This window comes from Tauraco erythrolophus, chromosome 2 (genome assembly GCF_009769465.1).
Source record: "Tauraco erythrolophus isolate bTauEry1 chromosome 2, bTauEry1.pri, whole genome shotgun sequence".
In the NCBI taxonomy this organism is placed as follows: Eukaryota; Metazoa; Chordata; class Aves; order Musophagiformes; family Musophagidae; genus Tauraco; species Tauraco erythrolophus.
The window spans coordinates 85,985,159-86,273,516 of NC_141466.1; the positions used below are offsets into that span (position 1 = coordinate 85,985,159).

General features: G+C 41.0%; 1 protein-coding gene across 1 annotated transcript; it reads left to right on the forward strand.

The window, feature by feature from the left end:
• Positions 1 to 13,746: 13,746 nt before the first annotated feature.
• Positions 13,747 to 205,886, forward strand: DISC1 (DISC1 scaffold protein). Its single transcript, XM_086627398.1, has 13 exons — positions 13,747 to 14,460; positions 18,002 to 18,071; positions 56,724 to 56,874; positions 60,031 to 60,160; positions 64,426 to 64,661; positions 81,383 to 81,437; positions 86,044 to 86,146; positions 100,452 to 100,640; positions 158,431 to 158,491; positions 181,562 to 181,805; positions 187,296 to 187,340; positions 197,497 to 197,607; positions 205,731 to 205,886. The coding sequence occupies exons 1-13, from the start codon at positions 13,762 to 13,764 to the stop codon at positions 205,884 to 205,886; spliced, it is 2,250 nt and encodes a 749-aa protein (XP_086483524.1). The 5' UTR covers positions 13,747 to 13,761.
• The last annotated feature ends 82,472 nt before the right edge of the window (positions 205,887 to 288,358 follow it).

The following is a 288,358-nucleotide window of genomic DNA, read 5'->3' on the forward strand; positions in this document are numbered from 1 at the left end:
CTGTGTATGTGTTTTAAACACCAACATTGCAAAGTAGTGGAAGAAGAAAGAGACCAGCCCTAGAAATCCCTCAAATTCTAAATAAAATCAAGACAGAGAAGAGGAGATCTAGAAATAACTGTATTTGTGCACTCAGTTATATAGAGCATGTACATCCATGGTATGGTTATGACTGCCTGGTACAGCTGTGTGGCAGAGTATTCAGATTTGCCTTTTTTCATGGCCACGTTATAATTCGACTTCATGGACTGGATAGGGTGGAAGTGGTATTCCCTGGGCCAGAGGTGGTCTTCCTCTTTCCTTTGACAAGAAATTTGTGTGAGAGGCAGGTTTTGTTGCAACTCTTCAGAGGTGATGTTAATTTTTTTTCTGCATGTGTAATGCCCTTGGCACCATTTAAGGGATTATGTTTTTGGAAGGCAAGTGTCTTCAGTCAGTTACAGTCTAGCAGATGGCTCCGTCTTGTCCTCCAGTTGGCAAGCAGCCTAGGAAAAGGTATCAAAATAATTTTTAATATAGCAAACTGAATAATGCCTTGAGAGAGATGCTCTCCAATGTTTGTACAGCAAATAAAAAAGCCTCGGTAATAAACATTTTGTGAAATAACTGCAGTAGATCAGAGTGACATTTAAGTGATGCTCATGAGCATCATTTAATCACCAGTTAACTACTGAAGGTCTGTTGCTGTGGAACAATAGGAGTTTCTATGTTATTATGCCTTACTGTTTCTGTCTTGCTTAAGGTGCTGACCATCATTGAAGCTTGTGATTTCTTTTTGTGTGTATGCTGGATGCTTAAATGCTGGTTGAAAACCTATTTATTTCAAGTACCAAACTTTATTCTTAATTTTATTAATTAAAAGTCAGCTGTTTCCAGCTTCCAGGATATGATGAAGCTATTGTTTACAAACTTCCTTGTGTGACTCCTTTGTGGAGTTAAATTGGATAAATTGCTTTCTTGCAAAATTGGATGCATCTCCACAGACGAAACTCTTGAACTTTTGTTGTGTGTATAAATAACTGGTGGAATACAATCCTGAGACTTGTATTTAAAGATTAGATGTATGATAGGATAGTTCAGGTTGGGGGGGACCTCAGGAGGTCTCTGGTCCAAGTCCCTGACTCGAAGGCTGGACCAGGTTGCTAAGGGCTTTATCCTGTTGGGTCTTGGAAACTTCCAAGGACTGCACAAGCTCTCTGGGCAGCCTAGTCCACTGCTTCACTGCCCTAAGGGTGAAAAAGTTTTTCTTCGTATCCAGTGTGAATCTCTTTTGTTTTACATTATGCCCATCTCTCTCTTGTCTTCCCACTGTGTGCTGCTGTGTGTGAATTGCTGTTATCCTCACTATTGGTATGTAGCATCTTAGAAATGATGTTGCTAGTAGAGGTGATCAAGTGCCATTATAACATCTTTAAAAGTTTTAGAGTAGCACACTTAGCATTCTTTTATTTACTTTCCTACTTATAGCGTAAAATAGCAGTGTATTTGCTGAAATTTACTGTTGCTGCAAATATATCTTTATACCCAAAGAGGGCATTCTAACCTTAAATATGTCCTTAGTTCTGTCTTCATGGCTTTCTCTGGTACAGAAGTCCTTGCTTATGACTCAGACTTTAAGGTAATTTATGTGGACATTTCATGTGTTTTTGTTCGGTAAAGCACTATGACGCTTTTATTGTACAGAAACGAAAGTCGATGTGTCTTCTCAGTATCTCTCACAGTTTTATTGGCACCTCTTTGTTTCTGTAAGGTTATTGATGCAAGATGTTCCTGCTTGCTGAGGGTTGGAGGGAGAGGATGCCTTTTAGGTTGTGAAGCTTTTGCAAGTCCCTTCAAAATCCTGTGAGTTTTCCTTTTCCTGTAGTCAGCAGAGAATTTAAAAGGCTTCCAGCTTAAAGGTAGCATCATTTTACTTGGGAATTAAGAGTTAGTTAAAGAACTTCTTCTGTCTATGTTCTATCCTTCTGGACTTACTTCACGCAGATATTTTATAAATATTCTTTCCTGCATCAGATCTGTGGATTAGTATAGACTTGTTTAGATTTGAAGTACAAAAATGTAGGCAGGCTCAAGTCACATTACAGATAAGTTAAGGAGTCATCTAAATGTGATGTTTGATGAAAATTTAACTTAAAACTTGAAGTTTCTAATGAAACTTAACTGTACAGAATCCCACACGAAATAGTATTTTTGCAGGACCTGCCTCAGTGGGACCTGTGACTCCAAGGTTTGATAATTTTGAGAATATTAAGATATAATTATATTTAAATGCTGCTTTTAAAATCTCCGATCTTTTCAATGAAGACATAAGTTCTAAGGGTTCAAAGCCTTAGGTGTATTCTTATAGTGAAAATAATTTTTTTCTAGTTGTCTTTTAAGAGTCCTGTGTAAGTCCTTAGTTCTGTCTTGGGTGTGCTTTGCGCCTGGGGTAGGTTGTAGAGGTTCTTGCATGGTGTTTTAACCACAAGCTAATGCGTCCGATGACTGCTGTACCTCAGGACTGATGAGATCAAATGTCTGTGAAAACACTTTCCTTTCCTTGAAGATACAGCAGTTCTGTCTGCTATTTTTTAATAACAACTCTTGTCAGGAGCACTATGTGTAAACTTGAAAGAAGCAGGGGAAGAAAGCCTCTGGTGCTACAACACTAGTCCTGCCCTGGGGCGGGTCCGTACAACCGAGAGGGATGGGCAAATACGGGCCGCCTTGCAGAAGACCCTGCGAATCCTGGATTCTAAATTCAGGTCTTCTAAAGCAAGTAATAAATAAATAAATATATATAAAAGGAAATAATGAGTTAACGATCTGTGCTTATTCTGGAAAATGGTTTGAATGACACTCAAAGTTTTCCTCTGCCAAGCTTTTTGTTACTGAAGCAGATCTTTTCAGGTGTGCATGTTTAACACCATATGGTACAATCTGCACCTTTTTTTATCCATTTAAAATGCTAAGCTGAATCCAGAATATGTTGACCTGAAAAACTGTTTTATTGGCTTATTCAAGACAATCTTCTTTTTATAAAGAGATTTTTTTTGAAAGGTCAGTCTGATTTTTGTGTTTACTTCTCATTATATTTTGACTTGAAGTATTTTGCTTAAGACTTTGTTTCATTGCAATATCACACAGCGTCCTTGGCACGCAAGAAATGTCTGCAAGCTATCTCATGAAAGGGTACAATTTATTTGAAGATTAATACTGTACTTTAATTTACTTGGGTAATAAGAGCAGACAGGTAACGTTCAACAAAAGGCAACAGATCCTATAGCTTGTACTTAGGCAGGAATACTTAAGTGAATTACAAATAGCATGGGACAGAAATAAGATAAAAAAACCTCTTGCAAAAATTCTGTACTTTTGTTGAGCATCATAGGCATATGTTAATAAGTGTAACCTGTATTATTAGCTAATATATGTTAGCCCAGGGAGACTGTCAGAGTAAATTGTGGCAGGTAATTGTCTTGATTTCTAGACGTGAATAGCAGTGATTTACAGTCACAGGAAAGAAGCTCTTACAAGAGTGTTTTCATTAAGATGATCTCAAAGGGGATGAATAGAGCCAGTGTGCCTTTAGAATGGGGTTTGGTTTAGATGCTCATACAAGATGTGTGTGTGCTGTGAAAGAGGTAACAGGAGCCCTGAGAACTGGCTGAAGTCCTGGTAGTCAAAAGGCCAAGCAAGCAATGAAATCAGTGGATACAGCTGAAGTGGGGTTGGGCTCCTTTTAAATGCACCTGGAGAAGCCTAGAAACTTCTTAGCTCTGCTGACGGGGAGTGTGCAGCAGGAAGGCTCTCCACCTGGACCTGGAAAGGGATGGGGTGGTCTGAGGGCACCAGGGAGCTGCAGGGCCTGGAAGCTTGTGCGAGGAGGACTTTTTGGAGGTGAGTTGAGACGTGCTTGTTTGCTGTTGTGAGGGGAATGCTGTTAGGGGGCTGGGGGAAGCTTGTGCTTGTTGGGGTCATGAAAAAAAGGGTAAACTGAAAAGGACCAAAGAGGTGGTATTGAGGAGTGATATTGGGGAAGAAAGTATCTCTGTGTGGCTTTGAACATTGTTTGGGAGCTTTGTGGGTGGTTATCGCTCTGGACTGTGTAGTGTTAAGTGTGACCCATGCAGAGTTCGGTGAAAGGTCCAGAGCAGCAATTGAAAAGATTTCTGGTTCAATTGTCTTTCTCACTTACACGAAGAGAAATGAGCAGTTGATTTGTGAGAACTAACTGGGGACCAAGAAGAGAAGTTGGTGGAAAAGATGGCAGGGTTTGGTGGGAACAGTGAATAGCATGTGCAGTGTTGGTATCGGCAGAGTTGGGATGGAGACAAAAATGAGTGAATGACAATCCAAGTAGATCTGTTCGTGTTGATGATGTCCTCCCTCAGCATGGGGTCTGGCTGGCTGCTGCATGACTGTATTCCTTGACCCTTGTCTGCCTCTACTGGGCATGGCTTTTGAATCTGCATGGAGAGCAAGGCTTTGGTCCTCTTGAGTCATTTAGTCTCCAGTCATGGTGCGAGGCCCATGGATTACCTCTCAGTGCTCCTGTGTGGTGCTGAGTGGGCAGTCACTTGGATTCTGTGTGAGTTGTCACTCCAGCAGTCTGGTTATGGAGGCAGTGTTCCTGCAATACCTGGTGACGTGGGTAGGAAATACCAAGGTTGGCTGCCAATACTAGGGCTCTTGTTTGAGGAGGTATGGACTGCTAGCTGTCTAGTGCTGGTGAGTGCTGCCTTTGAGTGCTCTCCAGCCATTTTCTGAAGTCTTTTCATCCTCCAAATCAATTGCCATCATTGCTTTGTGCTGGCGCATCTGCTAAATTCTTTAATTCAATGAAATTAGCTTCTAGAGAGAAACTATGCTACTTCCTGGAATGTTAATTTTTTGTTGTTGTGTTTTTTTCTTTTTTAGATATCTAGCTTGCTCTAGGTGGAGTGAATTCTGTCTCACCTTATTCAGAAGGAGCTAGAAGAGAATTCTAGCTGTCAAGGATAGGAGAGCAGTGCTGCAGTCTGTGCCTCGTGGGTTCAGCTGAGAATCTTCATCTCGCTGCTCTGAGTAGTGATTTATTGTCAGCCAGCAAAAGCACAAACCACACAGTCGCTGCCACAAAGAGCGGAGTATACCAGAGCAGAGAAACTTTGTGGGAGCATAAAGAGTTGCAAAGCCCTGAGATTTTTCTTTTTGGGGGAGCAGGGTGAGGGACCATTGCTGCATGTTTGCCTGCCTCTCGCTACAGGCGGTCTCTGTGTCCCATGCATTGCCGTAGCTGCAGTTTGTGTACATGCCCGGCTTTTGCAGTGTCTTGTATTTAAGCTGCGTCCTGAGATGCTGTGCTTTCTGTGGGAAGTTGTTGCTCAGCTTTCCTGATGTCTGGAGCTCCTTTCCATCTCTATTGTTGTCTAGACAGCATTGACATCACGTCCTGACAGCCTGACTGGAGCTGTAAGGTAAACTTCCTTCATCAGGCAAAGGAGGAGCATTTGTCCTGGGACTTTGGTATTAAATTGTAAAGCTAAAAGCATTCTGACTCCTCACCCTTGGCAATATAGGAACTGCCACGTTGTTTTATTTTCATTATATGTGATCACTACTGAGCTGTTAAGAGAAAATTACTTTCTATTTCAGTAAACTCAATTCTGGTTTCAGACTGACTGTGCATCAGATGCTTAATTTGGAACCCGCTCTCTTGGTGAAATTAAAAATTCAAATCTCCAAGCTGGAGCACTCAAACTGTGCTTGAATTAGAAATTGACTGCTGTCAATGTGCTCTCACACTTCACTTTTTTTTTTTTAATTCCCTCCTCCCGCCCCCCCCCCCCCCCCCTCCCCACCCCCCCCCCGGGTTTTATATTAGAGTCTCGCTGTAGATGATCTGACTGAGCAGAAGTAGTGGGAATCCACACTGTCACTTAGTAGACAGAGTGATGAAAGAGAAGTGTGGTGTGTTAAATAGACCCTTCTTGAAAAGGACTGCTGTGTACTAATTTCATAGTTCCATGCATATTTGGTGAGATTCTTTTGTGGGATATGACTGCAAACCCATTAAGTGTTATTTGAAAATTAATTTAGGACGTAACCAAACTTCACAGTTTCTATGCAAAATCCTCGCTCTCCTATTTCTGTATAGTATTTAAAGCTGCTTTCAGATCTTGACTGAAAGAACTAGAGTGTTCTGTCCATTTGAGACCTTACATGGACTGCCTCTACCAACTTTTAAACTGAAACTAGGAATAAAAGGTTTTTTCCCCCAGGAAGAAAAACAAACAACAAACCTTAAAAACTCCCAAACTCTCAAAATAAGCGTTGGCTCTCTATTGTGAGTGTTCTCTGTAGGCTTGCAACTTGTGTGGCCTCCTGCTTCCTTGGAAAGTGGATAAATTATTCTCAATTATTTAACTATAAGTTAAAAAGAATTATGCTCCTGTTACTGACTGCACTGAAGATGCCCAGTGCTGGTACTGGCTTGTTTTCCCAGACCTGCTTGTGTTCTCCCCCAGTGTGTTTTGTTGTCCTTCAGGTGGTCCACGTGATGGATCGCAGAGCTGGGTGTAGCGTTAAGTGATGACTGGGGAGTCCGAAAAGGTAACTGTTATGTTAGGCAGTTGATGATATGAGTTTGGGAGTTCCAGCTAGTCTAGGCAGATAGCAGAAGTATGTGAGTGAGCTGTAGAAGGAGGTTCGGAGACTGATTGGGTTGACGCTTGTCAACCAGAGATGAATTTTGAAGGTGAGATGTAGTAAGAGCCAGACATGAGATGTGTGGGGAGTGTCTGTAACAGGATTATGCTGAAGTTTGTCACAAAGGTCTTGGGCTTCCTGGGCTTTTTTTTGTTTGAAACTTCTGTAACAGTAGCTGACTGCATGAAAACAAAAATGAAAAGAGCAAAATGTAATTTTTTTTTTGACAGTATCGTGCTAAGTGGTCCCGCTTTATCAAGGCAGCACGGAGTCACCTGGCTGTTCTAGAGTGAATTTGGTTTTCTGGCCAACAAAGAAAAGTTTCCTTGTAGCACTTCAGTGGAGAAGCTGGATGGAGTAATTTTCATTCAGCCTGGAGGAATGCAATTTTCTGTAATAGCCAAGCCTTGGGTCTCAGGTTGCCAGCCATAGAGTGTTGATTAGTTATCAAATAAGCCTTCACAGTGCAACTGCATGCTTTCGAAAGCTGGATACTTATTCTATTTTTGAATTTGAAAAGATTGGAAAGGCATGTTTCTGTTCTTTTTGTCACATCAAGGTGCTTAGGCCCTAATTCAGCAAGGCACTTACTTGAGAAAAAAGTCTGCTTTTGTGTGTAGTCAGTGCACTGCCGATTGCTGATGGATGCAGATGTGTTTTAAAGTGTTGGTAGTTGTCGTGGTTTTAGGCTGATCCAGCAACTAAAACTCACACAGTCTCTCCTTCTCCAGTAAAGTAGAGAGGAGAGAAAAAAAAAAACAAAGGGACTGAGGGTTGAGACAAGAACAGAGGGAGCACCCACCAACCATGGTCCTGGGCAAAACAGACAGGGCTTTCTCAAAGCAAAACAGTTTATTAATGATTACTTAGAAGGACAAAGGGAAACAAAAACCGATTACTTGAGAGGACAGAAAGAAACAGAACCAGATCTTAAAACCGACACCTTTCCGCCCGCCCCCCCCCCGCCCTTCCTTTTCCTCCCGGCTCTACCTCCTCCCCCCAGCAGCACAGGGGGCAGGGACTGGGGGAGTGCAGGTCAGTTCATTCCGTGCTCTTACTGCTGCTTCTTTCTTAAAGGAGAAGGAGTCCTTACACCCTTTTCCCCTGCTCCAATGGATCCCCTACCCACGAGGAAAAATCCACAAACTTCTCCAGCGTGAGTCCAGCCCACTGGAAACAATCCTTCCCCACAGATTGCTCCGGTGTGGGCTTTACCACAGTCTCGGATACTTAGGGGGCTGTAGCCACTCGCTCCGGCGTGGGTCGTCACGCAGGCTCCAGATGCCTCTCTGCCTTGTCGTGCACCCCAACACGACCATCCTCAGGCTCAGGCATCTTCTCCCCACGGGCTGCGAGTGGGTCTCTGCTCCACCGAGGCCGTCCTGGTTGCAGGGGGGCCGCCTGCTATCTCACCATCAGCTGCAGGGGAAACGGCTCCGGCACACCTCCTCCCGCTCCATCCTCACTGACCTGCTGTCGATGCGACTGTTTCTCTCACATCTCAGTCCTCTCCAGGTGAACTCAGCCCAGTGGGCACCCTGGGAGTGGGGTGCCCCCGAGTTCCCCAGCTGGCTCCGCCGCCGCCATTCTCCGTGGGCGGCGCCGGCCCGATGCAGGCAGCTGCCCGGCCAGGAGCCAGGGAGCGGGGGCAGTGCCCTCCTCCCTTCTCTGCTGGATCCTGGGTGAAGCACCTTTTCTGGTTCCTTTGTCCTGACTTAAATAGGGCAATTTGCAGAGGCGCCCTATTGGCTCAACCCCGAGGGGGATGGCAGTCTGATCTGGTGGCCAGAACTAAGCCTAACCCGGTTCCAAAACCGGGGAGGTCGCAGGGAGCAAAATTCCTCTCCTGCCACCAGAACCACCCCCCCCCTCCACATGAAACCATGACAGTAGTATAGAACACAATTATAATATGTAATTAAGGAAAGAAATGCTTCTCTTATTCCTCCTGACTGAATAGGTGATTGTTACTGACATGAGAAGTGTTTGATATTTACCAGCTTGCTTTTTAATAGATTTTTTTTTTCTTAGCATTAAAGCAAAACCAGATTTAAAACACTTATTTTTTTCTTGAGGGAGAAAAATAGTTGATGGGCTCATTGAAACTGGTATCAGCTAATGTGATTCTTACTCTAGAGACAGGTGCTGCAATTCATCAAATGGCTTGAAATAAGTTGTTACATTAAGGAGGTAAGTGGCTCAAATGTAACAACTCAATGACATACATTATGGGAGTGTGTCAATAAAAATACAATTTAAATACTGTCTAATGAAGACCACTCTGACTTCTAAAATGCACAAGTCTTTAAAGCGTGTTTTAATGAAGAATAGAAACTAGCATGCATTTAATGACTTCAGAAAGTATTTTATACATAATATCTTGGAAATTCAACAGTAGAATAACTGAACCCAGCCTGCAACCTCAGAAATCACAGAAACCCTTGGTGAGGAAATAATTTGTGAATGGTATCAAATATAGCATAGCTCATCCATTGCTTGTCTTCTATAGATGCACTTTATAAAATGCTAGATAAATCAAAGTGTAGTTAACATTCAGAAAGTAAGGTGAAAAAGCTAAATGAGACCTTTGCATTTTAAGAATTATAAAAATCTTTATTCCAAAGTAACTTTCTTTGAAAGCTGACTTGTGTAAAGAGACAGTGCTGGTTTGCTTTAGCATAGATTGCGTTGAGATCAGTGCCATTTTACTTTGAATATTTTTGTGGTGTCTTTGAAATTCAGCAATTTATTAGGAACCTGCAACATTTTACATGTTTTTATGACATAAGAACTGAACAGTAATGGTTATTGTCATGTCAGATTAGTTAATCCCTGAGAATGGTTCATTTTTGTTACTGATAGGTTAAGCATTTGTGTGTGTCTACGTTGGTAAATAATAAATATTTTCATCTCCCTTTGTTTGCATACAGTTTAATGCAGGTGTTTAAGGCTTCCTTAACAGAAGCAGCACTGCAGAAATTTACTCGGAGCAGTGCTTTGATAGATGGCTTTGAGTATGACCAAGAATCTTTTCCTCCACACCACAGTTACCACTCACAAATGCTCTGAAGGTGAATTTGTTATTCTAATAAAAATCAACTGTGCGTAGTATAGGTGTATTCAGATAGTTGAGCTCTCTTTAAAACTGCTTATATAATTTCTCAGTTACTCAGGGAGAACTTAATGAGCTTGCAAGCGTTCTGTGTTATGTGTGTAAAGCAAGGGTGAGGAGATAATTGCCTGAGTTTCTGTACCGATCTATAAAATCCTATTGGACTTTATGAAAATGTGAGATACCTGTCCTTCCACAGATGCTATTAGAGCATTTGATCAAAAAATCGAACCACCGATTTTGTGGCTGAAAACAGACTGATGATCTAAAATAAATTAGATGATTGTTCTGCTGTCTTTTAGCGTCAGGCTGGATACAAGAGAATGTGCTCTTTCCATCAGTGGGAAACGCTCTTTGACTTCACCTCTCCCTCCTTCATTTTATTGGTGCAACTAAGAACAACTTTGCTGGTCATACCTTTCTTTACAGCAATAGACGTTCTTTTTTTTTTTTTTCCTTCCCCCACCCCATGTGCCGTGACTCTGAGCTGTTAGTTTTTATGAAATGTTGGTCATCAGGAAAGATTGTTATGGTGGAAGAGCTGTTATAATTAAGTTATTTCTGTTCATAATTTGAAGCGATTTGCATGTAATCCGACATTAGAATGTATGTTGCATCATCTTCTAGGATTGTAACGTATATTTTTTAAAAGTTGATTTGTAATACTACTATTGAAAGGCTCTTCTTCCATTAGTGACTTTTCTCTTTTTCTAAGCACGTCTTGTACAATGCATGACACACTATAATGTTGGGGTTTTTTAATTACCATCAGTTGTTTCACAGTGTTCCAAGATACCGTTTTGATAAACTTGTAGTTAATTGCCATCAGTTATTTGACATGCTTGAAATAGAGGGAATAACAAGAAAAATTTGAGGCCTGTCTTTTTTTTTTTTTTTTAAAACACACTAGCTGAATTGGTTCGGTGTAGTTTTCTGTATCTGATGTGCAGACAAAGCAAGCTATGGTTGGAAGGCTATGCAGAATAACGAAGTTGTCGTAACTAAATTTCAGATATGTGATGATAAACAGCTGAAATTATTCTAATCTTCAGAAAAGGGACACAGCGGATGGGTAAACAGCGCACAATGTACCCAAAGTCATAGTAACATCTGGCTGGATTTCATGATGGCTGAGGGCATGGCGACTGCTCTCTGGCTGGAGCCAGGGATCAGGTTGTGGCCGCCTCCTCCTTCCCTTGTCCTTGGGGGAAGGTGTGCGTGTTCATGTTGAGGTGCTGGTCCCAGCTCTATGTCCATCCGCTCCTCTGTCTTGCGCTCAGGTGCAGCTGCGTTGGGGCTAAGGACCTGCAGCCTTCTCCTCATAGCAGCCTGTGAATGGCTCGTGGCTTGGACTGTAATCCTGGGTATAACTCGGGCAGCCGTGCCACTCTGGAGCCAGGCGAGGAGTGCTGCTGGACTGGCCAGGAGGCAGGCCTGGAGTCCATAAAGGAGCTGAATGGCAAACTCGCCTAGAGGGTTACCTGCAAACGTTGGGAGGAGCACAGAGATGCGTGGGTTTTGCGTGGACTAGTTCCGGATACTGGAATTGTACCTCTTTGACTCCAATAATTTTTAGAATTGCATCCAGTTCACTTGGTGCAGGTGTCTAACGTTTGGCCGATTTAAGCCTTACTTAGATTAGCTTAGTTTAAATTTGATGTTTAAAGAGCTGTAATTATCTGTCTGCTTTAGAAATTCGTAGTGATTTAGTGAGATCAATTTTAAACTGATTTTAATTAAACCTAAGAACCTTTTTCATTTTTACAGACGAGGCCTGTGACTAGCCTTTGTAAACGGCGATAAAGTACATCCAGTCTTAGAATGACTATTTTTCTGCATGGCTGATTTCTTCTGCTGAAGGCAAATTTAGGCTATTATTTTGTGTATAAACTAAGAGTTAAATTCTGAAGAACATTTTGTTCAATTTTTGTTCTCTTACTCCACGAGGGGTTTCTCTTTGTTAAGACTTCTGTGAAATTACTCCCAGTACAGTGTTTCACTGTCTTTTTATAGTAGACAGGCTGATGGACTCTGTGACCTTTTTTATTTCTGATTTCTGTGATGCTTTTTTCCTCTGACAGAAGAGAATGTAAGAGATATCTGGGGTATTCTAATTTATGGTGATAGGAAGCAGAATACAGAAGCTTAACTGCAGTCCCGTGGTGAGATGTGCCACTATTCTAGTATGTGGAAAATGTATAAATTGCTTTTGTTGAAGGTTATTTGGAAAGAGTGTAGTGAATGTTGGGAAAAGTCTGCTGGGAAGTTTCAGGTCTAATGCTTAAATTTTTGTATAGGATGTCGTTGTAGTGAGGTGTGTACAAGGCTTATGTTAGGAGTTGTTGAGGAGTTTAGATTATGTGCACATCCATCAATGTAAATATTGACAAGTGGTTGTGATTAGAGATAAATATTAAATATATTGCATATGAAGAAAAAATGTGAGACTTGTATTTTTGCAAGAGCTCTGTGTGAGTGAGAATATTTCTAACACCTGAGATTCTGGCAATTGATTCTGTTTTAGTGAGTAGAGGGCAGCTAATTGAGGGCGTAATTCAGCTAGTCACTAGAGCCCTCTGAAGGGTGATTCTGGCAAATAGGTGCAGTCAATATGTTTTTGTGTAACAAAATGGATGATGGTGCAGAGCTTGTATTCCCATTGATTGTCTGCAGGACAGACAAATGGAATACCTTTTGACGAGTAGTAAATCCGTAAGAAACTGAAAGTAGTTACTATGTAATGTTTCACACAGATTTTTTTTCATATATGGAAATGTACAGAAAACAAAGACAAGATACCACATTCTCATCTGCCACTTCTAATGTTTGTTACGTTTTTTCATCTCAGTTCTTTCTATTCTGCTCTGCAAACAGCAAATTTATCTTTTAATCTATGTAAGTAAGGCATATGTGGGGAAATTGAGCTATTGAACAGAGGCCCTTTCTTAGTAATATTAATACTGCAGTAATGCTAGCAAGCATATGGTAACATTAGTTTTCTAGGACTGATGATCCTGCGTGTGGAACTTCAACTTTACATTTTGAACAATAGGTAGTACAGTAAATCTAGCTGAAAACTTATAAAATAACCTCATTATACTGACAGGTATGCAGCTACAGGCTGTTACAGGGTTGCGTCTGTTCTGGAAGCACAATCTGAAACACTTGTATTGATGCAACATAGATACGAACACAAGAAACTGAACACGAGCAACAGCAAATTATGCAGAAAATTTCTTTGCGAGCATGATTCTCGTCTTTTTGACACAGGTTTCAGTCCTATCCTAGATTTGCTTTTAAGTCTGAAAGTAGTTCTGGATCAGAGAAACAAGATCTGTGCTTTAGTATGCTGCTAAGCAAATTGAGAATGAAGCAGCGCAGGGCATTGCAAAAAATAGAGAAGATGATGTGATTCATCGTACCCAGGTTTGTGTCCTGATGGATGTGACTATCTTAGTGAGTTCACTTAAAAGCAGGTGCAGACTCTTTAGAAAGTGAATGAATACACACAGTGTTGTCTGGCAACAACTTTTCGCCTCTACCTGCAGCATGGTCAGTGTCTTTATTTTGTCGAAATGTAAACCGATGTGCTATTTGAAATTCTTGGAATAATTATTTAAGATGCTACAATATGTTAAGCCTAGAAAACTGCAGGAACTCTTTAATGACTTTTTTTCCCTCCCCCAGATGGTCAGGAGCACTTAATGCCTGCAGACTCTCCGCGTAAAAAGAAACTGGCAAAAAGACCTGGATACATGAGGCCAGAAGCTCAACAACAGATAGAGTCTCAGTCCCTGGGTGCCTGCAAGCTGTTCATCCCAGAAGAGCTCAAACATGGCAGGCAGCATTGTGGAGACTTTGAGAACTGCTCTCTACGCAAACAGTGCCAAAATAACTTTGAATTCTTACACTGCAGTTCAGTTGCAAATAGTGCTGTAGTTCCTGCTAGTGGGGTAACAGTGTTGGCCACTACTGGAAATATGCCAGGACACTGCAAAAATCTTTCATGTTGCAAGAGCACACGATCAGAAGACACAGCGATAGCAGCTTACTCTGCTGCAGCAAGAAGCAAAGAAGATGTTTCTGCTGTATGCTGCATGTGGCAGAAAAGCCACGGTGCTGAAGTGAGCAAGCCTCCAAACATGTATGCTTTGGATCAGACAGAAGTGAATAACAACTGTGAATATCAAAACAGAGATGTTGATTCTCGTTCTGTTGGTGCACATGATAGCTTTATTTCAAGTTTCAGCTTTATACAGCTCTCCCTGAACTCAGCCTCTGGAGTAAGTGATGCTGAAGGCAAGGCAACTGTTGAGGAAGCTAAGTATGTTCTACATCCCAGCACCGCAGGAAATCTACAGAAGCCAGAAGAGACAGCACAACCTCCTGAGCATTTTGGAGCTTTGAATCGTTCCTCCAGGCCCAATGAGGTTTTGGAGTATGAAGGTGAGACCACGGCGAATGATAAACTGCAGGACTGTGAGACAGTGTCTCTCTCGGATACAGATGCAACATTTTCGTATTCTACAGATTCCTCAGATGCAGCATCTGCTGGCTCTTCTGTCACCTCAGGCTATGAAAGCAGCTTTACTGTTAGTGACCATAACTGGGATACTTTGATGAAAAAATATGAACCAGTGCTACAGGACTGTCTGCTTGGCAACCGCAGTACGCTAAAGGTTGGTAATCTCACTTAATCTTTGATTCCTCCCTCTACCCCTCAAAACACTTGTTTTTGTACTGCCAAAGTCAAAGTTGATGTAGGAGTTGGGATATTAATGGCTTTCATGGCATTCGTTCACACAGGTTTACAGTAGCACTCTGCATGGTAAAAGGGAGAGAACTGGTTTACTTTTCTTTTTGGTTCTTTAAAAAAAAAGGTGATGTTGCAGTGCTTATTTCCTATGTTCTACTGAAACTGTGATCCTCTCAGTTCTAGTATGTCACGCATCAGCTTCTGAATGCAAGAAATACCATTTTCTTTCACAGGTGGCTGTTTTGTCTGCAGTTTGGAGTATGCATAGTACAAAATTTAAGGATGGTAAGAACTCTTTTCTTGAAGCGCTGTGATTTCACAATGTTAAACTTTGTAATTGGAAATGTGTAAGTTTAGCCAAAGATTTCTTGGAGTGAGGCACTTTTGTGAGAGTAGCCTGTAATCTAATAGATGGGTACTCTCGCTGCACGAAGAAAAATGGAGGTCAAGTCCCTGCTATAACTCAAACTGGGAATTGAACCTTTTTTTTTTCCTTTCCACTCCAGAGGAGTAGAGGGCTATTGAGTCAGGTGTCTATGCACTTATGTATACCCGCAGATATACCTACCATATATACACCTTCACTGTGTTCTTTGTGGGAGAGAGGTGGGGAAACTTTAAGAAGGATCAGTTATATTGTATTATGGAATTTTTGAGATGGTGGGGTGGGCATCAGAGGGAAACAATTCTGAGCTTACCTGCGATAAGGAGGCAAGTATTGACTTGATTGTGCGTGCAGCAAGCAGTAATCTAGAGATTAATGTGGACATAATGGATTTCACAAATTTGTTCAAGGTGCATTAAGTGAGTGGTGGGGTTTTTCTGGTGTGGTGTTTTTTGGGGGGTGTGGTGAGTGGTTTGGGTTTTTTGGGGCTTTTTTTTTTTTTTAGTGTCTCACTAGTATCCTGAGTTTCTGGTATGCCTTTCGGAAACCCAGGCCCTTGTAACTTCTCAGCTCAGACATATCTACTGAGATGCACTGTATTGTCTTTAGGCCTGATGAAACAACCTACTCTGGGGAGGCTTTGCACAACCCTGCTGTCTGGGTAAGACAAAAGGTCAAGGAACTTCTATTCTTACTTTACTCTCTGTGACATCTGACCCAGATTTACAATGCTCACTAATACTTTTCATAAAGGATACATGTAGGACCCAAACTAGATTCTCTTATTTACAGACTTCACACACATTGACGTGGAGCAGTTTCTTTGGCTTCATGCCTGGAATGACAATGTGCCTATAGTCTGGGATGGTTTGGGAAATTAATTTGCTGCAAATTTGGGAATATATAACATAATCAAAATAGGAAATTATTTTTCTGTCTTCTCAGTATGCTTATTTGATAGGCACAAAAGAAACATTGCTGTCTTTAATTTCTGTGTTCATTAGTTCATTGAATGGAGAATTGGGGATTTGTGTCCTCAGATGTCTTTGCCCTTGGTTAGCCAGTCGTGTATGTTTAATTTGAAGCATCTTCCTATTGTAATGATAATGAGCAAGTCTCAGACTTTTCAGAAAGGAACAAAGGCAACTGTAGTCAAGAAAAGGAGACAATATGAAAGTTGTTAAAATTATGTTTTTTCTGTACTTATTTTTTTTAAAAAAAGTGTTCTTCACGTGTTACAGATATAAGACATGCTGCGCTGAAGCAGCTCTTTGATTAGTTGGGCTCCAAACGTCTTACCAGCCTGCAAATAGAAAACGTTTTACTGCAACAGCATCAGTCAGTTTGCCGTGGGCATGCCTGGGCTGTGGTACCCAAGCAAATTTTAAATGACCTGCCACTGTGAGCGCATGATGGAATAAACACTGCAAACAGCAGCAAAGCTGTACTCTCAGTATAGATGGTTGTTATACATCATATATATGAAAAAACTGTCATTTGAATCATTCCTACTGCAGGCTTCTTTAAAACTCTATCAAAACTGTGGCATGAAATACAGAAAATAATTTATGGTGAGGATTCAGAGCTCCTCCCTTCAATATGTTACACATTCCTCACCAGCCTCAGAGAAAAAAGACTGGAGTTTCAAGATGCGAAAAATAAAATAAAATAAAGCCTTGAGGAAAAAGGAATATATATAAAATGTTGGTTTGTTTTTGTTTTTCCTCTGGGGCATCCTATAACCTAATATTAATCAAGCATTTTTTATTATTTTCTAGCTTTATTTTTTATAATTTTTATATTCTTTTCTGAATACCATGTTGAGAAGGGATACCATTAATTTAAATGTCTTGCCTAATTTGTGTGTTGATTGTGTTTCACGATAACTGAGTATTTCTGTTAAGTTGTTGACTGACTGTACCTATTTTTCTCTATGCAATTTAAAGTTTAGATATAGGGATTTAAATATGAAACAGTTTTGGGGAAATCAGAAACTTTCGTAAATGCAGAATGTCTAAAGTATGGATCTCCTTGTGTTGGAAAATGCTTTCCCAAGCACTTTTAGGCTTTGGGCTGTGAGAATATATGATACTACTTTTTCCAGGCTTACCTTTTTCAGTGCTGATAATGGCTTGGTTGATGCAGGTAATGTATAAATTTAATAAGAAGAAAACACTGTTCAGTCTTGTAACTGTAGCCATGTTAGGCTGTCGCTGGCATGGCAATATGGAGGGAATTGCCTACCTTCTAGCCAAGTTCTTCTAACAGTAAAAAGTTGTGATGGCCTTTAAATGCACACCTGTCTTGCAAATGTTTAGTAATTTAGAACTTTGGTCCAGACCTTTCATGTTAACAAAGAGAAGCAATAACTTTTGAAATAAAACTTTATTGTGGTAACTCATTCTTTTTGGGTGTGAAAGGGCACTTTGTATATGGTACAAGTATTCTCGGTGTTTTGCATTTTTTCCCCATCTAGGATTTGCAGCATGAACATTTCTGAAATGCAAATGTCAATGTTATGTAGATAAGCCTGAATTATATTTTAATGGAACTTCATTGGCTGCATATGAGCGCAATTATCTGTGCCATAACATGAGTACACCTGTTCCAAAATATTCATACTGTATTTCTCTTTTTACTTACAGAAGAAAATGTGGTTTGCATATGGAAATTCTGGATTTGTCTGTGCAAAACTCGTGCAAAAAATTGTTAGAATGGACTTAAGACTGAGTACAGTGTGATCAGTAGTAGATGTCACGCAGATAAAATCCTCTAATAATCCTTACTTTGCTTTATTCACAGGGTGAAAAATATCCTACAATCACATGATCTCTTTTGCTTTTCAAGAAATATTGTTTGTTATTCTCCGTATGTATTTGGACTATAGCCATGCTTGGCTCAAGTAGTTGCAGTTCAACTGACTTCCAAATAGATCTGTCCACTTAACAAATGTTAGGCTTAACTCTCAAAATTGGGCCATTCTATGATGCAGAATCCGTTAAATTTATATTACGTAGAGGTTAACAGCCTAAATATTTTTAATTGTGACTTCATAATTAACTTTTTTATCTTTACATAGATAAAATCCTTGATCTTACGGCTTCAGAGGCTTCAGGAAAAAGCAATAGAGGAAGATGACTATGATAGAGGTGAGAGTTACTCCCCGCCTACCCCCCACTGGATCATGCTGCTTTTTTTTCCCCTGTCCCTCCTTCCTCTATTAATTTTATTTTATATTTGCTACATAGCGATGCATAGGTGTGAAAGACTAGTTCAATGAACTGTATTGTTTATTCTGTCATGTGGCAGGAAACAGAGAGAAGTAGGTCAGCAGCAGGTAGCAACAGTTTTTATTTTTTTGAGCCACTTCACCATGTGAGAAGGTTGAAATCCAAATATCCACCATCTGGATCAGCTGTTTTGAAACAGCATGACTTTAAAAAATGCAGAAAGGGAATGAAAGCTTTGAAAGGAGAAAGGACAGGCACTGTCTGCTGACAGTGTGATTTGTTGCTTGCCACACTACAGCAGGGCTCAAACACAGAAATGAGGTCAGTAGCTATTATAAAAGTGAATGATACTGTCCTGTGGGATTAACTTGATGTCCACTGAGTTGAATCAAAACTAGCTAGAGAATATGGTGGTGTTACAGCTGCTGGCAAATATCTGTATTTGAATAGTGCTTTTCCTTTCAAATGCCTTGACACTCTGTGTGTACATGTATTAATAATTAGAGCATCTATTAACACGCATCTTGGGTTTTTGTATTGTTTCCTGTTATGGTAGTTCGTGTTTAGGTACTCATGTTTTGAGGTTATTTCTGCTATATCTATCTTCAGTTGGGAAGCCCTGCAAACATTTCAGTAAAATCTGTATGGGTGCTTGTGCTGGGTTGACCCTGGCTGGACACCAGGTGCCCACCAAAGCTGTACTGTCACTCCTCCTCCTCAGCTGGCCAGGCGAGAGAAAATATTACAAAAGGCTCATGGGTCGAGATAAGGACAGGGAGAGATCACTTGCCAGTTACTGTCACAGGCAAAACAGACATGACTTGGGGAAAAATTTATTTAATTTATTACCAATCAAATCAGAGTAGGATAATGAGAAACAAAACCAAGTCTTAAAAAAGCATCTTCCCTCCCACCCCTCTCTTCTTCTCAGGCTCAGCTTTGCTCTTGATTTCTCTACCTCCTCCCCCTCAGCAGCACAGGGGGATGGGGAATGGGAGTTGTGATCAGTTCATCACATGTTGTTTCTGCCACTCCTTCCTCCTCAGGAGAAGGACTCCTTACACTCTTCCCTGCTCCAGCATGGGGTCCCTTCCCATGGGAGAGAGTCCTCCACGTGTTGCTCCAGTGTGAGTCCTTTCCACATGTCCACTTCCATGGGGTGCAGTCCCTCAGGAATAGACTGCTCCGGTGTGGGTCCCCATGGGGTCGCAAGTCCTGCCAGAAAACCTACTCCAGCATGGGCTTCTCTCTCCATGGTCCACAGGTCCTGCCAGGAACCTCCTCCAGCGTGTGCTTTCCATGGGGTCACAGCCTCCTGGAACAGGTATCCACCTGCTCTGGCATAGGGTCTTCCATGGGCTGCAGGTGGATATCTGCTCCACCGTGGACCTCCTTGAGCTGCATGAGGACAGCCTGCCTCACCATGGTCTCCACTATGGGCTGCAGGGGAATCTCTGCTCTGGCACTTGGAGCACATTCCATTCTCCTCCCTGTCCTTCACTGACCTTAGTGTCTGCAGAGATTTTTCCTGTGTTCACACTCCTCTCTCTGGCTGTGATTGCTATTGCACAGCAACTTTTCCCCCTTATTGCATGTGTTATCTCAGAGGCGCTACCACTGTTGCTGATGGGCTTGGCCTTGGCCAGTGATAAGTCTGTCTTGGAGCCGTCTGGCACTGTCTCTGTTGGATGTAGGGCAAGCTTCTAGCAGCTTCTCTCAGAATGCACCCCTGTAGGCCCCACTACTAAAACCTTTCTGCGCAAATCCAATACAGTACTTCAGAGAAAAGGCTGGAAAATTATAGTTCTTTTCCTGCTGCTTTTTATTTTTAGCTTGTTGGGGTTGGGGAGCGGTCAGATTTGTGGCTTAAAGGCTTGCCTATATGTAGGAGAAAAGTCTGCTACTGTCACAAGTCATTCTTTTAGTGTGGCATCTCCCAGTGGGGAAAACTTTTAGGTATAGAACCATAGAATAGAATCATAGAATGGGTAGGGCTGGAAGGGACCTTCAAAGGTCATCTAGTCCAACCCCCCTGCAAGGAACAGGTATATCTCCAACTAGATCAGGTTGCTCAGGGCCTCGTCCAACCTGGCCTTGAGGATGTTGTTATGTTAAAAGCTGAGGATGTTGTAGATATTCGTGGGTTTAATCTCTGTCAAATAGACGTTATTGACGTGTATGCTTTACATGTGTAACACTCATGACTCCTTTTCTCTTAAGTGCCTGGGGTTTGAGTTCCCAGTTAGAGGCTTCCTGACAGCTGTATACACAGTGTGCATGGTTCCCACAGATTCCAGCAGGGATTCAATGGGCAGTCAGCCACTCCGACAGCAATATTTTAGTATATCAGGTGTGACATCTGCATGTGATGCCATGTAGTTGTTGACCACAGTGGGAAACTATGACTTGTCTAACCTTGCACAGAAAGCTCTTGTGTAGTTTTCCTGGGTGCTAGTCCTGTATCTTCAAAACAGAGCTGTCTTTCTGTTGACTGTCATTGTATCAACTACCCTTTTCAGTTTCCCACAGGTGGGATTGCTGTTTTCTGTGCTAAGTCTGGTGTATATAGGCAGAAAGCATTTGTGCTGATATGGGACTGGATACTGAGATGCTTGACAGACTTTTCCTTGGATTCCTCCATGTCTTTGAAAACTGAAACTCCGTCTTTACGTTAGTGTTCTCAAAAAAATGCCACACCCCACACATGCCTGTGCATGCATCCTTAATTTATCAATTCCTAATTTTTGAGCCCTTGACCCACTTCTGTCATACTGATCTTTGTTTCTCTTCTGATACAACTGTCACTTGTTTTTTTTTTTGTGACTACTTTTCATTATTTTCATGGTATCTGGACTGGCTTCCTTTTTCCTTTGTGAAACATGGACAGTGTGTCTCCAGGGAAAGACTCGCATGGAGAAGGTGCAGTGCTTCAAGAAGAATTAGAGCTGTGACCTTCTCTCCTCCTCTTGCAGTGGCCTTCCCTCCACCTTCGCTTTTAGAGATATGTTGCTGCTCCTGGCGGAGAACAAAGTCTTGCCTGGCGTGAAGTGAAGCTTGAAAGCTTATTAAAGAGCTTACAGATTGGCCCAGTACCAATTTCTGTTCAAATGAAATCTGTAATTAGCCTTCTTTAAAGTGATCTTATTGCCAAATATTGCTAGCAGGGAATGGAATTGCTTAATGTGCAGAGCTGTGATGTGAGGCATAAATGGAAATATGTTATCAGGGAGTGGGAGAAACCAACACGGTGTATGCAGAGGGCTGAGGACGTTTTAACTATAATGCTAAAAGAAAATTACTGTCCTTGTAATTTGGGCGACTTCCTTGAGTATAGGGCGAGTCATCTGTTAAAAGCAGAACTGTTTTGGGCTGAAGACCGTAGAAGTGCTGTGTGTGGTGATAGCATGGGTCTTGCTGATTGGAAAGTGCTGCAGGGGAAGGTTAGATCTAGTATGGTGTGAGTAGCTTCAAAATGCCCTGTACGTGGGAGAGGTGAGTAGGGGTGAAGGAGAGCAGGTGGAGAAGGGTGTGGGTAGCTATACCCCCAAATGGAAGACTAAATGGTCAGTAAATGTGTTATCATGTGTAACTATGTTGTCGTTTTGATGGTAGAGGCTCTTCTGCATCTGCAACCATAGACAAGAACTCAAGAGATTTTCTGACTTTGGCTCTCTAAAAGGCATCCAGCCTTGCAGGAGAGGGCTCGATTTTTAACAGCAGTTTAGTGGGAGGGAGATATGTCAACACTTAAAACTCCTCAAAGTGCTCAGGACTGGTTTCTGCTGTCTGACACTGTAATCTTAGCAACTTAAGGAAAGGTAAATATCCACTGTGTGACATTGCTTCTTTCCTGCTCTCCAGAGCTTTTTGAAAGCTCTCAGAGTTTATAGTAACTTTTGAAACTGAAATGTAAGTAAAGTGGTGTCCCTACAGAGAGGGGACAATGATGCGCTGTGTTTCGGTTGTGGCAAGGAGACTAGGAAATAGCACAGAAATAAAGGCAAGTTTTTTCCACTAAAAAGCCATGGACAAAGACCTTTTTGCAAACAGGTCAGGAATAAGGATGTATTTGTTTTTTTCCCCTCTGCAGAAATGCAGAACAGATGCTTGCTGCTTGGGTCTGTTAGAGAACATGTATGTTTTCCAGGTTCATATGAATGAGTTTCGTTTATTTCCTGAACAGGTGGTAGTTTTTTTTTTTTATTTATTTTTTAAGGGATATTTGGAACCACAACCTTCTGTTGTTGTTCAGGAGAGAAGTGAATGCCTGTTTAAACCTTCAGCTTTTTTCTTCCTAGTTTTTCCTATAGAATCATAGAATGGTTTGGGTTGGAAGGGACCTTAAAGATCGTATGGTTCCAACATCCCTACTACAGGCGGGGACACCTTCCACTAGACCAGGTTTTTTTCTGTAGAGGAATCTCTTTGCTCTGTCTTCTTCCTCCCCTCAAGCTTGGGATGTGTGCAGCAGAAATGGCTTTTGCCGTTGCTTGTTTACCTGTGCTGTGCCTTCTTAAAGAGCTGCCTTGGCATGGGTAGAGTGTTGGTGTAGAGGAGCTTCAATCAGTCATCCAAGCAACTACAGTTTCTTGCAATGCTTTCTGGCAGTGCCATATGTATGGGGAGGGGTATGTGTGTGTTCTGAGAGCGTTGGAGGACTGCCTGGGGCAGAGGCCAACTTCTTGTCCCATGTTCATGATCATCTGCTAGAGGTCACTGAGCATGGTGCTGTGAGACCTGCAGGTTGCTCTCTCTTCGTGTTGTAGCCACCATGGGTTGTTTAAACCGCAGATGTTCCTTGGCTATGAAATGTTTGTGTGAAACGCATATTCAGTGAGACAAATCTCCTTCTCAGTCCTGGTTTAATTTTAAACAGGAACCATTAAGATGTTACATGTTTTATTGCTCGTTCTGTGTTTGTAGGTGACAAAATATCAGCAAGTAGCTTATTTTTTCTGTATTTGCTTGTGGTGTCCTCTTGATGGCCACATTACTGTATATTTTCAAAGCAGGTACAGTACCATGGGAATACGATAAGTGTTTTGCCTTGCGTAGCATATAGTAAAAATTGGTGTGTTCTCCAAGGATCACTTGGAGTGTTGTCATGGCTCATTATTCATGATGGAGCTTGACAGCTCCAAGGTTAAACACACTGCTGAATACAGGAGGTAAAAAAAGAAAAAAGGAAAAAAAAAAGCAGCATATTTTTGTGTCTGTGGGAGTTGTGCTTGGCAGTGGAAGCAAGTGTGTTTTGTTCAGTACAAGTCTATTGCCTAAACATTTAAAAACTCTGTTCCTGTTCTTTGCTTCCCGAATTTCTCAACCTTGCCTGATGCAAGGGACAAATGGATTGGTAGCTAAGTGTCAGGACTGAATCTTGCTGCTGACCTCCACTGCTGGTTCACATGCCATCTTGTTACTTAGAAATCAGTTTCTGCAGAACTACTGATTTATTTTCTTTTTTATTATTTTTAAATTTTTAAAATTCTCATATGTAGGAATGTGAGTATATAGATTCACTGCTTGCAGCTGGTAGGGAATGGTAACTTCCTTGCGCAATCGGATTATATTCAGTTAGAGGTGTCCAGTGGAGGTCGTTGAGTAGATCAGAGCAATCCTCATTGGTCGAACATGGCAACCAGAATACAGAACACCTTTAGGCTTGTCATGGCAAAAACCGATCCGATCTTGACAATGAAAATTCATGCTGTAGATGTACTTAACATCACGCAAGCCTTTAGTTATTTTAGTTGAGATCTCAAGCTTAAACTATATGAATTGGTGAGCTGCCATGGACTTGTGCACCATGTGCTCTGTGGAAAAATAGTGTTTGCCTGTTGTTTTCTTATTTTTTGCTCTTTGCTCTTGCACTTTGAGACCTTTTTGTACCAATTGTTCTTTCCATGTCTCAGGATATGCAGGGCATCAAGACAGAACCTTGTGCTGCGTAGGAACTGGAGTCTCATTTTGCACATTTTACTTTAATCACAAGTGTAGGAAGGGAAGACTTTGTAGCAGTTAGCCTCCCGTAGGTTTACACTAGAAGAGGTGCTGTTGCTCACTTGAACCAGCTATTTGTTTTAATGCAACTGCAGAGAGAGAAGACAATAGAGTATATTGTTAAGTATGTCTAGGTTGAAAATGTCATTTGTTAAATGGTATTCGGAGGGAGGTATTGGCCACTTCTTACGGTGCTACTTGTGAATGCTGAATTATGCAATAACCCCAAGGTCTTGGCCAGACGAATAGTTGCTTGATCTTTCAAAATTTCATTTTTGCAGTTTAAACTGGAAAAATATTTTGTAGTATAAAGTGCTATTCCTAGTAATTTCTTAAACATTGAACCAATTCGATCTTCAAGCAGGTGTGTGCCATGTGGGGTTGTTTTTTTTTTCTTTTTTGTTTTCCTGGAAGAGCTATTTGCAGATGAGGTTAGTAAAGCAAGGATTCTTTCCAATACTTCCATTATTTTGAACTAAATGCTTGCTTGACATATGGTTCTTATAACAGGATGCAGTAACAACGGCAAGTTAGCTCCTTTCTGAGGAAAGACAGTGAATTTGAGAGAAGCTATATCTGGAAATAACTCTCAAAGAACGTGTGACTTTAGATTGTACTTGTTTCAGGATGGCAGGTACCTGTGGAAGTAAAATCCTTAAACCTAGCTGTATATTGAGTGAAACTCTATATCTGAGTCTACTGATTAAACAAAAGGTGGTGGACACTGGAGAAGCAGAGCTTCTGTGACACAGGAGACTTACTGCAAGCTTGTAACTTGCATTTGCAGGCCATTGAGTTGGAAGTGGGTTTGAGCTGGATGGGACAAATAGGGCTTTCTGTGCTGTACTGTCAAAGCTTTGTTCCATGATAAGCTTGTAGAAACTTCCTGAAATCTGTGGGTAAGTCTTTTTGGATTTCATTTTTCATTTTTATAACTTTTCAGTACAGCTATTAAGAGGACGAAGGGGAAGGCTTTGTACAAATTCTCAAAACCAAATCATCCCGGCATTGATCTTGTTTATTCTGTCATTCTCTGACAAACTCAGATAATCTCCACAAAAGGGTGAGTGGTTAAGGAAAGTAAGTGCTATGTGAAGTATAAAATAGACTTAATTTTCCTTGCAACAAAACAGAGGCAGCACAAACCTTGCAACTCTTCCACCTTGTCTGTGTTTCTTTAGGACACCAGTCTGAAATGGATAGAACTTTTTTTGTCCATATCCATTTTTGTTTGGGTGCTAACTGAGACTGTTGACCAAGATGCTATCATTCAAATGCTTGATCTTGGCTTCTGTCTACTAGCAGCAGTAATGACACCACCATTTCTCTCATTCAGTCTATGTTGGGCTTATTCAGTAGCTATTGTTTGGAGTTTCTTTTTTTTCTTTTTTCTTTTTTTCTTTTTAAAGTCACTGAATTTGACAAGAGTTGAGCTAGTCAGAATTTAAAGGTATGAAAATCCTTATCTGGCTGTCAGGTAGACAGCTGGAAAACAGGCTTTTTGTAAGACAAAAAGAATATAGTAATGACCAGTTTTTATGAGAGGGAGATCTGGTACGCATTTCTGGGTACTTTTCATTGTTGTGTTTACTGATTGCATGTTTAGCACATGCATCTTAAGCAACTTCTTGAAACATTTTTCATTGTTAAGTCCTCATTTTAGCCCAGTTCAGTTTCCGTCACATCAGGATGTGTCTTTGAGGTAGAACAGGGTCTTCCTGTTGGTCTGCTTATGCCCGCACATTGAAAATGCAATCGTGTTTTCTGCATCCTTAATTCCTATCCGATATTGGAGAGGAAGCTGCTGTAGTCATGTAGTTTCTCGCTTAGACTGTGCAGCCTAAATATTTTTAGGAAGCGGTAGTATTTTGTGGCATTCTACTATGCTCTCTTTATTTTAATCTTGGCCAGCGTGAAGAGGTTCAGCTACATCTTGTGTTTCTGGAAGCTGCTTGACAAAAAGAAAATTGCTGAAGTTTTGGCATCCCATGTGCTTGGAAGCTTTCTCTACTCCCAGCCATCTGCTGTCTAAAACTGACACCGCGGGCTACCCCTCCTATGATAGGCTCTGTTCCTCAGTCCATGATGCAGCCAAGCTGTTCCCAGACAGCCTGGCTAGTCTTTTACAAATAAACAAGCAACGAAAAAAATCTGAACAAAATAAGCAATTATGGATAATTTAAGAGCTTACTTGCTGAACTGCAGTTTTGAAGCATACAGCTCTGATGGGTGTAACTCAAGAGAAGTGTTGATGTGCTATCTGGACAGTACCCATTGAGTGAGTGACACAGCTTTTCTGCTGCTCAGCCCATCTGCCTACTTTGTACTTGTAAAATCATGCAGCCTAATTTTATACTCGGGACAGACTTATCTTTCCCTTACTCTTAGAAATATTAACTCCAGATAAGAAAATTGTATTTTGTTTGCAACGGACCACTGGAGACAGTATGACTGTTAATTCAACCAACAAGTAGAAATTGATTTTGCTGCCCTTCTCTTAACATTTAGGATGTAAACATCTTAAGGGAATGGGGGAACACTTGCTCTTTTTAGTTTTGTCTGCTTAATAAATGACTGGACATGGACGTAACTTCTAAATGGCATGGCAATGCAACTTCTGTGTAAATTGGGAATTAAAGAGATGCTGAATGACTGTGACTGCCATTTGAAAGCAAATGAGAAAGTCTTCCAGTGCGAGTCCTCTGTGAGGAACTGATAACGCTCCTTGCTGATTGCTAGGTGGTGTCTGGTCGAATTCCTTAAAAGGATGCTTTTATTGAAAATGTCTGCAGACCTTCCATTGCTTGCCAGACTCCTCTGCAAAGTGGGATTGCCTCAAGTCAATTATTAACTTTTCCTTTCTCCTGAAGTTTCTCTCCTGACCTCCTTATCCGCATGCCCAGACCCAACTTCCCATGCTGGGATATGTTCATAGTTCTGCAGGCACGTCTGCCTTCTCTGATGCTTTCCTGCCCTGCCTTCGGCATATGCAAGCTATTGTGCATTCCTTTCTTACCTTTAGCCCGTAGAAGGTAAAAGTAGCAAATGTGGTGTTTTATGGACATCCTTAGTCCTTTTAGGATGGTGATAGGGTTGTGGCAATAAGCATTAATCCAAAGGTAAAGAGGGGAAATTTTTAAATTCTTAGCAATCTTACACATGCTTAAGCATGCTTTGGACAGAGAGTTACTGTGTTTGTAGGAAATATTGACAATGGAGCATCCAAAGCGATGCCAGGTAATGCGAGTTTTACACTTCTGCTGTTGATATCATCCTACTAGTCTAATACTAGTCAGGATTCCTGGTAGGTTTTGATTTGAGGAGTGGAAAGTGATTGGGACATCTCCATTCTCTCTGAGGTTTTTAAAGCATGGAAAAGTCGATGAAGTTAAATGAGTTGGATTAGTTTGATGTGTGGCAGAGTTGAACAAAAAGCAAAGTGAGGTGCTGTGAATCAGAAGTGTAGTTCAGACATGATGTTGAAACTAAATACAAATTAAGATGTACAGCCTTTTTGATTAGGTCATTGCAGAAGGTACTATTCATCTGGTTTACTTGTGGGTGTTCATTCATGCATGTCTCTGGCATTCCTGAGTACCTCTGTATGTTTCCCTTCTAATGGTAGCTCACTGGAGAAATAGCATCTTCAAGAAAAGGCTTTAACTTTTGGGTTGCTAGAGGCTCTCCAGGGTTCATTCAACTTCTTGAGAAACTGTGTCAGTGGAAGTAAATAGCAAAACCAGTTTGGGTTTGTATGTGCCATGGCACCATACAAAACATCTGTTGTATTGCACCCAAGTGTCAGGGACAGTGTTGTAGACTGGAGCACCTGGGTAATGCTCTCAACAATATGTCCTGCTTATAAATGAGTGGATCTTGATCGGATTTATTTTTTTCGTAATGTGCTGTATCTGAAATATTTCAATGCTGTCCTAATATCTAACCCTAAACTTGCAATAGGTGCAGTTGACTTAAGATCTAGAATTGCTATATCTAAATTTCAGGCAATCTTGTTTCCAGTTTCTGCCTCTGCCTGAAGAAACTTTCAAAAGGCACGTTGCAAGGAGGTACTAACTGATGTATGCTGAAAAAACAGTGTACATGAGGCATGCTGAGTGAAAGCACACAGGAGACAGAGGCTTGAATTTTACATGCGTAGCAGTATAACTTCAATACTTAATAAGCACTCTGGAATAAATGTGTTTTTTGTCTAGCTCTAGGATTTCAACTGTGCAAAAGATGTGGGAAATTTTTCTTTGTTTTCTTCCCGTTGTGAGGCAGTCAGGTAAGATTAGTCTCGGACTATAGGCACGGGTGTTGACTTTCTGGAGTTAAATATGTTGGTTTCTCAATGTGGTATTTTGCAGTGTCATTATGACTTCCAGACAAAGCTTGTCACGGGTAAATATATTTAGGAGTCTGACCACAATCAGACAAGCTTTTGGACACTTCAGCTTGAGGAAGGGCTTGTATGCCTGAAAGTTTGTCTTACTGTTCCAGCTTAACTGGTCATGCAGGGCAACTAGTTATCAGGACAAATCTTGTGCTACCTATTTCATGGCCTTATGGTAAAATGCATTATAAGCAATGGTGTGATATTGTGATGTATGTGAGGGGGGAAAAGCCAGTTCTAGCTTCATTTATAAAACGGTAGAGTCGGTGCTTACCATTGAAACTTCACAGTGAGAATATGACAGCTGCATCTCTAAAAATATCAGCTTGGCACTTTGCAGTCGTTGATAGTATCAAGTAAGTTACAAGTTTTACCTGCTTCATTACATCTGAATAACCAGGAGAACATGTAGATAACTAAAATTGCTAACTAGGAAGGGTTTCTTTTTATGAAAATATGACATATTAGAAAACTGTAAATTCTAAAGCAAGTAGCTTGGAAATTGCTGTTGTGCATACCAATAAAAGTAAAAGAAATGTTGCTGGATTTAAAAATATTTTTAGACACTTCTGGATGAATTATTATTAGCAAACAAAGTTCTTAGTTTCCCCAGTACTTGCTACATCCATTTTTTTAGTTTTGTTTTTAGCTAGCAGATGTCTTTGAAAACTCCTTTTAAAGATAAAGTTAATTGTTTAGTAGCAAGACCGTTTAAATTTGAAAAATTAAAATGAAAGCATTTGTAGATGGATAGTACATAATTTGGCTGCTGGATTTCTTCTGAAGGCACTGGTGGAAAAGGTGATATCGCTCAATGGTGTGACTTTTTCATCTTTAGATTTCCTTACAGAGATGGAGATCAGCCATGGAGTCACACCAATGATCTGTCTCTTTTAGAACTGTACATATTTTTAAATGAATCCTGGCATCAGAAAAAGGTGTATGAATAGGGGTGTGAATATCAGCCTAATTCTTGAACTTAATTCTACTTTATCTGTTTTTGGAGTAAATTATTTTTAGTCATAAGAGTTTTATAGTTTTAAAGTAAAGTGCATGGTTGCAAAAAACCTCAAGCAATACAACCTGTATGTGAATTTTTCTTGTGTTATCAAATGCATATGAAAGGCTCTCATGGTTGTTTTTTTTTTTTAAATAAAGGAAATGTTGTTGAAGGTAGTTCACTGTTTTCATATTTCACCAATGAAACTTTCCTCTCTTCATGTCTGGTTCTCCAGTTTATGGCTTGAGATAAGAATTTCACTAATATGTAATTAATTTTTCAGGAAAAAATGCAAGGCAACCCTTTAAATATGTACAGATACACAGTGTTATCTACTGAGGATGTATTCTCAAACAGTATGTCATTTAGCAATGTGATAGACAGGAAAACATGTTTTTTTCTCCCCATAAAAATTAATATAAGGGGGCTTTTGACATAGAGTACGAATTCACAGGGACGTTGTAGATGATGTGACAGAAAGAGGACTATCAGCCTTATCAGGTGGAGGAGATACTTGTTCCCTAGAATGGATTGCTGTTCTGAGAGTTCTCTTCTGCTTCGGCTGTGAGACTGCATACCCAGCATTGCACTTTTCTGTCCTTCACCCTTAATTGACTTTATTCTGAATCATTTCAGAAAGGTCATAAATGTAACTGTTCAGGAGGAGGCAACAAGAACACTTCCAGTAGAATTGCATAAACCCTTCAGTCTCAGGTGAAGCAGTTGAGAGCTTGAAGAATGGCAATCCTTTCCAAAAGCCAGCATTTCTTTCAGCTGACCATACTGATGTTGCCGTTGTGCATCTCCATCTTCCACATCATGTATACAGTCTCTGTGAACTTGAATTGTACGTATTCAAGTCCTTGCATGCATCCCCCTTGCATTACATCAGTTCTTAGGGGAAAAAATTGCTTTGTTGCCTGCTCATCAGAGAGCCTGCTTTGCCCGTTTTCATCTGTGGGACTGATGGCAGCTTGTGGAGCAGGATATTAAATGATTGCTGCTGGAATGCTAAAATAATAGAGAGAAATGGCAGAGGCAGTTGGGTGCTGTGGTACAACATAAACTGTGTTTGGTTTCTTCTGAATAACTGTACAAACCATTGGTCTGTCAATGCAGTCTTCTCAGTCTGTATTTGTTAGCTGTTATTTATTGACTTTTAGTGGTTCGAATCATGCTTTAGTTGGGTCTGGCACTGAGCAAACTTAGGGTAGATTTGACCATCTAGACCCTCATTAGAAAAGAGAGGAGAGGGGGTCTAGGTGAGAGCTATAGGTCTGTGGACATGTGTGTGCTGGAGGAGATGGTGGGCTTTGAATAACATTTAGGATTACGGTAGGAGAGGAAATTCTTTGGCCAGGAAGCATGGTTTAACATTAAGTTTAAATCTGTGTGTTGAGTGAAGTCCTATCTATAGCTCAGCACTGGATGGAGGTGGCAACTTCCATCTCTAAATGGGGTCTAAATTATGAGGAGATGTCACAGGTAGGCTTAGGAAGGGAAGGGATGAAGTTGAGTTGTATGAAATCATCAGTACAATTGGATTTTGGGAAGGTAAAGAAGGGTTCAAGAAGCTTTAAGACTGCAATGAATCAGGCCCACATAAACTGCGATGTATGTGACTTCCTATTTGTTAGAGCTCGAATAGCTGAGAGTGTGGTTTTGCCCCCCAAATGACGTTCAGATGTTTTACCAAATAAAGCTGTTGGTTTTCTTTTTTTTTCTTTTTTTTTTCCTCCCCCCCCCCCCTTCCTCTATGTTTTGACCTTCACCTGCTCAGTCTCAAGGGTATTGGTGACTCTTAGTACTGGTGAATACTCTGGTGGTGGTGTGGAATGACTTTTGGCTGCTGCTTTGCACTGGGCTGAAGCTGTGCAGTTTTCAGTATGAACCCTGAGTGACAGTGAGAACTTGCTCAGCAGGAGTTGTCTGAAATTAAATGACTTTCTTAATGATGAGCATATAGTAATATAGAGAGAAAAGATTCCTGCTGTATGCCATAATGTAGTGCAAATCCTACTAGTGGGGTTTATTGCTGAAAAATCCTCATCTATGAAATATCATTCAACGGCAACAATTTCTCAATCCTTAATCTGAGCACAAGTCAAAACTGGTGAAGTGGAAGCAGAAAGCTCAATAGCACATTAGTAATTCCATTGACATCCTGTGTTTACAGGTTTAAGACAGTAGCTCTGGTGACTTAAGGGTGCTACACTAGTCCTGACCGTCTTCAAATGTGTACAAGCAGTATCTGCTACTCTATTCATAGGCCAAACATTATGTATTGTTGCCCAAGTTCATAGAGAATTTGCTGTCCTGTCCTTTCAAAGAACAAACAAAAGGAATAGAACAAAAAAAGCTCTGCTCTCTTAAGCACACAGCAGTAATTAAAATCAAACCAAAATTCATATTGAAGTGCAGAAGGTGTTGATTTGAAATATCGTGTCACCTTTCCTTGCTGGAGAAACCACTTGTGAGCAAGACTTGAAATCGCCATCCTCACAGATGTGCTTCAACAGCTCGTTATTCCGGTGCCATCTAACAACAAGAATGAAAATAGTGAGGAGTTCTGACCCCACTTGGAGTACTGTGTTCAGCTCTGGGGCCCCAAACATAAGACAGAAGATGGACTTGTTGGAATGAGTCCAGAGGAGGGCCATGAAGATGATACAAGGGCTGGAGCACCTCTCTTATGAAGACAGGCTGAGAGAGTTGGGGCTGTTCAGACTGGAGAAGAGAAGGCTCTGGGGAAATCTTTTAGCAGCCTTCAAGTACCTGAAAGAGGGCCTACAAGGAAGCTAGAGAGGGACTGTTTACAAGGGCGGGTAGTGAATAGGACAAGGGGCAATGGCTTTAAATTGAAAGAGGGTAGATTTTGATTAGATCTAAGGAAGAAATTCTTCCTTCTGAGGGTGATGAGGCACTGGAACAGATTGCCTGGATAAGTTTTGAATGCCTCATCCCTGGAAGTGTGGAAGGCCAGGTTGGATGAGGTTTTGAGCAACCTGGTCTAGTGGAACTAGACAGAGGGCTTGGAACTAGATGATCTTTGGGGTCCCTTCCAACTCAAGCCATTCTATGATTCGTTTATGTGCCACTTTGCTTGTTGGTTGTACCTGCCTATTATTGTATACAAGAGATGTTTCTCTCTTCCTTCCTGATGCTTTCAAATACTTAGTCTCTGCTTACCTGTAGGTGTTGTATTGACTGACCCATTCAGTCTGAATGTTTAGGGGCAGCCTTATCTGCTCAGCAAAACTATTTAATTGCTATTACTTTTCTCAGGGGAAGGACAAAAAAATTTAAAACAGGAAAAAAACCCCTTTCCTTTTAAATCAAGCAAGGAGAAGGCAAGGCTGCATGTCTGTGTGAACAGCTAATTCCTCCCCAGTGTGAACAGACAGGAGTTACTCAGAAACAGTGTGGGCAGGAAAGCAGCTCAGCTGTGTTTGACTTACTTTCTTCTCTTGTGGCATGCTTACTTGTTGAATGCAGGAAAAAAATTATTTGTTATGTCAAAAAATGTGAAGTAAAGCTGCTTCTGCTTGTTGAGGTATCCTGAAAAATGCTGCTTTTGTTCAGATGAAGAAAAAGGAATGCAGTTCCTATGTGAGCCAGAGCTCAATGTGTGGTGGCTACAGGAGGTGTAAGTTGTGTAAAGGCTGGAGTTGTTTGGGGGGATAACACAGCAGACCTGGTTCTGCTGGACAAGCATCCCCTGGGTTGTAGCTTCAAGGAAGGAAGCTTGGACTTTAACAAACCTGTGGCAAAAGGTTTCTTGTACCTCCGTGTATGCTCTTGTAGGGACTGTGCTATTAGTGGTGTCAGCCACGTTTCCTGGCCTCCCTTGTGTGAAAGCTGCAGCATTGTGTCTCTCTCTGGAGTTAGAGGCCAAGTCTGCCTCGCATGCTGTGCCTGCTGTAATTTGTCTAGAAGCCCTTTTTTTCATTGCTTTAGTTTTATAAGGTGGAATTGCTTCATAGAAACTTCCTTGCAAAGTGCCTCTAGTTGTTCCAAGTGAATATTGTTTAGAGCAACTAATAACGAACTGAATGGTTGTGTATGAAATAAATTTTTATTTCAGAAGTATGGTGGGTTGACCCTGGCTGAACACCAGGTGCCCACCAAAGCTGTGCTGTCACTCCCCCTCCTCAGCTGGACAGGGGAGAGAAAATATAACGAAAGGCCCTTGGGTTGAAATAAGGACAGGGAGAAATCGTTCACCAGTTACAGTCACAGGCAAAACAGACTCCGCTTGGGGAAATTAGTTTAATTTGTTACCAATCAAATCAGAGTAGCGTAATAAGAAATAAACCCAGATCTTAAAAAACATTCCCCACCCCCTCCCACCTCTCTCTTCTTCCTGGGCTTAGCTTTACTCCTGATTTCTCTACCTCCTCCCTCCAATGGCACAGAGGGACAGGGAATGGAGGTTGTGGTCAGCTTGTCACACGTTGTTTCTGCTGCTTATTCCTCCTCAGGGGAAGGACTCTTCACACTCTTCCCCTGCTGCAGTGTGGAGTCCCTTCCATGGCAGACAGTTCTCCACAAACTACTCTGACATGAGTCCTTCCCATGGGCTGCAGTTCTTCATGAACTGCTCCAGCATGGGTCCGTTTCATGGGTTGTAGTCCTTCAGGAATAGACTGCTCCAGTGTGGGTCCCCTGTGGAGTCACAAGTCCTGCCAGCAAACCTGCCCCAGCATGGGCTGCTCTCTGTCCATGGTTCCACAGGTCCTGCAGGAGGTTGCTCCAGAGTGGGCTTTCCATAGGGTCAGAGCCTCCTTCAGGTATCCACTAGCTCTGGCATGGGGTCCTCCATGGGCTGCGGGTGGGTCTCTGCTCCACCGTTCCCCTCCTTGGGCTGCACGGGGACAGCCTGCCTCACCATGGTCTGCACCACAGGCTGCAGAGGAATCTCTGGTCTGGTGCCTGGAGCTCCTCTTTCTTCGCTGACCTTGGTGTCTGCAGAGTTGTTGCTCTCACATATTCTCACTCCTCTCCCTGGCTGCAGTTTTCTCTTGCGCAGTTCTTTTGCCCCCTCTTACGTGTGTTATCTCAGAGGCACTACCACAGTTGCTGATGTGCTCGGCCTTGGCCAGCGGTGGGTCTGTCTTGGAGCCGGCTGGCTTTGGCTCTGTGGGATGTAGGGAAAGCTTCTAGCAGCTTCTCACAGAACACACCCCTGTAGCCCCCTACCTGCTACTAAAGCCTTTCCATGGTATGTATGGTTGATGCCTATTAGTTCTTAGGAATGTCTTCTTTCTCATGCTTTTTTGTATGATCTTAATTTCTTTTGCCCCATACATTACAAAGTTACGCTCTCTGTTTGCCTAAAATTACCAAAGTCCGTTTTTTATGTTCAAGATTTATCTTTCATGTAATGCAACAGGTACACATTGTTCCTAATATCTCCAGTGCCTACCTAGAAGAGATATTGCTAAATGCTGCCTGTGATGCGGAATTTCTTGAAGTACCCTTGGGGGAAAGCAAAGACAACATTTATACAGCCCTGGCAGGCAACTAGAAAGGCTACCTATACCAAAGTACATTGGATAACCTTTGGAAAAATCAAGAAAACAGTGTGAAATACTAGAATTTTTTTTCAGTTCTCATCTGCAGGCCAATTGACTCTTGACAGTTGGAGGTCTTTTTGGAAGTGGTGTATAGTGCACAAACCTATCATCTCAGCTTCCAAGTGAGTAGAAAGAAGATACTGGGGCCAGCTAAAGGTCACAAAAAATACCAGTAGCCCCTTCTATACAAAGGAGTTTAAAGCAACAACCCAAACCAACTTGCAGAAGAGAGACACAGAGAGGCTGGCTCTTCCTTGATGTTAATATTCCATTCAGCTAAGATTAACTAATTGCTGCAGATTTCTTTTGAAGGTTAGAATGAAGCTGTGGCAATGCTTATATCTAGTAAGAGAACGTTCTTCTTGGGAGCTCAAGGTAAGGTCAAAAAGTTGAATGAGTATTTCATTGCTGCCAACTCTGACAAAATTCATGACTGTCCTGCTTCCTTCTGTCAGTGAAGAGACCAGTTTGGCCTTGGCTCTGTTTGAGAAACATCCTGTGGATTTGGGATATGTTTAGCAGTATTATGATGTGTTCAATGCTGTACTCTCTGTGCATGGTCTTTGTGCAGGTGATGCTCTTGCCATGCTTGTTTTTCAATTGGTATTTAAGCAGCGTTTTCCTTCCTTATTGCTCAACTGCTTCCAAGCATAGGCAGCTGTTTGCTGCTGAAATCCGTGGGAACGACCATAATGAAAGAGGGAGTGTTAATTACCAAGGTGAACCCAGTGGGGAACACGGATCTGTCAGCACGGCTGTTCCCAGGTGGATTCTTTACTCTGGAATTTTGGGCTGATTCATTCAGAATTACACTCCTTGGAGTTCCTTTCTGGCGAAAGGGTTAACAGACGGTTATTTCTTTACTGCCTTAACATTGGCCATGAGGAGTTGCCAGGGCTCCTACTGTGCAAATTCAACCCCAGCAGATGCTTTTTTAAAAATGAACATTTCCAGTCTTTCAGGTATGAGGACTGAGCATGAAAAAGAGTGCATCCTGTGTGCACAGGATAATATGAGGAACTTCAGCGACTGCAAGGCAAGCGGCTTGCTTTCCCATGTCTCCCACTCTGATGTCCTCTGTTTCTACGCCCTTATCTGACAACATATCTCCTAGCAGTAACTTTTCTTCCCTCCATTTTGTGTTTTAGGAAGATACTTGACAAGTCTCTTTTGTCTCCTCCCCTGAATTACAGGTTCTTCCTCTCCTGTGCCCTTCTTCTGTATTTATTCAGCCAGCAGCCTTCGTTAGCCTGTGCTGCTGCTGTTTCTGCTTGTCACCTGGTGAGCAGGGCTTGGATTTGTTCCTCACCTGCTAATTGTGGTCTCCTGGCAGTGGTAGTGTGTATTCTCAGCCTGCTGCTGTGCTGCCTTTCTGTGGCTATAACTGTCCTCTGGGCTGCAGGCTCCAAGCTGCTGCAAAATAGTCACTCTGCTGCCTCCCTGTTACCTGAAGTCAAGATTAGGGGCATGATGACAAGCTGCATCTTCCTTGTCCCATTCCCTCAATGAGTTAATTTTCACCAGGCTGGAAGGCTACTGACCTTTTCTCAGCAGGCGTGTTTCCCTGCATTCCTTTATTTGCAGCAGCCCCCCAGGAGCCTGAGGAAAAACAGTGCATGTATGAAAGGAGCTGGCGGTCCAGCCACTGGGCTCTTTATTTTGAGAGGCAGCCTCATGCAGTACAGCTACTTGCGTCAAAACTAAATGCCAGTGGTTGGAATCTGTGCCCTCTGGAAACTAGTAAAAAGAATTTGGGTGGTGGCGGTGTGTGTTTCGATGTGTGTTTTTCTGCTGGCTGTGAATGGTTTGGGTCAGATTCTGCAAGGCCATCCTCGGCTCTTAATGGAGTTCCCTGTCCCTTCCTGAGGCTTCAGGAGAGGAATTCTACCAAGAAGGTGTAACGGGAAGAGTCTGGGTTAAACTTACCCTTTGCTGTCCTGGTCTGTTGGGAATGAGAGAACGGGATTGTACTTCTGGCTTGCTCTTTGCATGTATCTTTTGTCCTTCGTCTTGTCAGAGCTTCCCATTTTGGAACAGTGGAATTGTTTTGGTTTTTTAGAAGCAAATATTTACATTGAAACATATGCTTTTTGCTTTCTCTTTTTTCCCCAGAGATGGTGGAGGATGCATTAAACATCTGGCCTCAAATACTTTTTTTCTAGCTTTCTTGCTGCTTTCTGTTATTTCTCAGCGTAACCTCTCACCTCAGAGCATGTTCCTTGAAACCTCTCTACCCACTGCTTGCGGTCATTGTCTTTTCTGCTTTCTGCCATACTTTCTACTGTAGCTGGCAACATTGGCACCTTCTTAATCATTTACGTCACTGTTCCTTTCTTTCCTTCCTTCTCTTCCGTTTCTGTTACTCCCATGCAGTCACTCTTCCTGCCCCCAGTATCTCCAGGAAATTCCCAGGCTACCTTTAGTATTTGGAGTGAAGCACCTGTATTGAGCTATCATGGGACATCTCCACCAACCTGGTTTCTGAAGCTTGCACATATCTTTGTTTATTCCTTTATATGTCGCTGCCTGGAGCTAAAGCTGCTGGTGGTCTGATTGCTTCAGTAGTCCTCATAGGACTGCAGGTATGCTGGCAGCCTGCAGGTCTGGGGTTCAGCTAGAATCACCCCTTGATCTAACCATGTTCAGTGAGCTTCATGTGCCGTCCTGATGAAAGCCTTGTGACCAAGCCACCAACAAGGTTTTAGTCCCGTTCCAATCCTTTTTGCCAGAATTTGAGGAAATCTGTACTTGTTTCACAGCTAGGGCTCATTGTTAACGAATTTAGGTAAAAAGCCAAAATGTTGTTTATATATGAAGAAAACAAAGCCATGCTAGGAAAGGAGAAGAAGCTGTAGTGCTAGAGGTTATCTTAATATCTAAATATCATAATCCTTTCTTTGGAAAACCAGTAATGTAAAGAGTCAAGTTAAGCATAAGGACAAATTATCATTTGTTTGGTTTCCAAAGGAAGATTTGTGAAACTGGATGGAGTGACCAGGAATGCTTGAATCAGTCAAGAGATATTTTTGCTACTGATAAAAGATTTTATTTCTAACTTTTTGGGAGTTTTATGTTAATTCTCTTGTCTAATAATAGTAGAGGAAGAAGGTGAATGTAAGTTGGAATGATGACAGTGCAAATTTTGCAGTGTCAGGGAGAACTTCTGTAGAACTTGTTTGAAAAAATAAAAAAGGTTTTTGATCATCAGTGAAGCTCATTAGCAGGGATATAATGTAGGAGACAAGGTAGTTGTACAGAGGGGAATATTCTATAGGAGTTTTCTGAAAGAATAACATTCAGACTTTTACTTTCTTTGCAACTTTATGCAAATACTTTGTTGCATTTTTTATTATACTCTTTCATGTATTTGACACATTGCCTGTTGTACCTGATTGCTAGTTCTGCTTAAATCTATTAAAAAAAGTATTTGTGGAAAAGTCTTTGGAAACTTGGAATTTTGTTTGAGGGTTTATTTCTTTACGTTCATTCATCATAGCATAATTGCATTAAGTATAAGGTGTGGCAGCCTGGTAATTCCTGGAGCCTGCTGAAGAGATCCATAGGATTTCCCAGTACCAGAAGCGTGGCAGGCTGCCCCCGTGGGCCTTTTCTCTCCATCCTTTGAAATGTTGAAATATCCATTTGTCACTGCTGTGGGCAGGATCTTGTGCTGCACGGACCTGAGTCTGATCTAGTCTGGCAATTCCTGTCACTTCAAGACTGGCTTTGTTTCTTCTGCTATGCCCACGTTTTGTTGTTTGTACTTACGTGCTGCTGGATTGTGCTTGGAAAAGTATAAGGTATTGTTTGTAAACTTTTCTTTCTAGTCCTTTTTGAAAAAATAAAAAAATTCAAACATTTTTCTTCCACAACTTAGGCTTGTATAACCACTCCTGCCTGCAAATAGGCTGCGCACCCAAGAATACCAATGACTTCAGTTGATATCAGATTCTGTATATTTAGATTCTGGATTTTTAAACTTTCATCTCTTCAGGTAGGAGGCAGCTGGCCAAGGGCAAACTTTATTTACACAGTAATGCATCTATTTGATGAAGTTTCCAAGTAAACATAAATAACATTCTCCAGAATGGGGGGGATATATTATACTGTGTTAATGCTGCTACAGTTAAAGCATTCACATCTCAAGGGGCATTCGTCTAACACACTGCTTTGTTAACCTTTAAGTTAACAAAGTTAAGTTACAAAGGACTTTAAAATGATATTTTCTCTGTTACTGAACAGCTAGAAAACAAAGGTCTTTGGGATTAATTTTATTTTCTTCTGAATGTACTTTACTGCAGCTGCTTGCCACCTAAGATTGCGATGCTGCCATCATTCATAGTACTTGTTACTGAAGAAACTGTTATGGCTTTCTAAGGTCTTGATAGTGTTGTTATTGAGTATCTTTGAATAACTAGTTGAATTTGATATACTTAGGAAACATGCCAGAGGGTACAACAAACATTGCTCCCATTCTTGCATGTCGCAGCTGAAGTGGCAGTGAAGAGGTCTGTGAAGAATGCCACTCTGTCCCTTGGCCAGCTTCCAGCCTCCCCTTCCCTGTGGAAGTGACAACCTATGAAGGAAGCTATACGTTACTATACTATGCCAGGTCTCTCTTTTAATGGAGCAATAACGCTTTGAAAGAGAGGTATGTGGCTTCAGGTACCAGTACTGTATCTCTTACAGTACTTATTGACAGGATGGCCTGATTCTGTTATTAATGTTGATGATGTAATTTCCATCAGTCTCATTCTGGAGACATTCAGGTAGTTAATGTTTATTCTGTATCCTAGGGACAGAGTTGAAGCCATCTCTGGTTAACTTTTTGTTTCGTTAGCAAAAAGTTGTTTCTTCTTCATTTAATCTAAAGCTTGATTAGGATGCACACAGTTTTTGGTTATATTCAGCTGGCATCTGGGAAATCTAGTAAGACTTAAGCAGCTTTGGAGCAAATCCAGAAGCCCAGTGCTTACAATCATTGATTGCACACTATGGTGAGAAAGGTCCTTGGGTTTTTTTTGCTTTTAGAGTCCAGTGTGTAAAGTATTTCTACTACTTTCCAGTAACTGCAAAATTTCTTCCAAACTTGTCTTGATGATAAAATATCTGAATCTTATGTGCTAGTGTTCAATTTTAATCTTTCATTAATAATGGAAACAGAGAGGACACTGAGTTGTATATGAATCGCGTTTGGACTGATGTAGCGAGATGATGTGAACCTGTACACCTTCGTTCGCCTCCTCTTCTGTCATTGCACAATGCAACCCAGGTTTCCTCAGGTGACGAGGGTCATGCATCTATGTAACTTGGGTTGTTGCTTGCTTAGCCTTAGGATTTTAGTTCCAGCTGGACTAATGCTAACTTCTGTACTTGTATACATCAATTTTACATTTTAAAATATGCTGTGATGTTTCAAATGACAGTGTGATACTTTTTGGAGAAGCAGAAAAAAGGTTTTGATGAGAGAGAATGAATTATTATACGGAAATAGAGAGCTAAAAGAAAAAGGGGGGGAAAATCCAACTCACAAAAGATTTCCTTTTGTGTTTTTTTGGGTGGTTTTGGGTGTTTTTTTTGTTTCGTTTTAGACTAAATGATCGTATTTGCTTTTTGCTATTGTAACTGTAGGCAAGCTACTTCAATCTGCTTCAAGTGAGCTGTCCATCAAACGGGTATATCACCACTTGCCATACTACAGTCTTTGGAGTTTAATTAAAGATTGTAAAGTGTTGCTCACCAGCCTGGGCTGCGGCACCAAGGATGCTGTTGCATCTGCCGCAGCCAGGAGGAAATGGCCTGTCTCTTGTAGGCAGGATCGGTACTTTGAGTTGATTAGTAATTAGTTCATTATCTCAACTCAGTCCAGCTGGGTAATAATGATTGGTTGCCATAATTCCCCCTTTTTGTTTTACCATTGTTGTTTTCACAAAGGCTTTAAGGTGAGCAGAGACCCGGTCCATTCATATAACTCCAGCAACTTCCCTCCCGCGAATACCACGTCGGGGCTTGCGGCTTTACCTTCTTCTCCGTAGGACTCTCGCTCGGGCTCCCGGCTCTGGCTCCGGCTCTTTTGGCTCAGGTTCTTGGCTCCGGCGAGGGAGTCGGGGCTTCCCAGGGTCTCATGGATGTATCACGTCGGGGTCACCAGTTGTTGCTCACCAGCCTGGGCTGCGGCACCAAGGACACTGTTGCATCTTCTGCAGCCAGGAGGAAATGGCCTGCCTCTTGTAGGCAGGATCGGTACCTTGAGTTGATTAGTAATTAGTTCATCATCTCAACTCAGTCCAGCTGGGTAATAATGATTGGTTGCCATAGTAAAGCCCACTGAGCTCCTATCATGATTGGAGCTTGAGTTTTAAGATGTTACTAGCAATAAATGCTGACACTTTAATTTTCATGTTTTTACAGAAAAGGTGTCCTCATGTAACTTCATGTGTTATAATTGATGTACTTGTGAAAGCTATAGAGCCTGTAGGTTAAGCTGGTCTCACTAGACTGTATAGGGTGAAAAAAAATGACAGTAATGTTAGTTTGTCATGTCTTGGAAAAAAATGAAGGACTTGAACTGCTTTTTTTCTCTATCATGTAGATTACAACAGTTATTTTCTGTAGTAGCAATTATCGGACAGAGTGACCTTTACCAGTTTATGACATTGATGTAGCGGAAGGGACATTTTTCCACTTGACCTTTATGCAATGTGTTGGCTTGGCCTGTAGCACCAAATGAGTTGCAATTGACAGATTTGATGGAACACTAACTTGACAGGAGCTTATTGTTTGGAAGAAGATATGTGTTGAAACATGGAGGCTCTAGTAAATAACATGATAAAAGTTATTTGCATATCTTCCATCACTAAGAAACAACTTGCTTAGAAGCAACCGCTGCCTAAATTGCAATTCGAACAGCGATTAACTGAGATTTTAGCAAAACAGTCATTGAATAGTGACGTTTCGGAGTAAAATCTGTTTTAACTATTTTCTCTTTGTTCTGTAACCAAGTAACAATGGTTTTCTGTATTTTAACCTTGCTTCTTGTTTTAATGCTTCTATCTGTAAAAGGAAGAGGAATAAAAGTCAGATAAACAGTTTTCAGTATATGAGAAGGAAGGCGTGTCTCCCAAGAGGATGGGAGGCGGGGAGTGTGTGTATACATATATACACACGCTGCACCCAAAGATGGGGAGAGAGAGATATGTATGAGTTACTTCTTTGGTTATTTATTAATATATTAAAGAAATAATGGTCAGATACAATTCTGGGAAGAGAGAAGTTCTGGTTATGGGGAGTGTGAGCCGTGAGCGCATGCTAGGGTGAGGGTGAACGGTGTAAAAAGGACCTTAAGGGAGGGCCAAACCATTCCTGCCCCACTGCTCCAGCCGGGAAGCGCAGAGGTCAGCTTCTCTTCAGATCTGTTGAAATAAAGCAGGGAGAGGATTGAGCTTTTTGAGAAGAAATTTAAAAGCAAAGAACAGACGTCAGGTATTTCAGGTGTCTTGTTATAATCCAATATCTCTTTCTGCCCTGGTGGAAGGTTCTGATACTTCCTGTTAATAAAGTAATTCCACTTACAAAATGGATAGGACAAAGTTGTAGTGGAACCCAGATCTATCTGACGCTATTCAAGTAATGAATTATCATGGCTTTTTAAAACTATAGAGCAGCAGGATTGATAAAAGAGCAGCAAATACCATCTGTCTGATCTACGTGTTTCACCACAGTTGTTCTCAAGCTGTCCAGTTGAGGTAAAGTAAAAAGGAGCTGAATGGTTGTGGGAAGGGAAGGCAGCTCAGCTATCTTCTGTTGCATTTGCAGAAGGTGTTTAGAAGGGGAAAAAAAGATGCTTATAGAGGTTGCTGTTTAGACACATTAATGCATGTCCTTACTTGTTAATTCAAAGACAATTTGCTCAAGCAGTATCAATAGAAGGGGCTGCTGCTGGACAGAGTCAAGATGTGAGGCTGGATAGAAATGTTTATTTTGCTATGGTAAAACAGGTGTTGTGGGTGTACTGGCACAGGGTGAAGATTCACTACTGCAGCAATACTATTTCATTGTAACTCATGAAGAAAGAGATTAGTTACTGTGAAGCTGTACGCTAATAAAAAACTTCTTGCAGTGTTTTCATTTGTAGTTAGCACAGGCTACAGAAGATAGTAGGCTTTAATGTGTTTGTTTTACATGCTTGTAGGAGATGTGTAGAAAGCTCAGCTGCATGGCTGGAAGCAGAACCTGCGTCTGGCGAGCAGCAATTCTGGGGCCTACAATAGGACCATGCTTGAAAGATGTCCTGTCTTTTGTATGTGAGTTCATATTAAAATGGCAACTACCTCCTCCTCTCTGGAGCACCTGCTTTTCTGACTCCTGGAGAGCATGGCAGTAGCCAAATATGTCTCAGCACAATTTCTAGCCGGTGCTCCTGCCCTTGCCTCTACAGGACAAGTCCCATCAGAGTCCTGCTCTGCTCATCTTTCCCCTTCGCTCCTGGTTTTGATTGTCACCTGGCTCTCAGTCAACGAAGATACTGGTCTGACAGCTTAAATTTCCAGCCTGAGGAGGCTCTGATGAGCAGGTGGAGGGGCTGCTGGAGGCAGTGAAACTTCATGGGCTCAGGCTGGAAGAAGGCGGTGAGCCCATATTTAAAATTTTAGTCTCGTAGCTTGAAGCATGGAGACCAGTGAAGGTGCCTTGGCACTGCTGTGCTCCGCTCAGGTTGGACATGCGGGAGGCTCTTCTGTGGATCTGCATGCTGGAGGAGGTCAGGCTTCTTCGCAGTGGCTGTTGCTGGGTGGGCTCTGCTGTTCCTATGTGAACACAGTCTAGCTGGGCCTCTGGCTGTGCTTGATGGTCGATGGGATGTTGTCTCATTTGTAACTGCTTTGCTAAAGGGGGACCAAAGTAGAGTTAAAGAGCACTGTGGAACTTGCTTAGAGAGCCTTTTTTGTCTTCTCCCCGTTGACCTCTGCCAGCATCCTCCTGTGCAGCTCTGCCTCCTGCCCTGTATGCTTGAGGGGCAATTTTTATGCCTGAAACACTTCCAGGAGCTCTGTGCTGGAACAGCAAGGACAGCTGCAGAGCCAGGATGAAAAGAATATCGTAAATGTGAAAAAGGTGTGTGTAAAAGGGAGGAAGGTAGCGGAACAAGGGTTTTAAAAAAAAATAACTAGAAAAAGAGAGAGAGAGAGAGACTCTCCAGGATCCCTTTTGTTCAAATAGGAAAGAGAGGCTGGGCTTTATCTGCTTTTGAAATTAGAGAATTAAGAGGTGGCTCCAGGAGATAATAGTCTTTTATGGAGAACGGAGTCCTGTAAAAGAACAAAAGGGCACTAACTTTTAAGAAAAGGTCAAATTATGAAAGGGATAATACAACATTTCTTATGCAAGAAGCAGTTCAGATTGTGTAATTACAGCAATCCTTTTATCTGAAGATCTCACACAGGTGTTAATTAAGCCTAATGAGGCCCCTATGGACCGATTGTTACTATCTACATTTTTACCTGCAGAGGACCTAGAAGCTGGAAGAAATGAGGCTATTCGCCTGAGATCGAGTAAGGCAGCACTGTGGAATCCGTGCTCATGAGAGAGCACAGAGTGTGACTTAGAGCCACCTGGCACAGCCATGGGCAGAACCCTTTCCATGAAACTATGCTGTATGTCCCTATTGCTTTTTTTTTTTTCCTCCTGAAAATGTAGGTATGTGTAGATGCATAAAAAGAATGTGTGGTCTGAGAAAAGTTAACCTTTCTAGCTGGGCTGTCTTAATTATGCCTGTGACTACTCCTGTTTGTTTTGTTTTCTTTTTTTCTAACACTATGCTTAAGATTTGCAGGTTCCTGTGATATTCAGTGTTTTGAGAGCCTTATGGGAACCTGCAGTAAGGAAAATATACCTATGTTGGTGAGGTTTTGTATGTTAATTCCTTTGATGTGTTCACCTCAGTCTTTACAATGCAGAGCAGACGGATAGATTGTTTTGTGAGCTCCCTACAGGGAAATCGAACAACTCTTAATTGTTGTTTTTCTTTCTATAATACTCTTGAGCTGTTGATAATTCCACAAGAAAGTCTGTAAAAGTACTGGTGGATGAATAAGAATGGAGAAACAGAATTTTGAGATACTCTTACAATGTTTTTTTTTTTTTTGTAGGATGTTGGACTTTTGAGCAAGCCTTCTAAGCTTTGTATCTGTTTCTGACCATACCCCACATAGTGTGGGTGGTTGCCTGCCTTGTATTTAGTTGTTTTATTCTTTTTTCCTGGCAGTGGAATTTGGGCAGCTCCAAGACTAAGCTTGCCTACTTTTGCTGTGTCTGGAAGGCTCCATAACGGGTTGAACATGGTGGGTATGTTGACTCTACTGCTACCGTGATGCGTTGGTATAGATCTGTTTCAGAGAGGTGGTGCCCCTGAGTTGCCAGCTCTGTTTGCACCCTATTGTCCTACCTTACAGACTGGATCAGTTATAAGTGACTGTGTTGTGGTGGAGAGCTCAGTCTTTGAAGGCTTTGTTCCTCACATGCAGAACACACAGCCACTGTTTCAAGGGCAATGTGTTATATCTGCTCATCTTCCGTAACAGAGACTTGCAGGCCATGAAAGGGGAAATAGCTTAGCAAACTAAAGTAGTTTTTAGAATAAGAGCCTGCTGGGCTGATTGTTTTTTGAGTTTTTAGATGTGTCTAAATGAACAGCAGTCTGTGAAAGTATATCACTTCCAGTACGGAGTCATTATCTGAGATGAATACCTGGGACCTTTTTTTGCTGGTAGGCAGCTGGTCTGTGCCACTTGTGAAAACATAACCACTCAGCAACAGAATGGGTAAGAATCTGTTTTGGAACACATAAGAAGTATTTAAAGGTGAAGACTGCGTGGGGCAGTTTGTCTCGCTTGGGTTTCTGTGCCAGCTAAGGGGAAGCTCTTCGCATTTTCACGCAGTGGAACAATTCACAGAAGTAAGGTAGCGCGAGGGCTGTAACACACGTGTAGGGAGTGGGAGGAGTCTTTGTTTCAGGGCAGTGCTTTGGTGGAAGGTGGTGACTCAGTGCAATACGTTACGCTGCTGTGAAGCTGCTGACATGAAGTATGACTTGATAGCAGAGGAAGGGCCTCCTCTGAGGCTATTGCAGTGAGATGTGACTTTGTTCCAGTTCAGCTTGAGACTGTTTCTGAAGAGAAGTTTACTTTGCACAACGCTCTGAACTCCACAGACTTTCTGAATTTTTTACAGAATTTGGTGCCATTTTTGGAATATCAGGAAATACTGAATGTTTTGAAATCGGAGATCAGTTGGACAAAATGTGCTTGAGATACAGTTTGCAGGAAAAAAAAAAGAAGGATTTAAGACTTTTATATCTGATATTCTGTATTTTTTTTTTTGCCTTCCAGAGTTGCAGGATCCCACTGCAGTTGTCACTGCCCAAAATTATTTGAATTGTTCTGTGTTTTACACTCTGTATGCTTTGGTACCAAAAGCAGTCTTGGGAAAGCAATGTTGAGGATGGTAGTTAGGAAATAGGCAAGAGCTCAGTATTTGTATAGCCAAATAAACTGCATGTGTAGGTCAAATAGCTAAAAAGCTTTATTTTGTCTCTGTACCCCACCAAAAGTTAAAGTTATTCTAGCCTTTGATCACAGTCTGGAGTGTGGTGGGGAAAAGGGAGTCTGTGTAAATCTGGCAGAGTAATTCAAAGTCCAGCAGAAATCCAGGAGAAACGCAAATAACGTTCAGGAAAGAAAGGAGATGAGAGAAGCAGATGCTAGCTGAGGTGGAGGGTGTGGGAAGGGAAGAGAATGAAGGGGCAGAAACACAGTGAAGAGAAACTGAGGTGTAAGGATGCCTGTGAGTTGCCAAGGAGAGGGAATCAGTTTGTGAGGCTGAGTTCAAAGGGAAGGGCAGGAAATAAGTCACCACATAAGTTAGCAACTGTTCTGTGTTTAAATGATTTCATTTGAATTCAGATGCCTTGAGCTGGTGGAAATTACTGGATCTGACTAGATATAAGGAAGACATTTTTTTATGATGAGAGTAGTGAAGCACTGAATATATATTGCCCAGACAGGTGGTAGATGCCCCATCCCTGGAAACATTCAAGGTCAGGTTGGAGGAGGCTCTGAGCAACCTGATGTAGTTGAAGATGTCCCTGCCCATTACAGGGGGGTTGGCCTTGATGGCCTTTAAAGGTCCCTTCCAACCCAAACTGTTCTATGATTCTATTGAATTTTAAAACTTGTGAATTGATTTTTGACTTATGGCAGGCAAAGTAGTCTGAGAACAAATTACAGATGTTTTAAACTGTTCTCTTATTCCTTGCTTTCTTAGAATATGACCTTTTCTGGGTGAAGTGGAACGGTGTGACTTCTGGGTGCTAGAACAGTAATGGATGGTGGAAAATGGAAAAGTGACTAGGCTGAACTAGGCTAGCATCTTTAGTAGTTTTTAAGTGGTTTCTGGTTTTTCATCTACTAACCCAGAGCGCTTGGGAAGGGCATCATCTTAATTTGAGGGTAAAGTTTTAATCCTTGAAGAGCATTAGAGATAAGGAAAGAGGAAATTTGATGTATGTATTTAAGATTATGTAGACTACTAAATGTGAGAGTGGAGACCTGGAATGCAAGAAAACATTGAACACTGTGTGGGAACTCATGAAGGGGAATGCAGGGAGAAAGAGAGGAAGAAAAAAGACTTTCTTTAACCAAAAGCAAAATTCTGGCATCCAGGTACTCATCCATGCTGAATGGATGTACTGTTTTCAGCTCAGTTACCACAAAGACTTCCTTTATCTTCTCTTTCCCCTTTTGTTTCTAGAGCAAAGCTTCAAGTTTCCTCGTAGAGTTCCCCACTGCAGTTTTCAGACCAGTTGACTTGGGGTTGCATGCATGTATTTACAGTCTCTTTATAATTCTCTTTGTGTAATATCCGTTCTATAAGAAAGCATGTTTGGTAAGTTTTAATCAGTGTGCCTTGCCACAGAAGGAAAATAACATTGTCTAATTGCATTTTGGTTTTGGTGGTGCTGATTTGTAACTGGTGGCTTAAGCGGAACTGCAAGCTGATTTCTTCACCTATTATAGTCGTTGGGTAACACGACACAATTTAATATACAGCACACTTCAAAATCTGCTATTTTCTTTCAAACTTCAACTTAAAGCAACTCTACACCTACTCGTTGGTGTTGCTTAGCCTAGACTTCGTGCTGCTTTGTTGGGCATTTTTACAGCATGGCTTTTAAAAGTATGAAGATAAACTGGAACACTTCTTATATTATCTATACTAGTTTTAGACTTAAACCACACAAAAAGTATTTCAAACGGTGTGCTTTAGTATGATATTTTCAATATATTCAGGTTAGGTGATAACGAAGGAGCCTTTTCTTTTCTTGACAGCTGGAACAAAGCACTTTAGATTCACAATATGTGCTTAAATAGAGCCTGATACAAAAAAAAAAAATCCCAACATAATCTGACTGTGTGTCTAGTCATAAAATCCTTGATATAAAAGCCCAGATAAAGTTCATCAGATTTTTTAAATTTCTTATTAGGGTATTTAGAGCTTCCTTTATAAAAATGACTGATATCTCACAATATAATGCAATTATTTGTAGAGTATTGCATTGTTTCACTGATAATTGACTGGCCTGTCTTCTAATCAGCCCAGTGCGTTTATTCAGAGGCAGCAAAGAAAGGATGGCTTAGGGATTCCTGGAGCAAGGAAAGGGACATAGCAAACAGATTGAATCATCCACAGTCGACATTGATATATAGCTGACAGTTGTTCAATGTATGTGAACTCTGCTGATTGGAAACCTTTACCAAAGCTCTTCCTCTACCATCTCTGATAAAAGCAGCAGCTGTATTGAAAGCCAGGGAGCTTTGCATTGATTTCTGCTAGCTTCCTTGTCTTGAGGGATCTTTTTAAGAGTTGAATTTAATTCACAATAGGCATCTATGCCATTGTGCTGTATAGCCTTACTTTTTTTAAAATGCAGATTCAGCCTGGAATCAGCGGTACGTGTTTTTCTTTATTTCTGTACAATTTCATATGTAGTGACAGTACTGTCAGCACTGCTTGCAGAATAATGTTAATATCAAATAAAGTGCACCAGCAATCGACTTGTTTTTTCCTTTAATGTATCTTTTGATGTTACTGTAAATTATTTTTATTGTAAAGTCATATTGGAAATGTCGGCATCTCAGTGGTTTCGTTGCGAACTTGATGTTTATGAAAGACTATGAAAAGCAAAAGTCAAAAGTGCACTTTTTATTTTGTATTGTGAATTGACGAAAACAGAAAAGATGTTTCAAAAAAAATGCCTACACATCAAAATTCTGGTGACGTTTGAAGGCATTTACAAATGCAGCAAATCTGAAGATAGAGACTATATGGGATAGACACTGTATGGAATTGTACCTTTATTTTAGCGCAGTTACAAAGATGAGTAGGGGGTTGCTACATACAGAAAACTGCCCACTATTTCAGCAACTGTTAGCCATGTCAGGCATGTTAAAAATTGTAATTACTCTAGTATTTGGAAAATTATGGAAGTGGCTAGTTTATGCTGTAATGTAAAAAGTTTGAAGCTCTTACTATGAAAATCTTTGCTATTAAAAGTATTATAAAAACTTCATGTTTTTTGGAAGTGTCAGATTCTGAGCAGTGGAGATTGAGCTGCTTCTGGTACACTGACTCATACTTTGTTTTTGCCTGTATTGTATGTCCGATGGTTTGTCCTCTCCATTTGTCTCTTTGACTGTCTTTTTTTTGTTGATTGTAAATTTATTGCAGTAGGATTTTTTTTTTTTACTGTTGTTTGAGCCTAGTATGATTGGAGCGTGCACTGGAGGCTCTTCTGTGAGATGATAGTGGCAAATAATAGCTACTGTGCTTGCAGGATAGTCATGTTACAGGAAATTGTAGTGTAGATTTATCCAGATAGTTCTGATGTGACTTAAACTGAGCCGAGAAAGAACAACTGTGAGGATAGTTCAGCCTACATCATTGCCAGGTGATAATGAGAAAGAAACATGGGAAAGCAAAATTTTTCTGATGCTGACCAAGTAACTTAAGAGATTAATCACCCAAGTCAGAACTCTGACATGTCCTGCTGGTCTCTTACCTCCCTCCTTTGCCAGAGATGTGCTGGAAGAACCTTTCTGGCTTTGTGGCTTCTTGCTGTTCTTCCTGCTGACGTTGAAAGTAAGTGTACCTACACTTTCACAAAACCCAGAATCCTACAGCTTGTGTGCCACTCCGTTTATTACTAAGAGACAGAGAATGTTACAGATCTGAGTGGCAATCTGTCAGCGGTGTTGCTGCTATGGATGTTCTACACAATAGAGGCACTGATCAAAATTTATGCTGAAGGTCTACACTGGGCTTGCACTAGTGCTCTTTTGGGAAGAAATTTCATATGCAGCATAGACTTTTCAGTGTTAAGATGTTAACTGTAGGTGGGAAACCTGGTGTTGTGCTTTGGGGGAAGAAGTGAAACTTCTGAGAAATTAGCTTTTTGTTCAAAGCCTAAATGAACACTCTTAAATTCAATATGAATTAGAGGGGAAAAATCAATATCTGCCAATGTGTCAAGCTTCTTTTTATAAGAGGTATGACAGCTGAAATATGTTTGTTCTTGTATTTTTTTTTTAAAGCTTTCAGACTTCCCAACTCTGCTGGAGCACTGGCATTTGGTACATTACATTCTGAAATATTATGTATGGGCATGGGGCTGGAGACAGACATTAGAAGAGCTGATTGGAGTCACAGGAGCTGTACCCTAAAGCTATGCCTACCCTGCCCACTGTGTGGACTAACAGGAGCACATCTGCACAGCAAAACAGTTCAGCACTGAGCAACCAGCATCTGCAGTTCAGAGGGTCTTACTTCAGACTAGGTTTAGTGTAGTCTTGTGGACTGAAGGTCACTTAGTAGTTGGAGTCCTTTGGCTACACCTCTAGAGTACGTCTTCAGACTGTTCCACCTGGAAGAAAACTAGTCCATGCACTCCAGGACTGCTCTACAATGCAAAACAAAATACAGTAAACGGGGCAACCAGGAGATTTCCTTCGAAGGCTTGCCTAATCTGAGCTGAAATGCTGTTTGGGCCAGGGTCCTTGGAATACTTCCAGCACTCGGTTGGAAAAAGTAGCTCCTGGAAAAGCTAGTAAGCAGAGGCTAAAGCTTTCCAGGCACAGCTGTAAGCCCTTGGGTACCACAGCACAATGTTTGTGTTCAGTTCATAACAGGCTAGAGCATAATGGCTGCTAGAACAGAACACAAATGAAATTACCCTGCTTACCCACCACTTAATTTTTTCTATTCCGACCAAAAAGGCAACTTTATGAAATTCAGCACTCCAGCTGTGCTCCTGAACTGTCAAGATGACCTTGAGGGACAGCTGAGCAAATTAAACTCCTGGCTGTTGAAAGTCCTTTGGAGTCAGAAGCAACCTACAGAAATCACCTCAAAGCAGGAAGGCAAAAATCTGTGGAGTGCTACAACTCCGTAATTCTTTGTTTTGTGTGTATTCCTTAGTTATTTGGCATTGTTGGTACAGGCGACAAACCCTTCTAATTCCTGCTTTACCCTACTGAGATGCTGGATCAATGTTTGTCCCTGGTTTCTGGTGCTAATTGAAGTTCAAAGACTAGTAACCTGATGAGTCCAAGAGAGTAAGTCTCCCACATTTCCAGCCTAACTCAAGGCATTAGAGTAACCAGAAAGTACAGTGATGACATGATGTCACATGTGATGCCACAAGCTTCCTCTGCTGCAGACAACATCAACTGTCTACTGTCTCTCCATTCCTTTTTCTTTCTTATCAATGAGAAATCAGTGTACATAAATCGGGGTGGGGGAGGAAGCGTTATATATTTTTTAAGGATGCTGCAATTTCCTGGCTTTTAACTGGTGCGGACTGATGGGGGGGAAATGCAGAGCTTGCTGGGAGGCAGAGAGTCTGCTTGAGCAGTCCCTGTAAGAAATCCTTCAGACACCATTCTCTGTTGCTTCTCTTAGAGGTACTGTTTCAATATTTGGGTATTAATTGGTCTGCATGTTTTCCTGCAAGTAATTTTGCAGGAGAACAATGCTAGTAATTGGGCTGTAGGCACCTTGCTTACTAGTCTGTTCTCCAGCTGTGTTTCACTCACGTGTTCAAGCTCTGCATTAGACTCCTCACTTTCTAGGCTTTGTGGCATTGCTGTAGCTAATCTAAGTCTGTCCTGGAAAATGGGTGGTGCAATTTGAACATCATGATGCCTAAGTTGTTAACATGCAGGGAAAGTGAAGGAGGAATGTTTTGGTTTATTTATATTAAAAAAAAAAAAAAGAAACACCCAATCTGATCATCAGACTTTAGGTTTAAAATTACAAATGAGGTACATGTTTATGTAATTCATAATTCTGTTTTGAAATTCTCTATCATAGTATATTTTGGAGACCAAAAACATAGACAGTTTGAGAAAAGAGAAGTTTCTGGTGGATAGATGTCCACATACTGGTGATTTTTTAAAATTTATTTTCTTTTCCTTTTCCCTCTCAAAGCAGTGAAATGATCTGGGAGTAGTTTCTTGCTCAGGAAGTCTTTCAGCTGACAAACATTAGAGGTTCAGGAGCAGTATCAATCTAAAGGGGCACTTTGCACCCTGCTACTGCGTGCGGTTGAAGACAGGCTGCTAGAAGAGGGATCTTTGGATATGAACCTGGGACTTCTTTAGTTCTTACAAATTAGGTAAGAATATTTTTGATGCTGAGCATAAAAAACCACTTCAGTCATCATGGAAGCTTTAAGCTTTTAAGAAAGTGAATGCTGGGGAGATTACCTGACTCTGGAAGTATCTAGCAGGTAAGAAAAAAGGTTTTAAGACTGCAATGTGTGATTTACGCATGTAAACCCTGCACAAATCCTGGTTTAGATCCTCCAGATTTTTGGGGGAAGTGAGGAAAGAGGGAGGCGTTTTTTTGCAGGATTGTGAGGCAGGATCAAATGGCCTTCTCTAGTTGAACTAGAGGAAGTAACACTTCCTTAATGACTAGCACTTCATAGAATACCACAATTGATTGTCTTCCCACCTATCAACAAAGAACAGACATAAACACAAATATATGCGATATGTAGCAAATGAGGTTCTACCCTTGCTGTGGTGATTTTCTTAAATGTTTTTTAAATGATGAGAAATAGTTCTGATAAAGTGAGCCTTTTCTTCGAGGGAATAAAACCAATATCAGAATACGTAAAAAGCAGAGAGGTAGCCAGATGTTCTCATATGGTCAATTAAAAACTATGGAAATTGCTTCCTTTGCTCAAAGCTATTACAAAACATGATCTTTGGAGAAAATGCAGTTCTCCGACTGTGCTCTGTTTAATTGAGAAGCAGTCAGCATCTTCCAAGCCTGTACTCTGGGTTGGCTTTAAATTGAGTGGGATATCTGGAGTGCACCAGGGGATGGAAGGTAATTTATGGGTTGACTTTTGCTGTTAGCACTGAAGTAGAAGCTTCATCTAGGTTATCTGTAGGACTACTGCAAGGCAGCAAGCTAGCAACAGAATACAGTGAAATAAAAGGCTGGTAAAGAAAGCTAAGCCTTATTCCAAATGCTTGTCTGTAAAACAATATGTATCGAATACGTTAAAGTTCTGCTACTGAAGAACTTCATCAAACAGGAGGATTGCTTTTTGCATGTAAGCTGTGTGTTAAATGATGTATTCCGAGGTGTACTATGGGACAGAGGAAAAAAATATTAAGGCTTTCTGTGTGGTGGAGGTATCTGAGTGCATGGGGTTTCTTTGGGTGTCTCAGTCCATCAGTGAGCTCGGGGATCCTGTGAAAGTCTTTTCTGTGTTGAAATAATGTGCTTAATAGACTAAAATGAAGGTAAAAGAAAGTAATGTCCTTGAGTCTGATGGCTTATGAACAGTAAAGGCCACCTGTGTCTGCTTCTTGGCTGGAAAATCCTAGAAAATATGGTGGGAAGGGATCTCAGGAGAGCACATTTGATCTTACTGGCCCGATCTTAAAAGCCGTGCCAGAGCTGTTCCTGAGAGCTGTTTGACCTGAAAACCAACACTGGTGGAGATTTCCTGGCAGTCCCAAGCAGTTACCTCTAATGTTTTTCCTCATCATCTTTGTTGCAACTCAGGTTTGTTGCTGAGGACTCAAGTTCTGAGGAGAGGTGAAAAGCATTGTATTACTGCTTTCTTTGCAGCTTCCTGGTATGTAATAGTACTGGAAGTTACTCCTCTCAGTCTTTATCTCCACTAGAGGAACCCTGCTTGTTGTCATCTTTTTCATGTGTGCTATTAGCTAGATTTGTGATCATTTCCATTACTTCTACTTGATGCAGATCTCTCTTGAGTTGCAGCAGTGAAAGCTGGACTGAGATAAGCCTTACTTGCATGATTCCCTGCTCCACAGCTGGCACTGAGGTGCCTTGGTCTCTCCATGCACTGAAAACATCAACCAGGTCAAACCGAGGGGGTCTCCTTTCCAGGCGAGGAGCTTGAAAGCCAAGTGCTGCAGTGTTCAGCTAAGTGGTGGTAGAGCCTCTTGAGATGTAAACTCTAACCGCAATGCTCAAAGGGTAAACCCACATTTAATGCTGAGAGATGATGAGCAGATATGGCCAGCAATAGTACTTATAAAATGTCAGTGAAACAAATTATTTAGAAACGTCTGTTAGCAGAAACTAATTGAATTCTGTGCAGACTGGGATATATAAAGCAGGATGCAGCCAAGAATTAATGAGAATGAACTGGCACGTGAATCCCCTCATCTGTTTTTCTACTCAAAATAGCCTGTTTCTAGGGCCAGGATGAGTAGGAGTAGAACGATGAAACAACTGGACACACAAATGCAGCGTGAGCATAATTATGTCGAAGAACAATGACGACATCATTGAATGACTGTAGAGAGTTGCCACAACTCCCGCTTGGGTGACACGGGAAGCTCGATGGTGAACGGTTTGGGTAGAAGTGTTTTGACATTCAGTGGCCATTGGTCGCAGTCCAACCCTCACTTTTCTGTTTGTAACAGTGATATTTTTGATGACTGTGTTTGAAATTCCACATGAAATGAGAATGCTGATACGTTTTTCTGGTTGAAGTACGGGCTCGGAAGTCTCATCTGGGTCCAAATTCCAGTTTCCTTGTAGTGATAGGGATAGGATGAACCTGTTCAGCTGTGATCCCTGAGAAACTCATTGCAGATGTGGTTCACCTCCACTGCTGAAATTATGTTTCTCATTTGCAGGAAGAACATGCACGCATGTACATGTGGTTGTTGGGGCAAGGCCTGGACCTTGCAGTAACTTGGGTAGTGATCTTTTCATCTGGAGCCTTCTGGCAGCATTTTGCACCCTAACAACAACATGAATGTAACTACCCTGGAAAGGTCTACTAGCCTAGGGAGAAGATCTAGTCTCATTAGTACGTTCTGTGTTTTTATTCCACCTCATTGGCACAGAAACAGAAGGGAGATCAATGCTAATGATAGATTATTGTAAAAATGCATCATTTCACTAAATCATTAAATGAAAAACAACCCCTCTTCTTAAAACCCCTTTGAGGATAAAGAAAGAAAATAAGCAGTTAAAAGCATGCACAAATGGGTGTTATTTTGATAGTAACGTGTATTGAAAATGTTAGAAGGGAAGGAAGGAATGATAATCATGCAAAATTGTAGGCAACGAGGTTGTGAGGAAAGTACTGAACTGTAAAGGTTTTCCATTTGTGGGTAGTTCAAAACTCCCTGATTTGACTAATGTATCATCAAAGCTGTTCTGGCTTGGACAAGCCAGGCTTGTTATCCATCACGTATGTGATTTTGCTAGTATGCTGGCACTATAGAGAATAGACGTACCAGAAATAATAATTAGGGTTTGGAACTATGTTCCTTTGTTTTCTACACAGGGAAAGAAAACAAGTAAGAACTAGCTTATATAGAGAATTGTTTACTCTAAGGAATTAGTTATAGAGTTATGGTAAAGTCAAAGCATTAAGGACCACTATTGTTTTTGTTGAAAGTAAAACTTTTTGTTGGATGATAAAGTAAGCATAATTCAGGAGAACCTGGAATAAGAGAATTGTTTAATTGCTATAATTACATGTGCATTTTCTGCTGAAAATATTGCTGAGATATCATATGTGATTCTTCAGCTCTCGACCTAACAACAATCCAGTTTTTGAAAAGATCAGACTTTAAACGTATAACTGCCATCTAAGATTGTTTTAAAACTGGAGGGAGTGCAGAGTAGGTTTTCTTAGAATCGAATTCAGAGCTGTTACTCTAGGAAAGAGCATAGATGAGAACTTTGAGCCAATTCTTTAGAGCCTTACCAAATGAAAACTCTGTGAAAGTGCTGGGAAGCCTGCAGTTTTTTCCTTGTCATAGAAGTAAGTAGTTTAGCATCCTGGTTATCTGATGCTTTTCATTGTATTCTTAGGAATTCATCCTTGAGCAAAACAAACCAATGTATTATATTGAAAGGGAAAGGACTGTCTGTGAGCTGGATTTTACTTTTTTCGATTGACCTATTTTCTTCTTCAGGTAAAATGGAACCTTTTTGTCGCTGTTAAATTTAACTTTTTTTTTTTTAAATTGAATTTCTAGCCGATAAATTTAGACGGAAACTCGAAGAACTGGAGAAAGAGAAAAACTCTTTAAAATTTCAGCTTCCTTCAAGACATCCTTCAATTAGCAGTTTTTTGGATAGGTTCGTTACCCAAGTTCAAGCAGCATTGCGCTGGGCTGCCGATCATCAGTAAGTTTATTGCTTCTTTATTGTGTAAAACAAATGCTTCTGTTTTTCTCAAAATATTTGAATAAAATTTATGAATAATTTTAATAAAGAGTTTTAAGGACTTTCTAACATATTAGTATGGAGCTTGTTTATGAAAATCCCCCTCGCCCTCCTTTTTTTCTTTCTATAATTCTTTCAGAATTGCCTTGAGAAACATTGATCACGATGAACTGGTGAATTAAATGAAACTTTTCTCACTGATGTTGAGTGGGAATGGAATTGAATCCTTGACACAGCAGCTTGAGCATACAACAGCAAGGCAGCTTGAGCAACGGTTCCCCGTGGAGTTAATTCTGATGCTCCTTTTCAGGCAATGAAAGGATATTTAAATATAAAATAAAAACAGATTCTTTTTTGATATGAATAGATCTTTGAGAGCATCCTTTTATGCATCGTTTGTTAGGTGGCAGTAATGTGCTCAGCACTGTACAAAGTCACAAAAATAAATTCTCAGCTTTCTCTTGAAGGGATGGCAACGTCAAAGGTAGGGGGAATGTGCGATATGTTGGATGGCCCAAGGGAGGTAGTTAGCTTAGGAAGAAAAAGTTGTCTCTATTTCTAAGTCTTCCTTCAGTTATGCTACTGGTTACTGTTGTTAGAAGTAAGAGGATTCTTCATAGATATTGGAAGCTATTCTCAAAAGCAGTAGCACAAATGAAAGGAGAAAAACCTTTTGTTTTCTGGCAGCTTGTACACGTAAAGGCTGCAGCGTGCTAGTCAGTACGTTTGGGTATAATTTTTGATATCCATGAAAATTAGATAAAATGACTACAGAAAATAGAATTCTGTTGCAGAATTTGAGACTTTTAAGGGTATTTTTAGCCTCTATTTCACCTTAAAGATTAGAATACAACATTCTGCATTTTGTTATTAAGATGTGTTCACTCTATGCATTAATTGGTAATAATGATTTTGACTTTAGATGTGGTGGTGTCTTTGGTGTCACAAATTGAGTCACTAAAACATCCTTGAAATACATAGTCTGCTTATGTTTTTTTCTATATAATGTGTATATATAATATATTTTATATATAAAATATATCTTATATATAAATTTATATAAGTGTTCCTGTTCTTTGGATGATTATATCTGTAACTCTTCTCTTTGCACAGGTCTGAGAGCAGTGCCATTCTTCAGGGTCAGATGAATATCCTCTTGTGCACACTCCTTTCTTTGAGCTTGAGTTTGACTGTTGTTGTGACACCCTTTCTTTTTCTCACTTGATTCTTGTAGCCTTTCACACCGCTTTGTCGTCTGACTCTTGTTTTCAATAGGGGTGTTTAAAATTTTTCTGTTCCAACAGTATTTTTAGATAGTACAGGCTGGAAAAAATGACAACTTTTTCAAGAAAATTTATAGGTTTCAGTTTTTATTTTCATTTTGAATTGGAACAAAACCAATATACTCAAGATTTCCTTTTTCAGCTGGAAAATTAAAAAAGATAATCAAACTAGCCTCAGAAGACCAGGTCATTGCAGTTTTGCTGTAGTTAACCAGTCTTATCTTTTTGCAAATAAAGAACATTTTAAATGAAAAGTGTGTATGGCAGGTTGTCTAATACATGAGACTGAAATTCATGCCTCAGTTTTGGTTTACTTGATGAAATTATCAGATGAGTTTTTAGGTGAATGCATTCGGTGTTGACACAGGACATTGGAGGCAGGTGGTAGAAGCCAGATTTGGTTATGTTTAGCTTAGGAGCAATTGCTCAAGTGTGGTGAGATCAGAGAGATCTTATTTCTGTTTCCTCAGTACCAAGTAGGCAGATGTACATGGGATTTCCAAGGAGGTTTTGAGAATAACTTAGGTTTATTGTGGAATGTTTCCTAAGTTTTGACCAGCCACAAAATTTCTATTGCACACAACTCTCAGAAAGATGCAGCTTTTACTAAAAGAATGCAGCTTCAAAGCTGCTGGGAAGTGTGGTTGACTGGAGCCACGACAATCTATAATGATTGTAAGGCCTAGCACTTTGTAATACGAATGTGTCTTTGATCTATTTTGTTATTACAGAAATACAGTTACACTGTCATCATATCTATTTTAAGTATTAATGCAATTTATTTTAGTGCCAGAGTTTATTTTGCTTTTTCAGTACGTTCTTCAGCCCACAGTGAGAGAGTAAAGCATGCATGTCTTCTGATGGTCCTGCAGAAGAGACAGGAGCCTCCTGTTCTACGCACTTGTTACCGCTGTGCATGGAGATCATAACTGTGTGATTAATCATGCTTAAACCAGACTTGTGATGCATGTTTTATATGTGACATGGCTGTATTCGCTTTGCAAGATTATGATGAGAAATCATGCTTCAAAACCATTTTTTGTTTGAGACAGTATTTTTTCAAACAAGATATTGAAACGCATCTGTTGCTTTATGTGGAAATGCACGCACTTGTCTCTAGAGGTGGACAGAGAAATGCAATTGGCCTTGTGAGCACGCATGCCCTTATGCAGGAACACGCAAGACAAAATAGGTTTACATTGTTTGCAGGTGTGTTCTGAGAGGCTGATGATAGACTTGACACTTAGTGTAATGCACTGATTACCTTGGGGTCCAATCATGCGAAGATTTACAGCTGCGTGTTGTACCGACCACTGTGAGGAATCCCACTGACTGCGATTTTGAAAGAACTCACTGTGCAAGAGAGGAGTAAAATTTGGCATCGTGGAGCCAACACTCCAGATGATCTCTAATGTAGTCTCCAAAAGCTGACAGAAGCTGCAAAAATGGCTTTGGCAAGTTTCTAAACTTCTGTCTAAGAGAGATCTTACTCTTTATTGATAGAAATTACATGCCTTAGTTTTGTCTCTTTCAAGGCAGTGATGGATAAATTTCTGAAATATGAAAAAGCTGGGGGAAGCCTGAAGCTATACAAGTTTTCCTTTTTCCTTCTTCAGCGTGTTGTAAAAACAGTGTAAATGTTTGAGATAATACAGGAAGATATGCCAAGGAAAAATCTCTTGTTCTCTAACTGTATCTGTTTAAGATATAATCATTCCGGTGATGGAGCGTTATAACTCAGAAGGTAACATAGCATTCTGACCTGTTTAATCTGTGAGATGTCGATACTCAGCAATAATGCTGATTTTCAGCTTTTGTCATTTTTTTTTCAAAGGGTTAGACATGAAGAAACTCACCCTTGGCACGAAAACGAACATAAACTTTTGAGATCCACTTATCAGGAGAGGATACAGATTTCGTCCACAAAACGAAACCAGCTTTTTCAAGAAAAGAAATGGTTACAGGTAACAGGACTGCAAAGTTGTGTACAAGAACCAGTGCTGTGTGGAGAAAAGCTTTTAAGCTGTCACACAAAATTAAATAAATTTATTGTAATAGGGGCTTTGCTTCTGTGCAGCAATTAGAGCCTTGGCTCTAGTCCAGTTGATAATCTAAGTGATGATTGGAGATGGCAGCCACAGGAGTTGTGTTAATCTCATTACAGAGAAGTAGAACTGGAAGACTCGGTGGCTTGTGTGCGTGCTTTAACTTTCCTCATTATCTTTTTAAGTGTGCTCTTTGTGTTCTAATTTGCCATTTTCATATTTCACTGATCTTCAGAAGTTTTTATTTGAAGATGAAAAGTTTTGAAGGAAGCAACCTTTCATCCATTTCTGATTAGAATTGACTATAAATATGTGATTTACCAGCTTTTGTTCCTGAAAGATGATTCATGCATTTCATAAGGATGAAGGAATCATCACGGAGCAGTCGACATTTGCCAGCAATAACTTTGCACTGGCACGTGATGCCACAACGTGGTAATTTGACAAATGGAATCTTTTTAAGATGGCTTCTGTCCAATTTTAAGTCTACAAGCCTTTGAAGCCAAATTTAGCTCTTTCTTTTCACTGTCCTTCAAAAATTGTAGTTTACTGTCTAGTACAAGTCTTTGCTCCACCTCCTTTTAAACCTTGGCCATCACACTCGGTAATGTGACCACTTAGAGAGCTAGTAGGTCTATTTTTTCTTTTTTTTTTCTGGGGTGTTGTCTTGAAATCTTATTATTATTGATACTTTTCTGCTTTTAGTGGATCTAATAGTATGATCATTTGTGCATGTACACATAAATATAAATATATATATATATAAAAAACCCAGAAAGAAGTGGAGAAAAGCATCTTAGATGGCCATTGCAAAATCTCACTTAGATGAAGAAATGTCTTTTCTATCCTAGTCATCAGGTTTGTATTGTTTGGATTTATTTCACCAACATATAAGAGGAGACATAGTCTAGTTCAATGTCCAGAAAACTATTTTTGGTAATCTAGACATCCAGCCAGTCACCTCAAGCTATTCGACTGGAAACTGCTGTACTTAAGACTCCATACCAGCTAACGTTTTCATACTTGCTCCAGGTGAATCTTTATTCCTTTGTAGTTATGCTAAGGACAAATTAGCCACATCATTGTACAGGCATGTTATTTACAAGCATTGGTGAAAATTATAATGAATTCCAGTTCTGGAGAAGGCTGACCTGTGATGTTTGGTGACTCCCAACATCCCTTAAGGATTACTCTTGCCTAAAATCCCATGTGATCTGAAATAATAATTCTTTTTTTTTCCCTTAGCCCTACTTTACCTTCCTTTTCCTTCTATCCACTCTCCTGTTGGTTCTGGATTTGTCTTCAGGGATTTGAGAGAGCCTGTGGTGGTATCTAACATTTATATATTAATGTTTCTACTGCAATCTGTACTTCCTGGAGAACACCATAAGTGAAGTTGGAGGTTTATTATCAGTACTGATTAGCTGTCGTGTTAGAAATCTCAGTTTAAACTCAAAACCACAAAATAAAACTCCAGCTTGTGTTTAGTGAGCTGAATATCATCTGTTGTTCCATACTGAGACTTTAAGTCCTTTTTATCTGTCTCTGGAGGCCGACTAAGAGCACATTAAAGACTTCTTGGCATTTCTGGAAAAGAACGCAAGAGAATTCCAGTTTACTGACTAAAATTTCCCTTCTCCCAAGAATGCCTGTGAACTATTCCCAAGCAGAACAGCTTTCTGTCTGTGAATGCAGATTGTGTGCTTCTGGTATCTATTTATGTTGTAAAAACATTTCAGTACTAAAAGCGTGTTTGCAAAACCAAATTCTGTTCATCTCCCTTTCTGTTCCCATGTAGGTTGCTTATTGCAGTGATTGCGATTACTACGTTTTCACAGAATATGAAGGTCTTTGTGTTAAGTAGGGCCTATTAAGATTTTGGCAGTATTCCCAAACCAGTAACACAGACACAGAATTGTCCTTTGTGCGCACTAAAAGCCTAATTTGAGTCTTAAAGAGACAAAACTGGCGGTTTTGGCCTGCTGACCTTTTTGTCCTTGACAAATGCCTGTGGGTTGAAACATGGGCCACTCTGTTCTCTTGTTGCTAAACCTACAACCAAAAAAGGAGGAAAATAATTGATGAATCTAGTGCGCAGTGCTAATATAAGTTGAAATTTTTGAGCCAGTCAACCTTAGAACATGCAAGGACTATTTCTTGTTGTTTTAAGTGAGACACAGGGAGCTTGTTGCAGTGCAGCAAACCTGAAAATATGTTTGTTGACAAAAGGAGCATTAGTGAACTAAACTTCACTTAAATGATATTGAAAACATTAAAAGAATGTTAATGTTTCAAAGTGAAGCACTCAAAAAGCAAAGAAATGACAAAGTCAGTTATCTGTGCTTAATATGTATGTTTTATGAGAGTCTTTAATTTTATGAGCATGCCTTTTTTTTCCTGGATCTCTGTCTCATACATTGCTGAAGCTGGAAAGTGCTTGTTCGGATATTCAGAATACCATTTTGTCTTCTTTACTCAGTATCCGGCCCCAGAACCCTTTTACTGTGTGCCACTCAAACCCTCTTTGGGATGCAGATTTATTAATTTGTGAATGGGCTCTTTTTACAACATTAATCAACATGGCATCTGAGTGATTCAAAACCATTTAATTTTATCTCTGTAACAATGCTTTGGGTGAAGAGATATTCTTATTGCCGTTTTACAGATAGAGAATGAAGAACTGAATTACCATAAAAAGCTATATGGTTGTTTCTAATGTCAGTTTGTAATGCCTAGCTATTTACCAGAAAAAACTTGTAGGGTTTTTTTCTTCATTTTTCTTTTTAGCTGGACTGAATATGGTCATAACATGGAATTACGAGCTTTGATTTCTGTTGAGAGTCTATAGCTACCACTTCAGAGACCTCTCTTGTTGGTTATATAGAAAATGGTGAACATTCAATCTGTGGCTGTGTGTTGAGGTAATAGTTAAGTGGCTTGCAAAGTTTCATAGAGACTTCAAGAAATGTAGAAATAGAATCAAATTCACAGAATCACAGAATGTTAGGGATTGGAAGGGACCCCAAAGGATCATCTAGTCCAATCCCCCTGCCGGAGCAGGACCACCTAGATCAGATCACACAAGAACGCATCCAGGCAGGTTTTGAACATCTCCAGAGAAGGAGACTCCGCAACCTGTCTGGGCAGCCTGTTCCAGTGTTCTGTTACCCTTACTGGGAAGAAGTTCTTCCTCATGTTTAAGCGGACCCTCCTGTGTTCCAGCTTATATCCATTTCCCCTTGTCCTATCATTGGATGCCACTGAGAAGAGCCTACACCATCCTCATGACAGTCACCCTTTACATATTTATAAACATTAATGAGGTCCCCCCTCAGTCTCCTCTTCTGCAGTGTGACATTCAAATTCTTTGATAGCAAGTAGTTCTCCTTTGACTTTTTTTTTTTTTTTCTTTTTTAAACTCACTTTTTAAATTCTGGGACAAATGAGCCAAGGGCCATATATGAAATACCTTTATTAACTCAGCAACCCAGACTCCTTCCTGAAGTGCTCCTTGCTTGGTTGCAAGCTATCTCTTGGATTTTCAAGGAAAAATTAGAACATGTTCTTGCAAGAAACGTCAGATCATAATGCGCAGGGTTTGAATTTCTGGCAAGATGAATGCAACTGAGCTTGAATCTCTGGTCATTTTAAGTCAAGGGAGGGATTTTGTGCCTTTAATTAAAATTAAATATTAATAATCAAAAGGACTGGCCAGAGGCAGTCAGTGATTCACCACTTGCATCCTGTGCCTGATGTTGGATTTGAAGCCTAAAGGAACCATTGCAGGACAGATAAATGGTTGATCTCTTTAGCTGCCAGTCTGTAGCAAGATTCTGTTGTTATGGTTGAACCGAGATTTTGGGGTTTCTTGGGAAGTTTTTAACTTGGGATATATCCATACATTTTTAAAGGTAAAAGGTGACTGATGGTGTTGGAAGAGGAACCTGAAATTTGGTGATGAAAGGGAGATGGGGAGTTTCAGACTGTGAAAGCACTAGAGTTTCTAAATACAACAGGCATAAGAATTTTTGTGTGTCAACAAAAGAATGTCTTCTCATTTAATGTTGTGCTAAGTTGGACAACCTGAATTCATGCTACTTCTGAGACTTGTACTGCATTTTTATAGGGGCAGAGAGGTTTCTTTAACAGGGTTCATAATAAACTCAGGTTTGTGTTCTATGCAGAAAGAAATTGAGGACCTCCGAGCAAGACTGGCCATATTAGAAGCAAAAGATCAACAGCTAAGAAGAGAAATTGAAGAACAAGATAGGCTTATTCAGTCACAGGACTGTGAACTGACTGCTTTACTTGGATGCGTTTCTTTGAGAGAACTACAAGAAATAAGCAAGGCTGTGGATGACACTTTAGCATCTTCATATCAAATCCCATTCAGTCTGGATCTTCCAGGGACAATAAAGAGGTATTTAAATTTCAATATGTTGTCAGTGATGTAGAGTCATGTATCTCTTTCCAATGTACTGTTGAATTGGCTGTCAGTTGTTCTCTTCATATTTGTGCCAGCTAATTAGCTGGATTCAGACACCTTAAAATTGTCTAAAAAGAGATGTTGAAGTTCTAATATTAATATAGTTCCTCAGGAAGGAAGACTTGGTAGTTATTTGAAGGTCTTGCACTTAATTTTTTTTTTTTTATGGTAAAGAGCCACCTACAGAAAGCATGTGTATCCATCAACTGTTAATACCTATAATCATTTTAAACTGTTTTTTGTTAACTGGTGGAATTTTTTCCCCAGCTTGGTAATGCAATAATTACAATATATTTCTCACAACCTGAAAGTGTTTACTAGGCACCATTCAAATAAATACTAGAGATGCTTCTTGTTTCAGTGAACTTCCAATCATACTGTTAGGCTCAGATAGTGGACTTGAGGTAGTGGTGGGGTGGATACAGCATGAAGACTTTTGGGACACCTATAGTTAACTGCACAGTGTATGGTTCCTTTAAATAAAGGAAAGAAAAGTAGCTACTCTTGGTAACCTTTTGGAAATAACCTCGTCTTTATTTACAAAAGCAATAGAATCGCTTCAGGGCCTAAACTGTACTGGCAGTCAATGGGATGTTGGTGATGGAACTTTGAAAGTGTTACTGCTGCTGTGTCACCAGGACAAAATAAAATTCCTATTTACCCTAACTTACGTTTCTTCCAGATAAGCAATAACTATGTTGCTTGCAATTTTTTTTCTCCCTTCATATTTATTAGATTTAGTTTCGTGTTATTAACATTCATGAGAAATTGCTGCTCATGTGTGCTAATTTATACAAAATTTTTTTCAAAGTCAGTAGAACATTTCACAGAGGACATATTCCTCTCTTTTGAGATTTGCTTAAAATTTTGAATTAGGTTATGGGAAATAGTTTCTTGAAATAAGTTTAGTTTGTTTTGATAGTATCTTACATCTGTGTTTCTGTGATTGAGGAAGAAAAGCTCTCAAGCAGTCAGTCTGAGAACCCATGCTTTGATTTGAGTTTTCTCTTAGTTTTGGATTTGCTTACGAAAGAATATTCAGATTTTTGTCTCTTACATTGCTGATACAACATTTGAGTTGCACTTAACTCTTCGGGAAATTATTTAAAGATGAGTTAAATTAGTACTGGATCAGGAGGAGCTTGCTCAGAGTTCTTCACTCACTGTCACCATGAATAGCACAATTGCTTGAGGGAATATAGACATTCATTATTCCAAGTGAGTTCAGAACTTTAATAAAGATTTAGAATGAATTTCTCTCCTTTCTGTTCATTTTTTAAAGATGCCTTGAATGAAACTTTTCTAGTTTTAGTTTTGTTTGTTGATCAACTTTGTGTCACCAGGGCTGATGATCAGGTGCTTCTGCTGGAGGTCCTCTATTGCAAGTGGAGACAGATAAATGCTAATTTGGGCTGTACGAGTAGGCATGCTTAGGCAGGCATCTGTGACAGCCTTCAGGAACAGTTTAAATCTCCTATTTCAGGTTGTAGTTGTGTGCTCTTGTCAAACCCCAGTGCCTTTTCTGACCAGAACTAATGGCAATATAGTAGATGCCCACCTTTGGCATGATCATGTGGAAGCTAGAGTCCTTGGTTCCAAGTGTGAAAGCTCTGTATTTAAGTTCTCTGCAGCTTATCTGTATCTGAACCTACAGTCTACCTGCCAAGGATTTCAGTGTCCTGTCAGGGAGCATGCTCCATCACAGTTCTTAAGCTGGGCCTTAGTGTATCCAGGAAAGCAAAACCAGAAATCTGGCAAAAGGCCAGAAGACTAACAGGCAAGAGGAGACCTGACTCTGGGAGAGTGAAAATGGAGAGGATTGATGGTTATAGCACTCAGCTGAGATGAGAGAGAGACCTGGTGGTTGTAGCTGTTGGGGGAGTTGGCGACTGTCCATTGATGATGTGCTAGATTTTTAAATTTTTTTATTTTTCTCCCAACTTAAAAGTGAAATGAGCTGGTAGGAATGTATCAACCTGGGTGATGCAGCTTTTCAAAGCAGCAAGTTAACACTCATTGCCCATTCAGCAGTTTCTCTCTTCTCTGCAGGAGATGGTGGTGCTCTCTGAATTAAAAATAGGTGTTTTCTCCACATGATGTGGCTTCTTGGTCTGGTAAATCTTATTCAAAATCTGCCCAAGTGTTGTATGTGTTGTGTCTTCTGCTCTGTTGAAAAACATACAAGCTGCCTTGGGAGCACAGATGGAAATTTCCAGTCCAGCTGTGTGATGCAACCGCTTGACTTTATCATGTGGCCCCTTCCTTGCCTTTGATTCTCAAACTTCTTTCCCCGAATCACTTGCTCTGCTTTAGGTGGCTGAAAGCATTCCAAAGCTGAGCTTGCATGATGGTCAGCAGGCACATTTCCAGCATGGGTTCTCTGCCACTTCTTGCTTTCAGGGCAAGCTATATATCCAGAAGGACTGAGGGGAAGAATATGCTCCTACAGTGGTTGTAGTTCAATAACAGTGAGAGTTGAGCTCACTGTTAAACTGAACAAAGCGATGGGTGTCATCCTTTTAAGGCTGTGCAGTCCGTCATACCTCAAGTACAGTGATCTGATGTCTGTATCTATTACGTTCTGTTCTCTTTCTGTAAGATGAAAAAGCAGCAAGCTGATAGTAAGACATCTGGTGTGGATATACTTCCCATGTGCCTATAGGTGTCCACTACATTGTTATACAATTACAGAATAATCTAGGAAGTCATCTTGTCAAACCCCTGCTTAAAGCAAGGCCACAATTTCCAAGTGAGATCAGGTCGCTCAGGGCTCCATCTGAGTTTTGCGTATCTCCAAGGGTGGATATTTTGCAGCCTTGCTAGGTGTCCTGTATTTCACCACCCTTGCTGTGAACTTTTTTGTCCCGTTTCTAGCCAGAATGTCCCTCGTTGCAACTTGCGATGGCTTATCCTAAATCAGTACTTCTTGTGAAAGGCAGTTGTATATTAGGTAGCAGTTTAAAATACTTGATGAAGCCAGTTCACCGTATTAGTTTTAAATTCCAGAGTCTTGGGATATTTAATGTTAAAGAAATCTTTGGGTAAATGTACACTTTATTTTATGAATTATTCCAGAGGGGAGGAAACAAAAAATAAATCTTCTAAAGTTAGAGCTATCTGTGTGAGAAATGTAGCTATTACTCATGCACACATACTAAAGATCAGTGCTTATGTAGAAAGTCGTTCAGTATTGATGGGCTGTAAATTACAACCTCCTGGGTATTGGGTTGCAAGATACCATGTATTTCTTCTAACTGCATTGTGCTAGTCAGTAAAGTACTGCTATAATGTGCTTTTGCGTAATTATTTGTTGGGTACATGAATTGCATTCAACACTAGAATAACACAGGGCTGATGCGAAGCATCTCTTAAGACAATCTGTGCTATAATGAATCGTATTGAGTGGCTTGCAGCTCACTATAAAATACAAATTATTTTGCTTTTCTTGGTCTAAATGCTATTAAATAGCAACTTATTAAAGCAAACTTCAGGGAACATGAGAAAACATCTTAAATGAAGAATAATTGCCCAGATAGAAGTCTGCAGAAGCAAGAGACCAAGTCAATGTAACATTGGGCTGAGCATTGTTTCTGAGCTTATTTTTCTTGTCAAACATTGTTATTTTCAGGAAGATTAATAATCCTTTGTTTTGTCTTGTTTATCTTCAGTATGTGGTGAACTTTTTGAAACAAAAAGCCTTTGTCAGGAACTATAGCATGCTTTGAGTTTGAAGAATTGAGAAATGCTGGACATCTTACCCTGGTCTCTTTCATGAGGGCTGTTAGAAGCCGAGGTTAAAACCTGGCCAGTTAATGTGCAAACAAATATGTTAGCTTGTGTTTTGGCAGGGATTCTCATCAAGGTTGAGACTACAGAATGTAGTCGTTTTGCTCATCAAGACAGGCCTAATTGCTCTTGGTAAGCTAAAGGGTATAATCATTATTATAAAATGAAATTACAGTGTGAAAGCTCAGTTCGCTTGTGTGGGGTTGCATGGAGATGTGTTTAAGAAGTGGGAGCAGCTGGTGTTGTGTGCACCATGACACACATTAGTGTTTTAACTGAAGACAACATACTGAAATCAGAGGAAAACAGGTCCGAGTTTTTCACCATAAAATACTTTCTCTTGGAGATTGCAAAAGGTAACAAAATATATCCTGTATCTTCTACTGAAGAGGACACCATTTCAGAAATACGTTTTCACTAGTGTAACTTGAATCTTCTAATTATAAAATAAGACCATGTTAATTATTTGATTTATTCTCTTCAGTACCTGTTGTTTCCTTTTTTGTTTCTTTTCATTTCACAATGAAAACTGGGGAAGTCTGTTATACTTCTGTTCATATTTAGTTTCACTTAGCATTTTCTCTTTTGGTTTTATCCATTATCTACAGATGTATGTGACTGTACAGCATGTCAGTCTTAAAATAAATTGCACAGTTCCATCTGGACTATTGTCTGAGCGCTGAATGCTTGTTGAAAGAAATTCAATTAAATATCCTTCAAAATATTTAAATACTCCACATCATCTTCTACCCTTCCCATGAAACAATTTTTAATTAGTAGGAATTTGTTCCACAGTGGTAGTGTGGGATCTTCTGAAGATAGGGAAATTGTCTGTTTAGTTATTACAGTATTATCATGGCCAATGGCGCAAGGAACTGAACTTGAAGTTCTATGCCACCAGTTCGCTCTGCTTTAGTGATGCCTGGAGCTCATCTGACAAAGATTAATTCAAAGTGAAATACAAATGCTCATGGGGTTGAAAACCTTATTAGTTGGAATTTACTCAAAGCATTCAGCAACTTCAGTGGAGGCTGAAGCCTGATAAAGCCAAAAAAGGTGATTTTTTTTTTTTAGAGAAGTTAGTTTACTTGAGAAGTTGGGAAAAGAAGACTTAGACATAATTTCACACATTAACGTAGGAAAAGTACCATTCAGAATGGGCTGTCACATACTGTCATTAGGAGAGACTGCTTTGTGTATGTTTTGTTGTTCTTCAAAGTGAATGTCCACATGAAATTTCTAGTCAAATTAGTGGTTAGCAAGCTACATGAAATTACTGAAGAAGTCTGAATGCAGCCATATTTGTTCACGTCAGCCTTTTAACAAAAGTCTTTGCTTTAAAGAATTGTATTTAGAAGCAAAACAAATTGCACCCTATCCTTTCAAAAAGATATCTGTTGTTTGCTAGATAATATGCAATGTATCCAGGAAAGTCCTTTTCAAATATGTGGTTTGAGGTTTAATTTGTCTGTTTCTGTGAAAATGCATGTATATCAAAAATATCCTCTGGGAACAGAAGGGTAACAAAAATACAAAGTGCAAAGAGATGAAATGGCTTTATAGCATCAAAAAGTTTCTTCTACAGTGCACAGGTTGCTAATGTTCCTGACTGTTTGCTGGGCCTGTGTGTGGGACAGCAGAGAGACGAATTGTACTTTTGATGCCAGATACTCTCAGAATCTTTACTTCTGGGTTTACATCTTGGATTTTTGGGTTATTTGGAGCTTTTTTTGTTGTCTGCACTTTTTACTGATTTCACAGCTCTAGTAGTGCTTAATAAGAAGTAGAAAGTCATGTTGGTAGATAGGTTAGAGGCAAAATAATCTGAACTTTAAAAAAAAAGTTCTTCCTGAATATAAAAGTTCTCCTGAAGGAGAGACTTGTATGCTGTGTTAGGAGTCAGACCATGAAGACCTCGATGGTTTAGTAGACTGCTATACATGGAGTTGTTTTCAGCAAGTTGCTGTTGCTTTCACCTTCTCATGCAACTTAATTTACTTCTGGATCTTTCACTCGAAGGGTGATTTTCACATGCTGCATCATCATGTCTGTGCCCTGGAGAGATGTCAGTGATCCCATGGCGCTCCCTTGGCGGAAAGGCTTTCTGCCCTTCCCACCAGACTTCCCCTCTCCTGCCATCAGTTGTCACTTACCTGATAGCCACGTGCCTTCCCAGATACAGTTATATTTCACCGATAAGCGTGTGTGTGCGTACGTGTCTGATCTGTGTAAGATTCTTACTCCTGTGCTGTGTGAGAGGATAAAGCTTCTGAGCCTCCTTCCTCCTTACTGTTCCCTTTTTGTATGGTAATCATTTTTCTTTCCCCCTCTTAAAAAAAATCCCAATCTCTCACACCCACACCACACTATCTGTTCCACATGGTATTGCTGTAAAATATCAAAAATCCAGGGCAAGGATAATATTAAAAACGAATGCAATTAAGTGAAATAGTTAAGTGAGAAAAGAGAGCTTTTCCCCCTTTGTTTCCCTCTTATAAATATGCATGATGAAATGAACGTCTTGAGCTGTCAGATGCACAGACAAAACAGATAACTTGTGTAGTGACCACCACAGCTATGGCTTCATCGCCGAGTAGCAGGAGTGAAGAAGAGAAAGCTCTGTCACCTCACTAGTTCAGTTATTTTAGCTTTGCATGCCTGCAGGAATTGAAAAACAGTGTTTGCATATGAAATACACCATGTGAAGAAGTGCTGCACAACCCCAGAATCTCCTCTTCCTGTTGTTCGCTTCTGTCCCAGTTATAAGACCTGGGCATGGGAGTCTTCAAGGCTTCTGACAGCTTCAGTTCCCCCCCAGGCCTGTTCGTGTTGATGTAATTTCAGTAGTGTTAAATCATTTTCCATGACACAAGGACAATGCACAGGTCACCTTGAGTATTTGCCTTACTGCCTGGACTTAGGGCCCTTTCATGCTGCTCTGATTTTATATATATATATATATATATATATAAACGCAGAATTTTAAAACTATTTTCTGTGGTAGGAAATGTGTCTCTGTCTATGCTACATGAGATGAATCAAAATACAATTATGGGGTTCTTAAAATATAGCAAACAGCACTGCTGCTACTTATAGCTAGGTATAAGGAACATGATATGGTTCCCCCTTTTTTTAATTGTAGTTCTTTTGTTTAATGATCTATTTATCCATTTTATTGTGTGCTCTTCGGCTTCACAAAACCTGCAGCAGAGGGCTTGTGGCAGAGGAGCAGAGCCAGAGAGGATGTTTGCCGGCTCCTGGGGAGGATTCTGCTCTGGAAATTCCCCAGACCCTCCTGCCTTCAGAGCGACTGGCTGCGCAGCCAGCTTCCTCTGCCACAAGGGGCTTTTTGAGGGAAACTTCAAAATTTGTGTCAAATATCATTACCCAGCCCGAGCTTTGATAATAGGATTGTCTCATTTCAGCTAGTCCCATGGCTGTGTTTATGTTTTGAGGAGGCCATAATCTCAGTTTTCTCAAAGAAGGTGGCTGCAGGCTTTTGTGAGAGGCTAAGATGAGTCACAGGTGAAAGAAGAGATCTGCTTGGTCCTTTGTGATCTGATGGATTAGGAGGCTCAGCTTTCTTTTTGTAGATAGGTGTTTTCCTCTCCGTTTTATCTACCTAGGATTAATTTAATTCCTTTGTCCTCTGCCTAGAATTGAAGGATAGTCTCCTTGGGCAAGGGGCTTTGTTCCTTTTTTTCTCACTTGTAGGAGCAACTCTAGAAGAAACTTTGTGCTGAAATTCTGGCATGCCATAGAACATCTGTGCTTCAGCACATGAAGTAAACTTTTTTCCTGTGAAGATGCAAGTAAAAGTCATCAGACAAGAGCTGCCAGATTTTTGAAATTGTGGCAGAGGACTTCTGGATCAAGTTGCCCGAGTCCTTTGTTCTGTGATTCAGCAGTTCATAGTGACTCTGATCCCACCAGAGCCAGTGGTGACCCTTGTTGTAGGGAGGAAAAAAGGCTTCTGCAAAGTCTGCTACAGCACCATAGGCACTGGCCTTCCTTAGGAAGAACAGGAGGGGTTGAAAACACAGCAGGGAAAAAAGAGAGCAAGTCTTCCAACTTGGAGGACAGAGCTACTGTTAGTAACCTGAAATATTTTTGGAGCAATCTTACAGTTTTTTGTCCTTCCAAGGAGCATTATAGAAGGAAAAAGTCCCAGCAGAAAAATTAGTACCACCCACTTGAGTACCCATGTGTGCAGTGTAATGAGGAGTCTGGTTTTCCCTGCTGAGCATCTGGTTCCCCCTGCTTGCCTGAACAGCATCCAGTGAGATGTAGCAGCCTATAAAGTCCAGGCCACATATGTGCTGATTCCTCTGGGTATGCATATGATGAGATTTATTTCTCTTTAGGGAAGAATGACCAGCTGTCCCAATCAATGTGTGATGCTGAATTCATTTTTATATAATAAAGAGAAACAGCTAACGGTATCCAAGGACAGATCTTTTCAGTCAGTGAAGTACAATGGGTGTTATTCTTAGGAGAATAATTGCAGCTGCTGTGGACAATTTTTGTGCACTCCAGACAGATGTAGCAGAAGAATGGGGATCTCCCAACAAGTCAGAAAATCTGTGGAAAGTGTTTGGATGTGATGAACTGCTGCTGCAGATAGCTGTTTGATTGTACCTTTGTTTTCGGTCTGATGCTTCTGTTCCAGGTAGCAGCTGGAGCAACAACTGCCACAACTGCTCTGCAGCGGCAGCTGACAGAAAAGTGGTGGGAAATACAGCACCGTGTGAATGGTTGGTTGAAGCAGACAGCCAGTTCAGCTGTCTGAATGATGTGTTTTAGGAGTAGAAGATTTCTCAGTACATGGTAATGAAAATTCGGCTTGGAATCATTATTGAAGATGCCAGCAGCATCTTCAAGTGACTGCAAACTGGTTGCTTCTGCTGGAGTGATTTTATCTAAAAAAACCAGCTACCATACTATGCAGATTGAGATACTGCCTCAGTCCTCCTATTGCAGGTATTAAAAAAAGAAAATCTTATTAATTGTTCAAATTGTGAAGTGTCAGCTAATGCCTTGATTTTTCTGCAAGCCTCCCATAATTTGAGCTAGTGTCTGGCAACACTGCAGCAAGTAAGGGTTGCCTCAGTTTAGAGTTCTTGTGTATGTAAGAGCTTCTGGGCAGGATGAATTATTATAATTCACTTTGTAGAGATATGACTCTTCGAGAGTCGACAAAGACAAGTGCAGTCACCCAGCAACATAAGAATCAATGAGAAACCTGATTGGCAAGCTGAGGTTATACTCAAAGACATTGCGAAAGTGTATCATAGAATGGTTTGAGTTGGAAGGGACCTCAAAAATCATCCAGTTCCAACCCCCCTGCCATGGGCAGGGACACCTTCCACCAGACCAGGGTGCTTAAAGCCTCATCCAACCTGGCTTGAACACTTCCAGGGATGGGACATCCACAGCTTCTCAGGATACCTGTTCCAGTGCCTCACAACCCTCAGAGTGAAGAATTTCTTCCTTAGATATAATTGAAATCTCCCCTCCTTCAGTTTAAAGCCATTACCCCTTGTTCTATCACTACATATCCTTGTAAAAAGTCCCTCTCCTGCTTTCTTGTAGGCCCCCTTCAGGTACTGGAAGACTGCTATAAGATCTCCCCAGAGCCTTCTCTTCTTCAGACTGAATAACCCCAGCGCTCTCAGCCTGTCTTCACAGGAGAGGCTCATCTTCGTGGCCCTCCTCTGGACTCATTCCAACAGCTCCATATCCTTCTTATGTTGGGATCCCCAGAGCTGAATGCAGTACTCTAGGTGAGGTCTCACAAGAGCAGAGTAGAGGGGCGGAATCACCTCCCTCGACCTGCTGGCCACGCTTCTTTTGATGCAACCTAGGATATGGTTGGCTTTCTGGGCTGCAAGCACACATTGCTGGCCCATGTTGAGCTTCTCATCAACCATCTTCCCTAAGTCCTTCTCCTCTTGGCTGCTTTCTATCCATTCTCCACCCAGCCTGTACTTGTGCTGGGATTGCCCCAACTCATGTGCAGGACCTTGCACTTGGTCTTCTTGAACTTCATGAGGTTCTCACAGGCCCACCTCTCAAGCCTGTCACGGTTCTTCTGGATGGCATCCTTTCCCTCCAGTGTGTTGACCACACCACACAGCTTGGTATTGTCAGCAAACTTGCTGAGGGTTCATTCAATCCCACTGTCCATGTCACTGACAAAGATGTTAAACAATGCCGGTCCCAGTACTGACTCCTGAGGAGCACTGCTCATTACTGATCTCCACTTGGACATCGAGCTGTTGACCACAACTCTTTGAGTGCAACCACCTAGCCAATTCCTTATCCACTTATTGTACTTCTAGTTCTGCCTCTTGATAAATTTTAAGTAGGTGAGCACATGTATTGAAGCAATTCTTGATATAAAGCAACAATGGAGAAATGCTGCTCTGCAAATGATAGCCAGAAGAAGAGCAAATCGCTGGACCAAAACCAGCTTTCTGATGGCTCAGAGCTTGGTGTGTAATTTGGGGTTCATATTCATATTCCTTGGAGAACTCTGTAGATTGGAATGTGCAGAAGGTCCGACACTCACGTACCTTAAACTATTTCTCTCGATAATTTTTGTCTCAGATCAGATTAATTTTTGAGGTTGGAAGCTTTCCAAGGTGACACTTTGAATTTTACTTCTAATTCAGGTGACTAGTCCTTGCAACTACCACAAATTTCATTTTCAATATGAATTAAACACAACTTTTCTCTCCTATTTAGTGTCAAAGTCAAGAGCGTTGACAGGTTTAGATAGAGAAATTTTCACCACGTCAGTTCAGCAGAAATTTTGTGTTTTTATCATTGTTTAACCAGCTCTATTGTGTTATAGAAGTTTTCTGTGGGCTGCTTTATCTAAGGGAAAAATCAGAGTTTGTTTGGAAACCTCTGACGTTTAAAGGATGATTTTGCTTCCCAACATGGAGAGATGCTACTGTGGAAATCTCATTGTTTAAAGTCCCATGAATCATTGCACAAAGATGAAAAGAAACTTAATGTGCTTGTCTGAAAAATTGCTTTCCTGGTATGGTAATACCCAGATATGTTGCCCAACCAGGCTTATGAACAGATCACATATAATGAAAATCTAGTTATCCAATGTCTTCTGTGATTAAGTAGAATCAGACTTTGTGGGTTTTGAGAGTTTAAAAAGAAAACAAAAAGTGCTCTTTCGCTTTATTACCTTTAATGCAATCTAGCTCTGAAGGTTCTTAATTGATCAGAAGCATAGGACCGGCAACACTTTTGTAGATCTTTTCCTGGTAAAAAACTGCACATGGTATCTGTAATAATGAATCCATTGATTTTACCCAGAAAACTTTGGGTACAAATATTTTTCTCTTATTTTTTTCTTTTAGTCCTAGTTGTACCTGTCTATCTTAAAGCTGTCTCTTGTTAAGTATAGTTTTGTTCAAAAGCTTTTTTTCCTGACTTGTCTTCAAAGCTTTCTGAGATACGCACATCAAGGGAACCGTAAAAGAACGTTATTGATTGTTTGATTTGGTTTTGTATTGTGGATTTCTTCCTTGAAGGCCTAGTGAAGTCCCTAGGCTTAAGATTTCTGGTGGATTTTTGTTGAATTCTAGCCTTGATGTAGACTGTAGCAGGTGTTTACACCGAATATTCCCTGAGTAGCACTTCTGATTTCTTTTGCAAAGGCCCGGACAAAGGCTTTTTTGGAAGGTCAGCTTCTGTTTCCTTTAAAAGCAAGATTACAAGTGTAGGGCTTGGTTTATATTTTTTCATCTTCTAAGGGAGTACAGCTTCTCGTGACTTCAGAATCAGAGAAGGAATCATGTTAGAAGACTTGAAGTCGGAAAAGTCATGCTCTCTGTGGACTGTCACCACAAACTGTTTAAATTGGCTGATAGTAAAAAAAATACTATTTAGTAATCATTTTATCTAGGAGGGAATACATATTCATGTGAATTGAGGGTTCAGCCCATCATGCTTTCTCATATGCATGTAGTCTGAGCATATGCTTCTAGGCTGTTGCTCTTGAATTAGAAATTCAAATATGGGTAATTTTAAATTGTTCTGACTTGTGTTTAGTTTTAAAGAAATGAAAGTGCTTTTTGCTTAAGCACTGTATTGTGGTGTGGAAATAGTGAAATAGCAGGATCTAGAATAATCTTTTAGGTGACAGTAATGTAAGGAAGAATATTTGCTGTTAAGGGGCATCCTTTTCTCTTCCAGTCTCTTCAGGCAGAGATCAGAGATGGCTGCTTAGTTGCTGTATGAAAATAAGAATTTCCAGTATGTAATTTATTTATTTATTTTACACTGGTACCAAGTGTGTGGTGTGTTCTCTTGTGCAGTTATGGAAACTGCATTCTGACTACATTTTGTGTCACTGTATATGTATATATATTTTTTTATAATTAATACAGGAACTGTTTCTGTTTAAGCAGTATGTATATTTATATATCTTGAATGTATAGAACAGCATGACTTGTCCTTTGCCCATTTTCATTCTTTGAATTTTTTCTTAGGAAGCAAAACATAAATACACAATACCCTGGTGTGCAAAGGGAAGTATACTAGCAAAGTGGAAGGAAAGAGATTCAGAAACATATCTTCCTTTAGTAGAAAGCCATTCTTCCCAGTATTGTGCTAGTCAGCCTTCCTGTGAACAAAGCCATTTCCACAGTATCTGTAATTCCTGCATGTAAATCATAACTCTCAGAATATCCTTTAAAAGGCTTTTTAAACATTGTCTGCTGTATTATGACATTTAGTGTCCTCTGCAGTCATGTAGGAAGGCTGTGATAGAGCAAGGAATATGTGAACCAAGCCACTCGATTCCCAGTCTTCCTTCTGTCCCCTATTCCATTGAATTAGTTTTCTTTGTTTTGCCAGCACACCATTCCTGATTATAAACATCATCGTCTCAGCAAGTTCCAACTGTGTTATTACAGTTCAACATGCTCAATACCCATTTTCTTTAAGGTCACTAAAATGAGATACTTAAAAGGCACTGGCTTGCTTGAAGCGTTTGGATCCTAACATTTTTCCTATAGTCTGTTGTTACATGCCAAGTCAGCCTCAGCTCCTGAATATGCAGCATTCCCATACCTTCCTGCAGTTCCCCAGCTGAAGAAAAACACTGTGTTTTGCCAAAGTGTTACTTCATTCATCATCCAGGAAGGGTAATTCCTCAGCTCCTGCTTTCCTCTTCTAGTCTAGCATACATACAATGAGACCCTAGGATGTAGCAAGTCTACATTCCTTTTTTCCTCTCCCTCTCCCATTAGGATTATGGGTCCTAATATTTGTAAATGCATTGCAAGCCGTTTAAATGACAGGCCTATATGGTTATCTGTGGGAATGAAGAAATTACGCATGACGTATAGATTGCTGTCAGTTCTGCAAGTGTTAAAAACCTTTCTTTTCCTGCATTTAGTCAGTTAAATTTGCATTGATTGAATTCCTGTCTTACTTTAGTCCTTCCATCAGCTGGGTCAAGAACTTTTGCTTTCTCTGTGGTGGAGTTAGCTTATATTGAATTTGAGAAGTAACTTCTAAATGGTCCTTATAATAGATTGCAGAGGCTCTGAGGACAAGCAGTCAAATTCTTGATTAGCTGTTCTTCCAGAGAGGAATAGCAATGAGTCAAAACTATGGATGTCTTCCCAGGCAAGAATTTAGTGTTGTTCTAAGGAGCTCATTTTAAAGCCGTTTTCCCTGGTAGTAATAAGTAAAGCAAGTATTAAGTAGACACTATACCCCTCTTAAAGAGAAATATGATGCTCCAGAGTGATGGTAAAAGAAAATACTATTTCTGCTTCAAGTCACATGTAACAGATCATGGCTGTTAAAGCCCTTTGTTGGTAGAATGAATCAGTATTGACTGCCTGGTTTCTCTGGCAGGTCACAAGCTTGTCAGTTAATTGGAAAGCTTGTGAGGGGCTTCTCCCTGATGGTGTTTTGTGGTAGAAGAAAACAACCCGGGAATAAACTTAGTTAAAAGCTGTTCATAGTTGGCAACTGTAGCTGGTTCGTACACAGTTTTCATTGCTGCATGTGAATTGTATGATGGGCTAATCTCTAAAAGGGATAAGGGATTCCTACGGCATTGCTCTGAAGGCTAATAAGGATTCAAAACCAGGATACTACTGTGAAATTCGTACCATAAATAATACAAATACACATGTAAGAGTCTACATGAATGCTGTAACTTTAACAAAAGGATTCTTTAGATGCAAGTCTGTGGTTAATGCGGCTATCACTAGCTTGAATCAAAACAATGATTTACTAATGATATTCTTTATTGATACGTCTCAGATTAGTACAAAATTCTCTTGAAACTACAGTTCTGAAAAATTATCTTAAAACTATAGTTCTGCTGTCATTGAGATGTCAGTGTGCAATTCCTTATTTATTTGTCAGTGATTTGATAGAGGCTCATAAAAAAGAAATCTGGGTATAAAGAAGATGTTTTTCCCACTCAGCACCTGGACCTGAAAATCCACATGGGTTTCTGCATCCTTGTCAGCAGTATGGACTCTACAACTGGCTCTTAGTTTGCAATGCTGCTTTGGATCAATGGTTTGAAAAGAAATTAAAAATTGATCTCTCTTCATGTTGTGTCAGTTCTGCAGAGGAGCGAAATGTTGTATGAACCTGGGGGGGTTTTCTGTGAAGAAAGTAAACAGATAAGAAGAAAGGCATAGGGAACAGATTTATTAAATAGAGGTACCATCTTTATACTGATGTTCTTCTGGCTATAACTGCACTTTACATTTTATTATGACCTGGGTCTTTAGAGTTGAATTTTATACGACAGTTTCAGAACAATTGGGCCAGTCACCCATTATTCATTCAATTACGCACCGCAGCCTTGCTGCTCCCTGTTGACATCTGTGCACAAAGCCCAGCTCTTTTTTACGTAACCTGACCAGCTCAAATGCCGATTGTGGGAGATGCTGGAAGTCCCCGAGAGCTCCAGAGCCTGAGGAAAAAAAAATTGCTAGATAGTTCATTCCCTCTGGCATGCCCAGAGGCAGGCAGGAAGCTGATAATGGCATCATTGCACATATAATATTTTGTGTTTTGCCCATATATTGCTGTGGAAAAAGGAGAAATTGGAGAGTGCTATGTGGGAAATGTTGTTAAACCACTTTTATGTAGCTAGCCAGCTGTATTTCTGTTTGTTGCCTTACACAGGCATTAACTTAACACCATCATGAGCTGTTTCTGAGGGGGCTGCCTCATCTGGAGCTGGAGGGACCCCTGTGTGCTGTGGTGGTAATGAGATGACTGGCCATGCTGGGCTGTAGATTGAAAAAGGTGTGTGCTCTAGGAAGCAAGGCATTAGGGAAAGCAGTGTAAATAGCTGTCTCATTAACGCGATTAAATGATACGCTGGGCAGCTGAATTCTGCCTCTGAGGCTGTCTGGCTCCAGTGTGCAGCTGGGTGAGATGGTCCAGCCAGCATTTCTGTAGGTGGTCAGTAAAAAGTCCAACTTTATGTGCTTTGCAGTTCAGAATTACATAAATGCTGACTCTTGGAACAAGACTCAGTAAGTGCTGTGCTTGGAAAATATGAAGGAGCAAGTTCTCAAAAGAAAACTGAAATGCATAGAGGTAGGCAGCAGGGAATGTGTGCATGTCAAAATGGGCACTCAGTGTGCTTTCTGAATAAGTGGCTTGTGTTTCCTCCACCTGTAAAATGAATACAGTGCTGTCTTACCTTGTGAGAGTATCATTGAACTAAATCCAGTGATATTTTTCAAATGTTTGAATGCTTCAGTGCTGAACACTAAAAAAAAAAAGCTTAGAAATAAATTAATAGGTCTTTATTCATGAAGAACATCAGAGGTAGGCTGTGAAAGTAGTACGATTTTTACAACACAGCTAAAAGGAAGAATTGAAATGCTGCTAGTAGGGAGTGCTGGCTGTCATGTATGCTGAATTGAAGCTATTTGTTTTTTTCTTAGAGAAAAAAAATTCTTACAAAAAAGAAAATAGTTTGTGATAAAGTAATTAAACTATAAAAGTGTACGCTTGCGAAGTAGGAAGGAGGGAAATATTAGTGTTGCAGAATAATCTCTGTACTAACTCTTAATACTTGATTTGACTTGGATTTGTGAACTTTGTTAGAAACATAACTTGTAAATTTATTTGCAAGCACCAAAGGCACAGGTTTATGTTAGGTTTGGTAATAGCAAAGTAATAAACCTACCTGGTTTTATATGTGGAAGAAAACCTTGACTTTGTTCATTTGAGCATGGATGATGCCTCAATTCCAGCTCACTGTTGAATCAGTTTGGTACAAATATTTTGTAGGTTTTTATGAAACTGAACAAACGCAGTAGCAGTATTTCGTATAAAATTACTGTGAGAACAAGTGACTGCAGTTGAACTTTTCCTGGCAGAGTTGGAAACTGGGTTATAAGAGGATAGTTAACTGCAGGCTCTTTGTGTCAGAAACGCCTTTGTGTTAGGTGTTTGGATGGTAGCCTCTCAAAGTACCAGACCAGTCCTGGATACTGCTGAGAACTTCTAAGATGATACGGTTACACAAATAATCATAATTATGTTTCAGATGGTAAGTAAAATGTGTATAAACTCATTAATTAAGAACTGTAGAGCTAGTATATGAACAGTTTTGCAAACAAACAGGATTAAGTGGGTAGAAATTGGGTGGGAAAAAACATTGGTTAGTCATTAGCAACACTGAAACCAAATATATGGTTGTTTATATCTTGCTATTGGCTTTTTTTTTGTGTTAGTATGAGTCATCTTAAAGCCTGTATACTTCCCTATGAAAACATGTCTTGTGTAACAGACCGTGATGAGCAGAGAAGGTCAACTTTATTTTATTTTATTTTAATCCCTTCTAGCCTTCAGGAAAAAGAACAATTGTTCAGCATGTCCATTAAAGAAACTACTGCCAAAGTAAGTACATGTCAGTTTTCAGTTCTTCAGAAATATTTAGGGAAGCAGATAATAGCTTGCATCTTAATAAATTGTCTGTGTTTTAGAAAGTTGGTTTTGTGGTGTTTCTTCTAAACAGATTTTGCATGTAAATATTTTTAAATAAATACTCAGAAAAAGCCCCAACCAACTCTTATATTTGGACAGGCCTCAGAGATTATGCTTACGGAAGCAGCTGGAGTAATCTATTGTTTCTTGGCTTCTGTTTACTAGTGATCAGACTTTTTGCTGGTTTCCATTTAGGAACAGACGACTAAGCTTCATGAAATGAAAGTGAACTCTGGTCACAGCTGAATGATTCCACTCTTGGTACAGAGCATCTTACTTTCCTAGCTGACTGGTTTCATAGGTGTGAAGGAAGAGCATAAATGAAGTACCTCTTTTCTCTGCCCTTTTATTGATGATCTTTGAGGTCCCTTCCAACCCTAACCATTCTATGACTAGCAATCTAATTCTTGTCCCCCTTTAAAAATAGAAAGAAAAGTAATGTTGCATATTTAGCATGCCTTTTGTTTCTAACCAGAAATGTTAATGCTTTTCCTTTAATTTTCTTATTTCTTATGGGCTTCTTCCAAGAAAGAGAATACCGAAGTTTTCTTTTTATTTCTGAATGGCTCAGTGAGCTACAGAGCATCTTTGCTTCAGGAGTGCTCCAGAAAAAAGATCGATTTATTGTAATTAATTCATGTAGGTCTATATGGAACAGGGAGTGGAAAACATTTCTTAGTTTTGATCAGTAATGAATTTATACTCTGACATAGGTTTATTTTTCATGGTGTTTCTCTAATAGCACTCACCAAAATTAGTGAAAATTTTATCGTTTATAATCTATTCTTGCTAATCCTCTTGACCAAAACTTTCAGCGTGCACTGTTAAAAAGACCATTTAAAGACTGCATCTCAATACTCCTCGCTCCTCTTCTGCCTTGTTTTGAGCTCATTCTCCTCTATTCCTTGCTTATGCACACATGTTGGGGAAAAATTAATGTAGACCATTATAACATGATGCTCTCCCCTGTATTTTTTAAATGACTATGAACAAAGTATCAAGGAAAAGATTGTAATTGACCTGTAGCTCATTGACTAAAATGAATAAGGCATTCAGTACCTCAGAGTGATGTGTTGTTTCAGGCTATCTGCAAGCTAAAACATAAGTTAAAGGTTTTGCCTTCTCCCCTGAAAAGGTGTGCTTCTTGAAGTTTTATTTTACAACCATAGTGTCTAGAGATTTTTTCATTAAGAGCTGAAACATTGGTTAACAATTGAGAAGTCTGCGAGGTAGAATTCCGCAGCCTGTTTGTTTCTTTAAATATTCAATAGATAAAATATTATTTTCATTTCATTTCATTCCTGTGTGATGGCTTTTATTTATTAGAGAAGATAAATAGCAAGCACAGAATGAGACTCCTCCAAATAATTTATTATTTTATTTATTCAAATCATCTCATTCAATTATTTTCTTCTCAAACTGAATGGAGCTGGTCTTTTAAACTTTTCTGTTGTATGGGGAAAACACTACTTTGTCAAAGGTCTCTTCTTTCCCCCTGTGCTACTTGTATTTATATGGCCTTTTCTGCTTCGTCTGTGTTGTTTTCAGCTGAGGCTGCAAAAGCTAAGATTAGCCTGTTAATGAACGGAACAGTCTTCGTTATCCACCACCTTCCTTCAGAAATTAATATCTGCTTTTGCTAATGGCAAGATTGTGCTGTATGGGAGATCCAGGTGGGCTGTCATTTCCTTCAGGCAGTTTAAAGAGAATTTCTCTGTTTTTTCCAAAGTGCTGTTGTAAAGAAATGTGAAGGTTACTCAAAACTTTTTTTTTTTTCTTGAAATGGTTGGAGGAAGAGTAAATTTCAGTGCTTTAGTCAGTGTCCTTGTCCCTGTTTCTGCTGCTTTAGATTAACATCGTACGCTGGCAAGATGGAAGAGGATGACAATGGACAAATTTGCTTTTGATATTTTGCTGCTTTTCATCTTGATTCCACATATCTTTGCTAACCAGCATCCTACTGGTTTCAGATAGACTGTTTTTCTGAGTAGCCTTTATGTATCTGAACACAGATTTGTAAGGTGTATTCTAAATAAGAGCCTTTTTTTCCTTCTTTTTTTTTCCTTTTTTTTTTTGGTTTTTAGAGTCTGCTTTGAAAAACCCCCACAAACCACTGAAGAGGATTTAAAAATAGATACAGTAATATTTGGCTGTAAAGAACTTCCCTGAAACTGAAAGGGAATTTTTATAGACCTGGAGCTTGTTGGTCCATGGGCTGCAGCAGAGCTGATCACTGAGAACAGGGAAAGGGCATCGCTGAGGCCACAGGCACTTGCAGTCATACTGGTCAGGGGAGGATGATGTGTTCCCCGGGAGCAGAGAAGGATACTGGCTTTGTGAATGTTCATCATCTTTGTTAGCTAAGAAATAACCTTTCCTCAGTGGCTGAATAAGCTACTGTAATGAATAACGGTAGCTCTTATTAAGATAAAATAACAAGAAAAAAATGAAAAGAATTGGAGCTTGTAGAATAGAACTGTTGTAACACAGAAGCAGTGCTGTTAGTTTAGAGGATGTTAGTTTGCCTCTCCCAGACGCTCATTTAGTTTTGTCAAACTATGCCACGTGATAGGTCTGAAGATTAATGTTGTTCATCTATCTACAGAACACGTGACATAGATACAAGCAGAGGCTTGGTAACGTACTTATCTCACGTTCCAGAAGAGTCATCTCTGCAAGCTAGAGGAACTTCCTTTCAGCCTCTGGTCCCTGTATTTGATCTGTTAAATACAGAGTGCCAGCGAGCTTCGTTCTGACAGTAGTGCTTACAAAGTGGACAGTGTTCACTAGAAACTGATTAAACCTCCCAGCTTATTTTGCATAATTGCCAAACAGCTGTCTACTGGTAATGACTTTAAGTTACTACCAGCATGGGATATATTCATGCGGTTTTCCTGGAGCTGAAAGATTCCCCATCTAATTGCAATTCACTGAGCCATTCAGCACCCCTAAAGAGAGAGTGCTGCTTAGGAAGAAGTCATTAAAAACTTTTGGATTTATTTTCGAGATGTGAGACAGAAATGGCCTTTGGGTTCTTTGGGCACGTTTATTCACCTCTGACAGGTTTGGGTTTTTTAAAACATTTTAAGTGGATTAGTAGGCAAGTCACTTAGAAGGGGATACTGAAACAAAGTGAAATATCTGGGAATTGAAAAATGATAATAGAGGCAGAAGTGATGAGATATGTTTTTTAAATTAATAGGAAGACTCGGAAGTCTTTACATAGTAACAGTTACTGCTTGGAGAATAGTTCTGTTGACTCAAGAAAAAAATGACCCGTTTATTGTTAACAGATGCTCTCAACTAAAGCAAGAGGGTATTACCCATTTAAAAGGATTTACAGTTAGTGTCATATCTGAATTATACTTTAATTGTACAAACAGATAAGCCATTAGACTTGTACGGCCTTTGCTCTTAAAAAGTGGAGTCATAGCTGTGCTTCTGTTAATAAGCATGGTACATAGGCTTGTTTTTGAGGGGGAGTGGGAAGTCAAGGAGGGCAGGGTAACTTTCCTCTGGAGATTTCATTTCACGTCTCATCTCATCTCTTCACAACTGGCCTGTGCCTCTCTTGACTATTGCTTTACCCTTGGTTCCAATGAATGCAATGTTTCTCAAGTGTCATCTACAATTTTAAGCGAGTGTTTGATGTCTGCCTTTAGAACAAGAGATTTGCCTTAGCTTGGTGAGGGATTTTTCTGCTTGTTCATTTTGCTTTCCTTCACAAATGATGCAATATGGAGTAAGAACCAACATTCGAGAATATGTGGGGGTTGTAAGAATTGTGTATGCTGTATAAGGTCCTTCTGAGGTCATAATGTACGCTTAAATGTGAAGTACAGAAACAATTGAACTTCCTTTATTTTTTCTCCTGTTTCTCTTCATGTGTTTAATACCAGTCTTGATTAATTGCTGAAGGAACTTACAGTTAAAAAGACAAAAAAGAGAGAGAGGAAAAGTCAGAAACCTGAACCCCAGTCAGCTGTGTCTCCTGATTGTGAAACAAAGTACAGTATTGAGCTGCTATAGCCTTATTTCTTGCCTGTGTGGAGAATTAATGATGGCTGCTTTGTCTTTTTTCAGTTAAGATGTGCAGCACGGTATGTTGCGTATAAAAATTGCTGTACGTTCTGTGTTATGACATCTTAAACTCCAGACCTTGGCTTATTTATGCTTCTCTCCAGGCATCACTGTTAATGCTGAAATTGTATAGAATTAGTAACATGGCCTTTCTTCTATGTGCAGCCTCAGTATCCAGTAGTGAAACATGTCCTCTCTCACGCGGGTAGCTAATGTTAATACTGTTCCCTATTTTCACAGTCACATGTGCAGCAAAGCCTGGAAATTTTGATTCATGTTTGGGTATTTCTGTAAAGACGTCACTTTTTATTAAGCTGCTTCAGCGTGCTGTAGGATGTTACGTTGTGTCTGTAAACCAAGAACATTTGAAGCTCTGTTTAAATTGCCTTATGCTTTTACATGAATGAATTGTCTATCATGGCTGTCTGCCCCAATCTAGGTTTGTACGAGTCAGAAACTCTGCAGTACTTTGAGGAGGAAAGTGAGTGATATTGAGACTCAACTACCATCACTACTTGAAGCTAAAATGCTGGCTGCTTCAGGTAAGTTCTAAGTGATGAGAAGGACTAACACTGAGTGGTGTGTTGGAGCAGTTGTTGACCTTTTCATAGCTGAGACTTCTTATGAAAAGTCATTGATGTGCACTTGTCTGGATCCCTTGAAGTCCTGGCAAGTCCAGCAGAACTGGCCTCTGTCGTGCCTCGTGTAAAGTACTTCAGGCCCTTCTCCACGGCTGGGAACTTCTGGCGAAGTGGATGCTGTGTGGTAGGCAGAAAACATGCAAAGAATGTGGTATTTTTCCATAGGTGAAATTTGATAAATGTTGATCAATAACTGTTCCTGGACCTTACAAGTTATATGCCTAGAGCTCTGTAGCTAAGAGCATAAATTTACAACAAAGTTATAATGATTACAAGTGTGGCTTTAAATGACACTTTAAAATGGAATACAGTAATTGGCAGCTTCTGCTGTTCAGATCATTAAACAACTAATGCAGGCAGAAAAAGAGCAATTTGGTCCTTCGATCACTCATGCATGTTATTTACAACCAGTAAGACATTGCAATGTGATGGCAGTCTGGTACATAACAGCTTTACATGCCACTTACTTGGAATTACTGCACTGTTCACTAAGGAAAAAAGGCAAAGCACGGTTCTCTCTCTTAAGTTTGAAGAGGTGGGTTTTCTAATTGAGCAAATTGTTTGCAGATGTGTAAGTAGATGTCTCTTTGCTAGACACCTGCCTCAGAGGAAGCTGAATAGGAAGGAAGGTAGGCTTGGGTACAAGGAATTTTCCAGTGTTACACCAAGTAAAGAAGGGCTAGAGGGCTTTTAATACATGTCAAGGCAACATGTTGTAGCTATCTTGGTGATTTACCTTCTCAATTAGATACAAGTATCTGGTATTGGCACACACAAATTGTTTTGAAATGAAACCTTGTGCAGTATCACATGTTTTTTTTTTCCAGAAGTGGATAATGTCAGGCTTGAGCTAAAGCCTGAAGGAAATTAAGAACCGGATCTTGTATAGGTACTGAGCACGTTCAATTTACTCGCTTCCCATAACACCTTTTTGAAATGGAAACCGTCTCTATTTCTCTCTGCCCACCTGCGAGGGGTAAACTGAGCAATCACCCTTTTCCACCCGTGGGCTGTTTGAATGTAGGTAATTTTCTTGCTTTCAGAAACAGGGTCAAAGTTTTCCCCAGCTGTTTTATGACTTTCTTGAGAACAAAATAGCCCATAAACTGGATGTGCAACTGCTTCTTGCTGCCAGCAGGAAGCAGTTGGCCAGAAAAGATGTGCCTCAGTCTGACACTTTGAGAGAGTAAATGACAACTTGAGGATGATTTCCAAAACATTCATAACAATATTTTATACTTGTTAGCTCTTAAAAGGTTGCTTGTTTCAGGAATGAATTCAAAAGACGATTTAATGCTGATGTTTCTATAAGCTGTTTTCACAGTAGTGCGACTATGATTGCCTTTCTATGCTTTTAAAGAAGTATTGGTGCTATTTCTCAGTACTGATAAGATCCACTGTTTCTTTTTTTTTTTTTTATTCTTACTCTGAGAAACTCTTACTTGAGGGAATTTTAATGACTGTGAATGGTACAATCTTAAGTTGTTATTAAGGCAAAATTATGGAGGGAACTGGTTGAAAATCAAGGACGAAAGGTAATTTGGTAATAGTGGATACTATAATTTCTTTACCTCTTTGTAAGATATGGATATATTTAGTTGATGTGATGGCACTTGTTTATGCTAAATGTAGAGTAGTATGCAGAGGATACTGGGGTGTCATGGGTTAGGCTGCTCTGGCAACCAAACCCCACACAGCTGGTCACTCACCCTCCCCCAGCCCCAGGGATGAGAGAGAGAATTAAAGGAGAAACGGGAAACCCATGGGTTGAGGTAAGAACAATTTAATACAGATGAGTAATACACAGTGTAGATGCTCACCACCCCCTCTTATCCGCAGCCCGTCTCGTCCCGAAGCTGCAATCCCGGACGAACGTGAGGCCCCGAAATAGAGAGGGGCAGAGAGAGAGAGAGAGTACTCCAAGAGTGGGAGTACTGGGAGAGAGGGGGGGAAAAAAAGGCAATAGAGCAAAAGCGCAGAAGTGCAAAAGAGCAGAAGCGGCGAAAGAGCCAAAGCGCAAAAGCCCTTCTTTCTGGCTGTCCCTCACCTTTATACTGGGCACGACGCTGCATGATATGGAATACTAATTGGCCAGTTTGGCCTCAATCTTAAGTTCCACCACAAATCACAAGGGGAGTCGTGGCCCCCTTGTCCTGGCTATGCTCCCCCCTTATCCCGCCGTGCTTCTGGACTCCGCCAGAACATGGCACACTGAAAAGTCCTTGGAGTTTCACTTCCAACTACAAACATCAGCTTGCCATCAGCATTCTTCTCAGAGCGAGCCTCTGAGTGAAACCAAAACACAGAGCTCTTCTAGCTGCTAAAAAGAAGAGCTAACTGTCCCAGCTAAAACCAGGACATGGGGAAATATACGAATAAAACCCCAGCTCTCTGAAGACCTTAAAGTAAAAAAAAAAAAAAACAAAATAAAAAAAACAAAAAAACTTCTGAAACAAAAAAGGATATTTAGTCTTAGAGCATGAAGTGGTAAAATCAGAAAAGCCAGGATGCAGAATGAATTGCAGTTAGCAGAGAAGCAAGTCAGGAAGAAAAGATTTGGTAAATGCAGAAGAGGAAAGAGGAAGGAAGAGATAAAAATAGCTGTTTTTTTTTTTTTTTTTTTTTACTTAACAAGGTGAAAACAGTGAGCAGTGGATAATACAGAGAAGGCTGAATTATTCTGTTTCTGTGTATTCCTGTGTTAAGCATAAATGAATGACACCTCTTAAATAAGGCATAGTTAAGAAGTAGGTCTTAACCTTTTAAACACTGGTTAAGATTTAAGCAAGATACTGTATTGTACGTATCTCCTGAACTGTCAGGCAGCTAGCAGAATGTTAATGAACAGCCTGGATATATTGCATCATTAGAAGGCTGGAGAATCTTCAATTGGGTGATATGCAATTATTTAAGAACAGCCTTGGAATAGCATGAAATTCAGAAGGAATTATAATGCAGGAATAATAAAGTTTGGTGGTAATAGTTAGAGTTTTCGTTTAGTCTGGAAGCATCAGGCAGGGATAAATGTCTGTTATTTCTGCTTTTTTACCAGTTCAGCAGTTTATCTTACTTTTAGCAGTGAGATCATTCATTCAAACAATTTCTTTAAATAACAGTACTAGTGGATTACTGAAAACAACTGTTTATGTCTAAACAGATGTTGTGTTGTTTTTGTTTAATGTAGCATTTTCCTTAAGGAAGCAGAGTTAAGTGATTTTGGAATGGAGAAAAAGCAAAAAGGTAACTGAATGCAATTGCGCACATCTGGATTCATGTATCCCAAAAGTTATGTTAGATGAGCTTAAGAATATAGTTATTAAGTGACACATTAGTTTTCAGAGCTTAAATGTGATGACTTAATGATGTGGTGACTTGGAAAGCATGATATATACCTCAGCCTTTAATGGCTACCTTGATAGCTTCAGACAACATTCATCTTCTACATGATCTGTACTTCCTATTTCAGACACATTGATTTACAGTATTGGTGTATTTGCACTGGAAAATGTAAGAATATGGCCGATCTTGTTTTGAGACGAAAATACCACAAAAAATGCAATGTAAGCATAACAAGTCTATTAGTTCTGTCAATAGAATACCTTGGATTTTAAGACTGTATAATAAATGGTACTGTAAAGACATAAGAGGCATCTCTCCTCCCTATTATTTCATCCTTGGAAGAAGTGTAAAATTAAATTTGGAGGAGAAAGAAAGAAGGTTTGTGAATCTTTGGATTATTGAAGGCCATGAAATAAATACAGTAGATTAATTAAATCCCTGTGAGATTTCATATGGGGAAAAAAATAGCAGCCCACACTTAAACATTCAAGAGGTATTTCTATCAACAGTTACAATTCAGATCCTTTATATCAACAACTTCCTTACTTCTGATTGATGTTTGCGTGTTGTGATAACTTGCAGTTAATACACCTGAGATGCTAGTCCAGGATTTTTCTCCAAACATAATTAATATAATCTTATTATATTGTTCACAGTTTTTAAGTCAGTAGCTCTAGCTAATTATAGCTAACAAGTACTCCTGATTGCATGAGATGTTACTGTTGACAAACACACTTGTAAATACTCACCGATTAAATCTTACAGTTTAGCATCTAGGTTTTTTTTTTTTTATTAAAACAAAGCACCTTAATGTCAGTGCTTAAAAACTTGCATGTGATTGTTATAACCATTACTTCTTACAGTACTTCTTAATAAGCTTATAAAAATTTTGTCATCAGTTATGGGAAGAACATGGCAGTACATGATACTCTGTTCTTTCTGTTAGCATCGTGTGTCTATTCAGCATGAATTTTTTTCGGGGAATAAATTTCAGATGAAATAATCTTAAACCCATAAGAAAATTCAAATAGGACAATATATAAGCAAGTATGAATGCAACTGTAGAAATATTATTAAATTATTTTCCTACTTTGGCCTGTTTTGCAGGAGAGCAAATCATATATGAGAAATGGCACGTTTCTCATTTTCCCTTAGTGAGAAAATAATTTGGAAATAGGAGGGAGGATGTAAACTAAAATGAATTTGTAGTCATCATTTCGTCTGTTTCTTATATTTGTATAAAAGAGGTTGTTTGATATATTTTACGATGTCTTCATAGACCCTAAGTAATTTTTTTTTTCCTTCTTGAGAGCGTGTAATAGCACGGGACTAGATAGCCAGAAAGTGGCTAGCAGGGAGCTAAGCAGACGTGAATGAAATAGAGAACTACGTAATGAATTCAGTACGAGATGAATGTCATTAACTTTCCTTGTGTCTTTGTAAATACAAATTAGATCCAAACATAAACGTTAGAATGAGGTGACTTGTAAGTAGTTAGAACAAAAACATAGTTCTGATCTTAACACTGTCTATACCAGTAAGAGATCGTGTGTCATCATCCTATAATTACCACTATATTTCATTAAATATCTGCAAATGGGAGCTGCTTGGAAATACTGTTGTGGGATGATTTCCAGCAGCACAAACAAAAGGTTTTTTTCCTTGTGTCAATGTAGAAGTGTAGTTTATAAAAAGCATGACGTAAATACTAGATACTGTGTTCTCACAAAACTAAGTGCTGTCACCTCTTTGCCTGCTCTTTGGTGCTCATTTAGGACAAATTCTGCATGGCTGAGAAAGCAACTGTAACCAAAAAGCCTCCAGCCTTCCAGCTTTGGTGTTAAGCATTCCTATCGGGAAGAAGCATGTCAGAGAGGGATCAGAGCAGTCCGGCTGGAAGATGCCAGTGCAGGGTGAAGGACATTTTCAGCCATGCGTCTGTGTGTTTTGTAATGTGCAAGTCTTGTTTTCATGCCTGTGCTATATTCTGTTATTTGATGCAGAAACATGTATGGGCATGAAGTTCTCGACGTGGTGTTGAGATCTTCCCCAGGCACGCTACATACAGCTCTTAATTTGTCTTTCATCGGGAGGCAATGGTGCTCCTATTTCTTCTGTCTTTCCTGTTTCTGAGAACTGTTTTTTGGTAACAGCTGGAGAACTCGGCTAGTCTTAGAGGCAAAAATACCAATACCTCTTTGTGCCTTCTCATGAAGGCTTAGTTTTTTGATGAATTGGAGTCTGATTAGAGGTCTGTATCTTGTCAGATGACATAGCTGGTTCCCTATTTTCAGATTCTTGCTTCCAGCAGTGGTCGGGGTTGATGGCTCAGAGGCATATTGAGACTAATTCTTCATGCTTGTATTGCAATGTCTGGCTTCAGCATACACTGCTGTGTATTGGCATGTCTTCCCACAACAGTCACTTTATGCTCCGTGAAGTTAAAATTGCTGCCATGTATTGGTGCAAGGGATGTACTTTTTGGCAAGCCTATTAACTCATTTAAAAAATAATGCCAGTGAGCACCCCAAACCAACTCTCAAACAGTCACGCAGACCTCAGGCAGCTATGCTATTTATCGTCTTATCTCATTTCCAAATGAGACTGCTGTGTGTTACTGGCTTTCAGTGAACTTCAAGGATAATTTGTTGTAGCTGAAGTTCCAGCATGATATGTGACCAGACAGCAGAAAACCATTGCTTCTGTTGCAGAAGTCAGTCATGTAACAACTTACTCTTTTTTCTCTTCTGTTACCGAAGCTGCTATCCCTGGAGCAGGATAGAAGGTCGAGTAATCTCTCTGGCAGTTCCTTTTCCGGGGTTTTGTGCTCAAAGGAGAAATGTAGATGGGGATTGCTGTGAAAAGAAGATCCTTTCACCCCATGGAAAGACTGTGCTGTAGTCTGAAAGAGATGGGAGAAAATGTCCATGCAGTTTGTGGAAGGGGACAGTGATGTTCCTCTTTCTACTGACTGTCCAGGGAGCCAAGGTGACAAACGTCTGAATGTCAGTGCACGCACTTCTGGTGCCTACACCTAGGTGACATGAATGTTTCTCTCTCATATCCTTCTCTGATGTTCTTTCCTGGCCTGATTGGTAAAAAGGGGGTTGTGGATTTCATGCAGCCCTCAAGATCCTGGAGATCAGGTCTGGGCTGTTTCCTTATTCTCAGCATGTCCCTTCCTCTCCACTGGTAGTGGTAGTAAGTGGAGGCAAAGGCAGGAGAGAGAGGAGATGTAAAAGAACCAGAGATTGAGAGGCATACAATAAGTATGAGCTATGAGGGAGAGGGAAGTGATTATGTAGGGAAACCTGTGTGGACATATCTGTGCTGTTGGGTAACCCTTGATCCTTGGAGTCACTTTCAGTCGGGCATCCTTTACCATGTTGAAAGGGAATTGTATATGTGACTTGCAACAACCATTTATTGGCTAATACACATAGTAAATTGCTGGGACTAATGAGCTCCTGGGCTATACTTGTCACCCCCAGTGCAAGCACTTGAGAGCATCTGGTGGCCTGGCAGTCACCAGTAGCTATTGCTCCTTCGAGCAGGTTGTGTCTTTGTATTGCTGAGTTGCCATCTTCCAAACCTCTGCCTTTTTCTTCAAGGTTTTTGTGCCTTTTCTCATTGATAATTTTCATTTGAGCCTGTGAGTTGTTATTACTCATTTAAAACGTCATTATTGTTGGGTTTTTTTTCACTTCCCCCTTCCTCCCCCCCCGTTTTTTTTTTTTTTTATTTATTTATTGCTAAGTTGTGGTGACTGATTCAGTCTGAGTACAAGAGGCTTTCTGTGGCAGAGAATTCCTCCTCCAAATGTGTGTCTGTGAGGTCTCTTGCCTGCTTCTAGATGGATTTTCTTGCTTTACCTTTGAGGATCACATCAATCATTCAGTTGCATTATGCTTCATAAAAGTGTTGACACGTGTTATTGCTTAAAAACAATAATTGTGATTAAAATATGCTAAAAATCTGTAAAGTGTTTCAGGAGATGGTAGACTGTCCCTCATTTGCTATTTGTTTTTTTCAGAGGTGCAAACACGCTGGCAGTGCTTCCAAAAGTCTAACATTTCTGTCATGTTTTTAGCTTTTTCTCTTTTCTTTATGAGCAACTGAATGATATTTATTTTCTTCAGTTTCTTTTCTGGTGTTGGAATTGGTTTGTATTCCCATTAATCACAGGGTGGAGGGTTTTAGTCTTGAATTGCAGTGCCATTGATAAATACCATGGTGGCAAATGCCCTAAGCTAAAATGTAAATTTTCACTTTCTTATTTATTATTAAAGGTAGTGTTATAGTCTATGAAGAATTAGCTTATAGATAATGATAAATAATGACCGGTCTATTCTTTCCTGCACTCAACCCAATTCCAGTATGTATGCTTTGCTGTTATGCCAAAATTAGCAATTAGCTAATTTGATGGTACGACAAAAAAAATAATACTAGCTCCTTTGCTGGTACTACAATGAACATAGTTTCAGTAGAGATAGGAAGTAGTACCTCTCTGCTTCAAGTATTGAGTAATGGAAACTGTGGGTGTCTGTGGTTTCTGGCATAAATATGAGAGAAAGTGAGAGTGAAAAAGTTGTGGGCTGTTAACTTTGTCTTGTATTTTGAAGGGCAAATATTTAACAAAGCTTAAATAATAACGCATTTGTTGGTTTTTACAAAATGAGACAGATTTCAAACCATGTTTTTAGTCTTTTTTTTTTTTTTTTTCTGGCAAATAGTATCAAAATAATGATATGTTAGTTTGAGGCTACTAAATGGGCAACAATCTGCCCAATATAGTAAAATCTAACAATGAGCTGTTGTAATGGGCATGAGTTTGTGGCATGTAACTATATATGGAGAAAATATACTTGATAAGCAGAGCGCTGTTTAGCAGTAGTGTATAGCCATACAAGTAAAATTTTGGCAAAAGAGGAAAATAAGGTAAATACATTATTTATATTTACAGAGAGTAAAAGCAATTATCTCATAGAATCATAGAATGGTTTGGGTTGGAAAGGACCTTAAAGATCATCTAGTTCCAACCCCCCTGTCATGGGCAGGGACACCTTCCACTACATCAGGTTGCTCAAAGCCTCATCCAACCTGGCCTTGAACACCTTCAGGAATGGGACATCCACAACTTCTCCGGGCAACCTGTTCTAGTGTTTCACCACCCTCATTATAAAAAATTTCTTCGTTTATATATAATCGAAATCTCCCCTCTTTCAGTTTAAAGCCATTACTCTTTGTTCTATCACTACATGCCCTTGTAAAGAGTCCCTCTCCAGCTTTCTTGTAGGCCCCCTTCAGGTACTGGAAGGCTGCTGTATAACTACTTTGTGCCTGGTGATAGTATTTTTTTTGTTTTGTTTTTCTGATTTGTGTTGTTTTGCTCAGTTTGACTGGTGTTTTTGGCCTTCACATGAGGCCATTGGAGCTTACCTGATGTTACTATCTGTACAGACCAGCAGATGAAGGATATATACGAGGAGGGAGCTCCAGAGGGCAAGGTTGAGGAGGAAATCTAAGCTGGGTTTTCATTGCTGTCTTTTGAGATAATGGTAACATTCAGCCCCTCAAAGTTAATGTACATACTCAGCTCCTTATGACAGTGTACTGCAAGCATGTTATTCAACCTGTTCACAGTAGTGGATACTTCTAATTAGCTGGAAAGTGAAAACACAACTTCCCAGTGTTGTACTTCTACAAATATAATTAGTTCAGCCAAGTTCATGTGAAATGATTTCAGATTTTATTATAATCTCAAGTTTACCTCATATCATTATTCTCCTCTCCCCGCCTCCCTCCCCCCTGCCCCGCCATTTTATCCAACCACGGTTGATCTCATGTCTTTATTCAAGTTGAAATGGAATGGATTTAAGATTCTCATAGAGCAACAAACTTTCTAGCCTGGACATTTATAAGCAATTTTCTGAACGTATTTCCCCATTTCTGATTTCCCCATTTAGTGTGCCACTTTGCACCCCACCCAGTGTGTTTATATGAATGCATATGCAGTGGCTAAAATTGGACATTGCTAGTAAGCATCACTGCGAGACAGGAGGAAGGACAGGAAAAGTGACCTTTTGCCCTTCAGTATCCTTCATAGAATCCCTTTCTCATGTCTTGGTTTAGACCAGAAGCTCAGCTTTGGTCTTAGATTATTAATTCCTTAGTTTTGTTGTCTCTGTACGGATTTTCTGAGTGAGCAGCCCAATTAGCTTCAGTGATTTTTGAGTTTCTTGAAAAAAATGAGGAATGACTTTATCTAATGTTACCCAATGATAGTGTTATGGCTCTGACTGGTTGACAATTAACAGTTATTGTGTGCACTTAAGCAAAAAATTATCATCAAAAAGAGGAATTTTAACGTTTTCTGGATATTAGCAGAATAAAATATTTTGACAAGTCTTCAGCAGCATCTTTCTACAGCATCCAATGTGACTTTGTTTCTTAACGAACATAAAACCCCAAGAGGGCATATTTTTTAACGCCGATAGCCGGGGATTATGTATTAATTTTTAAATCAACCTATTTACGACATTTAGAAAGCGGTTATTTTGGTTGCTGTAATTCAGGTCACTGATGGCACTTGTGGTGCATGTGTTTGTATATGCTCTTCTGAATTTTCACTGCAGACTTCCAGACATATCAGCTGTCAGGGGGAGCTGCATCAGGCAGTTTTGGCTTTTGGGTATATATATCTGGTGCCATTTCCTCATAGCCTCAATTTTGATATAAACTTCCCCTGTGGGAATTAAGATCCATTCAGTATGTATAAAACTTTCATAAGTTTTCAAAACCTTTTTCCTTGCTGTCTTCTAAAACGTAAAAGCAGACTCCAGATTCTAATGAAGAATCTCTCACCTTCATGTTTTATTAAGGCTCTTGCGTATTGATGCTTGGGGTGAGTTCAGGTGAAGTAAAGATGCACTGTTTAATTGTAAGTCTTGTTATCTTAGTAGCATCTGAACATTTGCCATTTTTCCAGTGATTTTCTCTTGTTTACCTTGCTGCTGTATTTTGCCTATTGGTCCCTCTCTGGAAGGAAACAGGAGACCTGGTTACCCAGGATATGGAGAAGGCTGAGTTACTCAATGACTTTTTTGCCTTGGTCTTCACTGGCAAGTGCTCTAGCTGCAGTGCTCGAGTCACAGAAGGCAAAGGCAGGGACTGGGAGAATGAAGAACTGACTGTTGTTGGAGAAGATCATGTTCAAGACCATCTAAGGAACCTGAAGGTGCACGGGTCCATGGCACCTGATCAAGTCCTGAGGGAACTGACTGATGAAGTTACTAAGCCAGTACTAATCATATTTGAGAGGTTGTGGCAGTCCAGTGAAGTTCTCACTGACTGGAAAAGGAGAAACATAGCTCCCATTTTTGAAAAGGAAAAAAAGAGACTCAGGAAACTACAGGCCAGTCAGTCTCACCTCTGAGCCCAGTAAGATCATGGAGCAGATGCTCCTGGAAACTACGCTAAGGCACATGGAAAATAAGGGAGTGATTGGTGACAGCCAACATGGCTTCACTAAGGGCAAATCCTGCCTGACAAATTTGATGGCCTTCTACGACAGGGTTACAGCATTGGTCAATAAGGGAAAAACAATTGATGTCATCTACCCGGACTTGTGCAAGGTATTGGACACTGTCCCACATGACATCTTTGTCTCTAAATTGGAGAGACATGGATTTGATGGATGGACCACTCTGTGGATAAGGAATTGGCTGGGTGGTCGCACTCAAAGAGTTATGATCGATGGCTTGATGTCCCAAGTGGAGACCAGTGAACACCACACGAGTGGTGTTCCTCAGGGGTCGATATTGGATTCGGTGCTGTTTAACATCTTTGTTGGTGATGTGGATAGTGGGATTGAGTGCACCTTCAGCAAGTTTGCTGACGACACCAAGCTGTGTGGTGTGGTTGACATGCTGGAGGGAAGGGATGCCATCCAGAAGGACCGTGACAGGCTGGCAAGGTGGGCCTGTGTTTACCTCATGAAGTTCAACAAGGCCAAGTGCAAGGTCCTGCACATGAGTCAGGGCAATCCCAAGCACAACTACAGACTGAGGGGTGAATGGATTGAGAGCAGCTCTGAGGAGAAGGACTTGGGGTTGTTGGTTGATCAGAAGCTCAACATGGGCTGGCAAAGTGCACTTACAACCCAGAAAGCCAACTGTATCCTGGGCTGCATCCAAAGAATGATGGCCAGCAGGTCGAGGGAGGTGATTCTGCCCTTTACTCTGCTCTCGTGAGACCCCACTTGGAGTACTGCATTCAGCTCTGGGGCCCTCAATATCAGAAGGACATGGAGCTCTTGGAATGAGTCCAGAGGAGGGCCACAAAGATGATCTGAGGGGTGGAGCACCTCTCCTATGAAGACAGGCTGAGAGAGTTGGGGTTGTTAAGCCTGGAGAAGAGAAGGCTCTGGGGAGATCTTATCGCAGCCTTCCAGTACCTGAAGGGAGCCTACAGGAAAGCTGGAGAGGGACTTTTTACAAGGGCGTGTAGCGATAGAACAAGGGTTAATGGATTTAAACTGAAAGAGGGCAGATTTTTTATTAGATCTAAGGAAAAAATTCTTCGCTCTGAGGGTTGTGAGGCACTGGAACAGGTTGCCCGGAGAAGTTGTAGATGCCCCATCCCTGGAAGTGTTCAAGGCCAGGTTGGATGAGGCTTTGAGCAACCTGATGTAGTGTAAGGTGTCCCTGCCTATGGCAAGGGGGTTGGAAGTAGATGATCTTTAAGGTCCCTTCCCGCCCAAACCATTCTATGACATATGGGATAGATTAAGTTAATAAAATTTGTGCCTTTGTTTCCCAATAAATGCACTGGTAAGCCATAAGATCTTACTGTTTGTAGAGCATATTTATAGTTATTTAATTGTATAATTCTTTGCAAGATGGAGCTGTCAAACATGGTTTTAGCTGAGAATTAGAAATAAGAGTTTTGAACTCTTAAAAGAAACAAAAAACCTGCAGCTGTAAGCAAGTGAAAGGGGTTGACTCAAAGTACTGTAACCTTAGGACTAAATGAAAAAACCCCAACAACCAAACGATCTACCCTACTTAGCAGTGTTCGATCTTTAAATCTGATTTAGTTGTTACAGTCTTTTCCAAACTTTTGGAAAGTGCAGTCTCCCTTTGGCACCTGTCCTTATACGGCCACTCAAGTTTGCAGCAGCATCTTTCGTCCAGAAAGATGGTTGTAATTATATGCTGGAAGTGCTTCCATTAAGCTCTAGAGGAATGGATCCACTGTGAGTAGCTGGCAGTGGTTTGCCATCTTCTGACCAGTGTAAATACTTGCCTCCCGTTCTCGCTTTCCTGTCCTGAAGGAACTAAACAGCAGCCAAACGATTCCTGTTTAAGACTTTGTGACTAACACTTTTGAGACACCAGGTAAAAAGAAAGTAATGCCACAATTTAGGATACTCTGATGTGGATTTGTTGTTTTAGATTGTCTTAATTTTCTAAGATAAACTTTTAAATGGATCTTTAGTGTATAAGCTACAGTTTATTATACTCCTGAAAAAAAAGCCAAAAACACTTTTATATTTGAATAATGCTGGTGGTATTATAGAGTTATTTCAGGAGTCTAAAGTCATTGCTTGAACTTCAGGAGCTGATGAGACATCTTATATGTGTGACTGGATGTGCTTTACATTAATATTTGCTTCAGGGCTAAATTTTTGAAGTGCTTTTACTTACTAGATGCTTTTACTTAATAGATCATACCACCAAATTCTTGCTAAGTTAAGATGATGCTAGAGTTTAGATCATGTGCTAGAGATCTTTTGTCTTGTATTGGGCAAGTCTATTTGGAAATTATTTTTGTCAAGTATGTTTTAGATTATGGTGGTTTTTTTTGTAGTTTTTTGTGATTTTTTTTTTTTCTACTTCTTTCCCCAACCAAGTAGCTGAATTGTTGAAAAGACGCAGGAACAGCTGTATACATGTAGCATTTTAATAGTTACTCTGCTGCTATTTAAACTCATTTAATAGCTGTCATCATGCATTTATACTTAAGACTTCTCTATGAAGTAAGGAAACGTTCCTCTCCAGGTTCTTAAATAAAAATGGTGTTCAGAAAGGTTAAGTAGGCAAATGTTACTAGGCTGCGTTGCAAACCACTTGAGAATTGAACTTTTGACTCTGGATCCCTGTTCAAAGGTGCTGAACATTTTTAAAAGCTCGAGAGCAGTGTGAGCTGGTGATGCTCAGATATTCTGCCCGTCTCTGAGGTTTCATGCTTTAAGGAGAGCCAGCAGTGGAGAGTTTTGACTTTTAACTATATTCTCTCAGAAGAACATCTCCTCATGGTCTTTGCATGGGGTGCATATCATTTAAGAAATGCAGCATGTCATTTATAAACAACTTTCTGCTACTTGTTATGAACAATGACATAATGTTGCTTTGTTCAAGGAGGGAATATTTCAGGGTCTAGCAGATTGATAGCATCTATTTCAAAAGTATTGTGAGTTGAAGTGTCCTCCAAAACAAGAAAATGGTCTGACACATCACAACGCAGTGATCAATGAATTACAGTGACATTTTCTGAAGTGCGTACCTTAGAAAAGGTTTTCTTCAAAAATGAAAATTGTATCAATAATATAAAAAAAGACTATTTCTGCATGTATAAGGTTAATTGTGCTACAATTATGATTCTTTTTGTAATATGTTAATGAAATAGTTGCTTGCAAAGCAGTTTTTCTTTTTTTTTTTTTTTCCCCCCAAATTGGTCTTTCAGTTGCTGTTGGGAAGTATAGTTTCTTAATTTCCCTTGTTTGCTGTGTAACCTACTGATGTTGCAAGTGTCTGCTTCATTGTCTCTTTCCTCTCTCTTCCCCCTGCCCCCACAAAACATGCAGGAAGTAATTTCGGCACTGCGAAGGATCTGACAGAAGAAATAAGATCATTAACATCTGAGAAGGAGGGGCTGGAAGGACTTCTCAATGAACTGTTGGTTCTGAGTGCCGGAAATGTCCGAAAATTAGAGAGAATTAAAGATGATTACACCAGATTGAAACAAGAACTTGAACAAGGAGAGGCTGCCTTTGGTAAGTAGCTCACAGGCTATTACAGCTTTTACTCAGTCATGAGCACCTAGAAGTCTACTGGGTTTGATGAACCATTCTGCCGTTTGCAAACATTCTGATTTTTCTGAAAAAACTTTCACAAGGACCTAGATAAGCGATATGCTGAATATGCTCTCAGCTGTTTCCACTGGAAGTGTGGGAGGATGAGGGGGAGAAGGGATATCCCAGCAATATACAGCTTCTGGAGATCTATCTTAGCCCAGTTCTCAAAAACTCTCTTCTCTAAGCCCATTTTTTTAAGAATAATGATGATACTGTGCATTTATTCAGAGAAACATATATAGTTTTCTATGTGGAAGCAGTAGATACAGTTGGCTGTGACAATAGAGCTGTATTTAATATATATAACTAAATATTTAGTATGTGTTTAACATATTTGGTGATGAGTCTGAACATATGAGCTGCAAGGGATGCCTGATTCTGAAGGCGAGAGTTCTCTTTGTAAATTTATGCTGAAGGGGAGGGTTAAACAGCTTTCCAATCACAGCTCTCATGTAACTGTAAGCAGTGTGGTTGGGCTGTAGTGTCATGGTGGAATTGGGAAAGTTCTATGCAATAACTAGGAAAGCTACTGACAACAAAATAGCAAAGTCATTCCTAGACTTGGCTTATCCTCTTGTCTGCTATACCCTTTCCTGAAGTTAAGCAGATAAAGTGGCGTTGCTGCTTGATTAAATGAAAAGGCTGAATAACAGTTAATTGCCTACAAATGTACAGTTACTATAGTAACTGGGAGTGCCCCCATTGGCATAAGGGATGTGCAGCAGGGATGTGAGGCTTGTGATGGGGAACGTGTTGACCTGCTGCTGTTGGTGACACTGATTTTGGGAAAGAGTAGTCTGGCAGGAAAATGGCTCCTAAAATGCTTCTGCTGCTTAAGCTAGTAGTGCAGCATGGGCTCAGCTCTTCTGTGCTGTGGGTTAAATCAGTGTGAGTGGTTGGTCACGTTGCTTAGTGCAGCCCATATACAGCTAAGTATAAATCTGAGAGCTACTTTAAAGCTCTAGGGGTTTGAAATGTCTTTTCTCTTTCAGAATCTTACAAGCAGTAGGTTGGTTGAAAACAGGAAAGTGCCTCTGTTTCAAAAGTATATAAAGTTTCTTAATAGGCAAGTGGATAGATAGGCAAGAGTTTTGGAAATAAAAAAGTTTCGTAGGCAATAGAATACATCTGAGACAATATGTTAAAGATGTGTAGAAGAAAAAAAAATATATATACACACTCACACTCTACAAGATAAGAACTTTCTTAGAAACTAGATGGTTAAAAATGTAAAAAATAGTTCCTCAAAGTAGTGCATTGTTATTACCTAAGCCATGTGATTCAAACCCACATCAGGCAATACTTCCTTTTTGCCAGGATTTGCAAGTGAGTTGAAGGGAGTTCTGACCTTTGAATCCGTCCATTTTGTTGCTCCTTTGTTTCTAGGACAATTAAACTTCCTGTAATACTCGTGCACTTCTTATTTGTATTTTTCTTCAGCAGGGTTTTAAACAAAACCTGTGCAAGACTGTTGCTGAAGCAACAGAATTGGTTGCAGTAGATAGAGTCCTTTCTTCCCCTTTGCATTTATGTAGCTATAATGAGGTGTCTTCTTGGTCTGACCTCCCGTCCTACAATTTATGACAACAAATTGCAAAACACTGGGTGTTTACTATGTGGATTGTTCTTTTAATTTGCTGTGATTCTGTAGGTGTAAGGAGAAGTTTATTGTTGTGTAAAATAAAGCTCTATCAAGCACATACTAGTCAGAGATACATAAACTGAAATCTGAGATCTTCCTTTTTCCTCGTCCCTGTCCCCTTGCATGTAGTCAATGCTGTTTTCTTCTTTAACAAATGGAAACTCACTTAGGTTTGAGAATACTAGCATGAGTTTGATACCGACATGTTTAGCTGAATAAAAGCCTTCTGATACTCTCTGGAAAATAGTAAACAGATTGTATCTTAGAGGTGGCATCCGCTTTTACGAAGCAGTTGTTATTTTGTACAGTACTTTCGTGTTTGGGGAATAAAGCATAAACAATTGGAATATGATTTAGTTACCATTTGGTTTTGTTCATTTTGCTGTTGTTCAAAAGAACTGGAGAACATCGCGCTGGGGCTAGCCAAGCTGACTTACTGCACGGCCTCAGGCTTTGTGGTTCACTTAAGCCAGTAAAATCTTGTTGCTGCTGAAGTGAGTGTTTTTGCCTTTTCCTCCTGTTCCTGCCCCATCCCGTACACCAGCTCAGCGCTGACCAAAAACCTGGTGCAAGCGGGGCGTGAGTGCACCCGTGAGACCCACCAGCCATGGTGGGAGTGCCCCCATTGGCATAAGGGGTGTGCGGCTTGTGATGGGGAACGTACGTGTTGACCTGCTGCTGTTGGTGACACTGATTTTGGGAAAGAGTGGTCTGACAGGAAAATGGCTCCTAAAAAGCTTCTGCTGCTTGAGCTAGTAGTGCAGCATGGGCTCAGCTCTTCTGTGCTGTGGGTTAAATCAGTGTGAGTGGTTGGTCCCATTGCTTGATGCAGCCCATCACTGGTTAGTTTAACTTCTGCCTCTATAGCTACAAGCCAGGGAGAGAACTTCTTTCTCCATCTAACTACTAACTGAGGATGTTAATGTCCTCCAGCTTTTTTTTTTTTTTTTTTTTTTTTTTTTTTTTACTATCTGTCTTCCCCGAGTTCATTAGGGAGGCCTTCAGGCCAAATTAGCCGTGCTATTTTAAACAGCAAAAATAGTCTGGGCCAGGCTGTCTGATCCATGTCCTGGCGTGCAGTGGGGATGTACCTGTGATTCCGCCCTGCAGCACAGCTGTGCCACTCTTCAGCTCAGCTCTTTACGAAATAGGCGTCCATCCGTAAACTAAACACAGATTACCGAGAGTAACGTAGAGGAAGAGGTCCTTTAATCTTCTTGTCTTTGAAGGTTTATGCTAGTTTAAATAAGTTGGAGGGTTTATGTCTTTCAGTGTAGAAAGGAGATGCTTTATTTTTCTCCAGGAAAGGTAATTGGATCGACTGGAGCTGTTGTCTCCTCTCATTCTTTCTTTTGTGCTGTTTCCAGGGCATAATCTTTTTCTTTCTCTGCATCAGGAGCCCTCCCTCTTTTTTTAGTATAGCACCTTTTAAGCCGTCTATGCAGGTATTCCTACACATGGCTATTTCTACATCATCTGGCACTTAACTGTTATCTTTTGTGCCTGTGAACTTCCTGAAACTTATTTTGAAATTATTTTTTTCTTTTTTAACTGAAGATAATACCACTTTGTCTGGAAAACATTAAACAAAGAAATTGAGATGCTAAAATATGTGTGTATGTTTGTCTTTCTCTTGTGTATAAATTGATCACCTATTTTTTACTTCATTAATAATTGTTGATTTCTCACAGTAATGCAGATATAAGGAAGCAGACGTCAAGGGAAGAGACTTAATCACACAATAATCAGAGCTGGAATTTTAAATAGGACACATCATTAGCATGTTAATGAATTTTCTCACTTTGTGCCAGCTGCCCAAGTATAAAAGATATTGCAGATGTAGTGCAAAAATCAGGCTTGGCTTACTGTGCTGAGAGCTGTCAGTACTCCCCGTAAAGGAGATTTGACAGAAATCCTTTCATATTTTTAGAGATGCTCAAAAATATGTTTTTCCCGTTGAATAATAGAAGCATTGACAAGTAATGCTATTTATTAGCATTTTAGGATGAATAGTACTAATTTGCCCTTTAGACTGTCGCTTTCTTAGGGTATCAGAACAATTCTGTAAGAAGTAATCAACTGTTGTTGCCGTTTTACAGATATGAAAGCCAGGGACACAGAGATCATGTAATTTTACCTGAAATGATGGTGAAACTGAGTTTCCTGATTAATCTAGCATCAATTGTGATTGAATTAGTCATTTGCAATAAACAGGTTTGAAATCAAGTGATAATATGTGTGAGCTTTACGTTCTTCTAGACTGCAGGTATTCCTGTAGCCTAAGACATAATGGTTCTGGGAATACTGCTGAAGGTCTTGTGCTTTACTGTTGAGCAGATCTGCCTTATAAAGTCAAAAGGTTCTCTTATGGCAAGGAAGGGAACTGCTTTGCAGCCCAAAACAACCAAACCCGTGTTCCAGACAAGTGAAGCTTAATTACCTGCCTGTCTGCCAAATTGCTGGATTGCGCTTATAAATCCTGACTTGGGCTGATTGGCATTTGTAACCCAGGGCTGGAAATGAAACCTACCCTCTTGTCTTGGCGTCCTCATTACCAGTAGTGACGGGCAGGTTTTCCTTCCTCATTTGCTGAATTCCTTTTCTGACTGTGCTCAGCCATTTTCTTCCCCTATTACACTTTTGGGAAACCATCTCCTGGTAAATAATGTATGTATGCACAAAACTAGGGGGGACTGTATTTCGCGATCTAATTGCTAGGTTGTGCTTGCCAAGTCATCTTAAGTAGAATTTCTATACGGAATTAATTTCTAGAGGAAATATAAAATAAAGGCTATCATGCACATCAAAATAGCTTTTTAACCCTTTTTTTAAAAAACTATTGTTTGAAGGCTGATACTTCAGTCTCTACTGCTCAACTCTCATTGACGTAATTGAGTTTTATTGTCTTAGAAATTGCTTGTGTAAATCCTAAAGCTCTTATCAGCCTGCTTGTAGAGTGAAGCTTTCTGGAATTGAACAGATATATTTATTAAATAATGAATTAGATGTAGCAGAGGGGTTTCTTAGGAAGTTGGGATTTTCTTTCTCACTCAGATTTTCTTTCTGTTGTTTGATGCACATATTCTGCACACTCGCACAGAATATCTCATGCTTTTTGTCCTCTAACAGAAGAGAAACCTGCCCTAGTCCATTTTTTTTTAATTTGCTTTTTAAAAAATTTATGTTTTGACTTAGCTACTTATGAATAAAATGTGTTCAGAATATACTTTGAAGAGTAACAAAAGTTCTCCTAGTCTTTTTACAGTCAGTGTTCAAAAAGCTGCATATTTGGCCGTTATGGAGGATGCAATTGATTAGTCTGAAGCTTAATATCATGTGGACAGCAGTAACCACTAGTGGTGCTGCTAAAGTAATACTGGCTTTGCATACTGAAATATTTATGAAAAGCAGATTCTGTGCTTCATATACAATTGTATAGAATATGATTTACCAAACTGTTAATGACTGTTTACTGTAAATCACTTTTATTCTCTTTTAAGGACACATTTCTATTCTGACAGATTAAACACTGAAAGTCTTATAATAGAAGCACATGCAATGTGCTTCCCACTGGGAAACCTGTCTTTTTTTTAATTTAAATATTTGTTTTTAATAATAGCTGTTATACAAAAGCTTCTCTATTTCTCTTCCTAACTGATTTTTGTAATGCGCTTTGAAAATGTTTAAGGATTATTAAAAACTTTATACTACTTTTAATTATTTCAAAAAATATCAGTTCAGTATCTGCTTGTGACATGACAAAAATGATTCCATGTTTTGCACTACTGATTTTTTGGGTGGTGATTTCAATTTTCTTCCTCAGTGCTGTTTTTTCTGCACCAAATAGGCTTTCCATATTGTTTCCACAGTTCATCCTGTGTCTGAGTGATTATCTGTTTCTAAACTGAAAAGCTGAACCTTTTGATTGCTTCTGTTAAAATGAATCATTAAAGGAGAATCACATAGCGTGTAACAGATGGGCTTCCATGAGGAAGAAGCTGTTCTGAGTCTCATTGTATGTCCACTTCTAATTGTGCAAGGTCGTTACGTTCTGCGTGTCATACCTGTATGAAATGCTTGTTGTCATTCAAGTGAGTGGTGAAATGGAATGGCTTATTGCTTATGTCTGTGGCCATGCCTATTTAAACAGTGATCTTGTCAGATTTAGCCAGTGTTCACTCTGTTTAGCTTTCACGGAAAGTATAAAACCCTCAGTGGTGATGCAGGAGTGGGACTGGCACTGCAGCTGTGGTACCATCCTTTATTCCGAGCTGACATTCAACTGATGCTCCAAAGTGGCACGCTGCAGCCTTCTGTCAGGCAGCGTGTAAAAGCCAAGTCAATGTAAGAAAAGAAAAGGAAAAAACAAAAACAAAACCCCCAAGAAGCCCAGCCTTGCAGAGCTCCTTTTATGTTGTCATGGCCAAATACAGCATGAGTAATTGCACACTGCTCATCAGTATTCTCTCTGCTTTTCATTTGAAAAATTGGTATTTCTGCATTTGCTTGGACTTGTACTGTTATGCATATTGCATGCTTGTCTGCATTTCATTGATTGTGAGCATGATTCTTGTTTTCTTGGGTAATTTTTAAAGCACTTGGTATCTTTCAGGTTAAGTATATCCGTATTTATCTTTTGGTCTTGTAATTCTATAATGGTAGTCACTGCATTTGGAATTGTTGTTGAGCTTTGAGGATCAAATTCAGCCTGATGGTTTTCGTTCCGTGTCATGCTTCCACAAAATCTATACAAAATAAGTAAACCCATTTTTTTTAGTAATATCTCTGTTAAATAATATTTAATTGTAAGTAGTTGAGGGGGTTTTGTCGAAGGGATTGCCTTTTTTGATAAATATTATGTGTAGAATTTAGTAACATACGAAGGGTAAGTTTCACTAAGCATTTCCTATAACTAAAATGTGTAATACATTTTTATTTTAGACATCAATTTTTGTCAGGATTGAAAAGATGGGAAACCAGTCTCTTTTAGCTTAATTAAGTTTGCCATATGTCTTGAGTCACTTGTAATTGTGTTTCTTATAATGGTGATTATAAAGGTCATGTTGTCTGGTGTTCGTTTAAATATGTAAAATACTTTATGATTTTTGCTTGGAGGATAGAGGTTTAGTTTCTATAAATGCAATGGAGGTATTAAATTTAATCTGGCCATTCTGTATTATTAGATGCAAATATCTGTAGTGCAGGAAATACGAAATATGTGTTCAGGCAACTTGAACTGACACAGCAGCTTGGTTCAAAGCCCACTGATAACCTATGGGGGTCTTTTGATCAGGCCATTTCTCTGTTGATGCTCAAAGGTAAGCTGCTCCTCTATCTCTTTCTTCTGAGATCTGATGGTATGAACTTTACTGAAATGTTTTATATACCTGTGTAATACTCTGTAGACAGCAGTATGCCCTAATTACACACAGAGTAATAACTCCTGAAGTGACCTAGTGCTGGTTTTGCAGTCATAGAGGTAGTTATGTGCCAGGTGCAGGAACCAGAGCTTGGTCTGAAGTTTTATGCTGGCTCTCTTCAGGGAAAATGACGATCTCACCTTTAACTAGGATGAGCAGTAAAGACATAAAGTTTCCTAAATTGTAGTGCCACAGAAATATCGAGTGGCTCTGTTGGAATCATGGAAGTGCAATCCAATGGTGAAAAGTGCTACTGAGCAGCCTTCTGCTGCAATGAGAGAGGTGGGTGTCCAACCTCAATAAGCAACCTCAACCCTGTTGTGTGATGCCCATACTTTAATGTGCTGGTGTACATGCAAATGAACAAGCAAGCAGAAAGTTCTGATAGTATGCCAGGCAACTACTTCTGTTACATCTGAAATGCTGTTGCTAGCTATATACATAGTGCATTAAACTTTTGGGGTGTGTGTGATATCACATTATTCCTGGTTTGCCATCTCTCCTCTCGGTTTCTGCCTTATTCTGCTTTTTAGTTCAGCTGCTTTGGCTGATTGAATTGCAACAGGATAAATATGAAGCAACACAGATAAGCAAATTTGGAATAAATTTGGAAGTGTATACCACCAATTTTAATCATTCTTCATTAGATTCTGATTCTGCAGCTGCATCTTCTGAGTTACTGGGATCAGATTGAACTTTCAAATTTTTTTTTTTTTTGAATGACTATAGCTAGTTTCAGAGGAATGAGATGCTAAGATGCCAGAAAGCTAGGATTAAAAAAGAAAGAAAAATTTAAGTGTCTTCTGCTCATCGGACAAGATGGAACAGGTTCCCGTACTCAATTCTAACTACTTCAGCATGACACTAACCCTGGTGATGACCAACAAACACTCGTTAAGGTTTACCACTTCTGGGGTTTGAGCCGATGGTACTGTCATGCTACTGAACCTTCTGTGTTATTTCATTGTGAAGCTCTCTTTTTCCTGATGTTGTACAGCTGCCGTTTCTACATATGTTAAGAGAACTCCAGTTTTTGCAGAAAGATGAAGTTGTGTCTGTCTGGAGTTGCTCAGAGGCAGGCAGAAGTGTGTGGAGCTTATCTGAGATTGGTAACATGCTCGGAAGAGAACCAAGAAAACTGCTGACGCTCATAGTTACACTTAACAGACAGGATCGATTTACTTTTTAAAGAAAGGTAAATACTACTTTCCTTGTCTCACAGATGAGGTAACTGAGACACTCAGGTAATTGGTTTTGTGGTTCTGTTTGTTTTGTCATTTCACATAGGTACTGCCTCTATGTGTTTGGTCAGGACCTATCGAATGGGATTACAGCGTGTATTTGACGATTTGATCCTGAAACATTAACAGTTGAAAGCAGAAAAATAGTATTTGGCCTGTTAAAAACATGAAGTTTTATTCAAAAAGACAGTAAAAAGATGACCTAGAGTTCACAAGTTTCTTTATTTTAAGTTATATTCATTTTTGGTTGATTCTCAGTATCATACAGCAGGGTTTTGCTTTGTTTTCTTGATTTTTTTTTTTTTTTTTTTTGACATTGTTCAAGTTACGTTAACATGGCATGATATTTTGAAGTCCTCAGAGTGTGCTAAGGACAGTTTAGGATACTTTGCCTCATTTACTTTCTTTTGAGGATAAGTATAGAGATGGATAGGATATTTAAGGGATAGCATCAGTCTGTTTTCAAGTAGCACTTCAGTGAAACCAATCAGGCAGTTATCCTTCCAAAGATTCAGGCTGTCTGCAGATTGAAGAGAAAAATAGTACAGTATTTTACGTTCAGTTAATGTTTTGGATTTTATTTATTTTTTTTTTAGCTATAAGTAAGAAAATGATGTTTTGGGTCATTTGGGATCACTGATATAAAATCAAATGTCCTAGAACAAGATTATACTGCAGCAGAACCAGAGAGTGAAGATATTGTTTAACTTTTTAGTTACAGATATTCTTTCAGCTGTAGATATTTTGATTCAAAATGTTAGCACATTAGTACATTTCCACCCACAAGTTTTTTCATTCAAGAGTTTTGGCAGTGTGTTCAAGTTACACTGTACAAGTCTAATTCTATGTTTGCATAAATACATGAAATTTGTAAAGAATTGTACAACCTTATGTAGATTGTAAATTCACCTCAGTGACTGAATGAAAAGTTAGATAATTTTCTGAGACATTACCTTTCATCTTTGCTTTGATATTGACAGCCAATATTCAGATACAGCATCTAGGAGTATGAACATTTAAGCAGAAGAAACCTCTGGGAGAAATTGTTCCGTTTGAGATACAAGATGTCCTTCATGAAACACAAGTTTTTTTTCCGGTTTTTGTTCCTGTTGATTGTCAGATGCAGAGTAGTTTAATCTTTCTGCCTCATACTTTCTTGTTGTTACTGGTTTAAGGTTTTCTTCGAGGTTTTTGCAAATACATTAGTAAAGGCACAAGCTAAATGAACGTTTCTTGTAAAAAAGATATTGTAAAATGGGGACATTATCATCCTCAACTGACTGTTTACTTAATACTTATGTACTTAAAATGAATATCTGCTGTATAGTTGTTACTTGATTGAATCACCACAGGATTCCAAGCATGCTGGAGACTTTATACTCACAGGTGTGCAGAAGTATGCCAAATCTGGGGTAATGGAAAATATTTATCAAAAGATGGGGGAGGTATAATTTTTGATGGTAAAAACAGAATAAACCCACTGAAATTGTAATCCTCTCTAGAACAGCTGGTTTTGTCCCAAAGATTATTTTAACGCTGCATGCGTTATTCTAAACAAGACTTTACAATAGAAAACCTCTTCAATTCACACCTTTTACCAAGATATGAAAGTGGAAATACAGAGAATTCAAATGGAAGAAAGAGAGATTATTTCTCTGATAGAGAAAGTGTATTTACAATTCTTGCAAATTTTTTTTCTAAGCTTTTCGTCTTTTTCTGTACTTTCATTAAATCCTAAGTGATTACTCTGAGGCAATAGAAACCTTATTATTTAGCATGGAGTTAAGTACTTTGTAACTGCTGTTCAGGAATTGAAGGACTTCATCCAGGAATTTTCTTCCTTCCTCTGTCCTTGGAGACATAAACTGAGGTGAAAGGCAGAAAACCAAGGAATTGCTAATGCCTGGGGTCAGGAGCTGGAACTTTGTATCCTTCTGTTTGATTTCTCTTCTCACTGGGGCAGGAACAGAGAGAGTTTGCTCATGTTTCGATTGATTTGTGCCACAGTTTCCTTGTATGAGGAGTGGAGGTAAGGACTGCTTCTATTACAGTTGTGTTGTGAGGTCTATGGACTTGATACGTAAGCACCGGAGGCTATAACAGCAGGCTATAGTATAAGACCAAGGATTTTTGTCACCTGTATTTGTAGAGAATCTGTGGTCCGTGTGCAGCAGGTGCTAGTGATAAGTGTTATTTATGATTATGTGCCAGATTTCAACTGATAGGCTGAGGTCACAGAAACCAGTTTTTTCTTCATGTAAGAAATACATCGAACTGGATATTTGAAAGACTTTTTTGTTGTTGTGTTCGAACCCTGCTCTATTCTTTATACACAACTGTTGTAGTAGACAGAATATAATTAAACTTTGATGCTAACTGAAAAGAAGATTCAGTCATCATATTTGCAGAAGATATGTTTGGTTTGATGTGCATATTGAAGCCTTGGGTGAAGATAAACAGACAGTGTTTGGCAAGCTGCATAAGATAAAACAGTTCCTTACCTGTTGGAATTATCAGCTGGAAGACACATTGCATAATTTGAACTACAACCTTTATACTCTTTTGGCTGGATTATACCTCTTATCTAGTGAGGTGCATTGAAATATAATTAACAATGTGAGCTGGAAATGACAGGCTGAAACTATGTGTATTTTTGTGCAGATAAACAATCCTGTATCTAGATCAGAAGTCATAGTCACATTTTCTCTACTATTTTTTTTTCCCAGTTCCTGTATTCTAAAACGTTGTACAGAGAAACATTATCTGTGCTCTGTGCCAGAGAAAGCAAATAGGCACCAGTCATGTCTTCTGTGAGCTTGACTTTAAGAACCTTTGGAAAATGTTAAGTCCTGGAGAAAACAGGAATTGCAGATATCTTGATTTTCAATGTTTTGTTTGAGAGAGAATTTTGAAAATACATGGAGGTAGAAATAGATATTGATATCAGTAAGAGTTTTGCCTCCAGTTTCAGCAGCATTCAGGTTTCATCTGTGACATTCTGCTATATTGAGACAGCAGTGACCATTTCTAATCTGAGCTGTTTGGATGCAGGTCCTTTTACTTTGATGGAAGTGCTGTCCACATAGGAGAGAGCAGAACTTGGATAGAAATTCTTTTAACGAGGAAATCCTTCAGTTTTACCACAAAATAGTACATTTTGCAGTTGGTAGGCCTTTCCTTTTAAAGAAAAAACTACATTGATTTTGTAGTTTTTAAGCTAAAAGCTAATGACTTTGATTTTAGTTCAGTGAACTTACAGCCCTTTGATTTTGTAGTTAATTTTTTGTTTTAGGACAGTGTTTCTCTGTAGTTAGGCGAAAAACAGCCTTTCTTTATAAGTCAGAGCATTTGCAATGTGGTATTTCCAACAGTCACCTGTAGCGTTTATACTTGTTACTGCTGTAAAAGAATGACCTTAAGGAAATGTGTTACTTTTATTTTCAGATTTCCAGTATACAGTCTTGAGGGTGTATCAGTGTGCTTTTTAATTCTCATCTAGTGATCAAAATAAAAATTTGCATATCCCAGCAGAAAAATCTTAACACCCTGGTATGAAGTTTATTCCTTCTAATCAGTACCTGTGAAAAAAGCTATGTAAGTACCAGTGTAATATATCATTGTTCATTAGCTCATGAAGTGATCGACCATGTTCTTAAGTGGGAGGATATTATTCCAGTGGGAGAAATGCCCTCTAAATAAGTCTTAGTGACTGAAATATCCAAAATGGTGTTGTCCTTTTTAGCACCTTCGGTGGCATTACAAAGGCATAGATGTGAATCTTTGTTAGCGTAGCTCTTTTTTCTCCGTGTGCTTTCTGGTTACATGCTAAGTAATGACAGTCTTGGGAAAACTTAAAAATAAGAAAACTAGAAAGGGACACAACTATTCCTGCAACTTTCTGCTGCTGAACATAACTTCTGACAGTTTCTGCAATTACTTAGCAGATTTGCCAACCCCAAAAAGCATGGATGGCGTGTCAGTGTCACAGCCTGAAGATGCTTTGTGAGCAAATTGGCCAACAGTCAAAAAGATTTTGTCTATGACCTGTCTGCGGAATGGGTTATAGAGCAGAGGAAATTGAAGAATAAAGCCGATGTATCTGAATAGGTTTTGCCAATAAGGCTGGTTGAAACCAGTTGCAGGTATGAGCCCTCTTTGTGCTGCCATTGTAGGCAGCCTGAGACGGTATTGTACCTTTGTTCAGGGAGTTAAGAGCATTCTCCATTGCCTGGAGTTTGTCTTGGGTGAAATATGCCTGTGTTTGCACTGATCACAGAATTGGTTTGGACAGCAGTTGGAAGAAAAAAGGTAAATTTAAATTGCTGTTTGAACTAGTCTTTCTAATTTTTTTTAATCAAAAATTGTGAGTAGCTGTTTCCCTAATGTCAACAAAAGATAAAACTTGTAATGTTTTTAATATTTCTGTTTCCTGTCTTTTGGAATGTCATAGATAGTGCTCAATGATGGAATGAAGTCAGTACTTTCAAAACCAGGAGAATTTGTGGAGCAGTTGTGGGACATTAAAGGGTTGGGAGACAGGCCTAGTCACGGAATGCTCAAGGTGCTTAGTACATCTGCTCAGCTTGACAAACAGAAGTCTGAGATCATTTGATGGCAGGCTGCAACTGCCTGCATGGAGACCAGAACTTGATAGTGGGAAGATCTTTATGGTGATCGACAAAAAGCAGAAGTGATCACTTCTAATGGCTAGCAATTGAAGCTTGACAACTTTACATTAAAAATAGTCATTCACCTTTTAACCAACAGGACAAGTAGCTTTTGCTGAGTTCAGCAAAGATTCTTGTAAATTCCCAGTAACTTTGGTTTTTTTTATACCTAGTTCCAGCTGGAATAAATTCAGAGAGATCTTACTGCCTATGTTTTGCAGATGACTGAGATCAGTGAATGTAATAATCTCTGTCAGACTTGTGTTCTGGAACTATTGTTTTATCAATATAATGATAACTAGACAGATATTCCAATTTTGGTATTTTTTTGATGAATGAAGCCCAATGCAGCATATTATTAACATTTCCTATTAGTCTTACAATTCACTGGATTCTGCAGTAACTCCTGGTTCTCTTCCCTCCCCTTTTTTCTTTCATTTTTAATTTACAAGCTCCCAATAGTTTTTTTTTTTTCAATCTGCATGGTTTATTTCCTTGTCCAGCTTACACTATATAAAATTGTTTTATTACAGTTCAATAATTCATTGAAGTTCTGTTCATCTTAGCTCCTAATCATGTAGAGCACAATTTCACACCTTTTCCAGGGCAGTGCACAAATTCACCAAGATCACTCTCTCTGCCTGATATATTATTCTTAAAAGAAGCTGCCATGTCCAAATCTTCTCTGACTTGTTTAATTCCTCAGAGGCACGATATGTAGGTGTTATCTCATTCTTATGCTGCTTGCATTTTGCCTCTCATGGTGACCCCTGCTGAGGTTACTTATGTAGCGTATGAGCGGATTGGTTAGGGAAATGGAGACTGCAGGAAAACACAGAACACTTGAAAAGCTTAGAGCGTTTTGCAAGCTGTCTGACCTTGAAAACCAATATTCACTGGTTTAAATGGAAGATGTATTCACAATTTTGCGGGATAAAGTACTAGGGCACCAGGATCTTATCCTGTGTTAGAATACTTTGTCGCAGTGCTAGAATGCTGAACTGCAGCTGAGAACCATCAGGGTATATGTTTATTAGTTCATTTTGCTTCTCTAGCATCCCCCTAGATAGGGTACTAGGCATCCCTTTTTGCCTTTCTAAGCAGTATAAAGAAGTAAGAAAATCTGTATCTTTTAAAATTCTCTTGGCTTTTGAGAGTTGTTTCAAAAGTTCTGAATCCCCAGAGTCCGTCGTCTTTGGCATTCCTGTGTTTATTTTATGCTCTCTTTCTAGCATTAAGCATTCTGCAAAGGTTGGGCTTTAATGCTTCTCCATCTCTGATAGATGCCATGCATCTCTGCAGCAGAAAAAAAGTTTTAAACTCCAAAACCTGGGCATTAAGTTGTTTACAACTTTTTTTTTTCATTAATTGTTCTTCCTACTTCTGTTACACGTTTACTTTGTAAGTCCCGTCAACATGTATTTTTCCTTTATTTATATCTTTCTTCAGCTCTGTTCAAACCTTTTGCATTTTCTATAGTCTTTTATTTGTATCCATGTATGTGCAAAATAATTTCATTTAATTTATTATGCTATTCTCTCATTTCTAATAATTTTTCTGATGCAAATGGTTCCTGAAGTAAGCTGCATTGTCAGACTTTGCTGTTAATTTAATTTTCTATTCTGTAAACTATTTTTGTTGTTATCTTTATTTCTCACCAGTTAAACTGAGCTTCCCACGTTTGATGCTTAACATTATTTCTTTTTAAAAAATACGACAGGCTGGTTCCTTGTTTCAATCCACATGTAGCAAACCTGAGTTACAGAAAGATTCTTCATTCTACTTGCATGATTTGTGCACTTGGTAGTTAGATGGTTCCTCTAAAAATCACCAATACTTGCTGACAAATATTTTACGAGCCTACAAGTTTAGTGGAAGAGAATAATGTAAATGGGAAGCTATTTCTGCTTCTTTTTGCTGTGTATGGACCTTCTTGCTATCCCCAGAAATTTCTTGAGGCTGTATTTCACTATTTATGTAGTGTAAATCAGCAGGGATTAACCAACAGTATTTCACTCCCCTCTCTCAGCAGCAACATATCTGAAATTCTCAAAGCAGAGGAGACTCGTCTCTGTTAAGTAGTACTCCATACTGCCAGGTCCTTTTCCTGTCCCAGAACAGGTAGATGCTGTAATGAAGTGCTTTCAATCAAAATACTGCTCTCCTTTGCTATAAGGTGGTCTGCTCTTGTTAATGATAACAAAAGGCTAGAGACAGTGCTCTGTGCAGCTCCCAGGTGGACATAAACTGTTGTAAAGTTTCCTTATCACAAACCTGTTTTTCTTACCCAATCCATTATCCCTGTTCAATGCGGTGCTTAAAGGGTTTGTGGTTGGGTAACCCTGGCTTAGTTGTGCCATTGCACATCACAAATGTGTGTTTCCTTCAGCAACGTTTTCCAGGTTCCCGTCTGTTCTTTCAGTTCCCCGTTAGAAAAAGGACCATGTTGAGCTGTGATGAAGCACTAAGCTCTCAAGGCAGAGTGTGATGATCCCACAGAGGAGTATTTCTCCCATGTTAAGCATCAGGGAGCCTTATATGACTTGACTTTGGAATTATTATTTCTTTCTTTCTGTCTTTATTTCCTTCACGATATTTTGCTGATGAACAGTAGAACTGGTGATAAACTTGTATACCCAAGATATTTCGGGAAATTACGCTAGCCATAAAGTTTAAAGAGGCAAAAAGATACATTTCTGGAAATAACCTACCTAAAATGATTGTTTAATGAAGAATTCTGCTTCAGTACGTAGGTTGTTCTTCAGAGAATAGTTTGAGTCTGAGAATCGTGAGCTTTTGATGTTATAAAATAGGTGAAAAGCGTAGTAATAGAAGAGTTGCTGTCCAAGAATAACTCTGTAATAAAAGGTTAGGTAGGAAAAGGTATCTGACTGTCTAGCAGTCAAAGGTCACTAGTACAGGCAAAACTCATTTAGCTTTTGTTCCCCATTCCTACTGTAGGTGATTGCTTTCTTCACACATTATTTTTGTTATTTTGGCACACTATGTGTAAGTGACAGAAAGCTCTTTAAGTCTTCCTAGCTTCGACAATCACCCCCCCCCCCCCGTGAAATGATGGTGTTTCTGTAGGTTTTGATAAGCCGTTCTTTAACAGAGAGCTTAATCTGCCGTCACTTATTTTATTAGATTGAAATATGTTCTTGCTGCCCCCTTTGCTGAGAGTTATTGCTTCAACAATCACAGGTAAATCTGATTTACTGTAAACAGTTGTAACAGCAGAGTAGGTATGTGGGCTGTAAATTGGTTGGAAAACGGGAGCAATTTGCTAGCAGAGAGAAAGTAACATTAAGTTAAACTATTGTAGCATTCACTGGAGCCTTGTATCATCAGCTATGCCAGCTTAACTAAGTATTACGAGAAGCCTTACGCCAGTTCTTGTTTTGCCACTTACTTTGTGCCTGCGTTATCAGAGAGCACCGAGAAGGCACTTCCCTGCCTGGCAGGGTATGGTACCTGCTCAGCTCGGTTGTGGCTGGTAGTAAATCAGCTACAATGAAGAAGAAAAAGGGAAGGGACTGTTCCTCCATTGTCCTGAGGGGGCAGCTGTGATTTGGATACTGCAAATAATTTATTTTTCATTTTGTCTAATGAACTGGAAAATTGAGGGAAGGAAAAAAAAATAGCTTCAGTGGAAGAATTTAAGCAGGGGCAAGGAGGAGGCACGAAAACTGAGAGCATGTTTGAAGAGAAGGTATTGTAGATTGGAAGAAGCTCTTGCTTTAGTAACGCGTGAAACATTTCCTTCAGCCAACAGCAAAGCTTAAGTCTGCTCTTCTTGCAAACCTCCAGGATTTGGCAAACAAATTTTTTTTTCCCCCTTAAAGAAGAGATAGGAGATCAGTGGCCCAATGGTTAAGGCGTTATCTCGGTGTCTGATATCTGGATTCAGTTTTTCCTTTGTCTAGGATTTCAATCCACCTCTCTGGGTCCCCAGATTTGCAGGGCAGCGGCAAGGCTGGAGGGGGGTGGTGGGTCCTCAGTTGTTGAATGTGTGTTGGACGAGGGACCATGCTACCAGCTCTGTATCCTGACTACTATGCTAGAGGTTTCTTCTTTTAGGGGTTATAAAACTCATCCCGCTTTATCATTCATTGCTTTTCCTAGCGTAAAGTGTCTCTGGAGCTATGGGAAGCTGTAATTATGCAATTTATATGATTTATTGCTTGCACTCAACAGCCACTCTGCACTGCTGTTTCCATTACTTCTGAATTGGATCCATTTTAAAGTTTGATGTTCTTACAAATATCATATAAATATAATTATAGGTAGTGTAACATTATTGGCCAGTCTCATTTGGGAAAGAATTAATTTCAATATAAAGTATTTTCAAGAATGATTTAATTTAGCGAAAAGCCTCATGTTCACTGAATTTTGTTTGGTGTGTGGGTTAAAGGGTCACAGTTTTCAAACACGAGAAATGCCTTACTACAGGGTTTTACGCTGTGAGAGGCAAGCTCTCTACTCATTAGGGCAGCAAATGTCAACTTTTACATTAAAAAAAATAAAAGCTTTTTAACATTATGTGTTTTCCACATCATACCATTTATGCTGTCTCTGAATATTCCTTTTGACCTTGGTGAAAGGCTGCAATTAATCTGCAATTAAAGTACTGATAGCTTTTCAGAGGCCGAGAGCCTCCTCTGCCGTGCTGGCAGCACGAGAGGGCGGCATTGCCGCGAGAGACGCGAGTGGGTTGCGAGAGGGGAGCCCCTCTTGCCAGAGACCCTCCGCAACACCATCCCGCAGGATCCTACCCTCAGCTTCAGATCGCCCACCTTACGCCCAGCAAAAGGCAGGCTGGAATAAGATAAATCAGCAGGATTACAGTACTTCTTGGTAGCCAGGCATCCTCTTCAAACCTGATTTAAGATTGTTATTGTTGGGTTTGAATTGCATTTTGTTCTGTCTGGGCTCTTCTTGAATGCACACCTTGCTGTAATATTCCAGATGGCTGTCGTCTTAACAATAGATAAGAATTAAGAATGGTAATAGGGGATATTTTATTTAAATCCACTTCTTTATCTTTCATTACTTATTCATATTCTATTATACCCTGGCGCTGTATTCAAAACACTTGAGGATTTAACAAGGGTAAAAATAACCATTTAAATGACGATATTATGTTGGCACCCTTCCTGATGGTAAATTTTTAAAGCAATAGTGCAGTATGGAAGAGCTGGAGCTGTTTCACATGGAGGAGGATGCCTCACAAATGCATAATTTTGTTCAAGCTGCACTTACAGGTGAAGAGTTAATTCTGAAAGAGGAAGAGATGAACTTACATAATTGGGTGGGAGCGTGTCACAAACAGGTATGCTCACAGACCTCGGGCGTGCTGCTAAAGTGATAAAATTGAGCTGAACCTTGTTAATCATGCTAATAATAAACTCTTAAAATTATCACAGGAGCACAGAGGGAACATATCACACATATCTTTCATACTTCTACAGCTGCGTAATGGAATAATTATATTCTGTGTTTCCTGTATACCTATTCAAAAACAAAGTGCCAAGAAGTGTGGGACGTTTTTTCTTTTAGCTGCTGAATGGAAAGTGCATGGTATAGGCTGTGTAATAGGTAGAACGGGTGAGAAAGCCTCTTGTAAAATGTTTGTGAAGTCTTTTGATTTGTTGGAGCATCACAGAATGTTTTGCCGAGACTTCTGATGAAAACTTCTTCAAGCAAAGATAGTAAATACAGTGACCTGGAAATGGGATATCCATGTACAAGCCCACGTGTGGCTTGATTCAGGGTGATCTTGAATATTGATTTCTTCACAGAATGAGGTGGTGGAAGAGTAGAGGGGTCATGCTGCGCCTCTAGCCCTCTTGTCTCTGCACCAGATCTCCTGGGATTGATGGATCCACCTTCTCACTTTTGAACAGACATTTTGGGAGAATTAATGTTTCTTGAGACAGTGACCAGACAAGTCTGGGCATTTTCAGCCATAACTTCAAAATATCAGAATGGTGCTTTGAAACTGAGTTATTATCCTTGATCAGTGCTGGTGATGCTGCGACATGTAATGAAGCCAAATTTTAAAATGTCTGTATAGCAATGAGTGATTGAGGTGTGTAAAGTGCTTTTTTTTTTTTTTTTCATAGAGGATGAATCTCCTCAAATGTTGGTACAGAGAGGAAACAAGTGGGTGCATTGACAATGCTGCAGACTTTTTTCTGTGTAGTCACTGTGTGTATAAAATTAGCCTTCTATCCATTATGATTTTTACTGACAGAGGTGGAAGCACAGTTTTCCTTTGTTGCTTGTGGAATTTGAGCTCACTAAGAGAGTTTATTTGGTTCGTAACAACATTTCAGAAGGACAGTTGAATACTGCAGGTGATTGCTAATGAAAGGCAGGCACTTCTATGTCTTGATTTCCATCTTCAGGATGGATCTGCTCACAGCAAATTTCTGAGTTGCTGGTAGTCTAGATAAAATGAGTTGTTGGTTGCTGTCCACTTTCCTACAGCTACAACTCAAACTATTTTGTATTTTAATGGGAATTGCACGTGAGAACTAGCACTGCATTCTGAGCATGATACTTGAATTCTCTCTTAGGCCTGTTCCCTGAAAGTTGGGGTTTGGGTTTATTGGAGTAGTGAAATAGGATCAGGGAGATGCTGTAACTGTGAGTACTAATGCTCATGTTGTGGTGTGTGTTTACCCTGACTTTAGAGTGTCAGATTTAGCATCTTTGTAATTCGTTAAGATGGCGTACATTGTTAATGATTTTAATAACCCTCAAATGTCTGTCTCTTGACTACTTACCTTATTACAAACTTTTGATTTTAGGATCTGTGTTACAAATTCAATTCCAGTTTTCATGAGTTGTTATTGCTCACCTGTATCTTGATACGCACATGCAACATACCATGCTGATATAGTGTCAGGCATACTATGTTGGTAAGAGTTAACATATTATCCATCAGTCTGAAGTAGAACTTGGTGACAAAGTGCTAGGATGAAAAAATATCTGGATCTGTATCAACAGGGAACCTAAAACTATCAGTAATTTGCCAAACATAAAATATGTGTTGGGAAAAACCTTCCTTTTCGATATAGTTACTCTCTTGTAGAAAACACAACAGCTAATTGTTGCTGTTAAATCTAGTGTAGCATGTTCTTAGCAAGGTGGTGGGTATATAGAAGGAAACATCCCGTAACAAAAATATGGATTCTTTTTACTTAGCATGCACTACCTGTGTGTTTTTGGAGTTCAACAAAATTGCAGGATGCGCATGTGTAGCTAAAAGCCTCATCAGACCGATCGAAACATTTATAAAACACTCCTGATCAATGGAGTGAAGACAATGTGAAATATGTTTTAGGGGGAGATATTATTATCTGTGAGAATCAATACAAATGTTGCAGGCAAATTACTGTTTCAGAACATGATTTGTTGTGTTGAGGTATGCAGCCATTTTCCTTTCGGTGCTTGTGTTTATCCATTTATTTAGCAATAAGAGGAAAATGTGAATTTCATAGTTGACATTACTGAGATGAGGTGTTTTTTTTTCCTTTTGTGCTATTTTTTGGAGTTCACTTTACTAATTCTATTATATGGAAGATGGGAAAACCCGCACTTGGACTTGCAGTTGGATTGCATTGCGCTCTAGAATTCTCTCATGTTTCTATTTGGAGAACACCTGGTATGAGATGAAGTGTGGACAGCTTTAATGAACTCAGGTTTCCGAACTCCTTTTATGCACAATTAAAATGATAGCTAAGGAAAGAATGAGAATAGCTTTTGAAAGTTAAGTCGTCATCACCCGACTATCCTGGAAGTATTATGTAAGAGAATTTCAAAATGGATAGGGCGGTCTCTAGAGCCTCTGTGTTTTTTTGAACCCAAAGCCTTGCAATCAGCAATTTCCCTTCCCATGGGCTTGTGTGACATGTCATGAGTTATTTAAGTCTCTTTTATAAAGGACTTCTCATCAAGCCTTTTTTCTGTTGTTTTGAGTACAGCTCTGTTTTGCTTGGTACAGTTTGTTTGGTCTGTGTATGCTGGGACACGTCTTTGTCTTTCATCCAGAAAGATTATCTAGGTGGAAAGAAATTCATTTAGGCGATTGTCCTTAAAAGGCCGCTATAAGTGTATTCGTTTGATGTGCGTGCATGCGTAGGGTTAATGTAGCATGTCCAAAATGCCTACCCTGCTGTGCCCTGGTGTCTCCAGTTCACACTAGGACTGGACAAGGGTAGAAACATGAAGCCAAATTTGTGTTGTTATGTGTGGCTACTGGAAAGCGTATGTGCACATCCTTGCTTGTATGCATGCAAGTAGTTTTGATTGTTCAGAGTGAAACTATTGATATAGCAATACCATACAAAACTGGGTTTGTTGTGTGTTTGTTGTTTTTTGGTGTTTTTTTAGAACATAATTCTACAGATTTGACTGTTTCTAACTTGCCTTTCCCAAGGGAAATGGGCACTTCAGCAAGGGTTTCTGTAGGTGTGCTTATGGACCCGTGACAAACAGCAAGACTTCTACCAGGATCATAGAAAACAGGATTTGTCTTCTGGTATCTCAATTTTGAATATTGTGCTGTGAGCACAACTGAAAACAATTTGCAATGATGAGTTTAGGAAAAACATCAATTCTCAATTACAGTGTGACCACTGAAACACTTGGTTATGGATTTGTATGGAGATGATAGGAATGAGGGAGTTGGATATGAATGGGATGGAAACGTTAGAGGGTGATACAAAAAGAGGCTGGTAGTGTCTTGTAAAAACCCTTGGTGAGAAGGTTACTGTGTTACAGTCCCTGTTTCAGCAGAGTTTCATTCCTTGAGAATGAAAAAACAAAGTTCCTGTGGAAGCTGCTGTGAAGACAGCACTCTTTCATAGTTTGCCCAGCTGATTAGTTTCGTGTAAAGATTCATTATAAAAGTCATTCCCAGAGTTGTGTTACTGCTTTTGTTGTCAGATACGGATGAGATTAAAGGTGTGAAACTATTTACAGAGATCTCTGGGATTCAGAATATAATTAAACTTCTCCTCTTGAAAGATTTTATGACAAAAATGCTTTTGGGGAGGAGTTTATGGAGTGTCCAGTGCTTATTCCCAATAACTAATGTGTCTTATAAGCTATCTTATAATTTAATGTAATATGTGCATCCATGGCATTAAATTCTAAAGTGATATTCAAGCTAAAAATTATGGTTTAATCTTCACAGTAAGTTTGAAGGGCTGCAAAATCTTGTGGAAAATGCTTATTAGGATTCATTGATTTTGCCCAGATGACTCCATGGAAATATTAAGCAATTTTTGGCTTTTTGTCACGTTAATCTTCAAGATGGTGTGATAGCTCAAAACTTGAAAGGACTAAATTGTGTGCAGAGGGTCTCTGGGGCTATCAAAACATTAGTGTTAGTGGGGATTTTGTAGGCACTGTGTGAGGCTCATTGGTTTTCCTCTGTCTTAGAAATGTCTTCTAGTTTTCGTAAGAACATTTATATACTAACAGTGGAACAGATAGCATCTCTTTTTCCTCTGCTGCTGGTCGCTGCATTCTTCTACCACAAGTAGGTTTTGATTTAGATTCCCTCATGATAAAATTGAGCTCATGTTAAATGCGGCTGTTTGGACGTTGGTTTTCAGACAATTACAGTGCGTTGGGAGCAGCGCTTTCCTTTGAGCTCCAAACCAGAGAGCTCCGAGCAATATTCAGTTTAATTCTAGAGGTTGTGAATTGAAAGCAACAAAATAATATTGGCCATCATAGGGAGAATGTTTTCAGTTGTATGTTGTCTGTAGTATCTAGCACCTTATGCAATTGCTGCCACTTCTATTTTCCCTCATCCATCTTCCCTCCTTGCATTTTTTTTTTGTTGTTGTTGTTCCTTTTTGCCCCTGATAATCGACTCATTCAGACACTCATGTTCCTCTTTGGGTTTCTGATTGATTTTTAAAGAAAGAAACAAAAAATTGCTTTGGGATTCTTGCAAGAAGACTTTTCAGTGCAACCCCAACCTCAGATTTGTTTGGGATTTGTTGCAGTTATGCCCTTACTCGTCACTGTGGTGGCAATATGCTAAAAGCTTTTGGTTTCAGTGCAATTGGCATATATTTAAGGGATCTCGCGAAAAAATTATTTGAAAAAGCTAGGAAATTAAAAAGAAACAAACAAACAACAAACCTCCCAAAAGATAACATTGGTGTAGGTAAATATTTCAAGTAATGTTGGAAGCATGGTTTTAAATTCTCTTTTTAGTCTAAATTATTTAGAAAATCAGCTACTGTGTCACTTTCTGACAACTTTCTGTTGTTACCTCAAATGTCTAAGTCAATTGCAGGGCAACATGAAAAGTTCAGTTAGGTTTGACAAAACTGACTGTACGGTTAGAAGTTGTTCATCTTCAGCTGCATTTCTGTTTTTTCTGGCAGCTGCATAATCTCTGTGGATGGGATTTCTAACTAATATTGGACAAATACTATTAAAAATACTTAGAAATTTTGCCATCTTAAGTGATTTTCCTATTCTCCTTTATTTAGAGCTAGCTTTTCACCAGTATTACAAAATCTGTCTGTTGTAGTGGTTGCCTTTTCCCCCTGACTTTTAGGAGTCCCAAAAAGCATATCTGCCTGCAAGTGCTACTTGGCATCAGAGGTGGTGAAGATGGCAGCAGGCTAGCTTGGGATACTGTCATGTGTCTCAAATGTCTCCCTTTGCTTGACTTGTCCAGTGGAGTAAATTATCTCAAGTGCTGAAGTCCCGTGGACTAGAATTTAGACTGTTTAATGACATAAACAATTATAAGATGTGAATCTTATTTTCCAGATACTGCTTCCAGTACATTTTCAGGGTCTTTTCTTTGATCTTGGATCATTAATTGTGTAATGAAAAGCGAGTAAAAAATACAATTTTCCATGTCAGTAAAGTCTTGCAATATTTTTTTAAGAAGATTTAGTTCTTACACTAAATGAAAATTTGACAGGAGAAATAAATTTCTATGAAAAGGAAAAAGTTCCAAGTTTTCCATCAAAACCTGGAATTCACTTGATCAACTATTAAGGATTACAAAATTGAGCCAGAGAAATGCAATTTTCTGTATATGTATTTTAAATTCTTCCAGCTAATGTTATCCTTGGAAAGAGAAGCTACAGTGCAAGTGTTTCTGAAGTTAACAACTCTGTAAATGCACACAACATTTGAGGGCTGCAGCAAACGAAGTAGGAGTGTTCATCTCCCTCACTGTACTGCTTTAATTACTGTCTTGAATATCCATTTTGTGTAGAGGGAGCAGTACACAACAGATGCTTCGTGCGTTTAACTAGGATCATTTTAAAAAATAAAGTATCTTTGTAAAACCTATCCCTTCCTTGGCCATCAGTATTTTATTTGGCACTGGCATTCCCTCTCAGAAGGTTCATCTTAGAGCAGCACAGACAGCGTCTCTGCCCAAAAACAAACATTCAAGATGATAGAGAGTAGAGTTGTTGGTGGTATGTGATTCCAAGCTGGAGTTTATAACCATGAGGACTCTATAATATATTGATATGTCGATGAAATATTAAAAATTAAAAGGAGCTGTTTGTCAGAGGAGTAGCCATTGTGCCAGCAATCACTTGGTCCCACTGATTTATAAATAGTCTGTGACTTATTATGTTTTAATTCAGAGCTCCTTAAAGGGCAACGTATCGATATATAACTATGTATGTCCCTATATGCTCTTTCAAAATTAACTTTTGTAGATACTAAAATGGAGAGCAGACTCATTGGCTTCTCAGACAGGACCTGCTGCTACAGGAGTTTTGCATGAGCCGAAGTAGTGTCAATAAATAGTGAGAGCTCTGGATGACACATTTGCTTGGGAAATAGAGAAGTACACTGATACGGATTGTTTTAAATGTACCCCTAGTGATGAATTGTTGTTATTTGAGAAGCCATACCCCACTGTACTTTTAAAGATGGTACCATGATGCGAATGAATTGTCTGTATGTGTCTTTAAAGAGAGTCCTTCCTTACAAGTGCTAAATTTTAGTCTCCGTATTTAATTTATTATTTTACTTTTCTAAATAATTTGTATCCTTTTTGTCACTGCTTCCTACCAATTTCTGTACCTAGCCACATGATAGATATTTTTGAGTCTTCTGATGCATTTTTTTTGTTTGTAAAGTTCTGTTTCTTCCTGAGAGTTATTCTTCTACTGGAATGTATGTGAAGCCTCCCAGCTCCATTACTAATGTAAGGATTCAGCCCTTGAAAATAACAGTGCACAGTGTGTGCTAGCACAGACTTCTTCCCTCCCTTAGAACTGGCTATTATTTGTTGAGCATTGTCAACACACTCAGTGCTGTGTAATATAAAGAAAGAGGAGGATGAGATTTCTGCCCCAAAGTATTTGCAGTCTGTTAGATGCACAAAACAGATGAGATAATACTAAATACGGCACTGGTCAGATGGACAGATTAGTCTGAAAATGCCACAGATCTTTTTAATATAACTTCCTCCTTTGATGGATGTAGTCTGTGTTTTAATGAAAGTATAAAAATACTCTTGGCTTCCCTGAAGACTTTACAAAAAGCTACATCTGAATAACTGACAGGTAGGATCTATCATGCCAAGCTTAAGCTTATTGCTAAGCCAAAATATCTGATAAAGATGGTTTGCCTACTGGCAAAGAATTAATTGGATTTCATACTTTCTTTTGCTCCATCATTATTATCATGGAGTTACAGGAGGCAGAGATACAAAAGACCTATTAAGTCATCCAGGCGATAGACTTCTCAAAGCCTGCTTTCCATTACCCTTCTTTTTTTCTTGACAGTTAGGCCTTTCTTAATTTCATCTTGTTATTTCTAATTGTATCTAGTTTTTGCTAGCCTAAATAATTAATTTTTCTTGCTGACGTATGTATCCTTCCAATATTTACAGGCTGTTACTGTGTCCACTGCAAAGTTGTTCCTTAGCCAACCTTTATGCAGTTAACTTTTAATGTCTCGATGGAATCAGTCTCTTCAATCTCCACTTATCATTTTTGTTGCTTCTCTAATAACTCTCTCTAATGTGTTATCTTTCTGGTAATGAGGTGTCCAGAGCTGAATGCAATATTTCATGTGTGCCTGTGCCAGAGCTCTGTGGAGCGGGACTTTCAGCTCTCTGCTCCGGGAATTGATGCATCCGAAAATGCGGACAAAACCCCTGGAGCTTTATTGTGCTGTATTGTGTAGCAAACAGGAGACCAATTGATTCAGATGACAATGGATTTGTATCACTTCAGGTGATAAAGCGATATTATGTATATTTTTCCATGCAAGTGTGAACGGGGATCATCTAGATTTTTTTCTCGGCTGGAGCAGACTATATTGACAGAAAAGATTTGTTTCTATTACCCCCTCTTTATAACGTAGACATTCAAAAGCTGAATAGACAAGTGAGGTTAAAATAACACCGAGGTGATTGGCAGTGCCCTGCTGCTGATCTCTCCTTTGAACATCTGCTGGTACCCTCAGGGGGGGAATGCTTGGGATAAGAGTGATTTCTGCTGACTCATTATGGTTTATTAACACCAAATTGAATATATTGGCAGTGCAGATGTCCCTGGGGAAGTGGCAGCTAGAAGAACCAGTGCTCTGTAGGTGTGCCTTATTTGTTTGTGATTAAAAATAAATAAGATATAGGGCGATGAGGAAGGAGAAGAGGCCGGGAAGTGCAGCCTGTCCTGGCGGCGTGCTCCTGGCTGGAGCCTCGTGAAGTGCAGCACTGGGTCAGGCCACTCAGCCCAGATACCAGCTATAGGTCCCCAACAAATAAACTGAAGTAGATTTAGAACTGAAGGTGAAAACAAATGGTCTGAAATTGGGTTTGATATTATTATGAAGCAGTAAAGAACGAAGCTTACTATGACGTGTTAAATATATTTTTCATACTTAGCTTCTCGTGCGCAGAAGTTAAAACTTTTAACAGGAAAGTGCAGCCATTGATTTGAAAGGGAATTTGGACTCCAAGCACCTGGGATCCCAGTTTGTTTGAAACAGTGAACTTTTGACAGCACCTTATCTTTCTTGCCTCTCCTGCAGGAGTTGTGAAATAATTTTCTCTTTCAGTTTATTTGACTGATTCAGTTTAGTGGCTGATTTATTGAACACTGAGGAACTGACCGAGTTAAACTAGTAACAAATTTGTTTTCCCCTCTTCCAATCTGGAAATAAAAGCTATGTGTGGACACACAGGGCTGCAATCTCAGAAGGATTTGGGACCCAGAACTGGTGGTGTCTACTCCCTAATTCGAGACAATCCTTCCTTTTGATCAATTTTAATTCCAGTTTTGGATTTCATATGCACACAAGTCATTGAAAGTAATTTGTTTAGTGAATTAATACCGTTCTCCAGTGTTCTCTTACGACTTTTAACAAAGAATTGCTTTTCATTCAAGCTGAGTTTGGTATACATATATTAAAATCACTATGGAAACTTAGCTTGCTATTTTATAATAAAATAAATATGAAGACAATAAATATAAAGACACAACTCTGGTAGGTTATAACTGTTTAAATAGTTTTTATGTTGTGTGCTTTTAGAACACACAGTATATGTTCTGAAATCCAGCATGATTTAGTTGCGGATAAACATGCTTTTATGATTGTTATCCAAAGAGAATTATGTCTTCTGAAGATTAGCTAAAAAGTAGAAGTGCAGATTAAGACTGATTTAAAGTCAGGCTTTGCTCTGATTATAATCTGAGATTAAAACTGTCCCAGACAACAACAATGTAGAACAATGGTAGTTCTGCTTTCTCTCCAGTTGTGTAGTTGTTGCAGTGGGATTTGTAACTTTGATCCCTGCGTTCCTGTGCAAGGCCTGTCCTCTTGGGTGACTGGCAGGATAAATTGTTTTTATACCGTTCACTTCAGCACCAAAGCGTTGGTGGAGAGTGTCTGACCAGTCCCCACACTGGTCCTTGTCAGCACTGCTTTGGGATAGTTTGTTCCCAGTGCCTGGGTCAGTATCCCAGTATCTGGGATAGTTATTCTTCAATGTTTCATGCTCTCCCTCAAGTATCTAGTTGGAGGCAGAACCTGGTTTTGAGTAGGAGGATCCCAATGTTTTATTTTCCCCTAATTTGGAACAACCCTGGATCTCCTGATAATATGAAAGGAAATTAACCCTCCAAGCTGTACCTAGGTCTTTCTTTGTTGTAAGCGATCATAATCTGCCACAGGTAAGTAGACAGGTATCGTTCCCGACATTCTGGCACATTGAGGACAACAGAGAGGAACAAGGGGCAAAACTGCTTGCCTCATTACAGTCTACAGTTTTAATTTATTTCTTAGCTTTTGAGCCAGCCTAGCGTATACAGAATATAAAAACAATATGTTGAAGCAATATACGCAATCATCAGCCATGAACTGCAAAGCGTCTTCTACTTCCATGCTTTATTTGGTGTATCTTACTGGGGGATGCACTGATACATGCTAAGGGAAAAGGAGTCTGAATTAAATTAACCAAGAAGAACAAATGATTTGCAAGCAGAATAGCATCATTCTTCCAAGTTTCTGAAGGGTTTTTAAAAGCACAAATTAATTAGTCTCTCTGCCCTTCTGAGATAAGGATCCTTTTACACAGGTCTGAAGCCAGGAGAGACTGTTACATCGTTTAGTCTGACTTTCCCCTTAGCGGGTGCCAGGCAAATGCTCTCTTTAACTTCTCTCGCAGACAACCTAATGTGACTTTTTCCTACCAGTCTTTAATAACTTATTGAGGACTTGATCTGAAAGAACTGGGTGCTGCAGGGCAGATCGCTGGCTACTAGATTCTAGACCCTCCAGTGTGTGGTACAGCACAGTCACGCATATGGGCATCCTATACAGTGCCTGGGCAGGATTAGTGCCTTGGACAGGGATCTTCTGCAACTGCTTGGAGCTAGCCAGTAAGAAAGACTAAGGAGAGAGATGAGGCCTCAGCTCCCTGTGTTTCTCCAGAGCTTCAGACCTTAAGGGAGATTTTTCTTTCCATTTGAGTTCATAGCCTGCAGCCCTCTCCTGAAGGCAGGACAAAGTGTTTTTTTAATTTTTAAAATTTTTTTCCAAAACTCCAAGCAAAGCTGATTGTCCTTTAAAGTACAGACAGTATTTCATTTCTCTTATCACCTGGAGGGATAGAGACTGATGAATTTCACTTTGGAGAATGTCCAGACTGCCAGGGAAGGAAAGGGTACCTAGGTTTACTGCCAGTCCTCTTTGTCTCTAACCAAGGGGATAGACAGTAATACTTCCTGGTGATCTCTTTCTTCTCTGTAGTGAGCAATGGAGCATTTTGACTAGACTGACACCTGAGATAGACGTTGAGCATCATGCTCTTGCCAAAACAGGGACATTAAACCTGGGAGGCTTTAGCTGATGATGGAACCTGAAAGTTGATGAACTTGGAGGCATATTGAGTGGTTTAGGCCACAAACAAATTACCAGGACAATAGATTCGGTGTCCTCAGCGAGCTTGTGGAGTAGGTTACGTTTTAGTAGAGATGAAAATGTTTGAAATGAGTCCTTTATATTTTGCTATGAACTGACTCCTCTTGGTTAGAAAAACCTAACAGTGTATTGTGTCAAATCACTTGCGTAGAAGGCTTTCTGCAAGGTTTCAATGCTACAGGTTTCATAAGTCCTTAATTACTTCCAGTTTAGCACTTAAGTGTTTTTAAAACTTAAAAAAACCACTGGAAACAAAAAGTATTAACATAGATAATACATTTGCAAAAAGTTAGTTTTCCCTAGACCTTTTCTTAAAAATATTTTGAAGTTTGTTTTTAAAGCAAAATCTTTGCCTGTTAATCTCTACTGAAACATCATCAAAACTTACAGTATAAAGGACTGGTAAATTACTTCTGAATCTATTCCATTCTTGCCAGCTGTGAGTCAGTGCTGTCCGTCATTTTTGCTAAGATAGCATTGTATTTCTTATATGACTACTCTAATGTCCTATCTACAAATTATTGCAGAAATTATGGAATAAATTAACATAATAATGTAGAAAAACATCCCCTGTAAAGACGACACTTTTAACATAAGACACAGAACTTCAATATCAGGATATACTGCACAAGACTTGTCTTTACCTCTCTTGGGAATTAAAGTTACCATATTCTCAAGAGAACAAGTTAAACTACATGGCAGAAATCTAAGCTATATTGGTGGAGGTAGAGAGAGAAAGAGGGAGAGGTGGAGGTTTGTCTTAACCACAACCACATGTTGTATCCTCAGGAGAGTTTTGTTCCGATTAGGGATGTCTTACAAAAGCATGTCTTAGTGACTGAGCAAAGAGGTCATGGCTTTCAAAAGACCTAGTATGATTTAGAAGCTGAAGTCTCATACAGTGAACAATTTTGGCACTTCTGAGTAGCTCTTTGGATGTTAGGGGAGGTTAGACTCCCTAGTACCCATCTCACTTAAAATGAGAATAAGGCATACTGTGGAAAATCTTAACTTTGGTTTTCATTCCTGTAATTGCAACATTTCACTCTTGTCCTTTTGAATAACTTCAAACACTCTGTTGGTTGGAATGACTTTGAGGATCCCTTCCAGTATGAGTCCCTTCTCTCCCTACTTTTCCTTTTGTTCCTCTGGGCAAGCAAGTGGTTCTTATAATTAAGAAATGGGATATTTTGGGATTTGGAATAATTACAATGTCACTTTTTGGGATGATGACAATTTCAGAAACTTTCCACGTCGGAAAAGGTTGTTAACATTATATCAAAAATCAGCATCTATTTTTTTCCTTCCTCCTTTATTATTGTACCATTTGAATTGTTGCATAATGATTTTGTAGTGTTCCAGAAGAGGCAAACTGTGTAATTCTTCTTTTTTTTTCTTTGTAACTTAAAATGAGATTTGTGACAAAATGGATCTTATGGTTCTATTGAAGTTTGCTGATCACTACTGCTTATTCCTTCCTGAATTCTAGTTTGTGATACTGAAGAGTGATGTGATGGAAATATCAATACCATTATAAGTGAAGGGTGGTGACTTCAGAAGGTAAATGACCAATTGCAGTCAGTTCATTCCATAAGAAATTAAAAATCAGGACTTGCAAAATGGTCTTTTAAAAGAGTAGCTGTCATGATTTGTAGAAGACTTTCTAAACAGATCAAGCTTCCTCTTAAATATTGAAGTCTAACATTAGATTTTATGGAAAAAGGATTCATACTTGAATTTTTTCCTATGATTTTTTTCCCCCAACTATAACTTGAAGACTTGTGCCGCTAGCTTTAACTACTCAATATGTGGCTTAGGGAAGCGTGTTCAAAGCAATCGCTCCTGAAGAGAAACAGTGTCAGGGAGATCTCAATGAAATGGTTTTTTTTTCACATCTCATAGGTCTTTTATAGTTGGTCAATCAAATGACTTCTAATACGCGGGTGACTGCTTTGCTATCACTTCAAAATGGATGTATCAATTATCTTCTCATGCTTTTTTCTCATTTAATGGTCAGATCAGCTTCTGCACTGCAATTTTAGTTTGGTTTTAGTGTACCCTTTTTAGTTGTCGTTCTAGATGGCATATTTCAGATGAAGTTGCTTTATTGAATCTCTTTGGGGAAATTAGAGGAGGAGGAGGAGATTAGAATTGAATTGTTAGTGCAAAAACATGCTTTGCTAAGTTACTAAGAGAACTACTGTTGGGGTGCTTATAGCTGCAGCGTGTATGGATATGAATGTATTGATCATGCACCAAGTGATTTTTTGCAGATCCTTCCACCTTTTTTCCGCAACAGAAAAAAAGAATGTCTATATGTATGTATATCTCGTTTTTCTTTTTGGTTGCTTTAGTTTAATCCTTAATTCTGCCATTTGTAGACAGCAGTGGTAGGGTTTTTTAGCTTTCACTCCCTCATTGCACAGCTTGGCATAGATGCTTTTTGAGTTATCCTTCAGTGAACAAGTACAGGCCACTTATTTCACACAAAAAGCGCTGAATGCATCATCCTGCTTTCCTCCCTCTTCCTTTTTCCCCCCACTCTTCAGTATATTTGTATTGCCTGAAAAACAGCCTTGCTGTGAAGTTTTGCAGAAGTTCATTATGTAATCTCCAAGCTTGGGTTGCCGTCAGCGTTCTGCAGTGAACTTGCCGTGATTGCTTTTATTCTTCTCCAGTTTGCTGTGATAATGGTTTTCAGTACCTTTTGTGGTATCTTTTTCATTTATCTGGAACAACAAAAAGGATCATAACAGGTGAAGCCCATCATCATATTTGCCTGCCCCGGTAACAGTGAAGTAAAGAATAGTAACACTTGTTTTTTGTTTTTTTTTTTTAACCTTTTGATGTTTCCTGATGTTAAGGGAAAATTTCCCTGCTCCTCTCCTGGGAAATTGCTGCATGCAGCTCCAGTGTGAAGACTTTTTATGCATTTGATTACATTGATTAGTTAAGCAGAATTAATGTCCACAGCAGGAGTCTGTTTTTCATCTTTGTTGTTCATCACTGTCAATTTTGCCTAATTAAAATCCCCTCCAATTTTAAAGACTATATCAAGTCACCAATTTTACTACGAACGTTTATTTGAATCACCCACTCTGTGTTTACCTATGAGATTTAACTATTGCTGCATGCAATAATGTTAATAGTCAGTAATAACCTAAAAAATAGTGGAACTTGAAACTTCTCCAGGTTTAAACAGTATAAGAACCCGATTGATAACTTTTTATACTTTAGAGATGTCTTTGCAGTTTACTTTTGTGCTTAAGTATGTTGGAGGAACTTCCTGTTTATTTAGGCTAGTACATAATTCTTACCTCTGTAAATCAAGGCATAATGTTCTAGTATTGTATTTCATCCTGTCAGTTCTGCATCCTGGTTGCTTCGCTTACCTCAGCACTGTGCCCCTGAGAGAACTACCTACTACAGTTGCTGATGTTGCCCCCTTTCAAGCCGTCTGCCCTCTCGCCCTAACCCTCAGTTCCCTTACTGTCCTCTGAACTTTTCCATGTCTCATTAAAAAAAAAAAAATTAGTAGTGTGACACTCAAGTCTCTGTGAGGAGTAATTAATTCATACTTATCTCTCTTAGTATTTTTGGTAAAATGTGTGAGCAGAGTGGGAATTACTTGGAAGATGATGCAGACTGTTTTTTCAAATAAGGAATTTTTTCAATTAAAAACACAACAGTGACTATAATCTAATGTATGATTAATAACAAATCAAGCATGAAAGAATCCTGTGCACCAGCACAAAAGCTTTGTGATCAGTATAATGTTCATATCGCAGCATTATCCCTTAGTTCATGGTAATTATTAAGATTCAAAGTATCTGAAAGAGAAGATGGAGCAACTGTGTTTCTAATGAATCTGTAATGAGTTCTAAGGCAGGGTAAGCATATGGAGTTGAGGGATTTGCATAATAATTATTATAACTGGACTAAAACTATAGAGCTATAGAGCTCTTTTTGAGAAGAAATGAGAATTGTCTTAGAATTTAGTGAAAATTCAGCTTTTGTAGCTTGGCCAGTGATACCACAACTGTAACTAAGGGAAAAGAACTATAAGGAAGATGAAGCGATGACATTTCACTTGTGCATGTATAAAAGTGTGCCTGAAAGCAGTGGATTTTATGGCCTGTATAATTACAAAGAAATAAATTTGAATTTTATACTAATTGGATCTCCTTTAGCCAATGTTAGAATTCAGAAGAGTTGAGTAACTGAGAAGTGTAGAGTTTATGTAAAAACCTCCCCAGCATCTTTATACACTGATAAACTGAGATAGTTCTTTTTTAGTATGAGGATCACCAATAAAGGAGAGAGATTGTTTAATTTCAGTTGTAGAAGGAAAGTCTTTGCTTAGCTCTGAGGTGTTGCATGCTAATGTTTTCTTCAGTTTTACTTTCTCCTTAGATTCTTCCAGTATACAGTAAATGGTCCAAAACCGCATTAACTGATTTTCAGTGTCATAGCAAGAAAGAGATCATGTTTTGTGTCTGGACTAGGACTAGAGGATTCTGAGGGCTCTAAAACAGTGAACTGGAAAATCTGTTTTTTCTTTCAATACTGACTTTGAATTTATATTTCAAAAATACAGTTGTACCGTTTTCCAGGCAGCCATTGTTTTACAACAAAATGACTTCATCTATATGCTGCCTGTCTTGGTTTATTCCAGCTTTTATTCTGTCAGGACTTTTTATTTTGTTAAAGTGTGGCATTTTCTTGCTGATATTAAAGGGCAGCATTAAAACAAAGCCTGTTTCATCTCCAATTGGTGTGTTTGGAGAACACTTGGTACGCAAAATTATGCTTGTGATTCAAAGTGCTGTGCTGGCCTAATCATTTGCAATCATGACCGTGACTGCAAAAATAAAGCTCTTGTTATTCTTCTCTTTGGTTTTCGTTCTCCTTCTGCTCCATTGGGTGGTCGGTTCGCACTGCTTGGCCTCATCTCAGAGCCAGGCTGGTTCTCTTTCTATCAGGATACTTTCTGCTCTGGTTTTCCCCTAACACTTGCTACTGGTAAACTCATAAACTTTCTATGGCTTCAGTGATCTGATTATATTTCTCTAGAAAATGCTTCCTTGAGCAATTTCAGCTATTCTTTGCCTCCTGATGTGGGACCACTTGCGTGTGTCTGCGTTTTTCTGGTCCAACCCAGGTGACTTTGTTGGATGTGATGTTCTGACAGTACAGTCAGTTCCTGGGAAAAGTTGGCAGACAGTGAGGGAAAGTTGCTGAGGTTCACCCCCACCCCAAAAATCCCCCCTGATCTGTACAGATGGATAGGACTCTCTCTACAACTCAGTTGTAGGCCTCTCTTATGGAGCAAGCTCCTTGGGAAGGGGTGGTTGGACAAGTAGTAGGAGTAGGTCAGTCATTACCCATATGTCCCTGGATGCATTCTATGTCTTAGGTTTGTTCTAATACCAGTGTTGGCTTGAAGGAAAAAAAAAAAAAAAAAAAAAAAAAGTTGGGGGGAAGGGGGAAAAAAGGGAAAAATCCAAAGATATCCAGCTGTGGGATGGTGAATATTGTCCAGCAATGCAGGGGCAATCAATGACATGTTCTAAAAGCCTGTGTGAATTCAGGTGGTTCGTCAACAGATGTAGCAGATATTGTCAAATTTCATTCACTTTCTTTGCCTTCCAGAGGTATGTAAGTCAGGCTTCTACTTTTCTTTTCCTCTGCCCTTTATGTGAACGTACCATGGTGATCCATTAGTCTTATGCTCGTGAAGGATTGAGGATAGCAGCTACCAACAGTGCTCAGAGCAGTTTGTATGTTTGAGGTCAGGAAAACCAGCCAGCTCATCTTGGCCTCTGCCTGCAGGCTAATGAAATAGTTCATCTCGGTGAGAGACGTATGCTGTCCTTCCCACTGTCTTGTTGTCACAGTCTGTTACAAAGATGCAAATTCCATTTTCTGACCCCTACATCTCCAGCCAGGAATCTTGAGGTCGAATGAGGTCAGTATTGCATATGGTGTCAGAAAGCACAGGGGCTACCACTGTGCTTATCCCAATCTCGTGGCTCTAGTACTATACAGAGGGAGCTGTCATTTCCTTAAAACCTGAAATCCCTGAGGTGCTGTCTTTGGATTTTTGAAGTTTCTTTTTTGGAAACTCTTTCCCATGTTCCAAGTCTGGAGTAGTCTGAGTCCAGACAAGGTGATTTGAACTCACAAAAATATTTAATTCAGATTGATGTATCCTTACTGCTGAGCTAAATTGATCTGTTAATAGTATCCAGAACAGTGAACGACTTGATTAGGAAAGGAAAATCTGATTGATAAACTTCTTATTTTCTTGAAGAATAATCTGGCATCTTTGAAGTAGCCTTGCTTTTTTGAATCATTACCGTGATATTATTTCTGTGTGTCTTTACTCCAAAAGCTTTTTTTTTTTTTAATCTTGAAAATATGGTCTCTAACAAGCTTTGTCAAATACTCCTTGCTTAAGTGCAACATTAGGAATATTTTGAGATGGAAATGGTTATGTTTTCTACAAGTAAAGGGTAGTGTTTTGAAACTACCCGTCACAGTTTTTAGTTTATCTCGATTGGAAACAATCAAGAGATTAGCAAGCAATGTTTTTTGTCCCTAATTCTCATATTAAAGCTGTTTGTGTTAACTAGATAAAATGCATTCTGAGGCAATATGTGCAAAGGCTTGTTTATCACCAAGAAGGATGAAGTTATCCTCACTTGACCTGAATTTTTTTTCTTTATTTTGTGCTTTCTCTGGATGCTTCTAAAACATTTAAATGGGAAAATAATTTATATTGGAACTGCACTGGCATGAATTTATCTTCATGTTTTGTGTTTTATTGCTTAATTTAAAACAAATCTGTAAGAAGTAAAGGTAATAGTGCTGCTGTTTCAAAAAAAACAGGTCTGCTACTGAGACTCATGTTTTTAAGTTTCATCAGAGAACAGTGTTAATCAGTAAAGAAAATGATGACTTCCTGCTTCTTAAAATTATTTTAAACATAAATCCATATATGATTAGTTGTATGAGAGTACTGTGAAGGGTATTACACAAGGAAACTATTACCATAGCTTTGCTATCTCGTTTGAGCCAATTCTGTGTATCTCGGTTAAGCCCCAGAACCACTACATTTTGTATTTGACTTCCCCTTCCATACGAATTGTCTTTAGGAGTTCAACCCTCTGACCCCTGGCTCTATCCTTGTTACATCTTCTTGTGCCAGTTACCTACTGTGAACCATGAATGCTCATCAGGAGCTGAAGCGGTAGGCTTCCAGGCTCTGTCTGGGAGTTTTATGCAGGTGGACAAAGGAGCTGTGATTGAGATAAAGAGATTTTTGCTTCTTTTTTTCCAGTGGCGGTACTGTGAGCACTATCTATTTGAACTCTTTGATTCACTCTGCAATGCCTCACCCCATCGGTAATTTGTTCCGGCGTTTTCTATGTCAAATCTGCTGCAATCTTCATGGAAGAGATGAGAAAGACCTTTAAAATGCTGGAATGAAAAGATTTTGTTTCTTTAGAAATTCAGAGTTTTGCTTCTTGTTCTTGACAACAATTTAAAAAGGGTGCCGTCTTTAATCGTCATGATTTTTATGCAGTGTGCTGATGTTTTGGGCTATTTTGAAGTAGAGCTTTAGTAACATCGCTGAATGCTATGGGAGGTTGTTGAACTCAAAATCCATTATTACTGGAGAAAACATTTAATTGCTTAGGAAGAGCAATTAAAGGGAGGTCTTGGCATTGTAGTTTTACTCCCCAGGAGCTGGAAGTGCTGAGAGGTGCTGATCTCAGCAGATGACCAGGAAAAAAGGATTCAAAGCGGAACACTGTCAGTGAGAGAAATATTAACTGAACAACTTACTAAAAATGAACATCAAGGTGAGTAATGGGATAGGAGATTTTTTTTTTTTTCTTTCATTTCTTCAAATGGTCATGTGCCTTCTCTGGAAGGAGGGGGATTTGTCTCTTATGAGAAGTATCACACCTAGATAACATAGAAGTGCTTGAAATCTCTACCCCAAAAATGGTTTGTGGTGTTTTTGAAAGATTTTGGTGATTTTATGGTTAGTTGTGAAGACACTTAGATTCTAAGGTGGGTCTCCTCTGCTCATTGTGGTTTGTGTTGCATTGATTCTTGAGGCCATCCTGTTTTTCTTTTTACTTCTTTGTTCTACTGATAAGTCAATAAATATTTCCACTTAGCTAACGCTGATCAGAACAGAAATAAGTTTTTCAAGGGGCTTTTTGAGCTTTAGTTTTTTTATTAGTTGTACTAGTAAGTCTGAAAATATTATGCTTGCCGGGGGTGGGGGGAGGTTAGGCAGTGAGGGAAGAATTTCCATTAAAATTATAAAGGGAAATGTGCAAAATGATAGCAATAGGAAGAAATCTAAACAAAAGCATTGAATCAAAATATCATTTGACTCATGCTTAGATTGAGTATTCCCATTTATGCCCTATGGAAAATTACTTGCCTGTGATGAGTTGTGCTGATGCAGCACTAGAAACAGCTGTTCACACTGAGATCGGCCTTTGTATGTGTTGACCATTTCAGTATGTGAGGGGATAGTAGTGTTGAGCTGGGAGCATATTAAGTAATGCAGCTAGAACAGGATTTTACTGAAGTTATTTGTGTCGGCTATTCTTTCAAGGCGTAGAGAATTTCATGTCCATGCAGAAGTTTGGAAGTTTGTTTTGTGCCATTTCTGGTTTGCTGTTCCCCCTTCTCTTCCAACGGTTATCTATCAGATTCAAAATGAAGCACCCTGGTACCTCCTCACCCCTCTCTGCAGTGGTTCCTGTGCTATGATATGCCTTGACATGCTGCATTCCCTACCAGCCCACATTAGCTGCAAATGTTCTGCATAGAACAGACAGCTGATGCAGATACTTAACGCTGTGACTGCAGGTAGATGAGACACCTCTGTTAACAGTCTTTTGAAGAAGGGTGAATGGAAGTGAAAAAAAAAAAATGAGGAAAAAAGCAGGTCAGAAGCAGAGCCCTGCTGAGAAGATGAGAGGAGTGAGAGTTTGTTTCTGTGGTATGTACCACCTGATTAGCTTCTTGCTTTGAGCTCTGCAAGTTACACTCTCCCTTTGAGGAAAGTTTGAGGGCCCTCTTGGTAGGCATTATCAATCACAGTCAGTCAACAGATGTGCCACCTAGGCTGCCCTGCCCTCCTCCAACTGCAGGCATGTCTCAGGTCTCATTAGCGGAGGGGTTAGTATATCCCTGTGCAGGAGGCTGGAAAGCAGTCCACCTGGACACTGACTGTTTCTGGTATCAAGGATATCCCCACTGAGTTTCTGAATCATTCTGGGCCTTCAGGTGACTTGATGATCCAGCCCGTCACCTGTGGGGAAGTGTGAATTGGCAGGATGCAGTGCATCCTCTTTTACAGTTGAGGGGGTGGAATTTGGTTTCACCTCAGTAATGCTTTGAGAAATGAAATACCAGAAATTGCCTTAATTTTGGTGAGGCTGTTTGGTTAGGCTTAGGCTGTAGATCTGTTGGAGCAGTGTGCAGTTTGGAGCAACAAACTGAGCAGCTGGACACTTGGATTCAGCTCCTGCCTCTGCCTCATATCTTCTCAGCATCAGCTGACACAGTGCCTGTGTTCATGTAACTGTGAAATGGTGAAACAGTTCCTCTCTCCCTGAGGAACACCACATAGTTTTTGGGATCCAGCAGTGAATGGTGCTCCTTGAAAGGCAGGATGCTGAGCAGTTCCATGGCACAGGAACTGCCTCATGGAGGAGATAACAAGCAGCCATCATCTGGAGGCTGCTGGGTAGGGATCATCTGATCCTGGGCAGAAGCCTGAGTAGCCTGAAAGATGCTCTATTTTTGCCAGGAGATAATTCCCAAAGGGATCTTCTGTTAACTGTTATAGCCAGTCCAGCAGAAATTTCATCCACTCACTGTTTTAGGCAAAAATGAGACTCCTTGCTTTGCTTCAGCAGTTGTAGTGGACAAAGCACACTTACAAGAGGCTGAGATTTGCCCTTAAATACAGTCCAGACATACAAGCTGTCACTTTACTCCGAAACTCCTTGACCTGAAATAGTTGTGGTTCCCATCAGCTAGAATTCCCATTGCAGTGGGCAAAGTACATTGCTGCCTCTGTGCTTTTTTGTAAGTTTTTTCCTGAAATAGACTTTTTTGAACATTGAAGGATTTTTTTTTTTTCCTCTGTTGTCCATCTGGTCCCTTCTCAACATCTGGAATGCCATGATTACCCAATCCACAGTACCAGAGATAATTTAAGAGTCTTAAAAAACCAGCAGAAGTTTATAGAAAGGATTTATAGCCTATTAGCATGCCTGTATGTTTTCCCTCTGCCTAAAGAACCTTTGCAGCATTGTGCTGATTCTAAGGATGAAATTGCCCTCAAGGAAAATTGAAGTCCATCATAAAAAGATACTTGAGAGCATTTTTTTTTCTCCCTAGAAATCACTCTAGATAAAAGGCATGTTATAGGTTAACACTGAAACTGCACACTCTGTTTCTTGGACAGTTTAGGTCAAAACAACAAATATTCTTCGAATAATCAACAAGGTAGGATAGGATTTTTATTTTTGTTATAGGTGGAATGAGTGATATATATGTTGTGTTTCCCATGCCCTGGTAGAAAGCAGATTACATTAACACCTTTCAAAACCAATGAAGTCTCAAAACAGTACAAATCAAATACAAGAAACCCGATGTCATTTAATGCCTTGGTGGCTGATTTGTTGGCTAAGAAGGTCAGGAGATAATCATCTTTGAACCTCTTCTTTCTAGACTACAAGGTGATTTTTATGGCAGGGTGACAGAAGCTGTTACACAAGGGTTTGTTTCCCTTTGCCTTCGTTTTGTCTGCCTCTCTGCTCCTCCTTGCACCGTGCAAGCTCGGCAGGTCTGTCCTGCCCTCTCAATCTGGGTAAGTCATTACACGCCCGGCTGACGGCAGCAGAAGGCTGGCATGCCCCAGGAGCTCAGGGCGACAGGTCAGGAGGTGGCACTGTTCTCTCTCGGTAGGGCTCAGTCCTGCCAGGGTGCTCTGAGGTGGAGACCGTCGCCAGGGGTGTCTGATGCATAGTATGCTCCTGATCCTGAACCTTCACGAACCAGAAATTCCTGTTTTCCGAGTAGAGATAGGTAGTAACTGAAGGCAGAATGGAAAAAGTTTTGAGGAGAGCTCCTCAAACCATAGAGAGTGGATTTTAAGAAATCGTGAAGAAGCCCAGGAGGCAGTAGGAGCTGAAGTGTTAGAGTTTTTTGAAATCATAGAATGCTTTGAGTTGGAAGGGACTTTAATGATCGTTTAGTTCCAACCCCCCTGTCACAGGCAGGGACACCTTCCACTAGATCAGGTTGCTCAAAGCTTCATCCGACCTGGCCTTGAACACCTCCAGGTATGGGGCATCCATAACTCCTCTGGGCAACCTGTTCCAGTGCCTCACCACCCTCATTGTAAAAAATTTCTTCCTTAGATCTAATCGGCTGGCTGGATGGCCGGCCCCAAAGAGTGGTGGTAAATGGGGCTAAATCCGGCTGGAGGCCGGTCACCAGTGGGGTTCCCCAGGGCTCAGTGCTGGGTCCAGTTCTGTTTAACATCTTTATCAATGACCTGGATGAGGGGATTGAATGTACCCTCAGTAAATTTGCGGACGACACCAAGCTGGGAGGCTGTGTCGATCTGCTCGAGGGTAGGGAGGCCCTTCAGAGGGATTTGAACAGACTGGATCGTTGGGCTGAGGCCAATGGCATGAGCTTTAATAAGGCCAAGTGCAGAGTCCTTCACTTGGGGTATAAAAACCCCAAGCATCGCTACAGGCTCGGGGAAGAGTGGCTGGAGAGCTGCCTGGCGGAGAAGGACCTGGGGGTGTTGGTTGACTACTGGCTTGATATGAGCCAGCAGTGTGCCCAGGTGGCCAAAAAGGCCAATGGGATACTGGCGTGTATCAAGAATAGTGTGACCAGCAGGAGCAGGGAAGTGATCCTGCCACTGTACTCGGCACTGGTGAGGCCGCACCTGGAATATTGTGTCCAGTTTTGGGCCCCTGGCTTTAAGAGAGATATTGAGCTCCTGGAGCGAGTCCAAAGAAGGGCGACTAAACTGGTCAAGGGGCTGGAAAATAAAACTTATGAGGTGCAGCTGAGGGAGTTGGGGCTGTTTAGCCTGGAGAAGAGGAGGGTGAGGGGAGACCTGATTACGGCCTATAAATACTTGAGAAAAGATGGTGGGGAGGTAGGGGAAGGGCTCTTTACATTAGTGATGGGTGGTAGAACAAGAGGAAATGGGCATAAGCTTAGTCAGGGGAGATTCAGGTTGGATGTTAGGAAGTATTTCTTCTCTGAAAGGGTTGTCAGCCACTGGAATAGGCTGCCCAGGGAGGTGGTTGAGTCCCCATCCCTGGATGTGTTTAAGAATAGGGTGGATGATCTACTTGAGGATATGGTTTAATGGGGATTAGGGATGGTTGGACTTGATGATCTCTAAGGTCTTTTCCAACCTAGAAATCTATGAATCTATGAATGAATCTATGAAATCTACCCTCTTTCATTTACCATACCTGACTCCTGTTTTCTATTTGACCGGTTCAGCTGGCCAGTCCAGTAACACTTACAGATCGTTCGATTCGGTGGGAGAACAAGTGTTCACAAACTCTGTTAAAAAACTTTATGAAGACATCAGTATGTTAATACTTTTCAAAGAATCATAGCTGTCCAAATGTCACAGAACTTCCCACAAGAATATATCTGGAGCGAAGATGCAATGGCAGAAGTCAGGGTTAGGCAGCTGTGTTTTCCGTTGCTGATTTGCTCCAGTTTCAGTTTTAGTGAAGCAGTGCTCGCTTCCTGCTGCTGATTGCGGTGTTGTGCCCTGTTTAAACATCTTCTGGGGAAGACCAAGGAGAATTAAGCTATTAAAAAAAAAAGCAAAACGGAAGTTCTCTGAGATCATTTTAAATGAATCATTATTAAGCAGTTCTGCCTCACAACTTTTTAGAAAGTGAATATTTATTGTTGTTACTCAAATGCATTTTCTTAGGGAATGGTTCCCTGCTGGACATCTCCTTTCTCTTTGGGTAATTTATTTTTTAAAATGCTGAAAATTGGAATAATGCCCAAGTAAGAATAATAGTTATACCACTCATTAGGGAAGTGATAGCAGACTAACATTCTCATGTGAAACACAGAGAAAGCAGAGAGAATCTTTTTTCCCCTCAGTTCTTGTCCTGACCCTGAGTGGATGCATCTTGAAGAAAAATCTGACACAAATTTCCATACATTTGTGTGTCTGTATATGTTAAAGAGGAACTTCTAACTGATATTTCTGTGGGAATATAGAAATGCATATTGACAGAAAATCTGCACTGCACCCCTCCGCCCCCCAGGATAAAATAGTTGGCAGTTTCTCCGCCTCTTTAATGGATATAAAATGTGATGGAAGAAGCGTTAGCCATCAAGAACCCAATGGAAAAGAACAGCAAATGGAAATGAACAGCTCTAGTTGAAATAAGTAAAGAAAATAACTCATGAGTTGATTTTACAAAATTTGGAGAATTCAAATTCGGCTGAATAGTCCTTCAAAGGCAGACTTTTCTTGACAATAGATACTATTGAACCTTACAGTAATATGTTGCATCCCTGCCTCTGCAAATTCATTTGTGCTTGTAATCTAATGCTCCTAAGGCTAATCTAAGCCTTCCTGTGCTACTAAATAGGTAGATATAATAAGCAGTCTATTGATTTGTGTTACTCTACCTGGTTTCAGAAGCACTTATTATACCAAATAGCTTTTACTTCGCTGGGCACTCTAGCTCATCTGTTTTTGCTGCTGAGTTTTCATGCAGTAGTAAGCATCTTATAGTGCTTACTTTCTGAAATAGGCCTTTTGTTTGTTTGTATTCTGACAATATATTCATTTTCTTTCTATTTATGTATGGTTTCTGATCTTTTATGTGTTACTGTCTTCCTTACAAAGCATTTTTCACCCAGCTGAGTATTCATAAGCCCTTGCCAGCTATTTATAATTTACTAAAAGCCTATTTTCTGTTTCACAGATCAGTTTGCTTTGCAGGTAGGATGAAATCTGTTATGTACGTGTGCTGTTTTCTCCCAAAAAGCATGCCCACTGTTTCATACAGGCAAATCCTTTGATTCTCACCACTTCATCCACCAGGACGTTACAGCTATGTAGCTGGTCATGTTCATAGACCTGGAAGTATTTCGCAGAGCTACTTCACTCAAACATCCAAATTCATTTTCCTGTATCTGTTTTTTTTTATGCCCTTCTTCCTGACTCTGTATATATCACAGTCATTTCTTCCACGAGTTGTCAGAAGCTTTGGCGAGTTCAGCCCCTATAGCTCCATTAGGCATTTGCCAAACAGATGTGTATATGGGACAAATAAAGGAATTATAAACATTAATAATGAAATCCTCCTCCGTGTCACAGCTATATCCATCTTAGTGTATGAGGAATGACCATTTTTATGCAGTTGACTATGAAACTTGTCCATTGAATGGTTTCTTTTGTGTAATCTGACGTCCCATAATATGGTTTAATTGTGTCATTTTTGAACTCACCTAGCTGTTATTTCAAGTATGTTTTTGCAGAGAATAATGATATATTATGGGTTAGCATTTGCAGAATAAGCACCTTTATAAGGCAGTTGTTTAGCTAAAATTTCAGAAGCTAACCACAAGATGATCCAAGGAGTGAATCTTAAGATCATCTTTGACTGGGCAGAGGTATAGCCCATGTACTGTGCTGACTTGATGGCTTGATAAGACTGACCTGAACTGACTAGATGGTTTAGACCAATCAACTGACTTGAACAAAATAATGTACTTTGGCTCTTTCTTTTATTTTTATGTGACCTCTTTTGGCTTCATCAGAGTTGCAGTCCTGAGGTAGAAATTCATTAGGATACTCCCTCTCCTGTAGTGTCTATATACTTCTGTTCCAGCAGTTTGATCCAAAGATGCTGTATGTGATCTCTGAAGATCATTAAGTTCATTAACTCTTTTGTAGTTGTGTGTGTGTGTGTGTATATGTAAGCTGTTTAACCAAAAGGTAAGTAGTCCTGCAATACTTGTTACTGGGAATTCCCTGCCTTAATTTGTTGTGGCCCTCATCTCATCGTTGTTAAACAATGATTTTTTTGGGCTGTGGCTGTGAGCTTGGTTGTGGTAGGTGTATCTCTGTGGTAGAAACTAAATAGCTTTTCTGTGTGAGTTGCATTTTCATGTAAGCAATATATTCTGTGTTAAATTCCCAGATCCTCAAAGACTTCCTCATACTCACCTGTTCTTTTAATTTGGATGGGGAAAAAAGTGTCTCTAATGGGGTTCTGAAGATTTCCACGCTTCCTGCAAGTTAGTTTTTCCCCCTTTTTGGAACAAGCCAGTACTGCTTATCAGACTTTGAGGTCACTGGCATCAGACCCCACTGCTGCGAGCTGAGGTGTTCTGGTCTCTCCCAGCAGTGAAATCAGACTTCTTTTAAGAGACAGTCCAAGAAGGAAGAGGATTCCTAGAATTTTAATCACACTCCTTATGTTTTCACCCAAACTAATGTGCTTTAGAGCTGTGCTAATTGACCTGATGTTCTGTTTTTAGATTCGTGGTAGTAACCCTCAGAGCTAATTTACACAACGTGCTTTGAACTGAACTTGGTAATGCAAATATAATGTCCTATTAGCAAACTATGAATTGTTCCTACTGGGATTTGTACAATGATTCTGAGCTCATTATGGCTGTCGTTCAATACTGTGGATGAGTAGAGGAAAAATAATTAAACAGAATAGTACTTTAAATCCCAAAAGGAATGTAAAATCAACAAAGTTGAAAACCCAGAAGTCTTAACTTGTGTTTAATGTATACACTCTGTGGAAAGGGAGGGGGAAGCATGGATATGTGTTAAACATTCAGCATAGCTGCCCAACCTAATTGGATGGAAACATTGATACCCAGTGAATCATGTATTTCCCCCAAATGTTTCCATATTTCTCAGAATTTAAGACTGATAATGTTACGCGGAAAATGGTGTAAGAAGTATTTTCTTCTAATCCTCCTTTAAATATAAGTCATCTTCCAAAAGTGTTGCTTGGGGATTTAACTGTGTGACTCCTACTGATATCAATGGATGTTTCACAGCTAAAATGCACAAATAGCATTTTGGAAAAGCCTCTTGCAATCTAACACTGTGGAAGCATTGCTGTGTGAGCATTTCTCATTTCTACAACTTGACCTGGTGTGAGCAGCAAAAACTATGGGAGACCTCGAAGTTCAGGAAGCTTGAATGTTGCTCAACTTTGCATAAATGTACGGGCTGGTAGAAGTCCACTTCTATTAGCCTCTGGGCGTTTTGGCCAAACCTTTAAAATTCAATTGGGGGAAAAAAAACCCCAAACAAATCCAAAAGACAGGCAAACCACTCTAACTATTCAACTGACATAGCAGTCAGTCAGCCAAGCAAAGAGGCAGCAGCTCAATAGAAAAAAATGTTGTCCAGTCTGGTGCTCTATAGTGCTCGGCCCTACTCAGACTTGAACAGAGTGCCCCACGAAGTGGACTGTAACGTGCTCGTCAGCTGCAGACCAGCTCAGACAAACGGAGCTCCCTTTGGGCCTTTGGGCTCAGTTCTTTCAGCAGCACTTTCCAACCTGCTCTTCGTTACAACTTTTTTTTTGTCCTATTTGACTCCATCCACTTCTCTTTCTGGCACTATTCCAGCCTGTTCCTGGGCAGACTGTCTCTCTTATACTGTTAACTGCCTAATAATTAGACCAGATACCTGAGCAGGAAACCCAAGTCATCCCCTTTATGTTCAGGCTGTGGAGCTGGTGGAAAATGTCATTGCCTTGGCATCACAGCCCAAATTTGATGTGGTCCAGCTGGTGACTTGCAGACAATTCCATATACCTGGCTACCTTTTCCATGAAGGAGTGATGAGAAATGGGTGGATGTTGTCTGAAGAGCTGATTAGTTTCTCCTGAGAGTGGCCAGAAGAAGTAAGAGTTTTTACTGCTTTGCACCTTAGTGAGAAGAGAAGCTTGAGAGAGGAGGCATGAAATCCTGGTTTTGTGCATTTTGGAGAAGTCTCATAATACTGCAGGTGCTGTTGCTATGGGTTTTGGGATGTCCTGAATATTTGGACCTTGACTTTTACTGGAGTTGGATGTCCAGTTCATGTCTTCAAAACTTACGAAATTAAAACCTTCCAGATGCCACTGAAAAAATAATTTGAGTCATGAAGATTAGATCACCTAAGCATGTGAATTCATACCTAAAGAACATTTGATATCAGAAAATATTAAATTAAGCTACTCTAGAAATTCTAGAGTGTACATCAGCCATTGGGAAGTTATTTCAACATCACCAGAATGACCAGTAAAGTGTCCACAAACTGCTGACTTGGGAGTCCTTATTAGACTGTGCTAAAAGTTTTTTTTTCTGACAGTAACTTAAGCACTCTAAGTTTGGTATGGAAAGCAAAACCAGAAGTAAAATTCCCTGTGGTAATGTATGATTTACAGCTTAAGGGAAAGAGCAAAGCTGATAAGAACTGGAAAAGAGGAATATGAAAGGCAGAGGAATGGGAAGAAAAAAGAAGAATGGAGGAATAAAATGAGACAAACAATGTAGACTTAGGAATCAGAGAGGGAGACAGCTAGGGTAATATGGCAGACAAAACGTAGAAAAAAGAAAATCATATTCCGAAGTCAAGGAGAAGTGTCAGCTCCACCAGAAATGTTTCTTTTTGTGTGTGTGTGGGAGGACGGAGAAGAAGCCACTGCATTAAAGCATTGTGCTGCTTTGAAGACTGAATCTACTCATAGTACTTAAAATATAGCAATGCTGAGACTGCATGTGAAGGGCAAGGTCTTTAATTCCCTTCTTTCATAGACATTACTCAAACAGAGGTTTTAGGATTTAATCCAAATAAAAGATTTTCTGTTGGTGATGAAACTCTCTGCTTCAATCTAAAAAGAGATTTTGAACTAGTAATAAGACTGCCTTTTTCATCAGCTCTCTAAGCAAAGTATGAATTAAATCTTTTTTTTTTTTTTTTTTTTGTTCCAAAAAGGTTACAAGGAGCTCAAATATTTTATAGTTTATCCAGATAAGGGGAAGATGCAGATTTATGTCTGGCTCTGGTGACAGAAGAAGGTATCAAGGAAAAAAAGATATGAAATATAGAGTAGCGAAGGTGGAAATTACATGTTCATCTGCAATGTAGTAGGTTTTGTCTTCCATTGGAATATTGTTGGAATCCCTTATTTGTTGTGCAATTGGAAGTGGTGTGTGCAACTCATTTATAAAGTGTACTTTATCATCTTATGGGAAGTCTTATGCTTTCATTGGGACCATTTAACTTAGAGATAATAAAGCTGTTGCTTTCAAGAGTTCTCGTGTAGAAGAGTTTTGCACTAGAAAGTTAATAAGAAAGCTAACAAAGATTTTACAGTGTAAGCAATTTTTTTAAGTCAGCCAATTAAATTAATGATCCTGTCTTGAAAGCAGTTCAGAAAATGTCTGCCCACTCAACAGTGTGCACTTGTGTCTGTAACTTTGCCCTTTTGGGTACTCGGGATTAGTATGAGCACTTCTTAGTGCACATACATTCTTGTAGCTACATCTGTTTTGCTCAGCTGCTGTAATTTTCCCAATTACATTTTGTAAATCACTGCTCTGGCTTTGTATGTTAGTAGTAGAGAGGCTTTTAAGGCTTCGCTGCATGTTCATGGTCAAAAGCATCATGTTTACATTGATCTGTCGAGTATAACCAAACATTACTGATGGGTTTAATGAAACTCCTAAGCAGTTGTGTGCAGGTTGCCTAACGCCAGGAGGAGGAGGAGGCCAGGGCAAAGACTATTAGGGATTAAGGAAAGTGATGTATTAAGGCTGTCTGCTTTACTCCTTGTGCTGGAATAGCTACAGAACAGGCTCTGCTCAGCCTCTCTGCTGGGCAGCTTCACATTTTTTTCTTGTTTAGAAGCCCTGGAATTGCATTGCTGAAAAGATGCCTGGTATAGCCAACAGTGGCCAAGTAGTTTACAAAGAGTTTCTGAAAACTGCAATGTATCTGACTACGTGGGACGCTTTGCTTCTCTGAATTGCTGCTCATTGTCAGCTATTTTTCAAAAAAGAAATTGCTGCTTCTCTATAGTTCGAAGACCTATTCTAGATCCTTGGAGAGAAGAGCAGTGCAAAAAAGCAAGTTAGTGCTATTTGCAGTTATCATTTGTAAGCGTTGGTACGGGAAGACACTGCCTTATTTGATGTCATTTCAAGGTTGTTAAAAAATAGCTTGCAATGCTGAATATTCCTCTTTCTTGTTGCTATTGCAATTTGTATTACTTCTTACCTTCAGTATATACCTTTGAGCTCTGCTTTGCTTTCTTTAAAATAATCTGAAGGACTGATGTCTTAGCAGCCATTTGTTCTACTGGAGTGAAGATAAGTGTTTGTTGTTTTCCTTTGTTAGTGGTAACATTGGCCTTTTTTAAACACTTTTTTTCCTTTTTTTTTTTTTTCTTTTCAAAGCTCTTATGCTTGTACTCAGCTCTCTCTTTTATCTCCTTTAGTAGCCAGGTTCTATGGCAGCATTTGGGAGCAAATTCCAATGTTTAATTTTTTTTTTTTCTATGCCATAGTGCTGTGGTTTTGTTCCATAAAGAAGTTGTGAGCACAAACATATCTCTGTATAAAATAATTGTATTTGTTGAAGTACAAAATACGTTTTATTCTCTGGCTGAGGGCTGTCTCTCTGTAGGTGGCTGGATTCTTGCTAATTTCTATAGTCTAACTAGCCAACATGTTGAGCTAGAGAAAAGATAATTAGCAATATTAAGACCAGCATAAAATTTTGCAGTCTTCCTTTTGGAAAAAAAAAAATATTCTGGAGAGGTTAGAGTGATTCAAAGAAGTCTTTGACCATCTTTCCTTTGTGACCTTAAATTAAAAAGCTGAAGTGGGTTACTCATTTAATACAATTTTTGGTTGCAATTCAGGGACTGAAATATTAGATGTAATACTGAATACTTGAAAGTTCAGCAGAACACCCACTGTGGAAGAACTTAAACTAGCTACTGTGTATTTTAGAAGCCTTGATGTTGTTGAATGGCTGGGACGTACATCTGATGGTCTGTGGATCATCCCTATTAGCCATAAGGTATCCTGTTAAGCCAAAATGGAGTTGCAATTTCAGTTGTCTTATAGTTTGTTTCCTCAGACAAAAACAGTTTGAACTTTTCCTCGATTTCATAGTATAGACATGAGGTGTTGTCAGTTATTGTCATGGAGCTTAGCCCCTGCATAAAGCCTAATTGTTCTCTGTTGTTTGTCTTGGATAGCCATATAAATGGCTCATTCTGTGTCTTTTTGTTTTATCTAACAGTGTTAAAATAAACCTTATTTTCAGGAAAAACTTGTGGCAATTGGAGTAACAAGTTTGAACTCATATGGTGCCTGTGCACATGTTGAGTCTCCTTTCCTTGTTAGCTTGTGTAATGGTTTCCAGATGATCTCTTGTGACTGCTGACGATCCTCAGAGGGCAAACTGGACACATGGCTCTCCTTGATGTTCAGGCTTTGCTTTGTGAGGAGAAATGAGAAAAAAGAAAATGTTTTTTTTTTTTGAGAGGGTCCGAACAGATGGTCAGCAGAGAACTGAAGTAATAGGTTGCGAACAGGCAGAGAGGAAAAACAGGTAAGAGAAAACGTGAAGAAAATGTAAGGAGATTGCGCGCTCTCTCTCTCTCTCCCCGCCCCCCCCCCGCCTTCCCCTTCATTTCTCCCCAGTTGCTCAGTGAAGAATGGAAGGGAAATAGGAATAGAAAGTGAAAGGAAAATTTCCTCATGGTTTTTGGAAAGGATACGATACTTTCAACGCTAAGGTGCATTGATTAAATGATTGTATAATGTTCTAGGTAAGCAGTCACTTGGGTGGCTGCAGAGAAGCTAGCAAAACAGTTAGGCGTGTCCTGTCTGTGTGATGGGATGGGATAGTAAAACTCAACCCTCGCTTTGCCTGCAGGAGAATTCAGGAGCTTCCTGCCCCTGAGGATGTTCCCAGTGCGAATAGAATAGAATTGAATGGAATCAAATAGTTCAACTGGATTTCCATCATTGTTCCAGAAATGGTGCTGTGCAGTCACACTGGAGCTAAAAAATGCACATGGTTTCATGTCTCAACTCATTTTAAATAAAGTAAAACCTGCCTGCAGTGAAGAAGAAAACCTTTTTGAGGGAAGTTGGATTCTTTGTCAGCAGTGTAAAGCAGAGAGATAATTTGGGTTTGGGTTGAGTTGAAGTTTCCCAGCAGTGAGAATGTTGCCATCCTGTGCTAAGCGCATGAAGAGGCAGGAAAGATTTTCTGCAGGTCTGCAGCCAATTTAAAGTTCCATTTGGTGCACCCCAAACACAACATTTGTAGCTTTTGAGTCATTTGTGGAAAGTAACCGAACCTGTGGTATGGGGTCTGTGCCCAGCCAGTGGTTATGGCAGAGGTGGTATGTGCAGGAGAGAAGGTTGAGTTGAAAGGTCTGGAGGCTACTCCAGACCTGTGGCTGGACAGGTGGGTGGTCTTGCACTAATCACTTTATAACCCCTCCCTACACTTTATGTAGCCTCTTAAAATATCAAGGCAGGTCTGTTGTCATGTAATTTCAGCTCTCTGGTCATTGCTGGGCCAACATTTCACCTATAGGACCTTTAATTTAGAAGCAATATGCTTGCTTTGATACTGCATAATAAAACAATTCGTAAAATTTCAGCTGATTTTTTTTTTAAGGTAGGTTATTTACTGAAAGTACTTAGAAAGTAATTTGCCTCCTTCCCCCCTGCTGTCTCCCACATGTAGCACGGAGGAACTGCTGTGTCTGGCTCACAGGATTTTACAGAAATCTGAAAGAATATTAGAAGCCCTGTGAAGATATGGTAATTCCCTTCAATTTAGACAATTTAGTCATCACAGAACTTGAAGGGTCACCTGTCTCTTTGGATGAAAAGTACCACATACAATGAAGAAGGTTCAGGAGGTAGATTCTGGGAATGTCTGTTTTTCAGATGTGCCTTTTTAGGCAGGGTGGTTTCCCCCCACCCCTTTTCTGCTCTGCAAACCTTTTATGCTGTGCCCAGAGAGATAGAATTTTAAGTTGTTACAGGCAGAGCTACTGGCTACCGGTCTCTCCTGATGATTTCTCTTTATAAGATCTAGTTTTCTCTTTTTTTAAATTTCTTTGTGAAACTTCTGTTCACACTGAGATTTTCTATACCTTGAATCTGCCCCGATATCTAATCTGAGGGCAGGATGTGATCTCCCTGTTGAAATCAGTAATTCGTATGTACTATGTATGTTTAGCTTTAATTTTTTACATCAAAGGCGAGCTGTCACTTGACTCATTTCAGGCTCCTGTTCATTGTTGCACCGAAGTCTACAGATTAAGTCAGCTGTAAATTTTTTTGAGGCAGAGAGACAAGCAGATAAGGCATGTTCATTGCCTGCTTCTTCTATGCATAGAACGCTGCCATCTCTCCAAATGAGCTGCTACTTGGCCTTTCTGGAGTCTCCTAAAGAAAGCAAGCTGGTTGTCTTGGGTCCCAGCATGTCTAGAGGTTGGACTGTACTCTTCTTCCTGTTCTGGATGTACCCACATGTTCAAGAGAATGTTAACAGTAGACCTTCTGTATCAACAACTCCAAAGGGGAGTTCCTGAGGAAGATGAATTGTTCACTCTGTACTTTTCCTCTTTTCCTGTTTCAATGCAGCATATGTGGGAAAATGCTATGCTGTCCTGTGTTCTGCCAGTTTTGTATTTCTTTATTACTTCTCATATATTTTTATTGCTTTTCATATTTTTATGAAGGTTGAGAGTAGGAAGTGGATGCTGGCAGTATACTAAAAGGTTTTAAAGGTAAGAGTGAGCAAAGTATTTTAAGACAGTGATGCTCAAGCTTAGATCCTTTAATTCTTTGTTTCTGTATATCAGAATAGCTGCCCTATGGTGCCAGAGCAGTTGATTGTCTCATGCTGCAGAGGCAACTGAGGCTGATGGTAGAAGTCTTCATACAGATAGTATGCAACATACTGCACCCCTCTGAGAGCTGTGAAAGCGGTGGAGTGGCATTTGACAATAGATCCCTGAAACTCCCCTGTTCTCTTATGGGATGAGATTACCAAATCACTCAGCACTTTCTGCAGCTTCTCCTCCATCAAAAGAGATTGAGGCTGTCTAGCTGCCCCATGTAGTGCTGCCCTGCTGCATTCACACAACTCAGTCCCAGCAGAACTGTTGTGCTTGAACTACCTGCTGGTGGAATGTCACTGTAAAGCACGGCTTTGCCTTTGTGCGGCAGGACCATATCCTATTCTCCAGGCTGGGTGTTTTCAGAAGGAGGAAAAAACATTGTGGTTGAGTTATGGAATCATCTCCTATTAGGCAGATAGTATCTTTGACTCTATCAAGTAAGATTGGGTTATGTCTTTAAATGTGGGGCTTTAATTTCATAGATGTTGAGTACTGATTTTTGTCTTTACAACTCTCCTTTGTGTAGTCTTCCTATTCACCAAATAGCCAATCCATTTAGACTCCTAAATTTTGGCCACCTTATGTCTGGTGGCAGTAATTTCCCCAGGCTAATTTTGTGCTGTTCTGCAATGATATTTAGAGGATTAGCACGTTCCTTAAAGCAAACCACAATTACTGGAAGAGACAGGTAGTAACTACATCTCTTGGTATTTACTTCATTACCGGAAGAAAATCAGTGAGAGAGAATAGAATTTGGTTGATTGACTTGACCCAGAATGTTAGCTTTTTTGGAGTATTTGCACGTCTTTATTGAGCCACCTATTTTCCTCTCTTTAATCCTGGCCTTTTCTGTTCTTTTTACTTGAGTTCCCTGGGAATGATGCACTGGAGGGAGGCTGTTGTTCTTTATGCAGAGCTTGTTCTTTGGGTTTTTCCACTGTCTGTCTGCAAGGTGCAAAATTCTGTACCATTCTGTAATCCAAAATCTTGTTACTGGGGCTTGATAAATCATCTTGACATGTAGTTGAGCAGCTGAGATGTCGTCTCTGAAGTTTGACTGGCTTTTTAAATGAACCTTTAAATATATTGAAACCTTTCCACAGTTTTTCAAACCGCAACTTCACACGTTAATGCAGCACATCGTCCACAACAGAAAAGATCAGATATTTTCAACTAATCATGTTCTGCTTTCTCTTTTCTCTTAGCGTTAATATTAATTTCTACATTTAAAAAATAGAATAGTGACAGGACAAGCAACCTGTCAACCTTGTTCACACCTAATTCTGCCCTCAGTGTTTACCCCAGGTGGATCAATGCATGTCCATGCAGTTACTTCTATTTTTGTGTCATTCTTGAGAGCCAGCTCTCATCCTAGATCTTTAAGTCAGGCAAAAATCTCATTGAAGCCAGTGGGAGTTTTGCTCTACCTGATTACTACAGTATTTGAGAAGGAATGTAATGCTTGTGGATTGGAGAGGCTAACTGCATAGGCTTCAGGATTGTCGTGCAGGCAGGAAATGTCTGGTAGTTCTTTTCATGCTGGGTCTAGATCTGCTAGCAGCCATTGTGGCTGTTCCAACATTTAATTTTTTGTCAAAACGTATGTTACTATTTGCCTCTGTAAAAAAAAAAAAAAAGAAAAAAAGGAAAAAAGGAACAGGGAAAGTTTCAAAAAGAAATAATGCCTTTTAGAATGAAAGACAAAAATTTAACTTTGTACTTTGTATTGCTGGAACTCAAGATGTGGGTCATTAGTCTGGTAGAGAACTACAGACCTGAAGGCTAGCACTTAAAAACTGCTGTGATACTGGCTGCCAGTTTTTTGAGGTACCTAATTCAGTTTTTATTCTTCTGAGGTGCCAAGCATCCACATCTGTAGCTTCTGTATGAACACTGAGTTCAAGGTGTCTTCAGTGAGATGCTCAGTTTTAGAAAGTTTTTGAAAACCTTGATCACAGAATGCAAAGCACATGTCATGGTCCGTAGGTCTTTGTAAGCTCAATTTGAGAGGAACAAGACTGAAGGATTAAAATTATGATACACCTTCATGTGCAGGCTCAAATAATATTTGTAAGTAGGAGAAATAGCATTACCCCAGTGGGGCTGCTTTTAGATGAGAAACAACACTTGATGTTATTTTAAAAGAGCTCTATGTAAGTTAACTATTGGAAGAGATTTATGCAGCTTCTAAAATGGCAGACAATGCTCTGTAACAACTAGAAAGCCACCACAGGACCTCACTGCTGTCCTTCAACTCCATCTGACCAAGCCTAGGCTTTACTGCTGTAAGCAGGAAGAAAAATATATGATAAAATAAGAGAAAGAAATGCTGAATCACTTTTCTTCAATTAAGGCTTCACAAGAAAAGTCTATTTTTAATCTTAGCAAATACCCTGGTGTCTAATCTTCCATGAGTATTTATACCTTTTTATTTTAATAACTCCCCTCAAGGCCAATATGAGCTAAGCATGTAAATCCCCAGAGAACTGATGAAAAAAGCAATCCCATTCACTTAAATGTAAAAATAAACCATTTGGCATGTTTATGCAGGAAAGAATCTCATAAATTATGATTGCTTTTTTTTCCCTCTGTCATCTAGTATTTTCTTAGCCAAATTGAAGGCATGCATAGCTTCCTGTTTGCATTCTGTTTTTGCGTTGAAGTGTTGGTGAATAGATTCATTAAATTAGAACAAAAAAATCTGCTAATTTGTTGCTTGTCTTTTATTTCAAACAAACAATCTAAAAGGCTGGAAGTATTTGTGCCTTTGTTGCAGTGCTGCTTGCAGTTTGTTACAAGCGAAGTAACCTCCATCGGGTTTTTAAGCAGTATTTTCCTTCCAGCAAAATCGCCAGGTCACAGTTCGTCCAATTACATGCAGAAAGCAGCAAGGAGACAAAGCTAGTCTGGGTAGCACTTAGCAGCAAAGTTTGCATTTCTTTTAATGTAGTTAAAACATTTGACAGGAGAGAGTAGGGTTTAGTGATGTGAGGTGATTTCCAAATGAGTGTTAGCTTTTCACTGACCTACTTTTGACTAGTGGTGTATTCTTGTCCATTACTTTTTGTCATTGAATAAAGCTGATATATTAAGCTGTGTGCTTCAAGGGCATTGTAAAATTGCATGTAGGGGCAGGACTGAACTGTGAAAGTGCGAATTACTCTATCAGATCGTACCCAATTAAAAAGTGACAAGCACAGCAGGAGAAATTGAAAGTAAGGTTTATCTTTCATGTAACATAAGAAGTCACTATATCGGTTAGAAACAAAGTGAGTGTGAAACAGATTCTCCACCTCTTCTCATCCCTCTCCAAAAATTAATATCTGCTGACTTTATTGTCTGAAAGAATAAGCCCCTGAGTTGTAACAGCTCATGTTGAAGGATGTTACGACAATGGCAATGAGACAAGGAGAAGGGGAAATAGAGCAGCCTTACACCTTTAAGCTATCTACTATCAAAGCATGCGCTGGACCTCAGGTCAGCACGTTGGGAACTGACGGATAGGGAGTTTGGAAAAAGTGGTGGCAGTTTGTATAAAACTGTAGTGTGTCATTAAAGGAAGACTTGCAGTCTTGCAGGCTCTCCACAGTTCTGCAGGAATTGTAGGAATAAAAGTGTGGTAAGGAAACCGGGAACTTCTACTAAGCCCTGTAGTTGTTATAGAACTCTGCCACGAGCTAAGGAAACTTGTTTAGTTTCCAGTGCTATTGCAAATATCCTCGCATAACCTTTTCCATAACATTCACCAGCACTCTTCTAATGGTGGGATGGATCTGTGAGTGTATAAATGAATGCAGTCATCTATGTACAATATAGTCTTCCAGAATCCTGCTGGCTCAAGATATTATGTTGCAGAACCTGTTCTGACGGTGAACCTGGATTAAAGATGTCATGGCAAAATTGTGGTGTTTTCCAGAGTATTAGGGGGTTTTGGCTTGTATTTTTCTGTTGTCGTTGGGGTATTTTTGGGTTGGGTTTTGTTTTATTTTGGCTTTTTTGCTAGTCTGATAAACTCGCTCATAAAACAGACAAAACCCAAAAAGTAAATCAGCTTTGCAAAATGTGTCCTGTATTTGCTATTAGGATGCAGACTGCTTCAGTGATGTGTGACCACTGTCTGACTAGATGAACACCTCTTCCTGCAGACAGTCGATGTTACGTTGATCCTGATGTTTGCTGCTAATAGTATTAGCTAAGTGATGTCAGTTAGTGAACTCCTGTGTGTGTGTGTGTGATCACAACTTTAGAACAGCTGATCTGTTTAACGCCGGGTTAAAATAAAAGGTGAAAGTGAGAAATGCATGAAGTGCTTGATATGAGTAAATTCACAGGGCACCTGATCCCTGTAGCAGGCTTTGCCCGTAGGAGCAGTGATGCTCTGTAGAATGCATCTTCATGTAAAATATAGACTTAATTGTTGTACAACGAGTTATGAATTTAAAAATGACCAACTGATTAATAGTCCTACTAGGCTTGGAGTTGACAAGCAGATGTTGAGGGCAGGGGGAAGTTATCAGAATGTGAAAACTATTATTCTCTAAAAGCCTCCATTTTCCTGGAGGGGGTTTACCTTTTTCCCCATTCATATGCGTAGTGGAGTACCAGGGATCATTTGAAAGAATGGCTTCATTATTTTGTGTTATGATGAGTAGTTTCTTGGAGTTTCTTCTGAGTGAAGAAGTTGTAGAGACTCATGTGCAGGTGACATTTAGGTCCCAAGCTTAAAAAACCCAACTTCTCTCCTCCCAAAGACCAAACCACAAAATAACCACCCAAATCTCATAAAAATCTTGAGTGGTAACTCTTCCCATCCATAGTGTTTCAGTTCTATCAGAAAAAGTTTGATACAAGTTTCATAACATTTTAAAGGACTCTTGTGCATGGACTGATGAATTAGTTAGGCTTGCCTGCTTCTCCTGAAGATGAAGGGGAGGAGCTAACTGTGTGGGTTTTCTTTCTTTTTTTGTGTGATGGGATTGTTTTGTCAAGAGGAAACTACTGCAAACTGTGCCTTTATTAGTCTCACCATTTTTCTGGCACAACTGAGAGGTTAATGCATTAATTACTAGATATATTAATGTAATAAACATATAATAGACTTTCAAGAAAAAAGGGAGAAGACACTCGTACAGTAATTCGAATGTGGAAAAGATTAATAGAATTCTCATTTCTAACTGATATATGTAAAATTTGTGGGTAAGAGATGAGTTTGTTTTTAAAAAAATACAGAACTGTACAGTTATACCATTACCTGACTTTGAATTTTATTTTGCAGTGACCAGTGTAAAAGAAAATACTGAAAAGTACATGGAGATACTGGAGGATAAACTACATAGGTAAGGATGATATCGTGGAAACATTTGAAAGCTTAAAAATGCTTTTTAGTGCCTCATTGACATGCATAAGAGTGTCAAGGAAAGTTTTGGAACTTGTATTAGAATAATACCAAAAATAGTTCAAAGCTGGAAATCCGGTAAGTGTTATTGTTAAAACCTGTGTTCACGGCTGTGTTCAGCTGCTTTGCCACCAGCCTGCCAATGGATACAGGTAAAAGGAGGACTCATTGTGTTCTCTAGTGCGTAGGAGTGCTCTGAAGCGGCGTTGGTATGGCCAAAGAAAAGGGAGCACGTGGGGGATTGGTGTGCGTTACTCCAGCTCTGCCAGTAGGTGCTGTAATTGATGGTGTGAGGTCTTGAACACCCAGAAGCCCTGAAGTATTGGGGATGTGACAGCTGGTTGAAAAGTCACCCCTCTGTTCCTATACAAAACCCAACTCTGAGCAGAGCCAAGGGATCCCTTACCAGAATTCTGAGTGTCTTTAACAAGTAATGACTCTTTATATAACAGTTTTGAAAGAATGCCATTTTGGGGGATTGTAGAAAGCAAATAGAAACCAAGACAACAATGGAGATATTTTAAGAACTGAATCCCCATGCAGAATATACTTATTTTTATGCCCTTTTTTTTTGAAAAAAAAAAAGCAACCCACAACAAATGCCAGCATTTAGATTTTAGATTTCCTTGTCTTGTTGTGTGAAGGAGGGTCTAGGTCACCCCTTAAATTTTAGGCTGCTCCCTGAAATATGATTAGCAGATGTTGCAGTGCTGTTGTAATGGAATCTTCTGTGATAGTGGACTTTGTCTTGCACAAGTATATTTATGTTGGAAAAAGCTTTCATAGGCAGTAATTGGAGTTTGTGTTGTAATAAAATGCAATCCACCAAACTAGCACCGCTTCAATTTCTATTACTGAGCAGGTATAATTAACTAACTTGTAACCCTCGTTATCTTTTGTTGTATTGATAAAGAGAGCATTCTAGATCTTTAGATTTGCTCAGTCATACTTTTGAATATAGAAGTATTTAATTTATGTAACTGTGAAGTTTAAAAGTAATTCAGAGCTGAGTGAAAAATGATGGAAACAGACCTCGAAGCTGTGTGACTGCGTCCTGCCTAACTCCCTCCCTTAATAACATTTATACTCCATATACTCCAATTGTAAGTGTAAGACTAGTATTAAGAACTTTCTGTGGGTTGTCTTTTTGAAAACCATACTCTGTTAAAAAATAAAGTATGAAGTATCACAACATGTATTGATGCTTCTAGGCTGTATAGATTTAACTGACATATTGGACTCCCAGAAAGAAATAAATTGGAGAATCTGTATAGACATTTTTCTCCTTCTGAGAATTTACCAAATAGAATTTGCAGTTGTGGTTTGTTTTAATTTATTTATGCCTTTAAAAAAAAAAAAAATAAAATGCTGGCAAGTCTCCACAGAAGCAGTTCTGGTTTTAGCAGATTTAAGAGTTGCCAAATATTGTAATATAATTTGTTGCTTTTGTATGCAAGGCTTGCCTTCCTCAGTACCACAGGACCTGGACCTGTTTCAGTCTAGGTGCTTTATTGCAACTAGACTTCAGGCTTCAAAGTTTTACTGTTGAGAGGAATGTTCTTTCTAGCTTTTGCTGAGGACAGAAATGCGTGAAGTCCAAGTATAATGCTGCAGCCATACTGGTGCACTTCAGAGCTTGCCATCAGCTTCTTTGTCTCTAACAGACTGTTGCGGTGTTGCCAAGCTTCTAAAATTTCCCTTCCTGCCCTTAAGAATTAAAAAAAAAAATCACCAAAAAACCCACCAAAGAAAACCTAACGACAACAAAACTCCCTAAAACTCACCAAATAAACCCAACAAAAAACTCCCTGAAAAATCCCACTGCAGTGCTGGCCAAGCCCCCACATGGCGAAGATTCAGTCCTGAACCAGTGACAGTTTTGCGATATGTACAAATGGTATTTTTCTAAAAATAGTTTATCCCAAGTAATTAAGGGCTAAGAATTTCTTTTAATATTGGTGAAAAATCTGTAATGGTTTTACCAGAAAGAAATCCTTAAGATATTACATCTTTGAAGTCTTTTTGTGTTTATGCCAATAAAGTGGTTATAGATACTTGTTTTTTAAAGGTTCTTTGGACTTCAAGTAATTAACTCCACCTGCTTTACAGCGTGAGTAATTAAAAAAAGTAGGCAAAAGCTCAAGAGGCTTTTTTTTTTTTACCTCTTCCCTCTTAAGGATGTAATGTGAGAGACTGTTTCTGGTTTTTTGGGTCTTCATAGAGATGCTCAGATTCCTCCTTATATATCATAACCTAAAGAAAGGCTCTCTAAGGAAAGTTTAAAGACTGTTTTAAGTTTGCATTGTAGACAGAGGTAAAATTTGTATCTGGCTCATGGATGTACTTTTTTGGATGCCTGTGAAACCAATAGAAGATCAAGTCTGTGCAGCATGAATTAAAATAAGCTTCTAAAGTTTTCTCCAGATGAAACATCATTTTGCTAGGTAATGTTTCAAATAGCGACAACCTGGATTCAAAACCCTTCCATTTAAGATATAGCTTCAAAATAAGGTAGAACTGTTAGAAATGCAGTTTTTGACCACTTTTGTAATAGAACAGAATTAATGAAGAAAACTCAGACCAAAACAGCTTTAATGAAGATTAAAATTTAAAAAGTATCAATTATATAAATTGAATTTTTTTTCCTCTTCTCCTTTCCTCTTTTGTTTATTTTCTTAAAAGAAGTTTGGAATATATTCCCTTTTGACTTTTTTGTTTGTTTGTTTTTGTTGTTCTGTTTTGGTGGGGCAGGGAAGCTAGCTTATTCACTGGAGTGACTTTTTTTTTTTTAAAAAAAAAACATGTAGTACTTTTGACTGCAGCCTACAAAATGCATCTCTTTCCAGGTAGCTTAATAGAATGTTAATATTTGATTAAGAGCAGCGCTCTTTTAATAGCCTTGCACCTGCAGGAAAAAAGAAGGGAAACTAGGCATTGATAAAAAAGGAAATATGTTCAGTATCTAATAATTTCATGCCAAAGAAGGCTAACCACCCATTAAGTATACAGATTACTTGACATTGTTTTTTCCTTTTAAAATATAGCTTGTGTTCTGAGCAGTGGATTGCCAGTTGTTGAGGACAGTATCCCAAGAAAAGATAACGATGTTTAATAATCCTGCAGGCTTCCTCTTTTTACAGTCAACAGTCTACATGAAGCTACTCCTAGGGTTTGTACATTAAATCACTAGCTGCTCTTTTGAAATGTAAATACCATTGCCATCTCTTCCATGGTAGACCTTGCAAATCACTTACCTTTTGTTAGTAAACAGGAAATGTGCAAAAGTGTTCAGAGTTAGGATAATGAAACTGTGTTCAGTGAAGACAACTGTCTGTATGAATATCTGAAGTGCAAGAAGTTTTGGTTAGATAACTTCAGCTCATCACTTGAGCCATTTAAGAGGGATTGTACAGGAGAAGTTTACTATAGTTGTCTGATCTAGCTTGTCAAAAGTCAGCTGAGCATCTTCTTGTGGGACCCTTGTTCTTCCACAGAAAGTGTATTTCTTCATCTCATTTCTTTCCACTTGAAGCTAAGGCTCTGCTGAGGCTTTATGTCATTACCATGACTAAAGCAGGCTTCAACAATCCAACTATTTCAGGAACCACCAAGTTCTGCCATAAGTGGGCTTAAGTCATGTAATGGTTGAGGGTCATGAATTGAGCCCAGGAAAGCGCACTATAAAGCCATAAGAGCAGAATATTTGGGTTGGGATTTTGTGCTTAAATGGTGTCTCCTAAATTCTTAAATAAAAGTGGCCAGATTTTGCAAAATGTATGGGGTACCCATAAACGCCTTTGAAATCAGTGGAAATGGAGAGAGAGTACCAAGTTACCTTTGTTTAGGTACTTAGATGTGGGAATCCAAGTCTAGACTTCGGGTTTGTAAATATTCACTTGTTTTTGAAGATAACAAAAAAATCACTTGCCTTTTAAATGAGTAAGCAACCTTGATATGTGTTTCTGCATGAAGTCATCATCTGAGTTATTTGCTAGCTTTTACGTATGTCGATGAAAGTTATGCCATGTGAGCAATTGTGTGTCTGTTGCATTTTGAGTTATTTGCTAGCTCCTACATGTCTCAATGAAAGTTATGCAACTTGAGTAATTGTGTGTCTGTTGCATTTTATGTACATCTTGTATCTCCTTGTGACCCTTCTCTGGATCCTCTCCAGCATGTCCACATCTGTTTTGTACAGAAGGGACAAAAATGGAACACAGTATTCCAGATGGGACCTGACAAGCGCTGAGTGGTGTGGGGTAATGACTTCTGTATCTCTACTGGTGATGCCCTTGTTGATGCAACCCAGCATCCTGTTGGTTTTCTTTGCTGCAGCAGCACACCGCTCACTCATATTGAGCTGCTTGTCCACCAAGACCCCATGGTCCCTTTCCACAGAGCTGCTTCCTAGCCATGTAGATCCCTGCCTGTGCTGCTCTCCTGGATTACGTTTTCCCAGGTGCAAGACCTTACGCTTGTGCTTATTGAACTTCATAAGGTTCTTGTTAGCTGTTGTGGTTTAGCCCAGCCAGCAACTAAACACCACACAGCCACTTGCTCACCCTCCTCCACCGCTGGGGAATGGGGAAGAGAATTAAAGGAGAAAAGGGAAGGAGACTTGTGGGTTGAGATAAGAACAATTTAATAATAATGTTATAAAATTAAAAGTAATCATGTTAATAGTAATATATGAACATGTCTGTATAATGACAATAACATATACAAACAAGTGATGCACAGTGTAATTGCTCACCATCCGGTGACCAACGCCCATCTCATCCCAGCAAATGATCCTGAAACAGATAAGTCTCACCAAACCCACTCTTCCAGCCTATCTAGGTCTTCCTGCAGGGTGGCTCTCCCTTCTGAAGCATCCGCTTCCCTGCTCAGTTTTGTATCATCAGCAAACTTCATCAGGATACACTTGATCTCATCATCCATACTTCTAAAGGTATTAAACAGTGTTGAGCCCAATATCAGTCCCTGGAGACCCTACTTGTGACAGGTTGCCAGTTTGAAAAGGAGCTGTTTATCACCACCTGTCAGCCAGTTCCCCACCCACTGCACAGACCTCTTGTTGACACCATAACCACTTGTTGACACCATAACGCATGAGTTTCTCTAGGAGGAGACTGTGGGAAACCGTATCAAAAGCCTTGGAGAAATCCAGGTAGACAATGTCCACCACTCACCCTACATCAACTGAGCAGGTTACTTTGTCATAGAAAGCGATCAGATTTAGGATGAAATAACAATGCTTTTATTTTTCAAGCGTCCATCTGGTAGATATCTATAGAAACATATTTGGAGTACATTTCCCTTGTGAAACTTAGTAGAAACTGATAATCTGTGAAAGTTTGCAGTCTTAAGCAGATGGAGTAAATGTGGTGGAATTGTTAGAAGAGTCAACGGAAGATTTCTTTTTTGTATGCTGTGAATGATTTGACATTTGCCCTAAGAACTGAGTTTTCTGGCGTACCAAATATTTCCTGAATTGCATTGCATGTTAACATGAAAGTTATGCCGGAACCATAGCTTGAGCAATTAATGATAGATACGATATGCAATGAAGGAGCATCTCACAAGTGAAAATACATCTTGAGGGGGAGGCAGGCAGAGAACAAATAAATCATAAGGAGAAACCAAAGATCTTGGAACCATCATTCATCCTTCTGCATGCACTCAGAATGTAAGAGCCAGACCTGTCATAGAGAATTGAACCCCGAAGCAGCAGAAACCCCAGAAGGAACTGCCTTCATCACTAATTAAACAATCAGGCATTTAATCTCAAGACTGTAGTGGTTTTCTGCAGTGAGGTGAGGTTGAAGAGCAGCCTGTGGTACCAAGCCTACAAGTACCAGCTTGCAAATATTGAGCATTTTAATGACAAAGTCCCTCTGTGGCCATCTACAGACTCTGTAAGGATAAGATTTCATCTTGGGCTGTTTGTGTCCTGTATGTCATTGTGTAGAAAGCCTGGTGTCTGTTAGAGGAGAGCTGCTGTGCTGAGGCTGCTGAGTAGGGCTTTCCAAAAGATTTTCCCCCTTGTATACACAGCAGCGCAGGCATGCTTGGGAGTGTCAGATGGCCTGTGGTAATTCTGCGTAACCTGTGACCCGCCTCAGTCACACTGGGGGCCGTTTCAGCTGCTGGTAGTGTCTTAGGAGTGCACAGATAGGACTGAAATGCCATCTTTGCCTACCTCCCCCCAAGACTATGTGCTTTCTACTGTGCTTCCAAGAGAGCACACAGCCCCGTCCTTTTCTAGATAATGATCTGATCTTATTTTGCTTACCACCAGTTCTGCTGCAGGAGTGTTAAATGCAGGTCAGACAAAATACTAGATCCTTCTAGTGACTCATTTAGTCCTTTTCTTCTTCCCAGCTGGTCTAAGTCATACACAGCTGTGAGAACATTAGTGCTGAAATTGTGAGCAGCAGACACTTCGTATGCGGTGATGCATTCCTTTATATCTCATGGCCCACATGGTGATGGCTTCTAAATCCCTTATCATAACTGCCTCAGGCTGGAAGCAATTTTTTTGTACCAGCTGATGCAAAGATGACATTTCTTGAGCTGAGGGAATTTAATGTGATTGTACTGTTCTCCAGGCCTCAAAAGATTATGCTGTGACTTCCATTCATCACAAAACCGGGGCTGTTTAGTTGCATTTTCTAATTCCCAGATAGGAATCATGAAATTAGTTTGGGGGAATAATATTGTTCAAGAATAACTGGTGACAATTACACAAAGGTGTTTTATTGAGCTATTTTCTATGTTATTCTGCAAGAATGGGAAAACGAATAAATATGCCTGCTAGTAATGTAATATTGCAATGATTGTGCTGTGCCATTGTTGAATGATACAGCACCTGGTAACTTTGCAAATGTATGCAAAACCTTTCTTCTTTAATTGACTGCCTTTCGCTATTTGTCTTGGTTCATTTTCTGTTCAACAATGTTTTTTTTTGTGTTAAATGGTGGCTTTTTTTCAACTCATGAATGCACAGTGCAGGAAATGTAATGGAGTCTTACTCTGATGTAAGGTGTGCTCATCTGCTCAACTCCTTGTTCTTTGAAGTGTGAAGACGATTGTGTGTGTTTAGGACAACTTATATTTACTGAAGAAGCAGAAGTTGAGCCCAAGGTGTGTTTTACCTGATCTCATACGTCTGTGATTATTTAATTTTCTTTAAGGGTTTCAATCAAACATCACATGACTAGTTCAGAACAAATGTGGCTGCAAACTGGTTGCTCAGGCTGCTAGTGCATGCGTGCATTCTGCATTGGAAATTTGTGGTTTTCTCACGCAGGCAGCGTTTTTAATGCATTTGAATGTGTAGTCTTCACTGAGCTCTACTCCTTCAGGCTGAACCTCCAATGTCCTGAGAGTTCCATGCCATAGGACAAGTTAGGATTAATTGCCACTACATCACGTTCCAGTTTACTTGAAAATGAACAGTCTTAAAATAGTTATTCTCTTTCCCTACTATTTGTCCTGTTACTTTACATACCATGTGTCTCGGGTATCCTTTATAGCATACTAAGTTTCAGAAACGTTGTCAGGAGCACAGCTAGGTATGAATGCTCTCAATAGCACAGCACACTGAAGGGATGGTCTTAAAGCTTGTCTAGGATGGTCTCAGAGCACATCAAAAGGTCTGAACATCCTTGTTAGATTCCTTTCTGTTCCTATCTGTATGGGATGGGTTTTTTTTGTGGTGGTGTTTTTTTTTTTGGGGGGGGGGGGGGGTATAACTGATTTTATAAGAGTAGTTTCCCAAAATGTGCTGTTTGCCTGTGACCTCAAGCTGTTGCTTATGAGTAATCCTTATCTTCCTGAAAAAGCATCCTTGGATGTCAGTGTAATCGCTTGTGTTGCCTGCCCTTGCAACGAAGTGCTGCAGGACTAGTCCCTGTGTGATTATTTCAAATACTCAAAATTGGAAATATGGTTAAAAGTTGATGCCTGTGAAAGTGAATATGGTAAATAACTTAAAAGATTCACAAAACTGGAAGGATTTTTTCTGTGACATCTGAAGACATTCTGCCTCAACTGTGGTGTGCTGTTCTTTGAAGTAAAACAGTCTCTTTTGACCATATTGTGTAGTTTTACCATACTGATGGCTTCCCCAAAACCTTTCAACCACCACCACTGATGAAAAACCTGTCTGGATTCAGTAATGTTGAAAAAGAATTGCCATGTCACTAAACCCATATGCGGGGTGATCAAAGACTTGACATTGGAGAATCAATTCTCCTTGTTGTGAACAATACATTCACTTTGTTGCAGTTACCTTATTCTTCAGTCTACGTGAGGCACAGTCATGAAAACAAGACTATTGTTTCTTAGACTCGTGTTTTCCCGATACTCTTCCATCCTGAAAACAGCAACTTATGTCATAGCACTTACATTGCTGGGGAAAGGTTATGATATCATGAATTGCAGGATTATCACTTCAGCTGTGTAACTGGTAACAAGAACATAAGAACTTGTGAATAAAAATAGCATTTTAAGTAGATTTCTATAGGGGAGGGAAAAATTGGCAAAACCAGCGTGTATATGCAGAATTGCTCCCACTTGGTACTCAGAAACAGTATTCAAGCTTTTTTACTATCCCACTGATCTTTTGTTTTGGTACTATTGTAGTGAGGGAAAGTTCACTTGCCCAAAATATTCATGAATGAAAGGAGCTGTGAGTAATGAAAAGCAAACTGTTCAGTGTGCTAGTTAATAAATTACAGGTGATTTTTTTGGTTGCTGTATTGACCCAGTCTTATTTGGGAGATACGTCTCTTTTTTATAATAGTTTTGGAAACTTAATTTTCACAATGTTAAATCTAATTAACAAAGAAGAAAAACTTAAGTATCCTTTCTTACTCAATTTCTTTTTTTCCTCTGCTTTAAATGTTTGCGTGCTCTTGTTTGCTATTCTTTAATTGCCCTGTCTTGAAGTTAGCGTTCTTAGAGGGCTTTCTGATTCTCCTCCTGGTCTTTCCTTTGTTGTGACTTCTCTATCTCCCTTCTTTCCTTCTCTTGTCTCATTTCCACTTTGTAAATTTTATTCTTGCCTTCTCTTGTTTCCAATTTTGTTCCTTAACACACCTATTAGTGTGTCTCCTCTTTGTGTATCGTGGGGCATGGGAGCAGTTGGGTAGTAGGAACATAAGAAAGCACTTGATTCACAGAAAACCTATTCTCACCTTTAAAACACAGCAGATTCTTTTTCAAGATATTTTAGACTGCATGACCACAGTGCAGGTTCTCATTAAATGTTCCTATTGTCTTCACAATCACTGCAAATATATTTGAAAATGTCTGCAATGTCCTGACAGAGTACAGTATCCTGGAAGCTTTTAGTAAATTTAAATTTACATAATCTCACAAGAAATTTGATGGTATTGCTTCATGGAAATGGATTAGCCTAGATTAACTGAGCCTCGAGGAAAGGGAAGAACCTTTGCTGTTCCTTTTGTTTCTGGATGTGGAAAGTGTAACTGATGCCCACAGAGTGTGGAAACTGAAATAATCTCTCTGGAAGCGCAGCAGATGAGTTTGTAATCATGTCTCTGCAGCATAATGCGCATTTCATCTTCGGGGTGATCTTGTGCCATGTGCTAGTGGACATCCCTTGATAGACAAATTCATGTCTCGTGCCAGGATGCAGCTCCTGATTCCCAACTTGTTTGTGTCTTTCAGCACTGGCAGAACTAATATTTATACCAATCTGTAGATGAAATGCACATTGCATGAGCATTAAAAATGAAGGAGGGCAAAGAATGCAATCTGCTTCTTCCACCAAGTAACAAAATATTTTTTTAAAAAAACAAAACACCCCATTGCTTCTGTTTGTGACCTCCACAAAGTAGGAGATAATTGCATTGATGGAACCCACCATGTCTTTTGTGGCAGTAGCAAGGATCTTCTGAGTGTGCAGTGATAAAATGAATGCTTGCTGCAAGGGGAGGACGACTTTGGTTTAATTCCTGAGGAACTATCTGCTGGCTGAAGGTGTGGAGGGAGATTTTTGCAGAAATGGAGGGATGTGATGGTGAGGCTTTTAGGTGCAGCAGTTGTCTGGGAGAAGAGGACATAACACAAAAATTTACTTTTCTACTCTAAGTCCTAGTAGAGAGTTAGTATTGCACTAATGTATATTTGGTATATACTGTGCCCTGAACGTTTTTCAATGAGTGTTTAACTTCTATATGAGATGGTAAAAAGTGAAGAAGGGCACAAGAATTATAAGCTTAGCAATCGTTGTTGTCTTTTTTTCCTTTTTGGTGTTTTGCCTGTTCAGGTTTGCTGGGTCACAAATACTGATTTCTTTTTTTCCATTTTAATTGGGAGGAGCGGGAACTGTGGCACATGACTGTACTGTTTTATGAGAAGTAGGGGAAAGCTCTGTTCTTTTTAATCTCAGCATTAAAACTAGATCTTTTTAGAACAAAAAAAAAAAAAAAAAGGAGGTCAGATTTGGGGCCAGTTTCCAGTGTCTCTCAAAGCTTTACAAAAAGCAAAGCACATGGTCACACAGCCTTTAGTAACTGTCTCTTCATATTAATTCAGGTTTCGTCCAGGCTAGAGCTTTTTCGAAGTTACTGAATTAACTTCACTAGTTAGTGTGCAGCATTGGCAAAGACAAGGTGACAGGGGATTTTGCCACTTATTCATGGAAAAGCTTGCCCCCCTCCCCCTTTTCCCTCCAGGCTCTTTATCTTCCATTCATTTTATACTTAGCATAGCAAAAATCATCAGAGGGCAAGCCTGGGTCTCCCCTTCTAAAAACAGAAAATACTGCCCTTGCTTAGAAAGAAAATGCGCTGAAAGTTCACAGCCTCTCTAGTTGGTTAGCAATTATGTATTTTGTTAGGATCTTTTCTAATTTTATATGCCTTTTTCTTATGCTGCGTTGTTCTGGTGCTGGTCAGTCATGCCTGCAGAGCTAGATTCAACCCTTTGCTAAAACTCATTAATGTCACTGTAGTCCTCTCCACTGCACACTCTTGCCTTATCAAGAATAAGCAATTCTACATCACTTTGCTGCTTTGGTGTGCTGAAATTTCCTTATTTGGGAGCAGAAGTAATGCTTATTATTTTTTTTCCAATCACTTGTGCTCATCCCTGTTTTCTCATCTCTTTCTATTTGATTGAATTTCATGAATTTTATTAAGAGTTTGAAATTCATATTAACCGTTTTTTTGTTTGTTATCAGTGATTACAGATTGTGAATGTGGAGACAACCCCATCTTGTGAATGGTGAATGTCTAACATGACTGACATCAGTCATACTGGCTTCCGTTTCCCTGAGAGTGGGTTGTGTGGCTTTTTGACCTGGAAGCCTGTACAATTTTTCTTGTACATGTCTATGCTAAAGTATGTGTGCATTAATGAAGGGAAGTTTGATACAATGAGCTTTGGTGATTTGCTTTTAATAGTTTTCCATTTCCTATGCAAAAGTACTTTGGCTGTGAGATATTTCTATTTCACAGCTCCATTGTGCTTCAGAAAGAGTGTTCAGCCACTGACCTCATCCTAGGATTTTCAGGCGATGTCTGAAGATAAGGTCAAAGACCGTCAACATGAGGATGTATTTGCAATGTGTGCTATAGCTGCTGAGGAGTTACCTCTGGATACTCTGTCAAGCTAAAGGATAGTGCTTTCATCATCCCATCCAGATAATAGATAATAGAGAAAAGGTGCAACAGGAGGTGCTAGCGTTATTTGCAGATGTTTAGTAAGAGTATAGTGTCAGGTGAGAGGCATTCTAGAAATTAGGGAGTTTGAAAAATTGATAAAAAAGCATTCACTTCAGCAGCAGACCGTTTCCAGGAATTTCGTGGGACTTTTCCCAGTCTTTTCATTTTACTGAGAAAAAGGTGATTGCATCATGGCTGTAAACTCTTCAAAGTGCTTCCCTTTGCCCATTGGCATCACCCACGCCATGCCTAGCTCTGCCCTGCTGTTGTCTTCTCTGTGAGCTGATTTCATGCAAACCTCAACCTATCTTAGTTGTGGAGATACAACTATGTGAGGGGAGGGAGGGATGCACAAAGCTGTTTGTCACCTCTGTGTCTGTGGCATTAAGCTGCTTCTCTCTTACCATGTCCCCTTAGTGGCTGCCTGTAGGTGAATATACATAGTGAGAAAGACCTGATCACTTCTGAACTTCACAAGAAAATTGTTCAGAGGTGGACATGTATTTTTCTACTGCTACTGTTTTTGAGTGCATCCCTGAAGACAAGACTTGAAACCAGTTTATGCATTTCTCAGAATCTTTGTCAACTCTCTTGAGCAGAATTGCAATCAACAGTAGTAATGAGTGTAGAACAATCAAGGAAGAAGATAGATGTCTGACATCATCTGCCTGCTGTCCAACAGTGCTGCTAAATCCTCCTGGGTTTGGTCAATGCTTTGCATAAAGTTCTGACTGGCCAATTAGATACAAGCATCAAGATAATTAAATACACAGAAAATAAAGTATCACCACCTGCATAGTATGAGTACCAAGATGTAGGATAGTTCTGTCTTGCATGCAACTGGGACAGTCTTTCCCACTAGCATTTGGAAATATTCATTACTTACTCACTGCTGGAAATGTACTCTGCCAGTTTGGGAAGATGTGCAGGCTCCAGCAATTTAAAGTCTACTTTGAGCAGCAGTGCAGGGGTTGTTGTAGCTAACAGGGTCCAACCAGGGAGGATGTGCAGATCCTGCCCTTTCTCTTTTGCTCTTTTTGAGCCAGAACAGGATTTGGCTCCTGACCTTATTTGACCCTGCAGCTAAAGCAGGTCATGTTGTGCCCTCGGATGTTTCAGAGGAACTCCGTCAGCACGCTGCTATTGACATCAGTATTTGGCCAACACTCATTTTTCCAGGTGTGCCTTCCTGGTTACAGAGGTTGAATTTCAAGGTACATTCCCACACGATGACAAAATATCATCTCTCCCAGTTCCATCTTTTCTAAAAGGGCATTTCTTTGTCCTGTTGTTTTTAATCATTGTGTATGCCTAATTCCTACTCAGTCAGTAGCATACGGGATGATTCACATTCCCAAATTCACTTGACACTGAAAGTCTAAATCTGTTATCCTTTCGGAGAGGGGAATGTATTATAAACTGTTGAATTTTATACTGAATAGGAGAATTGTAAATTCCTTCTATATGCTTCCTAATGCTTGTAGTCAGAGACTGTAATAAACAATAAGAGATCAGGCTCTTTATTCTAATTGCTTTGTGATAAGAATGCATTCTTCTCTTGGTATAAATAGCCATTGCTGCTATAGCAGCAGTACGGATTTGTGGCAGCTGACAATGTGGCCTCAATGCAAACGCTGTGCTTTCTTCCTGTGGCATACTTTTGGAAACAAACGTATTTCCTTGGATTAGAACTGGTTGTGACTTTGAAAGCTGCTGAATTGCTTCAGTTTCAGTGGAAGTCACTAGAATCATAGAATGGTTAGGGTTGGAAGGGACCTCAAAGATCATCTAGTTCCAACCCCCCTGCCATGGGCAGGGTCACCCTCCACTACACCAGGTTGCCCAAAGCCTCATCTAACCTGGCCTTGAACACTTCCAGGGATGGGGCATCCACAACTTCTCTGGGCAACCTGTTCCACTGCCTCACCACCCTCAATGTAAAAAATTTCTTCCTTATATCTGATCTAAATCTGCCCTCTTTCAGTTTAAATCCATTGCCTTTGTGGGGTTCAAGCTCATGAAAATATTTAGGCTTTTGGAGCAGCTCAACTGTTTGAACAGAGCTTAGATGAATACGTAGATTCTGAGATGCATGCTTTCCAAAATCAGGGCCTAATTCATGCCTCTACTTTAAATCTGATTTGGGATCAAATATTGAACGGTGCAGAAAAATTCTCATTCCAACAATTCCTATCCAGTAAAAAAAACCACCCTCAACCCGACTGTTTAATGAGATTGTGGGGGTTTGCTCTTACTGCAGGAGCCAAAGGCAAGCAGGATGCAGACTGAGTTATCAGAGTTAGTACTAAACTTGAAGGTGCTTTATCGGATTATGAATGAGGTGAATGATAAACTAGGGTTGAGAAGCTGGCTTTATGTGGACTGCTTAATAAGAAGAATTCCCTGGTAGCTTTCTCCTCATCTGTCAAAGTTAAGTTTTTCACTCTTAGAATAGATTATTTATAATAGATGTTTCAGTGGAGGTAGGGGCAGAGGACTGTTACTCTATTCCTTTTTATAAAGAGAAATAAATAGCCCTGAAAGCAGGTAGTAAATTTTTACATTATAGATTAGGTAATATAGTAAAAATAAACTGTACAGTAAATGTAGAGACAAAATTGAGTAGTAAATTCTTACTACAAGGTGCCTTCCTTTTTCCCTTGTAAATTACTTAATTTCCTGCATTCAACATATCAGTCCCATTCCTGCATCCACCTTACATTAAGAATCAAAGTGAAAACCATCAACTGCAGCAGTCTTTCATTTTGTGTTTCCAGTGGAGATAATTTAAGTATAACGTAGTGACATTGAATATTGATAGAAAAATGACAGGCCATGATTAAAGTTTTGTGCTGGGTAAAATAAATCGCTGGAGGATTGAAGAGAAAATGACAAAAATATTGTTCATTTTTGTGTGGTATCTTGTTTTTTAATAACATTAATCAAATATCTATTATTGGTTTTAAGCACTAGAAAAATTGTTCTTCCTCCTTGTTTTGAACAGGCCTTTAAGGAAAGAAAAAGCAGACATAAAATACGTACATTTCACATAAAATACTAGGTAGTAGTCCTGTCCTTAAGATGCTGATAATCAAGTTTTTTTTTCTATGGGCAAGGGAAAGATGTCATGATTCTTAGCAGATTGTTCTTAGATTTCAGTTTCAATTCTAATCCCTCAGTATCCTGGATGCAGTAGGTAATATTTTACTGAGTGGAAGAATTTGTGGGTAATGAGTGTAGATGATAGGCTTAATTTTTTTTGAACATTCGAGAGAAAACACAATCAGAAATTGATGTTTTTCTGTTTACTGAGATCACTGTGAGGTGCCATGCATTTTAACATTAATGTTATTTCTTATTTGTTGTTAGCCTCTTTCTGTGAAAAATTCTGAATGTCTTAATGGGAAGGAATTTTTAAAGAAGCATTTCATGAAGTCAGTTCAAGCTAATGGCATTTGAAAGGTCTTAGAAAATTCCTTAGGAATATTGGAATCCATCATTATAGAATGCATTTATCTATTTTTTCTTAATTTTGCAATTTGTAGAATTGGTGGTGTAACCTCATTATGCATATGTCCAAAATGCCCAAAACTATTTTAAAATATTTATGTAAGAATGTAATGACTCTTCCTGTGAGAAACATTTTGACGCATTACCTATAATTTAGACTTTCTTGTGGGGTGGAGGGGGAGGGCAGGGAGAGAACGGAATTTATGGGAGAGGGTGCAACTTATGTCTGGTTCATCACTTTGTTAACATACAGTTACTGCTGTGAAACATAATGCTTCATTAAATCAAAATCTATGGAACTGGAGAGAAAAACAGAATTCTGGAAGGAGATCAGATATGCTGATCCCACTTGCAGTTGGTCCTGAGCAGTGGTTTGCTTCCAGCCCTCCCTTCTAATGCACGCTTTGTCTTGCCTTCTGTACTAAAGGCTATGTTCTCAACAATGTATCTTAGCTGCTGATAGAAATCATTCAACTACAAATCCAAAGCAGGAACCTACCTAGCTCACAGCTCCTTTGTTTACTCTGCTTTGGTGATTTGGTATGCGCATTTGAAAACTGTCCCTCATTTTGTGGCACTGTGAAATATATAATAGTTACATGGTACATTGATTTTGCTTCAATGTCAGTACCATTATGTTAAAAGGAAAGTATTTATACAGGTTAAAAAGGCTCATTTGCTTCATATGTGTACATCTTCACATACTATGAAGTCCTTCCCATGAGGATAAAACAATAGAATTAAAATTGTTTACAAATAGAACATAAACATAACATGTAATTTAGATGGTCTCAGCTAGTTAATTTTATAGTGCAGCATATCCTTATTCTGTGCATGGTCTTTCATGAAATCTTCATCTAAAGACGCTACATGGAGCTACCACAAGTGATGAAATTACAGTGTTACCTGTTAGGTGACAGCATGGGGAGGGAGAAATAGAGGCAGGGAAGAAAAGAGTTAAGTTTTCAACTGAAAGGAGTATAAAGACCTGTGGAGGTGCTCCCTTTGGCCAGACCTACAGAAATACACTGTCTCTGGAGTGAAAGTTCAGGTAGGGGCAAGGAGAGATGTGAAGGAAGCAAGGTCCGTGCAGCAGGCTGCAGCAGTCTGAGGGAGATTGTACAGTGTTGGAGTGGTTGCGTTCCAGCATGGCATTTTTCCTTCCAGAGTGGTTTTGTTACACTTCAGTTCCATTCTGTAAGTGTTTTTTATACTGGGCCTAGGGTGTCTACAGTGTTGAATATCCGAGACGAGCAGGTGTCTGCTCGTATTTGGGGTTCTCCACTAGGACTCGTCTGAAACTTAGTGAATGTGGGCAAGGAGGGAATTGAACTGTTGCTCTTCTTTTTGCTCACAGAGCCAAGAAGTGATAGCTCCTAATCCCAGCACAACTTAAAAGACTGTGGTGGGTGTTCCCTAGCAATATTGTAGAGGTTAGATCACTCAGCAAAGACACAGGAGACCTAGCTCCACTCTGCCTACTGCATCTCTAGGTGTACTCTGCCCTGCTACATCCCTGAGGAGAGGGGAATGCCATAGCCACCACATTGAGGGCTGGTCTGGTCTGAGGGCTCTGCTCACCTGTTTCCTCAAATCTGTCCCTTTCTGCACATTTGCCTCTGCTGTAGAAAGCAAAGCCACTGCTATCACTCATTCTTACAGTTGCATGAAAGTAGTGTCCACATCGTTGTGCTACACTGTCATGTCCTGCCTGGGCCTGCTGAATGTCTTTTGGATAGGGTGGTTGCTGTTGTGCAGAGGACTTGTCTGTGGCTCATAAGGTTTAGATATGAGAAGAGTCAGCCCAGAGCAAAATTTGTAGATATTGAAGATGTAAGAGTCTAGGAGGTAGATAGGGATTGTGAGGGAGGATTGCTTTCTGGGGCTCTTGTGGTTCTGGTCCAGAGTATTCTCCAGTAGGTCAAACATCACATTTAAAGAGTGCCAGCTACTTGCTGTTTTCTAGATATCATTGTATTTTTTATAAGGGAGAAGGCAAGGTCAGAGAGGTAATTTGCTTGTGCCAGAGAAAAGTACTGCAAGCTTCAGACTTTGCCTCAGAGTTCTAGCTAGTCTTCAAGGAAGGTGTTTGAGCAGGCTGTCCATCTGAGAGGAGAGTGTGGAGTCTCCTGGCCTTCTGGGAGTTAGTCTTGTTTTTATATGGAGAAGTGCAACTAGTGCTGAACAGAAAACAATTGTTGTCAGTAAGCTTTGAAATAAGGGAGTAGAAAGAATGTCTCCTGCGTTGGGGAACAACCACGTGATTGGAAAAATATGAAGTCAGTTAATGAGATTTTCAGCTCCTGAGGAGATTGGAGAGGAGAGACACAATGCAAGGAATGGAATTGTGAAATTGAGATTGTGTGAAGGGGTTTATAGGATTAGGGAGACTTGCAGCAAGAAAGAAATTTGATTTCAGATGTTTCGAAAAGGAGACTTTCTAGTGTGCGGACCAAGGAAGAACAAAGTTTTACTATTCAGGCAGAGTCCAGGTTTTCTTTGTCCCTTTTCCTGCACCTTCTCCTCTCTTTTATGCTCATCAGCTGAGGGCTGTGATCTGATGAGCCCTAGCTGTACCTTCTCCCTTATCAGTTTGCTGTTGCACACTAGCCAAATGGGGAAAAGAGGGTTAGGTGTCTCCCTCTCTTTAGAGCCTCATGTGACCTACTGATAGGAACATTGCAGTCCTTGGTTTGTTCAGTGGATTGGTTATAGGCATCTTAAAATCTAATAGCCAAGGTTAAAGGTCAAGAACTGATCAGGCCAGAAAACTTTTTTTTATGAAGAGGAGAAGCAAAACACATTCACGACGTAGTAAATACTTGTTAAATATAAGACGGGCTATTGAAGCATGATTATGAATTAATATGATAAACCAAATCAGAGGGGTGGACTTCTGCTAGCAGTAAAGCAATATGGTTGCCTGCCTTCCTCTAAGTATTATTACTTCATACTTTCTTTTACTGGCCTCCTTTGTTCACTGCTGTTGCCTTAAGAAAAGGCAACAAAAGACATAACTAAATGTAGACTAAGAGCAGCTAGTTCCTTCCCTGTGGTGCAAAATATAAATAGAAGCAAGTGACCAAAATATAGAGAAACTTTCCCTAGTTTGTACAATGGATCAATAAAGAATGAGAATATAGAGCAAAGTCTTTTGATTCTCATTGCCATTTTCTGCAAGCCTCAAAACTTTCCAATCATTTTAATCATCATAATGAAAATTCCTGTTGTTTCTGCCAGGCTATTTTTGTTGCGTTTTGCTTGCTTTCTTGTCAGGGAAAACTGCTTTTAGGGTCAGTGAATGCAATGTTAACATGTGTGCCGGGTACTGGGAAAGGTAAGTACGTGCTTTCCTGAATCTGCACCTTAGTGTGGCACACCTATTAGAAGGAAGTTGTCTGGAGTATTTCTTCTTAGTGACAGTTAATCTCCCTTCATAAATTAGCTTTTGTTTATGCAGTTTCTAAACAGATATCTTCCTATGTAGCCTTTTATCTTCAGTTTCACTCTTGGTTTTCAAAATGTTGCTTCTTACAGGGATTTCCCTTAAACTAATCAACATCTGCTATCAACGCACAGTGTTGACCTCAGGGTGTTATAAACCACTTTTAACAAGTCCACGCACCAAGGGGCATTCCTAAGAACTAGAGATGATGAGATTAACGAGTAGAGACATCTCCATGTGTTGATTCCGATTTGCTTTTGAGGAGATTTTGGGGGACTTTGCTTTGTTTCTTTTGTTGTTGTTGTTTGTTTGTTTGTTTTTAAATAGGGTTTAATGTAAAATCTTTTGGCTATTTTTACATGCACATGTTTTTGTTTAGGCTATAATGTTCAGGAACTGAATGTGCCTTTTTTATGTATGCAGAGCCCTCAATAGGAAAGTTGTGTTCTTGTAGTTACAGTTAGCACTATAAATAGCTTTAGACTATTGTTATGCTGAGAGCCACATAGAGAGCCCCCATTGATATCTCTGGGAATGTCGTGAAAAGACAGAGGAGCAATGTTCTTTGGACTTCAAGGGAGAGAGAGAATCTTGCTGGATATGACTGTTGACACAAATTTCACCCGATGTTATGTGCAGATTGAAGATATCCTCTATTTTCCTTGTACCCTCTGGTCTCCGGTCTTATGTCCTAGAAAACTACTTCAGACTTGGTAAAGGCATCTGCATTTATAATTTCAGTTGCCACTTTATGAAGAGAACTCAAGGATAAACCTCTCTGTTCCACATTCATTTCCTCCTGTCCATAAACAGCTCTGGTTCTCTGACAGCTCTTTCATCATCATCAACTTGACCTAATCCAGAATTCTCCCTGCTGTGTCCTTTTGTGTTGCTGTGGATATCTCAGCCATTCTTCAAGTCAACTTAGGCCTGCTCTTGTAGATTCTTTCTGCATAGAATCCTTGAGAATAAGACCTGTCCCAGCTATTCATCCAGCTAAAAAACTACGCAGGTTGAGTCTTGCATCTCACTTACTTCAACATCTGTTTCCCTGATCGTGACTTGACAAAAGCAGTCTTGCCCTACCTTCATCCATTCAAAATGCTGTTGCCACTGCAATTACTGTTCTTTCTCTTTTTTTTTTTTTCAAATTACTTATTTTAATTCTGTGTTTCAGATCATTTCACTTTGCTTTTCTCCATTGGTTACTTCTGTCTTGTCACATCAAACATAACTACTGGCCTTCAGCGTCAAGGCTGCTCACAATCTTCTACCACCTAATCAGTCTTTTTTTTTTTTTTTTCATATCAAAAGACTGACTTCCATTTACCAAAGTTAAACCACATTGGTATCAATCACTGTCCCGTTCCGTTATGTTTTTATACTAACATCTTTTGCCTTTCTTATGTGTTTCCTTTATGGAGGGATGGAGATGTTAGATATCTGCTCACCTGCTTCATTGGCCTTCTGCAAGTCCTTAAAATTCTCGTTCACTGTGATACCTCAGTGTGCTTGACAATGATGAGACTAATTAATTACTGATGTAACTAATTAAACTATTGTGCTGTAACTAACATGATATCTACAGTCCACCGTTGTCTCTGTTTCTTTCAACATCCTTGTCTGCATCCTAGCTGTTGTTGCTTGTTTTGAACTTAAAAGTCTTTCTGAGGAAAGGGCCATCATTGTAATCTGTTTGGTGTTCCTACAAAGCCTGGCGCTTTGGTCTCATGAGCACTCTGGCACTTGGAAATTCAGTCAGTAGGTGATTAAGGTATGCGTTGCTGTTGCCAGGTCTGTATAAATGGTTGATGGATTGTGATTTGTTGTGGATTCCAGCAAATTGTTCTTGGCACCTCCGTTGAACTTGCCACATATACCACTTTGATAGTAATATACAGGCAGGTGTGTAACACCTAGAGGCTGATACATCATAAAATATTTATAAGTGTAGGAATAATATAAAATCTGATCTAATCTTGATCCATCGTTTTGAAAAGTTGCATACCTGAAAAAACTCACGGTGTTCAGTACAGACATCCACATACTTTTAGCTTCGTGGAAACTGCAAATGCACTTTTAGTGTGGATTAAACATAAACAAACCAAACTCTGAAATTCAATTGAGCTTTATTTTACACCTAATGTAAAAGCTAAAGATTTGTGCATGCTGTGAAAAACATAATTTGTAATAATTATTTGGTATATGTTTCTGTATCAGCTATTTGCAGCTTTCAAACAGTTTTCATTAAAAAAGTGCGTTTGAAAAATGCTTCTAAGCATTGAATTTCAAAATACAGATTAAAAGATACAGTTCTTGGGCTTAGGTATGTTCAGAATATCCAGGAATATGTGCATTCACTGATTTCAGTTGAAAAGTTCAGCATACATCTTATTTCAAGATGTATCAGAGTTTTACAGATACAATGATAAACCAAAGATGTCCTTAAAATAAAAGCAATTTATTAGTGGTACGTTCAGTAATGGCTGATTACTAAAATGGGTGTAAAACTTGGACGCAATCACAAGCGTGTTGATGCAATCAAAAGCTGAGTCACGGCAGAATAACAGCAGCCCAGGCACTGTTACGCTATACTTTTATATATGCTATTCATCTTCTCCGCTGTGAATGCTACATGCATCACTATCTCTGTCCTAGTTTTGTCAATAGAGCTCTTCATTAAATTGAATAGCCAAAACGAGCTATCCACTGGAAATTATGATTTAGGTCTCTAGTGTATTTTCTGAGCCTTTAATAATAAGCCACATATAGCTGCAAACAAACTCTTTCAAAAAGCAAGTAAAAGGGCTTATATATGTCTGCAGGGAAATGTTCTGACTGTATAACCATGATGATGTGACTTGACAAGTAGAGAAACAGTAGGGGTTATTTTATTTTCCTAGCTTGGTAAGTGAAACACTACCTGTCTGGAACACAGAAGTGTAATCCAGGGAAGATTTTTTTCCCTTTCTAATTAGTGATACTATGAACTTGTTAGGGGAGACCAATTTGTGGATCTCATGCTGCATTCTGCCTTCAATAAACATATATACTGACTCTAAGTACAGATCAAGTAGCTCAGCTTCTGGAGCTTAATTTTACACTCTCTCAAAATATTGCTGTGTGAATTTTACAGCTTGGCATCTTGTAGAGTTAAAAACGTACCTTTGTTAGATTAATGAATTCAGTGTGAGCAGTGTAGCTCCTTTATCCTTCTTTTAGAATAAAAGATAAGCTACTATTTAATTTAGTCAGAGAAGTTAAAATCAAATAGTTATTTTCCTTCTTTTAGTCACTTATAATTGCTTACTATTATATAGCAAATGATATGATTTGAAAAGCACTGTGAAAAAAATATTGCGGTTATTGGATATTAGCATTCAAATCTGTTTGGAAGCATGTATTACCATGAGAATTGGTGCTTCTGAGTCCCATCCCAGGCTCTGCCACTGATCTACTATATTTTAGCAGGCAACTTAATCTTTTGCTTCCTTAGAGACAACATGTATTAAATGGAGATGTGACCACATTTCTTACGAGCAGTGTGATGTTAGTATTCAGTGTCTTGTTCTGAAAAAATATCTATGTCTAGAATTCCCATTTACTTCAGGTGAAAATATCTATTGGACGGATCTCAGGAGAAGTGTCTGTAACATACATGGAGATCTCTGGGAGATGATCAATGTATTAAAAGTATGAAGAAGTTTGGTATTTTGAATTTCCTAATACTTTTGGGTTTTCTTTGGTGGGATAACCAAGTAGAAAAAACCTAAAGCGCATGAGTGAGAGATAAGGGCAACACTCAAAAGTATAAGACTGACGGAAAGGAAGAGTATTATAGTTCGATCTAATTTGATTTACCAGAGTTGAAGCAAGCACATTTTAGTGTAACAAGAGATTTAGTGTACCTGTTTTCCAAAAATTAGAGCTGATTTAATGCAATGTGATTGCTCATACATGATGTTCTACATCAAATTCGGGAAAACCACATGACTGCTTTTAGGATGACAGGCCTGTATATCCGATAGCATGAAGGAAGTTCTGATTGTGATCACCAAGACCCCTGGACTTTCGTCTGATCAGGAGAAGGTCACGTGCAGCCAGTGTACACCATACAGCTGAAAATATCTTGGCACAAACTCTTTTTTATGGCATTAGCATTGTAATAGGGCCATCATTTTACTGTTTTTCAGTTTGAAATAGCTTGTGCTATCTCTGTGGAAGTATTTGAGCTAGTGTTGTTTTTTCATTGGTTTTTTTTTCCTATCTAATAATAAACAATCACCCCAAAAGTTACATGAAATAGCAACTATTCTCCCTGAACTGCTATTTTATTTTCTTTTGGCTTTTATTTCAGCTGCGGGAGCCAGCTGCTCCAAAGAGTGTGGGAAGCTGACTTGGAGGCCTGTCAGCTGTTGATCCGAGGGTTTCAACTGAAAGAAAACAGTTGCTGTGTTTTTGAGGAAGAGGAGAATCAAATGGATGAGATGGAGATGACTGCTGATGGCCCATCTGATTCTGAAAAAAGAAAAGAAGGTCACTTTCCAAAGGGCACAGCGTGGGGCACTGTTTCCTGCCCCAAACACAGCGAGCTAAAAGAGGTATCTGAAATATTCTACAGCTATATTTCAAGTGATATTACTGGTTTTGCTTTTGAGAGGAGTTGAATCTGGGTGATGGGTCAGCAGGGCAGGTTAAGTATGAACTTAACATCTGGCCTCCAGTCCTAGGACATGAATAAAATAGCTTATTAGCTTCTCAGAAGCCCTTCAAATCTTTTTCCTTTCACCATCAGTCTTTTTAAAATGTGGAAATTATTCAGGCAATAAATACAGAATGTAAATCAGGATTTAAAGGAAAAACAATTTAAGTATTTAACACAAATGATCAGCTGTTCCTTGTCTTGCTGCCGAGTTTCATTCTGAGTTAGTTCTGCTGACTTCTTAGCCTAGATCTGTTAGCTGAAGTGGGGAGAGAGTTTCCTCCTCTAGTGAAAAGGTCGAAGGCTTCCTAGCTCAGGTGCTGGCAGGTTTCCAGCATCTAACAAATATTAAAAGGAGGAAAAAAATAATCAGGCCTTAAAGGTTTGACAAATCTCTTTTAATTTTTCATGTTCTGCTCTGCAATGCCATCCTTGCTTGAAAAATGTACATCTACCTAATAATCTCTTAACTGCACTGCCAAGGTAAACAAGCTGCTTCATCACCCAAGAGCACCACTATGACAAAAAGACCCTCCAGCAGGAGTTGTCAGTTTTATTACCTTGAAATTTGGTTGATAAAAATTAAAAGTGTGCTTAATTGCACCTGATCTTAAGAGCCATTGAACTGTGTATTATATTGAAAGCTGATGCCTAATTTTGCATTTATACTGGCTGAGAAAGTGGTAAACAGACCCTTACCTTATTGTAAAATCTCCTCTTGTCTTTAAATTGGGCTTCAATAGTACTTGCAGCTTTTTCCTGGGGAAAACGGTTTACGGACTGACTCCACGTAGAGAGCATTTTTATTGGAAATGGTCAGCTGTGGCTTTGTTGTTTTTTGTTTTTTTTTCTCCCCTCCAACAAGGAGTTCTATTGGTTATGGAAAGCTGTGCCCCCTTTCAAGAAGCCCTAGAGGGTTTGGGGTTTTGTGACTGGTTCTGTAGCACTCTTCAGATTTGTGCTGTAAATGGTCACCTATTTCACCCTTGCAAGTTCAGATCATTCCCCTGGCAATCAGCATTGCTATCCTAGAAAGACATCTGGGCAGCTCAAGTGAGGTGACTTCTGATTCTGGAGAGAGATGCAGGACTCAAGAGGAACAGATTGTCCATATGTTTAATAGAAGAGGAAAGCATAATTACAGTGCTTCCACTAAGCTCCTTCTTTTGAACTTACTTTTTGATAATTTCCTCTCTGCCTCTATTAACCAAGAGGGAACTTAGGAAGGCTGTCCCCCTAACTTCAGCTCTTCATCTAGGTGCTTAAACTTTGTAGTATAAATGCCTTTGCCTGAAATCCGGCCTATCCTGGTATCCTGAATAAACTCCATTTTGAGAACTTGCCAAAATCCATTCAGAAGCTGATATGTTAAATATAAATATGAAAGTGCCTATCAGTGAAGGGCCTGTGGATCATTCCTGCATCTATTCCCACAACGCTCCTAGGACTGGCAAAAAAAAAAAAAAAGGAAGTAATTTTTTAAATAGAAGAATGTTAATTTGTTTTCCAACTTTTAGAAAGAATTGAGCATCACAGTGATGTTTCATCACAGTTTACTCAACTAGGCTTCCTCTGCTTCAGTGCTGCCAGTAGCTTTGACCGTTGAGGCAAAGTTATGCATCACTGATGACTGCAAGCCATTGTAACCGTAAAAAAAAAAAAACCCAACATATAGATTGTGTTCTGATTCTGGAATTAGGGTTGGTCAGCTTGCTTTTATATTTTCAGGAGCTGGGATGATTTCCTTAATGGACTTAGTTGAAAGCCAAACCACTTCTGTAGCATTTAAGTGCTCTTATATGGTATTGTATTTTTTTAATTTTAAAATAATTTAAAATATTTGTGGCAAAAACTAAAATAAGGTAGTGATGTGGCTTTTAGTCTCTAAATTTAGCCATTCATGTGACTTTCATGGAAAAACTTACTGTTGTCCATTAGTAGTGAACCTTTTTGTAGCCATTTACCAGCAATGGGGATATCTAATAGAAAAGCATGTATTTGTCAAAATACTTGGTTTGATATTATTCAACAAGACTGTGGTGTCCCTGTGAGAGGAGTAACTTGATGTGGTTGCCATGTTTCTACAATGACTGTTCTCTTCAACTGTGTCAACTCTGTTCCCCACTGGGGAATTTCTAGAGAGCTGTAGGTCACTGAAACAAAAGGAAAGAGCAGCATTCTTTGTGTTTAGTGGTTACTGAATTACTTGCTTCAAAACAGTATAGCAAAAGGTAATGATAGCATATGTGCCTATATGCCTTGGAAGGTACAGTTCGTTCCCAGCTGATTGATTTACTTTATGGTGAAATGCTATAAATGAAGCTCTGCAGTTATTTGTCATGTTGTGTCTGGCTATTACTGTGGAGTGGATATTGGTTTTGCTGATATAGATGATAAATACAGTTTTCTTGCATATAACTATCTTACTGTATAGGGCTTCATTAGAAAACAAAGAAACAAATAAGAAACATAACAATATAAGAAAAGGAAAATAGATGAATGGAAGGAACCCTTCGCTTAGATCCTCAGATACTGCTTTGCAGAAGGGCTGTTTTTAATTTTTAATTAAATATCTTCACTAGATCATAAAATATGACATGTTCTGGTGTAAAATATGTAAGGTATAAATCCTTTTGAAAATTCAGATATTTTACTGTCATTTGTAAGCACAGGTTTATTAGCTGTCAGCAGTTACTTTATAGTCTTCATAACTGTGTTTTCTAAGACAGTATAGATTATTTTTTTTCCCCAGTTTGTTTATGTGGTAGACTGTGGCATCCCAAAATAATCCAGTATATCAGATTTCCTTTATAACACTGACTGTTAACCAGGGAAGACAATCACATGCTTTGGCAGCTCAGCTTGTTGAAACATCACTATTAATTTTTTGATCAAAACAAAATAAAGTGAGACTAGCAAAAATCATCCTGTGGAACACTCCAAGTTACTTAAAAATTAAGATGTACTCCTCTCAATTACAGATAATTAATTAGATTATAATATTTTAAGAAAATGCTGAATCGAAGTTACTATTACTAGCCTCAATCACGTCAAAGTCAGCTTGTTGTCTAATGTGTTTGAGAGAGATTCTTGAATTTTCATATAAGCATGTACTCTCTAGCTGGTAGCTATCTTGATGAAGTTAGAGTGCCTTGTCATTGCAGTTCTGGTTTGTCTTTTCATGACTAATAGGGGTTGATTATCTCCCAAGTCTCTGAGGAATTAAAGATGGGTTCTAGTTTTCATCCTGGAAATGCTCCATACTTTTAAACTGACTGCAGATTATTTTGCCCAGGTGACATGTGAGTGAGGTGGAAGCCGCTATGATCATTATTACATAGTTAGGTACATATCTGGGTGATTTCTAAAATGTACAGTAACATTACATTTCTTTTCAGACATTTAACGCCTGCTTGTTCCACTCCTTAACGATAACTTGCTTTATTTTTTTTGCTTGTTGATAATGTACGTGTAAGCAAAACCTTTTTGTAACACCAGAAGCACCGATGATAACTAATAAATGGAGAGATGTGTGTGTGCTGGGACCTCCCTAACACCCAGTATCTTGACAAACATGAGTATGTGCGCACCTGCAGGCTTGGGTTTCTGACCTATCCTTTTTTCTTCTCTTCTTCTGCTATCTGGCATGCTGTGCAGTGCTCCCTCTTAATCACTATGAAGGAAAGAAACACCTACTAGATTTCAAGAAAATTGAGGTGATTAAAGTTACAAGGTAAACCCCAAAATTCAGTAGTGTTACCTTTTGTAAGTCAGCATTTCTGGTAGTTATCCCATCAGAATTCTTTGTCGATCATTTCTTACTTTTTCACCATAACAGAAGCAGAGAGCTGGGGTTAGAAAGGGCTGCTGTCTTTTCTTCACCTCTGCATACTTCAGTTTTACCATCTGGGAAAATGTTTCAGTCTTTTGTAGAGCACTGTAGTGTTGGAAAGGTGTTCTGTAATTGCAAAGCCTTCATTTTATTCACTTTTTTAAAGATACTGAATATTCTAGGTGATGTTAAGTAGACAATCATGAAAAACAATAATTAATATTTAATGTGATGCCTGTCATTAAAAAAGTCATCACAGAATACGACACAACATTTTTCAGAATTTAGCGATAGCAAGCACCAAGAAAGCCTCTGTCAGCAGGCTGCAACTCATTACTGTGCGTTGAGATAGCCTGCGGTCCAGAAGGCAAATGTGCAACGTGTAAAGGACAAAAGCCTTTAGAAAGCTAAATTAACTATGCTTTCATTTGAGTTTTAATTAAATGCTGTATTTGTAGAGCTTCAAAAATAATTTGGAAACTTTAAATTTAATCTTCGTTTTAAATGCCGTCATTAAGTATCAGTGAAAGTCAGCATTTAAATTTTTTTTTTTTTATTAATCTGAGCTGGAAAGGATATCTGTAGCAACAGGCAGCTGGCTTGTACACAATGATCAGATCATCGTTGTGCAGTCACACGCATTGTTGTGTAGTAAGATGCCCCTTAGCTGCATGTGATACTGTTGTGGAGTCATTACTGGTAGAAATGCTAACTCCTTAGCTAGAGACTGTAGCATCTTAGTAAGCTTAATGCTTACATGTATTTTGCAGTAAAAATATAATCAGAAAACTAATATTACAGGTAAAAGATATCTAAGCAACCTCTTTTTCAGATAGATTACTGAAAATAGTACCTGGTAATAATAATGAACTTATGGCAGAGTAATGATTTTGCACTTTATTGTATTTATGTACATACCTGTGATACTAAGCATTGCCCTACCAAAGCAATATCCCTATTTCAGTTTATTTAAAGATTGTCAATACTGTTATGTGGGATAAGTATTAATGGTTTTCCAATAATGTTAATATAAAATTTCTTTGCTCTTCAGCCAATGAATGAAATGGTGGCTAATTTCATATAGACTTTACAGATGAAACAAGTTTTGAAAGAGGAACTGACTATAGTTAGCATGTGCTACCAATACAAAACATCAGTGGGGTCTCTCGTTTATCTCGCCCAAAATCACTTGCAGGGTTTCTGCCAAAAAAGTTTCTGTAGACTCTTGAACGGTGTACGGATCCATAAGAGCTTGATAAAAAAGTTTGTTTCGATCTATAGTTAGTCCTTCAGTTTTAGAGGCAGTATTCCTTGTGGATTTTCACTGGGAAGGCAGGCTTTAATAAAATGTATTCAAATCTAGCTTTAAATATTGGGTGGCTGCCACTGCTCCATTATAAATCCAATTGAAATGTTTCATGTGTGTGAAGCAAAATGATGTAATTGTTCAGCTTATATAACTTTTTAATGTGCTATATGATTTTTGTAAGTTCCCTTGAAATCTTACTGGGTTTGTAGAATGTATCTACTATATACTTAATAATTTATCTCTGACAGGTTATGGAAGACATTTCATTTGGAGCAGAGGGTCATTTATCTGAGGTAAGTGTTTTCTAGGCAGTATAAAGTGGTGATATTATACAGACTTTTCTGGATCTCAATTAGAACTAATGACACTTTTTTTTTGTAGTATTACCTTTGGGTAAAAATTGCTAGAGAGTGTGCAAGCACTTAGAAAAGCAATACAGGCACAAATGGAGTGGGCACATTCTTTTTTTTCTATTGAAGATAATGGCAAAATTGCTGTGTATTTCAGGGAGTTTATAGTTAAATCCTAGTTCTTTATATAGTGCTAATGTTTTCAATACATAACAACAAGAGGATGAATATGTGGGGAAAAGCAGGACCAATAATATTTAGCCAGCCTCACTGTAGCACTGTAATGATGCTCAGGAATGGAACAAAATCACGATGCTTTACTAGTTTCCTGTGTACCGCTAAAAATACCTTTGACTTGACTTTTGAAGTGTAAAAGCATACTGCACAAGAATACAGCGTAATAGGAATTTCATCTGAATAAAAATACTCGATGTTTGTCATTTTACACTATGTTAATAAATAAAAAGATGTCAGATCCTAGTCTATATATTTAAGAAAATCTAGGATAATTGAGTAACATGGGATGCATTTCCTGTGAGAGTAAGTGATGAGAAAAATCTGCTTATAAACAAAAATCTGTCTACATACAAACTAAGAGTTTAGGTAGTATATGTATAAGGAGAGTTATACTAGTTCCAAGAGCTGTGCTGATTCAGTTTGGTCCATTTTTATATTGGTATGCCTTGGGCTGCGACTTACATATTAAAGGAATTTAGTATCCAAGCATTGTGTCCAGCCAGCAAGTTAATTACATGGGTAAGTAACCCCCAGTTCACCTTCCATAATAGCATACATGCCACCTGTCAGGTACAAGTGACAAGTGCTGAGCCTAGCAAATATTAAATAAATAAATAAATAAAATTTGCAGTTTGGGGTAACTATTCAGATGAGGCATTCCTTTGTATTCCCACCAATGAATCCAAAGACTGTGCTGCTCAAGGTAGTCTCACTGCAAGACCAGACTCAGATTGTTGACCTTGTGTACAAGGAGACTGTGATGTGAGAGCATGCCTAGGATGGACTGCTTGGCTGCGTGTGAGTTCAGCATAAATAAAAACAGGAAGCCTTGAGAATGAAGGTGAACTTTGCAGAAAATGCAAATAGCCTTTCTTATCAGTGAACTGTGCTGTGAATTAAAGCAAAACTGTGCAGGTGCTTGTGTCCGTAGATGACATGAAATAGGGGAGGTAGTCCCATGGGATAAAGGTAGCAAAAAGCCCCGTTGCCAGCAGGGCGAAATACTGAGGGCATGTTGGTACTGATAACTGCCAAGACAGCAGAATATTTGGTGGAAACCAGAAATTGCCTATGGTCCAGACCAAAGCAAATGGGAGTACAACTGCATGCTTGAGTCCGGCAGTGACCTGCACTGAAAGCTGTAGTACAACCCAGCCCTTGACTGAAGAAGTTGTTCTTTTGCTTAACAGGAGATGTGCCCAGAGCATGTGAGTATGGTGTGTGTGCCGGGTTTACAACTGCATCAGAGCTCACAGGTATAGAGGGCTGCCACTGTAGTTCACTAAAGGCTTAATATCTAGAGCCCTCAAAAGCAGAACAACTTTGCCCTTTGGAAGTTTTGAAGGGAAGAAAAATGCATAAAGAGAATAGAGAGCAACGAAACAAATAAAGGAAATGGAAACTTGTTAAAAAGCCAGGCTTCTCCACACTGCCACAGCTGGATTGATGTTGACTTGTAGACAGCTCCATAAAAGCTCTGTGAAACTGTCAGCACCCTGTACCATGTCAAGGCTTTGCCTAAATGTTCCTTTGATGCTCTGGTCCCCTAATCCACTCTTGTCAGAATCCTCGCTGCCTGCAGGAGAGCACCCTGTTAGTCATTTCAGATTTTTGCATCTTAGTGACTCAGTAGCAGAGATGGGAGTGAACAATAGTCGGAACCACCTATAAATGATACCCAGCTCTACCGACTCCTAGCACAGCAGGGTGTGGACACTGGAAAACAGTTTGGTGCTTTTCTTTCTTTTCCAAGTTCTGGCCCACTGTGAATTTTTATTGGTAAATCAGTAAATAACCTCATCCTCCCACAACAGGAACTGGAATTGTCCCAGTTTTATTGAATGAGCCAGTGAAGTAGTCTACACTGATTTTAGGAATTTTCACTCAGGGAAGATCTTCAGTCTGCTAGAGTTGTGAATGGGAAGACTGCTGTCACCCAGACCGTAGCAGGGTGCTGGAAGGCAGTGGAAAGCTCTGTTCCTGCATAGATGCTTTTCCAAGAACACTCCTCCATAACTATAATGGAAGATACATGAGGGGAAGAATTGCCAACATCAGGCTGTAATTTTGATAAGTCATTTAACACTCCAGTGTGGTGTTGTATCCCTGCGGAGGAGGGAAGAGGATCAGTGCAAGCAAAGGGAATGTGGAAAAAGCATGTGATGGTGGGGAGGAGGTAGGTCACAGTTGCAAAACATCTGTCTGGAAAGCTTTATGTCTGAATTGTTGCATATGAGAAACTGAGGAGGGTGTTGTAGTGCTACAGACTCCTAAATATACATAAACAGGCTGAAGGAACAAGCTAGCAGTCTGTCAGTGGAAGGTAATATGAGCAAAAGTAATTAGGAAACAACCTTGATGCCTCTTCTGAGAAAAAGTGGATAACTACCTCCATGAAAAAAAACTCACCTAAACAAAATCAGGCAAGCAACAGGTGAGTTTCTGTGGGACCAACTCTGTAGGAGGAGGAATCAGCAGATGATCTTTGGTACCCTCCAGAAGACATCATATTTATAGCACAGCACCATCTTCTTTTGGTGCAGAAGAGAGCAAATACAGTAACAGACTACATGTCTATGTGAGCGACTCTTCAGTGGCCCAAAAGAATTTTGAAATGGTGTTGTAGTGTAACCCGGCTGACAATTTCTAATAAGAAAGGTGAATTAGAAAATAATGAAATGAGAGTAGAAGGCAGAAATATTTTTTCCCCTTTTTTCTTTGCTTTTTGTCTCGCTAAAAATGATAAATTCTGTCCATATATGTAGTGCTCATAGTGTTCACTACAAGGTAGCAAGAGACAAATACAGTAAAGAGTCCTAAGGCAAGTGAGATGTACTCAAGTCAGGCTAGACTGATGAAATTTCTTCTGAGTGCATAGGAGCCAAGAAAAACAATCTCCAAACCATTAACAAGCTTTGAAAACTCCTAGAGGAAGCTTGAAATCCCAGGGGGTCTGTAAAAGGCAGAGTTGGTATTTGCCTTTCACAAGGAGGTAGGCCAGGAGTTTATGTGCCAGTCAACATAATTTCAATTAGGATTAGAATTCCAAACGCTCTTGATAGGTTGAAAGAATAGCCTGAAATCAATAACATGGGATATGTTAAAAGGCAGGTGAAAATTACATTTGAGGAAGAAAAGATGTTGAATTTCTGTATACAAATGGTAAATAGCAGCTGAGATGGCAATACTGCAGAAGCAAAATCTAGGGTTGTAGTAGTCTGCAAATAGAGTGGGATTCATTACCGTCATCCTGTTGCAAGAAAGGGCAAATATCATTTGCAGCCTCGTTAATGGGAATATCAGTTGTAAGACAGAAATAATTAGTGTGCTTGGCTTAGAATATCGATGCCTCAAGAGGACCACAGCACTGGTCTGGCCACCTCACTCTCTAGAAGACAGAAACACTCTGAAGAAAAGAAAGGAAAAGAATAGAAAGAAAAGCTTTAAAAATCCTGGTCTGATTGAAAGTCAGTCTTCAATCACATTAAAAAAAAAAAAAAAGATAAAGAGGACAATGGTTAGTTATCAGTGAGTGCTATGTAAGGGTAAAATGAAATCATAGAATCATGGAACAGTTTGGGTTTGAAGGGACCTTAAAAGATCGTCTAGTTCCAACCCCCCTGCCACCTTCCACTAGACCAGGTTGCTCAAAGCCTCATCCAGCCTGGCCTTCAACACTTCCAGGGATGGGGCAGCCACGACTTCTCTGGACAACCCGTTCCAGTGCTTCACCACCCTCATAGTGAAGAATTTCCTCCTAGAGTCTAATGCAAATCTTCCCTCTTTCATTTTAAATCCATTACCCCTTGTCCTATCACTACATACCCTTGCGAAAAATTCCTTCTTGATTTGTAGCAAGGGAAGTTTGCATTAGGAAAGCTTGCTCACTGCATGGGCAGTTTAGCCCCAGAGCAGGCTCTGCCCTGCAACCAGAACTGCAAAATCCCTGTCAGCTGCCAAGACCTGTGTAGACAGACACCAGCTGAGGACAGTGACAGTGGGCTTGACCTCACTGCAAGTCACAGAGCAGGCTTTGGTGTTCCCTGGTTGTTTCCTGGTCAGCCTTGCCATGATGGTAGGGTGGTGTTGATCATGAGTAACGTGTTATTTTCAGAGTAAGAGATTAGGCAAGTTCTCAGTGGCCACTTTGCCCTCCTCTTCTACGACACCTACCCAGGACAGTGCATACAAGGGCAGGAAATCTAGGATACAGAGCAGGGACAGATGCTTCCTCCACCTACACTTTGGAGACTTTTTGGCCCTGTAGCTCATTATCTGAGGGCACATGCGCTTTGCCTGCATGTGACTGAAGCATCTAAGCATCTGCTCAAGCAGGACAAACGTATGGATGGTTGCCTTTTGTTTCTAGAAATTATTTAAGAGATACCCTGGCCTGAATTTGTGGAGTTTCAAGTGCTCCCAATTTCCACTGACTTCTGCAAGGGCGGAGGGTAAGCATGCAGCACTTGTACCAACAATAAGTCACTGTTCTAAACCTTGTGCCGTGAAGTGAAGTATCTGTCTGCAAGGGCAGCTTTTCCTAGACATTGTTTATGTTATTTTGAATGATTTTAACTATCATAGGAGAGAGAGGATTTAGTACAGGTGAAATAAATATGGCTTTGATGTTCTGCAGAAGGTCTTCTATGGCCTTCTAAGATTTTACATATCTTATTGTGATCATAATATTGCTAGTTTGAAGTAAGGCAACTTCTTTTTACAAAGTTCCTCTGTGGATTTTAAGGCTACATCTGGGAATCCTGCTTCTCAGCACAACCACCAAAGGCTCTAATAGACACTCTAATCCCTAATAGAGTTAGATTAATCTAGCTACTAGGATATCAATTCTTCTATATAAAATTGCTGAACTAGATCCAAGAGAGCATGGGAAGTGTTTGCACCGGAAAAGCTGATCAAACATTTTCCTTGAGTAATGCTTTCAAGGAGCGGTTGCTCATAGACGACTAAAATGACTTGTAAAAGAATAAATTGAAATGCAGAAGACTAAAGTGTAAGCTATTCCCTCTGATCTTAATTCAGTGTGCTCATGCTCCAGCTGTGCATCAGCTGGAGCACTGTCTGTTCTTCCTGTTTCTCCCATCAAACTCTCGCATCTCTGGGAGAGAATCAGAATTTCTACTTTGCGTGAGAAGGCAGAATAATTTCTTCAGTTACTACCTGAGGAAATTACAAATCACACCCATGGCCGTGCTGTTTTCACCTGCTTAAGGATTTAGGAAAAAAAAAAAACCCACCACAAACAAAACCAGCAAAAAGCCCCTCAAGCCAGTTACATCTGCTGTTCGCAGAAAAATCCATGAAGCAATATTGCATCTCAGCTCTTTCCTAGCTCCTGCAGTCTCTCCTAGCTGCTTTCTAAAAGTCCTGCTAGTGCAAAAATAACCAAAATAGTCTTAAGACTTACAGTAGCTTGTATCATTGACATAATCCACAAGCTTAGATGAGTTGTATTTGTTAATATGTTGAGCTGGAGGCAGAGTCCACTCTCAGAGATGATGTTGATCAGTGTAAGGTGCCACTTTCCAACCGGCAGCTTTTCTGAATAGTTTGTGTGTCACTGGCAGCCTGTTTCCCTGCCTTCATAGACAAATGTCAGATAAAAATATTACTAGTGACATTACTAGGCATGAAAGGCACTGAGAGAAATCTTTTCTATCTACTTCTCTGGCTTATTGAACTTTTTTTTTCAAACAAGGGCCTGGGGGCAGAAACTGTGGAATTGGTTGCATGTTTAGAATTATTCCTGTGTATTTTTAAGAGCAATGTATTTTTTTTTCCATTTCATTTATAACTCTCCTTGATATTAAACTAAAGTTAGAGTTCTTGATATAACCACATCTTTCCAACCCAAAGTAAGAAAAGCCATATATTTTTTTTCTCTAAAATCTTGAAGCGTATGATGACCCTTCTGCATTTTTCACGTGATGCCTGAAAGTAACCTGCAAGTAAGTTCTTGAGAGGCTCTGCTTGTCTAAACCATGGAGGAACTTCTCATTTCAACTAAAAAGGCATCTGTGTCATGTAGGTGCAAAAATAGTTTAGCCTACAATATTAGTGCTGTATTAAAGAGGAATTAAGCTGCAAAATACCTATTAGGAGTTTAAGATTAATAGAATATAACCCCTACCTTTTGGAGCTATTTTAGTTACACTGCAGTGTAATCATATCCATATAGTTATGATTAAATGTTTCAAGTGTTTGATCTGATTTTTACTTACTTGGATTTCCCTGCCTTTCTGTGTTGTAAGAATTCTGCATTGAGCATATTTTCCTAGTACTCATTGTTCATTTATCTTAATTTCTAAAGTAAACAGGATTTTTGTTAGATTTTTAGACAAGTCATCATGCACTCAAAATGTGATCATTCAGGAAGAACGCACTGTGTTTTTTCACATGAGATAAAATGTACATTTTACTTTAAGTGAGAATCTAAGCATTCAGTTGACAAATGAATTAAAGCCAGTGATTAAAAAATATAGTCTGTTATTCCTGAGCATGTTTAGTGTGAGACCAATGCACCAATAAAGTCCTTGCCTGGAATTGCAGCAGAGATGAAGCTACTAGCCAAAGCTTAGAACCCCAAAATACAGGTTAATACTGATGCAAAGCACTATGAGATGCCTTCGCTACAGAACAAGTGTTCACCTAAAGTCTCTAGGTCTTGGAGGCTTCTTTGCTGGATTCTTTCCTTCATTCCTTTCTCCCATCCTTCATGGGACCTTTCTTTACGTGGCTGTAAAGTTTTATTTAAAAAGGAAACGAAAACATCAATCGTGAGGTCAGATTAGGTAGCAGTACACCAATAAGTATCGTTATCTAGCTGCTCTGTGACTGTGCGTTTCAGGCTGTAGTTATATTTTATGTCAGGTTTTCAGGATCTGTGCACCTTAGAGCTAGGTCACACTTGCAACTTAGAGCCCGTTTTGACAACCGGCTATCTAAATGCCATCTCCTGTTGCCAGCACCTTTCAGCCCACCTGAAGTTCAGTGAGGGAGTAGGTCTAATAGGCCCTTTTTGCCCTGTATGTTCACTGACATGGTGAATAGGGAAGTGTTGCACTGTGGATCTTCACAGAAGGGCTGGGCAAATCCAGCCAGTATTGTTTAGATTAGCTGCTCAGTGAACTCCTTGTGTTGGCACATATGAGATAGGAAACATGAGGGCAGTTCGAAAAGGAAATGGATCTTCCCTTACAGCAGTAAGCTGTGCTGATGATAGCACCAATTAGGTGATCAATTATCTGGATAAACATTCCTGCCATCAACAGTACCCTAAAAAGAAAGAGATGCCCTACTGTAATGTGTACCTTTATAATGATTTTTATATTTAAATATACTTAATTGCACAGGTATTCTGGAGTCTACTGTAACATATACTTTTTTTATTAGTTGTCTGTAGTAACTGATGATTTCAAATCAGGACTAGAAGTGTCATCCTTCTTGACAACATGAACGTGATCCAGAATCTTATATAGTAGTAGTTCTTGAGAAAAGCAGTGACTGGATCAGACTAAAGTGTTCAATATATTGATGTTATAAGAGCAAGAATCTGCTTTTTATGTATCGCTATAAGATACTCTTTCTTCAGAATCTGTACAGGACTAATTCATTTTGTCAAAGTACACAGTCTGTAGAAAGAGTCTAGTTTGAAAACTTACGGCTTTTGTCTGTCAGAGCAATACTTGGGATTTTGTGCGTTAATTGAAAGCTGTTCTTCCTAAATTAACTGGTCAATGATTGCATAGCACTAACTGTTTTTTGTCTCGTTTTTCTTGTGTTTGAGATGATGGTTATGTGAAGACTTGATTTTCTTATGTGTAATTAACTGTTAGAGAAAAATCAGTGTTCACAGGTGGATCTTTCTCTAGATGGTCATCATTTTAAATGTGTTTTCAGAGTACCAGGTTTTTGCAATTTACTGAGTCTTCTAGCCTGAGACCTAAGTTCTTTCAGATAACCGTCACCTCTTCTTGCATGCATGTCACAGAATGATTCCCTGAAAGCTTTCTGTTGATATAAATTGCCGGGGTTATCCCACTCCCTTACAGCATATGGAGCCCTGCTGGTGTACTGAATAATGATTTAGGAGCTGGGTGGAAGACTTGTTCCTCTTCTATCCCTGGTCTTGAGAAAAGGATGTTCCTAGTTGCCGTAGGGAGAATGAGTACCTTCTTCTCCCTTGTTCTCATTTTGAAAACAATGGCTCATTTTTACGTCTATAAATTCTGTGGAGTGCTGCTGCAGATTCTGCTATTTGGTGATGACTCTGAAGATGACTACTCAGGTCTCATGCACAGAGCCAAGGACTCAGCCAGTTGGTTCTCAGGTTGTGCTTTGCTGTCTCTCAGCTGTGGGTGTTTGCAGCATAAGTTCTCTCCAGCTCATTCATTTAGGGTTCGACCTGCGGCTGGTTGCATACTTGTGCGATCAGCTGAATAGACATAGCCATGTCTGGCAGAAGACCTAGGAAGGCAGAAAGGTCAAAGCTCTGTGCTGTAACTGAGGACGTGCCCACAAGCAGAGCTCTTTTGACATTTGACTCTGTGTACGCACTGTGTGACGCAAAGTGTAAGGATAGCACAGAACTGAGGTCTGGTAAATGTGTTTACCAAAAATCAGATTGTTTCACAACAGGCAGCATTCCAACAGTATATTAGCACGATTTCTTTGGAAGGCCTTTGATTGAAGGCTTGATTTCTCTTTAACAACCACTGATGGCTGCTATTACAGCAACAGATCAATGCAAAGGACTCCAAGTACTTTTTTAAAGGAGAAAAACTGTCTGAAGATTGTGTATATGGCCACATGTGCAGCTGGCTATATAGATGACTACATAGATTTAGGTCTAGAGAAAATCCAGTTGGCTGGATTCCAGCTTATGAATGACTTCATTTTTTTTTTTTTTTTCCACATGGCTCCCACAGAGCTTCATCGTGGCACAATAATCTTTTTCCTTACAGATAACCCCCATCATTCACTTGAGACAGCCCTGTGATGCCTGGGAGGGAGAGGAGAGGCTTGTCTCAGTGCTGCTTGAATTGGCTGATCCCCTACCTTGGATTTGCCACTTATTTGGGTCATTTCTCAAAGTAATAGTCAATATAAAAGATACAAATTACCCTTATGTAGTATATCTGAAAGCAAACAAACTTATGGGAAGGACTTTGTAACTGGTTTAAAATACTCAGTTGAATATAGAAAAAATATTTGTCTGTATAAGTTCTAAGTAGAGAGCCATTATTTTTGAAAATTTGTCTTGTTTCATAACACAGTAAAAGAAGTGTAGTTTCATGTCAAAGACTTTGATGCATTTTCTCTGATCAATTGAGCAAAGTCCCTAAGTATTCTAGCCAGATTTTTCCTCAAAAAAGTAAGTACGTTTTGTGTTGAGGTGCCAAAAGTGATGCTTCTTGAAATATTTAAATGGCCTAAAAGTGTAAATCGTGTTTACATGAACAACTTGAAATTTAGGAACCTAAATGGTGTAGTCAGCGTGAGATTTCCCTCCCCTGCTGTGGTGAGACAATGGGGAAGAGGGAGAGCTGTTCAGTCTTCACACCCCTTTAATCCTCTGCTGAAAGTGAATGAAATCATGACTCTCTTCTGCTGGGAAATAGACAGCCCACAAGCTCATTCCATTTCATGTAAATCACCAAATTATTATATAGTAACAACTTTTTGTCTCTCTGATGGGAATTTGCTTTCAGACAATGTCTTAGCACTGCAAAGTATCGTGTCCCCTTACTAGTATTTTATTTTCCCCTTAATCAGATGCAAATTTGATGTAGAAAAGTGCAGTCAGCAACAAACATGCTTTCTTTTCTTTTTCAACTTCTTGTAGGAGTTCTTCATGTTTTCTGCAGAGTTGGGAGAAAAATGTGAAGCAATAAGTGAGAAATTGGTGCATCTGGAAGATCAACTGCAGACTTCCGCCTGCAGAGTTGATGAAGGAGTTATTCATATCCTTTTTGGTATAGCTATAGATATGTATTAATCCATGTAAGTATGTATGTGAAATACTTGCCTTTCAGATTCACATGGAGTACTAGTTCTTAAAGTAGATTAAATACATTAAGAAGGGGAGAATTGATTGTCTTGCTGAAGTGGGTGGTTTTGTTGTCCTACAGTGCATTTTCACTGTGATCTGATCCAGCTTTAATTGATTTAAACAGAAGTTAGTCCTTTGTAAATTGAGATTAAGCATTGAAACGCCTTTATTCTACTGTTACAGTCCTTTTGTTTGTAATGCTCATACAGTAAATACCTAGTGCACCAAAAGCTGCATGGATACAAGCATCCATGCATCTGCATTACCCAACATGATTTAGGTAAATTAATTGCTACATCATTGACTTAGACTGTGTGTTGTCACATGTAGTTTGTCTTTTTCTCTTTAAAAAAAAATGGACAGCAGATGCATCGTGTGGCATCCTCTGCAATTTAATCTGCCTCTGACACTCCAGTGCAAGTAACCAGATGAGATGATGTCTTATAAAGCACCCTTATCTCTTTCTGTGCTTCATTTGTCATTCAGTATCTGATTGAAGGTTGCTTAACCTTTATGAGGCATTTGTTAGGCCTACATCTGTGAACATTTTTCAAAGTTTAAGAGCACATAGTATTGTTTCATTTGTAACTTTCAAAGAAAAAAATCACAAAAGATTTTATTCTTCTAAGAAAGGGCAAAGAGAATAAGAACCAATGAGGCTGAGGAAGGTGAGAGTACTGGTTAGTAGTAGTAGTTAGTTAGGTTTTAGTGGAGAAGAGGTGGTAGGCAACAGGATAAGGAAGAAAGATTAATAAACTCAGGTTAGAGAGATTAGCAGAGAAGCCCTTATAGACACCTGAAAGTGAGTTGAGATGATGACAGTGCGAGGAAGGATTCAGTTCCTCCTAAGCTGAGGCAGGCAGTCCTGTGGGAGAGAGTTTAGAGAAAGGATAATAAATAGTGTGGAAATACCTCTGTGTTTTAGGTAATTGGGCACCTATTGCCAGCTCATTGCAAAACTCCTATTCTAGAAACTTGGTTTCTTTAAAGGTATCAGAATGATAAACTTTAAGGGGAGGTAGGGAGAAGGTACTCGGGAAGGTTGCATCGGAGGGGGAAATCTTGTCAATACTTGTTAATACTTCAAATCTTTATTTTCTAAGTGTTTCAATACACAGAAAGATTATTTTCCTGTATTTACCACAGGCCAGCTTGCAACATTCTTTTAATCATATTTACAATGTGCGTGCTTGGTTGCAGTTGTGTTTCCCGGATGTTGTTTGTGTTTTTTTCAGAGCCATATGGATGTGTGTCTTGTGTATGCACAGAGCATCTACTTCCTTCCTCTTACGTATAGTTGTTCTCCAAATTAGCTTTTCTCGTTGACTCCAAGAACACCAAGGGCTGGAGTTACGGGTTCATTGCAGTGGGCTTAAGTTCATATTCAAACCAAGCAGTCAGGTCTGATCATAGTTACAGTTTACTAGGTAAAGTGAAATAAGCTGAAAAAATGCCTTTTTGGTTCCTGAAGAAAATATGCTACCAGTATGTTAAATAGTGGTATTTGTATTTTCTATGGAGCGTGCGTATTTCTTTGTAGCTGTTAAAACTGTGAGAGTTAGTTTAAAAAATAAAAATCTAATTATTGAAATTTTGAGAAGAGTTGTAGATTAGTCTCATTCAAAGCCACAGTTGTGTGGTATGGATCTGGTTTCCTCAGTGAAATTCAGCTCACGTTATCTGAATTCATAAATGCACCCTGTGTGATATCCTGGTCCTCCTAGCAAGACCATCAGTCACAAAATAAGAAACCATGTTTAAAACATAGGGACAGACAGAGAAGCAGTTCAGCAATTCAGCTACCCCTCATTAACATTCAGTTTCTATTTCAGAGGTAGTCCAGATCAATGTGCATAAAATGTTACCATCTGGTACATGTAATCACTGTGCTATACTTCAAAAAGGAATGAGAAAAATAGCTACCACAGTGCTACAGACCTGTAGATTTATTTTTTTTCTTTTAAATAAAAACCACTCAGTGCATATAAAATAAACTTTCACTCATTGGTAACTTGCCTGTATTGCAGGAACTAGCACTGAGATTGGTGCCAATAATTAGGCTCAGTAGAAAAATTTGTGGTTAATAGATGGATCTATTGTTTGCATAGTAGTTAGTTTGGTTTTAAATTAAAAAAAAAAAAATCTCAAATATTAGACAATTAAAAATCTGTAGAACTCTGAAAGCAGGATAAATTTTTCCAACTCTTGTTCTCTGTTTTTTTTCACCCTTCCCCTCATCCCCCCCAAAAAAAGCTTTAAACGTAACGTTACAAACTGTATTAGGTCAAAAATCTGACTGGGGGCTGCACAAATGTAAATTAGTCCTGTCGTCTGATTATTAAAAGACTTTTAAGGACTCCATGGAGAAAAATAAATTCCTGATGCTCTCAAGCCATTTGCCAATGTTTAGTGTGTGTCATAGCTTTGATTAATAATTAAGTTTGTATTAGAAGAAAAATCCCAGATGTCATTGTTTTTCATTCTATGTTTTGATGGCATAGAACACTTAAATCAACCGTGCTGCTTGTCGTAATTGCCAGCACGAACTGAACAAAGGAGAAATCCAGTGATATTTCTTGGTCTTGAGTATATGCACAGACCTACTTGGGATTCTCATTCATTATTGAAGCCTTTCACAGCAAATATAAAAACTGTACTTTTGTATAAAAAGCATCAAACAATAGCAATGGGGGGGGGGGGAGGGGGGGAGCTCCTCTCTAGCACTATGACAGATTTGCTAAATTCTATGTAGAATAACCAAACAAACCCACAAAACATTCAATTACGGTTAATCATTGGCAAGTGTATGAAAACAGTCCATATCATTAATTGGAGAAACTAAAGGACGAGGGGTGACTCATTCTGATGTCTACAGAGCTGATGAGAGGTGTTACTTTCCTGACAGTAAAGGCCTGGAATTCCCAGTAAAATTAAATGGAACCTATATTGCAATTTCACAGTCATTTTTGTTCTTAATTAGCAGTTATGTTTTGACAGACAATTTGAATGCGTGTAATGGTTCCTCCTGGTGAAAATGCTTTTGTTGGAAGAAAACCTGCCTGGACTGTAATTATAAAAGCAGTCTCCGTTCCTTGCCCTAATATGAGCATTTTAAACAGTTATTTTGAAAATAGAATTGTGTACCTCAACGTTCATTAGGCATTGCAGGTCATTTGGCTAACCCGTCACCGTTATCACACGGCAGGCTCTTGTACAAGTCGCGCTTTACTCCAGTGTAGGTTTTTGACAGAATCAGGAGTGTAGAGTTTAGCCCCGAGTGTACCTCACTGAAGAATCTCACCCTGAGTGAACCTGTAAGAAATTTTGAAATCCCAAAATTTGGATGACAGGAGGGCTGGCTGCTCCCAGTGTGTGTCACTTTGAGAGAGCGTGGTTCTGCCTTTCTTGTTCATGCTGTGATGGAGGTAGGTCAGTGCATTTCCATCTCTGTGCTGCAGCTTGTCTTCTGTTTTGTGCTGGAACCAGTGTTTTGGAAACAGATCTGATGTCCAGATTGCTGAAGTGATCCATTTTTCAAAATGTTGCAGTTGTTCTGTTGGGTTATTTTTATTGGGGGGTATTTTCGGGGGAGGGTTGGGGGGGGGTAGTATTTCGGTTTTTGCATGGGAGTGGGGTGTTACGTTAGTTTGTAGAAACACATTTGTAGCTGTGAAGGAGACAGACAGGAATGGAGGGGGAAAATGGAAAAATCTTAATCAGGTTTCACTACCACAAGCACTCCTGTGTTTTTGTTAAGGAGAAGAAAGCGATAAACTTCCAACGGCCATTTTGCTCCCTTGCTGTGAGAACACACAGGCCTCATATAGGAGCAGTAGGGACTTGCTCAGTGTCTTTTTCAGACTCCCTGGAGCACACTTCTAAAAGGCCAAAACCCAGGTCATTCCAAATAAACATTTGATTATATTGGCTCTTCGCTGATCCTTTGGCATGTAACACACACAATCGCAGAATCGTTTAGTAGGAAGTGCCTTCTTGAGATCATCTGCTCAACTCAAGAAGTGCCTTCTTGAGATCATCACCCAACTGTCTGCTCAAGCAGGGTCACCTAAACCAGGTTGCTCAGGACCATGTCCAGTCAGGTTTTGAGTATCTCCAAGGATGGAGACTCCACAACCTCTCCGCACAACATGTTCCAGTGTTTGACCGTCCTCACAGTAAAAAAAATGAATTCTTTTCTTGTATTCAGATTCAGTTTTCTCTTTTGGAATTTTTGCCACTTGCTTCTTGTTCTGTCAGTGGATACTAGTGCAGAGTCTGTCTCTCTCTTCTTCATTCTCACCCTTCAGGTATTTATACACATTGCTAAGATCCCCCTGAGCCTTCTCTTGTCAAGGTTGAACAGTCCCAACTCTCTTAGCTCTCCTCATATGGCAGATCCTCCAGTCCATTAAACCAGCCCTGTGCTGGACTCGCTCCAGGAAGTCCGTATCTTTCTTGTACTGTGGAGCCCAGAACTGGACTTTGCACTCCAGATGAGACCTCACTAGGGCTGAGTAGAGCAGAAGGATCAGCTCCTTCCACCTGCTCTCAATGCTTTTTATAATCCAGCTCAGGAGGCTCTTGGCCACCTTTGCCACAAGATGCGTTGCTGGCTCATGTTAACTTACTGTCCATCGTGACCTCAAGGTCCTTCTCTGCAGAGCTGCTTTCCAGCTGGTTGCCCCCACTGTGTGTACTGGCACTTGAGGTTAGGAGAAACATGTCTGATTATGTAGTGGGACCTCTAACCAAGCTTTTGTCTCCAGCTGTTTTAATGTTCAGCTGTTAGAAACAAGCAGAATAGTTAACGGGGTAAAAGAACACCACTACTGTAATTCTGTTTATTTCTGTTCTTCAAGTCTTAATTTCCTCTTCAGCTGTCTAAAATTGCTGTTATTCTCCAAAATCCTGTAGGCCCTTACGTGAGCCCTGTGGTAGTCGTTGACTGTCGTTCCAAGGCCTTTTGTCTTACAATATACTCTTAGTTTCTAACCTTTCCAATAGAAAGGCAATTGGTTTGTAATCTTTACCTTTTGTCTCTTTTCCCTCACCATCTGTGCTAGGAGAACAGAAGATACAGCGATGAACCCATTTTTTCCCAAAAAATTAAATAACTCTACAGTAATTAGCTAAATCTGTTTTTTATCTCCTTATAAATCATGGACTCTGTCATGATGTTCAAGTTTTTTAAAGAGAAAGAGGAAGTCAAATAAGTGAAAAGCTTCGACTGAGACAGTGTTATTGTTGCAGAATATGGATTGTGTTTGTGTGAAGCTGTTCCCAAGGACTTTAATGTACTGCTAGGAGACATTGGAGACATTTTGCCAGTTTTTGACAGAAAGGCAGCAGGACCAGAAAATGTCCCTAGTTGAAACTTTTGACTCCTGCCTTTGATACTGGCTCAATATTTGCAGCATTGGATAGAGAATTTAAGCATGAAGGACACGTTTGCCTGTGGACCCATGCAAAACTAAGTATCTTGCATTTTTAAAATGGTTGAAGCTGTTTATCCAGACATAACCTCTGTATATGGATAGATTCTATGCTCAGCCCTATGCCATGTATTTTGCCTACCCATAAAGGCTCGTTTGACAGTTACTAGTCTACAGCTGGTTGTGGTGTCATTGAGCTTATTGCAACTTGCTGTAGGTAGACTATGCAGCCATCTTTCTTGTTGCTTCATCTTCTTGTTGGTTAAAAGTTTCTCACCTTATCCCCTTCATTTTCATCCATCTTTCAAGATTTCTGATCCACTGGCAGTGAAGCATTTCAATTTAGTTTTTCTCTCCACCTGAAAAGAATTTTGTAATCGCTTGGGATATTACAAATAACAGCATGTAGTCAGAGACTGTGTGTCAGAAGTAATTAAATTTCAGAAGCTTCATGGTGTTCATAAACTGAAGAATTTATCTTTTACCAGTTAGATTTGCAGCAGAGCATTATGATTAAATTGCAGAGTGGTGGACAGTCCAGGGCTGCTTATAAGAGGACAATAATATTTTCTTACTTCAGAGAAGATGCAAAGCATAATTAATTTGTCCTTGTACTGTACTTTAAGATCCTAGGATAGGAGAAGTTTAGTGTGTACTGCCATTACTTGTAATCAGAGACAGAATCCCTTTAGATTAATAGAGCTGTCCAGAAATTAGAAGTATGCATGAATAATCCTGGTGAATGTATTAAGAGTAAGGCATCATAGTAAATGTATGTAAATACATGAAGATGAAATTTTGAGGAACTGGTAACAATCAAAAGCAGCTAAAAGGCTTTCCAAAGGCAGAACTTTGCCTGAAATAGCAGTGATGTGTATAGCTTTCCCATGGTCCTCTCTAGTCACAATTTTTCAAAAGTAGCAGCTCACTTTTTACAGTCACATAACCTGAGGGTGTCTTTTTTTTCTTGACATTGCATTGATATCGGGGTCTAGTAAAACAAGATTTCATAATGGATGAGCTCTGTAAAGGATAAAGCCTGTCCTTGTGCATTATCCTTCCTGTGCAGTGTATTTTTGAAATTGTGTTGGTTCATTGTCGGCCTGTTTCGTTTCCCTTGAAGTGAGTTTCTGGCACTCTCAGAGATCATTTGATGGCTTACTGCTAGAAATGAACTTACTTCTCTCTCCCTTGGCCTGTTTGAGTTTGCCTCTTGGGGTCCTTGCCCTTCAGCCATAACTGTGCAGGAGGCCTCAGCGTGAATGAGGTGAGCCCTAGGGCTTGTTCACATAGACTTGGTTGTTGGTCTAGAGCTTCAGCAGGCTTTGACTTGTCTCACCCTTGCTTTGCTCTCCGTGTAGCATAACCTGTGGAAGAGAAGATAAAGTTGATTGCCTTATTGAGCTACACCCAGTCCTTGCACTTGATTCAGCGCTGGATAGTCTCACTGATGTAAGAGTACGTTTATCAGCAGAAAGGCCCATGGATTGATAATACAAACTGTGCTTCTTCCCAGGAGAGACTAGTCATCAGAACAAAAAGCCCCTCTGCCTAGGAAGCCCAGCTACTGAAAACTTGCATGTGTCTCAGCAGTTGCCACTCTCTCCACGCATGTCCTGCCTTCCCCTGCCAGTCTGCTCACTGCTGCACCCCTCGTATTCTTGTTGGCACCACCTGACACCTTCCCACTGTCATTTTGGAGCTGGGAAAGAGGGAAGTGGAAGGTCTTTTGCCAGGCAGAGCCGTTAGCCATCACTTTCTTCCTGAGTGCCTTGCAGGAAACCTGAACTAGACGAATGGCAAATAAAATGTGGAAAACTCTCCTTTCTTAGCCAAACGAAGTGTTTTTACTGAATTATCAGATGCTTTTCAGGTGGCCTTTTTCCTTTTAGTGCACGACAGCGCAACCTTGCTACTGCTGATCGCTTTTCTTTTCAACTTGTTCAAAGCATTCACTGTGAAGCCTCATATTGCTTTATATTTGTGTTTTCTGCGCTATAATTATACTGATAAATTCAGCTAAGATTAAAGCCTTCTGGAGGTAAGTAGAGCAGAAACACTTTCTCTGCTATAAGCTAATTTTCCTACTTGCATAGATTCCCGCCCCGCCTTGCGTAGCACACGTTGCCGAGCTCACTGATGCCACACAAGCTGTGGTCACTTGGCTTATGTCTCAGGCTGCTCCTGCTGCCCCGTTGCCTTCACCCAGGGTCTGATCCACCCACGTCTGCACCTCTGGCCTAAAAACCCACCCTCCATCCAGCAGAGAACTTGCGGCTGGTGCTGCTGCCTCCATGGGATGATTTTTTCGTCTCCTTCTTTCCCATGAGAACAGTATCCAAGCAATATCCCCCTCCCCTCCCTTTTTTTTGAAGTGCTAAATAATGCTACTTGAGAACTTCAGTTTGCCTGGATTTTTTTTTTAAGCAAGTGTGAGAAACGTATTAATATTTAATCCAAACAATTTGGAAGAACTCAAAGCTACAATTAGATAGCTGTGGCCATCTGTTGTGAGCAGCAGAACAAGATTTTTTTTAATAACTTGGAAAGAGAAGAGGGACTGCCAATCACCTATAGATTTATTCCTTAATAAAGCTTGCACAGTCTCTGCAGAGGGAGATCCAGGTGGTGAAGGAGACACTCCAGACCGTGCTGGTGCAACTTCAGCCAGCCAGGGAGGCAGGAGAAGAAAAGGCTGGAGACTTCCTCTGTGACAGCTGGTGTCCAGGAAAACAAGACTTGAAGGAATAACGAGCAGAAAGAGCTGGTAGGATGACATTAATTCACAAAGGGCTGCTTTTAGTAACTGAATACTGGTTTACCTCAGGGATCTCTTCTCTCCCTGCATAACTAATAACTAAATCAATTATGGAGAAACAGAGCCTGGAGGTCTCTCATCAGAAGTGTTCTACACAGCCTCACATGTTTTGGCACAGATTGGGAAACAGCTTTCAGAGCAGAGCAGCCCCTGTAAACGTGTAGATTACAAATTGATACATTTCAAGTGAGTCTGCAAAGTTGCCTTTAATGTCAGTGAAATGTTCTCCTTGAAGACTTGTAAACAGTATCTGTCTTCCTTACTCATGAATTTTTCCCCCCTGATTTAAAAATGTAGCATTGAAGCTGGAACATCTAGTATTTCTTGAAAAATAGCTCTAAGAGTAAGAACTTACCCCTCCCCTCTTTGGCTTTAACAGCTTTCTTACACTGAATGTATTTTCACATTCCTGCCAATAATTAAATCAATAGGCTGAAATTCAAGCTAACCAAATTCTTTCAACTGAAATTTGGACCTTATTTACTCCATGCTATTGAGCAGAGTGGAGGTAACTAACAGCAGCCCCTATAGCAGTAGTTTAACTGTCTTCATTTAGGTATTAATATAAACTTGCTTTAGTATTACGGGGGTTGTGAAGCACAAAAAATTTACTGTGTTGGTGATTTGTGTTCCTTGTATTTAAATATTGTATGAACAATAAGTCATTTAAGTCTCCTTGTAAAGTTTATTACTACTATTGTATTACTTTGATCTTCCCTATAAACTTCAGAAGGAATGCAGATCTTTTTTGCAATAGACATGTATGTATATATACACATACTTGAACATGTATTTTTATAGGAAAGAAAAGCAAAGCAATGTTACACTGAAACCAACTAATATAAATGACCTATATTTAGATCATTGTTCTAAACAGTTAATGCCTTTAGGAATTCATTGTGTACTGTGACTTGGATGGTAATATATCTCTGATGTCACAAAAAAAAAAAATCTGCTTCTGCCATTTGTTGCAGAGGGAGAATTAAAAAAAAAAAGTTTCTTTGTTTAAGCCAATAGATGAAGGACATGTCTTGCAACTCAGTACTATACTTCTTAATACCATTTTTCTGACATTTTTAGAATGACTTTTTTTCTGCTACTTCAATTACTCTTTTTTTAGCCACATTGTGAAGCTTTTTGCAAATTTTGAAGGTCATTAGACTACTAGCCCACTAAGATTGTGTTCATTTTCTTTGTGTGTTTTAATACTAGTTGAAACTTCTACCTCAATGTCAAGTACATAGAGAGGGAGGAAAAAAACCGTGCCAGACAGCTGAGCCATACAACAGAATTTAATTGCATCTAGGAGTATACCGTTGTTGAACCAGGGAAGCAAAGCTCAGGTGGTTCTGTAATTATCAGCTCCTCAGGGTGGAATTATGACCCTGTAATTCAGAACATGGTTGATTTTTCTCATTGTTTAATATATGGGTCAGCATCTGTGTTGCGGTGAAGACTCTTGCATCTTCACCTTGCATGGACTCTGCTACTTGGTTCACATCCCCAGTCTCAACTGGAGACCTCTTGCTGCTCTGCTGCTGCTAAGTTTGACAATTTTTCTGGACAGTCCCTTTTTGATACCTACCTCTCTGTAGTAGATTTGGCACTTTCTGAAACTCTCCCGGACAGATGAGCAAGGCCTTTGTCTCCAGCTCAAGGCAGACCGACAAGCATGGGCAGCAGCCTGTGACACTGACATTCATTTAGCCCATGCACAGGACCAGCTCTTCTGGGAAACCCTGGCTGGGCACACACAGCCTTGGCTACCAGAGGATGTCAGCCAGAGAGCGCTTGTGGAAACCCACATGGATTCAGGTAGAATCCTAGAATGGTTTGGGTTGGAAGGGGCCTTAAAGATCATCTAGTTCCAAGCCCCCTGCCATGGGCAGGGACACCTTTCCCTAGATCAGGTTTCTCAAAGCTTCATCCAACCTGGCCTTCAACACTTCCAGGGATGGGGCAGCACAACTTCTCTGGGCGACCTGTTCCAGTGCCTCATCACCCTGAGAGTGAAAAATTTCTTCCTTAAATCTAATAAAAATCCACCCTCTTTCAGTTTAAAGCCATGGCCCCTTGTGCTATTACTAAACGCCCTTGTAAAAAGTCCCTCTCCAGCTTTCTTGTAGGCCCCCTTTAGGTAATGGAAGGCTGCTAGAAGGTCTCCCCAGAGCCTTCTCCAGGCTGAACAGCCTCAACTCTCTGAGTCTCTCTTCACAGATGTTCCTTCCCTCTGATCATTTTTGTGGCCCTCCTCTGGACCTGCTCCAACAGGTCCATATCTTTCCTGTGCTGAGGGCCCCAGAGCTGGATGCAGTATTCCAGGTGGGGTCTCACAAGAGCAGAGTAGAGGGGCAGAATCACCTCCCTCCAGCTGCTGGCCACGCTTCTTTTGATGTAGCCCAGGATATGGTTGGCTTTCTGGGCTGCAAGTGTACATTGCTGGCTCATGTTGAGCTTCTCATCCACCAGCACTCCCAAGTCCTTTTCCTCAGGGCTGCTCTCAATCCATTCTCCACCCAGCCTGTACTTACGCTTGGGATTGCCCCGACCCACATGCAGGACCTTGCACTTGGCCTTGTTGAACTTCATGAGGTTCTCACAGGCCCACCTCTCCAGCCTGTCAAGGTCCCTCTGGATGGCATCCCTTCCCTCCAGTGTGTCCACCACACCACACAACTTGGTGTCATCTGCAAACTTGCTGAGGGTGCACTTGATCCCACTCGCCATGTTGCTGACAAAGATGTTAAATAACACTGGCCTCAGTACTGACCCCTGAGGAACACCACTTGTCACTGGCCTCCACTTGGACATTTAACTGTTGACCATGACTCTTTGAGTGCGACCATCCAGCCAATTCCTTATCCACCGAGTGGTCCATCCGTCAAAACCATGTCTCTCCAGTTTAGAGACAAGGATGTCGTGTGGGACAGTATCAAATGCTTTGGACAAGTCCGGGTAGACGATGTCAGTTGCTCTTCCCCTATCCATCAATACTGTAACCTCATCATAGAAGGCCACCAAATTTGTCAGGCAGGATTTGCCCTTAGTGAAGCCATGTTGGCTGTCACCAATCACCTCCTTATTTTCTGTGTGCCTTAGCATAGTCACCAGGAAGATCTGCTCCATGATCTTGCCGGGCACAGAGATGAGACTGACTGGTCTGTAGTTCCCTTTTTAAAGATGGGGGCTGTATTTCCCATTTTCCAGTCAGTGGGAACTTCACCAGACTGCCATGACTTCTCAAATATGATGGATAGTGGCTTAGCAACTTCATCTGCTGGTTCCCTCAGGACCTGCAGATGCACCTCATCAGGTCCCTCCCATGGACCTTCAGGTTCTTTAGATGGTCTTGGATCTGATCTCCTACAGTGGGCGGTTCTTCGTTCTCCCAGTCCCTGCCTTTGCCTTCTGTGACTTGGGCTGTGCAGCTGGAGCTCTTGCCAGTGAAGACTGAGGCAAAGAAGTCATTGAGAACCTTAGCCTTCTTCATATCCCTGGTAGCCAGGTCCCCTGTTTCCTTCCGGAGAAGGCCTACATTTTCCCTAGATCTCTTTTTATCACTGACATATCTATAGAAGTTTTTCTTGTTGCCTTTGATGTCCCTGGCCAGATTTAACTCTATCAGGGCTTTAGCTTTCCTAACCTGATCTCTGGTGGCTCGGACAATTGTTCTGTATTCTTCCCTGGCTACCTGTCCTTGCTTCCACCCTCTGTAGGTCTTCTTTTTGTGTTCGAGTTGGTCCAGGAGCTCCTTGTTCATCCACGCAGGCCTCCTGGTGTTCCTACTTGACTTCCTCTTTGTTGGGATGCACCGCTCCTGAGCTTGGAGGAGGTGATCCTTGGATATTAGCCAGCTTTCTTGGGCCCCTCTTCCCTCCAGGTCTTCATCCCATTGTACGCTCCAGTCATAGGATTCATCCCACCATATCTCCATGATGCCAGTAAGATCATATTCCTGCAGGCGCACACACACTGCTAACTCCTCTTGCTTGTTGCCCACGCTGCGTGCGTAAACAGAAAAGAAAGCACGCTGACGTGACAGAGCTCCCTTACAGCTGTTTCTTTAAGACCAACAGAAGCTGCTCATGGTTTAGCACCACAGAAGGCTCAGATACTGAGTTTCCAGCAATGAGCATTTATACAGGATGGTGAGGACACCCTAGAGATGATGGCCAGTACACTAAGATTTCATGACTCCCCTCTGCCCCACACTGAGGGGTGTGAGGAGTTTTGTCCTTTGAATACATAATGCCCATAGTGTAAACGGTGGGCACTGCAGGTGTTAGAGCCAGGATCAGCCAGAGCTGAAGCGTGAAGCCTGCCTCCTTGCAGCAGCAAGGGCTCAACAGCAGGGATGGTAACCAGCTGTCACAGGGGCAGGAGAGCAGCACCTCCTTCTCCCTAGCAAGGTTTCTTAAAGACATTCCTATTCAATTAAACAAACCTGTGTGGCTCTTGTGTTTCACAGCTTCAGAGCACTGCTGCGTTTTAATAAAAACTCAACTTGTGCAACCACTCTAATAAGACACTGAACTCCTGAAGAGAAGGGAAACTGAATCAGTCATCATTCATGGTGTATTTGTATCTGTTAACATTTATTTTATACATGATGTGGACTACTATTACTTTAATTTATTATTCCATTAACTTCCCTGTTTGTTGTGGGAAGTTAAAGCCAGTAATCATTCCTTTTCTCAGATGTGATGAATAATAAGCATACAAAAAAAAAAGTATACTGTGCAATGTATCAGCTGCCTTTTGTCTGTGGATAGAAAACTTTCAAATAAAGAGAAGTATGTTTTTAACTAACCCAATGTCTGTCTGTGTTCTGTGCAACATACAAGATTTTAGCAATTTCATGCTGGGGAGAAGTGGGTGGATGGGGAGGGAGGAGAGGAAAGGAGAAACCATGTGTGTGACTGTTATTGCGCTGTCAACAGCAGTGATTCCTCTGCTTGGGAAATTCTGTGATCCCTTCTGGAAACAGTCTGAAGATGCACTCAAGACTAGAATCTCCTGGCAAAATGTATCTATTTTCAGTGTGAAAGGGAGAGAAATATTATGCAGGGAGCTATAGACAGGTAAAACCTGCACTCGCGTCTTGTCTTCGCTCAGTCAGCCAGTCTTGCTGTGTGAATGAATCCTGCTGGCCTCCCTCAGTTCCTGACCCAATGGAGGAAAGGTCTTCCCTCACCCATGAAGAGCGATAGCTGAGGTCTAAGTCATGCTCTCACACACCCTCATTGCTACAGTGAAATGATGAGAGGTAGGAGAGTGACTGTGGTGTCCCAAGGGCCAGTTGCTCACATGCTTGCTAGGACTTATCTCCCACCACCTGCAAACGTGAATCCCACGAGAAATAAGCCCTTTTCCTGCCTGTTATCTCTCTGTCTAAGCCCACAAAGGTTTGAGGACTACATAGAGAAGCATACAGGCTGTGTGCAGAAATCTCTGCCTTTGCAACAGAGCTGCAAGACGAGAAAGCAGCTCACCTTGAGCAGTCCGTTGCATGGGCTGTGGAGCAGGAGTAGTTGGTTGTGTTTAACGCACACCCCTTCAGTGTACAAGTATATTCTCAAGGGACCAAAGAAGAAAGCAAGGCGGGGCTTCTAAAGGGTGTTTAGCTCCAGCTGAATATTTCTTTTCACAATCAATTAGCTATTCTGTTCTTTCTAAAGGATCACAGCTCAGGCTTTTGCTATCATTCCTTGTTAAATCAAGATAAGCACATCTTTTCTAGAGCACTTCTGAAGGCAGTTCAGTAATAGGCCCCAGATAGACAGTAGTGCTGGAGAGAGCTCCAGGCTGAGATTAGAATAATCCTCATGTATCCTCTTAGTTTACTATCCTATTAAAGATGAAACTGGAACCAAGATGGTTTTTTAGTCTCAGAGATTAACATATGCTACAAAGAAAGTCTAAAATATTATGCATATGTGGATATTTTTCTGCACTGTTAAGGAGGATAATACAAGTTTCTGGAGCGGTATTAAAAAAAAAAAGAAAGAAAAAAGGGCCTGTGAACATAGGAGCTGCTTTCTGAACCTGAAAAGCAGCCAAGCCAGCAGCCACAGTAAAGCATTTCTCTCAAATTTCTAATGAAGGCTTGAATATGAGGCCTGGGAAAAGAGCAACTGGGGTTGAGTGAATAAGGAAATGTCTGAGTTCTTCACATGCATGGCATTCAGTCACTCTGTCCTTGTTATCTTGTCTGGAAGAGCAGTCTTAGGGCAGGAGGTGTTGCGGCGTTGTCAAAGACACACTCAAAGTCAATACATCACCAGGCTATTTGTTCTTATAATCGTCTGCAAAGTTGAACAAATAGTTTATAATAATAAGCAGCTGTACAAGAATACTAAGTGGGGAAAGAGAATATTAAAATAATCCGAGTCACAGCTAGGAGACACATGATAGATCTCACTGGAGAAATGGAAAATTAAGAAACCTTTCCACAGCAACAATCCAATCTGCAAAGGGAAGAAAACAACCTTGGATTAACTACTTTTCTGACAGTAAGACTGTGAAACACCAAAGGAAGCCCCTCTGGGCTGTCTTGTCAAGTAGGCTCAAGATTTTAAGCGTATCAGCTCGTTCTCAAAACCCAGAGGTTTGCACCCACTCTCAGGCTTCACTGTAGGAGCAGCCCCAGTGCAAGACTCAGGAGCAGCAGCCCAGAGTTGGGCACAGCTCTGCTCGTAGAAGCTCCTCCAGGACTGGGCTGGCAGTCAGTCTCACAGGGGTCGGGTTAGAGATACCAGGGCAAACCTGTTCCACTCCTTGAGGGTCGAGAGGGGCAATAGGGACACATCCACCTTACTATTTCTGTGGTCTTCCAGAAACTTTAAAGTTCCCTTTTCCTATTATTTTTGCTTTGAAGTGTATTTTTAGAAAGTTCCTCACACGTGCTTCGTAACCTGAAATTTAAAGGGCCTGGATTGTTAAATTTCTCCTGGCTCAAACACAGTAAGAGCTAAAATAGGTCAAACAGTGAGACCTATTTGTTCTTCGCTATTGTCTGATGAGTTTGGATCACAACATACTCCTTTACTTTCAATAACATGAGTTCCTGGAGCAGCAGCTGGCTGGTTGACCAGGCTATTTCCCCTGAGCAACATTGAAGAGCAGAAACATGGCATTGCTACCTGCATACAGCACTGACAAGATTTTGAGTGCTACCAGCTCCACTGTCCCCACAAAGTAAAAGTGGACAGGGTTTCAGGAAAAGAGGTACAAGAATAGTTGGAGATTAGGAAAAACTAAATTCTTTACAGCAGCAGACCAGCAAAGCTCAGTACAAATAACTTAACCAACTAAAGACCAAAAGGTGACCCACTCGTGTCATTTAGTATTTACACAGGGAAAGATTTCCAATGCTTACTGGCAGAATCCTCCACCAAAAAAGGACATTTCTAGCAGGGAAAGGAATTGACCATTGGAGAAAGAAACCCTGTCTCTCAAAGTTGAAGCAAGCTTGTTTGTTGTTTGGGTTTTTTTCCCCCCCCAAAATCATAAAGCCCTCCTGCATCCCAGGTGCAATGTGCTTGATTCAGAAAACACCACAGTTTAGGTTTTTATAGCCTGCATGATACATATAGCATTGAGGAACAGTCACAGTGCTTTACCTTAAATATAGGCGTTTTCCTTAATGGCTTTAAAAAAAACCCCAAAAAACAACAAAGGCACAGAAAGAAGAAATGCTTTGATAAACTGTTGTTTAGCTGCAGAGGTGCAGCTGGATGACAGGGCAGCTGGGTGTCTGCAAGTTGGAAAAGCCTATTTACCTACTCTCTGATCTTGACCTTAGCTCAAAAGGGCAAGTGAAACCAAACGTTAAGGAAGGGCTTATTGTAAATCTTTCCAGGGATGCCAAGACTGAAGCTATTACAAGATGACTAGGCAGGAGTCTAGAGGGTTTTAAGCCAAATTTCCCCCCTCCCAGGGACAGGCAGGTTGAGGGCAGCTGGGGGCATGTTTCACAGGACAGCACCAGGCAGGACAGGGTGATGCTTGCAGTGGAGTTGGTGTCTGAGAAGCAGAGGCAGCACCACAGCACTTGCACTGTGCTCCAGCCTAAGATGCAGCACAGACATTCGCATCACTGCCCAACATCCTCCACAAAAGAAAAAAACCCAAAAGAAACCCAACCAGCACGATAGCCATCAGGCACTGCTTGTCTCAGCTCATGGTGCTGGCATTTGATCAACCTATTGCTGCTTGTTTTCATTAAACAAGAAGGAAAAGGTGAAAAGAGCACCCTGCCTCTCACAGCCATACGTGATTTGTCATTGCTAATTTTCTATAATGAGCTGTAGCAAGTGAAGCCAGTCTCTCTCCATTAATCCTGATGGGAAACATTTCTTCTTTGTCTTCCCATCAAGTGCCCCATATTCTTTGAGTGAATACATGCTACAGCTATACCAAACTCCCATGTCTCCTTGAAACTTCTCCCTAGCATCGCGAACTGAAGGCAGCAACACACAGCAGCTCTTCTAGCACAGTAACAGTCCCTGGTTATGACATGGGAACAGTAAGGCATCACCAGCTTTATTTCCTTCTTTCTACTGTCCATGTTTTATTATCCTGAATTGGAAGTGTAATATTGATTGAGGCTGCTTAAATGTCAATGCTTAATAATCCTATTAAAATAAAGAAGATCTTCTGTAGAGGGAAAAAAATGAAGCAGCAATGTTGCCTCCTGAAAGATAAATAAATCACCAGGCCTGGTTAATGTCTCCTCTTCTGCAGCCTTAGTTCTCGGGCTTTAGAAAGTTCTTCCCAGAAGATATATTGAGGCCAGGGGGACAATTGTTCAGGGATTTCTTTCTTCACTTTCTCTATAAATTGGTAACAGAGCCTGCTTATCCTTCACAAGAGATATTAGTAAGCTTCAAGTTTTGCCTCCACAACTGTTAATGGTCACTGGACCATTTATTACAGGAGGTGGCATTTAGCTCTAGGAGTTGAATCAATAGGAGAAAATAATCCCACCTCCTGTGTGCAGGCAGTCCTTCACAGTGGCCGAAGCAAAGTGGCAGATGTCTCAGGCTCAGGAGCTCCCACGGTGCTCATCCTTCCCTCCAGTCAGTCCACCCCTGAGTAAAGGCTCAGGCAGACCCATGTGCTCCACATTCATCCCTTTAACACATGGCTTATGCCTGTCCTAAACGGTGCTCAGATTGGAAAGAAAGGAGCAAACTTCCTACTGGGATTCAAGGATTTTTCCCCACTGCTAGTCCTCTCTCCATTTCAGCTCTCCCTGCCCAGTGCCCTGCCTCTGCCATGGGCTGGCACCTCGGCTCCCAGACGCGGGTGGTCATGGCCATCCCCACCCCTGCGCTCTGCAGAGACACACACGCGCTGCGCCTCCCAGCACACACACTCAGTCCAAGGGAATGAACAGAGCCCGAATGCTTTGTCCTGGCTCCTTTGGGTCACAGCCAGATACTCAGGGGAGGCAGGCGTGCCCATCAGGGATGAAGGATCCCCGGAGGTCAGCTCAGAGAAAGCCATCTTCGGTCGAGCCTCACGCACATCTGCCCCTGCAGAAGCCGAGACCAGCTGGGCACAGAGCAGAGTCGTTTGGCTCCAACCACACACCCACAGTGTCTACAAGCCTTCTCCCTGTCACTGACAAAACGCTACAGGATAGGCAAGAAAGATCCACTGGTTGAAGTGTGAGGAGAAGGTACATTCTGGGTGGGCAGGGGCTGGCCAAGAGGTTCCAGTGCTACCATTGTCTCACCAAGAAGTGGAACAACTTCCCTCTGTGCTGTTTTTGGGAAAAAGAAAGGCTCAGCAAGTTTTACTACCGCTCACATGGAGAAACAACATTGCTCTGGAGCAGACCTCGAGCTGAGAGGGACCTGGGTTGAGTTTTGGCAGGCATTGCTCACATGGGTGAGTCCATCAAGCAGCTCCATTTCCCATAGCCTCAGCTGCTCCCTGACAGCCTGATGCTGATTTTCAGCTGTTCTTTCCACCTGCTGATGCCCTCTGGAGACCCTGCCTCCTTCTTCAGGGTTTCTCCTTGCAGATATCCAGCCTCTCTAGCAGGGTACACAGTATAAGAATTTATTGTCAATGGCTGTTGAAGGGAAAGCTTCACCAACACCTCAATACATGCATTCCCACCCTACCCTAACCCAGGCTAAACATGGAGTCTGGAACCTAAACCCACCAGCCCTCTCAGGCCCAGCAGGCAATCTGACAGCTTTCAAACATGAATAAGAGGCAAAAAAAAGCCCAGAAAGCAAATTGCACTGCTTTGTTGAGAGTCTCAGATCTGCCAAGTGTTCCCTGCCACTTTTAATCACAAATCAAAGTAATCCTTTAAGAGGTTTTGCTGGAGGGAACATTACAGCATGCAGGATCACATAGAGTTCTCCAAGGAGAGTCACAAAGTGATACCAGGAGAAAAACTGAGGCAAAAGGCATGACACTGACATGGCTCCCAGATTCTGCTCTTAAAATGTTAGAGAAACCTGAGATTAGACAGATAATCATACAGGATGCTTGTAATGGCAGCCAGTAAGTGCATTTCATTTCTGAATTGCAACTTTACAAGCAGCACTGGCCCAAACATAAGCACAAGGAACAGTTTATCACCTCTTTTGGAGTAAACAGCTGAGCTGCTTAAGGAAAGCTTGACCTAAGATGACAAGAAGATAAAGAGCTCTGACATCTGCAACCACACCCTACAGCATCTGAACTCTGCTAGGGCTTCTCATGTGTCTCTCCCCTTGGAAAATGGTATAAGACAGACCGCTTGGTTCGTCTCTTTCTTGCTCATAAAATAACAGGAATGACGGCATTTGTTGCGGAAACTTTGCACCAGAAAGTAGGTATTACAGAAGTAATGTACAAGCCTGGCTCCTTCAGCTCAGAGACAGATGGGAACCTTTCAGAGGGCAATAGGAACTTGCTCTTCTAGCCTTAAACAGAAAACAGACTCAGGCCAGACACTGCAGAATTTCTACAATTTACCCACGAGTTTGACACTTTTCATCCAGTGAGGCGGGAAACGCGAGATGGATCGCTTCAAAGGGCGACATTTAGCATAGCTTATTTCATGGGTCCTTCTATTTAAGGGCTTGTAAAACGTCAGAGCTCATCATGCATTTTAAGGTGGCAGCACTGCCATCATTGGATTCGCTAAAGAAAATACTATCTTAGATTTTTTTTTTTTCCCCACAGCTGAAACAAAGTCCCTTTTGTAAAGAGCACAGGAGACATTCTAACTTAATGCTGCACAACTGCATTAAAAAGGAAAAGGAAGGTTGTAGTCCTCATTTTTAGCCACAATAAGGGAATATAACATAAGCCAGCAACACTAAAGATCATTTGGGAAGAATGAGGTATTTATTTTTCAGAAACAGGACCTGTCTTTAGCCATCTCTCTAATTAAATATTGACAGCCACAAAGGGGTACGGACCTCTCATCTTGGCAGCCATATCATGACAGAAGTGGTTACATATTCACATGTAATGCCTGCCCACACTGGTTCACAGCATGAGTCACTAGCATCACTATGTTGACAGCAAGACAGCACAGAAGGTGGTGTAGGTCCCATTCCTTGCACAATGTGGAATAATAATATTTCTTTTTGAAAAGAAACCAAAGACAGTAGTTTCTTTTTCCCCCCACAGGATTTACAGTCTTGCAAACCTAGCATAAAGTAGCCAAAACACCCTCCTTCACCTAGGTTCACTGACCAAGACACAGAAACCTGTGCTCAAGTGTAGAGCTCATCCAAAGAAACAAGGGTCTCCCATCATTTACCTAGTCTGCACAGGGAGGTCTGCTGAAAGGATTTCCTCCACCTACTGCTCATTTCCATTCTACACCCTACATCGGAGACATCTTTCTCACTCCCTGCTTATCCACCAGCCAGTTGATCAAATGAATAGCATGCTTTTTCCAAGCAGCAGCCCACTTCAAGGCAGCAAAGAACAGCTCTGTGCCACCCACCCAAGGGCAGGAGTAAGGAGCTCATCCTTCCCACCACTGGCTCTTGTCAGCTTCACATAGAGAGGGGAGGGGAGGAGTTGTCCCACCACAAACCCACTGAAACCAAGGGAAGCAAACGCAGAGATCAGTAAACATCAGCTCACAGACAGATGTACTGGGTTTCATGCAGCAGTCGGGGCAGGGTTTATCTAGATGAAGGCAAGATAATGGGGACTGGCTGGAAGACCCTGCAGTTCCCTCTTTGGAGGGCACAATATCCCCAGTTAATCTGCAGGGTTGTTGCCTCTTTCCCCACCTCTCAGCCCTTCAGTACTACTCATTCCTATCTGCACATAGAAGACCCTGCTTTCATCATGACATGGGCTAATTAACCAATTCTGACACAGTAATTAGCCAGTAAAAGTAGGTCTACACTTTCATATGTAACACATAAATGTTGTGGTTCTTGTGCCAGGGAAGCTGCAGACAGTGGCCAGGCACAGGCTGGACAACCGTGCCACTTGCCGCACTGCAGCTCACCCCATTCGCACCGCTCCATGACGCCGAGGAGCACGCAGTGACAGGGTGCTCAGTGCCAGGAGCAGCAAGGGGACACTGCAGGACCAAGGGAAAGGCCCTATTTGACTCCAGGATCACTCCACTAGTGCATCCCAGACATCCTTTTGAGCCAGATCACACTTTTAACGCATCGGATACATTTTGTACAAGAGCTCTGGCACGTCCGCATCTGTGTCAGGTGATGCTTAGTCAGATTTAAAGCAGCTCTGTGACAGTCGTAGAGCCTGTGAGCCTGTTTTGACTCAGTAGCCATGTCACGAGTGGAGGTGCCAAACAGTCTGCAGACAAGGGGTAACAGGTCTATCAAGCCCCGCTGAACTAGGGAACAGGACACGCATCCCCAGGAGTGCTGGCAAAGCAGCATTTCACATGCCATTTTGAACCACAGATATCGGTTTACTCTGCAAACGGTACTGAGTTTTAAATATCAAACGCTCTGTAAGAACATGTTTCTCCTCATCTTCCCCCCACTCCCTGCCCTCAGGGCTATATTGTCTTCCTCTCTATTTCTAGCTTGCAAACTTCTTAATGAAGTTTCAGTACTTCTCTGGCCAGCAGTGGATAGATGATATTGAGGAACAGGCACTATCCTCTGCCTGGTGCAGGCGCACGGTGTGACTAAAACTGAGGCAATGTTTTATATTGGGAAGGAGCTTCTAAAAATGTGTGAGGATAGAGAATATTTTACTATTTTGGAGCAAGCCAGGACCAACAGACCAGCATTCACTCTAATGCCCATCCACCCACATACTCTGAATTAAGCAGTGTGGCTGTTAGGAGGTCATTAAGCACTAGACAGATCCAGCCATGGTTCTGCTAAGTCAAGCAGGGCAGGGTTGTCTGTCTGCATCCCTGTGCTAAGTGTGTGATGTGTAAACCAGTGTGGGGACAACTGTCTCTCCCCTTCTCCAGTACCCCTCACCAGAGGTATTGCGTCTCAACACCAGTTAAATTAGTGGCAATTAACCACAGCTAGCATCTGAGCCAAAGACTGGCCAGGCTCTGGGTAAGCTCTTGACTTTTGGCCTGACAAAGGACCTTTGGGGACCCTGAGGACCCATCCATGCTTCCAGAGGAACACATGAAGCTTGCTGAGAGAAACCCTGTTATTAGGTACTATGAAGATGCTTCCATCTCATAGCATATGGCAACATCACATGCTGAACCATTTTTTAAAGTGCTTTATGTGCCAGGAAGCAGTCACATCAGGTTAGTGGTTCACAAGCATGCTGGAGTTCAGAAATTCACTTGCTGCTATTCCAACACTTCCCAAATGTCACTTGTGAGACCTGCTGCCCCTCCATGACTATACTGCTATTCCCCTGCCCCCAATAGCTGGAAGATGCATTTTATGTGTTTTCTCCCACAACATGGGTTCCTACAAATGCGTAACTTTTCAGAAAGACTCTGCAGGGTGGGCTACTCCACAGCACAACTCACCTGCCTTGCCTGCTTTTGTACAGCTTTAAAGAAAACATGTTTAATAGATACAGGGTCCAACAAGTTATGGTTGCAGAACTCACAGGAACATGACCTCCACAGGTTGGCTTCAGTCCACATTAGTAATGCAAACCATGTAACACAGAACATAGTCCAGACAAATATTGAGCTGATGTTGTCAGCTGATGTTATCTCACCACTGTTACCCAGGAAAGCGTGAAGTGTTCAATACTACAGGTGTTAGATGTTCACATCACAAGCCCCTCCAGCATCCTCAGTTTCAGGAGTTGTGGAGGATGCTCAACAGCTTAGTGAAAGGGTCAGATACTTTAACACATGCCCTGATCCCTTGAGGTTGATGATTTTTAAATTTATCTTTCAGTCCTGTTCAATAATGTGTAAGGTGTACCAACTTGGCCGCAAGCTCCTTTGAGTACAGGTTGCAGGTGAATATTTAAGGAGTCACATTCCTCAATAGCCTCTGTAGTTTTTAAAGGCTTGGATGAGCAAATGAAATAGCGTTCTCTCTGTCTCAGCAGAGGCATTAGCAAATTATGTTAGACAAAACATCTTTAAAAGGGTGCTGTCAGGGATATCTGAGCAATTGCCAAAGCTAAAAGGGAGAGCTAGGATTCAAATGCTGAAATGCCAGAGAGCAGAAGTCAATGCCAGAGGTAGAAGTCAAATAGATGAAGCTGGGTTGAGTTTATTCTCAAAGGTGAGCAATGTAAACTGTGATTTTAAGATTGTTTGCATTCGCATAACACCATGGTAAGAAAATAAGAATATTCTTGAAATTCCTGAATTATATTTAAATAAACTCCTGATTATGCTGTTCCTTAAGGCAAGTTTAAAGAGTGGTGAGGTTTTCCTGCTGCCTAAATGTACAATTGAGGCCACGCTTCCAAAAAAAGACAGAGAAAATTTGTCATCATCAACCAGAACCCAAACCGTGGGAGGGCAGCAGCACCTTTCTAGTAAGGTCCTACTGGGGTTCAGAAAAAAAGCCATAAGACATGTACGCTGGTACATCACAAAGTAGCGTCTGATAATACTGTGTTTCTCTAGCCCAACATGGCCATGTCCCATGGGTTATGAATTCATGGATTAGTATAATCCATACAAATGTAATTACAGATCTTTATAGCTCTCAGCAAGCTCTGCATACTGGCCATGTGCAGAACTACAAGTACTTCTCTAATCTCATTTTCTGACTTTTTTTCCCAGAAGCACATCACCAAGCCCTCCTTTATCCAGACAGAAGGTTGATGCTTTTAATATGTCAGGATTGAAGACTATGTGCTGTCCAGCACAGAAGCTTATTTTTCTTATCTCTCCCTCCACATCCTGTTTTAGAAACCCACAAGAAAATATTCAGGGCAGACATCAGGCAACGAGGTCTGTAACTATCCAGATTTTAACTACAAGCTTGTCCTAGGCTTAGCACAGACACTGTGCTCCTCTCAGGCTAAGTGCCATGTGTGGATATACCTGGCAAGACCTGGGCATCAGGACTGCTACCGTAACAGAAGTGATTGTAGCTGTCCTACCCAGCAGGCTGTGCAGGGGAGAAGGACTGTCTCTTTGCCCTGCTCTCCCATCACAAACATCTCATGCCAGGGCTAGCTCAAGGCAATGCAAACACGAGAGTACGGGCACAGAAGAACCAGCATCCCCCTCCTCTTCTACAGTCAGGAAGGAAAGGGGCCACTTTTCCAGAAGGAATGGATCTCTCTGGAGGGCACCATTATTTGAAACACCTTGCAGAGACCAGTCCAAGACCCGGACAAGCCTGTGCTACACCTGCCTCTGGCCCTACATGCATCTAGTTTAGGTACCTAAAACTCTTGTAGGGTTTTCAGGTGTCACAGCTAACCCAGGGTCTTCCTTGTAGGACCTGCAGCTTTCTCCTAGAACAAGCATGTGGGACCCCACTACCCTTGTGCTTTCTCCACCAAATCTGTTTCCAGTCCCTCCACTTCAGCTCTGGCCTGAAATTTGGGTATTTCCCATGCTGGAGAGAAAGATGAGACTTTAGTGTGCTCTGCTGTGCCACTGCAGCAGGGAACGTGCTGTTCAAATTGGCCGCTCGCCCCACCTCCAGTGCCTACCTACTCTGGTAAGGCCAAGGAGAAAGGCAAGCTCCGAGGGTAATTCAGCATCTCTTTTCCCCATGGGCTCTGCAGGAATCCTACAGAGGCCACTCAGGTAACAAGCTACGGAGCACCGCTTCGCCCCAGAGGCTGCTTCGGGAACAGGCAATTAAAGAATAGCAGTCAGGAGAAGTTTCCAGCCTGTCATCCATGTCACTCTCCCATACATGTGCGTGCAGATTTAAATTCTGGCAAAGGATGCCCTTCCTGACAGTCCCGGGTGTCGGCACTCCCGGAGCAGATGGGAAGCCAGACCAGCTCCCTCTCACACAGCCGGCACGCTCTGTCCCCACACCATGGGCACACCTTCTAAGGGCATGGACAGAGCTGGCTTTCTCTGACCTATTATGTTAATGGCCCCTGTGATGGAGACAGACAAGAACTATGCCAGTTAATAGCAATTATAATGAGGGAGAGAAACAATCCTTTTTCCAGTTGAGGTCGATAACAAGGCTCCCATGGGTACCTATGGGAAGCGGATTAGGACTGTTACAGGAAATTAAGATGTACATGGAAGTGTCTAAGGAACCCTGGAGAGAAGTTTTGAAACTCTTGGAGCCTGAAAAGAAATGATTCACTTATTTTCCCAGCTGGGTTTTGGGAGAAGCAGCAGAGTTGCACATTCACAAGAAACGCCACGCATTCACTGGAAATAGGTGAGCCACAAATGTTATTTGCTCTTCTCCATACTCCAATAGATGTAATTGCACATAGTGTTCCCACCTACCCCTCCAGCTAATAAACATCTCACTTCCAGTGAGCTTCACCTGAAATAAAGTTAGGGAACCAGTAGCGACTGGCCTTATTCCCTAACAGTTTATCCAGTGCAGAGTGTTTCTTTAGCACAGACTCACTTTTTCTGAGCAGGCAGCATTTTCTGCAGGCAGAAAGGTCTTCATTTCAACAAGCTACAACATATTCTCCCAGCTGGGGGGAGTTCACCCCTTCCCCAGTCTCTACTGGCCTTCCTGGTCTGGAGTCAGGGCTTCACTTCTCACTCAATAACTCATATCTCCAACAAGCCTCAGGGGCTGTTAAAGCAAATTCAGTGCCAGCCTGACTTCTCCACTGCTTTCAGGCCCGTCAGCAGCAGAAGCAGCGTCCCCAGCTTGGGGCCATCCTCTCCCAGCCCGTGTGCTCAGGGCCAGCCCGCCCTCCCTTTGCACGCAGATGGCTGGCCGCCGTGCCAATTAGCACAAGTTCTGATTTTGCTTCCCCGATGTGAACATATGCATTTGGGACAGAAACCAAACAGCCTGCCTTACTTCACTGAGCAGTCAGGTCCCAAACAGCTGACACGGCATTATGAGTGAGGACCACATCTCAGTGCTGGCTCATTAGTTTACCGGTCCTCCGAGCCAATCAGTGCAAACCAAACAGAAAACACATCTGGTCTCTGAAGAGCTGATCCTTTTCCAGTTCAAGACTCACCTCCATTCACTATCTTCCAACACCTGGAACATGTTTACTTTCCCCTTTGGGGCAGGGCTTTGCTCTTTCAAAAAGCAGGTGGTGGATGCCAGTTTTTCAGGTAGCTACATCAGGGCAATCGTATAGCTACGTTTAAGGCAGGATTGTGTAGTTTTTCCCAGGATGATGAGCTTAACGCTTCTACTTGACAGCACATTGAAGCAGGTAGCATTTATAGACCCAGGGGCACCAGAGAGTGCACTGATGCTCTGGGCTGCTACAACCTCCTAAATTCTGCCTGAACAACAACAACAACAGAAAACAACAAAACAAAACTCACTTAGATGGTAGCACTTCAAGTGAAAAAGCAGGGCCTTCTTCGTCCTACACAGCAGTTCCTTACCCTTCACACTCCAGGCTGCTAAACGTAACAGCATGACCAGGGGGCTGAAGTACAGGTTCTGCTTATCTTCTATTCATGGAATTGAGACAGCACAGACAAAACAGAAAATAATAGGAAAAATGCTTCCAACCTCCCTCCAAACAGCAGTAAAAACCTGTGATTAGATTTTTCTCAGCTACACCTCACTAGCATCCGAGATCCTATTCCTTAAGTGGACAATAGCTATGTTTCTCCTACATTGTCTCTTTTCATTTGGCATCATGGAGCCAAAGAGACTGTGCCAGTTTTCCAAGTTGAGGAGTGCTTGGACTTCCCACCAGTTTCTGTGGGAGCTGCAGGTGCTATGACTTGTGAAGATCAGGATCCTTCAGGTCAGGTGCTTACATATGTACTTTGAGCCAAGTTTGTTCAATTTGCCAACAGCCTGAATCAGGGCTCAGGAGGGGAACAAAATGACCATAGAGTAGAAAAAGGTTTGGTGGTCCCAAGAAGAGCCATCTGCCAGAAAGACTGAGAAAGAACATAGTCGAGGGGAGTGCAAGCTCCTATTTTTGACCATCCAGTGTCACAATGAAAACATCTACATTTTAAAGAACTATTTCATAGAAGATACTCAATGAATTAGTGATGGCAAAATCCTGCAAGTGCCTGCAACCTTTTAAACTGACTTTGAGTCCCTTCAGGTTGAATTTCCAGGTATTGTTGCACTTGCACGTGGCACTTGGGAAAGAACTTCAATTACAGGTTTTTGTTCTGTCTCAAAAGCTATCTCCCATATTTTCTCCTTTATTGTAGTTACTGTGAAAAGGGATCCTTTGGAGCTTTTTTGAAATGCTGACATCAAAGCCCATCTAAGATTAGCGAAGTACGTGCTTGCTATACAGCTTTAAGGACTCTAGCAAGCTTCTCCCTTATTTAGCTGCTACATTCAGCTCTCAAACATTGAGTAGACTCTTTTACTCCTATAGGTATCAGGGGCAGATAGAGGGGAAAGAGCAGGAAGGACACAGGGGATGCCTAATTCTTTATCACACAGAATAGTAGTTGGGTTCAGATGAGAGCTCCTGTCCATCCTAACCGTACACAGCAAATGCAGATGGCGAGGCAAAAAAACAACATACATTTGTGACAAGCAGGTCAGAGGCAATACATCCCTCTCCCACTTCCTCCATTGGCTCAGTCACAGAGAGAGCATCTGCAACAAATTAATTTCCCTTGGTGCGTTGCAGCCCCCTTGGCTGCATGCAGATCGCTCGCTCAGCATCTGCTGCCGGTCCTCACAAGTTCATGGCATGCTTTCAGCCAGTCGTCACAGTGCCTACAACTGCGGACTTTCAAAAGCTTTTACAACTGGTTACAAGATGGGTCTTCAAACCCAAAGTCAAGACAAGACCAAGATGTTAATTTCCATGCATTGTCCAGATGAGAAATTGAACCTGTCTCTTCTTGCAAGAAAAGCTAGGTACAAAACTTCAAAGGACCCACATCCTTTCAAAAGCCATAGCATTTTATCTTCCTAAGGAGGTCAGACGGTTAAGTTCTTACTGTGGAACGCTGTTTTATTTAACATGCACTCTCTCTCATTTGAAACCCAAAGTAGAATGTAAACAATTTCAACGTACTGCATGTTTTTGCTACCATAGAGCAGCAGCTGAGTAATGAAGGAGCAATGGTTTTGAAATTGCACACTAGAAACCCACCAAAAGTACTGTTGTGAAAGATCTTTCTTTTTTTCTCTTTAAAAAAGAGTGGCTTAAAGGACGATCTTCAAAGAGGGTGTCAATCTTTGAAGATCATTTTACATGCAAGATGCAAAACTCAAATGAATCTGACGTAAACAGGGAGGGGACACAAGATCTATAAACGCAGAAGTGCCAGAGACTGATCTAAGTTACAGCAAGTCAACCAGAGATGACTTTTCATCCCTTAAATTCTTATTTCTCTAAGCTTCCTGCTGCAGGCAGGCCCTTCCTCCTTCGTTAGCACCTCCTGTTTGGTTTCCTTCATCACCAGCTCAGAGGAACACCCAAATACACCCTGCAAACGTGCTCCAGCTAGGAATTAACTCATCCAGCACTACGTGCCAGAAGGATGAAGTTTCCCTTTCCAGAAGGGGGGATGCTGTTCTGCATGTTGCTGTGCCATCGTCTCGGGGAGGTGGCTGGGGAGTCATGAAGGCAGGAAAGCAGCTAGCAAAAGGACAGAGGAAGAGGAGCAAAAACTAAAACCAGAGTGCTCATTTGCCAAAAGGCCATGGTGACACACAGCGGTGTTCTGGAGACCAGGGCTGTGAGGGCCCAAACTAATGGGCAGGAAGAGCTGCCTCTATTACCTGATCTCACATCAAGCCAACTGATGTTCTTGGGCATTACACCAGCTGGCCTTGATAACCCATCTGTTAGGACCTCCTTGTTGTGGTCCTGTCCCCTCAGCTGGAAATGGGCCCAGAGCTCAGCATGCTACCCCCATGCTGGTGGGGTGGATGGTGGGACATGCCCTTCCCTCTGCTTCTGTCCACAGGTTCAGTTTTCACCACTGGGAATTGCTGCTCTGAAGCACCACCATTTGCTTGAGGTTGTAGTTACAGGATCCCAGTAGGGCTTATGCTTTTTTCGTTTACTTTAGCCTGAAATAAATGAAAAAGCCGGGTCAGGAAAGACCAAACATTAAGTGTCTGGGATATCTATCACGGGTTTTCCTCTAACAAACCCAAGAATCACATTGCTCCTTTAGCATGTGCAGAGTCTCAGCTCCCACAGTTAAAAACCTCTCTGCTATCTAAACGCTTCCCCCACGCATTTGCCCTTCCGGGCTGTTTCTCCACCATGATCATGCATAACTTGGGCCTTCCTTCTCACCTAGTACTTCACAGTGCAGTGTAGGTTGAAAACTTTGCTAGGTAAGGAGGAGAGAAGCTTCGTCCTCCTTTGCCAGGACCAGAAGGCCAAGAGGTAACCCTGTGCAGATGTTCATGCTCCTATGACTGCAGAGAAGCTCATGGTGAATGATTAAGAATAAAGAAGCAACAAGCAAAAAACAAGACCAAAAGGTATGCCGTCAGTAGTATTGCCATTTACAAGATACATGCATATGACAATTTATACAGAGAGAGGCAGCAGATAGCATTTTGAATTTCACTGGTAATACATTGTATATTGGCCTAGCTTTAATAGCTTTCATCTGTCATCTAACGCTTCAGCTTAGATCAGCAAAGGCTCCAGCTTCCCTTTTTAATGACATTTATTGTTTTCCATATTCATCTTTGCTGTGCACTAGGAATCGCTGTCTGGGGGAAACCTAGCAGAGCAAAGCTCTAAGTGGGGGAAAAATAAATCTAGTAACAAAACCACGTTTCCTTGGGGGTAATGCTGTGAGCCACAGGGCTTTCTATTAAGGACGATCTCCAGCAGCTAAGCACTGAGGCACAGGATTTGTTCGCAGGTTTATAGGCTGACAATGCCTGCTTGAACCAACCTGCACATATGAACATCTACAAAGACTGCTTCCTACCTGACTGGAGCAATCCACCCTGTCCAGCCTGTGCTGCGGTAGGCTGTCCCCAAAGCGGCGCAGGAGCATCAAGCAGCAAACCAGCGCTTTGAGAAGCTACAGAAGAGGCTGGGACAGAGGCAACGACATGCTCTGAGTGCCAAGTCATCCCTACTCCTCCCTGTTACTCATTGCCCTTCCAGAGAGCTTTCTGCTTTGCTGGTACTTGCTGCTCACACCCAGAGGCAAGAGCCAAGTTCCTATCATCTTCGAAGGAGTTGATGGCTTTCTCTTCTCCACTGACAAGAGCACCTAGGTACGGGCCTCTATAAATCGCTTTGATGAACTTGGATCAGGGATCCGTGTTGACAGAATAAGAGCCATTGGCCAAAACAAAGTTCAGCTCAGACTGAGGCTGAGCCGCCTTTCAAGCCTGGTTAACCACAAATATGAATGACAAAGCCTTCTCTTCCTGTGCACCTTCTGCCTCCCACGGGTCCTGCAAGAGTGGAGGATGAGTGTAGATGAGAGACCATCTTTGACTAGTTCTGGACTTGAGCAGGAGCCAGAAAATACTGGAAACAGATGTTTTTAAGGGGTAATAATTTTTCCTAGAAGTTTCTCAGCCACCCAGAGACACTGCTTACCTGAAATAGTGTTTGAACTAGTGGAATATTGCTTTTAGAGCTGGGCAGGAAATATTTTTCCTATCCTATGAAAAGAAATCTTCCATTTATATCCCTCCTGAGGAAACCATGCTTTGTTAGTCTTCTTACTCAAGTAAAGGAAAGCAAAACAAAACAACAAAACCCCCCAGCAATTAAGAAACCACCTGTGCTTCCCACCATAGCTAGTAGACAAGCAACTGCGCACTTCCTTGGAGTACAGGAGAATCAGGTTCAAATTCTTGATCTCCCCAAGTCAGAGAGACCTTAATCTTGCTCTTTCTACATCCCTGATATCCACATGGGTCTCTAGGCTGCTGATACTTCACTGACAATATTTTCAGGAGTTTTTGACAACCTGAAATTCCCTGCAGGATGGCAACTCACCTGGACCCTGTCATGTGCTACTGAGTTGAAACGTGGAAGTTCGCAGAGGAGCTCTTGCGAGTAACTTGGAGCCATGGAAACTGCCAAAACAAAACCCGAAAAGCCTTCCATGGTGCTGACATGACAATTGCACATTGCTTGTAAACTGTGTCCTGGGTAACAAAGTGTGAGAGATCACCAGATTTATGCAAAATACCTTGCATCTCATGAGGAAATAACTTATCATAGACAGGTAAGATAGTGCCCCAGCCTGTTATTCCCACTGTAATTCAGTCCAAATGTATTCATCTTGCTTATGAAACTTGAGAGGGAGTTTCACACAACACAAATTCAGAGATTCTTCCAGCTCATTCTTGGCTTCATATGCTGAAATAAGTGAACTCCACAGGCAGGACGAAACCAGTTTGGCAGCTTTGCATAGGGAAATGGTTGTATTGATAGGCAGGAGCTTTTGAAACAGCTGAGGCAGATACTCAAGGTATATAGCTACTATTATAACCAAGGTGTTTTGGAAAGACTTCTGAAACTGCTGACCTAGAAGAAGAGTGCTGGAAAATATTTGTCATATCACTTTGTAGTTGTACAGGAAATCTGATAAAGCAGAACTCTATATGCTCCTCCCCTCGCCCCGCCCCTTTACACGAGCAAGGGGAATGCCAGGAATACCATGGAGCAAAGACTCCTGTAGGTGGTCCCATATAGCACTCGAGTAATTACCACTTTTGTCTTAGACCACTGCCTTATATCTGGAAGAATAGCACTGAGGACGGCAGTGCATACCTCAATGCTCCAGTACATTCAGGTTAACATTTACAGGCAGAAAAAGAAATGCCTTAGTGTTATGGATAACCAGATCCTAAAAACAGATTAAAGTTCTTGGTTTAAGAAAGAAAGAAAGAAAATGATAATAATAAAAAAATCTATTCTCGGTGTCTTTAACCAGCCTGTGAAACATAAAAGCCTTTTACACAGAAGTTGTCATACAGGCAATTGTAAGAGTCAATGTACTTACAGATCAGAAACAATACATTCATTTATCCTGATCTAGATTGAATCAAATTAGTGCCAACATACCACAGCAAGAACTCAAACTACAGGCTACCTTTTCCACCATAAAACTGAAATAAACTTACACATGCACACTCGGAAGGTACTTTTGTACAATTTACATACATCCGACTCAGACTGCATCAGAAATAAAACCAAATTCCTCCATAAGTTTGTTAATGAATGTATGAATCAAGATGTCTCAGATATCTATTATCTCTACTTTAAAAAAAAAGCATTACCCCAACATTGCATGATTTTTGATGGAGGCTATCTAGTCACAGATCTTATTTTTGACTTGCAATGCTAATGTGACTGTAGAGTAGTTAAAGGCAGTTCTGGATAAAACTAGAAGAGGTCTTGATAAAATCTGCAAAATCCTAATTTGCATATGCTCAGCTGAGAAAAAACATTTTCAAGTGGGCAAGTTAAGGGATGTTCTTTTCTGCCATCATGAAAGACGTTAGGAAAACAGAATGTATTTTTGTTATCTGTTTACAGGGCCATTTACTAGAGCTTATTAAAATGTGAGTGCCCAAGATAGCATGACTGAGCCTTGACTTCTTTCCCTCTGCCAATTCCTGCTACATGGAAAGTCTTTGTGCCCATTTCAAACTGGGGAGAAAAAAAATACCTATAAGTTTTTTTTTAAAAAATCTTTAACCCATAGACCCAGAGATTCTAAAACCTGACAAATTCAATTGTGTTACAGTCACAGACACTCAACCTCCCTGAAAAACTAGCATCTTAAACAGATTACCTAGAAGATTATCTGGTTTTAAAAACCCAGGCCAGGTACCCCTCTGATCGGCTTTCCTGTTCACCATTTGCATGGCTGTGACGGTATGAAGCCAGAAAGTCTGACAGGCCAAGCCCTTGAGACTCAGGATTCCTCACCAAGTGCTCACCTGTGGCCCATCACCATTGCTGGAAACCAGAAGAGCCAACACCCCTACCCACCCACCCTGAGATACCACACCTGTAGCACAAGTTTCCTTCACACATCAACCAGTAACAGTCTTTTGAGAGGTTTTTATTGTTAAGATTGGTCTATCTTCTTTTGCCTTACCCCCTCTCTCAGTAAGCTAGATCTTTTGTTCAAGGCTTGTAGAGCATGGTTGTGTTAAAGGCTGCGGCAGATGGTGAAGACACATTACAGGAATGACAGCAGAGACAGCAGGATACACATGAGATCAACACGAAGCAGTGCTGCATAGTAGCGATACTGAACTGTGGCATCATTTATCACTGTAGAAAGCAAGACATAAGGTTATCTCAAGGAATTGTTTGAAATCCCACTAGGTCTTTCCAACCATCACCCTGCAGTTTCAGCTATCGAACAATTCCGTTCCCTGTCCTTCAATCTGGCTGGTTTGGTATCGGAGAGGAGGAGGCACTTTATTGTCCATGTAGCTCTTTATACAGAGAAACGAGCAGTCTCACGCAGCACTATGAGACAAGGGAGTAAGTGCCCTTAAAACTAGAAAAAAAAGGCAAGAAGCAAAATTGTCTATGTAAAGCCACAGGGTAAAAATCAGCAGCAGAGCAGGAACGAGGAGTTACCCCGGCCCTCAAGCACTGCTAATTCCTCTGGATGATGCTTACCCCCACTTGCAGAAAGATTGAACAAAAGCAGTTTTCCTTTGAATGCCAATCAGCTCCTTTACCAGATACTCTTAAATCTAACTTTATCCCCTGATTGCTGCAATTCTGCCACATTAAAGCGGTTCTCTGAAGTAACTCTGATTTATTCACAATACTGCTATTTAGCAGCCGGAGCATCAGAGCGATACGGTTATGTTTTGATTTCAATTCAATTACCAACAGAGTAGAAGCCACAGCACAAAGCCGAGATACACACAGCATATCACAGCTGTTGCAGCAGTCACACACCGGCAGCCCGATGCCTCCCCTTCTCCAAATTAAAGCCTTCCTGGAAATACCCCTGCACCACACGGCCCTGGACTAACACATGGAGGCTCACAGAGTTTAAGCAGGCAGACCCCAGCTACAAGGCAGGCAGTTTTTGTGTTCTGAGAAATGGATTAAGACCCCCTCCTCACCAACAGGGACAAAGCTGGATTCAGGAAGCACCACCAGCTGGAGAGGCTGTAGAAGCTAGGGTTTGAGGAATGGGAAATACCACGTCCCAGGAGGACGCAGGCCCTTCACATGAAAGAGATCTAAAAGCTGAGATTAAAAAAAGAGCTCAAAAGGAGCAGTTCTCTTTTCAGAGGAGAAAGGAGAAGTCACCTCAGGCCAAAGCAAGAACAGCTCTTCTCACAGACCTATTTCAGCACAGCTGGGACCAGTCCCTCTGAGCAAAGCGGATGGGTGCCCACACCTCAGCAGGGTCAAGAAACGCCTCACCACAAAAGACTTAACTCTCAGATTTATCTCTACTGCAAACCTCAAACATCAGAGCACCAGAGCTGCAACATGCAAAGATACAGCTGCCTCCTCTGAAAGCAACCTTTTTCAAAGGACCCTGCCAATCGGGCAGCTAAAGGGATGCTCAGATACAATTAAAAAGGACACATACACTTTCTGCAGTCATTTTTTTGCCATATTCTGTTCTACTAATTGTAGCCAAGCTGCACGAGGGCTTAACAGGTAGAAATCAACACTCACCAGCAATTTTTAGCAGAGATCTATGAAGCTCCATCCACAAAACCACTTCCGGCACTCTCAGCAACTGCAGCAGACACAACTTCACAACACTTTGCCATCAGCCACCCAAAGACGGTCAGAACCCACCTCACTGCTCAACAGGGCTGAGCACCTTGCTCTGGGCTGTGTGGCCAAAGGGCTCTTGCAGGGGCATCTCATCATCAGCCACAGCTGATGAGCACTCACTACTGATGGAGGCTCCAGTGCTTGCAAGTCATGAGATTAATTACAGCTTTGGCTACCACACTGGCAAATTAGATTACCGCCTTCAGGTGGCCTGAATGAGCAGAAGAGCCCTCACCCCCATGCACACAGAACACAGGGAGTTAGAAAAAAAACTCAAAAGAGGACAACAGTAGCAGCTCAGGTTAACAGCTCAGTTTACCACTCTGCTAAAAGCCCTGGTGATTTTCTTAATCCCATTTTTTCTTTAATGCATTTGAGTAACCAAGCAGTCAATTCTGCGTGTATTAGATACTGATTTTTACCCAGAGTTCAAGGAGTGCTCTGTTTTGGGAAGGTCTATGTTTTACCTGGAGGAATGAGCTGCTTTTAAGTAAAGCCTGCTAATGTGACAGAGCTGTAGTACCAAGGACTTCACCAGCATTCCTTGGGGAAGTGGCTGCATTTCTTTACAGCTTCCCTGGAAGCTGTGTCAGCTCTGATGAGGCAGCCGCTTCTGAGGCACCAGGAGGCTGCATGGGCTCCAGAGAGCCATCCCCTCACTCCTCCTTTTCTCCCCTGTGCCTGGGAAAGGCCTTTTTACTCTAATGCTGAAGGCTGCAGCTTTAGCTAGGGAGATATCTCTGGTTTTGTCACCCTCAATTCAAAAGTAACACTGTGAAATAAAAGCATCCTGCCCTGCCACTCCTTGGAGACAGAAATGAGGCCAAAGCCATTAATTAATTCCTGTTCTGGGGTCCCTGAGAGTTCTCTGGAGCTCAGCATCCTGCTCCCAGGAGCCATCCCCAGGCAGCTCCCTGCTGGCTTACAGCTTATGATTTAGAGGAGCAGCTGAAATCTCTGAGAGTAAACACCACTGCTTTACTTTGCATCTAGGTTTCTGTGTATCTCATGCTCCGTGTCTCCGAATGCAGTGGTTTTCAATGGGTTGAAGGGTGTTTTCTCAGAGCAGGACTTTGTAAACCTTGTTTAAAGTAAATTCAATTATGGAGCAGAAATTCCTCTCGCTACGTTTCTGGAGTTCCCAATCACCATCTGGAGGAGCTGCCTGGCTCGGGGGAGGCCAAGGGATCAAATTCGGACTGGAGCCTCACTTGGGAAGACTAAAGTTAGGTGAGAGGAATCCCAAGCAAGACGCTGCAACAGCTGCTGAGAGTATTTGTGGAGCAGCCACCAAATGAAATATAATACAAGGTTTTTAATTGGGTACATTACTGGTTTTAGAAATTAAGCTTTGCAGCCCTGTTCCTGTTTTGGAGTTCTTTTAACTGCTGCAGATGCGAGATGTACTTCATCACCTCCAAAGAAAATAAGTGCCTACATCCCAGTGATTTCAGTAGGAGCTGAGATCTTCCAACTCTGGGGCTTTGTAAGCCATTTAGTTTCCTTCTCCAGTGACCAGTTTGTCTGTACATGTAACTAAATGTGAGACTTAAATCTTTATGTAAGGAACAAATTGGTAGACTCCATGATTTTTTTCAATCAGGATCCACTGAAATTTGGGGAAAAAAAAAAAACCCTCTCCTAGGAGGCATGGCTCTGCTGGCGGACAGAAGGAGACGCCAGTCCCTGCGTTGTCACCCCTGGCTGAGCGGACTAGTCTGGGCAGTGAGAAGCCGCAGTGGCTGGGTGCTGGGCACCCCACAGCTAACCTGACCATGACCTGCTCTGCTCGGGCCCTTTTGTCAGCTGATACTGCCAAACTTAGTGTAAAATGTGTAGATCTTTTTTCTATTGTATCCTTTTCCACCCAGCCACCCTTACCACTGCTGCTGGATAGCAGCCACAAGTAAACCAGCAGGTTATGCTCTCTGTGAGCTCTGAAATTAGCTACTGTTAGCAGTCATCCTACACGTTCTGCTACTGCATTGATATCTAACTTGTTTGTATTCTGGATTATTTTTTTTTCTGGTTTATTCCGCCTTGTGCATGCAGCCAAACAGGACGATAGTACATAATTGACCAAGCAGTTTTCTACAAACTATTTTTGTGTTCGGTGAAAATGGGCTGTGCACAACCCGAAAGCACTAGATGGGTTGCTGATATGGCTATATTCATATTTGGGATGTGCCTAGGTTATTGTGTCTACATTTGCTTACTCCGAACACTGTAATGTTCACACGTGAACCATCCTAAAAAGAATTGTCATTTCATAGACAGCATTTATTGTAAACACTAATATGACAGTTTACTTCTACACTTGATATCCACTGGGCTAGGGCGAAGGGTATTTTTTATTATTATTTAGAAATCAGGAAGAGGAAAAAAAAGATTATTTAAACTATCCTTGAAAAATTCTTGACTTTTGCTAGGCAGTTATTTTGGGTTTATTTTCTTATTTTAAGTGGCAAGATTAAAACAATAAACAAACAGAAAAAAAGATTAGTCATGTCACATTTGTGACAGTATGTTAAGAGAGATCCTGGGCTGATCATTTAACTTGCAAAATCAAACAATGTTGAGCTGTGAAGTAAAAAAATTCTCAAAAATCATAATTCCCTGAAATGTTAACTTATTCATTACTGGCGTGAAACCGATGAATGGGGAGAGGAAGCAGTGGTTAGACAGTAACTTATCTTACTAGACTGGCAAGTGTTCACAAGATAGTTAGGTAAACCAGCCATCCATCAGGCATCATACACTTGCTGGATGTAGCTCTGCACAGATGGCTGCAGCATTCTGCTTATAATGTGATGTGACATGACATGACACGACATGACATAGCATAACACGATGTGACATAACATAATATAACATAAAATAATGTAACATATAACATAACATAACATAACATAACACTTTATGTATTTCCTGCATTACACCAGACTGAGCATAGTGTGTGGTGGCCCTCGTTTCCCAGCGCTTCCTACCAGGAGACGATATGGGCACAGGATGGCAGAAGCTCAGACTCGGCTTCAAATGCGAACAGTAAAACAACAGCTACAGAAAGAGATGCTGTGTTGTAAACCATGACAAGTTGCACTCAGAAAGGAGCCCAGCTGGAGTTCAACTAAGACAGGACTGCAGATTTGAAAAGACCTTTTTGCTGGAGAACAGCTTGATCTTGCCTGAAAGCACATACCAGACTGTAGAAATTTCTATAAGCAAAAGAACGAATCTGGCTGTGAGAGAAGTGATTAAACAACAGCTTTAAGGTTCAGTGACAAATATCTCAGCAGCATCTGAAAGCATTTGAGGGGCCTGATAGTCCTTGTTTTATGGAGTGCCAAAGAGAGAAGAAATGCCTTTAGAAAAGCAGTGGAAATCCACTGTGTGTAAGAGTAAAATCAGGCTCACTCTAATGCTTCAAGATGACTCCTTACACTCTTGTTCACTCTCAGCCACCACCTTTGCTTCCAGGGGAAGGTCCTATTTTGAGCTCTTCGAAGAGGTCTAACAGCCAAGCAGCTTGCTTCGTGCCAGAGCGTGCCAGAGCCTGCGGTGCCATGTGCGATGGCAAAATGAGCTGGAAGCCCAGCTGACCCCTCTCAAGCCACCAAACCTGATGTCTTTGGGCTTGTCTTGTTAATTTTTGAGGATTCTGCAAGTTCTGTGAAAGTTTTCTGGCCTTCAGCTGCTGGAGCAGGGAGCAGTGGTAGGAGCAGGAAGGTAGACAATGGAACAGAGAGGAAAGAAATTATTTATTTCCCCCTAAAATAAAGAGTTGTCTAACTCTGGCTAAATTAAAACCACACACGTATGCACTTACATATAGTTGTCACTGGCATAAGACAAAACATAGAAAAAATTATCTCAAAAGTAGTTTAGCTTTTGTAAGTAGCTAAATTAAGGCAGTTGGACCAGGACTTGCTTTTAAAGTGGATACTAAACAGGCATGATATAATACTATTTTTGGAGACTTAAAAATGGCTGAAATCTTTCTAAGCCATGAATTCCTCCAGAAATGTCTTGCCCTGCCTGGGAATAAACACCCTGAGGCTGGATTCTCCCTATGCATTTCTTCACTTAAGGGCAGCATTTGGGGGCCAAGAGTCTGGCTGAGCCCTTCCAAGTGCAGGGAGCACTTCAACAAACAGGCTAAACCATCTCCCTCTGGGCGTCACAACTCAGTAAGGCTCAGTCCACGTAAAAGGCTGCAGGATCCAAGGCTGGAGGGTGTGATTCAGAACATGCCTTATATTGTTCTGAGAGATGAGAATTAGAAAAACCAGTTCCCTCATTTCCATTCTAAAAGGCTGGTGGTGGAGCTGTGAGTCACTGGGGTGATAGGAAGGGTTGCTGACATTGGCTGCTACAGATAGGGAGGACCTGTCCTCTCCATGAGGACTGGTGTCATGGACTCTGCAGAAGGAGAATGAGATTGCTGTCAATCCTTTACAAGCCTCAGCTGCTGGGGCAGGCAGGGCATCGCTCAGCCTTTAGTGCAAGCTGCAAAGTAGTCCAGCTGTCCTCTCGGGATTCAGTCACTACAGCACATTTTGAAAGATAGAAAAATGTGTGTTTAGAGTAAGCCCTGCTTTGAAAACCTCATTCTCAAGGCTCCTTGGGCAGATCTATCACTTTGGTTTTCAATGGAGCAGAGCTGATGGCGGTGGCAGGATGGAGGGCTGAGTTTGGGCTGCCTGCCGTGCCCAAGATAGACTACGTTTGGGATGAAGTATCTGTGAGGCATCTTCTCTGAGGCTTTGACAGAAGGGAAGTATCAAGAACTGGCCACTGCTGTAAAGCCCCTTTTATCAACAGTGTTGAATGCTCTTATTTGTTATTTTTAGTGATGCCACTCATCCAGATGTGTTTACAACATAAGCTCCACAGCCCAGGCTCTTCCCTGTTGCCCTCTGGATGGAGCTTGACATGGCAGGTTTCCATCCAGGGCTGCGTCCGCAGGTGCTGCGGCGATGCCGACTGTAACACCTGTAAGACTTGCTGGCGTGACGAGCGTCTGCCCGTTTACACAACGCGCCTTTGTACCTGGAAGATGTTGAATCAAATCCTCGATATGTTCAAAGGGTGACTAGGATATCCCTGTTTATAGCTGTTTAACTGTTTTGCATGGCTTGGAACAGCAACTGCCACAAGCACAGACAAGCAAACCATGACAAGGGATGCTTCCATCTGGCTCCCGGCAGCGCCTACAATCTTTCCAAAGGATGTGTTTGTTTTGTGGGGGGAAATGAAGCACCTAGGTTGGGGTAAGGCTTTAATAGGCAGGACCAGTGCAGGAAAGCCTTGTAATACACTGCCAGTGACGTGCTAGGCAGAAATGACAGTAAGCTCATGGAAATATATGGAAATTCGACATCCCGCCTCTCCGTCCCCCTCCCCACCCTCTGGTATGTATGACTTTGAATCTGCTTTTTGAGAGCCCCTGCTGTGCAGGGGCTGTCCATCCATCTGGCAAGGTTACAAACACATTTCAGCTCTGTCGACAACACGCCTGATGTAACCTCCTTTCTACAGCCTCTGCTCTCCTCCTTGCGATCTTTGTTTGACGCGGAGGAATGAAGCCCGGCAAAGCAAACCCAATGAACCGCGAAGAATCGCAGGGCCCAAACTGCTGGATCCCGAGAGGGGCGAAGCAGCGGGAAAAAAGCACAAAAGGAAGAAAGGGGAAAGGAGGTGGAAGAAAGAGCTAAAAAATACAAAGAAGATCTTACGAAGAAGGGGTGGAGGAGAGAGGATAAGGAGAACGCCAGCAGAGATGGGCTGCGCCCTCGCGACGGGGGTTTACCACTCGGTTATTACTTGCTTTGCAGCTATGTTACATCTGTCAAAATCTCAGATTCTGCCTGTCGAGGTATTTACATTATGCTCACTCATGACAGCAGCGGGCCTGTCGCCCACTTCCCCTCTCCTCTCCGAGGCTGTTAAGGAGGGAGAAAGCCTTTGTTTATTTGTCAACTGTGATTTTTTTTCCTACCAGGAGACTTTCCCTAGCCAGGTCAAGGAGTGGGCCCCCGCTATAGAAACGAGGCACAACAATATTGCAGGTGCTGGTGATTGTTATGGCAGTTGGGGAGAGATATGGAAGTTCCTGTGTTAATCAAGAATTGTGTTTACTTATTTAGCTAAGAGCTAATGTGTTAATTTAGTTGTTCAGTAATTTATTTTGTGGGTTTTTTTTATATGGCACCAAGGCAAACTACTCTGTACACATTAATCAGAAGTTCTACAGCCCATGACTTTAGGACTTTTTATTAGAAATTAGTTAAGAAAAAAATGAGAACAGTCAAATCTCTCCCTGATATGACTCGGTGGAATAGCTGTTTAAATACTGAGGGCCAGTGCGCTGAATACAAAGTATGTGAGTCAGAAGCGTTTAAGATTGAAATAGACTCTTGGTTTTGTTTCTCTAAGAAAGAAATTTAAACTGTCCTGATAATTTATGGGGGAAGCCTAGGCCTTCCTAGCTTGATGCCTTTGAGTGAGAGCATGAACAGGGGAAACTTTCCTGAAGAATTTGCAGAGGGAAAATTTACCATTGGGAAACACAGAGCTTCCCTGGGAATTTACTGAAGTGCGGTGGGATGCTGAGACACTGGCAATGACCAGCTTATGCTGCCACAGTTGCAGGCACTGTTCAAACGCAAGTGCCTGTCTAGGTGGTCATACATCTGTAGCTGAGGAACCAAATGTGTTAGCAACTAACATGGGAACATCCTTCCACTTTTCCATTTCAGTGTTTTTTCAAGAGCAAGTCACACTCTGACTCAGCCTCGCTAAAAATATGCACTTCAAAAATAAAATATCCCCCTGTGCCCTAGCTTCTGAGGTGGTGGAGCTTCCTGACACAAGACCTCACATGAGCCACCAGCAGCTTTCCACAGACTTTTTAAAAGAAATTAATTTTTTTGACCTTCACTATTTGTACATCACACTGCTCGTACTGAAAATGGAGCATTTAAAAAGGCAGGGAGAAGGGCTGTGTGGCTGCTGCTTTTGCTTTTATTTAGAGCTTCAAAGGCAGTTTGAAAAGAAAGGCATGGGCTGCAAAAATTCCAGCCAGGTCTGCAACCTTTAGAAAACTGAGAGTTCAGCTGGAGTCAGTGGAACCATCTCCCTTAGTAACAGCTCTCGATCTGGCCCCAGGCTTCTGCATTTCAGAGGGAGCTAATATAGAAAACACTCCTCATGGGTTTTGCAGGGTCTTTTTGCTTTCTTTCTCACTGAAATTGCAGCTCAGTTTTGCTTGTTCTCTGCTGAAGTACACAGGTTACTGCAAAGTCAAAATCTGCTTACGTAACTGTAGAGGAAGATCATGTAGCTGCTTGAAGTCTTTCATATCTATTAAACTTAATCCAGTTTGCCAGGCAACAAATAAGAGACGGGATCACTCGTGTGCTGTGTTACTCTACTTAAAGGCCTTTTAACAATTTGCTATTGTTTAAAAAAAAATTGCATGTCGTCTGTATTAGTCGCAATCTTCCTCCCAGGAACATAACTTAATTACTGTTACCGGATTTGTGTGCCTAATGAGTTTGGTCCCACCTATTTTGCTTGTGAACCTGTTATTTCACTGCCTTAAAAACGTGGTACTTCATTATTACAACTGTGTTGCTTCTTCACTAAATGCCATGATATTTGTTTTCCTCTAGGCTGGAAGGACGAGCAGAGTGTTTTGGCAGCTTTGTTTGGCCTGGTAGCATCCCTGGTTTTGCCTGTTATTCACAAACTATAAATATAAATGTTTAAAAAAAAAAAATTAAAAAGTGATGTTGGATCATTCTTATTTTATGACTGTCTGAGACTGAAATTCTCACTCTTGTAATGGGAGCTTGAGAAGTAACATGGTGGCAAATGCCCAACTGAAGCAGTTACGTGCTCCAGTGAGGCACTCAGAAATAACACCACTCACCTACAAATCTGGGGCTTTCTCCTGCGTGCCTCACCACGCTCCCCCTCGGCTGCTGGGAAGCTACTTGATAAAGAGGTGGCACCATTCCTGCTGCAGAATGTATGGTGAGAGACTATTTTTCTCCCCCCGTCTGCATCACACTATGGTCACGACGACAGGCTTCTTTACCTGCTGGGTACTTGTTTTGCCACTGCTGGGCTTTGTTTTGTTTACTTTCTGATTTTAATATTGTCACTTTAGTATGTGGCCTGAGCACACAAGGCAATTTTTCCCTCTGACTTGACTTTTTTTTTATGACAGGTTTTCAGCTTTTGTTGACTTTGCCTATAATGAGTATTTTGAAAGACATTCATACTGCTGCCACATTGGCTGGGTCTTCACTTTTCCTTTTTCTGCACTCAATAGGAACTGTGTATACAAATGCCACAAAAACTGGCTGGCCATTCTGTTCGGTACAGAGACAAAATGGCTGGAGAAGATCACAAATTCTCTGACCCAACTACTTTTTTTCTGAAATTATCCTGATTTACAGTGTTCCAATTAGAATTTGTTACCTTTGTTGCATAGCAGAGGCTTCCCACCTGCCTACTGGTCCCTTTCTTTCTTCCTACTGTGAGACAGATGCAACTTCCTGAAGAAATTTCATGTCTGATGCTAAATACCAAAAGTCACAGGAGAAAAGGATCTGGAGAGAAATGTTTGCTTTTCCATAAGACAATGCTTCAGATTGGTTTTTGCCTTGTCCCCAAAGATGTCAGCTTTGGACTTCATTTTCCATCAGCACTCTTTGCAACTTAAAGCCTATTACAGTATCATCAATAAGAAGAATTTCTTTAGGAGATTAGATCATTTAACATGGAATTCAGCAATACTGGTACTTTTAACCTCATTCCATCCCAAAGGTGATAAATGCCTTATTGTGCTCAACACAGGTGTCCATTGTCTGAAGTCTCACTATTTTCAAGAGTCCTGCTGAGCGAGGTTGAATACATTCTGCTTTTGTCCCAGTCAGGTGCTGAAAATTTCCCAAGTCGCTACAGGGAAAAGCAGCACTGAAAAGCATAGCACTGAAAAGCGTTATTAAGGTTGCCAAATTACGTGTTCAAAAATTAAGTAATCAGGAATGCATCATGTTTGAAATCACCTTGCTCACACCCCTCTTTCCTTATTGTAGGACCTATGGCAGTGACCATACACAGTGGATTGTGCTCCCTTGACGGGCAGATGTTCAGTACTTTCTGTTTCAAATGCAGCCTTCTGCAAATCACACCTCTTTTTCTGTGCACTATGCAAACCCTTCTCAGAAAACTGGATGTTTCGTCCTCTGGCTGTCTGCCGGTTGAACACCACAGTCTTTGAACCCATCTCAAATGCTTGTCCAACAATTCTCAAGCTGCTTTTCCCAGTACAGCCTTCCTGGCGAGCCCCGTAACACCCCTCTTCCTTTGCACAGTGACTGAGACAGCGTGACATCCTCTGCCGTTCTGCTCCCAGCTCCTGGCCTCATGGTGCGTCTCACGGGCCACCCACCTCCCCACAGGCTGATCCACACCTCAGGACCTGCTGAATTTGTGTGCGACTTTACACCACAGCAGCTCTGTGAGGGGTGGAGGCTGTCTGATCCCCGTTTCACAGCTGGGGCAAAGAAAGGGTGAGGTCAAAAGGTAGCATTGATGTCAGCATCTCATTTGAAGCAATGAGGGCATGATAATTCCGGCATGTTTGGCAATTTAGAGCATGAAACACACCCACTAGCATTGTCCATTGTCAGCCTCTGCAGCTGGGAGAGCTCCAGCGTCTCAAGTCAGGCACCAAAAATCAGAAAAAGAAAGACAGTGCCAGTGATCAGCAATGCCAAATTTGGTTTAAGTGGCATGTCAAGCATGACACAGCATCCCTTTGATGGTTGTAAGGACAGAATTGGATTTTTGAGAGCAGCGATCTGTTGCTTCACCCTTGAGATAAGCTTTTAATTCCCTGTACTTCAATGCTTAATTCACCCTGTACCTCCTGATTTCTACAGCAGATGAGGCTTCTTTCTCTTCCCCAGTCTTCCCCCCTCCATCAAACCCACTTTCTCTCCCATTTCATCCCATCTCGTCAGTTTCTGCTCCCTGGGTTTCTCCTCATGCCGGTGTCTTTGCCCAGGCTGTTCCCTTTCTCCCAGTCCCAGTCTTCCCTCTCCCCAGGACCTGACAAGCCTCACTCCTTCCTGGTGCCCTCGCCTCATCTGAGGGTGCATCCCTCAAACTAAACTAGCTAACTAATGAAAATGGTTACACGTACAGAAATACAAGCTGTACAATTCCAGCTGTACACTGTGACAACTCAAAGGCTACTTCAATAATAGTTAAAGTTGTCCGTGGTGGATGTGTTGCAAACTGAGAACCTATCAGAAGTGCAAGGGAAGGTGCAAGTATGTAAACCAAATCACATGTTCATCTTTAAGATGTGGCCATTTGTTGATTTTTTCTTTCTAGTTGTTCTCCTAGTCAGAGATATTTTATCAATGATAAAACAAGAGCAGAAGCAGAAAAAACATGTAAAAAGTGATAAAAACAATACCCAGAGTTTATTATTTCCAGTTACTTGAAAAATCTGCTCAAAATGATGAGCTACAAATGAACACATCTATGTGAATAAAGACCACTTTTGTCCCTCAGCACATCGTCACCTCTTATTCCCTTCATCTCCCTACAGTATGTGCTGTGAGTTATGGCTGAGCTTTCCTTTAGTTACATTCAGTGTTTGTTTTTAATTTTTCTGCTCTTGCCTCAGAATCATTCCCTGATGCTTGCATGCTTTTCCCCCTGCTATTCTATCTGTAAATACTTTTCCCTCCTATTAAAATAGAAAAAACCCTCTGTCAAACAATGAATCACCTCATAGTAAAAAACTCCCAGAAGTAGAAGACACTGCAAGAGTTCCCAGTTTTGAGAGTCCGCATATATAGCCAACTAGAAGTGAGAAAGGTAATGAAATTACCACAACCATGTGGAAAAAAAAAAGGAAGTTGATACAAGAGTGTATGTGTTGAGGGAGCGATCTGTGAGCATTTTAACTGAATTTTCCAATTTCACCTTAACGATTTCATGAAGCAGAGGTTAAGCAATATTAGCTCCACCTGCTCTTAAAACTTATTTTCTCTTCACCAGGTAGCACTCCTCCTCTTCATAAAGCCAAAAACTTCAGAGTTCCCTGCAAGACTGTTTTCCTGGTGAGTACCAGCCACTGGTCACTTGCTGCACCAGGACTGCAGGACTCTGACCAAGGTGTCCTGGTGGGTAGTTCTGAGCCAGTAGAGACTTTAGCGGGATCTGCTGCAAGCTTTTGCCAAGACATATGCCTTCCTTCTGATGTTCAAAATTTGGTGATGTTTCTACTGAAGGCTGGCTTGTACTAAGAAAGATGGCATGAACTGGGATATTGTAAAGGCAGGCACCTATTCTCTTCTCATGAAGGAGTTATCTCCAAGAAAGTGTTGTTAATGAAATGATGGGAAATTGTCAGGAGTTGAGCCACTACAACTGTTTACTGAATGAACAATAATCAGTTCCCTGAGTCATTACGAAGCCTGTTGAAACATTTTGAATATGCAAAGCATGCACTGAGAAATAGATACAGGGCTAGACCAAGACCTAATGTGCCCTCTAAAAGAAGCTATGTCTGGCCTAGGAGGCCAGGAAACGACCAGAGATGAAGACGCATACATTGTTTCTCGGGTACCCCTCCAATGGTTACACCTGATCAGGGATAGAGTAAAGCTCCTCAATTCTTGGTGCTCCTTTCCCAACACAGGACTGGGGCGATATCAATGACAACACCACCACTGCCTTTGCAATGCTGAAGTCATATCTCTTGTTCACAGGAGCACAGTGTGAGTGACAACTCACCCCCATCTCTTTAGTCCATAACACCAAAGGCAGGTGGGTCTTTAATATTTGTGAAGACTAGAGCTGCAGTACTACCAACTTTGGTGTGTCACAGGTGCATTCAGGATAGTGAAAGCAAGGCAGTTAATGGTACAAAGTCAATAAGTAGAAGTTAAAGTGCACTAAACTCCTATGCAGATGCCCTCATCTGGGAATAAAGTCATTCTCTAAAGAGGATTATGCTGCAGTGAAAAGATAATACTTATCTGAATGAGTCTGCTCACCTGAGGATTTAACACACTCCATGCCCTGTAACAGAGGTGCATTAACATCACACATTGAGTTGAATCACTTAGTAGTTGTTGGCTGTGTCCCATATTTATATGGTCCTGTTGTGTTCTATGTGTGTGCCTGTGTGTTCTGTCCCTTCCTCCACTTCTGTCTCTTTTGAAGGAAGATCTTCAGAGTCAATGTCAGAACCCTTTTTTACCATGTGCATCTACACTGCCTACCACTGACTCTACATAGCCCCACGATGCTACCATGGTACAGCCAATACATGCTGTGACCCTATTTCTTATTAGTATTTTCAGGAAACAGGTCAAAAAGTATCCCATATGGTATCCAGCATACATTTTGTATAGAGCACTTCCAAGCATAAGGACTGGGGTTAAGGCTGAGTTTGGTGCGTGTGAGACGACACAAGCATTGTATAGTGGCAGGCAAAGCACAGACACCCATCCGTGTTAGCTTCAAAAGCAGAAGCCCTGTAGTCATATCATTACGCTATTGCTAGTGCTATAGCTGATTAGTTCTGCTGACAGGCAAGACTAATTACCTTAGGCACAGCCCTGTTATCTTCCAGCTATACATCCTTAGGGAATCAAACTAACATTTGTTACTGCTAATAACCTGCAGCCCATGTCATAAGGTGGCCCAAGACCTGCCAATGGTACCCTGGGATTGCTGGCTCCGCACTTATGTGTGAAATAGAGGTAACCCCAAGATCCACCCCCCGAGCATGCCCTGGTGGTCAGCAGCAACGCTTTCCCTTCATTGAAGTGTGGGTGCCGTCTTTCACAGCATTCCCAGTGACATAATTTCAACTTGCTGGCCAAAACCAACTCTCTGATGCAACTTTTTGTTCTGGCATTTCTTTAGACATGATCAGATTTTTTTTATCCTAATGATCTATTGATCTAATGTGCTGCAGTTTCACTGGTGTTCCCATGTTAATTCCATCCTAGTGTGGCATCACAGAATCTTTTGCTTGCTCATGCAGTGTAAATTAGCTTCAGCTCAATTAACCTCTTGACATATGTTGTTTTTTCTGATTTCTCATCAGATCTGCTAGTTTTCCTTCAGACCATCAGCACTTGGTTTCTTTGTCGAGTGCTCCTCTGCGTTGCAATACTGTGCTGTTTCAGCGTGGCTGCTGTGACACAAGGGCACAAAGCCACTTCCCAGCATAGATTTCTGAGGAAGGCAGATGGATTCTCTGGTGCATGAAAGCCTCTGGCCTCTTGGTCCAGCAACTCTGCATTAGCTCAGTGAAAACAAATTATAGAATGGAAGAGCACAAGAGCTAGGGCCCCTGAAATGAAGCTTGTGAACTTACATTTCCGTATAATTCCTATCCCTATAAAAGATGGTGGGGAGGTGGGGGAAGGGCTCTTTACATTAGTGTTGGGTGATAGAACAAGAGGAAATGGGTATAAGCTTAGTCAGGGGAGATTCAGGTTGGATGTTAGGAAGTATTTCTTCTCTGAAAGGGTTGTCAGCCACTGGAATAGGCTGCCCAGGGAGGTGGTTGAGTCCCCATCCCTGGATGTGTTTAAGAATAGGGTGGATGATCTACTTGAGGATATGGTTTAATGGGGATTAGGGATGGTTGGACTCGATGATCTCTAAGGTCTTTTCCAACCTAGAAATCTATGAATCTATGAATGAATGAATTTGGCCCAGTGCTATCAAGGTTAGGTGTGCACAAGATGCAGTATACAGAAGCAGTTCACTCTATTCATCTTCATCAACTCCTTTCCTTTAAATTACCCCTAATTCAACAAGGGGAGCTCCACTCATTATGGTGAAGAAGGGTATTACTGCATGTGAAGAACACACAAATTTCTAACGGTGAGCTCCCATTTAATTGAATTCAGTGAATGACAACACCATGACATTGCCAAGATTAATGACTCAATAATTTTTGAGACAAGGCAAAACGTGAAGTAAATTGATTGCATTAATCTCTTTTTTTTTTTTTTTTTTTTTTTTTTTTCCCTTGGAAACAGTATTGCACCAGCTCAGCAGTGTCTTGGAGAAGAAGCCCAGCTACTTCTTCTCTGGTCAACTCTTGCACTCTGACATCACTTTGGAATAACTTTTAATGTAATTTCCTCGTTGTGGAGATGCGGGCTGACGATAATTGAGCTGAGATCTCGACAGACAAAATGATTAATGCAGAGGGCTTTTTGGAGTGGAAACTTCAGTTATTATTAGATTATTCAAGAGAAAGAGAGAAGGTGTCAGAGCATGGAACTGAGGACTACAGTGACTGCATATCTCACTCTTGAAAAAGTATGAATAAATCGTAATTTCTGCCATCTTGTTAGTAACTTTTATTCATATAAAAATTGGTTCATGCCTAAATGCAATGTCAGATGTAACATCTTGTTTAAAAATTCATTTGCAGACAATGAAATGCCTTCTTCTTTCCTACATGTGGTAGAAGTTGAGATGGCTTTTCACATAGTATCTGTGTCAGTGTCTGTCAAAAGTGCCTCTGCAAAATGTAGAGAGTAGTGTTTGGTATTGCTCAACATCATTTGTAGTATCACATTTGTTTTTCACAAGATAGTCACAGAAAAACAACAGTTACAAATCTAGTGAGAAGACTGGCCATTATTACACAAGCATAGAGTTTTGTTTGCCTGCAGAAGACAGTGACAAAGACAAGCATTCAAGAGCTAGGATTTTGCTAATTAGGATATAGATTAGAAATGTTAATCAAAGGACCCTAGAAGAGGATGGAAGACAGAAGTAAGGTAACTCTTCATAGGATACCATCTGGACTTCAGAAACCGATCACAGGTGTTGAGAAGAAAGTTTTCTCAAGTAAGCCATGTGAAAACTCGAGTATTTGAGCTTTGGATGGCATAGACAATCAGTCTTACCTTTTGCCCTCTGCTCTTCCCTTCCCTTGGGCAAAGGAGGAGTGACAGGGGAGACAGCAGCAGGCAGCAACAGTCATCTCTGGCAAAGAAACTCCGTCTTGTGTCAATAAAGGGAGATTCTGGCGCCTAATGTAAGATTTCAAAAAAAAACCCAAAACATAAAATGGCTGAGATCCACAAAGAATCTTTACCAGTAAGTATAATATTAACATCAGGATTTCATAGAATCATAGAATGGCATAGGCTGGAAGGGACCTTAGAGATCATCTAATCCAACCTCCCTGTCATGGGCAGGGACGCCTCTCAACTAGATCAGGCTACTCAAGGCTCTGTCCAACCTGGCCTTGAACAGCTCCAGGGAGGGGGCATCCACAGCCTCTCTGGGCAATCTGTTCCAAAGTTTCACCACCCTCGTACTGAAGAATTTCTTCCTAAAATCTAATCTAAATCTGTTCTCCTTCAACTTAAACCCATTTCCCCTTGTCCTATCAGTGGACACTCTTGTAAAAAGTCCCTCCCCAGTCTTCCTGTAGGTTCCCTTCAGGTATTGGAAGGCAGCTATCAGGTCCCCCCGAAGTCTTCTCTTTTCAAGGCTGAACAATCCCAGCTCCAGCAACCTGTCCTCGTAGCAGAGGTGCTCCAGTCCCTGGATCATCTTTGTGGCCCTCTGAACACACTCCAACAAATCTATGTCTCTCTTATGGTGGGGACACCAGAACTGGACGCGGTATTCGAGGTGGGGTCTCACAAGACCAGAGTAAAGGGGGAGAATCACCCTCTTGACCTGCTGACCACGCTTCTCTTGATACATCCCAGGATGTGGTTGGCCTTCTCAGCTGCATGAGCGCACTGCCGGCTCATGTTGAGCTTCTCATCTATAAACACTCCCAAATCCTTCTCTTCAGGGCTACTCTCAACCCACTCTGTGCCCAGTTTGTATTTGTGCCTAGAATTGGCCCGACCCAGGTGAAGGACCTTGCCTTTTGACTTGTTGAAGCTCATGCAGTTAGCACTGGCCCATTTCTCAAGCCTATCAAGGTCCCTCTGGATGGCATCTCTTCCCTCAAGTGAGTCCACGGCACCACCCAACTTGGTGTCATTGGCAAACTTGCTGAGGGTGCACTCAGTGCCGTCATCCATGTCGCTGACAAAGATGTTGAACAGCACTGGACCCAGAACAGACCTCTGAGGGACACCACTTGACACTGGTCTCCATGTAGACATCGCACCATTGACCACAACTCTTTGAGTGTGACCATCCAGCCAGTTCTTTATCCACTAAGTGGTCCATCTGTCAAATGATTTTTATTACTTTATCTGCTTGTATTATATTGCATTATTCTAAATACTTTTCCCTTAAATTTCATCTAATAGTTAAACTTACCCAGATTTAACACATGACTTATGACACATAACAACATGTCCCTCAGCCAAAGTTTCATGACCCATAGAGCAAGGGTCCTGATATGGATGCCCTGCTTCCCAACACAGTCGTCTCAGGAAAAGAAGGCAGCTCAGGATCACAGAAGCTGTGCTGGCCCCTCCAGGATCTGTTTTCTCAGGGTTTACCAGGGAAGAAGAACCTCTTGGAAAGCAGGTACAAAAGAAAACCTCCAGACATGTCTGAAGAGGAGCAGTTCTGAACTTTGCGATTCCCAGAGAAGGTAATAACAATGCTGTATCTCTTGCTGTTTCCCCATTCATTCTCTGGGTTTCTGTGCTTTTAATCCTAGAGCAGATCCAAATGGTGTGCAATGATGCAGAACAGACACTGTTGAACCAGAGCCTGAGAAGATCAGTGCTGACCACCACAACAGAGCAATCAGTTCCTGCGGCAAAAATTGGAGAGGGTCCATGGCATTGCTCCTATGACAACTGCAGAAGAGCTAACACCTCTGAGAAACAGGGTCCTTAGAGAATAACTACATCCTTCTGGCTAGGGACTGTCTTCTTGCAAAAGAAGATGTAGGGCTCTGAATGTGATAGGCCTTTGAAATTTAATGCAAACCAGTTGTTTATGCAACTAATATTTGGGGGCACCTGCAGCCTAGGATTTCATCTTCTTTGCTTTCTGACCAAAGGGAGTTTCATCTCTGTAGACATTTATATGAATTGCAATTACTGTTCTGTCCCAGTGTGCCTTGTTTTGTAATGGCTAATATCGATGAGAAAAAAAAAGCATTTTCAGTCTGAAAACAGTTCACATTCTACGTCAATGGCTAAATGTGATCTCCTTGGTTTAGTGCTGTATCATTTACCTTGCTACCCGACTGCAAGCCACCTCACCCAGACCTAAGTGCATGAGAGATGACATGAGCAGGGAAGACTGCTTCTTTCAATAACATTGCAGTGGCACCGAGAATTTATGACCCTGAAAAGATGGACGTTTACAGTCACAGAACACTGAATCATTACAAGTTTTGAAGGAAAAAGGGCAAGGATAAGTTTTCCACTAACAATAAATAAACTTTCAAGGTTCAAATACCTTTTGGTATGAGCTGATGATCAGTGCTCTGTGACTGAGACTCCACGGCAAGAGGCAAAACCTGTGTGTTCAAGGATTTCTGCAGCATTGTTCTTGCATGCCTGGATAAAGGCTTTCTGCACACTTATAGTCACATTTCCATGAACGTCTACTCCTTCCTTCGGGGTACTGTCAGCTGCGCAGTTCCAATTTCAGGCATGATGGTCTGCCTTTGAGTAATGCTGGAGGCTCAAGAGACTACATGAAGTTTACAAGAACTGAAGTTAAAGATTGTCCCTGCAGTTCAGAGCATGAGTGCCACAATCCAGGCATTTGGAGGCAACAAAAACCATTTTGAAAATGATCACCTTGAGTGCCACAAGCCAGGCATTTGGAGGCAACAAAAACCATTTTGAAAATGATCACCTTTGGGGAGATCATGTCACGTGCAGAATGGCATGAATTCGTTGATGTTTGGCCAGGAATTCCAGCCATCTGAAGAGATCAGTAGCAAAGCAGTATGTTAATGACCTGCCTCGCTCTTAACCAGAGGCAAATGAGCTTAACTATAGCCCATGATCAGTAGAATTTGCTCTGGGGATATTCTCCAGTGAGCCTAGGAGCAGCTATAAGGCATGGCTAGGGGAAGGAGGAAACATAGGGAGGGAGGGAGCCGAGTCAGCACTAGCCAAAGGCTCCCCAGGCATGTGGGAATCTATAAAACCAGTCTTATTGCTCCTCCTGCCAGTCTTACTTTCCCTTCATGGTGGGAGTACTAGGAGCCAGCCTGTTTTCCCAGAGTGGTGGCACAGGTAGAGCAGGCAGAAGGGAAACCAGCAAAGACCTGAACTAGTGGGGTGTGAATCACCTAGCGATGCTGTTCCTTCCCACCTCCATCACAGCCGGCTGTGGGAAGTATACAACAGTATGACTTTCCTACTCCACCCCCTCCCTTCTTTCCCATCTATTGGAGTTAAGGATTTTGGTAAGTGTTTGGTTGCCAAAAAAGAACATCTCTTATGTGTTCTTCATTAAAGTGGCATGAATAGGCAGAACTTCAGGGAAGTCACACACGATATATAGAACTCAGGGTTTTGTTGTGAGACAAAAGTCAGGGATCTCATCAGGGTTACATTTGCCATCATTAATCAGCAGAAGAAAAAATCCTTCAGCAGTGCTGACAGTTCCAGTTCTGACTTCCTACTAGATTTAGACCAGATGTGACTCAAGTAACAAGACAGCAGTGGAAAATAATAATAATAATTCCTTCTTATTTGGTAAGTGAGAAACGTACAGATGCTCAGCTCCTAATTAAATAACAGTGATAGTGCAGGTGGAGGAGACATACAGATGGATTGCTGGTTCTCAGCTGTGTGTTGCCACATGCCTTCACTGAATTCAGGTCAGTCAACAGCTGGTTTAGATGGAGCATTTCCCTTTACTCTTCACCCTGGGCCAGAGATAGCTCATGTTTCTCCCCAGGGGCAGAATATGGACTACTTGTGGCCTCCTAGGAAGGTGAGGCTGAACGCCTTCTGTCACAAGAATTTCAGGGGCTTGCAAAGATAACTGAATAACCCTTCTTTTTATAGGGCTGGCAACTCCTCTCCCCCCCTCCCCACCTTCTCCTCCAGCGGCAGTGATTCCTCAGAACTCTGCCACAGGCAAAGCAGGACATGGGGCCAGTCTTTCTGCTTCATGCTCACAGACACCTACCATAGATGGTAGGTGATGACATCCAGTCCTGGCCACACTCTATACCTTATTTCATCATGCAGCTACACTGAAAGGAGATGACTGAGAGAGTTCAGCCAGAGTCCCTTCTCCCTCTTCTTTTAGACCTTTGCTAAAAGTGACATCACCTATCCAAAACATTGTCTGCAAGTCAGACATTGTTTTTAAATGTGCCAGTCTCGCTCTGATTACACTAAGTGTGGGACTGAGTTTACCAGTAAGAAGAAAATGAAGTGCGTTTCAAGATGGCTTTACAAAGATTTCTAGCATCAACTTTTTTCTTCACAGTGTCTGCAGGACTCAGACTCATGAAGAGCATTTACACAGCCACAATAAATTCTATTTTTATTTGAGGTAATTTACATAAATTTTTCCAAGTGCCTGAAACAATAGGCACAATGTAATTGGCCTTCAAGAAGTCTCTGAATACATTACAACTAACAAACGATAGGGACTTTGGTACTATATGGTGTCTTTCAGCCAAATAAGACAATGTTCTCAAAATGTTGGGCAAGTCCAATGCAACTGTAGACAGTCATGAATTGCCTGGGTACAGAAATTGTAGGTACAGGTTGTCTGTCCTGCAGCCCATGAGGAAATGTGGAGGGGAAGGAAGGAAGGAGAAGACGTCCCAGAGCAGAGGGTCTGGGCTGTGCCTGGCAGCGTTACGAACACACCCAACAGAACAGGGAGCAATGGCTCATGCCAGAAAACATCTTCCAGCTTTGAAGTAAGTGGCAAAGGGTCAGCTCAGGATACGAGATCTGAGGCACACACTGGAGTGAGTATTCCTCTCCTCATCTGTGTTCAGTGAGACTGTAGATGAGGAGCGATGTGTGTTTGTGTGCGATGTGTGCATGGGTACCGCTCACTCAACCATTACTAAACCACAATCTGCTCTGAAGTGGTAGACAGATGCCTCTAAACTGGATGCATGTCTACACAAAAGGTTTGTGATCGGTACTTCATACAAATAAGTTATAAGGAAACTGAGACGTGTAAACTGTAATAATGTAACTGGAACTCACCCAGGACACTCAAGGCAGCAACCTTTCATTACTGCTGTGAAGATTGACGTGGGAGCTGGAAGAGCTTTACAAAGGGTTAGATGTTTAGAGCCTGTTCAAAAGGCTGCTCCTCTGACAGCCGACTCTCCCCTGGCACTGTTTTATTGCACTGAGTGAGAAGGCAAAAAATAAAAAAGGCCAACTGCTGACCTACTTCTCGTGGTACCTGCATTTGCCTTGTGTCATTCCAGGTACAGAAAAAGTCCCGAACTCGCCTCATTTATGGGATTTAGCTGTGCTTCAATGCAAGGTTCAAAGCTAGGCTGTGGAAGAGAAAACGCACAACTATAGAATAAAATGTGCTACAAATAAAATCAAGTAACTGAGGCTGGAGAATAATGGTAAATGACCAGGTAGCACAGAAATAATCGTTTTACTACTTTGAATTACAACATATCAAGGGAATTGTCACCGAGTCCAGTTTTATTAATGCAATACATAAACTGATTCAGAGGAGGCAAAATGCAAACTCCCTCCTGAATTAGTTTAACCAGTATGAATTTGTGGGTAGACTAGACCTCAGTCAGAACAAAAGAGAAAATAATCCCCTTGTAATGCAGCATTTAACACCTAGTAGGCAGGTGATAATTGCTTCAGTCCAAGGGGATTAGCACATTGTAACCTCATTATAATGTAAAATGTAACTTCCCTATATGGGGTTGTCTGCATGGAAAACTTATAGTGGCATAAACAAAGGTATAAATTCAAACTGATTTAGTTTTACTGGAATAATTCCTGGTGTGAATTTATTTCTTTGGAGAGAAGAGTGTGTTTAGTTTGTGATGCTTGGGGTTTTTTTCCCCCTTCTTTTTTCTCCTGCAGTTTAGTCAATGATGTTTTACAATTAATTTAAGATAAATAGAAAACTACCACTATTATTCCTGAACGAGAATGTACACACAAAAAGCCCAATCTGATGTAAACTATATTATTTAACTCTACATCTTTTTACCAACATAATGAAGAAAATTTTCCTGTATAAACAAGATTTAGGCCAAATGAAACTTTACTTCAAGCAAACGTTGCAGTTTCATGATAAGCTTAAACAGCCCTAGATTCCATCTTGCTACTGCCCTTAGTGCTGGTAGCAGCATTTCAGGGAGCTGTGTATCCAGACATATCAGATATGTTAAAAGTAATTTTACAAGTAAAGAATGAAGGAAAAAATCCTCAATTTTGAGGAAAGATCAGTCAGGGTAGGGAGTAAGATATGGCAGGTTGCCTCCGTCTAGCAGGGCTTTAGACTGAGTTCAGCTCACTATGAAACCATATAGTATTTTTCTTATATCCTGAGTATGGTAGCTTAAGCTGTCTAAAAACCAGACACCCTGGTCTGAGTTAGTAGTTTAGTTTTTTTCTGTTTTCAACAGCGACACACAAGCCCTGTAGACTCTTGACCTGCCCTGGACACTTAGCTTAGTGGATCCTGTGCCTCTTCATTATTTAATGCTAGGTGAGATGAACCCCACCCTGAATGTCCAATGAAATATGCCGAAGCAGTTCAGTCAACTTCAGTTTAAATAGTGTGGGTTTTTTTAAGAGTTCGCCCAGAATGAGAGACATTGGATGTCAGCCAAGTCCTCCACTACTTAATGACACCAAAGCATTCTTAAACTAAGGAAGTATAGGGTTTGGGGGAGTCAGCATTTATTAACCAGCAATAGTATGGAGCCAAGTAGTAATGCATTTAAGGAATACTCATATACAGAACCACTAGACAAACATTAATTCTTGCTAAAGCAAAATGATTCCTGATCTTAGTGGGAATTTTGGCTTAATTTGGTTGCAAGATCAGATGCATGGAATACTTGCGACAGGAAGATGTATGAAAAAAAAGCTCTTACCAGTGGTTCGGTGCAGAGTGAAGGCCCATCACCAGAGCTGGTGCCTGAGCTGGCTGCCGGGGCCCCCTTTGTTGGCCTGAGACATCCAGAGCATGGCTGGAGCTGACAGAGGGGCGAAATTCTCCAAGAGAGATGCACGGTGCTAAAAGCCTCAGTGAAAGCTGCTGTTGAGGAATGCATATAGTAACAATTTCATGCCAGTCTAGCTGCCCTTGTACTCTAGGGCTGCTCTGCTTTGTCTGCTGGTGCAATAAAATGCTAATGCTGTTCTGTAGGTGAGTCCTGAGGAGAGTTTCCAGATTATACGTTACTCTTGAATGTATTTTTGTTGTTTATTGCATCAAGCCAGTTCAGTAGCAAATAACAAAAACTCATTTTATCAAGGACCCTGAACCAAAATTAGTTAAGGCTCAAGTCCACTTTGAAAATGTGCTGTGTTTAGCTGATTTTATAGGTGATCTAAGAGAGGAAAAGGGTTAAGAGAGCTCTGGCCCCCAGCCGCAACATGTGGGAGTACTGGTTGTGGGGGTCTTGTCCCAGATAATGATGGAATCAAGAGTTTTATCACACAATTCTTACCATTTCTCCCTACGGAGCAAGCCCCGATGAGGTCTCACCTGACTGTTAATTTGTGCATAGCCAAGGTCACAATGAAGAATAAAATATAAAAATCTGATCTGCTTTGCTAATGCAAAATAACTTCTTTCTCTATGAAACCTCACACAGAGTTCAGCCACTCAGTTACAACAGGCTAAAGATTACTTTCAAAGGCTTAATTCAATTTCGGGGAGCTTGCAGTGAACTCCCAGAGAACAACGTGGGTGTTTCCCTGCCTTCCCTGAAAGGAATACATCACAAAGCTCTCTGGGATGAGCTCTTTGATTTCAGATGTACTCTTACACACATCAGTCGGCTTAGATGCATCCTTCAAATTTGAATCACCTGGGCATTTGGCTGCCTTATAAACAATGCATGTTTCCACTTACCAGGCATTTACATACCAGAGAATTCTAAGGATAATTTTTCTATGTGCTGTAAGCTTTCTCTTAGCAAGTTAGAGTATACACAGAGGCACATGTTTTTCTAAATAAGATTTCTATTATAGATAAAATAGTATGTACTAGCTCAGCTATGTTCTACTCTAAATGAGTACTCTAAGGTTCTTCGGCCCTTTTTGTACATGAGTGATCAAAAGCATTTGTTAATTGTTCTGTTAACATCACATCTCTTGCAGCATTCCACAGGGTTAGGCAACAAGGAGCATCAGAAAATCCAAGCTAGAGGTATGTGTCTTCAGCCGCTCTGAAAATACCATTTCAAACACCTGACCTACAGTATTTGCAGATTCCTCTGAAGAATGTGTTATTGTTAGTACAGAATACTGGCTACATAGATTAAGTTTTTCTCATATTTGTGTCACCTGTATATACTACTGATTCCAGTGGAAGCTTGTCGTTTTGAATACATGGGATCATACAGGGGATCAGCATCAAGGCCTGCATTACCTCCTGGGAAGTCAGAGTGAAGAGACAGAAACGACTGTAAAGATAGAAAAGTGTTAGCGTAAACTGATCAAAGTGCACTTCCTTACTTTGGAGGTGTAGTTGGGAATGCCTCCTGATCACCCTGCTCAAGATCCTACCAAGTGGGCCTTATCACCAAATGGCACTACTTTCAAATTCTTAAGATTGGCAATTCTCTTCACATAAATTGTTAACATCAGTATCAAGCAATAAAGCATCTGTAAAAAGAAACATGTTGTTCAATTTAATTGGATGGGGCTATCTAGAAAAAGGTCTTTTTCCAGGAAACAAACACTTATCTCCCTACAGCAAGTGCAGTTAATGGCTTGCTAATTCTTTATAAGAGGCATTAATCTTTTTGTGCTCCTTCCTCCGAACAACTGGAAGAGATTAAGTTTCTTTTTAATTACTCTGCAACATCTTTACTACATTATTCAATACAGCTTTAATAATAATAATACTTAGCACATACATAACATTTTACATCTTCATAGTGGCCTATAGCATTAACTAATGCATCCCAAAACATTCTGCACTTGAATTAAATAGGTACACTGCTGCAGGTAAATATCTATTTCATTTGCACCTTGTGTGGTGTAGTTTAAGATTACACAAGCATAACAGAAATCGCATTCCCATTATATTTCTAGGTCCAGACTCAGGTCCCAGGACTTCTCCCTATTCTGTTTACCTTTAGATAGCTGCTGTTTGATGTAACTTTCCCACCATACACTCCCGCTGAGAAAAAGAGCTCTTTTGGGATAAAGTATGTGTAACACTCTTTTAGGAAACTATAAACCAGAGGCAGTTCTCCAGCTTGGGAAAGGAGGTAGAGAGTTATTTTTACTGTTAAATTCCTTAGGGGGAGAGGCACTCAGATACGAGTGTGATGAGAGCCATACAAGTACATAGAGCAAGAGAGAGCAAGAGAGGGAAATAAGTGATTAATGTGGCTCAGCTACACTGCTAGCTAGAAGATGAAACTGAACCAGCAAACCCAACATTTTGACAGAAAGATTTATTTCCAACTACGTTCACTTTCCAGTTAAAGGTACCAGAAATGCTATTGACTCTAGTTTCAAACATCTCTGACAATAGCCATCACCACCAGCTAGGACAAACTCCTCTTCCTAAGGCAAATGACTAGAGATAATCGGTACCAGTTGCTTTGCCCATGTTGCCTAGTACGCTCAAATCACCTCCAGGCTCCTCCCAGGTCTCGCTGGAAGTGGCCTGTCCCTGGGCAACCCTGCCAGAAATCATCTGAGTGGTGATGCTTCATTCGCGCAGCAACTGGGAAAGAGCTGGTCCTCAATGAAAACCAGTCCCTGCACCGTGCTGCAGCCAGGACCCCAGGGTGCTGCATCCTCTCCCCACCTGCTCTGCAGAGCTGCTAAGAGCAAAGCTGCCAAGCCTAGCTGCTGCGCAGCCCTGGACAATGGCACATCCAGCTCCATTGCCAGTGCCAACAGTGCTGGAAACTACTGGACAAACAGGCATATGCAGGTACAGACAGGGAAAGGTAATTTCTTCTCGGCTCTTCATCCAACTCTGGAGCAGATGCGCTGGCCACCATTAGCTGTCATGGTGTAGACCAAACAGCTCTGAAATCAGTAGCAGAATAAGAGGCATGAGGAGAGAATCTCATAGCTGACATTACTTTTGGTTATTTAAAGAAGACAGAAATGTCTAGAAAATTCAGGCAGCAAAGTCAGCTGCATTTCTAGGAAGGTTATGCAGTTTTATGTTTTGTGAGGTTTTTTTGGCAGGATATGTGTGAGACTGTAAATATAATTAGTAGATGCATTAAACTGCAGCCTAAAAAACCCTGAAAAGTTTTACACGGTGTGGACATTTCTCCTCAGGAGCTGCTTGTGACTCACTGTTCCTGTCAAACAGGTTAATGTGCCTCTAAATTTCACCACAGAAAATGTATCATAGTGTCAGCTGCATTAGGGAATGATGAACGCAGCTCAATGGTGGTACTGTTGGACACCTCGAGGTTGCTCTCAGCAAGCACAGGTGGAGGAAGTAACCTGTCTCAGTTTCAACAAAATAAAAGGCCGTGGCCAGCTCGAGGACGTACTAAGACAAGTTCAGCAACTTGAAAAAGCACTCATTAATCTCTCTAAAATGAGCCTCCCAGGTTCTTGGAGGAAGGACGTGTTGAGGTGGAATTTGTGTGATGTGCTTATAAGGAGAAAGCCAACTTAGAAACAGCATTTGGCCTCTGGACAACTTCTGCTGTTTTGAAATCACCTTCCACCAGCCCATTGTCCATGACAGGTGCAGCCCGTGCAGCCACAGGGAGTTTGTTGGCTCCCATGAGTGGCTGAGATGTGCTGAAATGTGACATGTTCTGCCGCGCAAGTGGCCAGAGTGCTGCAAAGGTGCTCATAGTGCTGTTGACCAGGGGAGCTACTAACTTCTTACCCTGCTTTTGGGACCCAGCCTTGTAGCTGTTCGCGTCACGGATATGCCAGACTGCATGGGATTAGGCGGAGATGTCCCACTGTGTCTGTAGACTGTTACTGCCCATAAGTGTGAAGACCAATGCCTTTAGCTTTAGACCAATGTCTTTAGCTTTGGCCATACCGACTTCAGCTTTTGTACTGAAAGAGACGAGTTCACTCTCTGTACATATCCTAACTGGAATTAGGATCTTATGCACTCCGTCTAGAAATTATGTTTATCTTTCTAGAACTGGGATTCTCAAGCCACAGATTTCTTGTTTTCATACTTCAGGTTCTTGGCTGTTTCAGTCAGGACCAGGTACAGAATGATGCCGTCTGCTGTACTGATGGTCCCAGGAGCATGTTACACCAGTGACTGAGAAGCTGGAGTAACGGATCTGAAATGAACCAGGGTGAAAAGATGGGAGTAGTCCAGATCCTGTCTTCTCTGGCTGCTCTGGGATTTGTTACAGGACATTTTGTTTGAGTTAAGACTGATGCTGCTAGCTTCCACTACGAAGTTTCTGTTTCCCTACAGAGCTTGATTTACTTTCCTTGTTTTTTAAAATCCTTTTTTAAAAAGTCTGAAGAGTGAAAAAAATATAATAACGCAATTGCAATCATCTCTAATTTGTCTATCTATATATCTTTATCTATTCACCGATGTCTTTTTTGCACAGATCTCAAAGTAATGGATTGTGGGTGCAGGGCAATGAGTGAGTACCTCCAACTAGACTCTAAAAATGTTTAGAGGTAAAAAAAAATCACATATAAGAAAACGGTTTTTGATCTAATGACAAAGGTCTCAATTGAACAGAGCAGATAGTCTGGACAACTTGTCTGCACTGTGCTTGTTCTTCTTCATCTCTCCTGATTAAATGCAGACGTCCAGCAGCTCAGGAGTACAAACCTCTGCCTGTGGTGCACCTCCCCAGATAAGCCACTGAGAGAGCTATGGTGGGTAACCCTCTGGCTTCAGTCAGATTTGTGGTGAGTCTATTCCACGAATAATACGCAAAGTCTTTGAAATGTCTGGCTTTTTGGACTCTTTCAGAGTCCTTTCCTTCACACTATAAACAAAGACAAACACTGTAAAAAAGATTTACTGAAACAACGGTATTCATCTGCTGCTACATCTCCACAAACCCACATTTGATAGGTTGAGATTAAGCAGTTGGCCAGACAAGATAGCCAATGCATCAACAATTATAGCTGTAACATAAATAAAACCAGTGTGCAAAGGCAGTTAAAGAGAAACGGACTTGTTTCTCAAAATCCCTGAAGTTCTACCCAGAAGCCTGAGGGGTCTTTTTCTCTAGTTGTGTTCCTCCTGACTCTACCACTGCCTTGGCACCCAGACTTATCTCTCCCCCAAAAAAAACACAAGACAAAAGGTTGCATTCTTTTCAAGCTCAGTTTTTTGGTTGGTTTGGTGTTTTTTTCCCTGCGAAAATCAAAAATGTGTTCGTTAAAAAAAAAAAGAAACTAAAAAATAGCCATCAACTATTCAGGTAAACATTTGTTTCCACGTCTATGCTGTCATCAGCTATCACAAGACTATGGATAAGCAAGATTGGCAAACTGGTAACAACGGATGAGGAGAAGGCTGAGGTACTCAACAACCTTTTTGCCTCAGTCTTCCCTGGCAACATCTCTTCCCAAGTGACCCCTCAAGTGACAGTGACTGGGGGAGCTAAGTCCCTTTGGCTGTGAGAGAAGATCAGGTTCGTTACCACCTAAGGAACCTGAACATACATAAGTCTATGGGACCTGATGAGATGGATCCCAGAGTCCCGAGGGAATTGGCTGATGCAGTTGCCAAGCCACTCTTTATGATATTTGAAAAGTCATGGCAATCAGGTGAAGTCTCCAGTGACTTGAAAACAGGAAACATTTTTAAACACGGTAGAAAGGAAGACCCTGGGAACTACTGACCTCTTAGCTTCACCTCTGTTCCTCAGAAGATCATGGAACAGATCCTCCTAGATATTATGCTAAGGCACATGGAGGAGAGGGAGGTGATTTGAGACAGCCAGCATGGTTTCACCAAGGACAAGTCCTGCCTGACCAACCTAGTGGCCTTCTCTAATGAACTGACTACATCAGTGGACAAGGGAAGAGCTACAGATGTCATCTATCCAAACTTCTGTAGGGCCTTTGATACAGTCCCCCACAATATCCTTCTCTCTAAGTTGAAGAGATATGGATTTGATGGGTGGACTCTTTGGTGGATGAGGAATTGATTGGATCGTTATATCCAGAGGGTAGTGTTCAATGGCTCAATATCCAGACAGAGTTCGGTGACAAGTGGTGTCCCTCAGGGATCCGTACGGGGACCAATACTGTTTAACATCTTCACCAATGACATGGACCGTGGGATCAAGTGCACCCTCAAAGCAAGTTTGCTGACAACACCAAGCCAAGTGGTGCAGTTGACATGCCTGAGGGATGGGATGCTATCCAGAGGGACCTGGACAAGCTCAAGAAGTGGGCTCATGTGAACCTCAAGAGTCTCAACAAGGCCAAGTGCAAGGTCCTGTGCTTGGGTTGGGGCAATCCCAAGCACAAATACAGGCTGGGGGATGAAGAGATTGAGAGCAGCCCTGAGGAGAAGGACTTGGGAGTACTGGCAGATGAAAAGCTGGACATGATCTGGCAATGTACGCTTACAGCCCAGAAGGCCAGTTATATCCTGGGCAGCATCAAAGGAAGCACGGTTAGCAGGTCAAGGGAGGTGATTCTGCCCCTCTGCTCTGCTCTGCTGAGACCCCACCTGGAGTGCTGCATCCAGCTCTGGAGTCCTCAACACAGGAAAGACATGGACCTGTTGGAGCAGGTCCAGAGGAGGGCCATGAAATGATCGGAGGGATGGAGACCTATGAACAGAGGCTGAGAGAGCTGGGGCTGTTCAGCCTGGAGAAGAGAAGGCTCTGGAGATACCTTATTGGAATGTCTCAGTACTTAAACAGGACCTATTAAAAAGAGGGGAACAAACTTTTTAGCAGGGCCTGTTGCAATAAGATAAAGGGTAATGGTTTTAAAGTAAAAGAGGGTAGACTTAGACTAGATATAAAGAAAAAAATTTTACAGTGAGGGTGGTGAAACACCGGGACAGGTTGCCCAGAGAGGTGGTATATGCCCCATCCCTGGAAACATTCAAGGTCAGGTTGGATGGGACTCAGAGCAACCTGACCTAGTGGAAGATGTCCCTGTTCACTGCAGTGAAGTTGGCCTAGATGACCTTTAAAGTGCCCTACCAACCCAAACTATTCTATGATTCTATGAAAGATAAGAGCTGGAAATGTTGAGATGTGATGTTAAATCACAGTTGGCAGAGGAAGGCTGGACAGAGTGGCTGCAAGAGAGACATTCAACAGACCCCACCCTGGGGTGGGTCAGCTTGCTGTTTGCGTTACGTGCTGGGGATCGATGGCACTGCAGAAGCAAAGGGAAGGACCTGCTACAATCTGTGTCAGACCCCGTGGCTCAAACCCCTTTCTCACCAGTCTCAGCCAGGATGCTGCAGAACAACAGGAGAAATCCCCTCTTCTCACAGAGTACGTGCAGTGCCTTTCAGCCAAGCTGCCTTGGCCCCATCTCCTGTGCGCATGGTGAGCGTGAAACAGGTTTAGGGACATGCTCATCTGTCCAGAAAGGATGGAGAGGATGAAGCAGGCAAGCTTGCTTATCTGTCATCCACAATGTTTCTGTCCTGTTGCCAGAGGACTGCACTTCTTCTTACGTGGCATAACATGACAATAAAACATTTAAAGCCTTGGGGAAAAAAACAAATGCATTGGTACTCAGAGCAGGTGTTAATCCACAGGCTCCGAGGAAAAGATGCCTATTTTTATATCCGTGTCTCAGGCGGGGGACCGAGCCACTGCTCCAAGGCAAGCAAGCCACCAAGGCTGCTACCTTCCCATCTGCACGTGGCGTGCTTCACCCACTCACAGCCATGGTGCCACCTGCTATCTCTAAGAGTGGGTTTTTCCTACTCGTGGTGGCCACCTGCGTGCGGCTGCCCACCTTACTCATCAAAGCTGCCTTAAAGCCCACATTTATGTGAGGCCTTCATTCTTCCTGCTGAACAGAAAGGGTGGGGGACTATGGGGGAGTCAAAGAGAAGCCACTTCACACCATCTTTGGTGGCAGTCGATTTGAGTGGATTTAGGTTACCATATATCATTGCCTCTTTAAAGTCCTTGACTCACAATTTCTCACTTTGTTGTTTCTCAGCACATCAGTTTAACCCTCATTGGCATCACACTGCCCTCTGCTCCATATACCCTTTAGCACAAAGCTATGGGATGGAGTCTTCCATAGCAAGCTTTGGCCTCAGGCCACCAAAGTGTTAAACCTGTAATGCACTCACAGACTGGCTATGCCTTTCCACCCCTGAGGGCAGGTTTGTATTAAGGTCCAGAACCCTTTCCTTCAGGCCACTCCAAAGGTCATTAAAGTTAGTGGAAAGTCATATTGTAGGGCGTGACAGGATCAGGAGGGCAAGAGTTTCATAATTGAAAGGACTTCAAAAGTTCACGATCAGTTCTTCAGAGGTGTCAGCTCATTAGCAGGCAACTGATTTTTTGAGATGCTGCCAGCCCAACCTTCAGAAAGCATCCCTAACTCCCAGTGTGCCAGGAAGAATGAGGTGTGTTTGACACTCCTGAAATGAGTCCTAGGAGCATTCTAATGGCCAGTACCCAAAGGTGTTTCAAGTTCGGAGTTTGTGGAACTCAGAGATTGAACTCCATCTCAAAACTTTGTCTCCAAAATGTTGGTGGAAATGCTTTGCTGTGTACAAGTCAGATCTTTTTGCTGGAAGCCCTTGTGGTTACCCCTGCTGCTTTACTGAGCTCATACTGTTACTATTTTTGAGAAACAGCATCTCACTAAGTTCTTCCCCTAGTCAAAGAATAGGAGGCTTTTGGAGAAATGGCTTTATTGCAGAGCAGCCTTGATGCAAAAATGTAACTATCCCTGCTCAAGACAGAGGGCTTCCAAGGTTGTTAAAAAATACATGCTTTTGATAATTTTATTGTAACTCATTTTGAGTGTGAAATAAAATAGGGTGATTTTTGTGGTTTGACTTACATTTCTGCACTTATATATGGTAATTAAATGTAGAAAATGTCAATTAAAAAAAAGCTTTGGCAAGAGATTAGTCAAAATATGTGCACTCAAATTTTTTAGAGGCTTGAGGGGGCATTCCTTTAACATTTGCTTTTTTAAAAAAATGCCTTAAAATCTGACACTTAAAAAGCAACCTGCTTTGTGTGTTCACAAAGTGGTTTCCATATGCAAAGTTCATGTCAGATGTACAAACGTGTATGTGCCCAAGCAACCATAACCATTGGTAGTAAATTAAATAATTATTTGCACAACGCCTTCTCAGGAGTGGCGGATCTCTGTTAGTGCTCAGTTTATAAAGGACAATTAAGGCAGAAGATGAACCTTACCAGTAATAAATGTCCCTACCCAGTGCAGCATACCAGGGAATGAACTAGCGTTGGTGTCTTGAAAAAAGAACAAGCAATCTTATAGAGCTATCTGGACTTTCTGGCCTTTCTTACCTGTTTCTGTGAACGCTATTTGGTCTTGACCTGATCATGTAAGTTCTCTGTATCTCATCTTCCTCATTTGCAGAGTGGCAATAATCATCTCTCCAAGTGCTGTCCAACGTAACAAAGCAAAGTGTGCCAGGAGCGCAGAAAATCACTACAGGAAAGGGGTTTGTTGTCAATAAATAAAAGTTACCTGATAGCCAGCACTGTTGCGAAAGACAGGAAGGCAAAGTGCTCAGACAGTGCAAGAACTAAGCGAGGGTTTTTTTTGTTATTGCAAAATATTGTTTAAAATTAGCTGAAGGTTCAGATGTGCTGTTTTAGGAGCAGTTTGTGCCCAGCCTGCCATGCTTTGTTTCCGTGCTGTGGGCCTTCGCTCTCTCGGTAGGCAGCAGCCCCAGCTATGATCTGTCTCCACTCCTGGCAGAAGGCTCTTTCCAGAGATGGTCCCACACCTGCCTTGGGGACCACTCAGCTGCTGGGCCGTAAAAGTTCCTCCTGCTAGAAAAAAACACAGCTTCTGAAAGCAAAACCATCTGCTTTGAGAAAACCCCTGCAGGAAAGCCAGGCAAGCGTGAGGTCTCACGGGGACTGGGAGCGTTAGTGCAATATACAGTCATCACTCGAGACAATTAAGAAATCTGCTTGCAGGAGAAGCGACATTATACATGATATTGTGTGCTACCCAGTATTTATCATAGAGATTTTGAATTTAAAAGATAAATAAACATGCAGACTGTGAGTGGCAGTCAGGAAGCAGGTACAGAGCTGTCTCTGATCAGGACAGAGGTCCGGTTTCATCAGGGACAAGGAGACCTGCCTTGCTTGTGCCAGTGCATTTGAGCACTTTGTTGCCGAGATCCCTTTGCTTCAGTGCCCTTACTAGCCTGCAGCTCCCATCCCCTGCTCTGTAGCCTACCCAAATGTGGAGGCATTCTCATTTTATTGAGAATGATAATTCTCAATAAATAATTATATTATTTTATGCTGGGAGCTGCTCTTCACGGTGAGGGTTGTCCTCCCTCTCCCTGTCCCAGGGGCTCGCTGCCTCAGAGGGAGAGTACAGGGTGAGCTGGATCTCCTTTCCAAAAACTGAGCAGGTGAGCAGCCAAGTCTTCCCTCTGGTCACTTGGGGATTTATGACCATGGAGGAGGTTTGGGTCTTTCTGCTGGGCACAGGCAGGTGTACAACTTGGTGTCCCTTTCCCAGTCCTACATCTGCATGACCCAAAATAGTTAAGCATAATTCCTCTGCCAGGCCCCAAATTCTTGAGTCACACACTTGTTGTGATGCTGTTTGTCCCAAGTCGGCAGAGGCCATGCCAGCACTGGGAGGTGGCAGGCTGGTGGATGTGTCCTCCATCCCCACTTCTCCATCATGTTTAGGACAAGCTGGGCCCTGGTGGCACAGACATAGCCTCAGTGAGCAAGCAGCAGCCAGAGGGGAAAACTTATGCCTTTCCACCCAGCCCTGCCACCAAGTATTCCCAGTCTGGTCTGCAATTGATGGTGAGGGAATCAGCAAGATTTGTGCTTTTCAAGAAAAAAGGGCAAATAACTAGACATTTGCACTAGAATCATGCCTAGCAGATTTATATCAACTATCAATATTGATCTAAAAATTAAAGATCAAATATAACTAGCACAGTAGAATCTTCCAGTCACTAACTGCAGACCGGTGATCCCAGGCATCTCCAGAAATAAGTGTGAAAGGAGGAGGATAGGGCGAGGAAGAAAGAAAAACATTCTCTGTAAAATCAGATTCAGACGTTCCCATAATTAAAAGAGGAATACAACCTGAATACCCAATCACAGACATTAACACTCAGATGAACACACTTATAAAGAAGATAATAAATAAAGCTGTAATTGCCCCTGAGCATTTTTGGCACATATCTTCATTGCGTTAAAGCCCAGAGGATTTGATGCAGAATTTTTGTGGCAGTGCTTGCGAGAAATGTGTCACAGTGCTGGGGGGAGGATTTTTCCGTTCAATTCTCTGCCACTCCAATGGTGAGTATCAGAGACGCATTTTCTCCTAAACGTGTTTTTGATTTGCTGGTTCTGATTTGCTGGTTCTGATGATGGTAGCACTGTGGGAGCAGTGCCTTCTCCAGGTGGTATTCTGGAGGCTGCCCCTCTCCTGGATGAGCCATTGAATGCCCCTCAGGATACAGGAATTATCATAATGAACTAGAGGGAGCACCCATCTTTCCCAGCTCCCTGTATCTGGCAATCTCTTCCATGGACTGCTTAGGAGGGATACAGCAGTAATCCTGTGGAAGGAAATTGCAAACTACCCTGCTCCACATTTCCTCTTCGTCTCTCTTTGAAAATTGCCGCAGAAGGAGGCTTCCCACTTTCTTAAGATTTCCCTGTGTGTTTATAACATTTACTTTCATCTTTTGGCAAAGATTTACACAGGCCATGAGCCCACTCCTTGGGAAAGCACTTTCGTTTTCCCTTTGTACTAGTCGGTTCATCACTCATGCAGGACCAGATGCTGAACTAGGAGAAAGCAGTTTAAAGCTTGTCCAGACTAAAACCTTCTTTTAAAACTCACCCTTTCAGGTCTTGTCAGCAGCTCCAGGCATCTCCAGAGCATATTGAAAAGCAATTTGTGACATCTGCGCTCAGCAATTTGAGTCTGGGTCTTGCCACAAACAGCTCAAACTGGAAGAGCATTAAAAGGTTAAAAGGACAAAGCTGCACAGAGCAAGTTCTCCCCAGGGATCCAATATTAGTTGGTAGCGTGGTCCTGGAGGTAGAGGGAGGTTAAGGAACAATTGCAGACGTACCACTGTGCATGGCTGAGCAAGTTGCTCTCCTGCTGCGATCCTAACTGGGCAAGGAAGAAGCTGAATCTCAAAAAAGATGAGCACTTCATCTTAGCCGAGTATCTTCACCTTTCCCGAGCAACTTAATTGACTTTCTTTATAAATGAGCACATGGTGAGGACAGCACAAGCACATGGAGGAGGGAACCGATAGCTAAGCACAGAGGGCTGAGCTCCCATCCCAGCTGTGCGGAAAACCACTACCACCATTCATATCACTGGATCCTGGAGGCAAATTTCAGGATTTGGCCCCAAATAGCCATTTAGAAAATGAGAAGCAGGAGGCACAGCACCTGCGCAGTGGTGAAGAGGAGCCCTCTGCCCTAGACCCTTCCTTCCTCACCCACCAGCCATGCTTCAGGGACCACTCGGTCCCTGACAACCTGCTGTCTCAGCAGTGCTCCCTGCAATGGAGTGGGGCACAGGGAGAAAGGAGAGGATCCCTTCCCTGGGGGCTGCACCTGCAGGGGGGAAGAAAGCGTTGCCCAATAGTGGGATGGTGATGGGAAACTTCATGACTGTGATTCCCTGCACAGAGGGGTAAGGGAAATCAGACACAGTTGTTTTCATTCCTTTATTCTTTCCTGTTGTACTGCTGCTGCTGAGCAGTTTAAATAGTTTAAGTGGTTTTTAAAGCGGATTTCACAGACTACCCTATGATCTTAATGTACAACATTTAACAAAACTATGTTAGTTAAAATTGTGTTGCTATAATTCCTATCTGAAATATTTTTCTTCATTGAAATCAAAGCCAGCTCTTTTCTCTGACATATAGGAACGAGAAAAGCTGGAAAGAAAACAACTCTATCTCAACTGTCCAAGATAAAAAAGGCCCACTCAACACTCATAAAATAAAAGAAAGAAACATCATCAATCAGAGGAAAAGAGATTCGATTTTAAAAGTTTATCTGTGTCATTTGTAATACAAGTAGATAATTTACTTAAATACAGAAGTGTAAGTCATGTTATTTCCATCCATACAACTGAAAACAGTTTGATCCCTACTGTGTTACATGTAACCATTTTACATACACAGGTTACATATAACCACATAGCAACAAACAGAAAATAAACTGAGGAAAACTTGTCACAGACTCAGAGTTTTCCTTCTGAGAGGTGAGGTTTTATTCCCTATGCAAAACCTGATTTCATGCCATACATGCTAAAATCATCAGTTGCTTACTAGCACGTATGGTTGAGAGATAAAGCCAAAGAGCACAGGATAATATCAATGAAAGAAAAATCCTTGTCCACCAACCACCTGCAGAGACCAGCAAGAACATCTTTGGACAAGAGACAGCAAGGCGTGTGGCACTACTTCAGATTCCTTCTCTTTCCAGATATAATTTGCTCCACATGCTGTTTACCCACTGATTTTTCCAAACCACATCTTGGCTAGAAGGCAGGTGATGACAGGTCATGGGAGAAGCAGAAGAATTTTTCAGCTTGTCTTGGCTGTACTGAATATGCCCTCATGCTTGGAAGAAATCAAACACTTCATGCCATTACCGAACTGTGGCAAGTCCAGTGAGCCTTTCCTCCCTGGCAGGGGCTAGAAAGATGCACTGGTACTATAAACAACAGAGAGTTATGGGATGAATTCAGTGCATTGACATTCACAGTGAAGAAAACAAGGTATGGGCTGGCTCTCTAAGGATGGATGTGCAAGTGTATTTTACCCTGGATGGGGAGCAGGGGACAGGGAGAGATTGTTCTCTGTGACCAGTATGTGTCACACGTCTTCCTTTACTGCCTGCTTGGGAGCTGCCCTTAAAGCAACAACAATGCCTTCATATTTCTCCAGTTTTCAAAATCATCCACAAAATTCTCAAGCAAATTCCTTCTCCTACAAGCCACTGGGGTGTCATTTGCTAAAGATACACTTTGGGAAGTAGCCTGTGCCGTTGACAAGTATGACAGGGTTTACCTGTTTCATTGTGGAAATTTCACAATTGTGCTGGGTATCAAAGCGTCACAGTCAGTAACGTCTAACTCACATCACCATGAAAATTCATAAATTGTAGCCTGTGCTGCAAAAATCTAATCTCTAATAAACAGACATGAAGTAAACTCCCTCTTTTGCAAGTTGTCCTTACTCTGGAACATGCAAAGGGAAGGAATGATATGTCTCCATTGTCTCCCTTGGACAGTACAAGAGCTGTGTGCTTCCTCTTTAATATCTTCTCTGCTTCTCTGGGCATCACTGAGGCTAAGCCTGAGATTCCACATGTCCAGGGTGCGAGCAGTGGAAGTGAGAGGCTAAGTAAGTAGGGGAAGAAATGTGGCAGCTGGAGGCAGCATGGCTGCAGTGCCCGTGTCTCTGTCTCTGCATGCACACAGAGCACACGGAAAGGGCAATATGAGCCTTTTCTGACAGGACTGAGCCTAAGCATGGATGGACTCAACAGCAGCTGAATAAATGTGCACGGATTTGCGTCAGTGTGTTATTTTTGCCATTGTGCCCCGCTGAATTTATTTGACCTGGAAGTCACCAATCATCTCCCCAGCTGGGAACAAAACAGCAGCGCATGGTGTGATCTGTATAAAAGTCTAAGCTACAATGGTCGAGAGAAAGAGAGGAATTTGGTGAGGTATATTTATGTGTCTGTGTCAAAAGCTCAAGTCTACAAAATCACTGGATCGTTATATCAGTACGATATGTCTCTGTAGCTAAACATGAATAGCGACAGAGATGAGAAAATGCCTGTTGTGTCATGCGGTTCATTTAGTTCATCTCTATGACAATGTATGTCCATTTTCTGCAATTCATTTCCTAGTTTTTGGCTATTCTTTTAATGTCCCAAGGAATGAAACTTCCCTCCTTCCCATGAAAACTTACTCCACAGACCTTGTTGCCGTTTTTTGGAAGCTTAGCCAAAATTTTAAACTTTCTAGTTTCATCTCAGTGCTATTATACACATCATTCTTGATCTCACTTAGTACCTGAATTTTCAAAAATCCACATGTAATTAACTCTTTACTAATATAGTGCTTTTAATCAGCCTTTTCAGTGACAGAACTATTTTCTGCTGGTGGAGTTCATGCAGCTTTTGCTTAGTAATACAATGCAACTGTTCCTTAAACCCCAGCCATCAGCTACTCTGCAGGTTTGTTCCCCAAGTCCAGTCAGTGCTTGTGATTGCCTCTTGGCTGGCTAAAGAGTCTAGAATATCTTACATTTCATTAGAGTTCATCAGGATCTACTTTAGGGAAAACTTACGTAATCTAGCACTTCAAAGCTATTGGAATTCATCCATTTATTGATATGAATATTCTACTCATCTACACCCCCTTTCCCAGCTATTTGAAATGCACATTTCCCTTCCTGGCTCAAAAGCTTTGAGTACATTGGAGGTTGTCCAAAGAAGTGAGCTAACTCAATGCCGTACACCCATGTTACCTGAACTTAGCACAGCCTTAATTCCCAGTCTTCATATTCCAATTTATTTCCCCGGTAGGACTTACCAGTACACTGAAATCCAGATGCAGTCATCCAGAATCCAGCTGTGCTGCTTCTGGGAATAATTTATTAAAAAATGTTTCTAGCCTAAAATCTGGTAAAATTCCTGTCTTCTTCAAGATTGCCTCCTTATCAGGTTGTGATCTGCAGTTTGGAGTTGGTGTACCAGTATTTCCTTGCACGTGGGAAAGGCATCAAAGGGAAAGTACATGCTCCTGTCTCCAAATAAGAGACATTTTCCATATGTGCACTCTCCACTCTGTCCTGCCTAATGACTATATATTAAGATATTATGTGGGAAAGGTTGCAACATTTTGGAGCATATGTTTGCGCAAGCGAGAAGCATGTCTCACACCTGCTTCTTGGCTTTGGGACATTATTCCTTGTAACTCTCTTACAGCCTGGCTGGCTTGTGATGCTTCAGGCTTCGAATGGCAAGCCGTGATGACAAAGCAAGCCTTTCCCTGCTTGGAGTGGCAAGCTATGCAGAAGTCGGGGTTCTCTTCCCTGGTCCCACGCTCATGGGGAAAAGGTGCTCTGTGAGAGGTGATGGCCAGCCTCCATCAAAACAACTCTGCCAAGCCAATTCCAAAGGAGTCTTATGATTATTCACGTGGAAAAATGCTTACCACTTATTTTCTCAGCCGTAATTCAGAGAGCTGGTCTCTGAAAAAAAGACTGTTTTCCTTTAAATAAGGTAAGCAGTGCTGGGACAGGATTACATCTGCCACAGATAAAAATGCTTTATTTATGTCTTATTGTAATCCATTCACTGGTTTATGGTCTTCACGTCCTTCAGGGAGTGTCGGAAACACACACAGCGTTCCCAAGTGCTGCATTTCGCATTCGGATCTCCGATTCTGTTGACAGATGTGTACAATCACACGCAGCAGTCAGACAACTCCCTCTTGACTCTCTATCCGAAGAAGAGCGAGAGGGCAAATTATTTCAGCTGAGGTCAGCATTAACTTAAGCTCAAAATAACTCCCTCCAGATCCACCTGTTTAAGACAGAAGCACGTGAATAAGTGGTGGCCTTCAGTGAATTCCAGCCACTTCTCTATTTCACATCCCATTTTGGGGCTTTGCCATCACAGATGTAGACAACACACATGTACTCAATTAAACAAAAAAGGCTGCAACCAGCCTGATAAATGAAAAAAAAAAAAACCACCCTCACTCTGCAAGTGTAATGTGATGGGCTAGTAAACACATATTTCCTGGTTTATATGTAAACGTTGAATATATAAATAAAGGTATGTTTCTTAGTGCTTTGGGGAAAATGTTATTAACTTATTGGGAATGATCCATTAAAAAAGAGACTGATGATTACATTCACATTAAATTAAACAAAGGTTTTTGAGAGGCTACCCTTTAAACAAGAGAGTTTTCAGTTTTGCTTAGAGTTTCAGTTACTCGAAGTCTCAGTTTCCTTCTTCCTTGTCTTTATGTATCAAAAAATAGCTTCTTTCATTCCTTATAACGGGCCATTCCTAAGAAAGCTGAGTGGTTCCAAGGAAATGCAATGAATCACTGACCCTTGTTTCTTGTTGCCTAGTGGTCTGAGATCCATCCGTCCTCTAGGGCTGAGACTTCTTTTGTTTGACCACGTTCCACTCAACCTCAGGTCGGAGGAGTCCTGGCCTTTCTAGACCCTGCTGAAGTTGTCAGGGAATATCTGGAAACAGAATCTGGTTCTTGTCGGTCCTAATTATTGATAATAGTGTGTGCTGGCTAGTGTCTCCCAAGCCCTTTGGAGCTGCTTCTCAGATAAGGTCACCTGGAGTGTAAGCAGAGGTTCTCAGAAGGGCTTGGGAAGCAAAACCAAGGCCCTGCTCTTGAAACTGTCATCATTCTTGAAATAACCCTTAGTAGTGTAATTCTGTTCTTCTTTATATCCACTTAAACTAAAGTCTAGATTCTCAAGAACTGGAGATTTTCCCTAAGTAACCACAAAGCTTCTTATAGCTGGACGCCAAAGCTGAGGGGGAGGTACCATCATGTTAACCTCAGGCAGCTTTGATATTTTTGTTGGCTGCTTCCTCAGAAAATAATGGTATTAGCAGCTCTGACTAAAATACAGAGCTCTGTGGCTCCCTCACAGCGGGTAAACAATCTGTGCAATTGGGCACAAGTGCTGATAACAAGGCCTTCTTCCAATTAGGAAGCAACAAAACAAACTGCATCAGCAAAAATTCCTGCGAGGATATTCCTTAAGGCTTCTTTGTTCTGCTTATAAAACACAAACATTTTTACCACGCGATATGCCCAAATTCATCAGCTGCCCGCAGGAATACTTAAGCACCGCTGCTTCGTGAAACCGCATGGAAAATACTGCCTGGTGCTGTTGCAGCTAAGCCTTGGGGTCAGAGCCAGAGGGACACAGCTACGTAGAGGAGCCCAGGTGGACATGCACAGACACAGAACTACAACCTCTCCGTGCAAGGGCAGTTTGGTAGGGTAAGCTGTAGCCTCTGTGTAGACGTTTTAATTTTCAGAAAGCTGCTTGAATGGAATGTACTCGAAAGACAGATGTGTTTTGAGAACAACCGCAACAAATATCAAATGAGGGTGACATGGATCTGAGATTGCACCATCAGAAACATCCTGTCCTTGGTGCCCTTCCATCTGATCATGGAGGGCTGGCTTCTAAGGGTGCAGAAAGACAGGAGTGCTTCTAGAGGTATGCAGAACACAAATTTTGCAGATTGTTTTTCAGTAGTGTCTACACAGTTCCTTAGCACAGACATTGACACTGTCTGACTGTCTCAGCCGTTTACTACATTGTCAGAGTTGCTTGGCCCACACGTGAGCCTCCCTGGTGATGGTGCACCCTGTGGGTCCATGATGTCCACCTTCTCCCAGGTCCAATTCACAGTCATTGGCAGCACATCTATGCAGTGCACATGCAAAGCAATTGGATTTCAATCTTGCACTGTAGTGGTAAGGATGGAATGAAGGGCATCAAGGAGGAACTAAGACCATGAAGTACTGGACTCATGATGAAACAGTCATTGACTGTATTTGAGGGTTATTCCTGACCTCTGGAAGGTCATCTGTGAATGGCATTCATGACTCTTGGAAGAATTACCGAGGAACAATTTCTTGAGGTAAGATGAGGTTCAAGGGATGAAACACATCATCAGAGAAAGGGAAAAAAAAACAAACTGCAGAGAAGAGTTTGTAAGATGACACATTACTTGATGTCAGCATTGGTAACACTGGCAAACATCTTTTTTTTTACAATGTGCAGGCATGGCCACTTTTTTCATATTGCCTGAAGGGGTGTTTCACTGCTCACCTGGATGCAAAGGGCACTGCCAGCAGAACAGCTCTTTCTGGGGCCAGGAGCATGTAGAAGGGCTGAGGTGGGAGCAGGAGAGCAGCCATGGTGCAGCGACCTGGCAAAATGATCTCCCACTCCCTTGGTGAAGTTGACCTAGAGACTTCCAGGCCAGAGATTTAGTAGTGGGCTAGGAAAAAGCAGTTTTCCTAGCAAAGGGTAGCAGGATTGCCTGCGGGAGGCTGGAGTTCAGTGACAGGGAACGGAGTTTGCCAAAAGCGTTTTTTAACAGCCCGTTGGGGTGTGATCTTGACAGCCATTCCTATCAAATTGGACTGATTCATCTCCCACACAGCTCTGTCTAGGCAAGAGACGTAAGATCTATAACAACCTCTCCGAACCATTTTGTAAGTGCTTTGTAAATGGCTCCTTTGATTTGCACATAACCTTCTTCAGTGGAGATACTGAGCATCATTCAGGTGATGTAGCTGTCTATGAACTGGGCAAATATGAGCTAATCTCCTTTCTGGTGGCAAAGGCTGTTACTGCAGCTCACAGTAGGAGTGATCCCTTCAATTACAGCAACGATTCATGATTATGTTGAAAGTTGATAGCTCAGCATGCCGTGTATGTGCCAAAAACCTGCATGGGATGTCTGGACAGCAGCCCAGGTGGGAGAAAACTACAGTTGGTCTGGCTAAAAGACCCAGCCGAGTCCCCAGAATTAGTTGCAACCCAGATGGCACAGTAAGGTAGTTCAGGACGAATACTTGTGTTTCGATTCAGGTATGAGGCTTAAACACCTCTGCCGTGTTTGAACGACTGTCTCACAAAATTGAAGAGGGCTGGATTGAGTGGGAATTGTTCTGTACAAGCAAGATCTGCCCTTATGCAAACAGTGTGGCCATGTTTTTTTTTTTTTTTTTTCCCTGAGTAATTAGCAGGTTCATAACCTTTAACAGTGAAGCAGAAAGCAGAAAGAGAGTTTATGTGTATTTTCTGCAGGCAGTTTGCCCTCCTGGAGGAAGATCCACTTGTAAGTGCAGAGCCTTTAAATGCTCATGATTTTTCAGGGATGGAGTTAAAGTTTCTTTTAAATATGAGGTTTACCACCAAGATCAACTGAGAATCCACCCTGTGCATATTCTGGACCTTCAGTGGTTGAAGCTTGGGTTTTCCCATGTGTAGATGGGTGTAGGATGCGGAGATAGCTGCAGTTTATCTCAAGGGCAGTATTTATGGGGTGCAATGGTAACACAGAGGCCTTCAAAGGTGTTACACAAATAGTAAGAATTATTTTAACGGACCATCTCCTGAAGAATTCTTAAAGCTAATGAAAAGGTAATAATGTGAAAACAGCAAAAGTAGGTGGTGTCAAGTGGTGGACAAATGAGAAGTGTTTTGTCAAAGAGAAGATGGAAGGCAGTCGGATATATGTCTGAGGTGTGAGGTGTGACTGCTGAAAACCCCTGGTATTCGCAGGTTTTATGGAAGTGGGCTGTTGTATAAAGTGAAATGTCAGAGATGTTTCTAAGGATACAAATTCAAGGGCAAAATAAAGGTAAAAGACCCAGGTTGTCTGATCTTCACCAGTGTCAGGGAACAAGAGCAATCCCTGGATGGAAGGCTCCAGGGAGAGCAATAGCACATGGAAGGACAAGGAAACAAAAGGGTGCACGTCCGGAGCCTATGGCAAGAAGCGCTAGCCTGATGCAAGAAAGGAATGAATCAAAATCTGTAAAAGGCTTTATTGAAAAGAATGAAACAGATGCACCATCAGGAGTTAATAACAAAGGATTGTTGCAAACACATTTCATACTGTTGAGGATCTCTGCAGTTTCCTTTGATTAAAAAAGATTTTTGGTGGAACAGTCCAGAATATTTCTGTTGAGAAATACTCAGTCATAAAAATATTGTTTTAACAAAAGCAGTTAGATTTGTGTGTGTGTGCATGTTCATGTCTGTGTGTATTTGGACTGGCATGGATGAAATTCTCCAGGAAATAAATGATAGTTGAATTGATCTACTTTTCAACACTAACTAGTGCTCATTTTACAGACTTTTATTGCTTTTCAAAGATTCTTATTGTACAAGCAGATTAATTGTAACTGTTCGGCACTTTTAAAGAGTGTAGATACCATATATCATCATATGATATAAAGATTGTTTACGTCCTATTGAAGATTTTTTGTGATTCTTTTTTATTAAAAATATTAAAAGAAAAGCATACAAGAGTTAAAACCTGACTTGTTTTGGTTTTCACACAGCTCTTTGTGCCTGGAAGCTTCCAGAGATATGTTTGTTATGAAAGAAAAGAGGAAGCACCTTGCGTATTGCCCTTGGAAATTTCCACTGATACATACGCATCTATTTCTAATTACACGCGCTGCAGCCATACAGTTAAAACGTGAGTCTTCTCTTTCTTTTCCAATGGGATAATGGCAAGTGGATGACATGACTGAAATACAGCAGTGAGAGTCTTGCTATAACCACGGTAGCACAAGGACATGGGTAAGACAAGGTGTTTGTTTAGAACTACATTTACAAATAAGCACTCCTGTTTTGTCTCATGTCTTTCCCTGAGCTTTTTCCTGAAATCCACCCTGCCACAGAGACGGGATGTTGAGGAGGGGTGGGAGCTGGGTACCTCACTACCCTCTGTGACTCTGAGACTTTCCCCCACAGGCTGTCTTTTATTAGACTAAATTGCATGGCTGCAAAAAATTAGACAAGGTTTCTAGCACATACCACCTTTGCTAGGTCTGAAAGGCAGCAGCTGACTTCAGAGCTAAAAGAAAACCAAAACCAGTTGCTCAAAATTCGGTCCCTCTGTGTACATTGCTCACTTATCAAAACATTGCTCAGTCACTTCTTCTAGCTGAAGTCAGCCTACATGATATTGAAGCCTGAAATATTTGCCTGCATCTGGGAGAGGACAGGAGGAATAAACAGGCCAAATTCCCTGCTCTGGGAAGTGGGCAAAACTTAATTGGTACCGATGGTGAGCTCAGCTATGGGTGCAACACTGGGAAGGAGCGAGCAAAAAAACTAAGTATATTAGTACTTAGGAACTAAGTGTGTAAGTACTTAGGCAGGCATTATAAAGCATTCACTTTATTTATATACTTTTTGAAAGGGACGCCCCTGCAGCAAGTAAAATGATGTTACAATGTCTCTTGCTGCTGGGCTGTTTTCTTGGCATGCTTTCCTCGATTAACAACAGGGCCAGGATGGCTCAGCAGCCCACCACTCTGTCTCCATGAAAGCAAACCCCAGACCCTCCCAGCATCCTCAAGTCTTCCTCTTTCTTAACAGATTCCTGGCCCTTTAGCTTTCCCCTTACTTCCCCAATTAAAATGTTCCGGCCCTGGATGTGGGAAGCTGTGTACAGCTGCTCAGCTGGCTTTCCAGCCTGCCGCTGTGACGGCTGGAGCTGCTGGCCAAAACCTTGGAAGCAGATTTTTAATTTAGGGTTTGGGCCATGCTATGGCCTATTTTAAGCCTTTAAAAACACTCTGGATCTCATGCATAGCTCCGTTGCCTTGAAGTTAACCAGTGGCAGCAGCACAACCAAGATTCCCAGCGGCAGCCCTGAGTAAAAGCAGGGGGAGAGGGGATCAGGATCCTGCCCATTGTTTTACTGTTTGCACAGAGGATAGTGTAGCTTCAACTTTTGTTCCAGCTCTCAGTGCAGGCAGACCCTCTGCTGTTTTGTCAGTTTAACAAGAATTTAGTGTGTCTTTTTCTTCTCTCCAGATGTGTTAACAGATACACAGATCTGCAGCTTTATAGCCAGATCCCTGAATGAATGTGCAAAGAAGATAAGGGGGCAAAGAGCTTTCCCTTGTCTTCTCCAGAACATGTCACAGGCTTTCCCAACCCCCAGGGTGTCCCTGCTACCTGCCCTGCTGCCCTGCAGGCCCTCATGGCTGAGCTGGGGGGGACCGCCCAGGAGCCAGCAGCCCCCACACACCAGCTGAGTCCTGGCAAAGGGACAGGCTCACTTTTCCAGAGGTCTGTGAGCAGTCCTGTTCTAGGACATCATGGCACCTTTATCAGTTCTCTCCCAGCAATCCCTGGCATTTTGCACAAAGCAAGGACCTCTAAGCCCAGTGCTCTGTGTGTGGCAGAGTGAGAGGAGGCAGTGGACAGGGAAGCCACATGAGCCTGGCCATCACCTGCTGGTCACAAAAAGTATTTCCTGGTCAGGAATATATGGTTGGGACACGAGGAGGTTTTTATGAAATCAGAGCAGTGAAATTCTGTGGTGGACTTTTAAAAATAGGACAAGCCTTAGGGATGAAACTTGCCTCAGCTCGAAAAAGATCTTGATACTTAGTTGCTCTGTGCCTTAGTTCTCTGCAAATGGAAATCCTGCGAAGATGACTGTGTTGAAGGCCTAAGAAGACAGATAAGAAGCACCACTCCCTTGCTCTGGGTGCAACTGCTGATGGAGCTCATATATGCAGCAAATATACAGTTTTATTTGGTCTTTGGTGCCAGGCAGATTAAAATGCAGGCAGCATTGTTCATTTTCACTTACTATTCCTCTCCTTTGCTGTTAAGAAGAAAGCATAGATCTATAGTTCAAACCCAAAGGTGCCTGGTGACTACTACGTAGCACTGGCCTGCAGACTGGGTTATTCTCTACCATCAGACAGGGCTGTGGAGGCCAAGGCATTACTATACTCGGTGACATGTTCTTCTCTGTGTGTGATGATTGAATGAAGATCATGAATGAATTTGCTGCAGCAGTTTTATAAATCTCTCCTCAAACCTAACATTTACTAAGACTGTGTTCTTCTCAGTTGGACTTTCTTAGAGTGGTGTCTTGATGTTAGTACGTTATGTCACCCATCTCTACAGGGAAAATGACAACAGTCAATTTATGTACGTTGGAATGAGATAGGCTAGTTATAAGGTGTCCGCTGTGATTCAGCATTTGCTGAACTGTTAACGCACGTCTTTGCAGCTGACAGTGCCCACTGTAACTGGGAATCTAATTGGAGTAAGAGACTTGCATAAATCTGCTGGCCTATAAAATTTGATTTTGAAATCAATGTGCAGTACTGTCAGCTCCACGGATGCTCCGATTTCTTTTTTCAGAAACGTTTTTCTTTTAAATAGCATGCTATTTTATATGCAATCAAAATTCATACAGAAAAAAATCCAGGGTACCTGAGTGACACAATACAGCTGCACAGCAGCCTGGAAAGCTCTGCAGATCTAGGCAAGTAAAGCAGATGTCTCATGAGCCCTTAACCTTCAACTCTTCCAGTAATGAAGAAACATGTAATAAAATCTTCTGAGAAGAGTCAAGACTTGCGTGCTGCAGGCAGCCTTGGTTAGGATGAGATTTTAACATAAATTTTCATGTAACTTCTCCTTACCAGACCATACTACTGCCTGATCATGCAAGATAAGCGTTTCAGCTCAGTGAGAGCCACTTGCCCACTCCATCCATGTGGAGTGGCCTGAGGCCCCTCTCCTGTGGAGATGCTTCTGGTCTGTTTTGGGATTTGGTTAAAAGAGTGAAAATGACAGGGCCTCAGGGTGGACTTTGGGAAAGGCACAGAGGGTAATTGAAATGGACCAGAAACTAAAAGCCGATGGTGAAGAGGAAGGAAGTAGAAAGGTAGTGTTGCACTTTTGGAACCCAGAGGTGAAATCATCAAGGGATTTACAACACAAACTGATATCTAGCAATAAATACACAAGCCAAAACAGTATGGTGATTTTTAGCCAATAATTTTCAATGAAATAAATGACATCCAAGACAACAGCTATAATCAAGGAGGAAGTCATTTCACAAACAAACATGTTCAGCTCTTCAAGCTCTGAGAAGTAAAGAGCATGGTCCTTTCCAACCTTGAGATAACCTTGGGATAAGGGCCAGACTGGGAGGGAAACAGCAGAAGTCAATGTGACTTGTCACAGTCCGTCGCCGAGGGACCATGACATGTCAGACTCATTTCTAAAAACCCTGTCTCTGTCTGTCTCAATTACCAAGGACTGAAGCACAGGCAGTTCTTGTCCAGACTGCACAGGATGGAGCACAGGTGCACAGAGGCTTCCCAAACATGTTCTTTTGCCTTGCCAAAGTCTATCCCCTCAAGTAAGGACCACTTGTCCCTTCTTTCCTCCAAGGCATATATCTCTTCAGAAAGAAATGGGAAATATACCAAGGTTCAGTTGGTCTTAATCTTTTCCCTTCCGCCTCCACCTTATGACCCAGACTTCTGGAAGGGATGTAGACCCAGTCTCCATCATACAGCCACAGCAAGGGTATGCTGCAGACAGTGCAGATAATGCACAGACACTGGCCAGTAGTGCTGGTGGGAGTTAAACTCCTATAGCACCCAAGAATATCTATGTCTGGTCTGTAATTAAACAGTCATTTATCTTTTGATCTTCATTCAGTGCATAGGCTGGGTGATAAAGGATCCATACAAAAGTTTACTGGCACAAAACTGTAAATGTAGCCTCTCTGAAACAGCCGTTACTTCCTTCTTGTGCGCAAGTTAGCTGCTGGTCTGCACAGAAAAGAGGCAGACCACTTGTGTAAGAATATTAAGTTCTAAACTCAAAACAAGATTTACTGTGGAGTTATAGATCTGATCAACTTTGCCACTTTGGATTCATTGGTTTAAAAAATCGAATGAAAGACTGCTTGCTTACTTTCTGGTTTCTAAGAAATACGGTTTAAGAAATGAAAGTATGAAAATGTATTGCATCTGCAAAACAACCCATAGTAAATAGTATCTAGTCATACTCTATGTAAATTCATGCCCTAGAAACGCAAACACTATTTCAGAAACTTGTTGGCAGGAGCTGCAGAAGACAAATATACAGGCTATTGGCAGAAAAAGTACTTCCATTATTCATTTGTCACTGGTACTCAGGACTGTGATGGTACTGAAGCATCACACATATAATGTAATGTCTCAAAATAAATCTTTTATCACTACTCACTTCAGCAGCTAGAGCTGGTGATGTATACAAGCACATACAGATACAAGGCCAAAAGACAGCCATCTCTTGCTGGAACTCTATTGCAGAACAGTTTTATTTAAATAATATGCATTGTTATTTTGCAGGGTTTTGTCAAGTTAACGGTCAGATGTGTCAGCTGATGTACACGCTGTTGATGTATACAGTGCCTTAACAAGGCACCTTCACAGTTAAGACCAGAATCTGCAGGAGCCTGTGCAGAAAAGTAGTAATGGTGAGTAAAAGTGAAGGAATTTTGTGCTTCCCTGTAGTCTGGGCCACAAGAGTTATAACAAGACCCAGAACAGAGAAGCAGCAAGGTAAATTTTTGAAAAAAAAAATATTTTTTCAATAGACTGGACTGATGCTAATGTAAATGAAAGCTCATTTTGCTCCTGAGGACACCAAGCTGATGACACCAAGCTGTGTGGTGTTGTGGACATGCTGGAGGGAAAGGATGCCATGCAGAAGGACCTTGACAGGCTGGAGAGGTGGGCCCGTGTGAACCTCATGAACTTCAACAAGGCCAAGCGCATGGTCCTGCATGTGGGTCGGGGCAATCTCAAGCACAAGTACAGGCTCGGTGGAGAATGGATTGAGAGCAGCCCTGAGGAAAAGGATTTGGGAGTGCCGGTTGATGAGAAGCTCAACGTGAGCCGGCAATGTACGCTTGCAGCCCAGAAAGACAACCGTGTCCTGGGCTGCATCCAAAGAAGCGTGGCCAGCAGGTCGAGGGAATTGATTCTGCCCCTCTACTCTGCTCTCGTGAGACCCCACCTGGAATACTGTGTTCAGCTCTGGAGTCCCCAACACAAGAAGGACATGGAGCAGCTGGAGTGAGTCCAGAGGAGGGCCATGAAGATGATCCGAGGGCTGGAGTACCTCTGCTATGAAGACGGGCTGAGAGAGTTGGGGCTGTTCAGCCTGGAGAAGGCTCCGGGGAGATCCTATTGCAGCCTTCCAGTACTTTAAGGGGGCCTACAGGAATGCTGGAGAGGGACTTTTTACAAGGGCATGTAGTGATAAGACAAGGGACAATGGCTTTAAACTGAAAGAGGGCAGATTTAGATTAGATCTAAGGAAAAAATTCTTCACTCTGAGGGTGGTGGGACACTGGAACAGGTTGCCTAGAGAAGTTGTGCTGCCTCATCCCTGGAAGTGTTCAAGGCCAGGTTGGATGAGGCTTTGAGCAACCTGATGTAGTGGAAGGTGTCTCTGCCCATGGCAGGGGGGTTGAAACTAGATGATATTTGAGGTCCCTTCCAACCCTAACCATTCTATGATTCTATGATTCTATGAAACAGTCTATGGTGTTAATAATCTTGATCCTCACTCAGGTCAATCCTATTTGAATCAAATCAGTTTTTTTCATCAATTTAGATGCTAAAACAGACTTTAAACTTTACAAAAAAAAGAAGAGCAAAACTTTTTTGCTGAAGTTTTGCATAACACCACCACAGAAAACATATATGCACAACCACATTTAATTACAATTCTATATAGCAAAAAACAGAATTCCAACTTTGGCTGTGCTCAAGAGAGTATATAAGTTTAAAACTTAGCATGCAGAGTCTTTTCTTCTGTCTGAAACATGGTGGAGGGCAATTGGTGCATGGACTCTGAAGCATAGCAAGGGAGACTGTTTTATGGTGTAGTGTTTTATAGGCTGCCCAGGGAGGTGGTTGAGTCCCCATCCCTGAATGTGTTTAAGAAAAGGGTGGATGAACTAAGGGATATGGTTTAATGGGGGATTAGGGACGGTTGGACTGGATGATCTCTAAGGTCTTTTCCAACCTAGAAATCTATGAAATCTATGAAATCTATGAAATCTATGAAATCTATGAAACTCAAAGAGATAGGATGAATAAGGCAGAGAAAAATGGTTCCCACAGAGATTTATTCACTTTTTTTCTAGTTAATTGGTGCTAAAGGTCTTTGTACCAGGCTAAAATACTAAAACGGGAAGTACTAAATGCCTCCTGAAGAATTTTGGCAGAGATTTCATGCAATGATGGAAAGTGAAGAGAGCATTTCTTGTATGCTTTGGGTCTAGTTCATAGGACTGCACAGACTTGCAAATGCAGTTGTATTCCACTTCTGTCTCCTTCTCCAAACACAGAATAAGAGAATAAATAGTGGCAAAGAGAATAAAGGAAGACTTTAGGGGAAAAAAGTTTGGTTTTGAAGCGGAAAAAGACAATATTTGTGGGGTATGAGGCACACAGGAGGAGCCGCTGCTCCCATAGTTATTATGGGACAGGAGGACCCTCCTACGAAGTAAAACTTGGCTCCATTATATTCACTTAGGTGATGGCAGGATATGGGCCTGTGTGTTGAGGAGGTGAAGTCAAGGCTGGCTGCAGGGGAGCCAGTAACAAGCACAGGTGAGGGCATCAGCAGGGATGGGCACTCCGGTAAAATGCAGGGCACTATGCAAACAGTGTTAAGAGGAGCATGGGTGGGACAACAGTGGCAGAGCACCTATAGCACCGAGCATCTAGAAAAGAGGGGTTAGGACAGCTAAACTTTAGCTGTGTGGTGCTGCTTATGGCTATTGGAATTGCCTCCAGTGGTAGCAGACCATTGTCCTGGTATCAGGATCTCCCATACACCAATGGCTCACAGCAAGAACCCCTAAAGGAACACCAGGCTCTGCAGGGACTCTCCAGGGGCTTTCACCTGCTTCCTTGCTGGCCCCTGAAGCACTGTCAGGCATTGCTGGTGCTGAGCCATACCTTTGCCTGTTCCTTCCCCATGCCCTCCAGCTTGCACTTGTGCCCGCATACATCACAGCGAGGCTGCGGCCCTCGAGGGGCTTCAGGATGGTGACCAGAGAGGGGAATAATGGCCCAGACTATCATCTGCAAAATCAAATTCCTTCTGCGAGCCCTGTGGCTTGCAGGCTGCCTCCCCTCCACCACCAGCACCCATGCCAGCAGCTGTTCTCATATGGACAGGCTGAGATAGACTGCTTTAATAGCACTCCTCCTCTCCTGCTACTGTCTGACCAGGCCTGATTTTATACAGGAGGGACAGAAAGTGGCATTTAGATACGCAGATGAGTTGGCTGGGGGCTAGGATACGCAGTTTAGCATGCTCGAGATAATTGTGTATGTGGTTCTTGGAAACTCACTCCTCCAGGGTTTGATTAACAGAAAACTCCTTGCTTCTCAAAAAGTTGATGAGGAAAGTTGACAGAGATAGTGCAGTTTTAATCCAGACAAGGAAAATACTGCCTTTTAAATTAATTCTACAGTTCCCATCATTTGCTGCAACAAATCGTTTGTTGCAGCAGCAACAGTTAGAGTCCACTTAGTAACAATGAACCCTTTGTATTTCTTGCCCAATATTTCTTTCAGTATATGGATATTTGTCCTTCAAAATATTTTGAACAATATCCAGGTCTCCATGTCAGTTGAAATCACTGTATGTAATGATCTTCTGCATTACTAGAGTGTGTAGACGCCTCGATTTAATAGCCTAAGGAAGAATCAGCACCATGGGATAAATCTCTGATCCATCTTCTGATGAGTAAAACAAGATTGTCCACTTTGGTTGGGGAGTTATTGGTCCTGCCTGTTCCACTGCATGCCTGTACAAGCTAAAGACATCTGCTTTTTGTGCAGTGTGGCCGTTTCTTCTGCAGGTGCACCCAAATAATCTTGCTCCACCTCTGGTGACTGGGCCATGAGCAAAAGCTAAGGCAGCTGCTTCAGTTTTGGCAGGCACCACTAGGTCTTGTAACACAGGTAGTAGAAACACTGTCTATGCAGTGGGATGAATAACATTTTTCAGTGGTTTAGATCACAGACACTATGAAGCAGTCAGATGAGACTTGGAATAGTTGTTCAGAGGAGAATTCCTGCACTTCAGTGTTAATATTCTGAAATGGGATGTCAAAATCCTGTGGAGCAATACGTTCCCAACAAGCTGTACAACACTGTTAAAAGCTTAACTTTCACTGGTCTAGTGCTGGTTGTTTGCTGTAGACATGGAATGAGCTGAAAAGATGGGTACAGAAAACCAGAAGCAAACAACCAAATTTACATGTGAGTGGGAAACCTCTTAAACCAGACAGTCCAGCAACCAGAGATCCCACACTGAGGTTTTAAGGTGTTCGCTAGCATCTGTACAAACAAATGAACAACATTACTCATCAGGGAGACCCACTGGGCTTCCTCAAAGCTTACACATCATGTAGGCTTGGGTCATGTCAGCAGTGGGAGCTTCCCTTGAACAGGAGCAGGCTTCAGCACTTGCCTCTGTGCCTCGTGGTAGTCAGAGCAGCTAACAAACTCAGGCAGGGCCTGGCAGCTGGATAATTAATTCATCTTTCCTCCTGACCTAGGGAAAAGTGCTGCCATGGAGGTGGAGCTTAGGTGGATCTTCTGCTTAGGGGAGAGGGGATCCAGCTGTGGGTTCAGACGACAGCTAAGACACCAGCAGACTGGTGGGACTCTACTTCTGACATTCCCTGTCTCTCCCACCATGTAGCCTGGATGATTCCTGTCATGGTTTGATGTGGAGGGGGGGGTGGTTCTGGTGGCAGGAGAGGGATTTTGCTCCCTGCGACCTCCCCGGTTTTGGAACCGGGTTAGGCTTAGTTCTGGCCACCGGATCAGACTGCCATCCCCCTCGGGGTTGAGCCAATAGGGCGCCTCTGCGAATTGCCCTATTTAAGTCAGGACAAGGGAACCGGAAAAGGTGCTTCGCCCAGGATCGACCAGAGAAGGGAGGAGGGCACTGCCCCCGCTCCCTGGCTCCCGGCCGGGCGGCTGCCTGCGTCGGGCCGGCGCCGCCCACGGAGAATGGCGGCGGCGGAGCCAGCTGGGGAACTCGGGGGCACCCCACTCCCAGGGTGCCCACTGGGCTGAGTTCACCTGGAGAGGACTGAGATCTGAGAGAAACAGCTGCATCGACAGCAGGTCAGTGAGGATGGAGCGGGAGGAGGTGTGCCGGAGCCGAGTTTCCCCTGCAGCTGATGGTGAGATAGCAGGCGGCCCCCCTGCAACCAGGACGGCCTCGGTGGAGCAGCGACCCACTCGCAGCCCGTGGGGAGAAGATGCCTGAGCCCGAGGATGGTCGTGTTGGGGGCACGGCAAGGCAGAGAGGCATCTGGAGTCTTCGTGACGACCCACGCCGGAGCGAGTGGCTACAGCTCCCTAAGTACCCGAGACTGTGGTATAGCCCACACCGGAGCAATCTGTGGGGAAGGATTGTTTCCAGTGGGCTGGACTCACGTTGGAGAAATTTGTGGATTTTTCCTCGTGGGTAGGGGATCCATTGGAGCAGGGGAAAAGGGTGTAAGGACTCCTTCTCCTTTAAGAAAGAAGCAGCAGTAACAGCACGGAATGAACTGACCTGCACTCCCCCAGTCCCTGCCCCCTGTGCTGCTGGGGGGAGGAGGTAGAGCCGGGAGGAAAAGGAAGGTGGGGGGGGGAAGGTGTCGGTTTTAAGATCTGGTTTTGTTTCTTTCTGTCCTCTCAAGTAATCGGTTTTTATTTCCCTTTGTCCTTCTAAGTAATCATTAATAAACTGTTTTGCTTTGAGAAAAGCGCTGCCTGTTTTGCCCAGGATCATGGTTGGTGGGTGCTCCCTCTGTTCTTGCCTCAACCCTCAGTCCTTTTGTTTTTTTTTTTCTCTCCTCTCTACTTTATTGGAGAAGGAGAGACTGTGTGAGTTTTAGTTGCTGGATCAGCCTAAAACCACGACATTCCCCACGTTTCGTTTTTGTTTTTTTTTTTTTCTCTCCTGCACTGTTGTTCCTCCTCCTTCCGAGGCCCCTTACCTCACTGCTGCCACTTCTCCAGCCTCCCTCGTGCTAGGAAGTTTTGCCAGTAGAAAGTTTATTTTACACATAAGGTGACTGTGGGCCACTAACACTTAAGGCCTGTTTTGGCTGAGCAGCACCACCTTCCTTGATGACATAAGCTCTCACATGTCCTCAGGCTAGCGACACAAAGCCAAAAAGGGCACAGCTTTTCTCCTACCCTTTGGTGTTTTGCTGTGTCTGCTATGGACTTGGCTATGAGCTTCGGTGGGCAAAGCCGAGCTGACTGAAGCTCAGACTGACACTCCATGTCTCTCTGTTTCAGAAGCACCTTTCTAGCTGCTTGTTCACACATGTGAGTAACCAAATGGTGGCAACTCAACAGGAAGGAAATGCTTGGAAACCTTGTGCTTCTGCTGGGCTGGGACAGAGGTGCTGGAAGTCCCCAGCCTCTGGGGAAAGAGTTGTGAAAACTCCTTGCCCTTGAAGGGGAATAACAGAAAGGCTTCTGAAGAGCAGCAGAGGCTATGAAACCCCAGAAGTACGAAGTGTTTCTGGGACAGGTCAACACCAGCTTTACCAAAGAGTTACTCTCTAGAAGAAAAGCCGGGAGATGCCAAGTACTGTTCCCAGCAAACAAGAGCTTCACATCTTTCCAAGCAGAGATCCCTTCATCTCCTGGTTGTCATAGCAAGGAAAGGGGAGGGAAACTCCAGTGCTGCTGCTAGTTTTTGTTTGATCTGCCTGACAAATGTGTTTCAGCTTCAGAGTCCTTCAAACACAGAGCACAGGGAAAGTATGTGCAGGTTTTTTGGGATGGCATTGCTGCCATTGTCTCGTTTCCAGTGGCCAGTGTCCACTTCTGTGGGTCCTGTTCTTGTTAATACCCAAGCCATACAGTGACCTAGGAATCTCACATCTCCTGTGGGACTTCCTTCCTTTGGATCATGATGGGCTGTGATAGCCATGCGTCAGCCCTCCTGCCATGCAGGTTCTTCTTCTGCCTGCCCCTTACTTCATGCGTTGTCACTCTTGCCTCATTCAGCCACTTCGTGGGAGTGGGGATAGCCTTCTGCAGCAGTTTTCCCTGCAAACCCTGACCTCAGCACGACCTCTGCTACAACTGCATAGCAAAACCTGGCTAAAGTACTTGCAGTTCCCTTTGTGCTACTTCTGTAAACTTCAGAAGTGCCTTATGTTCTCTTACTGAAAAGCAGGTTTTTTTTTTTCAGAGAAAAAAAAAGGAGGAAAAGAAAAAAGGAGAAGAAAGCAGATAAGCAGAGGTGAAGAAGTCCCATAAGCTTACTGAAAGTTTGACATGAGAAGATATTACGAAGCTCCTCAGCAGAAGATACAGATGTTGTAAACAGCTGGAGACAGTAGCACCTGCACAGCTACCCACTGCTCTGTTTCAGCTGCTACTGCCCATGAGGGGCTAAGCATGCTATCTATCCTCTACTCATGCAGTACTTCTTGCTAACTTGTTTTCCCTCTTTTCTGATGCCCATTGCCTTTTCTGGTGGTTTCAATGACCACAGTCATGCCCTCTGAGCACCGCAATATCCGTCACCATATATAACACCGTGAAGAATCTTTATATGCATACAAAACTTCTGTAGCTAGGCTCGCATTGTAATATGAAGCTACTGTTTGATGGCCTCAGAAAGTCAGAAACCATCAGATTCAAATAACTGCCATGCGTTTGTGAGTCTAATGGCTACTGTTTGCTAAAGCATCCATTCCTGCTCCTTTGTTTCCCTGGTTTCAAGCCAGCATCCCTTGTTCATACTGTATCATTCAAGTGAAGCAAATGCAAACAAGCATTTTTGTGCTGCATTTGTAAGGAGGACTTAAATACGCTGGGAACATCTTCAATGGGGAGAGAAAATGTGGTAGAGTATGGGCTTTCATGTGGCATCACACTAATTAAGGGATAAATGGATGCAGAGCAAATGGTATTGTGGGAAGGTGAGCTCTGAGTATATGCAAGTCCCTGGGCTTGTCGGCAGCTTTCTGTAATATGTCATCCCTGTGTTATATGGTCAGGAGGTGCTATAGGGAGCCCTGAGGTGTTTGGTTGTGGAGTACTGATGACTGTTAATCTGACAAAACTGTCTTGGGTGGGAAGAGTTTGTGCTCCGCAGCACAGCGAAGGGAAGGCTGCCTGCATGAAGCATTGAG

What these genes read in the sequence shown, in the direction of transcription:
- DISC1 (XM_086627398.1), top strand. Translation starts at nt 13,762, where the DNA reads ATGCCAGGACACTGCAAAAATCTTTCATGTTGCAAGAGCACACGATCA. An exon ending in AACACAGCGAGCTAAAAGAG is followed by an intron (nt 181,806 to 187,295) that starts GTATCTGAAATA and finishes TATCTCTGACAG; the next exon opens with GTTATGGAAGACATTTCATT. An exon ending in CAGAGGGTCATTTATCTGAG is followed by an intron (nt 187,341 to 197,496) that starts GTAAGTGTTTTC and finishes AACTTCTTGTAG; the next exon opens with GAGTTCTTCATGTTTTCTGC.